The sequence below is a fragment of the Cibotium barometz genome, chromosome 48, assembly GCF_041138505.1.
Source record: "Cibotium barometz isolate CiBa-2024 chromosome 48, ASM4113850v1, whole genome shotgun sequence".
Lineage (NCBI taxonomy): Eukaryota > Viridiplantae > Streptophyta > Polypodiopsida > Cyatheales > Cibotiaceae > Cibotium > Cibotium barometz.
The window spans coordinates 29,616,215-29,871,290 of NC_141093.1; the positions used below are offsets into that span (position 1 = coordinate 29,616,215).

General features: G+C 42.4%; 3 protein-coding genes across 6 annotated transcripts; 2 read left to right on the top strand and 1 right to left on the bottom strand.

The window, feature by feature from the left end:
• The first annotated feature begins 19,403 nt into the window (after nucleotides 1-19,403).
• On the top strand, nucleotides 19,404-22,413 carry LOC147611050 (trihelix transcription factor ASR3-like). Of its 3 annotated transcripts, none has more exons than XM_086785699.1 (4): nucleotides 19,404-19,496; nucleotides 19,713-19,759; nucleotides 19,859-20,550; nucleotides 21,857-22,413. In XM_086785699.1, exons 3-4 carry the CDS (start codon nucleotides 20,298-20,300, stop codon nucleotides 22,153-22,155), a joined length of 552 nt encoding a protein of 183 aa, XP_086641825.1. In that variant the 5' UTR covers nucleotides 19,404-19,496; nucleotides 19,713-19,759; nucleotides 19,859-20,297; the 3' UTR covers nucleotides 22,156-22,413. The 3 variants fall into 3 exon arrangements, with proteins under 3 accessions (XP_086641825.1, XP_086641826.1, XP_086641827.1); XM_086785700.1 differs by having other exon boundaries at nucleotides 19,443-19,496; nucleotides 19,850-20,550; XM_086785701.1 differs by lacking the exons at nucleotides 19,404-19,496; nucleotides 19,713-19,759 and having other exon boundaries at nucleotides 20,021-20,159; nucleotides 20,259-20,550.
• Nucleotides 22,414-74,937: 52,524 nt separating this feature from the next.
• LOC147611051 (uncharacterized) lies at nucleotides 74,938-77,465 on the top strand. The gene is made up of 3 exons (XM_086785172.1): nucleotides 74,938-75,697; nucleotides 75,838-75,967; nucleotides 76,451-77,465. Exons 1-3 carry the CDS (start codon nucleotides 75,562-75,564, stop codon nucleotides 77,298-77,300), a joined length of 1,116 nt encoding a protein of 371 aa, XP_086641298.1. The 5' UTR covers nucleotides 74,938-75,561; the 3' UTR covers nucleotides 77,301-77,465.
• Nucleotides 77,466-102,179: 24,714 nt separating this feature from the next.
• LOC147611052 (putative RNA-dependent RNA polymerase 1) lies at nucleotides 102,180-212,021 on the bottom strand. Of its 2 annotated transcripts, none has more exons than XM_086785704.1 (5): nucleotides 211,931-212,021; nucleotides 211,258-211,813; nucleotides 163,598-165,168; nucleotides 103,639-103,789; nucleotides 102,180-103,466 (listed from the first exon to the last, which is right to left on the bottom strand). In XM_086785704.1, the coding sequence occupies exons 1-5, from the start codon at nucleotides 211,978-211,980 to the stop codon at nucleotides 102,654-102,656; spliced, it is 3,141 nt and encodes a 1,046-aa protein (XP_086641830.1). In that variant the 5' UTR covers nucleotides 211,981-212,021; the 3' UTR covers nucleotides 102,180-102,653. The 2 variants fall into 2 exon arrangements, with proteins under 2 accessions (XP_086641830.1, XP_086641829.1); XM_086785703.1 differs by having other exon boundaries at nucleotides 163,598-165,534.
• Nucleotides 212,022-255,076: the final 43,055 nt, after the last annotated feature.

Consider the following 255,076-nt stretch of genomic DNA (forward strand, 5'->3'; position numbering starts at 1 on the left):
CCTCCTCTTCTGATTCTTCATCAATGGTTTGCCAATTAACCATACAGACAGAGGTCGTGGGAACAATTCCAGATTCCACATATTAGGTCCCTTTGGGTTGCATCACATCTATGGTGGCTAGCACATGCATCTAGTTTTCACTGAAATCCGGAGGAGGAAGTGATGCATACATTTCTGTTTCCTCTTCTTCTTTGGAATTTTCCACCGTGGGTTGGCATATTTGTACGGATGTGGTCCGCTTAGTTGTGACCGAATCATTACCGAACAGTTGCCCTTCCATGGGGTGTGCTCTCCACGTTCTCAGATCTATCTTTAAAATTTGCGGATCCCTACGCACATACATATGATCTAATGCCCAATCGTGCACCAATTTGGATTCCCTCATGAAGGGTCTCCCCAATTTTATGTCATATGAGTCTTGTTGGCACAAGAAGTCCATTATTACCACAAATGTATGATGGTAGCAAAATGTAAAGAGTTTGAGTTTCACATTCTCCAAAAGTCCAATGGGTCTTGAAGAAGTTCCTTTTGCCATTCTAATGATTAGATTTGCTCTTTTTATATTGGGCTTTTCCCAGTTTTCCCAGCAACGTTTTGTGATGATGCTAACCCCCGCCCCACCATCCAGGATAGCCAGTGCTGCCTGGTATCCATCATGATGAATCAGACTGTAGCATTTGTGTCATCACTTTCATAATAACATCCCAATTGATTAATTGGTATCTCGACGACTCTGGTTTCCCTTGTGTGTTTTAGGGTTCTTTCTGCCAGAGGTGGCAGAACATCCTCTATAGTGTTGGCTGGCCTTAGTCCGGCCTTCTACCCATTCCTTTATGTTTGTCCATAGTGTTGGTGAACTGGTAGCAGTTGCCCCAATGGCATTTGCACAGATGTGGATAGTACAACCGTGAGGCTTCCTATGTCTTTGGGTTCTTTGGCGATTGAGGGTTCCCTCCATGTGTCTCGTATCCATCCCTAGGGAAGGAATGGATGGACTCACCCTGCACATTTTCCTCAAACATCCTGGACATTGTGTTTGCTTGAGATCCCTCTTCCATTTCTTCTGGAATTGGAGTAGGTACGTCCAATTATCTTTCCCTTGTTGGTTTGTTTCTTGGATACATTATTGTATCCCTGACCCGGTTAGCCCTTAGCTTGGCTTCATGAAGCCGTTGACATTCTTCTACTAAGGCCCTAGCATCTTTCAGCCTCCTTATTTCCTCTTCGGCATTTGGATATTCACCGACTCCTTTAGGGGTTGATGGTCTTTCCCTTTGCTCCTCTAGGTCAGGCTCTTTGTGGTCGATCGCTTGATCCCCTTCTTGATTGCTTGATCACTTGATCCCCTTCTTCTCTCGATTGGGGGGATCCGGTGTCGATCGTATCTTCTTCGGCGGATCCATCTTAGATTGATTAAAGAGTTGTACATGCTAAACAAACCCTAGCCTTATCAGAATCATGGCTAAGGAAATATTTTGCCTGAGCCTCTGATGCTGATTGGTACTGATATTAATACATCGTCCTCCAAAGAACCACATATACTGACGTCGCTCTACAAGATCAGGAAAGTAAAGACTCTCAAAATGACATACGAGTCTCACTCTGCTTACTTGGGTCGTAGAGCAAAGTTGATGAGGTGCTCGAATGCAAAGGTTATCATATCCTGACTCTGGGAGAGTTCAGGAATGCCAGATAGATTTGGGGTATCCATCTATAAATTTCCAATTCAATTTATGAGTTTTCAATTTATGAATTCATTTCAACATAATCTTAGCAAAAGAAAACATTTTTTTCGCGGATTTACTTTAGAATTTTAGGCGTTTCTGTAGCTGTTTCGTAAATTTAGGTCTAACTCTAGTTCCTTTAAGGTTGGAAAGAATACTTGACCCGTCCTGGCCGCACTTTCCACATCTCTTCTCATTCGGGGGGTTTCGACGTTTGACAACCTTGAATTTGACATTTTGAAGGACACTTATCTTACCTTGGACCAAGTCCAACGCTCATTGATGGACCCATGCCCGTATATTGTGCTTCTTCGTCATGGCTCGTTTGGGACAAAAAATTCCTTGGCGATATCAATGATACCACTGGATCTGGTTGGCGAGTGTGGTTTCTCCTTTTCCCCAAACCCAGAGTATCGCAGCCCCTCTTCCATTGATTCTTTACTACTAGTTTCAACGGTGGTCAGATTCCTGACACTCAAGTGAGTGCTTACTGACTGGCCTGAACCCACACTTTTTTGGTAGGAAGATCCTAGGTGATTTGATGCACTATTGTCAAGTGTAAGATTGTCTTCGATAAGCTTTGTAGACCTTAAGTGCATGTATGTATGATTTGATAAGCTATTTTGCTGTCATAATTAAGTTTTGATCAGATTCTGTTGACCTATTTCTAAGGTCATGAGATTGCAGAGAATAGTTCATGGCGTGAAGTGTCAAAAAAGAGTTCACGTCGTGAACGATTTTTTGCACTTTCACGTGTTTAAAATTTTTGCTTTTGGGATCAGAATTCCATGTTACCTTGTTATGGGTGTCAATTTTTCCAAGACTTCCTTAGCCTTAATCTGACTATACCCAGTTTGTGAGTTTGATTTGATTAAGGCGTGAGATTGTAGAAAAAGCTTAGCCATGAAGAGATAAGGTTGTTGAAAATACAAAGTGAATAGGGTGTGTGCGGGAACAAGCCCTTGGTTAGAGGCTATAAAACAGGATGTGTAAATGTGAAAGAACCTGTAAAAAGGTGAGAAGAATCTACTGGGAGAGAATAAAGGGTAGCATGAGAAGATTTAGGAAGTGTGGAGATATTCTGGGAAGTGTGGAGATATTTTGGGAGATATTCTGGGAAAAGTGAAGAGGTGGAGAGAATCAGGGAAAAGAGGTGGAGTGAATCATGGAGAAATCAATGGGATTTGATGTTTGATGTAAACTCTATAAATTGAGGCATTGCCCTAATGAGAATTTGCTGGTTTTTGAGTATCCATGTCCACATTAATCTATTTATTAATTATCCACTAATTACGTCTTAATTATTTGCTAATCACTTTGTTAATGATGTTGATTCTAGTGTTTGATCCACCATAGCTCATCACAATGCTCTAATTTCAACATGGTATCAGAGCCATGCCTAGAATCTATCATTTTATGAGCTCATTATCTTGCTAATTATTTTGCTAATTAGGATTAGTAGAAAATTATAATTTTCCTTCTTTTTTCAACTCACCTCTGTACCCCCAGCCAGTGGAGGAACTCATTCACCTTGCACACTCACAATTAGGTCAAACCCTTCTAGCACATGGTAGACAACCCATTGCTCTTCAAGCCTATCTAATCAAAAGCGCAAACCGCCAGCGAACGAGGGAGAAATCGTAGATTTACTAGGCACCGTTTTTCTGAGCTGTTTTTGATATTACTACTTCCACAAATCAAATGTCTCTAATTCCTCCTAGCCCAAGGTGTTTTCAAGCATGCTCTACAAGCTGGTGAAGACAGAATTCAGTTTCATCAAGTCTACAGTGAGATCCAAGCTCTTCATCAAATCTGTACAACAGGTGACTTTGGTAAAACAGAGATTAAGCTTTCAATATTTGGTCAAATCTTGTGTTTCTTGGCTTAATCCTCTACTAGACTCATTGCTATTGATGGCTTTGAAAGCATTTGAGCTCATTTGAAAACTAAGGCACCAGATCTGGACTCCCCGCATACTCTGTTTTCTGCACACAAAACAGTGGATTAATTTGCTAATTAGTGATTAATCAGTGCTAATCACTATATTTTGGTACAATTGAGGGTTCAAATTAACCATTAGGTATCTGATACAGATCCCTATAACTTCAGATTGCAATTCAGAGTTGGTTTGATACTCCAACCATCCCGTACAAATTGGTTACCCTTGATTTAATATAATTTCTGGTAAAATTATGCTGATAAAATTGTGATAATCATCATTTTGCATTTAACCCTTGGTTAATGCTTGTAAATCTCACTCAAATTCAAGATTATTCACAGCCAGAGTTACATTTGGAATGTGCATAAGAATGAATGCTATACGCATTATGTATTGGGCACATTGCATCAGTGTAAATATGGGATCAGACACTGCCCTTGTCCAAAATAAGGAGGTAAGACCTCCCGCATAGATTTGGGTTTGCATTGCATAATGACAAAAGATAAACAGAAAAAGCCCAAAAGAACTGTCAACAAAATGTTTAAACATGTTGCTCACATGGAGCAAAAAGACCTGACAGACAAGCTCATGGCCCCAGCCATGAAAGAAGAAGAATATCCCTTTCCAAGAAGAGGATCCACACCAAGAAGATCTAAAGGAAGACATGGACACGAGAAAAGAAGCTGCCCTAAGAAGACTGAAAGAAGAGACGGATGCGTGGAGAGAAGCTGCCACGATAAGAAGACTGAAGACAAGAGAAGATGTGAGGCTCCAAAGAGTGAGGAGCCATGTGAAAATCTCTGAGAGAGAGAGAGAGAGAGAGAGACCCCACAACCCAATGTAACCTGCCCCAACAAAGTAAAACCACCTCTGAGCCACCGATGATGTAGGCCACATGGTAGATAGATGTATGTGTGAGCACTTTAGTCAAGGTCGCGGCGGGCAACTATAGTAAGCCTTGGACACATAGAGAGAGAGAGAGTGTCAAGGACTATGAGTTTAGGGACTCGAGGCACTGGTCAGGCTATCAAGTAAGAGAGAAACTTGATATAGGGTCCAGGTGTGCTAAGATAACTTGAGGGGAGGTGTAGGCACTAGTCGCAGGCTATCAAGTAAGGGGAGGCATACTTGGTATAGGGTCTAGGTGTACTAGGAGTATTCACTTGAGGGGAGGTGTTGAAAATACAAGTGAAAAGGGTGTGTGCGGGAACAAGCCCTTGGTTAGAGGCTGTAAAAGAGGATGTGTAAATGTGAAAGAACCTATGAAAAGGTGAGAAGAATCTACTGGGAGAGAATAAAGGGTAGCATGAGAAGATTTAGGAAGTGTGGAGATATTCTGGGAAGTGTGGAGATATTCTGGGAGATATTCTGGGAAAAGTGAAGAGGTGGAGAGAATCAGGGAAAAGAGGTGGAGTGAATCATGGAGAAATCAATGGGATTTGATGTTTGATGTAAACTCTATAAATTGAGGCATTGCCCTAATGAGAATTTGCTGGTTTTTGAGTATCCATGTCCACATTAATCTATTTGTTAATTATCCACATCTTAATTATTTGCTAATCACTTTATTAATGATGTTGATTCTAGTGTTTGATCCACCATAGCTCATCACAATGCTCTAATTTCAACAAAGGTTTCATGTCGTGAAAAGTGATTGGTTCACTTTGTGAACTAAAAATAGTTCACAATGTGAAGGTTTCTAAAATGATTCATGTCGTGAACTAAAAATGGTTCACGTCGTGAAGAGTTCTGAAATAGTTCACCTCGTGAATGATTTTTTGCACGTTCCTGATTCTTAATTTTGCCAGACCTTGTAGTGTCAGAGGTGTCAGGATAAGGCTACCTGTTTTTGGCAAGGTAATCTTGTGAATTGCAGCGTTAATCGCGACGTTGATGCCGGGAGTGGTTCCACGTGTGAAGTTATAAAAAATGGTTCATGTTATGAACGATTTTCTTATAGTTTCACGTGGGAACTTCCTGTGTCAACTAATGTGATTCTGGGTGCAAAATACTTATCCAATTGTTTCCATAATGATTGTGCCATGCCTAAGGAGTGTGATACAAGTTTAAGGCACAATCAATGGCTCCTTATTTTTTTGATTTTTGTGAATTTTTGAAAAGAAAGAAAAATAGAACACCAACCTGCTCGTTCACGTTGATGATTCCAGTGATGCAAATATCAAAATTAACTAGAAAAAACAGTGAAGATCTCTTCCAGGATCAGGCAGTTGAGCTATCACATCATCTGCAGGATCTTTGCACCACCGATGTTCTTACTCATATATGGCCTCTAGCCAGGATAGAGCTTGGTGAATCAGCCCATAGAGACCAAGGAGCCTCCTAGAGGTGCTACTTTTTGTGTTCATGCATACCTCTCTCGTAGTACCGCTCCTCCCTTCTTACACATATCTCCATTGTAATAGATGGAGCACGGAGTATGCATACTCTCGTGCTCAAGCTAAGTGACAGTACATGGAGGGGAAAGATCCACGCCCACTTGGCACGACTTCGATCCAGGACAGATTATAACTATTCCCCGTCTAGGCCCGTCTAAAGTCGATGGCCGGTACCATTCAGGATCAGGCAGTTGAGCTATCACATCATCTACAGGATCTTTGCACCACCGATGTTCTTACTCATATGTGGCCTCTAGCCAGGATAGAGCTTGGTGAATCAGCCCATACAGACCAAGGAGCCTCCTAGAGGTGCTACTTTTTGTGTTCATGCATACCTCTCTCGTAGTACCGCTCCCCCCTTCTTACACATATCTCCATTGTAATAGATGGAGCACGGAGTATGCATACTCTCGTGCTCGAGCTAAGTGGTAGTACATGGAGGGGAAAGATCCATGCCCACTTGGCACGACTTCGATCCAGGACAGATTATAACTATTCCCCGTCTAGGCCCGCACCCTTTGAGTGGAGGGTAGTTCCAGTAGTTTCACCTCACACAGAGATTGATATGAGGATTGTCTCATGGAGCATTCAGGGCTTAGGGGGCCCTTAGTGCTTTCAGGGAGGACAAGGCGTCCTTAGAGAAGAGCTCCACAGCGAGCTATGGCGCCGGATGTGGTGCAAGTAGAGCTATCTTTTGGAGCATTGTATAACAGGATCTGCCCTAGGCTGATATTTGGTGCATTGGCGGCGGTGACTTCAGCATGATAAAGGTAACAGAGGACAGACTTTGAGGTGGCACGACCAGAGTCTTAGGAGCGGGGTACTCTGCATGGGAGGAGATGATACTGATTCTTAGGGGATAGGACCCTTGGCATCTCCCAGAGTTTGGGCGTAGCCTTGGGAGTCTTAGCTTCTCTCGATCGGATAGGCGGAGCACTAGCCCCAACCTATCTCGGCTAGATCGGTTTTATGCCGACGCGTGGGCTTGCAGGCATGGTTGGTATTCTCGCAGGCCTACAATTTCATATCATGACTCATTTATTCTGTCCCTAGAGGACCCATGGAGGCACGGCAGACATGCAAGCTCCAGGTTTCCAAACAGCCTCATTCAGGACCCTGAGATTTGTAGCCAGATTGAGTAGATATGGGCATGAATGGATTTTTCCTCAGGCTCTCCAGCATCATGCACTTTGGATGATGGCCTTGGGGAGATCAGTATTTTCTTACAGGAGGCAGCCCATAGTAGATTGGAGGGATTTCGGGAGTAGGAAAGGAGCTTGAGGAGGCATCTAGTGTCTTTACAATGTCTAGCGTCTTCAGGAGAGTTCCCCAGACAGCCCATGGATTGAGAGTCAAATTGTTACCGCTCACACGGAGATTCAGTCCATTGAGGAGAGGAGGGTGGAGTACAAATATGATGCTAGGGCTTCATTCTAGACTCAGGCCGGTGATAGAGTTACTGGATACTTCTTTGAGATAGCCGGCCCACACAGGAAGAGAGACGGTATTTGTAGGCTACGTAGCCAGGATGGAGCTATTGTTTCTGATCCCCACATATGAGAGCCATCGCCACGGATTTCTTCCGATCTCTTCTCACTGGTGCCCCATTATCCCCCCAGGTGATGGATACGCGCGAGAGAGTCTGGAACACAAGGGAGGTGGTTCTCCCCTCCCTTTGGTCTTTCTTATTAACCCCTTTCACTTCAAAGGTGCTAGCGGAGGCGGTGAAGGCATTACCCAGGGGGGCAGATGGGCTTCTTGTTTCTTTCTTTCTTTGACATTGGGACCTCATGAAAGGTGGCCTTTGCGTTGCCTTCAATGAGATTATACTCACAGGTGCCATGCCAGAGAGGTTCATAGAGGGCTTGATACATTTGATCCCCAAGGAGGGTGGTGATAGATTGGAGATCCGGTGCAGTGGAGACCCATCACCCTTCTAGAGATGGCCTATAAGATTTTGGCCAAGGCCATCAGCAGGCAACTTCAACCTTCTCTCCTAAACTTAATCCACAACACTCAAACTAGTTTTGTTCAGGATTGGAGAATTATAGACAACATCTTTACCTTATGGGAGGCGATAGCTTTGTCCAGGATGCGACATCAGGACCTCATCATCATGCTACTCCTAGACTTTGAGAAAGCTTATGACACGGTGGATTGGAGCTTTCTAGAGGGCACTATAAGCCGTATGGGATTCCCCCCATGGAGTGGATTCGTGGAGTCTCAAGACTTTATTCAGCATCTCACAAGCCAGGTTCTCATTCAGGGAGCCCGAGGTGACAGATTCCCCCTTTTCCGCTCGGTTCAACATGGCTATCCTCTGGCACCGTATCTCTTTCTATTTCTCGCCGAGGCCATGAGTAGTTTTCTCTCCACCCAGGAGACTGGACTTCAAGGATTGCGCCTTCCCCTCTGCACACAAGAGGAGATGCTAGGCTCAGAGTTTGCAGACGACATAGTATCCTACCTTGATGGAGATGTTGGGAATCTCTAGAGATTCGCGGAGGCGATAGAGATTTTTTGTAGTGCATTAGGAGCATAGATCAACTGGCGCAAGTTGTGTGGTTTTTGGGTAGGCTCAGCACCCACACCGACTTGGCGACCAATTGAGGCTTTCTATTGGATCCCGAGGGGCACTCCAATCCGATACCTTGGTTGCCAAGTTGGCATTGATATCTCTCCTGAGAGCAGCAACTCACCCTGCTTCTTCTGAGTATTCGAAAGAAGATTTCATACTGGAGCTCGGAGAGGCTATCCCTAGCAGGCAGAGTGGTGGTGGCAAACCAGGTACCATGTGGTATATCACCTCATGTTGGGCCTTTTCTCAGGCTTGTATTGGCTAGGTACAGCATTTGATTTGGAACTTCTGTTGATGGGAGGCCAGCCAGGGCCAAGGTGACATGGAGAGTGATCATTCAGCCACGTAGTAGAGGGGGGCTTGGCCTAATTGATCCAGCTATACAGAGCTGTAGGCAAGTTGATTGTCAGAGGACTCCTACCCGGTGGTGAGCCTTGGAAGGATTTCCTCTTGGCTCGGATTTTCACCTGCACTCCGAGCCTTGGAGGCCCGTGGCCACAGAGTACTAGATGGATCTTCACATAGATGCAAGCCCATGGTTTCAGTCCAGCCTTTGAGGACATATTTGCAACAACCACTCTACTTCATTCTTGGGCTCATAGGCCAACCCTCAGACAGAGTGTTCCAGTGGCCTTAGAGGAGTAGCTTTGGTAACCTTTGATCTAGAACCCCCTGATCCGTTTACCCAGTGGCCACATATTAAGGGCCTGATCACACATATCCTGGGACCAGTTAGGTCTCTTGGAGATTGGATTGCACACATGCAGTTACCTCAAGAGGAGCAGGAGAGAGGTATGATAGGGATCCGGGGTAGAGACAGGCTTAGCATTGACATCGACATTGACTCAACTATTCCTCAGGAGTGGTTGACTCCTATTCTAGTGCTGTCGACCCCCCCAGTGTGGCTAGGCATGTTCACTAGACACGATATCCTCGTGGCGGTCCATGGAGCAGATGAGGACAGTGGTCTGCTCACTTTTTCTATTGGATTACACGGCAAATTAGAGAGATCAGAGCACCCCTTGGAGGAGGCCGCACCTTGTAGAGGGTGAGGGTGAGGGTGCTTTGTTTTCGGGTACGGGCATGGCGGCACATAGATCCAGCATTGGCCAAGGTGGCCAGGGAGAGATTTTGGCGGTTATGAATTTGGGAGTGCTAACCTCTCATGCGGTTGCAGTGGGAGTGCTGACCTCTCACGTGTGGGACCCTGGAGAGTGGACTTGGCATGATCCTACAAATCAAGTGGAGACTCTGGATGCCCATTTCTTTGCATATACAACGTGGCTCAGCCGCCACCGGGGCAGGATCCAAATGTCGGAGATAGATGGCACACCAGCAGGCAGCAGCAGCACACTAGCAGTCTCAAGGCCTATCACAGTGCTTCCTTTCAGATTTTGGGAAGAGGCTTTGGGACAGATTTTGGGCATGGAAGATCACTCTCTTCCTTTGGCTAATGGCACACAGGAGTCTGGCGGTTGGTACTTAGCTGGCAGTTGAAGGTCAGTCAGCAACTTGCCCGAGGTGCGGCCACCCCGAGGAGTCTCAGCAATATTGCCTTTGGGATTGCCCAAAGTCTCAACAGATTTGGCAGCGAATTCTCCGCATCTTCGCTACTGGTGGGACAGGGCATCAACCCAAATCATCACTTGGGATACTATCGCTTGGGCCACCAAGGCTAGAGTGGTTAAGACGTACGAGAAGAATGGGGGAGGACTTGCCCTTCAGATCTCCCACCATCGTATTGCAGTAGCACCAGTCACAGCCCCACCTCCGACAAACGCCACACGGTTTCGATGAGCGAGCCGCCCGAGGCAGGTGTCTGGTGACTAGGCTCATGCCAACGATGGGAGATTTGCAGTAGCATAGCTGCCTGGCACAGCTAGCATGCTAGATGTAGCAAGGCCATCGGGCACCCATACTCCACCAGCTGAGACCATCAGGAGCATATGGCTCGACATCATTCACACCCTCCGCGATCAGTGGGGGAAGCTATAGGGAGGTTTTGACCACATGAGGAAGCGGCGGGAAGCCTGCTTGAGACTTTGGAGGCCTGGCCCTTTCCTCACGGATAGAGGCGGTGACCCCATTTGGCATTATAGACCACCTGTATGGTTGTTTCTCCCTCTCGTCCCCCTATATGAGATAGCCTTCTCCTCATAGAGCGGCCAGCCAAAGGAGAAGCGTCTCTTTCCCTTTGATCATTTGTCTCCCACCCTTATATGAGATGAGGCTGTATTTCGCCCGCCGTGGTTGTACTTAGCCCTTTATAGCTATTTTTCTTTAACTAATTGAAGGATGTTTTTCCCAGAGAAAAGAAAACAGTGAAGCATGCTTAGGATGTGCTTGTTACGCTTTACCAAGTGTGTGTAATGAAGCACGAGAGTCCGAGCATATGAATGAGGGAGATTTAATGAATAAGTTTCTCACAAGGATTAAAGATCTCAAAGAGTAGCTAGCATGTATTGATATGAGGCCTATCTGGATAGTTCTTTAGTGTCTACTATTCTCGTAGCTCTATCAGATTCATACCAACAAATTCATACCAAGGTTTTGCATCTACAGTTCGATTCATGATGATAAAGAGTAACCCCAAATCCCTTACTTTTGATGAGTTGCTTATAGTGCTCTTATAAGAGCAATCTCATCAAAATCAAACTAGTATGCATGTGGGAGATTAGGCATTTGTTGCTGCCATCAGTCAAAAAGGTAAAGATAAGCCTTTTCTCTGGACGGCTACTATAAGCCAAAGGTAGAATCAACCCAGTCTTTTGGAAAGGATGCTAAGAAGGGGGGTGATAAGCCTAAGAAGAAACGTAAATGCAACTACTATCGGAAGCCAAGCCATCATATCAACGAATGTAGAAAAAAGGCTAGAGAAGGAGAAGAAGAAAGAGCTAGGCATGGCTGTGGGCACACTGATGCATCAACACCAAGTGCTAAAAAGAAGTCATCAATGATTGGACATTCATTGTGTACTATAGTTATGATCCTTGTATTCATAATGTAGATCAACATGTATGAGAGAGAGAGAGAGAGAGAGAGAGAGAGAGAGAGAGAGAGAGAGAGAGAGTAGAGGAGTTTATTATCATCCCCGGAAGGCCAAATTATGACCCATGGGACCTTTCCATATATACAATGACTCTCCTCCCCCATGGTAGGAAAGGGTAGCTACGGTGAAAGAGCGATCTATGCAACGTGGGTCTCCCGAAAGCGTAACATGCCGGTGATGAGAGCCCCTAACTTTGATATAGGAGTAGTGGTCAGATAGTGGTGCTAGCAAGCACATTACTTATTAATGTGATTCATTTTCCTCCCTCACAAGGAGGAATAATCACATGTGCAAACAACTCCTCATATTTAATAAAAAAGGTTGGTAAGGTTATTCTCATTGGCTACAATCACTCTCTCACACTTCTTCTTTGTGCAGGCATGAAAAGAACTTGTTGTCAGCCTCTACCAATGCTAGGCATGATCGGAGTGATGGAGACATCACTGTGGTGTCCGATACTCTATGGGATTTACAGGTTAGATAGGTATGAGAGATTATCACATAATGCTTATTTAGTTACTGCCACACATGCTATGAGTGACATTGAGCTATTGCATGCCCGCTTTGGTTACTTGAATTTTGGAAGTTTGTTATGCCTTAAAATGCAAGATATGGTGTCAATAGAGTTGCCAAAGCTTGAGACCCTTGTCAAACATGTATGTGAGGGGTACATTTTAGGCAAGATGTAATGGGCATCACTCCCAAAAGATGGATCAGTTGGGGCTATAGAAATTATAGTTTATTCATAGTGATGTATATGGTCCCATGAGGACACCATCGATCAAGGGATATCTCTACTTGTGACTTTTATTAATGTGACTACTCTAGGCACACTTAGGTGTATCCACATTGAAGGCTATAGAAATTATAGTTTATTCATAGTGATGTATATGGTCCCATGAGGATACCATCGATCAAGGGATATCTCTACTTGTGACTTTTATTAATGTGACTACTCTAGGCACACTTAGGTGTATCCACATTGAAGGCAAAGTCAAAGGTTTTTATATACTTTAGTGTTTCTATGGCTAAAAATGTGTCTGCATATAAAGTTGGCACCCTTCATATAGATCGAGGAGGGGAGTATACGTCAAAGGAGTTTCATGTATATATGGTTGAAAAAGGCATGTAAATTTAGCACCCTTCATATAGATCAAGGAGGAGAGTATACGTCAAAGGAGTTTCATGTATATATGGCTAAAGAAGTATAAAACATTAACACACAGTACCTTATACACCTCAACAAAATGGTATGGCTAAGAGGAAGAATAGATATCTCATGGAGATGGCATGTTACATGGTTAAAGGCCAAGATTTGCCTCATGTTTTTTGATTAAAGGCAATTATGTGTGCCACTTATGTGCTAAACAAATGGCCCACCAAGGCCTTACAAACAATCACCCCTTATGAAGCTTGGAATGCCAGGAAGCCCTCTATGGCCCATTTGCATAATTTTGGTTGTCTAACTTGTGCTCTTGTGCTTGAGCAACAATGTAATATACTAGATGATAAGGCGGTAAAATGGATTTTGTGGGATGATACAACTCACAGAAAACAAAGGGTATAAACTCTACGATCTTGCCAATAAAGTGGATTTTGGTGAGTAGAGATATCTTTGTGTGAGAACTCGGTTTAGCCCATGCTTTAATGTAAAAAATAGCAAAATGTATGCTCATAGGATATCAAAGCTTATGCTCTTGTGCCTAAGCAACAACACAATAATCTGGATGATAAGGCAGTAAAATGAATTTTTATGGGATACAACTCAGAAAGTAAAGGGTATAGACTCTACCATCTTGCCACCATAAAGTGGATTTTGGCGAGTAGAGATATTGTCTTTATGTGAGAAATCAGTTTAGCCTTTGATGTAAAAAATAACAAAATGAATAGACTCTACCATCCTACTCTAAAGTGGAGTAGAGATGTCTTTTTTGTGTGAGAACTCAGTTTAGCCCATGCTTTGATGTAAAAAATAGTAAAATGTATGCTCATAGGACATCTTTGATACACTCCTAGCTTTGTATAATGTCGGGTAGCCATATGTGGAGCAAATAAATGCTCAAAAATGTGGAGCAAATCAACCCATATACTAGCTGAAAATCAACTCAAATTTCAGCCCACAAATTAACCTATTAATGTGAGAAAATTATGGATGATGCAGTGGATGAGGAAAGGGCAGCCATATAGGCATCCAAGAGTATGCCGAAAATGGTTGGTGCATATATTACACGATCTCAATGAAAAGACACAATCCCCCTTTGTGCTATTGAGAGCTCTTCTTTGTGTCTTGAGAGAGATTGAGAGAGAGTATTCTAGCATTTGTGCCTCTTCTATGATTGTATGTTTTCATGCTTGTGTGGGAGAGTGAGAGAGAGTGATTGCATTATGCGATGGTGTGAGCGACTCTACAATGACAGCGTGGAGGTGGAGCTTGGAGGTTTGGAGCTTAACAAGTAAGCTTGGAGGCCTCAAGGGACTCAAGTTCGAAGCATTGGTAAGTGCCCTACGACAGTTGTGTTCTATTGCTCTTCCTTTAGGTGAATGCATTGATTTCCCTCTTGGAGGTGTGGTAGCCCATAACATTTTTGGTGCCGCTGCTGTCGGGGAAACACCTTTTTTTCTTCCTAGCTCTTGGAGTTTCAGCTCCCATTTCATAAGATTCATGATTTCCTTTGTATTCTGGGAAGGCATTGTGTAGGAAATGAATGGATAAGATTTGTGTGGAAGTAAAAAATTATGAGAAATTGGTTGTGTTTGTTGTGTGGTAGAATTAGATGCTTTATCTCTACCAGATGATGCTCAGACTGTTGTCTCAGCTCAGAGCAACAAGCTCACATGCAAGACACTGCCCTCATATTTAGGACTGTACGAAGCACATAGCCAAATCCTGCAAGTACCATCAATGACACAACAACCTCATCAGGAACGAGACATAGGGAGTTTGCAAGCTTTAATGTCGGCACCAATTACGTGTACCATTCCACTCACAGAGTTCTTAAAGCTTAGGCCAAGATTGTGGGGAGAAGTGGCTACACAATTAACTGAGCAAGGATTGTGGGACCAGAACATCCAGGTTAAGGAGTTGTTGAAAGCAAAGGCTTTTGAGCTAATGCTTAAGCAAACAATTCCGGTTCCTGTGAACAAAGTTGGCAAGCATTGTGAGGACGATGAAGGAAATACTACGCTTCCTGTGGAGATCAACAAGATTGAATCTATAGCTATTCTAGATAGCGGAGCAGGGGTGAGTATAGCAACAAAAACTGTATGGGAAATGTGGGGAAAACCTGCAATTAGAAGTACAAGGATGAGTTTGCAATTGGCAGACGGAAATCTAGAGAGTCCCATAGGATTGCTTGAGAACGTTATAGTCAAGTCATGTGGCATTGAGTACGGACATACCTTTGCTATCGTAGACTTTGGCAAGAACACAAATTACGAAGTGATCCTAGGAAGGCCATTCATGCGCCAATTCAAAATGATTCAAGACTGGGGTTACAATTACTTGTACCTCAGACATGAGAATGTAACCACGAGGGTGAATCTGAAAAACCACGCTTATCGAGATGTGACGCACTCTCCTGTGGATGAGTTTGATTCCACTTCTTCAGAAGCATCGGGAGCAACTATGTTTGAAGGAAGAGCTGATCTATGGATCTGTGGAGCATCTTGTCGAGACTTGCAACCTGGAAATGTTACAGAAGTGTGACGGATGAGGTGTATATCCCTATACCTTTTCCTGAGAACTTGATAGATACCTTAGAATGGAACCATGTTTTAGCTACCATAGACACTTGTGCATTGCCAAGGCAAACACAGTTCTGTGATCCGGATGGGTATGACATTATTCCCGTAAGAATGCTAAGATCGATCTATGCAGAGGAACCTCAAGAAGCCCCTAGGTATGAAGCAACAAATCATTATTGCTAGGAGATATGGTATTTGTAGAGGAAGTATCCCCTCTTGAGTACAGCTCAGCTGATGAAGGAGATGAGGATAGATGCTTAGAATCCTCTGATGGGAAGGATTCTGATGACGATGCCATAGTCCCTGAATCAGAGTTAGAGAAGATAAGGTTGTTGTTAAAGGGCAGAGAGGTCTTGCTGAGTATTCCTAGTGACAAACCGAAACGTAAGTTTTGCAAGAGTCACCGGAAGTTTCGCAAACAGAAAGTCAAGGAAAAGAGACAACAACAACAAAAAGAAAGAGAAGATGTGGATAAAAAAGACTTTATTCCACCTCCAACCTTTGTAGTAGGTAAGAACGAGTACTTGTACTACTTGGGAGCTGATGATTGCATCAAAGATGAGATGAAATGGAGATACAGCTTTCAATTAGTGCAAAAGCTAAACGAGAAGGAGAGTGACAACCCAAAGAAGAAGAGGAAAAGGAAACCGAAGCTAAAATCTAAGGCTTCAGTGCATTCAGTCAAGACTGAACAAAACACCATGACGAGAGTGGAGCGTAAAGCTCTAGTGCAAGAATGGAAGAGAATGCTAAAAGCAGCATGGTCTTCCATGAGTGATGACTCAAAGGAAGAAGAGGATACCACAAATATCCCCTCAAACTTCAAGAAATTCACCATACAAGATTGAAAAATAGTCTTGCAACAACCTATTCGACAGAAACCTGAGAAACCATGAGTTTCCTATGATGGCCCTGAGGATGCCAAGAAAATAGACCTGGCAGAACAAAGCGAAGAGCCACGTAACATGTGGATTGCCACAGACTTAACCCAAGCGGAGGAAGAATTACTAATCTCTACTCTGAGAGAGTATCGAGATATATTTGCTTGGAGTTACAAAGACCTTAAGGGGGTAGATCCAAAGATTTGCCAACATACAATTCCCATGCGAGAGGATGTCAAGCCGTCCAAGCAGCGTCCTTAGACGTATAACGATAATTTTGCCAAAAAGATCAAAGAAGAGATTGACAAGCTGTTAGCGGCTGAATTTATTTATGAGATTGAACATACAGAATGGGTTTCACCGATTGTGGTAGTACCTAAGAAGAATGGAAAACTACGAGTATGTGTCAATCTAAAGAAAGTAAATGCTGCTACTGTCCGGGACCACGATCTGCTTCCACTCACTGATCATGTATTGGAGAGGGTAGCTGTCTTTTTAATTTTCTTTCTCTTTAGTTTGTTTTGTTGGAATAAAACAGATACAAGCACCAAACTACATCTTCCGCTTCAGTACCGCAACTGACAGTCATACAATCAAGTGCAAACAATTCTTCACCAACCAGCGCTTTAACAGAAACAGGTGAACTCATGCCAATCTTTAATGTTTTCTGTATTTTTCTTGTTGCTTGATTGTTTATAAAATTCACTTTACTAAGCATGGCAATATGCATCTCCTTTGGTCTAGAGTAGGGATAGCATTTTAGTAGCTTTAGACTTTATAGTGTAAGTTTGATCGTAATTGTTTTTACCCGTTTAGCAATACAAAGTAATTAGTGTTTTGTGCTAAAGGTAGAGTTCCAGATCTAGGACAAAGAGACTAAAATAATCATAGGACCGTCAGTGGATATCTTGCCCTTATACTAGGACATTGCTTAGGGACAATCTAATAAACCTTCCATAACAAAAATTGGCATGACAAAAATAAAAGAAAAGTGTATATGTTTGTGGCCTATTGCCTTGTTCTTCATGGTAGGCGAGGGAGGTCTATACCTTTCCCAGACCAATGCCTTGTGTAGCAAGGAATAGCCATACCGCGGGTGCGCAAACATACTCTTGAAGAAAGCCCTGTCCAAAAAGAAGGAAAAACAAAAGAAGAAGAAAAAAAGGGACAAAAAGGCACCAAGAGAAATGCTTGTCTAATCCAGGATGGTCGCCGTTGTGCTTAAAATATTAAACCTTAACACTAAGCAATATCAAGAGTCTGCTAATACATAATTATGTTCGATTTATTAGGTTTGAACCGATATCTTTGACTTAGCGTAGGCTCAGTATACTACTTGATAGTCCCTCGATTAACTGTTGTCTTTTGCCTTCTAGGAAAATAACAATACATTTGGCATAAAACATTCTTTACTTTAGTTAGCTGCAGGTAGTAATTATTAAGGCTTGAACTAACCTATTCAATCTCTACAGTGCTTCAATGTTTCCTTCCTCTAGCTAATTGGACGTTTATTGCCATGTCTTATTTAGTAAAATTGCTTGTTTTGTTATTGTCTATCAGTACTTTTGCTTTCTATATAAAAAAAAAAGAACACACAAACCACCTATCATTTTGCTTGCAGGTACACACTAGAGATTCTACTCTTCCTTGGCATCTACGCGCTCGAGGACGTGCGCAAAATAGGAAGGAGGGAATGTTGCGTGACGAGTGGTGATCAATGCAAGGATGCAACACATAGATGGAATCAGGAAAACAAGAGACTTGACATTCTTATTTAGGACTCTTGTAAAGAGTTCCAAGTTGTAGGTGAGTGTGGGAGTGGGCTTGAGAATAATCCCACATGGGAAGTTTTGGGAGTTTTAGTATAAATAGTGGCTCATTTGAGAGCTTATGGACACATTGGGCTAAACTCATGCTTGAGCTCTCTTGAGACTAGCTCTCTCTCTTGTTCAAAGAGGTGCAAGCTCTTCTCTCTCCCCATCTACACTATTGTATGAGCAATGCTCTTCTAATTCAATGCAATGAGATGATGTTTTTCTCTCTTCTCATCTCTATTCTTTAGTTTGCATGCTTTTTTGTTGATGCTTGTGGATTCTCTATTAGGCTTTGTGTGGTAGTGGATTCAAGCTTAAGCTTCTCCATAGCTTGTAGCTTATCCATGGGCAAGGCATTGCTTGAGTAGTGAATGAGAATGCATGTTTATTTCAAGTTCCATTAAGCTTCAAGGTTTGTGTGCATGCTAGGGAAGTAAGTGCTTGAGAATGAAGTATGCTTTGAGCTTGTGTATGCATTAGCTTAGCTTTCTTCTTGTATTGGATGCATGAATGAGTGGGATGATGAGTGAATGAGTTATGGCAAGATTGAGCTTGTGTGTGTAAAGTCTATGTCAAGGTAGTGGTGTTCATAGCATTCTCTCCCATTCGTGGATAAGCTTCCGTGCACCGTACGGGTTGAATCCCTAGCTCCGAAAGGGAGCTACACGCGGATCATGCTACTCTTGCTACAAGTGTAGAGAGTCTTCCGTCTCTCCAGTGTGTATATCTATCTATATATTTAAAAGTGAGCACACCTTACCACCCATCCATACATTAAAATTTAATCAAAATTAATTAAAATTATGTATGTGTGTGTATTTATATTTTTAAATTCACCTATATATGTATGTATAAGTAAATGTGTCTATGTATAGCTATATGTATCTAAAACATAATATTGTATATACTAATATTTACATGTGTGTGTGTGTGAGAGAGAGAGAAAGAGAGAGAGAGAGCTTCTATGTGTGGGAGAGTGAGAAGAGAGAGGGAGTGTGCATGCGTGTGTGTGTGTGTGAGAGAGAGAGAGAGAGAGAGAGAGAGAGAGAGAGATGGGACATGCCTAGAGGGGGGAAGGGGAGAGAGAGAGAGAGAGAGAGAGATGGGGGCTGTGTGTGTGTGAGAGATAGAGAGAGAGAGATGGGGGCTGTGTGTGTGAGAGATAGAGAGAGAGAGAGAGAGAGAGAGATGGCTATAGAGAGAGAACTAATTCTTTTGTGGGTCCAATACTAGTAATTACATTAAAGTATCGAAATAACATAGTTACATTTACATATTCCTTAGTCTTGTAGTGGATTAACTTTACATCTTTAGGGCTGCATTTGCGTGAATGCGTACCGGTGTGAAGGAGGCCGCGTCACCATCCAACAGGTTTCTGTTTCTGTGTGCGCGAGCGCGCATGTCTCTCTCTCTCTCTGTCTCTCTCTCTCTCTTTCTCTCTCTGCGCGCTTTGCCTTGGCTCTTGCCTTTGTTCTCTGTGGTACCAAATGCAGATCTAGTGCTGAACAAAATGTCTATTCTTTGCCTTTGGAGCGTGTAATCCTCAGAAAAATCATGCATAAAGAGAATTACCATGTTGCTATGCAGATGGGTTGCACAAGGGGATCTGATTTGGCGATGAGCGCTTAAAGCAGGTAAGCCCTTTACAAGGAGTTTCCTTACAGGTCATGTTTTGTCCAAGCAGGCAAAGGGTTTTAAGCAAACTAACCTTTGAAACTTGGTAGGATTCGCAGGCAAGGGTACTCAGTGAGGGTCACATAACTGGCCTGGGTTTGCCACAGGGAAAGGGCTATTGAGAGACACACAGGAAAGCTCTCTGAGGTTTTATCACAGGAAAGGGTTAACAGTGTCAGGAAAGTATCACTGGGGGCTTTTCGGGCTTTTCTGCATAGATTATTATTCTTTTACACAGAGATGAAACCTTGTCACATGCACCCATTGCTTCAAGCAAGCTTTTGCTCATCGAGAAAGGTAGCCAACTGACTGAAGAAATCACGGTCAGATCAAAGCAACCATGCTACTTGGCGCACTCTGGTAGTTTCATCGTGGCTGATGTGCTTTGATCCTCTTGCTTTCACAAGGCTTTGCATCTAGCCATTTGGTTCTTGATTTCTAAAGGAGGGAGGTTTTCAGCACAAAAAGCTTCTTGTGGTGGATCCCGGTGTGCCATCAATGAGCAACGGCGTGAGGAAGGAGAGTAACAAGTTACCGGTGAGAAGGGAGAGCAGCAAACTGCCGGGTTGCTATGACCAAGCTCTGTTCGATACCGAAATGAATTCCTCCGAGATCATGTTTGACAGTGGCCTTCCGCCTCGAACTAATGAAGGCCTGTTCTCTACTCTTGAACATGTCACACTCACCTCCAAGAAAGAGATGATGGAGAGTCCGGCTCCTGTTGAAAGTCCCCCAGTGGATACCCCTGCAGGTCTGTATTCAAATACAAAGGCTTTTTGTTAAATATTCTTAAATCGTAACTGTTTTTTCCCTTTGAAAAAGCTTGTTTTTTTTTTTGAAATTTCTCTACATGAATATGCTTGCCCCTACCCCCCCCCCCCCCAACTGCGCGTGTATGACAGCAATTCTGATCTCTATAGTTTAAAAACAAGGCTTAATCTTGATTGTTAGATTGTATGCAATAAAAAGAATATAATCTACATATAATAAAAGCTGGTCAGGGGAGACTGTAAATTTTTTTCCCTTACCATGGAATGGTGGTTTGAAAGCATGAGCCAATCTTCGCCATTTTATTTTTAAAGATATTTTTTTTTGGGTATGTCAACCTGATGAGCTAGAGCCCAGGCCTTATTCATCATGTCGCACCTGCCAACTCTCCATCATTAGATGGTAGGCAAAAAGTTAATAGCTATTAATATTCATGTCAGTGCAATTGCGCAAATTATTGCACTATTCTGCTTTGAGATGGAAAAGTAGTTGTTAGAAAAAAATCAAGAGACCATCTATTTTGTTTCTACAAAAGCCATAAGCATTGGAAGGAAACTTTTTGTTACGATCTCTTAATTAACCCTAGCATAACTTAACTGTTCTCTTGGCCACTGATGACTTCAGCAGAAATGCCATAGCATGCAGTTTATGCTATCTGTGATGGAGCTGATGATTCGAAGCTTTGTGAATAGATTCCCATGGAGTCGAGATCACACTTTGGTTTTTGTCAAGTTTAGCCTGAACATTCTGTTGGTATATCTTTTTTCTGTATTATCGAACATGCTGATTTCTGTTGAAGTCTTCGCCAAAGTTGCGGCCAGCTGGTTTATATTGATTCTTTCTATTTAAAGTGGTTCAGTTTGCCCATCCAGCCACTGTGTGCTCATGCACACACTTTTTAGTGCTAGTTTTTTTAATGGTTGAGTCTGCCTTCACCTTCGGAGAAGAGATAGAAACACAGTTTGATGGATTATCCACAAAGATTTGTCTACGAAGATGGCATCCTTTATACATGAATCCACACCTACTCTTGGGCGCTAATGATTGAGCGGGGATGTTATAGCTTGTAGTCTGCGATTCAAAGCTTAGTGAATAAGACTCTCATGGAGTCAAAGATTCACTTTGGTTTTTGTCAATTTTGGGAAATAACCTGCACTTTTCAATGGTTAATTGTTCTCATTAACGTCTGGTTACTTAATTTATTTCTTGTCTTGATCCCGTAGTGGTATTGCCTTTTAGAATTGCACAGTGAATTAATGAATTAACCTGGTGCACTATTGGGAATCCAGGCACCTATGGGAGCGGGAATTTCACGTTTGTGTCATGTGAAGAGAAGACTGCCCTCCCCTCTACTGCAAGGAGGAAGCGAAAGCATCCATCAAATCCCTCTGAAGAGGAACACGATGAAATCAAATCACAGCTATATGCATTGCTGGAGAACAATAGCAGGGTCTTGGCAGCTCATGTGGAGTCACAAAATCTCAACAGTCAGCTGGATAGGAACCAGAGAAAAGAGCATGCTGAAAGCTTAGTTGCTGTCCTTGGCAAGCTTGCAGATTCCCTGGAAAAGATTGCTGAGAGGCTGTAGGAGGCATGCTGGAGCTTGTCAGCATGTTATCATGTCGAGGCCCTTTTGTGGGTTTAAATATGTTTATATATTTATATTGTTTTTCTGGCAGGTTTCCAATGCACAACACTGTAGTGTTTGCAGTTCTAGACATTTTAAACTTGGAAATCTGTTTCTCCATCATCTTGCCATCGCCATAACTCTGAAAGATGTGTTGATATTTTGTTATGTATTCAAACTGCCGATCCAGACTATTGGTGTTTGGCTTTGCCTTCCTTACAGCTGGGTCCGTCTGCTGCCTTCAAGTACGTGTCCCAAAATCATTCTCTCCCAGTTTGTGTACAAGGATTTGTACTATTCTGATCTTCGTGTGTGTATATAATGAAGGGGAGAGGTTAGATGGAGATTAGGGCTAGCTAGCTTCATGCTGCATGGGCAGCATGACTCGTTTGGTTAGACAGATACCAGTAAAGTATTTGTCTTTAGATGTTTATTGAGAGGGCTGTGCAAGTGCATGTCTTTAGATGTTTCTTGAGAGGGCTGTGCAATTGCATTGGTTGCCAGTTGTCCATCATTACCGAAATCATGTCTTGCTTTGATGGATTTAAGGTTAAGTTGGAGAGGCTGTCTTGAAGTATGTAAAAATGTAAAGAGGGTAGCAGGTGTTGTTGGCAGGCCCTTGCCTGGGTGGTTATCACCCCACGCTAAAGCCCAGAACGGGGTGTGAGCTCCAAGCTGGAGACCAAATCTCCACTATATAGTGCACAACAAAAAGAGTAGCATGTTCTTGTAGTTTGCACTGAGAATCACAATTGGGGTGAAGTAAGGCTGTTCATTTTCTGCATTTCTTTATTTCTTTGTTTTGAACTCAGTTTATTCTGTATATAGTGAAGGTGGTTAATATCATTGAGGCGCATTGTAGATAAGGAGGGAACCTGCAGGTAGAGGACACTGGCTCTAGAAGTTTTTCTATCCCCACAATGATAACAGATCGGTATGAGGGTAGGCTAATGCTTTTTAGGGCAAGAATTCATTGCTGTTTTGTTCTATAATGCTAATGATGTGGTGTGGGTCTTGATAATGAACGTGGAAACTTTCTCGTGTGTAAGAGCCATGCCCCTTGTTGTGTTGAGCTTCAACAGCTTTTTGCATGGTAAAATGTGAGCTAGGAAAATCCCCCTAGTGGTAACTCTGCTAGTGGCTTGGAAGCAACTATATTCAAGTTATAATCATGGGTGTTCCTAAAGCATTGGCAGTCCTCCAAATTAAGGTTGTATGCTACACCATGTGTATGAGATTTCTCTTTTTTGTATTTTTGGTAAGGTTTTTAAGAGGGTGTAGGCTGGCGGGATTGAAATGTGGGTCCTTGCTGGTAAAGCCAATCCAGCTTCACCAAGCTACATGCATAGTTGCAAGCATTCGTTGTGTTCGTGCATTCGCATTCGAGTTTTGCCAAGTTTGCTAAAGAATGCTTCGAACCCTAGCGTAGATGCATTCGTGACATTTACTAGATGGCCAATTTCCAAAAGAAAACCATCTCGGTAGACTAACCGGTCAAATTTGGGGCTTTTATGGGAGAGTTTCAAATTTCAAAAATATCAATACACTCTACCTGAAGGTTGTAGGCTTTAGGCTATAGTGAGCTACAGTTGTGGAGTGCGATTCCCGACATTCAGCAACGTGTTAATTCGGCATGCTTTGATGAGCCATGCCACCCAATGTTTAGTATTTACACGCTACCGAAGAAAAACCTAAAACATAGCTGGCCCCCCAATTTTTGAAGTTGCCAAGATTGCAACATGTTTTAAACGTGAGAATGTAGCAAACGTTTGCTAGCCTATGCAAACAAGAATGTTTGCTGTTTGCAACTATGGCTATATGTATGTGGAGATAATCCTCTTCCATCCTTCACACATCATACTTTTTTGAGGTGTGCTATATTGTGGGTGCAATAAAGTGTGTTTTTTGTTGTGTTATGTTCTCATGCCCTTGTCTGCTCCCATGGCCTTTCTTCTTTCTCAAGTTGTCCTTGGAAGTGAAATCTAGAGTATATGCAACTTTTGGCTTCCTAAAGCATTGGAAGAGCATATAGCATATAGTGAGTGTGTAATTCCAGTAGCATGATGAATGTGAAGTTTGCATGTGGAAGCCCTCACAATTACTTGATGGATTTCCTCATTGTAGTATGCAAAGAGGTGGTTGGAGTGTTTAGCGGACCTTGGGCTCTTTAATTTGCCTCAACATGTCATATAGTAGTGCTGGCATAATGGAGATTTTAAGCCTCCTAGGTTGTTGGAGAGAACGGGCTCCGACGGCATGATCGTGTATAATCTTGTGCATGCCTTAATTATAGAGTACGACCAATCGACGGTCACGTGGGGGTGCATGATTTGTGAATGTGAAATGATGCACAAAAGCTAAGAGTGTGCACAAGTCTAAGGTGCTGATGAATGAAGTTGGTGCAAATTGGAATTTGGAACCCTTATTTTGGTTTCTGTGCGAGCATATTAATTACAGTGGCAAATGCCTCTAAATCTTCATGGATTTTCACTTAATAATCAGCTTGATCTCTTGTAATGATACCTTCCATTTGGCATGGAGTTGCTTTACTGCGAAAGGTGTAAAAGTAACACATGCAAGCGTCATGTCTTGTCCCCTATATATATATATATATATATATATATATATATATATATAGAGAGAGAGAGAGAGAGAGAGAGAGAGAGAGAGTATATATATAATTCTAGGATCCTCTTTACATATATATATATATATATATATATATATATATATATAGAGAGAGAGAGAGAGAGAGAGAGAGAGAATTTTGGGGTCCTCTTTGGGCCCTCCATATATATATATATATATATATATACTCTCTCTCTCCCTTTCTCTCTCTCTCTCTCTCTCTCTCTCTCTATATATATATATATATATATATATATATATATATACTCTCTCTTCCTTTCTCTCTCTCTCTCTCTCTCTCTCTCTATATATATATATATATATATATATATATATGTGTGTGTGTGTGTGTGTGTATATATATGTGTATATACGTGTGTATATGTATGTATATATATATATATATATATATATATATAGAGAGAGAGAGAGAGAGAGAGAGAGAGAGAGAGAGAGTATTGCATCCCAAATCTCTCTCTCTCTATATATAAAGAGAGTATTGGATCCCAAATCCGAGAGTATTGGATCCCATATATATATATATATATATATATATATATATATATTGTCCACCTGACCTTTCGAGTTGGGGGCCCGGTGCTAACTCGTATCATGAGTGACCTGAAGACTGCGGGTTCGAACCCTGCCCCCGCACCACATGCTGTTAGCAGTAAAAAAGCAAACGAAGATTATCGTATCGCTAAGGAATCAAATCACGGAGACACTTCTCATGGGAGTTATTTAGATTGTTTCTCTAGTCAATTTGAGAAATAGATACTTTAGATTCTCAAAGGTATATCTTTTGGTCGGCCACCTTTAGATTTGAACTAAGTTCAAGGAGTAAGTTATCGATGGCTCTTTCGAGACAGACCATCTACACTCTCGGCATCCCTTACGGAGTGTGGCTCACGTCCAATTCATTTCATTTCCATGGAAGAGGAAGGTATGAGCGGGCTATATATATATATATATATATATATATATATATATATATATATAGAGAGAGAGAGAGAGAGAGAGAGAGAGAGAGAGAGAGAGAGAGATTTGGGGGAGAGAGTATTTTGGGATCCTCCATGTCCAAGAGAGTATTGGATCCCAAAATACTCTCTCCCCCAAATCTCTCTCTCTCTCTCTCTCTCTCTCTATATATATATATATATATATATAAAATACTCTCTCCCCCAAATCTCTCTCTCTCTCTCTCTCTCTCTCTCTCTCTCTATATATATATATATATATATATATATATAAAATACTCTCTCCCCCAAATCTCTCTCTCTATATATATATATATAGAGAGAGAGATTTGGGGGAGAGAGTATTTTATATATATATATATATATATATATATATATAGAGAGAGAGAGAGAGAGAGAGAGAGAGAGAGAGAGAGAGAGATTTGGGGGAGAGAGTATTTTGGGATCCTCCATAAATTTTGGGAGAATTCATTGAGGATGTATTTTTTCCAGAACATTTGATTTAAGTAGGTTATGGCAGCTTTTACCTCTTGTTGTATCTAAGATCTCAACATGTATTTTCTTTTCTTATGAATTCATTTCTTGATTTTATAATTTTATTTTTCAGATCCACCACATAGCCCATTTGAAGTTGAGAAATTCATATCCAATGCTTCTTCTTTGTAGCCACAAACATCTTTTGAATGAGATTATAATTTGCAATTTTCTGAGTGTGGACTTGCCAAAACTTATTGAAAAAAATAAAGTTCATTAAAGGAGTGTACTTTATTCAAGGAATTGGAATACCATAGGAAAGATATTAAGGAATATAAATTTATGTTGTTCTTAGTCACATAGTCCTACCTAGGGTGTTTATTAATTAGATTGAGAATGATTCAACTATTTATTTAAATTAAATTAAAATGATTAAACCCGTTCATATGTTAGAAATAGTAATTCATGAATGTAGAATCATGAATGTGATTTTTTCATGCAGAATCACATCCATGATTTGTGATCAACGACTGTGATTTTTAGAAAAATCAGTGTGTTAGAGTTGACCGACGATTACTCCTATATTTTTTGACATAATCAGCCAATCATGTGAGAGGATTATCTTATCTTATCCAAAGGATGCTGTGATTGGGAGATGTGATAACATCCCATGATCACGGCGGTTGTGATCGTCAGTCACACCCGTGATTGCCAATCACCACAAAATTGCTATTAAAAGTCACTTGACAGGGTAATAAACAGGAAACATCACTCTTGAGTACACAAACATATCATCAAGAACAAAAATACCACCTGTGATTATTACAATCATGATTGTATCTATTGCTTTGCATAATCACGATGGTTATAAAGAGCCAAAAAGGGCTTTTTGAGTCTTCAATTATGGTGGTACTTGCTTTAAGATTGCTGTGAGTCAAAACACCTCAAGGTGTGGAGGACCAAAAGCTTTGATAGAGCTCCATCTTCATTGGTCACTTATTGAGAAGCTCTCCAGAGTTCAAGCAGAGGTTTTATGCCTACTTCTTTCCTCCCAATGCATTAAATGAGATACCAATAAAGCGTAATTGGGTGAAGTAGAATGGAGGGGAAACGGTGAATGCATATGTGCACAAGGTTTAGAAAGTGCTTTTGGAGGTGTCTCCATTTATGTGCACAAGGTTTAGAAAGTGCTTTTGGAGGTGTCTCCATTTATGTATGTTCCAGAGGCAGAAAGGAAGAGAAGGTTTCAATCGACATTGCAACCTGTGTACAAAGCGGTACTACAAACATATCTTGGTCCCGCCACTACCACACCGAGCAATTAGAACTCAAGTTGAGTTGCTCTAACTAGGCTAAAGCCTCATTCCAAGGTAAAGAGAGGGTTGTCCAAAACCTACAAAATAGTGGGCAGCCACCTAAAAAGGACCAAAACCAAGACAAAAATGTCCAAAGGTTGAAAATAAGTTTTCTAGGAAGCGCCCCTTCAAAATAAAAGACTATGGTCTCATTGCTGAGTTAGAAAGAGCAGTATATGAGTGAGGGAAAATGATTACTTGTGGTTGCAGTGAGCATATAGCAAAAGAATACCCAAAGAAGAAGAAGCGTGATAATGTGAATGCATTGAAGCACAATGTGCATATGGTTCCTGATGTAGAGGGGAATACTTCACATGGTAGCAAAGACAGGGTTGCATGTAAAGCTTGGAGACAGCTTAAGAATCAAACCGCTTTGCTTATGTTGGATGATTATGCAGCTGAGGACTTCATATTTGCACAAGTGGCAACTGCTTTGGGTATTGAAGTAGGGGACATGGGTTCTCAAATTGAAGCAGGGGCTGCCTTTGTCGGTAAAGAAGTGCAGGTCATGCTAATCATGGCAAGTTGCACATACACATTCACAAGGCTATGTAGATCATGAGAACTTTGTTATAGCCCCTCTGAATGGTTGTGATGTATTGCTTGGAAAGTCTTGGCATACACACATTGATCCGTGGTGGAAGGCTTACAAGACCAACAAGATCACCTTCATGTATGAAGACTGAGAGCATGCGATCGATGTTGGTGAAGAGGGTGATACTATCCCCATTGTATATCATGTACAAATTAAGAAAGTAATGAAAAAGGGTGATACTATGTGTTAGCCTTCTTTCTCCGAGAAGTTCAGGTGTGAACAAAGCTGATCACGGGAACTTTTACCCTATGATGGTAGGGGTTTTTTCCCCGTGAGAACACACCCTTAGTGTGTTAGCAACAACGCTAGCCCCTACAAGGGCTACTAGTACGTTGTACTCCACTTGCTCATTATCTATTGAGTACATTCCAACTATCACTATTGTCTTTGTCGCTCTCTGAGATCGTGTGCATGTTTTATCTGTGAGTTTGTGTAGTGCATCTCCTTTCACATCCAACACTGGTATCAGAGCCTTGTTTTTTTTTTGAAGACAGTGCCTAGGGTTTAGAGTTTGGCTTCATAGCAGCCAATAGCTCTTCGCTGCTAATCACTGTCATGGCTCATTAAGCTGCACCACTATATATCTCGGGTAAGGAGCTATCTTTTCTCGAGTTCTAGGGTTTTTGTCCCTTCTCATTTTTGGTGTATCTAATTTGTGCCCTTCCTTGTTGAGTTTGTGTTCTCACTCAGTTCTCAAATCTTGGATTGTTTTTGCTTTCTTTTGTACATGGGCGTCATTTTTGTTAATATTGCCGTACATTCAAGGCTCATCCTTGCACTAGCTCTTCATTAGGCTTACATCAGAGTTTTTCAATTGGTTCTACTCTTGTTGTTGTTGTTGTTCAGTCATTTAGCTTTCTTTTAACATTGGGCTTTTGCGTCCCGTTAGCTTTGACATGTCTCAGCTCCTTAGCATTTGATCTTTGTATCAGTTGATTTTGCTTGGTCAACTCATTTAATCGCATAAATTAGTTTTGCCTAGTTTTTAGCTCATTCCTTCGCTTTTCGCATTCAATTGTCCGACTCTCACGGCTTTCAGCATTCAGCACTTTGCTTTACCTCGAGAAGTTCGTTTTCTGTCTTTGGCATTCAGCAGTAAGCTTTCAGCCTTTAACTTTTTGGATTCAGTAGTTGGTCGGGTTTATTTCCTTGGCTGAGTTTACTTTCCTAGGGTCGGGTCTACTTTGAGTGGCGTCAGATTCCACACCTGTGTCGAATCCGACCTGCTGACTCTAACTTACAGATTTCGCTCTATTGATTCTGTGCTAGTCCCAGATTCTGGCCTATCGACTCCAATTTGGTGACTTGCAGAATGTGACAAGTTGATTTTGAGTCATCCTTAGCTTCCGACTTGTTGATTCTATGTCAGGTTCGGATCTACTGTCACCATGTCAGCTTCGAATCTGATGTCTCCACGTTAGCATCAGACATGCTGATTCCATGTCAGCTTCGGATTTACTGACGCCATGTCAGCTTCAGATCTACTATCTCACGTCAGCTTTAGATTTGCTGTCTCGTATCAAACTTGCTGATTCTATGTTAGCTTTGGATTTGCTGACGCTACGTCAGCTTCGGATCTATTGTCTCCACGTTAGCATTAGACCTATTGATTTTATGTCAGCTTCGGATTTGCTCATGCCACATTAGCTTTGGATATGTTGTCTCCATATATCAGCATTATCGAATCTGTTGTCTCCATGTTAGCATTAGACGTACTGATTCCATGTCTGCTTTCGTCTTGCTAATTCCACGTCAGCTGATCTTGACTTGCTGCTTCCCTATGTGATTTGGACCTCCCCATCCGATTTTGCACTTGCCAATTTTGTTACATGCTTTGGTAAGTTTACACACCCCTCTCTACAGACCTGTCTTAGATACACTTCAGTCTGCATATTCCTTTGCTGTGCAACATGTTCGAAAACATAAATGAGTTGTTTGGCATGCTATTCGTTGCTATTCGTTGAGGACAAGTTGGATAGAACCAACTATCTGATGTGGGTATATATGATGTAGCAACCTATGGGTATATGTATCTGCTAGTAGTACTGGCATTTTGGCCTGCTGGGCCCGCATTTGCTGTCAGCATGTCCAGTGGATCTGTTGTTGGAACTAGTGAATCTGGTTCCAGTGGCGGTGTACAACCTGCACCTATTCCTCTTGCACCGAAACAACTTAGATGGGGTGCCAAAGATGCACATGCGCATGCACTTTTTGGTCTCTCTTGCAAACAGCAAGTTATTCCTCACATCTAATCATGTTCATCTGCTAAGAGTGCATGGGATGTCCTTGCCTCTCTATATCAAATTTGCATGGGATGTCCTTGCGTCTCTATATTAGATCTGCAATGAATGTTTATCCCCGAAAAAATATTGACTTGGAGCATCTGACAGAGGGTGAATCTATGGATGTATTTCTAACCCATGTCAAGGATCTGAGGGAACAATTGATCAATATTGATGAGGTTATTCCGAACAATTCTCTTGTCTCTACTATTCTCAATGGCATGCCTGAATCATATCAGGGATTTGCGACCATACTTTGCCTCCTAATAAAGAGAAATTCAGAGTTGTATACCTTTGATGAGTTGGTGGCTCTCCTACTTTAGGAAGAGTAGTCTCATTCTAATAGGAACAATGTGCTTGCTTCTGATTAGGCATTTGTTGCCTCCCAACATGGCAAAGACAAATCTTGGGCTCCATATTATGCTAAGCCTAAGGGCAAAGTGCCATCCCAATCAGATAACCCTAAGCCCAAAGAGGAGACATCTGAGAAGATGAAATGTAATTACTGTTGAAAACCTGGTCATGTTTTAGAGGACTGTTTAGAAGCTGAAGGAGAGTGAGAAGAAGAAGAAGCAGTAAGGACTTGCTGCCACTGCAAGTAATAATGTAGAGGAAGCAAGTTTCATACATGATGGCTATGCACTGACAATAACATGTAGTGATATGCTTTCCTCTTGTCTGTCCTTGTTAGATGCTGACTGGTACTTTGATGTTGGTACCACTAAGCACAATACTTCATGGCAACAATTGTTTACTAACTTGAGAGATGCTCTGTCTAGGTGGAACATTTTTGTGTGCAATGGCCTGTACAGGCTTGACATGTATGATGGGAGTATTGATCCTCATGCAGATGCCTTAATTGTTTCCATGCCACAGATTCAGCGTGACACTGAGCTTTTGCATGCTCACTTTGGTCACTTCAATCTTCCATCTCTTTTGCGGTTATAATGTCATGCTATGTATGCGAGGGATGCATACTAGGAAAGATGCATCTCCATTCCTTTCTGAAAGATGGAACTGTCCGTGCTACATGCCCATTGCAACTCCTAGTGCAAAGTGATCTCTGTGGTCCTATGAGGGCTCCCTCTTTCATCGAACATCTGTACTTCATGACTTTCATTGATGACTATATACGTTTCTATTGGGTATATGGTTGGAAGGTCAAGTTCGATGCCTTTTCAGCTTTTGGCAGTTTCTTCCTCTTGCCACTTGTAATTATAAGCTTTTGACATTGTGTACCGACAGAGGGGGGCAATACTTTTGTCAAATAAGTTTACTGCTTTCATGCCATCCCATGGCATTTCTCATCAGTGTACTACTCCTTATACACCACAGGAGAATGGTGGTGTACGTGAACATTAGAATCCGACACTCATGGAAATGGCTAGATGTATGCTCAAAAGCAAGGATCTGCCTTCTAGATTTTGGCTTAAAGCGGTCATGTGTGTAACAATTATGTACTGAACCGCTGTCCAGTTAAGGCTTTGAAATCTATTACAGCTTATGAAGCTTGGAATGACAAAATTCCAGTCATTACTCATATGTGTGTTTTCAACTGTATGGCTTATATGCATGTCCCAGCACAATACAAACATAAGCTTGAAGCAAAGGCCTTGAAATGTATCTTTTTGGGGTATAGCAATGAGAGCAAAGGATATCGGTTGTATGTTCCATCCAGTCAGAAGCTGATTGTATCTAGAGATGTCATCTTTGATGAATATGCATCTCAACCTATGCTCTCATGTTGGCTATATCCATCCATTGATGCTCCAGATGTATTTGATGCATTGCTGCTCATCTGAGCCGGCTGACTAAGCCGCCTACTACTGTAGCCACAATCCACAGATTCAACAGTTTAACAATATCCCTATTGCTCTCCGGATCAACAACCCTTTAATCCAGACGCCTTGGGTGATGCATTAATTGAAGAGGATGCAGCTATTCATGATTCTCAGAGGATTCCTCGCTAGCTTCGGGCTACGTTGCATGACAGAACACCTTTGCCAGGATGGACATGAGCTACCTCTCGACATACGTTTCATTTTGTAGACACAACCCTTGTCTCGCTCTACCTCATTGAATGAGGCATTGAATGAGGAACTGCTTTCTCACTTTGATGCCTTGGAGGATGACAATTGGGTTTTAGCCATGCGTTTGGAGTTGGACTCCATTGCTAGAAATGATAGATGGGAGTCATGTGATCTACCTACCGCAAGCGTGCTATAGGCACCAACTGGGTGTTTAAGTTGAAATGGAAGCTTGATGGATCCGTTGATCGGTATAAGGCTCGATTAGTTGCCAAGGGCTATGCCCAGAGGGAAGGCATTGACTATGATGAGAATTTTGCACCTACATCATGTATGATGACCATTCAAACTCTAGTTGCATTGGCTACACATAAAGGTTGGAACGTGCATCAGTTGTATGTTAAAATTGCATGTATGATGACCATTCAAACTCTAGTTGCATTGGCTGCACATAAAGGTTGGAACGTGCATCAATTGTATGTTAAAATTGCATTTCTGAATGGTGATTTGCAAGAAGAGGTTTATTTCACACAACTTCCTAGCTTTAGCTTTGTTCACAGTAGGGTGTAGAGCATCAGGCATGCTAATTGCACAAAGCATTATATGGTCTTAAATAGGCTCCTCATGCTTGGTATTAGAAGATACATGCATACCTGCTTTTTGCCTGTTTTAGAATAGCCCCATTGAAAACACTCTTTATGTCCCTAAAGAAGGGGATCATGTCCTTATCCTCAACCTTTATGTGGACGATCTGCTCGTGAAGGCCTTAACAAGGGGCACATTGCAGCTTTCATCGTTAGACCTATAGAGTATGTTTGATGTTTCTGACATGGGTCTTTTGCATTATTATTTGGGTATCCTGTTTGTTTTGACTGAGGGGGGCATCATGTAATCTCTGATAAGATACATTCAGTAGCTCTTGGAACAATTTCAAATGACAGATTATTGCAAACCTATTTCTACTTCTGTGGAAACCCACCGACTGTCAATTGAGGATTCTTCTGAGCCCTTTGATGTAGCCACCTATCAGTAAGCTTTCGGACGCCTTATATATATGTGTAATACCCGTCTAGATGTTCAATATGTAGTGTTGCAATTGAGAAGGTTTATGCACTATCTTGGCAAGCAATGAAGCGTGTCTTCCGCTACCTTCAAGGCTTTTAGCACTATCCATTGTTTTACAATAGTGCATCTTCTTTATACTTGTCTGCCTACACAGACAGTGACTGGGTAGGATGTTCGGACACAAGAGTGCCAACCAGTGGATATTGTTTCCTCTTGCAGCTCATGCATCTTATGGCTCAGCACAAGAAGCAATAGTAGCCACGTCAAGTTGTGAAGCTGGATACAGGGCAGCCTTCATCATAGCTACAGTGGAGTGTGTCTTGATAACTTGGATAGATCGGCATGTTTTAGCCGAATTGATCTCAAGGGTGGGTATCATCAAGTGTGTGTGGTGCCTGAGGATGTACATAAAACCACTTTCAGGATAACATTATGAGTATCTTGTTATTATTTTGGTCTTATGAGTGCCCCAGCTACATTTAATATAATGATGGATCACATGTTCCGTGGGTATAAGAAAAATACAGGTGTCTTCTTTGATGACATCCTAGTCAAGATGAAGAAGAGCATAGAGCTTATTTGAATATTATTTTTGAATAAATTCGTAAGCATAAACTCTTCATAAATGTAACGAAGTTGTCAAAGAAACATTATCTTGGGCATATTGTGTCCAAATATGGAGTGTGGGTGGATCTTGCAAAGATTGATGCAATTCAGAATTGGGTTGAATTGAGAGGGGTGCATGAGATCCGTGATTTTCTTGGACTATGATTTTACTACCATACGTTCATTCGGCACTTTCTCCTTTGCATGACTTAATAAAGAAGAAGGCTATATTTAAATGGACTGATGTAGAGAGAGATACATTTCTCAATTAGAAAGATGTAGCTACATTCCTGGACTATGCTCTTACTATCATGCATTTATTTGGAACTTTGCATGGGTTGCTTCTCCTTTACATGACTTGGTAAAGAAGAATGCTATATTTCAATATGGACTGATGCAAAGAGATGCATTCCTCAAATTAAAAGATGCAACTACACCTGGTCCTAGTGTTGATAATTCTGGATTTGAAAAAACCATTTAGTGTGGAATGTGATGCATCTAGAAACTATAGAGGAGCTGTCCTAAATTAAGAGAGACATGCTATGGCTTATGAGAGCCATAGACTACATGATACAAAGCTCTCTCTTGGCATTTTCAAAAAAGAGCTCTTGGCTATAATTCATTCACTAGAAACATTGCCTTCTTGTTGGGGCTTATTTCAATGTGAAGACAGATCACTAGAGTTTGAGGTATTTTCTTACCCAAACTAAATTTTTAGAGAAGCGTATGAGGATGGCCAATTTTCTCTCTATGTTTCATTTTCAAATCTTGCACACCCCAAGAAAGAAGAATGTAGTAGCAGATGTATTGTCATGAAAGATGTATGTAACATCTTTCTCAGTTGCCTCTCATTGGGGACTTAGCCATGCGTGAATTGTACCATCATATGAATGGTGATTTTGCCACTATTTGGGGCTGATTTGATGTGTGACCAAAGCGGGTTATCTTATGAAAGATAATTACCTATGTGTGTTGTCTGACATGAGGTAAATGGTTTTGGATTAGTGCCATGCTCCTCTATATGGAGCGGTATTTCTTTTGGCCAGATATGCGAAAGGACATAGAGGCACATGCACGTGCTTGTATCACTTGTCTCAAAAGGTGAAATTTGGTAGGCAAAAGGCACCAAGGTTGCTTTAGCCATTGCCTATTCCCACGTAGTCCCATGGGAAAATATTACAATGGATTTCATTATGGACTTTCCATGGACCAACATGTAATGATGCTATTTGGACAATCATGGACAAGTTTAGCAAGCAAGCTCACTTCTTGATCAAGAAGACCATCAAAGTTGAGCATGTGGTTAAGATGTATCTTACACAGGTGTTCAAGCGTCCATGGAATGCTGAAGTCCATTGTAGGGGATAGAGATCCCAGGACTACAAGTCTCTTTTGTTGGTGGGCCTTGTTTGATAATATGGGCACTAAATTGGACTTCTCAGCTTATCACCCTCAAACGGATGGGCAATGTGAGGCTACAAATTCAGCTGTGTGTGTTGGACCTCTTGAAATGTTATGTGGTAGATCAAAAGTCTTCTTGGGGGAAGTACTTACCGCTTGTGGAATTCGCATACAATAACATGGAACATGCATCTATGATAAAGACCCAATTTGAGATTGTTTATGGTAAAGTGGTTTTCTACCCATTCTTTGCATAAAGGATGAAGTATTTGCGGTTGATGAGTATGTAAGAGACTTGGATATTGCATTTGCTCAAGTGCAGGCAAGCATTACAAGGTCACAGAAGACAAACATAAAAAGGGCGCCGATAAGCATAGAAGGCAAATTTATGTCAAAAAGAATGATTGGGTATTGCTAAAATTTGAGAAAGCAAGACTTGGAAAGAGGCATGGCAAAGAGGGTGCATAGCCTAAACTTGCAACAACCACGTACTATGGGCCTTTTCAAGTGATCAAGAAGATCAATGAAGTGGCTTTCAAGTTGGCATTGCTTAGTCATTGGCATATATACAATGCTTTTCATCGCAAGTATAAAGCACTGGAGCCCAGTGAGACAGTCATTGAGGATTCACCCCAGAAGTTAGAGTAGATCTTTTAGCGAGAATAGATTGTGTATCACAAGGACCACAAGCTTTGGAGGTAAACTTGTCCGGCAGCATTACTTTGTGAAGTTCAAGAACTATCTTCCCCAATGATGCTAAATGGGTAGATGAAGAGTTCTTTAGAGATTTCTTGCACTTTATTCATATGTTTTTGGATGCTTTTCAGTTGCACACAACTGTTTAGAAGCCGGGGGGATGTCACAGTTTTGCCACCCAACTAGTCCACCTATGCTTTCTCATTATGTGTTTACATCGAACTGGAATCCATTGCTGTTATGTAGTGAATTGATGCCACTCATGTGATAATGTGGATTTGGCTTTTTGTTGGGACTTGTGCTTGTGTTTACATGCCTAGAGGATTGGTATTCCACTTTCGAGCGACGTGTCGTTTATGCCCTTTTGTCAACCGTTAGTGGCCCTAGTGCCTCGGTGCTTGTGTTTACATGCCTAGAGGATTGGTATTCCACTTTCGAGCGACGTCTCATTTATGCCCTTTTGTCAAGCGTTAGTGGCCCTAGTGCCTCGGTGCAGCGTCGTGCACCGCTGAGCTTAAAAACAATTTTCTCAAATGAAAATTACCAACTAAAAAAAATGTTGGTTCTAGCTTTTGGCCATAGTAATCCACCTAACAAAAAAATTTCAGCACTCCCTAAGTCCAGAAAGCATTTTTGTGACTTTAAATTTTCCAAGTTGGTGCACCTCCGCTACCATCTTTCCATACCAATGTTGCATTACATAGCATATTTATGTGCCTATTTGCATGTTGTTTTCATGCTTGCTTGACCAGGTGTAGTTTCGGGTGTAAGGGGACACCCGCCCAGGACCGTGCAAGTGAAACTACTAGTTATGTGGCATGTGACCGCGGGTGGGGCAAAGCCTTTTTTCAAGGCAACCATAAGCCAAAGGCAGAATCAGCCCAGTCTTTTAGAAAGGATGTTGAGAAGGGGGGTGACAAGAAACGAAAATGAATCTACTGAAGGAAGCAACGAAATTAAATCAATGAATAATGTAGAAAAAGGCTGGAGAAGGAGAAGAAGAAAGAGTCAAACATGGCTGCTGCTGATGCATCAACAGTAAGTGCTGAAAAAAGAAGTCAGTAAAATAAACTATGCACAAGATGAGTGGGCATTCATTGTGCATCGTAGTTATGATCCTTCTGTTCATGACATATGCATGTTAGTGATAGATTAGCCTGTCTGGTGTGTTGATAGCAAGCACATTACTTCTCATCATGTCTGGTGCGTTGATAGCAAGCACATTACTTCTCATCGTGATTTATTTTCATTTTTGAAGTCTATTTCTCAAGGGGGAACAATTACATGTGCAAACAACTCCTTGTATCTAGTAAAAGGAGTTGGTATGGTTGTTCTTTCTAGCTATTGTAAATGGTGGAACAATTACATGTGCAAACAACTCCTTGTATCTAGTAAAAGGAGTTGGTATGGTTGTTCTTTCTAGCTATTGTAAATGGTGGAACAATCACTCTCTCAGAAGTCTTTTTGTGTTAGGCATTAAAAAAACTTGCTGTTAGTCTTTGCCATTGCTAGGGCAGGCCTATGGTCAAATTTGTTGATGAGACACGTGTTACAGTTCATGACTGGAGTAATAGATAAATCACTGCGGTATTTATTAGTAATCTAAGCCATGGGATTTATATATTGGAAAAGTATGGGATATTGGCACATAACTCTTGTTTAATTGCCACACATGTGCTATGCATGACACGGAGCTATGGCATGCCCGCTTTGATCACTTGAATTTGGGTAGCATCTTGAAAGGCAAGAGATGGCTTGAGAGTTACCAAAAAGCTTGAGGCCCCCATTGAAGAGTGCATTTTGGGCAAGATACAACAAGCATCATTCTTGAAAGACATATCAGCAGTTAGGGCTGTCCAAAAATTATAGCTTATACATAATGATATATGTGGTCCCTTGAGGACACCATTGATTGGTGGATATCTCTACTTTGTGACTTTTATGGATAACTACTCTAGGCACACCTAGGTGTATTTTTTGTTAAAGGAAAAATAAGAGGTTTTTACATACTTTAGGCACTTTGTTTCTATGGCTGAAAATGTGTCTACATGTAAAGTTGGCACCCTTTATATGGATCAAGGGGGGAAGTATATGTGAAAGGAGTTTCATGTATTTATGGTTGAAAGAGGCATAAAACATCACTGCACCAGGCCGTATACACCTAAGCAAAATGGTGTGGCTGAGAGGAAGCACAAGTCTCTCATGGAGATAGCACGTTGTTGCATGGTTAAAGGCTAGGGTTTGCCTCATGTTTTCTAGTTGGAGGCAGTTATGTGTGCCACTTACATGCTAAATAGATGCCTCACCAAGGCCTTATAGCCAATTATAAAGTTTGGAATGGCAGAAATCCCTCTATGGCTCATTAATGTGTTTTTCATTGTCTTGCTTATGCTCTTGTGCCTCAGTAACTACATAATAAGCTAGATGATAAGGTGGAAAAATGTATTTTTGTGGGATGATACAGCTTAGAAAGCAAAGGTTATAGACTCTACCATTTGTCCACAAAGTGGATTTTGGTGAGTAGAGATGTTGTCTTTGTTAAGAACTCAATTTAGCCCATGCTTTTATGTAAAAAATAGAAAAATGTATGCTCATAGGACATCTTTGATACAATTTTTTCTTTGTACAATATCGGGTAGTCGTGTGTGAAGAAAATGAATGCTCAAAAAGGTGCAGTAAATTAGCCCATACTGGTTTAAAATCACCTTGAATTTCAGTCCCACATTAGCCCCTATTGATGAGGTAACTATGGATGATGTTGTGGATGAGGAAAGGGCATCCATACACAAGCGTTCAAGAGTATGCCAAAATGGCTGGTGCAGACATTGTGGGACAACAAATTAGTTACTCCTTTACCTACTAGGACATGTGAAGGTTCTCAATATGCATCTTATTCTTTTGTGTATCATGCTCTCATTTATCTCAGTATATATGTAATAAAGAGGAACCTGTTTCCTTTGAGCATAGGAAAATGTTATAGGCCATGCAGGATGAGTACGACTCAATCCTAAAAAATGACACTTGGTATTTAGCAGATTTACTTTATGGTAAAAGGCCATTGATACTATGAAGTGGGTTTATAAGCTAAAGCATAAAGCTGATGGTAGGCAATTTATCGCTCTAAGGCAAGGCTTGTTGCAAATGGTTATGCTTAAGAGAAGGGCATAGAATATGATGAGACCTTTGCACCCACGTCTCAAATGATTACGATCAGGTGTATTATTGCATTGGTAGCACATCATGGTTGAAATGTACATAAGTTGGATATCAAGACTGTTTTCTTAATAAATGGTGACTTGCATGAGGAGATTTATGTATCTCAGACTTGTGGTTTTGTTGAGAAGGGGCATAATTTTAAAGTATACAACTTAAGAAAAGATTTATATGGCCTTAAGAAGACTCCTAGAGCATGGTATAAGAAGATTAACACATACTTGGTTGTTGCAAATGGTTTTTACAACAGTAGAACTAAAAGTTTTTTTTTGGTTATTATTTTATATGTTAATGACATGCTACTCTCACAGGCCCGAATGAGGAGAAGATTTCATCCTTCAAGGATGAATTACATATGCCGTTTGAGATGTCAGATTTGGGTTTGTTACATTGTTATTTGGGTATATAGTTTATGTAGCATGATGATGGTATTGTGATGTTGTAGTCAAAGTACATATGGCGGCGGCTGCTTACATGGTTTAGTCTTGAAGACTATAAGCCTATTGCTACACTAGTAGAGATAGGTGCTAGGCTTAGTCTCTCCAAGATGCAGGTGAACCATTTGATACATCATTTTATCCTATTGGGTGCCTCATCTATCTATGCAATACAAGGTCAAACATTTAGTTTGGGGTTTGCCAATTGATTAGGTTTATCCACAGTCTCGTAAGTAAGCATTAGCAGGGTGTGAAATGAGTATTTAGATACTTATAGGGCACTTAGTTTCTTGGCTTATTTTATGCAAAGGGGGGTGATGTTCAGTGTGAGTGATTCCAATCAGGCTGGATGTTATGATTCGTGAGTGTCCACTAGTGGCTTTTGATTTCACCTTGGTGATTCATGTATATCATGGCTGAGCAAGAGACAACAAAACAATGGCCAATTTGAGCTATGAAGATGTGTACATGGTAGCTTTTACAATAAGACTGTGGAGTGTGTATGGCTCAGATGCCTTTTGGCAAACCTTGGTGTTAGAGACTGCAGTCCCCCATCACCTCCATCTTCACTATTGATAGCAGCAGCCAGAGTGCATTAGTAGTTTTTATGAGGAACCTAGTGTTTCATGCTTGCATAAAACACATTAAGGTATATTATCATTATGTTAGGGGAGGCTCATTTGGCATGAGAGATTACCCTAGCTTATGTCTCTACACACGATAATGTGACATGTTCATGAAGGCTCTCTCATGAGAGACGTTTAAAGCTTTTTGTAAAGCCTTAGGTTATTGCCATTTGGAGATTAATTAGCCACATGATCCCTATACATGTTCACATCATTACTACACGGGGGATTTGTAGCATTTATATGGTAATGATGTGTGGACATAGGCTAATAATAGGATGGGTTGTTTTTTCCTCTTTAAGAGGTTATTCCCCCTAAGTGGATGTATGCACAGGGATAAAAGTAATGGGCCAGGGCACTTTTTCCCTCTTTAAGAGGTTTTTTCCTTTGGGCGTATGTGTGTTTAGCGTATGTGTGGACATAGTGTAATAATGGGCTGGGGTACTTTTTCCCTCTTTAAGAGGTTTTTTCCTCCTGAGTGTATTTATGCACTCTTATGAGTGTATAAGTGACCTTATCATGTCACTTAACTTGTACTTCACTTATTCTCATCAATCTACTTTGAGTGTTGTGCTTCCATCTATCTCTTCTTACTTGGTGTATCTATGTGTGTTTTGCTACATTAATCTCCACTCCAACACACCACCCTGTGTCCATGGGAATGTTGAGGGAACTCATGTATCTAATGTGCAAAGCCAATCTAGGGGAATGCATAGGATAACTAATGTATCTAGACCCTCACCCACTATTTCCACCAACACCTAAAAGGTTACTGGTCAATCATGTGGTTATTGAGGATTTGTCAAATGATGTAGACTAGTCTAGAGATCTAATGATGAATGTTGATTACCCTGATGAAGTTTTAGAGATCACTCTTGAACATTACATCATGCAAGGAGGAAACCAATGCTTGTGTTTTAAACCACGAAAGCAATGGAAGGGAGAGGACATGAATGCTAGGGCAAAGAGAGCCTCGTTATAGTACTACCACTACTAGGGCCCTCATCTTGTGGTTGAATACCCCCATAAGTTGGCCTCAACAAGCCAACAAGCTATGCAAAATTCCATGAACCCTACTAGTGCAAGTTGTGCAAAATGTGGAACATATCACCTCTTTAAGGATTGTCCTTATAGAAGAGATAATGAAGCATCCACTTCTACCAATCCTACCATAAGTCTTAGAATGATGAGTGTGTAACCCATATTGATTGTTGTACCTTGCAAAATCTTAACATGAGCTCAAACACGAATGCGCCAAAGGGACCAAATTGAGAATCCTACTTCTAACTCAGAACTCAAGGCCGAAAGAAAAACAAAGGTGAAGAAGGTAGGAAGAGGTGAATACTGGATGGGTTAGATGAGGGAACTATCAAAACCATATCCACATAGTCCAACCACTAGGAGGAACCATGGTCTCAGAAAAAGGAGGGTGTGAGGCCAACCTCTCCAAAGGGATGGGTCAGATGAGGGAACTATCAAAACCATATCCACATAGTCCAGCGACGAGGAGGAACCATGATCTCAGAAAAAGGAGGGTGAAGTTGGCATGGAGAATAGAGTTGAAATGAGGCCAACCTCTCTAAAGGTATGGGTCAGATGAGGGAACTATCAAAACCATCTCCACATAGTCTAGCTAGGAGGAACCGTGATTTCAAAAAAAGCAGGGTGAAGGCATGGAGAATAGAGTTCAACCTCCCCAAAGAGATTTGGAGAATATTCCATGCATAGCTAGAAAATGGACGCTATAAGACTACCTATAAGACTACCTTAGTCTAGGAGACTTATAGAGATAGTTTATGCAAGTGCAAAAATGACAAGGGAACCCAAGAGAACTTTGCATTCCTTGCTAGAACAAATACGAGAAGGGTTTGACTATGATGCCAAGATGGAGGACTTGTCCAATCGTATGTTTTTTGAAGGGGGAGAACTCTCTCTCATGGCATATACCATTCTTGAACACGGATCCTTGGAATTTGTTAATTACTCAAACCATTGACTACGAGATATAGTAGGACTTATAGCCTTCCTTTCTTTGGAGATCAACATGCCTGTAGGACCATTGCTAAGAGGAAATTGATGCTTATGGATGAATCTAAAAGAATGGGTAGAAGGAAGACTCTAATCTAGATCATGATCTAAATGATGATCTATAACATCCATTCAGGAGGATTTGAATATGTTTGGGAAAGAAAATTTTCTATCGCAACAAAGTTGGCATTGGAAAAAACAAAGGGGTAAGAATGAAGATATATTATATGCTTCTCTTCCTTTAGATGATTTTTGTGAAAATTGGATACACCTATTGGTAACAATAGAAGTGATGGGGAGGGTAGGAACAAAATAAGTTGAAGAAGGTACCAAGGGAGTAAGTGAGATCACCAATGTGAGAATGATGAGCCCTTTGTTATCAACACTCAACGAGCATGTTAGCACGTCTATCAAAGATAGTTCTAGTAGCAATAAATTGGATGAAGCCATCAAGAACCATATCTTTGGACAAAAGGTTTGTAAATGGCTAAAAGAAGAAACCCTACCAAGAAGCGAAACATCATGAGGCACTATAAAGATAACCCATTGATGCTCAATATCTAAGATACGTCAAGGCTAATGAGATTCATAAAGAGTTCTCTAAGAACTAGGGATAAGAATTGAGTCGAGTGATGATACAAGAAGATGATCAGGTGATGCAAAAGCATGAACCCATGAAAGAATCTAAGTTATCTAGATTTAAAAGCCAAAAAAGGAAAAAAGCCTTGGTGAAATCAAACAAGGCAGCCAAGAAGATTATGGCTCTAAAAAATGATGAGCCCTTCAAGACCTTTAACATCGATGAGGAGTGTAGTCTATTTGAGAGCACGTCACTCAAAAGATGGGCAGTTAAAAATCTCACATAATGGACCAATGGAAGTTAAGGAGGTGGACATTCATTACCCTGGGAGGATTCCAAACTAGTGTACATTTCTTCTGACCTAACTTTGACAGAAGAGGAGGATTTGATAGAGTTGTTGAATCAACACACATAATTCTAGTCAATAAGGGATCAAGTCTTGTGAAGAAGTAACAACCTTATCAAATGAACCCTAAATATTGTTGGAATTAGGGTTAGGGTTGCAACAATGCACACACACACAAGATAGAGAAGCTTGAGAGCACACAAACTCACTAGATTAGAATAAGAAAATGTGTGCCAGATACAAAAGATAAGTACACACCCCAAAATGAGTAGATAAGAGGGTGTACATACGCACGAAGGAAAAAACCTCCTAGTGAGGGAAAAAGTGCCCCTGATGGTCCTAAGTGTGTTCACACACATCACTACCATATAATGCTACAAATCCCCCTTGGAGTGATGATGTGAACATGTACAGGGTATGGTCGATCAATCCTGAAAAGACATTAAGCCCAAAGATTTACGAAAAGCCTCAAACTTTTCACGAGAGGAAGAGCCTTTGTGAATAAATTTGCCATGTTGTCATGTGTAGGCACATAGACCAAGCTGATCTCTGCTCTCTGCAGAGAGTCTTTCCCTAACATAGTGGTAATGCACCTCAATGTGCTTAGTGCGAGCATGAAACATTGGGTTCCTTGCAACTACTAATGCGCTCTGGGTGGTTAGTGAAAATTGTAGTGCTAGACAACTATCCAACACCCAAATCAGCCATAAGACGTCTGAGCCACACACACGGCAAAAGCAAAACCTACTAGTGGACACTCGTGTGTCAGAACATCCAGGGACACTCGTGTGTCATAACATCCAGCCCAATCTGAATCACTGAAAGCATGTAGCTCCGACTCACCCCCCTTTGGATAAAATAATCCAAAATACTCAATGCCCTTTAAATAGCAGAAAACTTGCTTAACAGCCTGCAAATATCGTACTTGGGCTATGCATAAATATGCTCAACTATGTGAGACTGCATATTGTATATCTGGCCTTGTGTTGCACACATAAAGAAGGGATCCAATAGCATGCTAATACAAACTAGCATCAAAAGAGTCTCCTGCATCTTGATTGAAGACTAAGTCGAGTACCTGTCTCCATAGGTGTAGCCGCAGGTTTACAGTCTACAGGTTTACTTGTATATATTTAGACTGTAGCATAACAATGCCATCATTGCGCGGCATAAACTGAATCCCCTAATAGTAATGCAAGGGTCCCAAATCCGACATCTCAAACGATGACTGCAAATCAGCCGCCTTAAAGGTTGAAATATGATCTATATTGGGTCTCATGAGATGAGCAGCATGTCAACAACGTATAGAACGATGACAAAAAATGTGTCCTTACTCCTCTTCACATAGAGGGTACTCTTCTCATACCATGCTCTAGGAGCCTGCTTAAGGCCATAAAGAGCCTTTTTCAACCTGAATACTTTAGACTCTTCTCCTTTCACAGCAGCAAAACCAGGAGGTTGCCATACATACACCTCCTCATGTAAATCACCATTCAAGAATGGAGTATTAATGTCCAATTGATGTACATTCCACCCATGATGTGCTGCCAAAGCAATGAGACATGTAATGGTAGTCATACGAGATGTGGGTGTAAAGGTCTCATCTCATAATGCCCTTTTGCTGGGCATACCCCTTTGCAAACAGCAAGTCTAGCCTTGTAGTGATCAATGCTACCATCTGCCCTGCGTTTTAACTTGTAAACCCACTTAGTACCAATGGCCTTCTTGCCATGAGGTAGATCTTTCAAATACCAGGTGTCATTCTTGAGTATAGAGTTATACTCATCCTACATAGCATGTATCCCAATGATCATCATCCTATGCTTCCTCAAAGGAAACAGGTTCCTCCTCATTCCATAAAGCAGAAATGAGAACATGATCCACATGAGAATAATCATCATGATGAGAACCTGCACGAGTTCTGCTAGGTAAAGGAACTGCCAGCTTGCTATCCCTCAATGTTTGCACAAGCGATTTTGGCATACGCCTAGATTCTTCAAGGGCTTCTCTCTCCGCATCCACTACATCCTCAATAATTGCCTCATCCACTACATCCTCAATAATTGCATCATCACAAAAGGTTGATTTTGCACCTCTGCAAAGGCTGAATTGGTTGAGCATTCAATTGCTCTACATATGGCTGCCCTCCACTAAACAAAGGTAGCAGCAAATCAAACATGTTATGTAAGCATACATACTGCTGTTTTTTGCATGAAAGCATGGAATGAACTGAGTTTTCGACAAAAACAACATCTCTACAATTGCTCTACATATGGCTGCCCTCCACTAAACAAAGGTAGGAGCAAATCAAACATGTCATGTAAGCATACATACTGCTGTTTTTTGCATGAAAGCATGGAATGAATTTAGTTTTCGACAAAAACAACATCTCTACTTACTAAAATCCACTTTGAGGCCGGATGGTAGAGTCTATATCTCTTGCTTTTTGAATTGTATCCCACAAATATGCATTTAACTGCCTTATCATCAAGCTTACTGTGTTGTTGCTCAGGCACAAGAGCATAAGCAAGACAACCAAAAACATATAAATGAGCCATAGAAGGCTTCCTGCTATGCCAAACTTCATAAGGAGTTTTAGACTGCAAGGCCTTTGGTAGGACATTTGTTTAACACATAGTTTGCGCACATAGTTGCCTCTAACCAAAAACCATGAGGTACATCTTGGGCTTTCACCATACATTGTGCCATCTCCATGAGAGACATGTTCTTCCTCTCAGCGCCCCACACCATTATGCTGAGGTGTCTATGGCACTGTACATCGATGCCTTATCCCTTTTTCAACCATATATGCATGAAATTCCTTGGACATATACTCCCCCCCTCAATCTGAACGAAGGGTGCCAACTTTACATTCACCTTAGTAGGTGACCTAGCGCTTCACTCATAGGCCGCTTCCTTGGTCCCTCATCCACCGTACCGGAAGCAAACCATTTTAATTGAACCGAGACTGGTCAAGACCTCGGCCAACCTTGCCATGTGAGATGTCCTTCATTGACTCTCCGTCAGCTGTTGCAACTTTTTCACTTAGGTCCGCACGACCTCATTCACAAGATGGTCAAAATGCTTTCCAAGCATTCTTGACATAAAACAATCTTTAAAAAAACAAGTTTCATTTACAAATACAGTTCCAAATAGAATTCACATCTTTTCTCATCATCCACATCCTTTCACATTATTCTTCATCATCTCTCGTCATTCCACATCATTTCTCATTGTCCCATTCCACGTCATTTCTAATTATCTCACATTTTATTTATTAAGTCACATCTAATCACATCATTCCTATATCAACTCACATCCATTCACCTCCATTCGCACCATTCCTACATCCATTCACATGATTCATATATCCATTCACATCTATTCACATCATTCCTATATCCATTCACATCCATTCACATCATTCATACATCCATTTACATCCATTCACATCATTCCTATATCTATTCACATCCATTCACATCATTCCTACATCCATTTACATCATTCCTACATCCATTCACATCCAGTCACATCATATCACATCCATTCACATCATTCCTATATCCATTCACATCCATTCACATCATTCCTACATCCATACACATCCATTCACGTCCAGTCATATCATATCACATCCATTCACATCATCCTACATCCGTTCACATCCATTCACATCATTCCTACATCCATTCACATCCGTACATATCCATTCACATCCATTCACATCATTCTACATCCGTTCACATCCATTCACATTATTCCTATATCCATTCACATCATTCCTACATCCATTCACATCCATACACATCCATTCACATCCAATCAAATCATATCATACCCATTCATATCCAGTCACATCATATCACATCCATTCACATCATCCTACATACGTTCACATCCATTCACATCATTTCTATGTCCATTTATATCCATACACATCCATTCACATCCAAGAATATAATATCATATCCATTCACATCATCCTACATCCGTCCTACATCCATTCACATCCATCCTACATCCATTCACATCATTCCTACATCCATTTATATCCATACACATCCATACACATCCATTCACATCATATCACATCATCCTACATCCGTTCACATGCATTCACATCCATTCACATCATTCCTATATCCATTCACATCCATACATATCCATTCACATCCATTCAATGATTCTATAAAATTTGTGCATAACCTTCTTTATTTTTTTTGACTATTTAATAATGCTCAAAACTCCACTTTTAGCATAAAAATATATATGCCTAGAATATGATAGGAATACCTCTTTTTACTTTATCAAAATTATGCATAAAAATAAGATTTTATCTTTTTTTTGGAAAATTTTACCAGAGCTTCGCTGCAATTATGGGAAATGTTCAATTTTCTAATTTGAAATAAAAACTTGTAATGAAAATATGATAGGAATTGAGTAAAATTAAATTATGCATCTATAGCATAATTATAAGAAAAATTATGAATAAATCTCTTGATTATTCTAAAATAACCATTCCTCATTTCTAAATATGTTAGCATAACTGTCTTTCAATTTAGAATGAGTTAATATGATTTGTCTTACTCATAATCAAGCTAAAAAGAATTAACCATCATTTTTACTAGATTAAAAATCATGAAAATATCTAATCTCTTTCTCTAGCTTATCAAGCCTAGAGTTTTGATTAGGATAAAGAGATTATCAGGGATCTAACCATAAAGATGATCAATCTTTCCAAAAGAGAGATTTATTAACAAAAATACTATAATTAAGCATAAAAATTAGCATTAATCTAATTAAACATTATGAATCATTGGAGAGCTTGATTTCAAGAGAAAACCATTCCATTGAAAGCTTCTCAAGCTTTAGAGGGGTTGAGAAGAAGAAAATCATTGAGAGAATTGAAAAAAAACCATCAAATTAGGTTTACCTTTGAATTTGACTTGATTCTTTGGCTAGAAAAGTGAAGCCCACAAGCAAGTCCTTGGCCACCAAGAGGGGGAGGGTAATCTCCAAGAGAGGATGGAGAATAGAGAAGCTCCAAAGCTCTCAAGAGAAGAGGCAAATAGAGGGATAATAGAAATTACACTAAAATGAAGATAATAATGGCATGTAAATTCACAAAGATGAAAATACAAAGGAATGAGGGTCTATTTACAGGTGAGGGAGGCAACTTACCAAGTCCAACTTGGTTCTAGAGGTTTTCAGCTTCAGTTTGACCCAATTTGGGCAAGTTTGGATCAGTTTCGTTCCCTTTTTGATCTAGTTTGCATTAGGAGAGAGGAGAGATAAAAATATCACATTTTTTTGAATTTAAAAATCCAAGCAATGAAGATAAAAAAGGCGCCTACCTCAAGTGGCTTTCCCTCCTTTACTGAGGTGTCAAAAATGCATCATTTTACCAAGATATCCCATTTTTTTAAACTAATATACCTTAATTTTTAACTAATAAACCTATACTCAGTCAAATCTTCATCTTATGTGAGCATTTACTCATTTTTGGGGTATTTTCTTTCATTCTTTGCATTTTTGTCATCCCAACACTTGGATTAATCCTATTGGTCCTTTGGAACCTTATTTGGACCTTAATCCATTTTTTTTTGAAAATGTGGACCCTTAGGCTAAGGTCTCTTATACACATATTCAATTAATTCCTAATGCACATTGGAAAGTTCATTTTGAACTTCTATTTTAGGGGAATTCATTTTAGATATCATGAGAATTTTTGTATCCAAAAATATCTCAATTTTGAATCACCTCTCTCTAGACATTTTCTCTCTCAAGGCCAAAATAGGGTAAAACAAGATCTTTTTCCATTTCTGAGGGGGGGATGATTACAAGAGATTGAAGGGGTGGTTCTTACACCTGTACATCTCAAAAGCTAGGGGGGAGGAGTCTTACATCCTACCCCACTTAAAAAACGTGAGGTGTCCTCATCTCGCAGCTGGAGGATAATCTCTTTCATCTCTTTCTTCTTCTATCACTTCTAGCATTACTGCCTTGGAAGTGGATGGCCGGTTTAGGAACTTCTCTCTTTGATTTCCACAATTCTTAGACTGAGGTCTTGCATTACTTTGCATTGAAACTGAGGATTGGTTAGATGGTCTACCTCTGGGGTTTCCTTGATTTTGACGGGAAAGACCTTGATTACTCTAGAAGAAAGGAGCTGGCATTTGGAATCTTGGTCCTTGACTTCCTTGTCTTGAAAACCTTGATCCAAAAGGAGTTGGGGAATCCATACTACGATGATTATATCCTTGGCAGTTAAAGCATTTAACTTCTTTGTTCAAGGGTGGAACTTCTGAAGTTGAATTCTAGGAGATTGTGTTCCGAGAAAAAGACCTTTCTTCCATTCTGGAACTTCCCATATCCTGAGTTTGACCTTGTTGTCTCTTAGGAGGCGGAAAGTTGGAATCACCTTCCGGAGCTAGGAATCTTTTGATGAAAGATGATGGCGTTGGCTTCGACTGTTTCTCCCAAGTGCTCCCCTTCACCTTTGAAAGGTCTAGGCTGAGATTTATGAAGAGCTTTACGAACATCCGAGTCGAGCTCTTCCTCATTCCGTCGGAGGCTAACATTTCTACCACGATGACCTTGATCCATGATCCTATTAATACGAAAATTTCCTGTTAAGTCCCTTTTTTCAACTTAACCAAGACACTCAAGTGAAAAGATTATTTCAAATCTGAAAGGAATTAAACTTTAGATCCAACTGATTCTGGGATTTCTTATAGTATGGTCACCCCTCACAGAATCCTGGGATAAAGATCTCTTCTATAAGAAGAACATACATAACTCATCATCATAAAATAGTTCATTCATATCCTTAACGCAAAAATGGTCCATCAGACCAGTAAATTCCAATTATCATTTGAACATCTCCTACAAGAATTTCAGTTATACAGGTCCTTAATTTATCATTCCTCAATTGGGTCTACTGGGTGTCAAAGGTCAAACTGCGAATCTATCAGCACAATCCACTAATCTCATAGTGATCTGCTGAAAGTCATAATCATCTTCCAAGTTACTAACATCATCACCACTGGGATTCTCTTCATTCATCCTCATTGTGGCTTTATTCAACTTATCTTCTTTCAACCAGAATTCAGAAATCATCATCTTTCAATCAGAATCCAAATCAATTTATCAATTCTCAACTAGAATTCTAAAATCATATCAACAACCAGCATTCGAATTCATCATATGGGATAGCATTTTTTCTTATAAGAAAGTGTGGAGATATTCTGGGAAGTGTGGAGATATTCTGGGAAAAGTGAAGAGGTGGAGAGAATCAAGGAAAGGAGGTGGGTGAATCAGTGGGATTAGATGCTTGATGTAAACTCTATAAATTGAGGCATTGCCCTAATGAGAATTTGCTGGTTTTTGAGTATCCATGCCTACATTAATCTATTTGTTAATTACCCACTAATTGTATCTTAATTATTTGCTAATCATTCACTAATTACATCTTAATTATTTAATAATCACCCACTAATTATATCTTAATTATTTACTATTTGTTAATTAACCACTTAATTATTTACTAATCACTTTGTTAATTACATCTTAATTATTTGCTAATCACTTTGTTAATGATGTTGATTCTAGTGTTTGATCCACCATAGCTCATCACAATGCCCTAATTTCAACAAGGTCCGCACGACCTCATTCACAAGATGGTCAAAATGCCTCCCTAACATTCTTGACATAAAACAATCTTTAAAAAAACAGGTTTCATCTACAAATACAGTTCCAAATAGAATTCCCATCTTTTCTCATCATCCACATCCTTTCACATTATTCCTCATCATCTCTCATCATTCGATGTCATTTCTCATTGTCCCATTCCACGTCATTTCTCATTATCCCATATTTTTTACATTAAGTCACATCCAATTACATCATTCCTATATCAACTCACATCCATTCACACCATTCCTACATCCATTCACATCATTCCTATATCTATTCACATCATTCCTACATCCATTCACATCATTCCTATATCCATTCACATCCATTCACATCCATTCACATCATTCCTACATCCATTCACATCATTCCTACATCCATTCACATCCAATCACATCATATCACATCCATTCACATCCATTCACATCATATCACATCTATTCACATCATTCCTATATCCACTCACATCATTCCTACATCCATTCACATCCATACACATCCATTCACATCAAGTCACATCGTATCACATCCATTCACATCATCCTACATCCGTTCACATCCATTCACATCATTCCTACATCCATTCACATCATCCTACGTCCGTTCATATCCATTCACATCATTCCTACATCCATTCACATCCATTCACATCATTCTTATCCATTCACATCATTCCTACATCCATTCACATCCATGCACATCCATTCACATCCAGTTATATCATATCACATCCATTCACATCATCCTACATCCGTTCACATCCATTCTTATCCATTCACATCATTCCTATATCCATTCACATCATTCCTAAATCCATTCACATCCATACACATCCAGTCACATCCAGTCACATCATATCACATCCTTTCACATCATCCTACATCCGTTCACATTCATTCACATCATTCTTGCATCCATTCATATCCAGTCACATCATATCACATCCATTCACATCCATTCACATCATTCCTACATCCATTGACGTCCATTGACATCATTTCTATATCCATTCACATCCATTCCTACATCCATTGACGTCCATTGACATCATTCCTATATCCATTCACATCCATTCACATCATCCACATCATTCCTACATCCATTGACGTCCATTGACATCATTCCTATATCCATTCACATCCATTCACATCATTCCTACATCCATTGACATCCATTGACATCATTCCTATATCCATTCACATCATATCACATCCATTCACATCATCCTACATCTGTTCACATCCATTCACATCATTCCTATATCCATTCACATCATCCTACATCTGTTCACATCCATTCACATCATTCCTATATCATTCACATCCATCCACATCATTCCTACATCCATTCACATCCATACACATCCATTGAATGATTTTATAAAATTTGTGCACAATCTTCTTTATTTTTTTTTGACTATTGAATAATGCTCAAAACTCCACTTTTAGCATAAAAATATCTATGCCTAGAATATGATAAGAATTCCTCTTTTTACTTTATTAAAATTATGCATAAAAATAAGATTAATCTCTTTTCTGGGAAATTTATCCAGAGTTTCGTTGCAATTACTAGAAATGTTCAATTTTCTAATTTGAAATAAAAACTTGTAATGAAAATATGATAGGAATTCTTGTTTTGAGAGATTTATTAACAAAAACACTATAATTAAGCATAAAAATTAGCATTAATCTAATTAAACATTATGAATCATTGAAGAGCTTGATTTCAAGAGAAAACCATTCCGTTGAAAGCTTCTCAAGCTTTAGAGGGGTTGAGAAGAAGAAATTCATTGATAGAATTGAAAAAAAACCATTAAATTAGGTTTACCTTCTTTGAATTTGGCTTGATTCTTTGGCTAGAAAAGTGAAGCCCACAAGCAAGTCCTTGGCCACCAAGAGGGGGAGGGTAATCTCCAAGAGAGGATGGAGAATAGAGAAGCTCCAAAGCTCCCAAGAGAAGAGGCAAATAGAGGGATAATAGAAATTACACTAAAATGAAGATAATAATGGCATCTAAATTCACAAAGATGAAAATACAAAGGAATGAGGGTCTATTTATAGGTGAGGGAGGCCACTAACCAAGTCCAACTTGGTTCTAGAGGTTTCCAGCTTTAGTTTGACCTAATTTGGACAAGTTTGGATCAGTTTGGCTCCCTATTTTATCTAGTTTGCATTAGGAGAGAGGAGAGATAAAATATCGCATTCTTTTGAATTAAAAAATCCAAGTAATGAAGATAAAAAAGGTGCCTACCTCAAGTGGCTTTCCCTCCTTACTACTAAGGTGTCAAAAATGCATCATTTTACCAAAATATCCCATTTTTTTTACTAATATACCTTAATTTTTAACTAATAAACCCTGTACTCAGTCAACTCTTCATCTTATGTGAGCATTTACTCATTTTTGGGGTATTTTCTTTTATTCTTTACATTTTTGTCATCCCAAAACTTGGATTAATCCTATTGGTCCTTTGGAACCTTATTTGGACCTTAATCCAAAAATTTCTAAAAATGTGGACCCTTAGGCTGAGGTCTCTTATACACAATTCAATTAATTCCCAATGTACATTGGAAAGTTCATTTTGAACTTCTATTTTAGGGAAATACATTTTAGATATCAGGAGAATTTTTGCATCCAAAAATATCTCAATTTTGAATTACCTCTCTCTAGACATTTTCTCTCTCAAGGCCAAAACAGGGTAAAACAAGATCTTTTTTCATTTCTGAGGGGGGGATGATTACAAGAGACTAAAGGGGTGGTTCTTACACCTGTACTTTTCAAAATCTGGGGGGGAGGAATCTTACATTGGAGCCATGTGAGCCCCCTCCAAATTAGGACTCCAATATTTCTTGATGACCCAAATGAGTCCCAATGGCACCTAAACTTTGCAAGAATGTTTTGACAATCCCCGCACACATGCATAGTTTGGTCTCACATGCCTCTTTGGGTGGTCAAGCGATACTTGAGGTCAAATTTGAATAGGGCTTGCTTGGCCCTAACATGGCAAAAAAGTAGGCATGTAGCCCTTTTACCTCTTGGATGAGGCATGATGGTGACCAAGCTTTGCAAGCATACTTGGGACACATACCTCCCACATGTGTGCAAAGTTTGGTCACCATTTAGACTTATTTGGCTTGTTAAGAATTACAATGCCATTAAGACACAAAAGTGGTAGACAAAATAATTACAAGACACTTAGAAATTAATGTCAAGTGATGCTCGAATAAATAGATCACAAATGACAATACATAGCACATGATAGTACAAACATATATCTGTTGTTGTCAAGATCCAAAGGTAGAGACAACAACAAAAGAGTGCTAACTTAGCTACTTTGGGTTTAGTCAGTAGTAGTAGAGACATAATAATAGTAGAATGTATAAGTGCTAAACAAGCTACTTTGCCAGTTTAGTCACTATCTTGAGCCAGACTATATCCTCATCTTTATGTTGTTGAGGAGCCCATATGACTTACTTCACAATACTATCCTTCTTTGGGGATGGCTTTTATGAGGGATAGGGAGCTCATTGTGGCCACATTGCCTCAAGTTCCCTATCATTGTCATGCTTGCTACAAGCATCAGTGTCTCTATGTCTAAAATGTGAAAGTTGTACGAACTATAATTTCCCATTCTACTTGTGTGAGATCCTCTATAGTTATGATAATCTAGTGCCCTTAACACTTTAGAAAGAAACAAATACATGACTCCTTGCTAACAAGGACAAGGTGTCTGAGTAAAAAACCATAGCCGAAGTGTGGAAGGGGGAATGGATAAATCTTTGGCCTAAGATCCTAACGGGGATTAAGACCCTATTGGAATTAAGGCACTTATGATTTTTAAGCAAGACTAAGAAAAATACATGTACGCTATGAGAGAAAAAAGAAGAAAACAAGTATTTAGAGGAACTCGATTGAGTTTTAGGGTTCAGGTTTTAGCCTTAGCCAACCACATGGTGCCACATGTCTAAAATGCATTAACGCTTTTACGTAACTTGTTACAAGAAAATTATATATTTTCCTTGTGATCAAACATGTGAATAAAATTTATGTAACTGTATTGAGTTAATAATTTTTTTTTTCTTGATCTATATTTGATGGGCATTGAAATGATATCCATGTAACTTGATAGAGCTATTTAAAAAAGAATGTTTTTTTAAATATATCATATGGCTTGCCATGTAGGCAACATGTATATGGACCGAGTTACATGGTGGTCATCTTGCAGGGCACCACATGGTGCTCAATCAAGTTACTTTGTCAAAATGGATGATCCACATGGAACATCGAGTAACGGCCTTGACCGCCATGTTGTCGAGCTTCGAGAAGTACATGTCAGTAACGTGGACTTGATAGAGATTCCCTGGAGCCTACATACAATGCCGTTGGGTAGGAGGTCATTCAATGATGAACTTGATTGAATTACTTCAAACCACTATTTTTTCCACCATGCCATATCCCATTTTGGCTAGAGTTGGAGAAACTTGAGCACCCCTATCGCCCAATTTGAGTATGTGTGTGAGTGTCTTTGTGTTATATGTAAGGAAAATTTACTTGCTTAATTTAGAGAAAACCACGTGCATGTGTGTGTGTGTGTCTTTGTGTTATATGCTAGGAAAATTTCCTTGCTTAATTTAGAGAAAACCACGTGCATTCATAACTTCTTGAGAAATTTCCTTGTCTACAAAAGAAGTGTGAAAATTCCATACCCTCTTATATGATAAATTTTTACCTTAGCTACCATGTATGTATAAGTACCCTTTGTATACATGCTAGTTGTCTCTTAGAATAAAAAATCAGATGTCATGGAAAAAGATAGAAATAGGGTTCAAGGTATATTTTACAAGGTTCTCCAAAAAGTGATTGAATATTTTAAAAAGACGGTGCTTCCATATATTTTCTAAAAATCACCCAAAGCTACTCATTTTTGATAAGTTATGAAGAAAAATTAGATAGAATAGCATTACATGTTGGCATTTATAAGAGAAGGCTTTAAAGATTTGCATGAAATCTTTATTCTTCCATGTATATAGAATAATTTATTTTTCAAGCCTATCTATTCGTATAGTATGATATTGATGTCTTATTTCTTTTATCTCATGAAATTTACTCACCCATGTGCTATGTATGTATGAGTTGACTGAAATCACCCCAGCTAGAAGATTTACCTAGGTGTACCCAAGATAGCATGAGAGGTCAATAGAATGGTTTTTTGTGTTCTTGAATTTATTAGATACATATGAGGGTTCTAAGAGGAAATAATAATAAAAATGTAATTATGGTCCACAAAGCAAGGGAAGTATTTACCATCTCAAAAACCATAAATAAGGGGTACTATAAATAATCCTTTAATGTATATATAGTGAACGAGAGAGAGAGAGAGAGAGAGAGAGAGAGAGAGAGAGAGAGAGAGAGAGAGAGAGAGAGAGAGAGAGAGAGCCCCTCTGTGTGTGTGTGTGTTGGCATGTGTGTGTGCATGCGTGTTTGAGAGTGTTCGTTAATCAAATGATATTTCAAGTCCATTTTAGGAGGTAAACATATCAAATGATATTTTAAGTCCATTTAATGTAGACATATCCAATGACATATGCATTATTTTAAGCCCATTTCTAGTAAACATATTTTAACTCCATTTAAAGTAAACATATTAAATGGCACATGTGCTATGCTACATAGTACATGATATTTGTTATCAAAAGATATTTTAAGTCCATTTTAGGTAAAATATCAAATGACACATATGTTATGCTACAGATACGTGATATATGTTATACATGATACATAATACATGGCATAAAATGGATATCTCTTAGACCATATACCCATAAAGTGTACCAAATGAAAGCTTGGAGGAAAGTTGGCATGCCTCCTATTGAAATGTGTGTCTATGTTAGTTAAACTGCCTTGTACACATCCTTACAAAATATATGTATCTAAGTGAACCGTACTTGTGCCACATAATAAATACAATATTGCTTAAGTGTTGCCCGTCTCATTAAACCCATACCATGCTGAGCTTGAAGTCTCCACTATGTTTAAAAAAGGTTTGTGTTTGGAAAAATATATTTTTTCTAAAAAAAGTCGTACAACCAAAACAATTAATAAGATTGATTCTTCTAAGGCATGCAATTTTTGACCCTATTGGAATATATTAAGTTTGTTGATGTGGACAATTTCCGATGCAATAGATAAGGTTTCAAAAAGATTACAACCCAACAAACCCTTTCAAGGGCCCTAGTGAAAGTGTTTAGTAGCCATCATGGTAGTAGGGGGGAGAAAAGGGTGTGTGCGTTGGGGTGGTGGGGGGACCTTAAAAAAAGTAGAGCAATGATTGAGGCTTATGATATGTATTTGAGAGAGAGAGTCAGTGTGCTCGAAAAAAAACCCGGGTATAGTGTAATTGCACCTTCAAAAATAACAAAACAGAACTTTCAAATGACCCGAGTACAGTGTAATTGCACCTTCAAAAAGGGAAAAAAATAAAGATTTGAAATTCTGAGACTGGAGGTTAAAATTGGTGTGGATTTCAAGAGGTGTTAGTGGTATATATATGTATATTTATACATATACATATAAATAAATAAATAAATAAATAAATGTATATATATATATATATATATGAGGAAGTGTATCAAGGAGTAGAGATTAGGGGTGCTTGAGAGAGGTTTAGAAGTTGTATCACTATCAACAAAGCGTTTGTTGGGATGCTGAGAGAGGTTCATTACGTGCTGGGCTTTACGCGACATGAGCGTCCTTTTGGCGCGCTGAAAAAAAGGGTGGAAGCTGTCAAGTCGAGAGCCGTCATGCGAATCTTTTGTGAAGCCCCAAAGTCATCACCTGGCCGCCTGCCCCCCCCTCCCTCTTTTTCTTTTGGTGTCGGTGAAGAGCATTCTTGACACACACACACACACACACACACACACGTGTGTACACACGTACGTGTACACACACACGTGTGTGTGTGTGTGTGTCGGGCGTAAGCCCCTCTTTTGGGTGGCTCCTCATTGGGCACCGTTGGACAATTGCAAGTTGCTATGGGCTCCTCCTAGGACTTAGGTGGTTTTCACATCTCAAGCTGTGTGTGTGTCGCACCGATGTTTTCGCCTAAACATGTGCTGATGGGCAGATGGATGGGGAAGACTCCCCGAGTCCTTGGGAATGAGCTTGGGCAGGCAAAATGAAAGCATGTTTTTCAGGATTCTCACTTTTTTTTGGGGGGGGGGGGGGGGGGGGGGGGGGGGGCAAAAAGAGGGTCTAGCATTGGTGTGTAAAGGCCCTTAACTAGGAAACATACTCTTCCCCTTCCATAACATTGAATAATTGAAGAAAATAGCCTTATTTTTTTTTCACACACTATTATTGCATTTTTTCAACCGCACACTTCCTTTTCGAAAAGATCTCCATCGACCATTTTGAATTTTGAACCAGATGAAGGAAAAGTTGAGGAGACCCTTTTCTGAACACTGACTCTGTGTCCTTGGATCGAAGTTGACAAGATCTTTTTTGTACAACACACTAGAATCTAAGTTTTTGTACGTAGAAGTTTTTTTGGCTTAGCATATATATTAAAAATGTAAAAGTGTCCTCACACACTCAATGCATAAATAATGAACGGTCAAGTTCTATACAAAAGGAACAAGACTATATGCTTTGCATTTGCAATTTTCTAAATTACTACTTCAATTGGCTAGTGGGAAATAATTGTTAAGTATCCTCTTGGAAGATTTCCCATTTTCATGTACTCTTACATATAATGTACATGAGATAGTGGGTCCCCACCATCAGCCCCCTCTTGAGACCAACATATAGTCTAGTCACCTCAATAAATCCCAGTTATGATCTTGATGAAAGTCTAATCAAATAATATAAGGGAATGAGCCTTAAAGTAGCCCTATACCTCTTACATAATTTGCACAACACTAAAAGTTCAATGTAAAGAAATTGTCTCAAATTAAATTCAAGATACCAATAGTGAGAGACATAAAAGCCTCATCAACAAGGTTTTTTTTAGCATGGATAAAGAGTCACATTACAATAGAATTTTAAGAACAAAGGTACACTTCAATGTAAAGAAATTGTTGAAGGGGGTTGGTCGCAAATGTTCATCGGTAAGAAATAAAGAAAATGAGGAAATAGAAATCCTTAAGATGGAATGAGAGTAATTCAAGATGCCAATAGGAAGCCTCAAGAAACATAAAAGCATCATCAACAAGATCTTTTTTAGCATGGATAAAGATTCAGAGTGCAAAAGAATTTTAAGACCAAAGGTACACGCGCATGTGTACAACACTAAAATTTCAATGTAAAGAAATTGTTGAAGGGGTTGGTCTCAAATGTTATGTAAGAGATAAAGAAAATGATGACATAGAATTCCTTAAGATTGAATAAGAGTAATTCAAGATACCAATAGAAAGCCTCAAGAAACATAAAAGCATCATCAACAAGGTTTTTTTTAGCATGGATAAAGAGTCACATTGCAATAGAATTTTAAGAACAACGTTACATGCATGTGCGTGTGTGTGCATGTGTGTGTAGATTTGTGTGTGTATTCCATTTATTAATAAATATAATGAAACAATACAGAATTGAGTAACTATAGACGTGAACACTTAGCTGCACTTTGGAGAATTTCTTAAGTATCATCTATAATTGCGATTGAAAAATATTATTTTGCTTTTTATCAAAATTAAAAACATTTTTTAATTATGAATAGTACCATGTAATATTTTACATATTCTAAGAATTCTGCCCCGGCTCAAAAAACAAAAACAAATCTAAGAATTCTGCTTAGAAAATGTAACCAAATTGAAATACATATTTCAAAAGTTTTTTCCTTAAAAAATTGTAGGTACCAAGGTTTACATATCTCAACACTTAATTTGTTCCAAATCAACTTGTAATTTTTCTTCACCATGTACTCAAATAAGGTTTCTTCATTATTTTATTTGCTCACTTGTGGACTAACAGTGTTGCATGAAGGCTAGGCCCCCATATTATTTGAAAACTAAAGCATTTATTACCAAAATCTTTTAGTAGTAAAAATGCTTTAGTACAAAATCATAAAATATGACATGCTTTAGTACAAAATCATAAAATATGACATGCTTTAGTACAAAATTAGAAAATCTTTTAGTAGTAAAGTGTTTTATTACAAAATCAAAAAATCTTTTAGTAGTAAAGTACTTTATTACAAAATCATTAATTAGAAAATATGACATATTTAAAGCATTTTTAAATATGCATGAAATATGTTTTTGCATGTGAAACCTCCTTCTACAAAGTATGTAGGAAAAAAGTGTGAAATCATTGCATAATACACAAAATTCATGGCCTGATTTTCATGCCCTTTTTTGAAGATCATTATCACTGCTTGTTTTCAAGATCCCACTTGATTATGATATTGCTTGTATGGAAAATATTTTTGTACACTAAAAATTAGATAAAGAGTCAACATCTTTTCTATATTCCTAAATAAATTATTAAATGCACTTTATATTCATTCAATTTCAAAGTTTAAGCATCTTATTTGGATTATCCATCTTATTCGGGTCATTTAGAACTAAATGTATATATGCATGCATGAATATATATAAAAAACAAGTCTTAAATTTAGAAGTTTTACTCACATTATTTACCTCATTCTTGTTGTTTTTGACTAAAAATATGCCCATATTTCAATAAATAACATGAAAGTTATGGCCATTTGAAGTAAATTTACTTCAAATGGCCATAACTTTCATGTTATTTACTGGAATATGGGCATATTTGTAGTTAAAATGACGCTAGCACGTATCAAAAACAGGCTCCAAATAACTCACTCTTGTGAAATGGCCATAACTTTCATGTTGTTTACTAGAATATGATTATGTTAGTAGTCAAAATGACATGAATTCGATGAGTAATATAAATGTCTTACCTAAATCTTGAAATTAGACACTTATTTTTAAAATAATTTTAAGTATATAGATTAAATGCATGTATTAAATTCGTGTTATGTGGTAAAGAGTATGTTATTGAGAGAATAGGTTTCAACATAAATCTCGCAAGATTAAAAAAATTATCCAAAAAGCTTACAAGAAAAAGGCTCACAAAAATTTAAACCCATGAAGATGTACACATATAAGTTAGATAAATACATGTGTAATTAAAGTTTAATATGGCATAATATGTATCTTTCCCTAGAAATATTAGGTAGTGTTAGATAAATACATATGTAGTTAAATTTTCATATGGCATGATGTATCTCTCCCTACAAATATTAGGTATTTTAGGTCTTATTGTAAAACTAAATTTACACCAAAAGGAATATAATCTATCTAGAAGAAGGAGGCTTGGCATTATTTTAAATTTGTATATGGGTGAAAGCATGGTAAGGTGTCCAAAATAGCAGTGTCCCGGACATGTGTTATAAAAATACAAATGCAAAGGTAAAAGTGGGGGTTTTAAAGAATTAAAAAAACCTTCAAATACTTCAAAATTAAATATCCAGTATGATTTATGCGCAATAGAACCCCACTGCACGGGTGTACATTCTTTCTTACTCTCGCTTGCTTTCTCTTTCTCAGTACAATTTGTTTCTCCCTCACCGTTTTACCATGTATTTTGGCTTGCACATCTTTCTCTCTACTACTCTAATTTTCTTGTTGCTCTCTTCTTCCTCTCTCAATAGTTTGCCTCCCAAATTTCCCAACCTTAATATGGAACATGGCAATGATTTGATCAATAATAATATTCAGTGCTGCAATCAAGGCCTGGTCGCCAAGGCCTGGTCGAAGGAAATGTGCTTCATCCAGAATTATAGGTCATTAGAAAGTATGAAGCTACTAGGAACTAGGAGCATAGGAAACAAAAAAAACCGATACAAAGTGATGACACTTTTGACATTGATGCAAAGAAGAAAGAGGCTATAGAGAAGATAGTGGACAACATTTTGCAGTTTTATCACGTGGTTTTGGCAAGAAACATAGGTCCAAAATCATTGAAGCAATGTTGCATGATGAACGCATTGTCACATGTCTTAAATGACCAACACGTTGACAGTAATTTGGTTGTTTGTGCAGTAAAGAGCTCCTTGGCAAGAATTGAGGAATCCCAAATCAGACACCAAACTCTTTGTCAAGGGAAGCATATAGGCCATGTTAGCACGCAAGACAGCTTTGAATGAAGATGATATTTCTATTCTTGGAGTCTTGAGTGTGTTAAACATACACCATAGGAATTTATACTCAAAACTTAAATGATGTAGATGGAAACAATTTGTCTTTCGATCTTTGGAAAAGGAAATCCTGTAATGATGGGCTGAGCTATGAATTAAAGGAACTCATCATCACATTTTAGACAGATCAAACAAGGGTGTTGCCAAACAAGAAGGACATTTGTCATCTTCAAATTTCCAAGAAGGAATATGTGAAGCATTCAATGCATTTCCTTGAGTCCCAGGTAAGATTACTTTCACACGTTTACTGCTATCTCTTGAAAACATGAACTATTTAGTCGTGAATTATTTATATTATGTGATGTGTAATAATGACGCATAAATATCTACTATATAGCATAATAATATACTATATAGCACAATAATCTACTATGCATCACATACCATATGCTTCATATCACACACAATATGTTGTATAGATTAGCAGCTACTATATAGCAATAAAATCATCTACATAGCAGTAAACTACGCTATTCAACATAATATATTGTATGGATAGCACATATATCTACTATATAGCACATACGATGTGCTACAGAAAAGGTGCTATATGTGCAATGTGCTACATCGCATATATAGTGTACTATATGCTCAATGTATTACATAGCATATATAGTGTACTATATGCTTAATGTATTACATAGCATATATAGTGTACTATATGCTTAATGTATTACATAGCATATACAATGTGCTATATAGCATATAAAATGTGCTATATACTCAATGTACTACATAACATAAACAATGTGCTATATAGCATATACATTATGCTTATAGCATATATAGTGTGTCACATCTATTATGCTCGTACAGTGTGCTATATAGTATATTCAATATGCTATATAGCATATAAAGTGGGCTATATATCATATGTAGTGTGCCATAATTATTGTGCTTATACAATGTGCTATATAGCATATTTAGTGGGATATCTATCATATATAGTGTGCCATAATTATTGTGCTTATACAGTGTGCTATATAGCATATTCAGTGTGTTATATAGCATATATAGTGTTGTGTTATATAGCATATATAGTGTGCATAATTATTGTGCTTGTATGCCAATCTACCATATAGTATATTAATTGTATATATACCATATTTAGTGTTCTATATAGCATATAGTACACTATATATACTATATAGCATATATGATGTGCCACAATTATTGTGCTTATACAACAAACACATGTGCTATATAGCATATTCATTGTTCTATATAGCATATTTTTAGTGTGCTATATACAACACATGTAATGGGCTATATAGCATATTCACTGCGCTATATATTGATGCATTTAATATGCTATATGTATAATGTACTACATAGCACATACAATGTGCTATATAGCATATGTAGTGTGTTAATGGCACATACAATGGCATGTATAGTACATTCAATGTGTTACATGCAATATGCTATATGCACAATGTAGTACATAGCACATATAGTGCGCTATATAGCATATAAAGTGTGCTATATAGCATATATGGTTTGATACATGTGGTACATGTAGCATGTTACATAGCATGAATATATAGCTAGTATATATAGCACATACACTAAATTCGGATAGCATAAATATAGAATTACAATGTGGTGCATAGCACACACCATCTGCTCTATAGCAAATAATCCATGTCAAATGTATATAGCATAAGTGTTTGTCTTTGATCATGTGCTAAGTACCAATACTTTATTTTTTTCACCCTCTGGTATAACTACTTGAAGGGGAAAAACACTAGCTGCGGTGAATGCCAACCAGATCTCCACATTAGAATTTTCTTCACGAGGTTCTGTTCATCCTCAACATTACTGCATGTGCATCATCAACTTGCTCTAACTTTTCTTCATTAGCCTATACATCATTAGCCTTCCTTGCCTCATCAATGTTTCCTACCTCTGTATCATGAGCCTACCATGCATGTGCATCATCAGCCTACCATATGCATCATCAATCTTCCCTACCTCATCAAGATTTCGTGCTTATGCATCATTAGTATGCCCTACCTCATCACTGTTCCCAACCTCTACATCATCAGCCTACCCTGCCACAATCTACCTTGCCTCATTAAGGTTCTGTGTCTTCGTATCATTAGCCTACCTTGCCTCATCAAGGTTCCCTACTTGTGCATTTGATCCTTGCTAAGAGACTTTACAAGAACCTTTGTAAAGATGTTTGTACAATTTTCTATTACCAAACAATATATCATCTCAACCTCCTTGAACATGGTGAGCTTGCACACAAAGTGATAAGGGTGGAAGCATGTTCATGTGCTACGCTTTTTTAGGTTTTTAGCAGTGCTAACATAAAAAATGGGCATGTGGTAAAATTTTTGCAAATAAAATTAGAATTTTCTAGAGATTATACATAAAGATTCTTTTCATCAAGAGATTTCCAATGATGTATAGCATGATAGGAAATTTTGCATTGTGGGTCACCTTTGGATCCAAAAATCATTATAAAAAGTCATGCTGACTAGCACCTGTCTCGGACACAAAAAAGTGTAGCACGTTAACATACTTCCACCGATAATGAATCTTAATGCACATGAAACAAAAGATTCTAAGCAATGTCTCTGGTTGTCACATTGTAGTGTTGTAAGCTACTTTTGCACCCCTCCCATATCTTGTAGAACCATTTTGAGCCATAATGCCTCACATGATACAAAGCATGGAGCTTTGTACTCAACCCATGTCAAGGAGAGTGTTTCTTACTGATCTAAGAAATTCACCCAAACCAAGAGAAAAATAATATCTATGGTGTTTGAATCACCCGCCCAATTTACGTCATAGAAGCCACTAAGGGTCTTGCCCATAGCATAGGTGATGCCATACTCTTGAGTACCTTGAATATATTACAACACTTGTATACCTTATTTATAATGATTCTCATGGTGGGTCTTGTTGGAGAACCTACTCAAAACACTAACATTGAAACTAATGTTTGGTCTAGTATTACACAAGGAGATAAGGAGGCTAACCAATTTCCTATATAAGATCTCATCAACAAAGTCTGAAGTTTCTTTGATGGAGAACTTTAGATCCACCTCCATTGGGGTACCAATGGCCTTGCATTGAGTCATGCCAAAAGCCTTGAGTGTCTCACCTGCATATTTGTTTTTGGGAGATAAAAATGTTATCTGGCTTCTTGACTTCAATCCACAAATAATAACATATGAGCCCAAGATTTGTCATCTCTCAAACTCTAGACTAAGAATATGTTAGGTTTATAAGATCTTTTTCGATGATCCCCTGTCAAGATGAGGTTATCTACATAGATAAAAATGATCATATACTTTCCCTTCTCACAAAATACATACAAATTTACATTTGAAGGGCTACGTAGGAGGTCAATACTCACAAAATACATACAAATTTACATTTGAAGGGCTACATAGGAGGTCAATACTCACATTTGAAGGGCTACGTAGGAGGTCAATACTCACAAAGTAAGCATTGATTCTTTGATATCATGCTCATGGGGCATGTTTTAGCCCATAGAGTGTCTTTTGTGACCTATAAACTTTGCTTTCATATTTGGGGAACCACAAATCCAAGTGGCTGTTCCACATATACCTCCTCCTCAAGGTTCTCATTGATGAAAGAAAGTTTTACATCCATTTGGAGAACTGACAATCCCCCTTGCACTGATAATGCAAGAATAGTACGAATTGTGGTTGACCTAGCTATAGGAGAAAAACCCTATCTTGAGGCCCACCACTTGTAGCCCATCTTCATCATGGAAGTATTATGTGCTCTCTAGATATGGGTTTTTTAGAAGATCCATCTAGAGGGTAGTTTTCCCTTTGGGCATCGATGTTGCATTTTTCCAGATCCGTGTGGCTGATCCACTGATTTTGTGTGAGCTACCACTCTACCCATAGTTTAATCTTGCATGGTTTCTTCTTCTCCCTTCTCCTCTTTCTTGGAGTGCTACACTTTGGAAGGATTCAACACCTTTTCAACTGTTTCCTAGCCTAGGGAGTTGTGCTCTATTTTCTATTGATCTTTTTGTTACTACATTCTAGGCTTCTTAGGTTTATGTCTTGTCCCCCCAAAGGGGGGGGGATTCAAACTTTATTTTTCCCCCTTCTAGTATCGTTTTGGAGTCCTCCTTTGGCTGTAGGTGGTTGGGGTGTGGTCACTCCTCCAGGTCTTCTCTTGGGTAGTTTATGGAGGCTGCTTCCATTATGTCGAGTTGCCTTGTACTTCTCCTCTAGACCTTGTGCCAAGTTGTGCAATGGACTTTAGATGCCCAACCATTTTTGAGCGTTCATCTCCTTGGGCTAGCTTGCCCACCCATGTGGTTGCAGGTTTTGTGATGCATGACATCTACTCAGTTCACGTGCTTCCCTCTCTCAGTCACCTTTAGTAGTGCATAGTTGTGTTGAGAGATGTTGGTACTTTTGTAAACAGAGATATCATAGCCACATAAAATTTTAACTAATGTTTCTTGGTTTTATTCTGGTACATAGCCACATAGTATTCCCACTTGTTTTAGCACCTCTAGTTACATCTCTACTTCGGATGCCTCTACAGTTGTGATTTCTTCCACATGAGTTCAAATGAAGGGGTTTCGTAATTCAAAATCTTAAGATAAATTTATAGAAATACATTTATATAAGGGGTTTTTTTAATCGATTTTGATAAAAAAATAAGTCCATAAAGAAAAAGCAGTCATTTTATTCATGGAAAAATTCACAAGTAAGGGGGTTTTAAAAATATCCCTTGAATGCACGTGATACATAGGGCTTCTTAGTAGTGCACCCCCCAAGACTGTTCTACCAATAGTACTAGAAATAACTATACATTTGTTGGATGATCCAGCACTCCAAATTTTGTAGGTTCCCCACTGTCCAATCTAGATAAATTTTTTGCCATGGAATGCTCACTTCCAAATGTGGGAACTAATGTGAAATCGAACTCTTGTAGGATTCACATCCACCTAGCCAACTTGCCTATCCAATTCAGCTTGTTAACAAGATACAACAATGCTTGATGATCTACATAGATTACAAATTTGTTACCCATCAAGTAATGCATGTTGATTAAATATATTAGCCTAAGGGCTTCCTTTTCATTTATGTATGTTATAATTATGCTCTGCCTTGGAGAGCATTCTGCTTGCATATTAAAATGGTGGTTGATACCATCAGTAGTAGCCATGGGAATGGTTTATTCTAGTTTGAGGTGATTAGTACAGGTGAAAGAGTTAGCATTTTCTTTAACCACCCAAATACTGTGAAACACACTCCTCTAACCATTCATATGTTGCATCCTTTTTTGTTTGTCGGTTTAGAACGGATATGCCACATGAGCCAGGAGTCTCAAAAATCTTGTATTCCATTTGACCTTGCCTAGGAACCTTTCTAGTTCCTTCAACTTTTTTGGTGGCATCATACTGCATATTATCTTCACCTTTTGTGGATCTTAGCCAGTTCTTATTTTGACACAATGTGGCCCAATAAGTGCATTTTGTTGGATTTAGTTTTAGCTTGGTCTCTTTGCATCTCTATAGGCACAACCTTAAGTGGTGGTGGAGGGGTATTTCTCTTATTCAAAACACATAGAAATTGTCAATAACACTTTCATGAAATATGTTGGATATTCATAAAATATTTCTTAGGCCATCCTCTAGAATATTGCATAGATATTTATAAAATATTTCTTAGACCATCCTTTGGAATATTAATGATGCACTCTTTAGGCTAGATGTCATTACATACACCCCCCATGTGATGAATGCTATCTTCTAGTGCTAAGTAGACCTGATTATAATTCAAAAGGAGTATGGGATGAACTAGAGAATTTGTTTGGTGCTAAACAAAAGAACTCTAAAATTAGTTGAAAATTTTAGTTTTTTGGATTAGACATCAAAAGTGAGTTACTTCAAGTTCACTTAAACAAAAGGAAAAGTGTTATATGTAATAAATTGCATATGTAGGACCTCCAATGGATGAGGAAGATGAGGACGATGCAATAACAATCCTTTTCAAGAGCATGAACTTGGAAGCATTCATCTCATTGTGGCTACCTTAAATTTTTTTACCCTATTTGTCTTTCATTGGCATTGAAGTAGCCTTGATGGAAGAGGAGAAAAGACTCAAAGTCAAAGCGGGTGGACCTTCATCACATTATGAGGAGAAAGCACTCTTCACCCCAAAAAGGAAGGACCAAGAGCCAAAGTGAAGTGCAACTTTTGTCGCAAACTAGGCCACATAGAGAAAGATTGTTGGAACAAAAAGAAGACTCAAGCCAACACTCAAGAAAACATAATGATCAAAGAAGAACCAAATGAAGAGGCTTCCCAATCAGGAGGTTAATCTTTGGAACATCTCTCCTAATTTATGGAAGAGGGCACCTCTCCCACCTTGTGTTAACCCACTTATTGCATTCCTATGCACTTATTTCTAATGTCAAAAATGTAAAATTCTACACCAAAAAAGAGTTGGTAACATTATAATGAAATTTTGGGCACCTAAAGTCCCTTTTCTTCTCTCATGAGCATAAGGAGCCTCCTTTCTTTTCTTAACACTGGTCAGCATAGAGGCATTGTGCTAATGGCCCAGCTATTGACTCAGCTACTAGCCTGCTGGCTCTAGTGGCCTATAGTCGGGGTATAGTAGTGAGGCTAGGCCTATAGTGAGACTGGGCCTATAGCGAGGGCACTAGTAGTAGCTGGACTAGTAGCACACTAGGAAAAATAAAACAAGAAGCATTTTATCCTATTGCTACACCATCTTGTTGCTCGGGTGCAACAATAGGACCTATTTTGGCACCTCCATCACTTCACCACCTCCATCCCTTCAACTCCATCTCAATCCTCGCCTCATTCTTTATCCCTCATCTCCCTCTTCTCATATCCCTCCTTGGCAAACCCCTCATCTCCCTCAACCTCAACTCCCTCCTCTAATGAAAAGGTAATGTTATTTCCCTCTCTTCTCTCCCACAAGCATGAAGCACACAAAGGCGTGCACTTTTTAATGCTCATCCTTACTTCCATTTGTGAAGAGTGACCTCTTGCATGATTGCCCTTACATCTCCTCCACTTGCTTCTCCTCTTCAAATCGGTTTTTCTTCTCATCCTCTTGCTAATAATTAGGGCATATGTGTGTGATTTATCTATCCTAATATTTGATTTTTTTAATTTTTACAGGGTATTTTCACATGAGGTGAGCAACCCTATCCACGTAAGGTAAGAAAGCCTCTCTTTTTGCTTTATGTAATAAGCTTTATGTTTATGGTTTATGGTTCATGTGTTTGTAGGTCTTGTTTGTTTTCGTTCCAAATGTTGCCCTTTCTTTTGAGGTAAGCTCTAGACCTTAACCTTTTCTATTAATGGTAAACCCTTTAGTGCTATGGGAGCTTTTTTTTCATGTTACTAGTATACATAGAGGTCTCTATGTGAATTATGCATGCTCTAATATGCATATTAGAGGATGCATACATCTAATATACATGCACACATAGATCTAATATGCATGCATGCATACATATATATGCTCTATGCATGTATATAAGAGCATGCATAGCTCTAATATGCATGCATAGAGCATACATATTCTCTATGCATGCATATTAGAGCTATGCATGCTCTATGTGTGTTGTAATATGCATGCATGCATAGAGCATACATATACATCTATGCATGCATAGTAGAGCTATGCATGCTCTATGTATGCTCTAATCTCTACTATGCATGCTCTATGTATGCTCTAATATGCATATTAGAGCATGCATAGATCTAATATATAAAGCTCCAATATGCATATATATTAGAGCTATGCATGCTCTTTATGTGCTCTAATATACATGCATAGAGAGCATACATATACTTTATGCATGCATATTAGAGCTATGCATGCTCTATATGTGCTCAAATATGCATGCATAGAGCATACATAGAGGATGCATAGCTCTGATATGCATGCATAGAGCATATGTATGCTCTATGCATGGATATCAAATCTCTGCATGCTCTATATATGCTGCAATATGCATACTAGAGGAAACATAGAGCATCTAAAACTCTAATATGCATGCATGTGCATATACATAGAGCACGCATAGCTAGCTCCAATATGTATGCATAAGGCTTCTATGCCTTTGCATTGCCTCTACCCTTTACATTAATGTTTTTTAAGGCTTATGGTTGTGATTATATGTTTTTTGGTTTCGTTGTTATGTGGCATTTTATGATTGTAGGTCTTGTTTGTTTTGGTCTAACACCTTACCCAAGTTTGTATTGAGGTAAGCTATAAACACTAAACCCTTTCTATTAATGCTACACCCTTGAGTGATATGGCAATTTGGTTTTCCATATTGCTAGTATGCATAGAGGGTGCTATGCATAAGGCTTTATGAGGCTTGTATGCATAGATATATTTGTTTAGGTTAGTTCTTGGGTGAACCTTCTCGTTGGAATATTTTGACAGCTTTGTCTCATCTATAGGTTTGTGATCCATACTATTTGGATCATTTTGTCACTTGTATGTAGGAAGCTTCAATACTTTAAAATGTCTCATTTATAGGTTCATGATCCATACTTTTTTGATCATTTTGTCACTTGTATATGTAGGAAGCTCCACTACTTTGCTAACTTAAGCTAAAAAAAGTTGGCAAAGTAGTGGAGCTCCATATATATAAGTGGCATCTAGCTCATTTCGTTATTGAAATAAAACATGGAAGAAATATCTGTATCATGAATAATGGGAAGTCACTCTAGTTAAAGAGAACGGGTTTCTAAGAATACGACCGTGTCATCCTCCTAATGCCCTAAAGGAGTTTTTTAGGATAATATATAGAACATGCATAGCTGTAATATGCATGCATAGATCACACATATGCTCTATGCATGTATATTAGATCTATGCGCATGAGGCCTTTCTGCAGGGATGTTACATAGAGCATGCATATAGCTCTTATATGTATGCATGCATGCATATTAGAGCTTTGCATGCTCTAATATGCACACATATATATTTGCATAGCTCTAATATCCATGCTTAGAGCATACATAGCTCCAATATGCATACATAAAGCATGCATAGCTCCAATATGCATAAGCTTTATTGGATAAGATTTATGCATAAGCTTATTGCCTTATTGGTTAATGTAGATGTTTACTAATGGTTTAGGCATAGCTTACTTGGAACACAGCAAAGCACACTTCACAATCCTTACCAATTATAAGAAAAAGTTTTTTAGAGGGCAAGAAACTCCAAGAGGAGCAAAGTGGCCAACAATTTCTGACAATTGGAAGGCATTGTGAAGTGTGTAAAAAGTAGTGTTCCAAGTAAGCTATGCCCACATGAAGACGCATAGCCCACATATAAGGCTTAGATGTATGCACATCAAGGAATGCATAGATTCTATTTATGTATGAAGCTTATGCATAAAGCTTTATATGCATGAAGCTTTATGCACTTGCCTTATGTATAAGCTTATGCATAAACCAATAATCTTATATTCTTACCTTATGTATATGATTATAAACTTTATGTATAAGTTTATTACCTTATTGATTAATGTAGATGTGTTTATTTGGTGGATTTACATGATTTTATCTTATGTGTTGTCCATGATGTGGTGTCTCACGCTCCTTTCATTAATGTGGTTAGGATGGGGAGATAATGCTCCCGAAGATGATGAGAATAGGGTGATAAAAAAATCACTATTTAGTTTTTTACCCTACTATTTGAGTGTCTTTCATTTGTTGCCATTGTTCTTTAAATGAGATCTATGTTGTGTATGTAGGAATGGCGTAGAGTCTCAAGCTCTCAAGGTGTTCCATGTCTCGAGAGGACCCAACTATTATCACTTTTCTTAGGGCTGCATTTGAAGAAGCCACCACCATATTGTCTAGCCAATATGGCATGAGTGTTGCTTGTCGTTTTGGGCCAATGACCCCATCATTGACCGCCTGGCTGTAATACTCCTTCACAAATCCCACACTACTCCTTCCCCACCTTAGTCCTTATTAAACCCCTATATAGTCTAATTCATGTTAGTAGTTGAGGGGTAGCGATTGTTCATCTTTGTCCTCAGGTAGTAGGAGTTGGGAAGAGTCTTGCCTAGGCTGATGTTTTGGGAGCGAGAGAGTGAGAGGGACGCTTCTCCACCTTCCATAGAACTTAATCTAGAGGTTCACTTGTATTATGGGAGCGAGAGAGTGAGAGGGCCGCTTCTCCACCCTCCATAGACCTTAATCCAAAGGGCCACTTGTACTATGTGGCGAGGCCCGATGGTGGAGTTTTCATGGATGATTATGGCATGGTAGTCATCATGATGCACTTTTAACATTTCAGAACTCCACCTACAAGTCTTGATTTAAGAGGTGGGAACAACAGTCTGGTTGGGACTCATTTATGCATATTGTGCCAAGTTTGATGACTGGCAAGCACATGCCATTATCATAGTTGTGATAGATTTAGTCAAATCTAGTCTAGTCAAAGCACGATATCTTGTAGTTGGAATGCCCACCTATGAATTTTTTTGTAATGTAGGTATGTATTTAAATTGAAAAAAATAATACTATCAATATAAAGAAGCCAAATAATAGGTATGTAGGTATCAATATAAAGAAGCCAAATATGAAGAAGCCAAATAATAGTATGTAGGTATGTATTTAAATTGAAAAAAATTAATACTATCAATATAAAGAAGCCAAATATGTGTGTTAGAAGCATCCTAATTGCACTAATTAAAGGGATATTTTACATTATAAAGGATAATAACATAAAAAAAGCACTTAATTATGAACAAGTCAAACTTACAACACATCAATGTGACATACTTCAAGTTTTGTCCATGGGATATATGATTATTTAATAAATTCTTCATTCTCTCTTATAAGTTTGTACAAGGTATTTAGCCACAAAATAGTCTTGTAAAGTATATGATATACTAGTCTTTAATGTTTAGATTCAAATTTTAAAAGCTATCCTTGATGTGGGTTTGTGTGATAGCTCACAACATTTCTAATGAGGCCTTTATATGGTAGTGCGTTTAAACATAACCTAAAAAAGTCTTTATCAATGAACTTTCTATTAATTTGGACCGTATTTCAACAAGATTGTGAATTTTATCATTTGAAGTTAAGTTATAAGATCAATATGTTATCAAACTACATTAAGTCTTCTTCTCTTTAATTTTTTGCTTTGTGAATTTATCATTTGAAGCTAAGTTAGAAGATGATCAATATGTTATATTCATACTTCATTAAGTAATCTTCTCTTTAATTTTCTACTTTGCAAAAATTTTAATGTTAAAACACATGTTCTACTTTACTCCTACTTCACATAGTTCTCCGTGATCCTCGTCGAGACTAATGATACATTGAATTTACTAAGAACTTGTGATGACCTAATATTCCTATGATCGAACTTGGGGAGTTCACTACATGTAAACCTAGTATATAACATGCGTTCAAGGCCTATATCTAAAACTCCTTATCTGTAGATTTTGCATATTTAAAACTACAAGCTCTAGCCAGAAACTTGGATAGTGGGCAGCAAGCTCTAGCCAGAAACTTGGATAGTGGGCAGACGATGACCAAAACACTTATATTGTGGGCTCTCATGGGTATGGGATACCAAAGCTTACAAAGAATCCCTTCATTTGGTCTTTACTTGTGTGTTTGTGCTAGATGGTATTTGAGGGATTTCTATAGCACAAGCCATGCTCCATGGACACCAAGGATGTATGTGCATGCTTCCCTTTGTATCTTCAATAACCTAAAGGAAATTCCTTACCTCTAATGAGGAATTCAATCAATCATATTGTCATGGACACTCAGCAAGAGCTTGGATCACCATTGCAAGGATATACACATGCAAGAACCATGTGTATCATGGCTTGAAATGTATCCTGATAATTGCCCACTTTTGCATCAATGATGGAACAGAACCATTGGATGGGTCATCACAAATGTAATATGGAGAGCCATGAACAGGTGGATTTGATTTGAAGAAGGGAAGTGGCCACTGGCTGTGGTAGGCTAAAGTTTGATGGGCTTTGGAGTCTAAAAGAAGTCATGATTGCAAACAATAAAGTAGAGCTTAAATCTTAGTATATGTGTGGCAAATCTAGTTGGGACCTCTGTGGAGGACTTGAGCACAGAGGGAATCAAATGGTAATCTTTGAGGGGTATAAAATAGTGTGTAAATTAAAGAGGGGGCACCAGCACTTAGAAGTCAAAGGAAGGCACCGTCAGGGCCAAGCTGTCCTGGGAGGGTGGTCATGTCGGTCCTTGTTATTGGTCGCTGCTAGGCGCAAGCCGCCCACCATTTGACGCCAGCTCCGTCCCAACGGAAGCACCTTTAGATGAATTCCATGTCCATTGCACAACAGATCACGACAGGTGATAGGGATTCGCATTGATAAATCATACAAAAACAAAAAAAAGCAAAGTTCTTACTTTAATGGCGCATCGTCTATAGTACTTACTATGCGGCAATCCTTTAAAGGAGGGTGCCCCTCTCTAGACTTCTTATTATCACTTATATGTATACGCTTTGTTTAGCTTTTAGGTCTAATTAAGCTTTTAGGTCTAATTAAGCAGCAGCCGCGGCAGCTGCCCTGCCTTGCATTCGTCCTACAGCAGAAGCTCAATAATATCATTATCTTCTCCCTGATCGTCTCCCTTCATTAGCCCTCAACATCAAAGCATTTGCTGCTGTGATTAAGCCGCTATTACCCTTTCGGTTTTCGGTTTAAGCAATGCTGCACCACCTACTATAATAGCATTATCTTCTCCCTGATCGTCTCCCTTGATTAGCCCTCAAAATCAAAGCATTTGCTGTTGTGATTAAGCCGCTATTACCCTTTCGGTTTTAGGTTTAAGTAATGCTGCACCACGTACAATAATATCATTATATCTGCTCCCTGATCGTCTCCCTAGATTAGCCCTCAGAATCAAAGCTTTTGCTGTTGTGATTAAGCAGCTACTACCCTTTAGGTTTTACGTTTAGGTAATGCTGCACCACCTACTGCAACCCAAGCACAGAAAAAGCTGGTCTTCTTCTAGGGTACGCGCATCGACGTATATCGTACTAGGCTGGTTTTAGTACTATAATTATTCTTATCCTGTGTTGAAGCTCTTTATTATAATTGCCATGGCTGGCCACAAGTGCTGCCAAAAGCAAAAGCTGCAGCGGCGAGGGCTGTGGTCTCCCGACGAGGATGAGAGGCTTCGGCAGCACATCAGAAACCATGGCTCCGGTAGCTGGAGCTCCGTTCCCGCATTAGCAGGTTGTCTTTGATTGTAGCCCTTGTTAATTATTACTCTAACCCGCGCTCGCGCAGATACGCAAGCATGCGCGTGCGCACTCACCCACGCACACCCAGATCACATCAACCTCTAGCTTTAACTCGCTCTTCTCTTGTCGCAGGACTCCAACGCTGTGGTAAAAGCTGTCGATTAAGGTGGATTAATTACTTGCGCCCTGATCTTAAGCGGGGTTCCTTCTCTGCAGCTGAAGAGAAGCTCATCATCAAGCTCCATGGCGTGCTTGGAAACAAGTATAACCAAATCCATCTTGATCTCTCAAAATTATTTAAGCTATTGGAATTCAGTACCTATTATTAAGGTCTCTTATGCACTAATTATGCGCTATGATTAAGGGCGCCCAAGGTATTATTTTGGTCCCTCAAGTCCTAACTAGTGCCATGCATTATGATTAAGGTCTCTCAAGTACTAATTGGTTCCATGCATTATTATTAAGGTCTCTCAAGTAGTAATTAGTGCAATGCCTTTTGATTAAAGTAATTATTGCCGTGCATTATGATGAAGGTCTGTCAAGTAGTACTACTGAGTGCCATGCATTATTATTAAGGTCGAGCTTAAGTGCTAATTAGTGCCATACATTTTTTATTCAAGTCTCACAAGCACTAGTTAGTGCTATGCACTATGATTATAACCTCTCAAGGTATTATGATTAAATCTCTCACAATCTAGTTTCTATTATTAATGCCATCCGAATTAAGCATGATAAATCGATGCAGGTGGTCGAAAATTGCAACATATTTGCCTGGAAGAACAGACAATGAGATAAAAAACTTGTGGCATTCTTGTCTCAAGAGGGCAGTAGAACAATCAGCGTGCAAAGAATTAGCAAGTAATGCAGTTGCTGCAGATCACGCTGCACAGTCAAATCAAATCAACACATCAGAACCTTCCCAACTGAATGACATGGAGGGCATTAAAAGAAAATCACCCATGAAATGCCCCATCTTTCCTTTCTCACTACATTGTACCCCGGATGAGAAGGCTATAATTGAGAATACTGTCAAGTTAACAGATGGCCATACTTGGGGTGCTGATCAAGCAATGATTAGCAATGATCACACAATATTCAGAAACGAGTTAATGCAAATGGCAAGCATTCAATCACATCACTACAAGGAGAAAGTTCCACAGGCAACATCAATCCAAGGTAATTGCCTTCTATACACTGCTAATCAACCTGCTAATTTTGCTGAATGCAAGCCTGATTATCATAATTACCAAACTGGTAGTCAATCCACATCGCCTGATTGTGCTGGGCTTTGCAACGAGAGGGAAGGATTACCGTGGATTTATCTTAATACACTGGGATTAATCCAAATCAGAGATTATAATCAACCGTCTCGATCTAGCGTTAGTTACAACGCGCTAGATGTGGAGGATTACCGTGATCATCAGAAAGATCCGACTGGCGTTGGCATGCAATGGGACAACGAGTTTTGCCAGCTCGGATGTGCAGACCAATCTACATCGACCACTTGTACAGATGACAGCTCAACGATCCGCTCTCTCCTGGATTGCCAAGATGTTAACTTCTGGTTTGAAGACACCACTAAATATGAACTTTGATCAAATTTGGTCCTTTACACACTTGAGCTAGCTTATTCAACCGTGCCCACCGCCCATTCGCAAATTACCTACTTGAGTAAATGTAGGCAAATTACCTACTTGAGTAAATGTAAACCAGGTTTGTAATCGGCTATTAATACATTTGTTGTGTTGCTTTTTACAAAAGCTACATGTCCATGCACTTGCTTGTAATCCAATACTTGGTCTTACCACTAATTGATCATTCATGGCGCACATGTTAAAAAATTAGATTACCTCTATATACACCACAATAATACCCACAAAGTCCAATTGTTAAGGATGACTAGTTTTGGAGAATGTGAAACAATAGGATCATTCATGATGTACAATATGTTAAATAATTAATTAGATTACCTCTACATAATACACCATAATGCCCACAAAGTCCAAGTTATGGAGAAGTAATTTTGGGGAACGTGAAACAATAGGATGTATTTTGAAATGCCATGTCCTCCACAAATCCTGAAAATTTAACCTTTGAAGTTGCACATATGAGTACATACGTTTTTCATAAGTTGTCTTTAGTTAGAAAATGTTTGGCATTTCCAAGTGCCCTTAAAGAGGAACATTTCTTCAAGTCATCCCAAGCACTTTTATTGCCTTTATCTCCACTTAAATGTTCCATTTCCAAGTGCCCTTAAAGAGGAACATTTCTTCAAGTCATCCCAAGCACTTTTATTGCCTTTATCTCCACTTAAATGTTCCATTTTTTAATATATCCATGGAATCCAAGAGCTGATTGATTAATAAATCATTGGACACCAAGGGAGTTGGTACACTCGAAATTACTGTTAGCTCCCCATGATTCCAATGAATCACTTGCTTGTGGTCATTCGAGATTCCCATCCTACATAGGATGATGCAATGGAAGATATCTTACATATGATAGTTGGAGAAAAACACATATCCAATTGAGATCCACAAAAAGGGCATGCATAGTATCCACCAGTAGAGCAAGGCCTACGTAACACCATTTAGTTATATAATGAAAATATAAAAATCTTTCTTTAGTGTTTGAAAATTTGAAACTATTACTAACTTGAACACTCGCCCAAGTGTGCATAGTCACGCATAGCCCATATGGGAGAAGATCTATGCATAGGCTTATGTATTAAGCTCAGCTCATCCATATGCTTAATGCATAGAGCTTATGCATTAAGCTCATGCATAAGCTCTATGCATGGAGCTTATGCATATGCGTTAATCTCTATGCATAGGTTTATGCATTAAGCTCATGCATGAGCTCTATGCATAGGCTTCATGCATAGGCTTAATCATAAGCATAATGCACAATATCTATGCATAAGCTTTATGCATACATGAATACACAGGGCTTATGCACAAGCTTAGTTCACAAGCCTATGCATTAAGTTTATGCATAAGCATAATGCACAAGCTCTATGCATAAGTTGTATGTATACATGCATACATAGAGCTTATGCATAAGCTTAATGCATAAGCCTATGCATAAGCTTTATCCATGCAATATGCTTTCATAAAGCATGTATGCATAAAGCTTATGTATACCCTAAGCTTATGCATAGAGTGAGATAACTTCTTCTCAAAAATAAAATTGCTATTTTGAGCATAAAAATAACTATTTTAAGCACAAATGTAATTATTTTGAGGTCTCGCTCAAACTCTCTCTCTCTCTCTCTCTCTCTCTCTCTCTCTCTCTCTCTCTCTCTCGTGTCATTGAGATCTCTTTGCAATTTAATTGCTCCATCTCTCTCAATTGTCAATTTAATTATCTTGACGGTCACAGAAGAAGCTAAAAACAATGCCATTGACATAATTTGAGTGTACAATAATAATGTCTAAAATAATATATTTCTTTCATTACAGGCTAGTGAAATATATCAGTACGGATGCCGTAGGTTCTGGTGGAAGAAGGAAGATGGTATGGGGTAGGGAGCTCTACCAAATGGTGCAGGTGTGGGAATAGTGGCCTCACAAGTTCAGGCCGTGGTACCCATGATTAGGGCATTGTAAAAGAATCCATGGGAGATATATGTGGCATGATATGTCAATATTGGGGCTCCCTTGGAACACCAGGTGGCCATGACACTTGACTATTGTTGGGCTCATGGATACTAGTAGGAGTGGAGGATATGGATGAGGAACGTGTGGAGACGGTGTCCCTACATCTTGCTCCCGCTGATGTGAGCATACTCCACTGACCTCACTTGTGAAAAATTGGTGACCCAAATCATAGTGTACATAGGTAAGTGGTCGTAGACATGAACTAAGGAACACCTCATTGCTCTCCATGCTAAATGCAATGTCGTTGTAGTATCCTGCATGCTCTACCATGGCCCAGATTTATAAGAAATTTTGTAAGAAAATTGACAGCACAAAACAAATCACCTACTTGAGTTAATGTAAACCAGGTTTGTAATCAGCTATACATTCGTTGTGTTGCTTTTTTGCAAAAGCTACATGTCCATGAACTTGCTTATAATCCAATACTACATCTTACCACTAATTGATCATTCATGGTGCACATGCTAAAAAATTAGACTACCTCTATATACACCGCAATAATACCCACAAGTCTAAGTTATGGATGAGTATTTTGGGAAATGTGAAGTAATAGGATCATACATGCTAAATAATTAGATTACCTCTATGTACATCATAATTCCCAACAGAGTCCAAGTTATGGAGAAGTAATTTTGGGGAACGTGAAACAATAGGATGTATTTGACCTTTGAAGTTGCACCTATGAGTACAAGTACTTTTTTCCATACCTTGTCTTTAGTAGAAAATGTTTGGCATTTCCAAATGCATGCGAGGTGCCCTTAAAAGGACTGGTTCTTCAAGTCAACCCCGAGCACTTTTATTGCCCCAATTAAATATTTCATTTTTAGTATATCCATGGAATTTAAGAGGTGATTAATTAATAAATCATTCTAGTAAGGGAGTTGGTAGTGTAGGCCACTCTATGGGCTATCCATAGGTGTCACTCAATCCTTGGTATGTGCCTTGTAGGCCTAGATATTAGGCGTATCTTTTGTACTCTTCATTACTTCAGCAATAGATCTTCTGTAGCACGCTTTGCTTCTTGCCTCCTTCTTCTGTTGCTACTGTTGTCAACTCCAACCAACAATGGTCTCAGAGCAGGATTTGCCCTTCAGTTCTTGCTAGTTTCAGCCTTCCCGAGCCTCCCCCTTGCTCATTGGAGCTGATTTCTTGTTGGTCGATTGGTTTCTACTGCTCGAATCCACATGTGTGAGCTCCTACAGCTGTTCAGAGGCATTCCATCACGGAGAACTCCATCTTCTTGCTGTTTCCAGTTGGGCGACTCACTAGACGACCGTTTCCAGCCATTTCGAAGTAGATTTGTGTCATTTTGTGGCACTTTCAGCCAGCAGATCCAGCCACATGGCACCTCAAACGGCTGCAAGGATACCTCAAAATCAGTCGCTTCTTGATTTCTTAGCTAGGCGACCAGTTTGAGGACACATTTTCGGAAGGAATAGCTCAAATCCCTCTTTCGAAGCATTTAAAAGCATTTTTGATAGTTTTTTGACTATCCAACCCTAGAAATTTGGGGTTTTGTTGAATTTACAGTTGTACTGCTGCTCTGGAGCATTTGGAAGTTGGCAAATCAAAGGGCTTTTGAGGGCATTTGCTGTCCTTCACTTCCTCTTGCTGTTAGAAGCTCCCTCGAGCATTTTTAACAGTTCGGGAAGCTCTTTTATTGAGGTCTATACTTTGTGACAGTTGCACATTTGCAGTCATTTTGTGGACAACAAGCATCATATTTGCAGTTGAAAGCCTTAAGGCTCATTTGGTCACTTTATTTGCAGTTGAGAGCTTGAGGCTCCTAATCTTGACTTTGTCACATTTGGATTTGTGCATTTCTCTGCATGATGGCCAGTGGCAAGGATGATCTTTTTTGGGGCTTTCGGTGTGCTGACGACAAGCTTGATGGGGTGAATTATCCTATGTGGTCATTTATGATGAAGCATGTCTTGGTGGCCAAGAATTTGTGGAATATTGTGAATGGCAATGAGCCTAGGCCTGTCAGGCAAGCTACATCTTCCACTAGTGATGTCACATCCAGTAGTTCTTCCCGTGCTGCCTTTGTACCTCCTACTCAGGAGATGATTGAGTGGGATGGCCGTGATGCTAAGGCACATGCATTGATTGCTCTTTCTGTTAAGAAGAGTATTGTACCTCATATCAGATCATGCGTTACTGCTAGGGAGTCTTTTAATAAGCTTGCCTCTTTGTATCAGGTACGCAACGAGACCCGTGTTGCCTATCTCCGCAAGCAGTTAAAGGATCAACATATGAATGAGGGTGATAGCATGGATGCCTATTTGACAGCTATCAAAGATATGAAAGAGCAATTGGCCAACATTGATGAGGATATTCCTGATTCTCAGCTTGTATCCGGCACATTGGATGGATTGCTGCCTGACTCTTACCAAGGTTTTGCTACTACCTTGAGGTTGGTTGCCATGGGCAATGCCAACTAGTATTCCTTTGATCAGTTGGTTGCACTTTTATCGCAGGAGGAGTAGAGTCGCTCTAACAGAAATGCCAGTATGCATTCTGATCAAGCATTTGCAAAGCCAATGATAGGAATAAGGGAAAATTTCAAAAATCTGCCCCTAAAAATACATCAAATTAGTCTTCTTCTTCATCATCCCAGGGTGATCAGAAGAAGAAGAAGAGGTGTAATTACTGTAGGGTTGCAGGCCATGATATAGCTGAATGCAGGAGGGACTTGCGGTCTCCACTGCCTCTGGCAATGATGCCACTCCTAATGAGCATGCTCATTTTGCCATGGAACAGTCTTGGAGTTTCATAGTCCAATGCCGTTATGATCCTTCTGTACATGATGCAGGTGATGCTTGCATGTCAGTTTCAGCTTCCACGTGGTTCTTTGATAGTGGTGCTTCTAAGCACATCACTTCTTGCAAGACATTTTTCACTTCCCTTGCTGATGCCCCAAAGGGGGGTTCTGTGACGTGTGCCAACAATGCATCCTATATGGTTAAGGGTGTTGGGCAGGTTGCAGTCACTTCAGTTTTGTAGGCAATGTTATCTTTTACTAATGAAAGTAATTAGCAAACGGACCAATAAGAATAGAGGATTGTGCACATTTGAAAATAGGGAGGGGGACTAGGCTTTCAGTACTAATAATTACACTTGTCCCTTTAAAAAAGTAGGGGGTTTAGGGTAGGTATGGTCCTACCATTTTTGTGGCTCAAAAAATCCTTAAAGTTTTCAAATTTTCGAGATCCCCCCAAAACTCACATTTCTCCCCAAAAACCCATCTCAAATTTCATTGTAATCAAAAATTTCATTTTCAAGTCCGCTTTCCCTCTTGAACGTCCAAATTAAACTCTTCCTCCCTTTCTCTTCCATCTCTATGTCATTTGCCCAACCCTAATGAAACCATCAAAGCCCAAAACCCAAACTTTCTCCTCCATCTTAATCTCCCTCCCTTCTCGGAGATCCATCTCTTTCATCTTCAAGGCTCCCATAAAACCCTAGTCTGCACATCTCTTTCTTTTTTACTCTAACCCTAACCTTTCTACTCTAGCTTCCAAGAAGACATGGCCGCACCAAGAAGACCAAAAGACGAGATTGAGGAGATATCCCTGCACAACAAGAAGGACAATGATGGTGCTTGGGTGGGAGAGGCATTTTGTAAGAGCGCTTGGGTTTATCTACAACCTGCCTGCAATCGGGCCTCACTGACTTCGACGGCCGACGAAATGTACTGGAGCACCATTGGAAAGGTCATTTACAAGGCTTCAAGAAGGCAAGCAATGGAAAACTAGTGGCCATGGTACAACATGTTTACACAGCACAAGATATCCATCTTCGCCCACCACCAACAAACTTGATTTCCATACAATTGTAAGTATCTAAGGTAGAAAGGGGCATGTGAGATTTTTCGATAGAGATGTTTCAATCTAAGTCAACTTATTTCTTGTTTGTAGATATTTCTCCTTTAAACATGGTAGAGGAGCAGCCATTGGAAAGCCTTACCAGAACATTTCAAGCATTGCATGAAGACATTGGTGAGGCAATGTTTTCTTGTAAAACAAGTGCAGAACTTCTTAAGGAAAAGGTCTTCTTTTACCGGCACTCCTATTTGGTGCCAAAGCAGGACGGTGGGTTTGGTAAGCTACAGATAATCACATCTCCACCCCTATCTTCTATAGAATGGCCAATTCCAGATGCTTGGACTATAATGGTCATGAAATCAAAGATGCTTTGTGATATACAAGGGTCTTTGAAGTTTGCAAAGACCTCTCGATCTGTGAGTCTTAGTTGGGTATGCCCAATACAGCTTTTTGCCAAGATGTTCAATCAATTTTGTTTCTCACAAACACCTACCATGTTTTTGTACAAGAAGGTATTAGGTGATGACATGGTAGCCTTTCTTGGAGACCAGTGGAGGACTGTAGAAGGGATACATAAGGATGACACATTCAAGTGCAATATAGTAGAATCTAGTGTCTCATTTCGGTATCTCAAAGCTCATGCCACACTACACATACGCTTCTATTATGAGCAATGGATGAAAAAGAATAGTTGTTGGGTCCCAATGCAGGCAGATAAACAAGTTGTTTTGCCTCTCGACATATGCATTCGGTTGCCCAGTGGTGCAGTGGAAGTTGTAGGTGCAAGTAGACATTAGAGCCTCCTAAATATTAGAGAGCACCTCAATATTGTGGGAGGTGAGGATATTTTGAAGTTACTTCACGTATGTTAATTTTGTAAAGTCCTTGCCCTCAAAAAAGTGTATTGAGTAATGAATTTTTGTCTTGTAATAGCCATGAATTTAGATTTTTATATTAAAGTTATAATATAACTCAAAAAATTTACTCTAAAGCTGTCTTGTATGTGCACAATAATGGTAAGCTCAGTGTAGGTACTAGGGTTCCTATTCCAAAATGGTTTAGTGGCACACAGATTTACAACACATGGTTTTTTTATGTCGATGGTTTCAGAGTCCATCCAAAATAGTATAAACAGACCAGTCCATAAGGGAATTGAGAACATAATATCTTACAACTTATAAGCTCTATACAAAATCTGCCCATGGAAGCAAATTCTTCTAATGAGAGGACTATTCCTATAGCAAGGTTATTTGGCTGGCTATTTTAGCTGTTTCTTCTAATGTGATGACTCTTATTCCTCTATTGGGGATACAGATGATCAACCTATCCAGATATCTGAAAGCTTCAAGAAAGACCTTGAAGATGTAGACAAATTAATAGATGAAGCCAAAGAGGTGCATCAAAGAATTCTTCAGATGAACAACCCATAGAAGAAGACGGAGGAAAAATTTGTCGTGCAGAATAAGAAAGGTCTTGTGTCGAGGGACTTAGGCCCAATAAAAGTCATTGTAAGACTTGTACTAAACTGTTGTATCTTAGCAATGACTAATGTGATGAAAAATTTCTACATGGACATGTGTCTACTCTACAAAGTACTCATAACGATTTTGAAGCAAACATCTTTAAAATTCAGTTTTAACCAAAGATAAGTTATGAGAATAAAAATTCTCAACAATCTATTTTATTATGGCAAAGTACAATACTCACAAAATACAAAAATGAGTAGGGCTCAATAAAAATATAGAATGTTTATATAAAAATGAGCCGAGCTCAATAAAAATATAGAATCTTTACAACGTTGTCTCTTGACATATACAAAATGCCTCTAAGCGGTTTCGGGCTCTGTAGCCTCAGCCTTGGCCTCCTCCTTTGACTCAGCCTTAGCCTCCTCCTTTGACTCAGCCTTCTGCACCTTGGCCTCCTCCTTTGACTCAGCCTTTGGCACCTTGGCCTCCTCCTTTGACTCAGCCTTAGCCTCCTCCTTTGACTCCCTGCACCTTGGCCTCCTCCTTTGACTCAGCCTTTGGCACCTTGGCCTCCTCCTTTGTCTCCGTTATGGCACCTTGCCTACCTTGTCCTTGCCCTTGCCTGCAAATGGAAGCTTCCTCTTTGCCTTGCCCTTGCTTTCCTTCTTAGGGACTCCTTGTTTAAAGCTGAAATGCTTAATAGGGGAATGAAACGACATCTTTTTTCTCTTCTTTGATGCACTAGTGTGCCAGCAAACTGGTGGAAGTGGTGAGTCAGGGTCATCAGGCATAATTGCATTGTTGAGGATAATGTTTATTGCCTTTGCTCGCACACTCCACAGCCAGAACTTGTCTGAACGAACAGACTACAAAACAACATAAAAGTCAATTAGAATAATGCAGGATCTCTCATGAAATGAACATAGAGAAATTATATTACAGTGACATAAGAAAATTACACAGCTGTCAAAATTAGTGTACTTGGAAAGGAGGAACTTCCAGAATTTGCAACTATGTGCCAGCCATAAGAGTGCGAATCCTTTTTCATAGGAACGGGTTGGTTGAGAAATTTCCACTCTATATCCTTTTTCAATTCAGGACATAGAGTTTCAATCAATGCAATTGCCCTCTTACATGCCCTACAGTCAACGATATAAAGAATGACTTACAATCAACAATTAGGAAGCAAGAAGGAAACGATATAAAGTATAATGACTTACAATTTAGACTGTCTGTGCATTCTAAGAAGGCTATTCATAAAAATTGTCCAGCATTTCACATTAATTAAACAAGCAGACCAGTGTCCTCTGAAATTGATAAAGTAAACAAAAAATATAAGAAACCTAACACAGGCAACTAATAACTTGAATTCCATCAACAGCTTGAAATCCAAAGAAAATACATACTTCTCTATATATGGCGGCACAACAAAGCAGGCACTTAGACTAACTCCCTAGAAATAAGGAGCAAGGTCCTCTTCAGACTTCGACGGATCAATCAGGGTAATTGATATCAACGGATCACAAATATATACTTGCTTTGCATGGTCTGGCAAAATCTCTTTAAACAGTACCCTGCAGATTGAATTAAAAACAGTAGGAAAGGGAAAAAGAAATCAAAATAAGAAAAAATTAAGAGTACACACCTTAAATAAGTAAGCATAATACTGTCATTGATCTCTCTATTCTTTTCAATGAGCATATAAACATCCGTTGGAGTGATATGGAGGTACTCCTCCTACTCGGCACTGTACGAGACATTGCATATGATTTGACCAGGCACCGCCTTAAGTCTGTCGTTATTCTTTCCCTCCAACTCATTCCTAACGACATTCTCTTCTAATAATGTCTCCTTTCCCTTCAGATCCTCCCCCTTTACAAGCCTCTTCAGCCCTTGTGGGCCTGGTGTTGTGACCTCTTCAATAACCACCTTGTCAGAAGCTCTGTTCCTCTTCAAAGCAGGAGGAATGGAGAGGATTTCTGCTGCCTTCCTATCCCTGAATGGTAGAGGTCGTATGAACTTATCATACCTATACCTAACTTTGCTTACTATTGTAATGTCCTTATCCATTAGTGTGACCCTCCTGGCATGGGCAGCACAAATGTTACTATCATTTAATAAGTCTGTAAGGAAGTCCTCGCATGACTCTTGAAGACATGCGAGGGTGCTACTCTGCCACTTAAAGTAACCTTTCCACTTTATTCTGTTTCGCTAATGGATCTGACAATCCTCAAGAGAGAAAGGAGCTTTGGGGATGAGGAGATTGATAGCTGCCTGTGCCTTCCTTATCTCCGCAAATATTTTTGTTTGCCTCTGCAAAGTGACCCTGGCCTTTGAAATATTCCTGTTGGTGCTAGGTTTGACATTAGGAAGCATAGGTTCACTTGCGACATCCTTTGGAATTTCCTCTGGAAGATTTGGAACCGGAACTGGATTTGGCATGCTGGATCTGGCGCTGGCACTAAAACTCTCCTGACGGTCTGTTTCGTGCGTGCCATTGCAGTACTAGAAAAGAGAAGGCATAGTAATTAGCTAAAAGTCACACGATCACCATCCACCGCGATAAGGTGAATCCAAATGTGGACCAACATTCATTTCTTCGGTGAACGAAACAAGAACTTATCAATAAAAAATTCACCCAACCGTCCACATAAGGATATGTCGATTCGAAAACATGGAGAATAGCCATATCGCACCGTGAACAAAATCAGCAAAAGAAAAGGGGAAGAGAGAACTTATCAATAAAATTCACCCAAATGTCCACGGAGCCATATGTCGATTCAAAATAATTGTGTACATGCATGTCCCAATGATTAATTGCATCCTCCTTCATGTGGATCTCAGTAACCTTTCTGTATGTCTAAAATGTGGTACTCAATAGTATAGACAAGATTAGATGATGGAACCATTCCTTGTAAAACTCTAAGTCATTTTCCAATCATCCCAAGAATCCAACACCACATGTTCAAGTGCAAGTGCATAGTATGCTAATAATGTGGCATGCAAAAAATTGATTCATGGATGGCATCTTATGCATTCTTGTTGATTGTGCTACATGAAAGCACATTAATCATACATAGCCTAAATTTAATGAAGAGCCTCAATATACATACATCTCGGTTTGGAAATGGATGATATTAACCCACTATTTGGTTTGTGTTCAACAACATGGAGCACTTGGTTGGTGGTTTTCGGGTATATTACAATATCCCTCCATGGTTTGACCATTAAAAAGAGACATCTCTTACTTGGTTTATTGTTGCCTAGAAAGTTATACAAAGTTAAAAACATGGACTTGTACATGACACCCTTAGTAGAAGAGATCCAAGCCTTATAGGCAAGCATTATTGATGTGGACTATGCATGACTATCCAAGCTTGGGCGAGTGTTCAAGTTAGTAATAGTTTCAAATTTTCAAACACTAAAGAAATATTTTTATATTTTCATTATATAACTAAAGGGTGTTAAGTAGGCCTTGCTACTAGTGGATACTATGCATGTCCTATTTGTGGATCTCATTATAAGATATCTTTAGCTACATCATCCTATGTAGGATGGGAATCTTGAACGATCATACGCAAGTGATTGGTTAGAATCATGGAGAGCTAACAGTAATTTTGAGAGCTACCTGTTGGTTGGAGTGGACAACGGAAGCAACAGGAGAAGGAGGCAAGAAGCAAAGCGTGCTGCAGAAGATCTATTGCTGCTAAAGTAATGAAGAGTACAAAAGATACACCTAATATCTAGGCCTACAAGGCACATTCCAAGGATTGAGTGGCACCTATGGATAGCCCATAGAGTGGCCTACAAACCCCCCTCGACGGTATGGGCTGAAGTATCCTGGAAACGTCTCAAGATACCTGAAGACTAAAGGTTATGGTTGCACAAATTCGTCCAATATGGATATAGCAACCTATGACTGTACAGAGTAGCAGATCACACGTAACAAATGGTACCAAGTGTAAAGCTTGTCGAAAAGCCTCAAACTTTGGTCATGGGAGAGCCTTCGTGAAGAGATCTGCCACGTTGTCTTCAGTGGGAATGTAAGACAACTGAATGTCACCATCTTACCATCGCTCTCTGACATAGTGGTAATGAACCTCAATGTGTTTCGTGCGAGCATGAAACACAGGATTTCATGCAATCTTTGTATATGTGAAAAGGTTTGATGGAACCATACCTGTGTCTTCTGAGTAAACTAAGACCAAGCTTGCTACCCATATTGTTCGTTTATAATATATAGTAGATTTACCACATCTGGGTCTTGTGATGGGTCTCGATCGACATTGCCTATACATACATGCATAAGAGTCAATTTCTTGAAGCATAAAACATAAAACCCCTATGCATAGAGTCTTATGTATAAAGCTCTATGCATAGAGCCTACGCATAGAGTCTTATGCTGCATAGAGCCTACGCATAGAGTCTTATGCATAGAGCCTTATGCATAAAGCCTACGCATAGAGCCTTATGCATAGAGCTACCCATATAGCCTTGTGCATAAAGCTCTACGTATATAGCCTTATGTATAGAGCTACGCATAGAGCCTTATGCATAAAGCTCTATGCATAGAGACTTATGCATAGAGCCTACGCATAGAAGCTTTATGCATAGAGCTTGCAAGAGCCTATGCATAGAGGTAAACCTAAGCTAAACCTAAACCCAGCACGTAAGGGTGCAATAAAGGAAAAACATGTTGTAAGCAATCAAAAGAAGAAGAGAGCTTACCGCTCTTATGTGAAGCTAAAAGAGGAGTAGTGCAAGAGCTGAAAAACAAAAGAGGAAAAAACACAAGATTTCTCTAACAAAACAATTCTTAAAGCTTAAATAAAAAAAGGCAACATGTGATATTAGAACATTATTGAGACCTTCTACAATACTGCTTAGACAAGCAGGGTGGACAGTGCCCCTTTTGGATGATAGCTTCTGAGGACTTTCCACACGCTCCTCGCTATTAAAGCCAAAGGCAACTTCTCTTTTATTGGCAAGAGGAGGATATTGAAAAGATCAAGGGCTACCCCTCCATAATAACCACCTACTATGGATAACCACTCCTAACTTGACATAAACAACATTCTAGATGGCCTACAATAATGCCCCATATCTTTATGCATAAGCCTAAACCCTAAACCCGGCACCCAAGGGTGCAATAAACATGAGGTTGCATGAATAAGAAAAAAACTAAACCCTAAGCCTATTGCATAAGGGCTTTACATAAGGCTATTACATAAGGGCTTATGCATAAGTCTATTGCATAAGGGATTATGCATAAGGCTATTGGCATAAGTCTATGCACATAAGGTATTATGTGTAAATCCTAAACCCTAAGCCTATGCATAAACCCTAAACCCTAAGCCTATTGCATAAGGGCTTATCCATAAGCCTATGCATAAGGCTTATGCATAAGCCTATTGCATAAGGGCTTATGCATAAGCCTAGATGCATAAAGGCTATGCATAAGGGCTTATGCATAAGCCTAAACCCTTAGCCTATTGCATAAGGGCTTATGAATAAGGCTATTGCAAAAGGGCTTATGCATAAGCCTATGCATAGCCCATATGCATAAGCCTAAACCCTAAGCCTATTGCATAAACTTATGCATAAGGCTACTGCCGAATCCTATACATAGGGCTTATGCATAAGCCTAAACCCTAAAACCTAAAGCCTATTGACCTAACCCTAATCCTCGGCACCCAAGGTGAAAAAACACAAAGAGAAGAAGCATAAACAAAGAATAGAAAAAAGAGGGTTTACCTCTTCTTTGAGAAGCTGTAGGAGAGGATTGGCCTAAACCCTTGCTAGTTTTTTACTTGAATAAACCTATAAAAAAGAAACATAATAAATCAAAAAGTTAGTTCATTTTAACATATTAGCAAGCAAAGAGAAGAAGAGAAAAAAGAGGTAAGTACCCTAAACCCTATTCCTAATGCATAAGTGATTGAAAGATATTGGTTTATGCTTCCTTAATCCTAGCTCTATGCATAGAATGCTTTTAATAGATAGCTTTATGGAGAGCTGTCCATCAAAGCTCTCTATTAGAGCTCTATGCATAGGGCTAGGGTTAGGGAAAGGGAGAAAGGGAAATGAAAGAGAGGGGAAGGGAAAGAAAAGCTCACATAGAGTTATGTAGAAGCTTTCCATGAAAACTTGGAATAAAAGAAAGCATTGAAGATTTCCATGAAAGCTTGGGAGAAAGTAAGAAAAGAAAAGGGGCACTTAGCTTAGAGAGGAAGAGATGCTTGATGGAATAGGCTTGAGGGAAGAGGTGTGGGGGGAGGAAATGTTGATGTGTAGCTGTCCTCTCCACATGTGCTATGCAGTCGAAGTAGGTGGAAAGAAAAGACTCCCGTCGAGACGGGCGATTTAGGTGGGAGTCCCAGTTTCTAGGTCACTGCCCCAATAGCAAAATTTTGTTGCTAAGTTCGCTCTACTGGGCAAGCGATATTTTGAAAAGATGTAGGGAGGAAGAGAGCTTGAGCTCTTGCAAGCACACACACACTTACACAAACACTAGAAAAGAACACACACAAGGTGGGAGGCTAAAAATTCTTCTTCTTCTTCACAAAACAAAAGAGGTCTACAAAGAAGATAAAGTGATGTACTCAACTACATTTCTAGGACTGGTATTATGACACAGCCTGCTACTCCATGGTCTATCAACAGAATCACTGGATGAGGATTCTCTTGGTCCACTCAATGACTGTGATTGCTGAATTGCATTCTGTGCAACCACATTTCCACTTACATCAGCCCCAATAGCATCTTTTTCAGCAGCATATACCAACTACTCATCTAATCAAATACAACATCTTGCTTACCTTGAATTCACATGTATCGGGATTATAGCATCTATATCCCTTTTGCTCAAGGGAATACCCAATAAACACACATTTTTTTGCCTTTGGATCTAGCTTGGTATGTAACTCATCTAGCACATGCACATATGCAATGCATCCAAAAACTTTCAAGTGAGACAAATTAGGTTTCCTACCAGTAAACTTCTCCTCTGGCATTACATCATGTATGGCTGCAGTAGGAGTCCTGTTCATGATATAAACTATTGTAGACACATCCTCAACCCAATAGCTATGCGGCATATTCTTCTCTGCCATCAATGCTCGTACTATCTTTGTAATGTGCCTGTTTTTCCGCTCAGCAACTCCATTTTGTTGCGGAGTGTATCTACATGATGTAAATTGTCTCTGAATGCCAAGAATTCAGAGAATTCATTGGAGAAGTATTCTCCCCCTCCATCTGACCTCCTTAGGCACTTCACATACTTTCTTATCTGTTTTTCAACCATCACTCTGAAATTTTGAAATGGACTGAACACTTCACTCTTCTCCTTCATGAAATACACCCACACTTTCCTCGTGTGGTCAAATCAATGAATGTTACATAGAACCTATGGAGCCACCCATAAACATAGTCTCGTAGCAGGATCCTATACATCTGAATGCACAACATCTAGTACATTCGTGCTCACATTTCTGTCATGTGGAAATACATGCTTTGTTTGCTTTCTAAATTGACATGTTTCACATACTTTCTGCATCATACCTTCAACTTTAACTTAGGTAGCCTTGCCACAATTTCTTTAGTCTGCATAGACTTCATTCTTTGCACATTTACATGCCCAATTCTCTTATGCCAAATGTCTATATCTGCAACAACTCCTGAACCATTTGCGAACAGTGCGGCACTCACTTCAGGCATATTTACATTCAATGTAAACATTCTGCCCACTTTGTTGCCTTTTGCAACCAACCTGCACTTATCTTTAAAGTCTTCTATATAATAACCATCAGGGTTAAATCGGACCTACAAACCCTGCTCAATCATCTGGCTAATAGAAACCAGATTCTTTGTAATGTTCAAAACATGAAGTACATTTGCAAGGTACTTCACCTTACCACCCTACATAGACAATGGCACATCTCCAACATGGGCAATCAGATGAGAAATGTCATCCCTTGTTTCAACAAAACCTGGTCTTTCAAGACTCTTCATTTCCTTGAACCACTCATCATGAATTATCATGTGGTTCGAAGCACCTGAATAACATACCATACATCATCCTTACATACTGCTACATCATTTCCAGACACAGCATTAACCACATGTTGCATAACAAACAACCTCTCATTATCCTCATTATTTTTGCTAGAGGATGCATAGTTGTTTTGCTGCACTTTTCCATTTCGCATGTCACTCTGCTTCTTATAGCAATCTGCCTGCATATTTCCAGGCTTACCACAGTAAAAACAGTCTCATGTATCATTATGCTACCTTTGCCAATTACCACGACCTTATTAGCTCCCCCTGCCTCTAAACTGGCATCTTCCACCTTGGTCACGTCCATGACCTCTACCTCGTTCTCTACCTGCACTTATGTAGAAGGCCTGTTGCTTTGAACTGTTTTTGTTTTGTGAAAACTTTTGATCTTCACCCAAATTCTTCTCCTCAATAATCAGCATTGACACCAAATTTGTGAAGTTGGGAATGTTTTCTTGAGTCTGAATAGACATCTTGAATGCCTTATATTGTGGCCCAAGACCACATAGACACACTTCCACCTTATCCTCATTCATCAAAACAGAAACACCAATTGATGCAAGGGATTCCACAATGCCCTTGATCTTCAAGGCATAATTATTCATAGACATATTTTTCTTCTCCCCCCCCCACAGTATGAACCTCATTCTTCAACTGAATCTTTCGTGCCTTGGTGTTAGTTTCATACAGCTTGACACCAAGGTATCCCATGTCTCCTTAGGTGACTTGGCAATATATATATCATAGTGTCTTGTATGTTGATAGAAATCCAATACATGACTTTCCTTGCTCCTTGATTCCAATCCTTGAATTCTTTTACATCTGCATCTCTGGTGCCTTCTCATGTTCACCTTCAATGTAGTCCTAGTAACCGTTTCCCATCAGGAAATTGATCAATCTAAATCTCCAAGTATGGAAGTTATCCTTGTGTCAAGCTTCTCTGCAACAATCTGTTTATTCCATCATTCAAAATCTTGTCTGCAACACAAATTTACCAAAATTAGCACTCTTGTTTGACCTGCACAAACTGTTGTATTCTCTGCAACAACGGTACTATGCTCTCACTATAATGCACCCAAACAGTCACAACCAGTAGTGATCTCAATTTGCATACATACACCCAATGGCAACTTTAAGACCTCTTTCAGCACACATAGTGTCTGCACAACCAATCTTCCTTCCTACAGTTCCAAAAATAGAGTTTTACAGAGAATCGAAAAACCTACCCGCAGTGTGTGTGAACGCAAAGGGGTTACCTAAGGTGATGGCTTTGTAAGTGGGAAGGCTTGGGATGTTTTGATAGGTTCGGAGTATCCTCATCCACCAAGGACATGGAAAAACCATCTCATGGAAGTGGAAGAAGTCTTGGGATGTTTTAACAGGTTCGAGGTATTCTCATCCACCAAGGGCATGGAAAATATCTCATGGGGGAAGCTCAAGTGTTGTAGTTCTTTTTTGCCAACAACTGATTACACAGTTAGTGGTGGCTATAATCCATCCCATCTTGAGGATGGTACTCTCTTTCATACTACCTACAGGGGGTTACATAAAACTTAAAAGACATAGGTTTAGTTCTAGTATAAAATTAAGCTTCAAAACAACCAAAGATCATGGATTGGGAATTATTTATACCATAGTGAGATGATAGATGTAGATGGTGTGATGGGTGGGTGGTTAGCCTAATGAGGTCCACATCTCCTAAGATAAAATTTTATAGCTAGCCCTAATGTCAAGGCAGACCATGTAGCTAGTTGGTCTTTCTATTGGGGGGGAACTCTAGCTTAAGGCAAGAGCCGATTCCACCACTGATTCTATTTCAAATGCATCAAACAAGGATGTTATTTTGACACCATCCAATCATGAAAAACTTGTCCCAAGATTATGTGGAAGAGTGTCAATGGTTGCCAAAACATGAATCCAAAGCTTATGTGGAAGAGTGTCCATGGTTGCCAAAACGTGATTCCAATCCTTAGAGGAATTAGGCTCTTGAAGGGGCTCATATTCTTGGTCCTTGTCTTTAACATGCAACATCTTGTTACAAGCTCTAAAAATATCAATTCATGTGTTGTGAGCTTGTGTGTTTCGTGCTCTAAATATCATGAGACTAAAGTGGTCCAAATAGTTGTGTCAAACTCTCTCATTAGTGAGAATGCCTTGAATCATGGGATAATTCTTTCGTGTTTTCAAGTAATGGTTACCTTTTCATATATAAATGTGATTGGTTTCCAAGTTGTGAACCATCCTTGCATCTCTCATATAAGGCCTTCTCAAAATCCATAACTATGAATGTGTGGTGGAAGCTAGCCTAAGAAGGTCTTAATCCTAAAGGACACCCAAAGATTTAGTTATGTTCCTATTGGCAAGCTTGACCACGAGGATTTTTCTAATGAGTGGTGGGCTTCTTCATGCCTCCTAACAATCATGGTAAAATCGTGGAACCAACATTATTGTCTAAGATTGCAGAGACCGTCAATCCTTTACAAATGATAGGGTAATATGACATTTATTTCATTTTTGAAATAGTGTCCTAGCTTGTTAACGGGAACTTTCAGCTATCCTTTTTGTCTTGGGTATGGAGGGAGGGTGCTCAATGTGGCACAACTCATCCTCCTCCTCTTTGAAATCATGTGTGTGGGCTCTTAGGTTCAAAGTCATACAGTCAGATAAGTCTCTCCAAAGTTAAAATTTCCTTGTAAAAGAGAACTAATTGGGACTTGGACCTTTGTAGATTAGTTTTAAGATTAGTGTTAAGATCCATGTAATGCAAATTGCATTACTCTCAACTTAGGATTATGCATTTCGAATCATACATTCTCAATTTATATGTTTATATATGCTCATATGACTAAAATTGAACCTAATTTATAGTGTTTTTTCAGCGACCCCACAAGAATCATGTCTTCTGACACTTCCCACTTTACTAACATTTGCTCATTATACATACTAGGACTTATTGCAAGAAGTGACTTAACTTGACTCAACTATAACCTAATTATTATTGGAAGCACCATTAGTACAAATGGTGCTAGGGAGTACAACTAGTTATTATTGGAAGCACCATTAATACACTCACACATTGTAAAAAGATATAATAAAGGAACTATTTCATGCAGTTCTTGCTATAATGTTTAAGACCAAGGTTGATTTTTGCCGGTGGTATCACTTGTTTTGTGGAGTGAGGCTTGAGCCAGTGGGAGTCGAGAAAGAGAGAGCGAGAAAATCAAAGAATATATTATAATTTATGATTATAGTTTTTAGTATTTACAATTTATATATGACAGAGATTCGAGAGATATGGAGGCCACAGTCCAGAGTCTAGGTAAGGAGAGAGATAGGGTGAGAGGAATGTGACAGAGAAACTAGAGAGAATAAGTTATAGATATATAAGGTATATTTATATGGATAAATGGATATATGCTATATATGATATTATAAATTTATGTTAAACCCTTTCTTCTAACTCTAAAAAACTTTTCTTACTCAGAGTCAACACACACACACACACACTCTCTCTCTCTCAAGGATCTTTAGCATTTAAATAAAAGATTTCATCTACCCTTTCTTCTTTTTTTGGGAACAATAATAATTATTTATTTATATCAGCAGAAAATAATCACATACACTACATGACAAAAGACAACTCTGAATTACTTTAAGTGAATTTTGACAAAACATAGAGGCTAGAGACTTTGTAAATCATCACAACTCAAAACAAGCCTCCATTTTTCAACTTCATAATTCAAAACGTAGAAAGACAAATGCCCATGTAGCATGGATGCCCATAATGTGAAACCTGGATATTATTTTTTTCCAGAGAGCCAGTAAAGCATAGTTTTTTCTTCCAAAACTTCCAACTTTCAAGTTTCAAGTCTATTCCTTAACACTTCTACTACATTGTGAAACCTTTAGGCTTCAATGTTCTTCCTTTGTTAAAGACCTTCAATTAGCAAACAAAGCAAAAATTTATCTTCCTAAACTTTCAACTTTCAAGTCCATTCTTTAACACTTCTACTTACATTGTGCAATCTTTAGGTTCCAATGTTCTCCCTTTGCCAAAGACCTTCAATTATTTGAAAAGGTAAGCATATCTAGAAGAAACTTTTGAGCTCCATGGTCTACATTTACTAACCAATCTTGTCCTTGGTTTTCTTCAAAGGTGATCAACACCAAGGGTGGTAACGAGTTACAAGAGCGTTTGCAAGCTCTAATTGGAGGCCTTAAGCATAAAGTGGTATTCTCAACTTTGACTTCCAGTATGTTCTTATTTATTTTGCTCATTTATTTTTATTGTATTGAATCAAATGCACGTGGTCTTTGAATGTGAACATGTCCTATGGTTTGTGATACTTTAGTCTTATCACATGAACCAGGTTTTCTAAATATCTTAGTGACCGGCTCCTTCAAAGGAAAAAGCACAAAAAACTATTTCTTCTATGTTTGGATGGAAGGCACCAACGTGAGGCATTGATTCTGACTGGACCGATGATGCAAAAATTTTAAGGGTAGAATTATATCACTTGGAAGATGAGAATAAAAGGAGCATTGAAAATGCACAGATACAGGGGCCTAAACGAAAATTTTGTGAGGCGTGGAGAGAGAAATTTCCTTGGGTGCGACATCGAGCAAGCAAATAACCTTACCTTCTTCCAATGCATTGTGAAAAAGCATTCTTTTACAAGAATCCAGATGGCAGTCCAATAGTCAGTGGGAAAAGAAGTGTTATGAATGTGAGTATTGTGAGAAGTATGGATTTGTTATAGGAAATGGTTGTATTAATTTACAGCATGACTCTCTTACAACTCATGTAATGTCGGTCTCTCACAAAATAGCCATGGTGAAATGGACTTGTGAGATGGAAAAGAAAGCAAAGCCAATTCATGTGCACGTAGCTAATATTGTGGATCCTAACATAGGACACATAATCATCACAATGAAACCAATGTATTTCATTGCACAAAGAGATCTCTCTATTGCTACATATGAGGATCTCTGCAAATTTGTAATGATTATGAAGGTGCCCAATATGCCTAAAAACTTAGAATACTCTTCTCACACAAGTCGGTACACCAGAAACAAATAACTTCATGCCATTTGCATCACAACTTGTAGAAGGACAAATGCAACGAATGTTACAAAGTCCTTTTTTTTTCAATTATGGTTGATGAGAGTACTGATAGGGCTCTTGAGCTTTATCTTATTGTCTATGGGACTTATTTAGCAAATAATGGTATTGGGCCAAAGATTTCAGAGTAGTACATGGGTGATGTTTGCATTGATGATGGGAAGGGGAAAACTGTGTACAATGCATTAAATAGATTTCTTGGTGAAAGAGGCCTATGTCATAAACAAAGGGTTGGGATTGCAACGGATGGTGCTTCCGCCATGGTTGGAAGTGAGGTTGGGTTGGTCACATTGATGAAAAAGGATTGCCCAAGCTTAATAGCTATCCATTGCATTGCTCACTGTGAGGCTCTATAGCTGGCAGATGCTTCAAAGAGTTTTTATGAGCTCTTGTTTGTTGAAAAGCTTGTAAAAAAAGTGTACTCATGGTGGATAAATAACTCTCCTAAAAGAAACAAAGAGTTCATGGAGATCTTGGAAATTATGGAATTTGATGCTCATCAAGTTTTCCAGATTCATGCAATCAGGTGGCCTTCAAGAGGTGAATTAATCATTCGACTTGTTTTTTTAATGCCTGCCATTTTAACATTGTGGAAGCTTATAGAGTGGTACAACAAAGCATGTACTTTTACCACTCAATTTTGTTTACATATTCTTGCCGATGTATTGAAGGAACTTAAGTTTTTGAGTCTTAAGCTACAAGAGGACAATGTTGACTTGACCTCTATTGGGACTGCAATAGATCTAATAATATATAAGTTAAAATGGTCCTTCTTAAACCCAGATGGTTTAAGAAGGATAGTCCTTCTTAAACCCAGATGGTTTTGCTTTGGATTCAAAGTTTTTGAAGTGTTCAAAGTTTAGATACCTTGAGCTACAAGACAAAGATGGCTATATGCATCGTCATGATCTTATTTTTGATGAGGCTATGCTCACAAGATGTAATGTGAATGGTGTTGCAAATGATATCGTGGATGAAGTGAGTGATATAAATTTAATGCATGCATGCATGGATGGTTCTTTGAACAAATGTGTGATGTTGGCAAAGGATTGTGTGTACAAGCAATTATGGATGGTTTGTTTCCCGATCTTCCTCTTTTCAATGCATCAAAGATATTTAACCCCGGCCATTATGCAGAGGACAATGTGGTTAGAGAAATTAATGCAAAAATGTGTCTTCAAAGGCTATTATAATATGTATAACCTAGCCCTAATGTTGAGGGTAATGCATTTCAAATTGTTGGTGCCAAGGCATGTGAAAAGGAGCTTTATGCATTTGTGGATGACTTGCATCTAAATTGGGAAGCATTCACTACTATGGAAGAGGCTTGGAGGTATTTTGCTACAATGAAAGATTGGCATGATAGCTTTCCTAACTTGATGAAGTTATGGCAAGCAATTCTTGTGATACTCACAAGCATAGTTGCGTGTGAAAAATGGTTCTCAAAGAAAAAATAAGAACCAAGCTAGTAGTGAGTACATTGGATGAGCTAATGAGGGTCTCAATGAACAGGGCCAAGTGTAGAAAAGATGGAATAGGAGCGTGTGTTTGAAATTTGGAAAGATGCAAAGGCTAGAAGGATGTATGATCTTTGACAATATTGGCTCTACACAATTTTGCATTCGCATTTTTTGCTTTACATTATGAGTGCAAGGCATTGCATCAAGAGTTTTTTCATCACTCCTTGCCTTATTCAAGTTGTTTGTGACATAAATTTATGGTCAAATGCCTTTGGGATCTTATAATTTTGAGATATGCAAGCCCATATCTTTCTTATCTAAAAACCTAAAATGTTCTTCTTGTTTTTTGTTTGATTGTAATAATTGACATTTGAAATGCAATTTTGTATTTTATGTCACTAGCCTCTTTAGGAATGTAAACTTAATTCTATGCAAAATATTTGAAAGTCTTTTGATATCTATTGGGATTTGAGACTCATCACATTATGCTTTTGTAAAGTTATTGATGTGGGTTTTAATTTGATAAACATAATCAAAAGTTTTTTTAAATTTTTAATAGGAACCCAAATACTGAAAGCTTGAAGGTGTTATAGAAGAGGACAAAAAAGGTAAGATGAAGGGCAATCAAAATTTTAAGCCTTCATATGAAGGGCATGTTTGTTTTCAAACCCATCAAATTTTTTTTCCATGATGGGCATACCCACCCATCAAAAATCAAGCTTGTTTAAGACTATGGCCATTGATTCTTCCCATGAACTCTTAATCGTCCTCTTCATTGAACTACATTCCACAAATCATACTAAGAGATTTCCCTTTTGTCTAATGATTTGGATACTTTATTCTCCCTAATCATCTTACTGATCCTTCACTAGGTACTTCGGTGCCTCTTGCCTGCTACTTGTAGAGTGGGTAGTCATGCCATCTCCTGCATTTGCATGTTAAGTAATTTTCCCCAAGTATGAAAACCCTTTTTTTTGCTTAGCTGCACAAATCATATATACTATTGTGTTGCATAAAAAAAAAACTAGAGGCACCAAATGACCTAATTTTTTGAAATGTAGCATAATGTACATGGTTTATGCAACTAAGCATAAATATCGGCTCCACCCACTTGAGTGGGCCCTGGGTGTGTACGAAAAAAAAGGTTCTCTAACTTAGGGACGCCTACACCAGTAGTAGGCATGGCTGTATGCCATAGATAGGAGATATCTGGGAATATCCACACCATCAATGTGCATGGTGGTATGCCATGGATAAGTAGTACATGTTTTTCATATGGTGGAGCCAATAGTTAATTTTTTAGAGACTAGGTTTTGAAGAACTAATTGTATGTTTTTTTTTTGGGTAGTGCTTGGCTATCTTATTGAAATTCAACATGCTCGGCCTCATACATTCCCTTAAGAATGCGTTCGCTCAACATGCCATCTCCAGCCACCGCATAAATTAGTTGCTTATGTAAAAGGAATGAGTTGAATGTAGAGAAGAAAAATGTGTATATAGAAGTTATGTACTAGATAACATGGACCTTTGCATGCTTTGTGTGGGGCTTGTGAGTGTCAAGGGAATGCATGTAAGCATTGAGTGCCAAAAAGGTTATAAAGTTGTGTACTTGGAGGCTTTCATTTTAATAGAGAATGATGAATAACAATATCTTGATGGTTTGAATGTTATCTTGACTTCAATTTGCAGACTCTTACTCTTGTTTTGCTGATCTTAAACCTACATTCACCATGATTCTTTAATATGAATCAATCATGTCAATGGATCGGGATTGAGATTAAAGTTAAGGTTGAGCTTAAGTGCACTTAGTTAAAATGGATTGTGCTTACATTAATTCTAGTTTTGAGCTCCTCTCTACTAAGATTGGGTTTGATTCGACAACGTTTGATTTTGAGTTAATCAAATTACCTTGCAATGGTTTTTCTCTCTCTAGAGTTTTATATGTAAAGGTGGCTGAAACTTTAATTGAAACATAGGAGTTACTCTAAACACGCCGCGTGCACGAGAGAGAGAGAGAGATGCAATACAAGTAGTTTTATAAGGATGTTTAACATTGTGTGGGTTGAGCTAAAACACGTTTGAGAAAGAAAAAAGAGTGAACCCATGCTTGAGCTAATAGATAATGTGGAAGAATGCCAAAGAATAGGGCTAAGAGAAAGGTTGAATGGTTTATTCAAGCTAGGCTTGAAAGAAGAGGGATGAGCTCAAGCTTAATTGAGGGGGTTAGACCTAGTAGGGAAGGGGGGTGATTAGACAATCCATGTGTGCATGTACGTGTGTGTGTTCCACCACTCCTTTCTCTCGAGTAGCAAACCAACCACTCTTTCCTAATCATGCGAACTTCGAAGCCTTTGCTTTTAGGTGAACATGCTAGGATCTAAATGAATGCAAATGAAAGCATTAGAATCCTTAAAACCCATTGAAAGTTCCACCCTTTAGAAAACCTTTGCTAAAGCCTCCTAACATCAAATATTGGATAATGTAAGAACTTTAGGATCTTTTAGATCCCAGTGAGAAAATAGTGCCTCACATGTTCTTCAACTACAAAACCCACCCCCACTCATACTAATAAGGGCAATCATCTTTACCAATTCTCTATACACCACTCTACCACTTCTCTTTATGAATCTCTCTCTCTCTCTCTCTCTCTCTCTCTCTCTCTTTGTTATGAAGGCCATGATCCACCCGAGTTCAAGTCCCACCGTTGGTCGTATATGCCCTCGTGTTGCATTCTACCGACGTTAATACCCCCCTCTCTCTCTCTCTCTCTCCACATACCCCAGCTCCTCTTCCTGCACAACCTAAAGGCACACACTACAACCTTCATTTCTTCCATTAACTCCAAAAATGCGTGAAAAAAGAATTTCTGAAACAAAACAAAACAATTGTTGGGTGTTTCAACAAAGCCTCCAATACTTGAGAGTCTCCATGGAAATGGATCTACAGAATTCGATGGTGAATACATCGCCAAGATGCACATGGAGTTGACAGGGCATATTATACAACCGTGGGCAAAAAACAAACATGTATTGTAGCTAACTACAGGCACAATTTAAAAGAAAAGGCAACACTCTTTTTTTCTTCTTTTTTCTTTTTAAGATGGGTACTGAATTTAAATGCCACTGCGGTAGATTCTCCTTCTAGAGGGAAGGTGGGCGACAGTCAGGAGGCAAAATCAACACTCTTTACAACTCCAAAGCTTCACACCTTCTAAGGTAAACACTCCATGATGGGCTGAGAGATCACCCAACCCAAGCACAGTTTTAAGCAAAGTCAACACTCTTCATATACTTCAAGGCATATGAACCACTCCAAAGCTTCACACCAGCTAAGGTGAGAACTCCATGATGGCTTGAAGATCACCCACCCCTCCACATTTTCTTAATTTCCACAAGCTTGTCATGGACAACCCAAGGGAAACTGAGAAGGTACCCATGCCCTTCTCCTGCATGTTCTCCTGATACATAATCGGGATGGTAGGTCACATGATACCATGCCGACGCTTTTAGTAGCTCTTCGAATGACTCCATCTCTGAATCACTATTATCATCATCATCATCATCATTTGTATTTGCTTCATAGTTCTTCAGCCAAGTTCTAGCTTCCCTTCTCAAAGAGCTCATGGCTTTCATTATCCTTTCTTTCACTTCACCAGGCCTCTTCTGAAACCACTTAGATAAGCTTAAGATATTCCCAGTAAAGATTTCTGCCTCAGTTTTCACATCATATTGATACATTAAATCGAGTAGCTTTTCATCATAACAGTTTTTGAGTGCCAGTGCTTCTTCCAGGTAATGCTCAAACCCTTCTACCTCCAATTCTTTGTCATAGCATTTGGCTGCCTCTCTTTTTGTGAAAGAAGAGATTTTCCCCTCCTTGCTTTCCTCTACAACTGCTCTGAAAAGCTTCCCAAGAATCCTTTCTGAATTATACATGGGCTTATCAGTTTTCTCCATGAAGTCAGGATACTTGGTTGGTCTAAGGTCTGCTGGCAAAACAGCAGCTACTCCAGTTTTGGGGAAATCAACAGCAATGGAGCATAGTCTTGCAAGCTGTAGACACTTGGGATCACGAGCCTTCTCGGGTGCCAAATCAGCAAAGACGACATGTGCATTGGATAAAAGGCCTAAACTGTTGTTCACCATGAACTCTGCAAAGTATTTCACAATGTCCTGCTTGCCACAACCACATTCTCATCAGGGCATCAGAGAAAACTTAATGTACATCTATCCATAGAGTTCTCAGAACAATTTCAAAAAGCTGTTTGTGCTCCAAATAATAAACCAAGCTACCCAGAACTCCCAAAACAAAGCTCATTTCTGGTAAACATCCTAGCTCCAGTACCTGAGTAGTTACTGGACGATCGAGCGTTTGTTCCTCGGCTGGCTGATAGTCCTGTGGTTGATCTACATCAGGAGGAATCAAATTATTGTCCCAGCTCACAAAATACAAATCTCCATCCAAATCACTGCCTGAACATTCACTTGGATGAGACCTGTAATAATGGCAAAAAGATTTATCATAATTCTGCCCCATATCTGGAAGTACGTGAAGCAGAGAGTTGGGCTAGGTCTCAAATGTGGACATTCCGTACTAGTGTGGTTCTATCCCACAGCACTATTTCCTTCTTTTTCAAGATGTGAAATTCTACATTTAAGTTGAGTGAAGACTCAATAGATCTCTTTAAAAAAAAAAAGAGAGTGAAGAAATATCTTATGAACAACCAGAACAAAAGAAATTTTGTATCTTCCGTAAACCAGAAAGGTATGGAGAGCAAGAAATATTTAGTGACCATGTTCACTGAAAAGTTTCCGACATTTATGTAATTTACACTCTAATCCCCAAAACCTGGCCCGGTAGTACTACGTGGCAGCTTCTCCAACTCTCAACCTCATTCTATTAGAGGCCGATTTTTGGCTCCTTTCCAATTCAGTTACAAGTCTTAGATGGATTAACAAAACCAGACCATCCCAAACCTACCACAAGAAAACCTTCTTCTCCGGTAGGTTTGTGGGGAAGAAGATTAAAAAGGTGTCTCTAAGCGAACTCTGGGGAAGTGAAGGATCAGTCAAGATCCATCCGAGCTGTGGGCTAGGGGCTCTGAAACATATCTGACCTGGAGAATTCTGAAACAGTGGGAGTAGGACACCACATATAGTCATTGCAGAAATCTCATCCCACGAAGACTGTGGCCTCGCTGGAGGTGCCCATCTTATATGGATGTAGACATTATTATAGGTAAGGAATGGTTTCATAACCATGATGTCCATGTAAACTCTAAGGATCATACATTAACGTTTTTATTGGAAGATGCTCGAGTTTGTCCCAAGGGTGATTGGAGTCCCACCCTCTTTTTTTTTTTTCATTTTTTCCCCTCGGGAAAAAGATCCTTCTATTAGTTACTAAGAAAAACAGCCATAAAGGCTAAGCACAAAATCGTCTCCACATGGGTAGCGAGAGTCAAGAAGCATAAAAAGGGGAAGGATGCTCTTCTCCTCCAACTGGCCGCTCTAGGAGGAGAAGGCTATCTCATACAATGGGGGGAGGGGGAAACAACCACACAGGTGGTCTATAGTGCCAAGTGGGCTTGCCAGCACGTGAGAGAGGGACCGTGATGCCAGATCCTCACGAAAGCCTCCCGGCGCTTCCACATGCGGTATGAGCCACCTTGAAGCTTCCCCCACTGACCATGGAGGGTATGAATGATATCGAGCCAAATGCTCCAGATGAACTCCGTTGGAAGATGCTCGAGTTTGTCTCAAGGGTGATTGGAGTACGACCCTCTTTTTCTTTTTTTCTTTTTTTTCCCCCGGGAAAAAGATCCTTCTATTAGTTACTAAGAGAAACAGCTTGGCATTGCACAAAAGACCTAAAGGGCTAGTCCCCACCCTCCTCCTCATATGACATGACAGACACGGCCTCAGCAACTGTGCCCCACATAATAGTGCGGGAGGGGCCTCGGTCTATAGTGAAGGATCCATTGCCAAACCCATTGAGCCTTCGGGCAATCCCAAAGGCTATGCCGTTGGGACCCCTGGGGATGGCCACACCTCGAGCATAAAATCCTTGGAGCCCGGTCTCCTCAGTAGAGAGAAAACTACTCATGGCCTCAGGGCTACAAACAGGAGGAGATAAGGTGCTAGAGGGCAGCCTTGCCGGACCGAGCGTGCCAGACCGAGCGAGAAAGTGGAAATCTGTCACCTCTAGCTCCCTGAATAAGAACATATGAAGAGAATGTCAATGGGTCCACCAGCTATCGCTGTGTGAAGCTCCTCTCTAAGGACACCACGCCAATGAAAGCACTATGGACCCCCCAAACCCTGGATGTTCCATGAGACAATCCGCATAACTAAGATCTCTGGGAGGCAGAACTGTCGGAACTGCCCTCCACTCAAAGAATCTTGGGCTTGGGTTTCGATGGAGAGTAGTCATTGTCGGTCTTGGGGCGATGCCGCGCTAGATGGGCACGAATCATGCCCTCAATGTGGAGCCACTCTGTCCGAGCGTTGGAGTATGCATACTCACCTCTGGCCTTTGGCTCGGATGGAGTTAGTTGGCTTGGGTCATAGAGATTAGGAAGGGGAGATGGTGTCCTCTAGCCTGGAGGTGCTTCTTTTTGTGTTTCTTCATATTTTAGTGGCAGTACCCCTTCCCCCCTTCTACAGATCCCTACATTGCGACAGGTGGAGTCGTGGGTAAGCACATCATTGATGCACAGATGATGCAAATGGTGTGAGAGCTCTATTGCTTGCCCATGAATAGCGGCAGACACTGACTCCGTGCTCCAATCCGTCCCCAACGCTGCACTCAAGGGGGAGGAGATCATCACGCCACTTTCTGGGATAGAAAGTTTGGAGTGATGAACACCACACATAAATGACTAGGAGCCACCGTCTCCTCAGCTCCTTTGACGGGAAGACATCAGAAGAAGTTGTAGTCGATTGGCTGTCCTAGCACCTTCCGGGGAGTGGGGCGATACTCTAGAGGGAGAGCCCGCACTCGAGAGGCGGCGATGGTCATCTCTACCAACTCCATGAAGCGATGGATCAAACGGCAGACTGAGCTAGCCGGCTGCCTGTGCTCCAGGTTTGGCGCGGCCAGAGGGCAGCGGGAATGCTCCGGAGAGGCGGAAGGTAGGTGGAAAGGGGGGCTTGAATCGAGGGGGGGAGGGGGGGTGGGTGGCAAAAGACCTAGGTGCTTCATGTCTTTTGGGTGAGGAGGTTTCCTGGTCTTGCCAGTTTTAGGATGGGTGCATGAATGAGGATGCTGAAAATTGAGGTAACCTACACTTGCAAACACTTTTCTTCCTCTTGAATATCTCGTGAAGACCAAAAGAGTACTGGTTCATAGGTTTGGGAAAGAAAGCTGGTTGATGACCTTGCGAATTGCTGCAATCTCTTGGCCTTTCAGCTCCAAGAGTCGGAAAGGTCTCTTGGAGCTGAATGGTGTTGGTAAGAAGAATCATTAGGGGTCCTAAAAGCTAAAAAGATGTGTCAACAAATGCAAACCACACATAGCAAGAGACACAACGAATCTACAACTAAACTTGTGCAACTGTTTTGAATCACCTCTAATGTCCCTGTTCAAGTCAAATCAAAGCTTGTCAATGGTAATCGCAATTCTTCTTTGATAAAGCACCAGGAAGAGTCCACTCCGACCATGGGGCTTCAAGTGACAAAGCTTGCAACAATCCTTTCTGATCACCTTGAATGTTATGGGAAGGGGGTGATGCTACATTGGATTGTGCTCGTCGATCAAGGTCTCTATCAAAGTAAATCAAAGTTGGCTAACGGTCATCAAGGTCTTCTCCAACAAAGCGCAAGAAAGAGTTTATTCAGCTCAAATTTCAAGGATACTAGGCTTAAATTAAAGTGATGCATTGTAGACTAATGCTTGTTTCTTCAAGGAGTTAAATGGTTTTGCTCTCTATGGCTTCAAGTGCCTAAGAACAGGCTCAAATTCCTCAACAAGCATGAGAAAGAACTAGCACATGGGATACACTTCATTGGATTTGGTCAAGTGCTCAAGTGCTTGATTCTTTATGCGGAGTACCTTCATCATGGATGCTTGATGCTTTTCTATTTAATTGATATAGAGAAGATGCATTGGGGCTTCTAATCAAAGAGAAGAATTGAGTTTGATGCAAACTAGAGGCACTCACCTATTCCCAATCGGGGGTCGTTGAAATTTCTCTTCCTTCTTCATAGGACCGTGAAAGACACATGTCTAAAGGTCGCATTGTGGCTAGGTGTGAACCATTCTAGTTGGCAAAGTTTGGATGTAGTGACGATCCATATGACTCCTTGTGTCTAGGGTCAGCAAGCTAGGGGGTGCAACCTACTATGTGAGCACCAAAGAACGTTGTCTAGGGCTCCCCTCCTGCTGAGGACCATGAATAAGAAGATTACACAATGAATCCCTACTCCGGATTTCTTGGTCTACACTGCCTAGGTCTGCAAGTGCCAAGGTAGGATGATGGTTTGTACGTACTGTGTGATTGAGAGTTGCAAGTGCGCTCGTGGGCATGCGAACGGTGTGATTGGAAGTCATGGGTTTGTGAGTGCTCTTGGCCATGTGGGCGTGTCAATTGTGTGACTGGTAGTCACAGGCTCGTAAGTATTCTTTGGCCATGTGGGCATTCTACGATTGCTCATCACGGGTTTGTGAGTGCTCTTAGCCTTGTGGACATGTGAGCGGTGTGGCTTGTCACATGCATTACAACACTTGGATGTCACGTGGACATACGTTACTGTTACAACCCCACGAATCTCCTAGACGCAAAACACAAGTGATTAGTAGAAACCCCCTAAGAGGGGTGCACACTAGCTCACCTCCCAACCGTAGGTTTTGTTCTTCGAACCACCCTGAGCCAGGAGCTAAGGTCTGACTCACACAGATCCATCCCACTCCTTCGGCATGCCGATCTATGCTCTGCCACACACGTAGCTGGAATCTTGGTTGAACTTTGATCAATAGTGAGGTTATGACAACAATAACCCATGTTTCACTTATATAGTGCCCACTGCTGCTATAAATAACTAAACTGTTATAAATAGCCAATACACGTGGATTTATTAATAATAACCTTAGCTATAGCCACCAAGGGTGCCCACACCGTTCCACCAACCTTCCACACTGCTACAGCTCCCCTTTGCCAACCTACTCCTCATGTGGCCTACCTTCCACCGCTCATTCCCAATCCTCCTGCACCAGCCACTATGGAAGCAGCCCCCTTGAACCGTCCGACTCGCCCTCCCCCACCTCACAATCGCCCCGTCCTCTATTACAAATGTGGGGAGTATGCCCACTACCAAAGCTGGTGCCCCCTTCCTTCCTGAAGATGCACTGCCGTGCAGGCACTGTCTGGAGTCTAAGGATCACTACACCCGGGATTGCCCCAAGCAACGGGCATCCACTTCAACCGGCTTCACATTCCAACCAGTTCCAACCACCCACCTGGTTTCAGTAGGACATCCACCCACTTGGTTTCAGTAGGACATCCACCGCTGCCCACTTGCTTTGCTGCACGTGGTCCTTCGTCCCCCACCCTTGGTGTGTCCGTCACACCCACACCAACCATTTATGAGGATCCACCTTCAGCCATATTGGTCACCCAATCACAAAAGAAGGCCATGCCTAAAGAACCAACCTAGGCAAGGGATGATCCCAATGATACCACTCTTCCATTTCCCCACACAGTCATAGACTAGACCTTCTTGCAAGCCTTCAAGGACCTCCACAAGCATCCCTTGGTGTCGGACAAACCGTCTACTTTTTTCTCCCCACATCCCAAACCAGAGCTTCCACCTTTCTTTGTGGAAGATCAACTCAGGGAGAATAAGATGGGAGTGAACCTCTTCAATCTTCTCTAGATTAGCCCTAGTGTCCCCAACAATGCCTTTGTGCACTATTGAAGTAGCTCGACGGTACGCCAACTAATTCTGGTGGTGGGAAGTATGGTGGGTTAGTGGGTAACATATTCCTAGTTGCATGGGTATCAGCTGCACCAATCCCTCCCTTATTGACTACCGGATGTCCTGCCTCTCTATGGAGATTCATGGTATCCAACTTTCCGGGGCAATTGTTGATGGTGGCTCTAGGATAAACCTAGTGCCAGAATTCACCCTCCATGCAATAGTAGATTAGCCTCACTAGCCTAAGATTGCCTAGAAAATATGGATTAATAAAGATTAACAAGGATTAGTCTAGGTTTATGGAAGAAAAGAGTAAATTCTCATTATCCAAGTGATTATCAAGGTTAACAAGAGATTAGGGACCATATTACCTTATATACTAGGCCACTCTTTTACACTACACTTAAAAGTGTCCATGGGCATACTCAACCCTAGCCCTAACCCTTGGCCCCTTTCACATCCCCTTTATCCCTTGGCCTTGGGCCCAAATTGACTCAAGACCCTTTTACTTTGTTACAAACCATCCCCACCCAAGAGGTTTCGTCCTTGAAACCTTAGGTATACATGTACAAACTCATATGAATGGAGAATCACACGACTTGTGCCAGTTGATCTGTGTTCCTGATGCACGGCAGAAAATCTCTATCGCCTCCGCGAATCTCTGGAGATTCCCAACATCTCCAGCAAGGTAGGCTGTTGTATTGCTTGCAAACTCTAAGTCCAACAACTCCTCCTGCGTGTGGAGGGGAAGGGGCAATCCCTGAAGTCCGGTCTCTTGGGCGGAGAGAAAACTACTCATGGCCTCGACGACAAATAGAAAGAGGTACAGTGCCTGAGGACAGCCCTGTCGAACTGAGCGGGAAAGGGAGAATCTGTCGCCTCGGGCTCCCTGAATGAGAACCTGCTGTGAGATGCTGTGAATAAAGTCTTGAGACTCCATGAATCCACTCCATGGGGAATCCCATCCGGCCCATAGTGCCCTCTAGAAAGCTCCAATCCACCCTGTCATAAGCTTTCTCAAAGTCTAGGAGTAGCACAATGAGGTCCTGCTCTCTCATCCTGGCCGAAGTTGCCGCCTCCCAAAAGGTAAAGATGTTGTCCAGAATGCTCCGACCCTAAACAAAACCAGTCTGAGTGTCGTGGATCAAGTCTAGGAGAGAAGGCTAAAGTCTCCTGTTGATGGCCTTGGCCAAAATCTTATAGGCCGTCCCTAGAAGGGTGATGGGTCTCCAAATGGATCAAGCCCTCTGTGAGCCTCTCTGGCATGGCACCTGTGAGCATAATCTCATTGAAGGCAGTGCGAAGGCCACCTTCCATGAGGTCCCAATGGTGAAGAAAGAAAGAAACAGGAAGCCCATCCGCCCCCACGCATTTTCCCCTGGGTAATGCCTTAACCGCCTCTGCTAGCTCCTCTGAAGTGAAAGGGGTCAATAAGAAAGACCAAAGGGAGGGGGGAACCACCTCTCTCCTATGCCTCCAGACTCTCTCGTGCGCATCCATCACCTGGGGGGATAATGGGGCACCAGTGAGAAGAGATTGGAAGAAATCCATGGCGATGGCTCTCACATGCGGGGGATCAGAAACAATAGATCCATCTTGGCCACACAGCCTACGAATATTGTCTCTCCTCTTTTTTTTTTTTTTTTTTTTTTTTCCAGGAAAAAGATCCTTCTATTAGTTAATGAGAAAACGCCATAGGGCTACAAAGCTCACCTCGCAAGGAGGGATAAAAACACAGTGAACTCCTGAGCTCCACCCCCGTGGCTGGCCGCTCTCTGGGGGGGGCTACCTAGTAGTACATATGGGAGGTGAGAAAAGCCAGACTGGAGGCCTGTAGTGCCAAGTGACATCCTCGCCCCTCGCGGTGAGGAAAGGGCCAGGCTGCCAAGTGCGGAGGAAAGCCTTGCGGCGCCCTCTCATGCGATCCGAGTCGCCCTGGAGTTTCCCCCCAGTGTCCTCTCAAGGTGTGAATGATGTCCACCCAGAGGGCCTGTATGACCTCCGCCGGTGGAGTCGCCTGGCGGTCAATGGCCTCCCTGCATCGGGCTCTCCATATATGCGAAGCCGTCATGCTGCTGATCATCTCCCATCTGTGCCCGACCCCCTCCTGAGGGGCTGCCGAAGAGAAGTCTGGCGTCGGAACCACCGCCATCGCCCTGTCAGAGACCTGGATGGTCGCACTGCCAGGGACGTCCTCATATCCAAGGGCCGGGCCGCTGTCCGTGGCCCACGCCACCGCACCCCACGTCACCAGCATCTCACCTGGTGAGCCTGCAAAAACCATCCTGAGAGCGTGCTGCCAGACCTGCTGTGCTTGTGGGCAATCCCATAAGCAGTGCCGCTGCGACTCCTGTGCATGGCCGCACCGAGGGCAGGACGCTGGGTGTCTGCCAAAAGCTAGCCAAGCCCCCACAGCCAGTCCTCTATGCGCTGTGAGCCAGAGAAAAAGCGTCACCTTCTGGGGCCGGAAGCTGGCCCAAAGGCGCTGCCAGAAGTCCCTAAGAAAGGCATGGGAGAGCCCCTGTCGCCGCCAATGCTCGGCCACCGCCGGGGTGCTCGCTATCCTGTGCCTCTGAATCCGCCGCCCCAGCCTCGCTGTGTACTGAAAAAAGGGGATGCCTGGGCTGGTAGGGGCCAAGTAGGGATCTCGCCAAAACCACTCACCTGGATCCCACTGAAGGCGAATAAGAGGCCTGCTGTCCCAAGCCCATAATCTCCAAGAACAGTCCTCCCCTATCGAGGCCGGTGAGGGGTCTACATGCCACTGTCTCTGATGAAAGCCGACCACCCGCACCCTCTGAAGAATACAACCCTGGAGCCCATCCAAATCTAGTCGTGTCCTCTGAAGCTGGCCACCCTCTCCCACCTCGAAAGTGAGTGGGGCGACTCTCTCCGCTGTGCCGCAGACCGCTAGAAGGATCTCATGCCGAGTAAAGACACCCATCCACTGTGGAGGTGGAGGGTCCTGTACTGGGGTCCGCCACTCCCGGGGGATGGCCGCCTCAATGTCCTGTCTCATCAACTCTCTGCCCCTCATCCCACTGAGTCTCCTCTCCTGAGCCTCTAGAGGCAGCTGCTGAAAACATATCCAGTCGTCTAGGGACTGGGCTGGGCCGGAGCTCAACGGGCCCCACGACACGTGAGACCGCGATCCAACCATATGGCCACTGGGAAGTCGAATCAAGGGGTTCCAGATCAATGGCTGCCTCAGGCGCTCCTCATCGATGCCCGGAGGAGTCTGGAAGAGTGACGGCCTCAGATGCGACCAGGCCCTCAGAAGGCTAGCTGCAAAACGCTCCTCGAAGCCAAGGCCCACTCCTCTGGATCGCTGCTCTGTAAAGATCCACCTGATGCTGGGGGTCCAGGGGCCGCTAAGAGAAGGGGTGCGGCTGAGCATCCTGGAAACAAGAAACTCCTTCCACGGCTCAGCGCCTGGCAGGAGGCCACGAACTACCAACTTGCCAAGCAATGCTCGGCTTTGGCAAACAGGATCAACAATGCCCAGGCCGCCTCTCTCCCTCGGCTGAGTGATCACCGCCCATGCCACCTTGGCCCTGGCGGGCCGCCCGTCGCCACCGGACCAAAGAAAGTTCCTGATGAGCCTCTGCACCTGGCCAATGCATGCCCGAGAGAAGGCCCAGCAAGAAGTGATGTACCACATAGTAGCAAGCAGAACCTGGTTGGCCACAACTACTCGGCCAGCCAGAGATAAACGAGCGGTACTCCAATACAGAAGCTTCTTCCGAATGCTCAGAAGAAGGGGGGCTATTTGCTTCTCCGGAGATATGTCAATGCCCACATAACATCCCAAATAACGCACTGTAGTGCCGGGGGGCAGCCACTGAAAACCATCAACTGGCCTCCAAGTCGGGGGGGGCATAGAGCTGACCCACAGCCCACACGACTTGTGCCAGTTGATCAAAGCGCCCGAAGCTCTGCAAAACCTGTCCATGGCTAAGGCGAAGCGGCGGAGGTTCTCCTCACCTCCCTGAAGATAGACAGCAGTGTCATCCGCAAACTCCGAGTCTAGGAGCTCCTCCGAGGTGCGGATGGGAAGCTGGAGGCCCCGCAAACCTGTATCCTGTGCCGTCAAAAAAGTGCTCATGGCCTCCGCCACAAAAAGAAAAAGAAAGGGCGCCAAGGGGCACCCCTGCCGCACCGAGCGCGAGAGCTGGAACCTCTCTCCGCGCACGCCCTGTATCAGCACCTGGCTATGAGCCGATGAGTAGAGTGCAGAGACCCCACGGATCCACTGAGGGGGGAAGCCCATCCTCTCCATAGTGCCTTCCAAGAAGGCCCAGTCCACCCGATCATATGCCTTCTCGAAGTCGAGAAGGAGCACTGCCAGATCCTCCTGTTGAAATCTAGCCAGAGCCGTAGCCTCCCAGAAAGAGAAAATGTTATCCAGAATGCTCCTATCCTGGATGAAGCCAGTCTGCGTGGAGTGGATGATGTCCGGAAGGTGAGGCTGAAGCCGCCTGCTGATCGCCTTAGCTAGGACCTTGTAGGCCGTGCCTAGCAAGGTGATCGGTCTCCACTGTCTAATCTCCAGTCTGTCTCCTCCCTCTTTGGGGATCAAGTGGATCAACTCCTCAGCCATGCTGTCCGGCATGACTCCTGACTCCATAATCTCCTGGAATGCCAATCTGAAGCCCCTGTGTAAGAGGCCCCAGTACCTCTGGAAGAAAGCCACCGAAAGACCGTCCTCTCCTGGGCATTTGCCCCGAGGTAATGCCTGAAGAGCCTCCTCCAGTTCCGTATCCGAGAAGGGGGAGAGAAGGGAGTGCTGTAAATGGGCCGGCACAACCGGTCTCGTGAAGCTCCAGACTGCCTCCCGAGCCTCTCTCACCCTGTCATCTGCTGGCTCAGCAGAGAGAAGGTCCCTGTAAAAATCTGTGGCTATCGCCCGAACCCTGGGGGGATCCACCACAACCTGGCCATCAGCCTGCCGGAGACGCCTGAGACCCTCTCGTCTGAAGCGAGGCCCTGTCGCCTCAAAGAAATCTCGAGTCACTCTGTCTCCAGCCTGTGTCCAAAAGGAAGCCCGAGCATGGAATCGGAACTCCACCCTCCTCTCCTCGATGGATCTGATCTCCGTGCGAGCTGACTCCATCTGCTTTGAGATCCAAGGGCTCGTAGGATCCCTCTCCTGGAGTCTCTGGAGGGACGCTAGACTCCTCCGTAGGCTCCTCTCCTGCTCTCTGAAGGCCTCCAGCCGGTCCAAGGCAGCCTGTCTGAGCATCTGGCTGATCTCCTGCAAGCCACTGGCAAGATCGCTGGCTGTCGATCCTCTCCTGAACTGCAGCTCCTGCCAGACCTGCTCAACTCTGATCGCAATCTCGGGCTCCTCTATGAGACAATCTGGAATCCGGACGCTCTGGCCCTGCTCTCCTCTCGTGGGGTCCTCGATCTGGAGAAGCACTGGATAGTGGTCTGAAAACGAGGAGCCTGCAAGTATGCCCACTGTGCCACCTCTATCACAGGCCCACTCATCAATGTAAAACCTGTCGATGCGGGATAGGTTAACTCCTGTGGCCCGTCTATCCGAGCGCGAGAAAGATAGACTCCCCTGCAACCTGCCAAACTCCGGGAGAGTCCACGGATCCTGGCCTCTCACCTGAAGCACTAGTTCCTCCCAGGCAGCGAGCTCCGGCCCATGAATGGTCTCCTGGCTGCCCCCCATCCTGTCCTCTGCATCCTCCAGCATGTTGCAATCCCCTCCGAGGCACCAGTGGTCTGCCAAGGGGAGGGACTGCCTAATGGTGCTCCAGAACTCGGCTCTCCCGGTCGCCCCATTAGGGGCGTAGAAGTTGAGGAAGCCAATGCGGTCTTCCCCAACCCGAAGGATGATCCACTGCGCACGACCCTGGACCAGAATGCCAGAGTCCACAACCTCGGATAGAAGCTGCTCGCTGACTGAGATGCATACTCCACCCTGGTTCCCCTGGGAGCCATATGCCGGTGACCAAAAAGTGTGACTCCTGCCTGGCAAGATCTTCCCGCCGCAGGTGCGGCTATGCCCGGCAGAAAGGTGGTGCTCCTGGATGAAAAGGATATCTATGGGTCCTCCAACGAGAGCCCTCTGGATCTCCTGGCGAAGTCTGCCCCGGCCAATGTAGCAACGATGTCCACCGAGACCCTGGATGTTCCATGAGAGGATCCTCATGGATGAGCTATGGCAAGTGAAGCAGCCTCCACTGGCTCACCCCTCTCAGCCGGCCCGGATGATCTGCCCTCCACTCTGTGAGTCTTGGGCGCCGGCTTGGAGGGAGAATAGTCACTGTCTGTCCGAGTGCGGAGTCTCTCCAAAAAGAGGGTGACCTGTCTCTGTGTCCAGCCCCACTCCGCCTTCGCCCTGTCCAGGGCATAGGCGTGAGACCAATCCTCTGCATATATGTATCTAAAGGTAGGCTGCACCCTCGGGGCGGCATGGAGGAGAATCAAAAGCACCGCCTCAACTGAGGTGTGGACGGGATCCGCCCGCCAGTCTCCTATACCAAACAAGCTCATGCGGGCTGAGTGTAATTGGGTCTGCAATAGGTCCGTGAGCCCCAAGTCACTGAAGTGGTGAGAAAACTCCAGTATCTGATCACGCAAAACTTCCTCTACAGAGTTGCAATCCCATGCTGTGTCTGGGGCAACACTGAGAGGAAAGGAGAAAGCCACCATGCTGCTCACCACAGAGGGAGAACGAGAGGGATGGCACACCACGCAAACTCGCAAGGGCGCGACCAGTGTCTCGAACGGGCCAGCGTCCATCTGGAGGCACCTGAAAAAACCGTAATCCACTGGTAGCCCCATCACTCGCGGGGGCCCCCCAGGGGAGGCTGGAGAGAACTCTGTGGCGGGCGAGGCGAGGATCGCCATCTCCACCGGCCCGAAGTGGCGGTGGAACAGCCGCTGGACTGAGCTCTGGCCTACCCAGCTGCGCTGCCCCGGGGCAGTGGGTGGTCTGGCGAAGTATCCTGGAGAGGCCGAGGGAGGGATGGGGGCTCGTGGCGAGGAGGGGGGAGAGCGAGGAGAGGATGGAGAGGCATCTGCCAGAGGATAGGTGTCAGGGGGGGCCGCCGGGGGAGGCGGGAGGGGGGGGGCTGGGGGGGGAGAAGGGAGGGTGGAAGGAGTGCTCTCCGGGTGAGGGGAAGGGGAGCCGGGGGTTGAAGAGTGCGGCCCAGGATTCTCAGGAATCTGCTCCAAGGAGGGGGGGGGGCCCGCGGGGGGAGGCGGGAGCGGGGTCTCCACGTGGGAGGCTCCACCAGCGGCCTCAACGGGCACTGAGTCTGAATCCTCGTCCATCGGGGTGGGACCCTATGGCCGCCTATCCCTGACAGGAGCATAAGTGCGGATAGGTGCCTGTACGCCAGCCGGAGTCGCCTGTCCGCCAGCCTGTGCTGCCTGCTGGCGTCTGCGACGACGGTCCCTGCGGGCCGGGCGTTTCCGCCGACGAACCTCCTGCCATCCGCCAGCCTCCTGGGACTGCGCGGCATCCTCCGCCGGGGCCTGCTCGTCAGATGATGGCGCCTGCTGTGATGACGAGCCAGGGATGTCCGGTCTCTGAAGTGGATGGCCACCCCTCGGGTCTCCTGCAGGGGGTCCGGAGGCGGCATAACGTGAAGGATGAGCCCCCTTGCGGGGACAGGCGCGTGCGAGATGGCCCATCTCCCGACATATGTAACACTGGCCGGGGAGGCCCGAATACTCCACGCGCTGTATCATATGTCCTCCAGAAAGACAAGGGAGAAGGATCGTCTTCGGGAGGGACTCCGGTGACGGAACCACAACCCGAATGGCCGGGAGTCCTGCTGCCCGAGCAATCACTGAAGCCGCTGTCTGAGGCGTCTCCACCACCTGCCCGAACGCCTTGCCAATGGATGACAAGAGGGGCAAGTACTCCCTACGGAGTCCAGGAAAACAGATAGTGACGGGGAAACCTGTCGCGCCTGCTAGCGGGTCAGAAGCGGGGTCGAAACCATGAGTCCATCGCGCCAGGAACGCCCGGGAAGAGCGGAGGGCAATGGGGCTCCGAGCGAGCACCATCTGAGCTGTCTGTGGGGACTCGAAATCCACCTGATAGTAGCCATGTCCCAAAAAATCTACGCTGACGATCTTGGCAGGCACGCCAACAAGGCTGCCTTGCAGAAGGTCGCGAAGCTCTCTCCGCATCGGACGGCTACCCACTATCTTGCAGACCAAGGAGGAGGCCTCAAGAGCGGAAACTGTGGAAACAAACAACTGAAGATCTTCAGCTGTGAACTCCAGACGGAGACCGGAATCGGCAGGGTTAGTCGGAGCGGCTTCCATGGAGTCCTCCAGAGGGAAAAAGCTAGAAACCGGGGTCACCAACGGGAGGGACACAGCCCTGCGAGGAAAAAAGAGAAGCGGAGGGCTACAGGATAGCGGGGGCGGGGCGGGGGGGGGGGGGGGGGGGGAAGCTGAGGGGAGGAGTTAGCGGTGGGCGGAGGGGCGAGACGGAAGGGAGGATAGAGAAGGCGGAGGGGGGAGAGGTGGCGGGGGAGAGAAGAGAGAGGGAGGCGAAGGTGGTTAGAGAGGCGGAGAAAAAGGATGGGGGAATGAAACAAACGGCGGGGGGAGAGGCGGGGAAGGCAGCGGGGTAGGTGGCGAAGGAAAAGAAGGCGGGGGGGGAAGAAAGCGGAAAAGAGGAGGGAGGCGGGGGAGTGCGTGAGGCAGAAGGCGGTGGAGAGATGGCGTAAAGGGGCGCGATGAAGAAAGCGGGGGAGAGGGCGGAGGAGACAGCGGAGGACTGGTGGGGGGGAGAGTGAGGCGCGATGGCGAGAAGCAGCGGGGGGGGGGGGGGGGGGGGGGGGGGGGGGCGGGGAGGAGCGGAGCTCGCAGGCGAGTCCAATCAGTTCCATCCACCATCAACAATCCTATATATTGTCTCTCCTCTTGTGTGGACCGGCTATCTCAAAGAAGCCTCCAGTAACTTTGTCACCAGCCTGAGTCCAGAATGAAGCCCTGGCATTGTTGGGGTTGGGGGGAGCTTGCCTATACACAAACACACACACACACGCAGAGAGCTTGAACAAGGAAATGTGAGAGAGGGATCTGCTGGAAATGTACTCAATAATAATGATAAGGTAGAAAGTACAATGAGTACATAAAAGCCTAGGGCAAGGTGCCCAACACACATAAGTGTGTTCACACAGGAAAAAACCTGTGTCCAGCCACAGGGAAAAAGTGCCCGTGAGTAAGCTAGGTTTATACCTGAACTAGCTGGGAGTGGCCGGATGGACATGACCAACAAACCCCCCTCAAGTGAATGGTGTGAATAGAGACAGGGTGTGGCAAACTACCCTGGTAGAGGCTGTAAGCTCAAAGCTTTGGGAAAGCTTCAAACTTTTCCCTCGAAAGAGGCTTTGTAAACCCATGTGCTATATTGGCATGTGTAGGCACATAAGCAAAGTCAATCTCTCCTGCATGGAGCCTTTCCCTGAAATAATGATAGTGAACCTCAATATGCTTTGTGCGGGCACGAAAAACAGGGTTTTGTGCAATTGCCAAAGCACTCTGACTGTCAGTGTAAATGGTGGTAGGAGACTACTGTCCAACACCAAGATCGGCTAATAGGCGTCGTAGCCAAACACATTCCACAGTAGTTGTAAAGGCTGCCCTATATTCAGCTTCACAGCTAGAAGTGGCCGTTGTAGGCTGCTTCTTACTGAGCCATGAGATGCATGAGTCACCAAGAAGAAAACATTTACCACTGGTCGACACTCGCGTGTCATAGCAACCTGCCCAATCACTATTTGCAAATGCCAGCAAGCATAATGTAGAAAAACTGCCATAGAATAAGGCAAAGTTTGCGGTGCCTTTAAGATAGCGAAAGACACGCTTAATACGCTTGCCAATGCATAGTGCTCGGACAATGCATGAATCTGCTCAAGTGAGAAACAACATACTGTATGTCCAAATGAGTAGAGCATAAATAGATAAGGCATCCCACAGCTTATTGATAGGTGACAACATCAAAAGGCTCACCAGCATTCTCAAGTGACAGTTTTAGGCCTGGTTCCATAGGAGTAGAAACAGGTTTACAATCTGTCATGTGAAAATGCTCAAGGAGCTGCTCAACGTATCTACACTGAGATAACATGATGCCCCCCTTAAAAGGTATAAACTGTATGCCCAAATAGTAATGTAAATACCCCATGTCTGTGACATCAAATGCATGCTGCAAATTAGCTTTAAAAGCTGAAATATCACCCTCTTCAGGGCCAGTGATGAGCATATCATCCACATAAAGAATAAGGATGAGAACATTGTTCCCAATGTGGCGAACATAAAGTGTACTCTCAGCTAAACTATTCTGAAACCCTTTGGAAGTCAAGTATATGCATGGATCTTGTGGTACCAACCACGAGGAGCCTGTGTAAGACCATATAGTGCTTTATGTAAACGGCATACTTTTCTTTCTGCACCTTTTTGAACAAAGCCAGGAGGCTAAGATACATAAACTTCCTCCTGCAAATCGCCATTTAAGAAGGCAGTTTTGACATCCAACTGATGTACATGCCATTGTTTGTGTTCAGCCAATGCAATAACAATACGTATGGTAGTCATCATAGTTGTTAGGTACGATACCGTACGGAAAAATATGGTACGATATAAATTTTTTTTTCTTATCGTACGATAAAATATGGTGTTTTAAAAAAATACTTATAAACTTAGGTAATTCCAATTCCAGATATGGAGTATTTTAGAAAGGAGAGAAGCATCATAGTACAGAGGAAGCTCAAACAGCCATAGATAAGCAAAAAAAAGATCATTACCTCCCAAAAAAAGTTTTTTTTTTGGAAAAAAAAATATTTTTGGAAAAAAATATATTTTTTTGAAAAAATCCATACAATATCGTACCGTACGGTATTCCGTACGATAAGCCGTCGTACGCCGTACGGAAACAACCCTGGTAGTCATACGTGAAGTGGGAGCAAAGGTCTCCTCATAGTCAATGCCCTCATGTTGGGCATACCATTTGGCGACCAAGCAAGCCTTATGGCGATCAACTGAACCATCAGGCTTATGCTTTAGCTTGAAAACCCATTTTGTGCCAATAGCACGCTTGCTAGGAGGCAAGTCACATAACTCCCAAGTATCATTTTTGTTAATGGAGTCCAACTCCGATCGCACGGCTGCCACCCAATTGTCATCCTCCAATGCATCAACATGAGAAATAGGTTCCTCATTACAAGCGGTGGCAACAAGAGTTGTATCCACATAATGTGAAGATGCATGGTGAGAAGCAGCATGTGTACGACCTGGCATAAATGTAGACTGTTTGCTATCATGCAAAGTCTCAACCAGCCATCTAGGAACAGCTTTGGACTTCCTAGTATTTGCATCTTCCTCTGCCAATACATCACCCAAGGTATCCTGATCAATCTAAGGCATTTCAGGATCAATTTGGGGCAAGTTCAGCTGCTAATTTTGCTGATTTTCAGCAGGCAAAGGTGGCTGTAAATGAGCAGAAATTGGCTCTACATTATCCACATTTGAATTGAATAAAGACAACAAAGTATCAAACACATCATCTGGCCCAATAGATGGCTGTCTTGTACATGAGAGGAGTGGTTGAGATGCATATTCATCAAAGATAACATCTCTTGACACAATGATCTTGCCTATATTAGGCACATAGAGTCTGTATCCCTTACTCTCAGTACTATAACCAATGAAAATGCATTTGATTGCCTTTGCATCAAGCTTATGTCTTTGTTGTGTGGGCACATGCACATATGCCAAACACCCAAAGACTCTCATATGAGTCACCACTGGAATCTTGCCATTCCATGCCTCATAGGTAGTCATAGATTTCAAGGCTTTAATGGGGCAACGGTTGAGCACATAACTGGCACACATAACCGCCTCAAGCCAAAACTTACTGGGCAGATCCTTGTTGTTGAGCATGCAATGTGCCATCTCCATAAGTGTACGATTACGTCTCTCTGCAACTCCATTCTGTTGAGTATAGGGGGTAGTACACTGATGGGAAATACCATGTAACTGCATGTAAGATGTGAACTCGTTTGACAAATATTCTCCCCCTCGATCTATACGCAATGTAACAAGCTTGTGTCCACAAGCATTTTCAGCCATGGGACGGAAGTCTTTGAAAGCTACAAAAGCACCTGACTTCACTTTCAAACCATACGTCCAACAAAACCAAGTGTAGTCATCAATGAACGTGATGAAGTACAAGTGTCCTCCAAAAGATGGAGCCCTCATGGGACCACAAAGATCACTATGAATGAGTTGTAATGGACGGACAACCCTCATAGTACCATCTTTAGGAAAGGAATTCCTGTGCATCTTTCCAAGAATGTATCCCTCGCATAAATGCTTGAATCAAACCTACATAGGAGGAAGCTCATTCACCATACCTTGCTTCTGCAAGCGTACAAGGGATGGAAAATTCAAGTGACCAAACCGAGCATGCCATAACTTAGTGTCACTCAAGACACGGGAGGTGGATGCAACCATAGCATCATGAGAATGAGAACTCCTGTCATACATATCAAGCTTATACAAGCCACTGCATAATTTCCCAGAAAGCATAAGAGAAGCTGAATCTCTTTTGTCATACACTGAGCAACAATGGTCAGAAAATTGAACCTTAAACCCAGATAATGCAAGGGCTGAAACAGAAATGAGATTATTCTTAATGCCTGGTACATATAAAGTGTCACTAAGAGTATAACTGTCCCCATTACATGCTGTTAGCTCCACATTGCCAATGCCTTTAATGGAGTAAGAGGCATCATTGGCACACATAACTATGCCACTTGGAGGTGAATCCTGCAAAGTGGCAAATAGATCCCTGCAAGAAGTGAGGTGCTTAGAAGCACCACTATCAAAGTACCAATCTCCAGCTGAGATAGACATGACATACAAGAAGCAAGCAAACTGCATGTAACTACTAATGCATAGCCCTCATGAGCAAAGTTAGCCTCTTCTTTAGTGTCCACTGTAGCAGCCAAACCTTGCTCCATCTTTTTCTTTTCACTCTCAATGCGCTTCCCGTATTCCTCAATGAGATGGCCAGGTTTTCTACGTTGTATCTCTTCTTTTTCTTGGTTTCACCCTCTTTAAATGGGGTAGAATCTGAATGGGCAGGTGGTTTGCCCTTGGGCTTACCACTAGATGAAGCCCCAGATTTACCTTTGTTTCGATCAAAGGCACCAAATGCCTGATCAGCAGAAAGCATAGTAGTCTTGTTAGAACGACACTGCTCTTCCTGCAATAAGAGAGTCGCCAACTCATCAAAGGTATACAAGTTTGGATTACCCTTCATGAGTAGACAAAGAGTAGTAGCAAAACCTTGATAGGATTCTGGCAAACCCTGAAGCACTGTAGATACAAGTGAACCATCTCGAATGACCTCATCAATGTTGATAAGCTGCTCTCGCAAATCCTTGATGCGGGTAAGGAACTTGTCCATTGAATCACCCTCATCCATATGCCCAAACTCAATCTTCTTACAAAGATAGACAACACGAGCCTCATTGCAAACCTGATACAAAGAAGCAAGTACATCCCATGCACCCTTAGCAGAAGTGCATGAACGAATGTGCGGTATAACCTGCATCCCCTCCCCCCCCCCCCCCACCCGCGCGCGCGCGGGAAAAAGATCCTTCAATTAGTTAAAGAGAAAACAGCCACAAAGGGCTAAGTACAACCACGAAGGGCTAAATACAAACTCGCCTCATATAAGGGCGGGAAACAAGTGATCATAAGGGGGAGAGATGCTTCTCCTCTGGCTGGCCGCTCTATGAGGAGAAGGCTATCTCATAAAGGGAGGGGGGGGGGGGGGGGGGGGGGGGGGGGGGGGGACAACCACACAGGTGGTCTGTAGTGCCGAATGGGGTCACCACCTCTATCTGTGAGGAAAGGGCCAAGCCTCCAAAGTCTCAAGAAGGCTTCCCACTACTTCTACATGCGGTTAGAACCTCCCTACAGATTCCCCCACTGACCGTGGAGGGTGTGAATGATGTCGAGCCATATGCTCCTGATGGTCTTAGCCGGCGGAGTGTGGGTACCCTCGATGGCCTCACTACATCTAGCACGCCAGATGTGCCAGGCAGCTATGCTACTGCAAATCTCATAGCGCTGGTATGAGCTTGGACGCCAAACACCTATGGGTGGGGCTGTGACTAGTACTACTGCAATACGATGGTGGGGGACCTGAAGGGCATGGCCTCCCCCATCCTCCTCGTAAGTCCTGACCACTCTAGCCTCGGTGGCCCAAGCGACAGTACCGCAAGTGATAATCCCGGTCGATGCCCTATCCATAGCAAAGATGCAGAGAATCCGCTGCCAAATCTGCTGAGCCTTTGGGCAATCCCAAAGGCAATGTCGCTGAGACTCCTGGGGGTGGCCGCACCTCGGGCAAGCTGCTGGCCGCTCTCCGACTACCAGCCAAGTACCCACTGCTAGGACTCCTGTGTGCCGTCAACCAGAGGAAGAGAGTGATCTTCCTCGGCCGAAAGCTGTCCCAAAGCCTCTTCCAAAAATCTGAAAGGAAGCGCCGTGATATGCCCTAAGACTGCCACTGTGCTGCTGTTGCCAGTGTGCCATCTATCTCCGGCATCTGGATCCTGCGGGCTGAGCCTTGCTGTATATGCAAAGAAAGGGGCATCCACCTGATCTGTGGGATCATGCCATGTCCACTCTCCAGGGTCCCACTGCAACCGCGTGAGAGGTCGGCACTCCCAAATCCATAACCACCAAAATCTCTCCCTGGCCACCTTGGTCGGTGCTGGATCTATGTGCCATGCACGTGCCCGAAAACCAATCACCCTCACCATCTGCAAGGTGTAACCTCTCTCTCTCTCTTGTGCGGGCCGGCTATCTCAAAGAAGTCTCTAGTAACTCTGTCACCGGCCTGAGTCGAGAATGAGGCCCTGGCATGGTATCTATACTCCACCTTCCTCTCCTCAATGGACCGAATCTCCTTGCGGGCAGCAGCGATCTAACTCTCAATCCATGGGCTGTCCGGGGAACTCTCTTGAAGACACTGTAAAGAGGCTAGGCCCCTCCTCAAACTCCTCTCGTGCTTACGAAATCCCTCCAATCTCCTCTGGGCTGCCTCTTGTAAGAAAATAATGACCTCCCCAAGGCCCTCATCCAAAGTGCACGCTGCAGATCCGGACGAAAAGTCCAGACCCACCCATATCTTCTCAATCCGGCTACAAATCTCAAGGTCCTGAATGAGGTTGTCTGGAATCCTGGAGCTGGTATGTCTGTCATGCCTCCATGGGCCCTCTAGGGACAGAATAATTGGGGCACGATCTGAAAATGTAGTGCCTGCTAGAATACCAACCATGCCTCCATGGCTGCAAGCCCACTCGTCAACATAAAACCTGTCCAGCCGAGAGAGGTTGGGGCCAGTGCTCCGCCTATCCGATCGAGAACTCCGCCTATCCTATCAAGAAAAGCTAAGACTCCCAGGGCTGCGCCCAAACTCTAGAAGATGCCAAGGGTCCTGTCCCCTAAGAATCAGTATTATCCAAAAAGTATGACTCCTGCCTGCTGGTAGAATCTTCCCGCAGCGTGGGTATGCCCCTCAGTAAGATGGTGCTCGTGAAGGAAAAGAGTGTCGATAGATCCCCCCACCATAGCTCGATGCAGCTCTCCTCTAAGGACGCCTCGTCTCTGAAAGCATTGAGGCCCCCCTAAGCCCTGAATGTTCCATGAGACAATCCTCATATTAATCTCAGTGTGAGGCGGAACTACCGGAACTGCGCATGAACACAAAAAGTAGAACCTCCAGGCTGGAGGTCACCATCTCCCCTCCCTGGTCTCTGTGTGCTAATCCACCAAGCTCCATCCTGGCCAAAGGCCATAGATGAGTAAGAATGTCGATGATCAGGAGATCTTGTAGGTGATACGATAGCTCAACTGCCTAATCCTGTATGGTAGCGGCCACCGACTCTGGATCCCACTTTGTCTCGGGGCTGCACTCAAGGGGAAAGAGAAGATCATCGCGCCATTCTCTGGCGTAGAGGGTTTGGAGTCGTGGAAGACCACACATACCCAAATAGGGGCTACGGTCTCCTCGAACCTTTCATCGGAAAACACCGGAAGAAACTACAATCCACAGGCTGCCCCAAGATCTTGGGGGGCCTGCCTGGAGACTCAGGTGGGAGAGCCCTCTCTGTCCCTTCCGTCAGAAGACATCGGAAGAAACTACAATCCATAGGCTGCCCCAAGATCTTGGGGGGCCTGCCTGGAGACTCAAGTGGGAGAGCCCTTACTGGTGAGCCGCAATGGTCATCTCCACCGGCTCTGAGAAACAATGAATCAGGCGGCGAACGGTAATCACCGGTTGTCTCCTCTCTGGGTCAGGGACTGCAGGGGGCCGACAGGAATGCTTTGGAGAGGTGGAGGGGGAGGGGGGGATCGTAGGCACAACGAAAGAGGAAGGGGCAAATGGAGCGACTGGGGGAAGAGTCGGAGGCGAGGGTTGGGGGGGGGGGGGGGGGGGGCGGCGAGGGGGAGTGGGAGGGCGAAGAGGCTGGAGAGGGATGCTACTAAGAGGTATCCATCGGAGAGGAAGGTTGCTGGGGAAGGCTCGACGAAGCGAGGGTGGGGTCAACCTGCCCCACTGGGCATTGAAGGCCAGAGGAGAAGTCATCAGCCGCCACCTCGGGGGGGGGGGGGGGGGGGGGACCCTCTCTGTGACTGGAGGGGGCCCACTGTCTGCGGCGGCCGGGTGTTGTGATAAGTGCTCAAAACGGTTCTCTGACACAGAACAGAATCCTCCTGCATGTTGCCAGCCTGGCGCGCACGACGGTGACGCTCAGCTCTGGTGCTCGGTTGGTGACCGGGCCGGGGGGCAACCGTCTGCCACTCTGTGGCTGATGAGTCATCCATGATTGGAACTTGGTGCTCCGCAGCTTGGGAACTTGCTCCTCCCTCGGCCCCCTGATGAGGATCTAAGTGGGAAGTAGGAGGGGGAACCACTGGGGGTAGTTGCCTAGTCTGACATCGAGGGCAAACTCTGGCCATATGACCCATCTGTCTGCAAATAAAGCACTGGAAGTCCGGAATACTCCACTCGTTGCATAATGGGATCGCCCCGAAGACTGGGAATAGATATCATGTAAGGCACAGAATCCGGTGAGGCAATACAAATGCAGAGAGATGGAATCCCCCCGCTGCTCGTGCGAGGGCTGAGGCAGCGGTGGGGGGGGATTCCATCACTCTCCCAATGGCACCACCAATCACTGGGAGAAGAGGAAGGTATTCCTTCTTGAGGCTTGGAAAGCAGACTGTCACGGGAAAGCCTGAAACTCCAGCTAATGGGTTAGATGCCGGGTCAAAGCCATGCTGCCACCATGCAAACAAGGCTTGGGCCATACGCAGTGCAATGGGACTCAACGGCATGACAAGATCAGACGCCCGCTGGTGAGTTGAACTCACCAGCGGAATATCTGCGATCTTTGCTAGCGCACCTAGGAGGCTAGCCTGAAGAAGATCTCTGAGTTGGCCACGCGTGGGGCGGCTACCGACAATCTTGCATACCAGAGTGGAGGCCTCTAGGGATGCGACAGTCGTAGAGTAGCGAGAAGTTGTAGGTCCACTTCGGAAAACGGAAGTCAGGTAACGACGGCCTCGGACGGGGGAGACGGAGCGGCTACCATGGAGTCCTCCTAGGGATGAAGACCAGAAGAGGCCGAAACTTGCCGAGACAATGAAGAAATACCCACAACCTGAGGGTGTTGCCGGAGGAACAAGGATGGCTAGAGATGGTGGTATAACCTGCCTTTTGCATGAAAGGGCAATCAAAGCATGTGCGTGAGCATCCTTGGCATTCCATCTTAGCTGTTCTCGAGTGGGTGGCAAAGGTGCAGAAGATGTAGCACCACATAAAGATACATCATCACCTGCATCAATAGTGCCTGAAGTACTTGCTGCTCGTGCAGGAACAATAAGCTTGACATCAGCCCTTGATACATAGACCCACAAATTCTTTGCAACTAGTAAATGTTTCATCATATATGCCCGCATAGGATAGTTGGTGCCATCCAACTTATCATCAATGGAGAGCATACCAAACAAATCACTAGTATTCCCAGACATGGCTATCACAAATGCGTAGAAACAGGTAGTGTGACTGAGTCAAGGCGTCAACTGCAATATGATTCAAGTGTACCATTGTGTTTGCACAATACATAGGCATAAACCACATCAATTGGAGAGCAAAAAAAATATGCAAAGCAATCCAATGCAAAGACACCTGAAAATTGGGGGCAATGCCCCAAATGTGTCTTTATCACCTGTATCAATGCTGTAACACCCAAAAAATTGGGGGAAATGCCCCACTCCCAAGGGAATGTACTTTTAATACCAAAAATGCCTACAAATGTCTATAATAGACCTACAAATAGTGTCAATTTTTACAAAATCCCCAAATTTCTAGTGCAATTACGCACCAGATCTAATGAAATCAATGCCAATGTTGCAATTTCAGGCTCAATGGTGAAAAGCCCCAATATTAATGTAGCCAATTTGCTAAATTTTTTTTAGCAATTTTTGAATTTTTGTAAGAATTTAGAAATGATAAAATAATGGTTACAATTGGCACAAATTTCGAGAACATGGTAGCTTCAGTCGACACACAACAAATGTTGGCGGCGCTCGACTGTGAAGGACAGAAGGTGCAGGTCGTTGGCGACTCACAACAGCGGCATCAATGTTTAGCAGCTCTGTACGGCGGCACAACAGAGAGACACAAGTGCAAGACAAGTACAGTCGGGCAGAGCAAGTCGGCAACAGGTACAGGCAGCGGTGCACAGTATGGTAGTAGGTACAGGCGGCACAGGGCATCAACAGCAGGCGGCACACGGCAGTGCACGGCAAGTAGAGTCCGGTAGAGCAAGTGGGTGAAACCCTAACCCTAACCCTAATCGTGCTCTGATACGGGTTGGGGGGATGCCTGTACACAAACACACACACACACGCAGAGAGCTTGAACAAGGAAATGTGAGAGAGGGAGCTACTGGAAACGTACTCAATAATAATGATAAGGTAGAAAGTACAATGAGTACATAAAAGCCTAGGGCAAGGTGCCCAACACACATAAGTGTGTTCACACGGGAAAAAACTTGTGTCCAACCACAAGGAAAAAGTGCCCGTGAGTAAGCTAGGTTCACACCTAAACTAGCTGGGAGTGGCCGGACGGACATGACCAACAGGCATGGTTGAATGAGTGCACAGAGCGGAAGCAAACAAGCACTAGAGTGTGCTGAGCAGAGAGTGCAAGAGAGAGAGATATGAAGCAACTATGCTGAATATACTGAAGTGATACAATCCCAAGCAAGAGACATGAAGAGTCTCATAAGTGAGGGAGCAAAAAGAAAGACTAGACTATGAGAAAAGTGGGAGGCCAGCCCACCTATTTATAGGTAAGAGGGGCTGGTTGACTGGACATGAGAACCTGGCCGACTGGGAAAAAGGACCCGACCTGGGAAAAATCCCAGAAAAATGTACAAAAATAGGGTGGCCAGCCCACAACCAAGGGCCATGAAAAGGGACCAAAAGGGGACACCAAATATGAGAAGAAACTGGGGATGAATGCGCTAACACCCCCTCTCAGCACCATATGCTGAACATACTCCGAGAAGCCGAGGATGAGGAGCCAAGGAAGCCTAAGAAACCGGCTTGGTGAACAAATATGCTGCATTCTCCGCTGAAGGACAATACTCCAAATGCAAATCTCCAGCAAGAACCCGTTCACGAACATGGTGATACTGTATCTCAATGTGTTTCGTATGAGCATGAAACACAGGGTTCTTGGCGATGGTGATGCAACTCTGATTGTCACACCAAAGAAAAGTAAATCCGGTAGGAGGAAGCTCCCCCAATAATCTCTACAACCAAATCGCCTCACATGTAGCATAACAAACTACATGATACTCTGCCTCTGTAGAGGAAAGCGCCACAGTAGACTACTTTCTACTGCTCCATGAAATGGCTCTAGATCAAGTGAAAAAACACAACCGGTGGTCGAACGCCGAGTACGTGGATCTCCAACCCAATCTGAATCAAACCATCCAAGAAGAGTGCATCCTTGGCCATAGAGGATGCCAAATTCCAAAGTACCACGCAAGTACCGAAGAACTCTAAGAGCACACCGCCAATGCTGTTGACGGGGTTTGGATGAGAAAGAACTCCATAAACTGACTGCGAAACACACGTCCAATCAGGAGTAGGTCAACCAAACCAAACAACCGATGAGAACCTGATAATGTCCTTAATCAATCCCCAGAGAAGCATCAAGAAGAGAAAGCTTCTCACTAGTATCCATAGGAGAAGATACTGGTTTGCATCCAGTCATCTGGAATCTGTCAATTATCTCCTTTGTGTACTTCTGCTGAGAGAAGAAAATGCCCTTCGAGGTCTGCCAAATCTCAAAGCCAAGAAAAGAATGCAAAAGGCCAAGATCCATCATCTCAAACTCTGTCTCCAAAGCAACCATGACTGAACGGATCCTCACAGAATAAGAACCTGTAAAGATGAGGTCACCAACATAGACCACAATGACAACAATCAACCCCCTCTCAAGGAGGATATAAAGGTTCGAATTTGCATGAGAACGGTGCAAGTCGAGCTTCTGAAAGAACTCATCAATCCGCTGGTACCAAGCTCGCGGAGCCTACTTCAAACCATATAAAGCTTTCTTTAGCCGGTACACCTGATCCTATTTGCTTGGAACAACATATCCCAACGGCTAATCAACATAAACCTCCTCTGTAAGCTCTCCATTCAGGAAAGCCGACTTGACGTCCATTTGGAATATGGGCCATCTATGATGTCCTGTAAGAGCAAGAACAAGTGCATGTTGCAGAGCCTGAGGTCCAGTCCTATTCATATCTGCTCAATCCGGCTACAGATCTCGGGCTCCTAAATGAGGCTGTCTGGAATCTTGCAGCTCACATGTCTATCATGCCTCCATGGGTCCTCTAGGGATAGAAGAATTGGGGCGTGATCTGAAAATGTAGTGCCTGCCAGAATACCAACCATGCCTCCATGGCTGCAAGCCTACTTGTCGACATAAAACCTATCCAGCCAAGAGAGGTTGGGGCCAGTGCTCCGTCTATCCGATCGAGAGAAGCTAAGACTCCCAGGGCTACACCCAAACTCTACAAGATGCCAAGGGTCCTGTCTCCTAAGAATCAGTATCATCTCCTCCCATGCAGAGTACTCCGCTCCTGAGACTGTGGCCATGCCACCTCCAAGTTTGTCCTCTGCTGCCTCTATCATGTTGAAGTCACCGCCCATGCACCAAAAATCAGCTTGGGGCAGGGCCTGTCGGACAGTGCTCCAAAAGATAGCTCTACCTGCAGCCGCATTCGGGCATAAATTTTGAGGAGGCCAACGCTATCCTCTCCAATCAGAATGGTAACCCACTTATATAACTCTTTCTCCAAAGTATGCCATATGACCTATGTATCATCAAGCTTCTTGTTGATTATGCCATCTGTCTTGGGTATCATCAAGCTTTCTACTCTCAAAAGCCATAGGTCGGCCGTCCTAGTATAAGGTAGCCCCTATTGCAAAATCATTGGCATCAGTCTCAACCACGAATGGTTTGCCAGGATCGAATATGGCTAGAATAGGTGCATCTCTCACCATCAGCATGATCCTTTTAAAAGCCTGATCAAGCCTCTCATTCTAGGTAATAGGAGCGTCAGACTTTCATCCATATCCTTTGAGGAGGTTAGAAAGGGGAACAGTTGCGTCTGAATACTCCCTCACTGACTTCTTAAACTGACTTCTTAAGAAAGACAGTGAATCCTAAAAATGAATGAACTTGTCTGACAGTCCAAGGTACTGGCCAATCCAAAACCTTCCGGATCCACTCAAGATCTATGCTCATCGCATCTCTGGAAATCTGATGACCTAGGTATGTGATTTCTTTGCAAAAGAATTCACACTTCGAGATTATTGCATATACTCATTCATGTCGTCGAATCCCCAAGATTGTTGGAATGTCAAAGCTTCTACGTGTGAACCAGCCCTTGTAGTGTTTTCATGTGTTTAGGTTAAGAACCACCTTTTATGATTGTGTGTGTGAATGGCCTCTATGAAGGCTGAGTGTGCTAGTGTGTGTGAACCCGTTCTCAGAGTGCTTCACTAAATATCTAGATATTTTATACATCATGTTTTCATGCTTGCTTGACCAATGTGTAGTTACGGGTAAGGGGACGCCTGCTTATGAACCCTGCGTGTGAAACTCTCTGCTAACATGGTTACGTGGCATGTGACAGGTGGTGAGTATTGGTCATACTTGAGCCTTAGGATCTAGCATTAATTTATAAGTGAGTGTGTACACACTTTATTAAGTTTTGGGCAACCAAAACTCACTTATAAATTATGACCAGCCCTGTGTTCACACACACTGATGCCCCGAGGTGAACAAAGCTCAATGTCCACCGCCCAGACATTATCCCCTTCTCTCAAAGAGAGCAACTAGCCATGTGTCAATCCTAGCTTGGAACCCAACTTAATTTCCCTCTGTGCTTGACACCCAGGGTGGACATCTCATCATCTCTCTCTTCTCCCCTCTCTCTAGATGTTGGTGCCCCCCTTCAAGAGGCTCTATGGCTGTATTTTCTGCACTCTCCTTCCCTACATCATATCTAAACTTGTTAGACTGTTTTCCAAACCTGCAAGAGTGATTCCAGGCCGTATTCACTCTCCTACGCACGCCCAATCGGTGAAATTCAGCAAAACAGTCCTTTTATTTGCTGTAATTTCTGGTGTTTTGGCTGAAAAGCCTAATTTCAGCCTTCCTTTCTCAAGTTGAACCATAGGGGAAGCTTTCCCAGGGTTCCCTGCAACCACTTGAAGACTTTTGTCACAAAGGATTGTAACAGATTGAAGATTTCAACACTCCAGACGCTTACATCGCGAAGACTTCCGTTGACATCAACTCTACTTGCAATTGGTAAGTTTTAATGCTCAATTATGGAAGCAAGTAGGAGGGAGGAGCACGGCTTCATGTTCACATACCTTGTGTAGTGTTCTCTTGTCCTACGTGCTCTCTTGTAGATTGTGTCTACCATGTGTGGGTAGAACAATAGAGAGGAGATGGTAGGGAACATGGGCACTTGAGAGGGAAGTGTGAGTTGAAGATCTTCACCAACATTGTTTGCAATACTGTATTCATATGTATTGGTATGGAAATTTGGTTAGAAATGCTCATGACAATATGTACTTGATTCTCCCAAGATCAATATACAAAATTTAAGGGAGGGGCCAACTGTTCTAACTCATTGTGCGTCTCTTGTCAATTCAGCAAACTACATCTTGTATTGTGCTTATTGTCCATTAAATCTTAGTATATTTAAGTGTATTGATTAGCATTGTGTTCAACTAAACATTCCACACTGATCGGTGGAATTACATACAGCACCACTTGCCCGCTTTCGCCTCTACAGCTGTGCCGTGCCTTTGCGCGTGGCCTTCTGCTCAGAGGCATTGGTCCACCCTCTTGTGCTCATCTCCACGACGACCTGTGCTCCGTGCCCATCTCCACGTGCTCGCTTTGTTTCCTATGTGGCTCTACCTGCAACCACCTCTGTCTGCCGCACTTGAGTCACCACATGTTCACAACCTTGTGGTGGTCTTGACGTGCGCCACCTGCGTTACCTCGTTAGCTGCACCATCTGTAAGGGATAAGGCTTTTTTATTATTTTAGGGTCAAATTCTTCAAGGCTTTAAACCTTATAAAGATGAGGATCATTTATATGCTGCTTGTTCACATGGGCATATCTTGGGTGTGTGGGAGTTTTCTTGTGTTGCCGCCTTAATGTTATAAAAGACTTTGACATTTCTATAAAACCCTATAGGAGCCAGGAGGGTGACAAGGTACTGACCTTCCTGCACTCGGTCTTCCCTTGGCATGGGAGGTGCAGATGGTGAGTCTAGCTCTGAGGTAGGGTGGATGGAGGTGGTAGTAACCTCTTTTGCGTGAGTGTCTCACCACCTTCGCTCCAAAGGGGGGTTTGTTGGGATGTCAAGCTTCTACTTGTGAACCAATCCTTGTAGTGTTTTCCTATGTTTAGGTGAAGAACCACCTTTTATGATTGTGTGTGTGAACATGCTCTATAAAGGCTGAGTGTGCTAGTGTGTGTGAACCCACTCTTAGAGTGGTTCACTAAATATCTAGATATTTTATACCTACATTGACATAAACAATGATGTCATGTAGATGAGCCTACATGGCTATAAAAGCATTGTACTTGGTGAACTATCACATCAATCAAATCATTTATTTGAGCTGTGCAAATCATCTCTTACAATTTTTGTTTTACTTCACTCTCTCTCTCTCTCACTCCATCTCTCTATACTATGACATCCGTGGGAGGTTTCACTCTCTATTTCGTGAGGGATTTGGTCCACTCTCCAAGATCATTGACTTCCAGGACCAACGTTGCCTAGGACTCTTCCTGCTTGAGCTCCACCGACACAAGGACACCTTCCTGAGAGAGCTTCGGCCCCAGCAACCCACGCCCCTCCCTCGCCAGCCAACCATCACCAGTTTCTTCTGGACCCAGGAGGTGGAGGACACCGATATAGTGGATCTTGTGGACCCTCCACGAGCTGCTCCGGACCTACCTCGCCCGAGAGGAGTTACCTCGGACTGAGCCTCCGCACTCCGGCATGCCCGACACCCCCCCCCCCCCCGGCGACCACGATCACCTCATCAGCTCCAAATCCAGGACATGCTCCACCGCCATCGAGCTACCTTTCCACGTGACATAGCTGAGGGAGACCTCTCGGTCATACTCATTAGCCCCATGCTTGATATTTTGGAGAGTGGTATACCATCTACTCGGAGCTGATGCTGCTCTCATGTTTCTATGTTCTTAGTATTTCCATGATGAGTTTCCATGGACAATTTTGTATCACCCAAGTGAGATAGCTATGTTTATGTTTTCTTTCTGTTTTATTTTCCATTCCATGATGAGATATGCCATGGACATTATTGTATCACTTTGGTCTCATAGGCCCATTGGGTCTTGAGTAGACGCTTAATATATCTTTCTTTCTTTCTTTCTACATTGTTTACATGGAGAAGTACGATCCACCATAGCTTGATCCATCAAAGACGTGCTCCTCCAAGGAATGGTTGTATATCAAAATATTGTCTAAGAATACCACAACGAATTTCCCCAAACAATCTTGAAAGAGATCGTTCATCATCTGCTGAAAAGTAACAGGAGCATTCATGAGCCCAAAAGGCAATACAAGAAACTTGTAATAACTATATTTGGTTCGAAAACCTATACGAAGATCAATCTCTGTAAAATACTTGGCTCCCTAGAGCCTATCAATCAGATCGTCCACTCCAAGAAGGGGATATCTATACTTGACTGTACCTTTGTTCAACTTTTTATAGTTGTTTTTTATGCTTTAAATATATTGGAGCTCCCCAAGGAGACTTACTCTAGCGAATCTATCCCATCCTAAGATATTTCGACAACTATCGGGCAATTTCATCCTTTTTCAGTTAGCTCATGCTCCTGTGTAAGGTGCAATAATCACACGTTGAGACCCTGGAATCAACTCAATCCTATGGTCAACTGACTGACTCGACAGTAAACCATGAGGTAACTCTGCAAGAAAAACATCATTGAATTATCATTGAATTCTGCTTTGATGTTCCAACACTTCATTTAAAATCAGAAGTAACATCACATGAAAGAGGTTAAAGAACACATTGAAACACTCCATAATTCAAATAGGAACTCTCTATAATATTATGAAGTTTTGTAGAGTTAAAAAGAGTAGAGGGTGGGACTCCAGCATCTTCCAATAGTATAGTCTGTGAACCGAGCACGAAGCTGGAGCTTCCCCCCGTTGTGCACCTGCAGCCTGCGCCCGCACAGCCTCCCGCCCCTGCCGCCGCCCCCCCCCCCGCCATCCCTCCCTCGCCTTCACTTCCCCCTCCCTCTTCACATGCTATTGCCCCTGTTTCCCCTCGCCTTTGCCTCTTCTCCACCCCCCCTCCCTCATTGCCTTTCTCTTTCGCCTCCCCCTCCCACTTTCCTCCCTTCGTGTCGCTGCCCTTGTGGCCTCCCTCCCTCACCTCGGCCCCCGGCTCTGCTCTACTTTTTCCACCTTAGTCCCGCTATAGACTCCTCTCAGCCCCCACCAGCTATCCCTCGCCCCCCTACGTAGCCCGCCAAGCCTATGAGCCACTCTCTGTCCCCTCCTTTGTACCTCCTCACCCTTCCTCCTCCTCCTCCACCTTATCCCCCTTTCCGTTCCTGCTTCCGCCCGCTTCCCCCCTCCCTACCCTCTTCTTCGTCTTCCTAGTTAGGTGCTATTTGGTTTTGGGCAATTTCTCTTAGGCAAGGTTCGGAAACTTCTAGTCTTGAACCCCTAGGAGGATTCCATGGCAGCCACTCCATCATCCCCGACTGAGGCCGTCGTCCCTTGTCTTTCTTTTTCAGAATCAGACCTACAGCTCCTCGCTTCGACAGTTGCATCTTTGGAGACCTTCACCTTGGTATGCAAGATTGTGGGTAACCGCTCGGCACGCAGACAACTCGGCACGCAGACAGCTCAGGGATCTGTAACATGCAAGCCTTCTTGGTGCGCCTGGAAAGATCAGTGATATTCATCCCTTGGGGTGTGGCTACTACCAGGTTGAGTTCGATTCGTCTACAACTTCGGACAGAGTCATGCAGCTGAGCCCCTTCGCACTACGTACAGCCCAGGCCTTCTTTGCGAGGTGGCAACACCTCTTCGACCCAGTGTCCAACCCTCTGTGTTGTCTCAGGCTTTCCCGTGAGAGTCTACCCCCCATCGCCGCTTCTATCCATCCGGTCCTTGCTCGGATGGCTGATAGAGTGATGGAATCCCCCCCCCCCCCCCACCGTCTGGTTCTTGCTCGGGCTGTTGGGATTCCATCCCTTCATATTTACATAGCCTCTCCGAAGTCACTGTCTCACACATATCGATTCCTTGCCTCTACGGGGACCCTTTTCGCAGGGAGTTCAGTACTCTGGCCTCCCAAGCCAATGTTTCATCTACCGACTGATGGGACACCTCGCTGGTAGTCCACGAGGATGCCTCCAGTGGTCCTTGTCACCATTTGGTCCCTTCACCAACCTTGATCAATGTTTTGGGGAAAGCCCACACACAAAACGGAACCAAGGTGAGAACGGGGATTTTCCACAAAAGGAGTAAGCTGAGGCATTCACTGACATGGAAAGGGCTGAAAGATGGTCGCAAAGCATGAGTATCATGAGATTTTAATCATTCATGTGACTAGTAAGGTTTATAAGTCAATGTATTCAGACATTATTAAGGTTTGGCCAGACATTTGATTGTTTGGGCATGGATCGCTGGACAAAAGAAGGCGCCTAGGACTGAGGGCCAAGTCTAGCATGCAAAGCTTGGGCGGGAAGTCAGTGGATGTTAAAAGTGACTTCCCCAGGTATTTTTAGCTGGTCAACTTGTTTTTGGATGCTTGAGCCATATTTTTAGGCTGGTCGACTCTATCAAAAGGGGGCTGGGCTGAATTGTGAAAGGCATATGGAAGGGGCAGCTCCTTTGGGGATATGCGCTGAAGTACTCTGGTCGGCAGTAACTATTTTCCTCTCTCTTGTTCGACTGAGTGCTACAGAGATGCTGGTCGTTCAATAGCATCCCCTCGCAAAAAGGCTGGCCAAACAGCAGCAAAACTCTCTTCTCCTGTTCAGAAGCTGGCCGCCTACAGTATTGTGTTCTATTTCTTCTGGTCGTACTCAGGCTGGCTGACAGTGGCACGTAACACTCTCTCTCTTGCTCGGCTGGCTGCTGAAGTGGTGTTGGCGAACAGCAGCATCTTTGCAAGGAACAACGGTACAACCGTGATACAGTTTTCTTCCTTCTGCCCGCCTGTAAACTGGCCGTACAGCTGCTGGTTTTTCTCTCTTCTGCCTTGTTGTGACAGAAGCTGGCCGAACAGCAACAGTGCCAGTTTCTCTATCTTCTGGTCGCCAACACGGCTGTTTTGGGGCTGAGTTGAAGACTGTTTGGGCCTGATTTGTGGCACCGACTGGGCCTGACTTCTGTGAAGAGGGCTTTGCCAGAATCTCATGTATGCTTTGTGGAAAGCTATCCTGAACATCTGTGGGCAGCTCGGATTCTTTGTAGACCTTCGACGTAATAAAGAAGTTTCTACAGGCGGGCCCGCCGTTCCGGCGCAGTGTGCTGTTTATTCAAATTTCATATTCTATATTTGAGGTGTGTCTCCTTTTCTTCCGGGTCCCCTGTCGGTTACAGTGGTATTAGAGCGCAGCTATGCTCGGAAGAGCATATTTTTCTCGGGAAAAGAAAGATGGCTAGGGAAGCACATACTTCATCGTCAGGAAAAGACACTTTGAACCATAGTAACAAAAAAACTTGTTTCTAGCTTTTGAAACCTCGAAACCTGGAAACTTTGAAACGGTTTTTAAAAACCTCGAAACCTCTCCAATACGGCAGTTTCACCCAAATTTCAGGTTTTGTTTTTTCTTCCCTTGATTTATCTGGGATTTTTTTATTTTTGTTTTCTCCATATCCTCCTCATCACCTTCCTTCCCTCTTCTTTTTCTGCCTCCTTCCTTCCCTTTTCCATCTTCTGCTACTTCTTTCACCTCTACTCTTGCGTCCTTCATTCTCTTCTTCTCTGCTTTTCTTCTTCCTCTCTCTCCTTCTCTCCTCTCCTTCTCCCTTGCTCTTCTTGTCCTCTCTTCTTTCCCCTTTTTTTTTTCTTCCTTCAATGTCTTAAATCTTTCCCAATTCTTACATTCTCTTCTTCAATTTCTTAAGAGTCCTTAATTGAACCACTTGTGGCATCTAATCAAGAAAAATTGCCATAATGCCTCACCAATACACTGTGTTTTTTTTTCCGGAGAAGAGACTTCTATTAAGTATAAAAAAATATACAAAAGGGAGATTTCAAACCAAACTAGGTGGAGATCTCAACCAATCGGGTGTCTTGTGTTGCCAACAAGGTCCCATATGAGTGGAAATGAAGAATAGACCATGATCCCACTCTCTCATAAACTGGCCGCACTTTCTCTCTACGGTCCTCGAAGATCCCTAGATTTTGGCCAAGGTTGCCATAAGGGTATGGATAATATCACTCCAAATCCTGCAAAGGCACTGTGTCTCCAAGACAATAGTGCCCTCTAGGCCTCAATGCATCTAGCCTTCCAGATGTGCCAGGCTATAATACTAGCAATAATCTCCCATGCACTATCCAATCGCTGTGCAAGCGGGGTGTATCTTGAATCTAGCAAATCCTGAAGGCAACCCCGCTAAGCAACTCCTTGCCTGATCAAAATGACATGATTCCTGTTATCCCCCTCATACCTAAGCGGGGGGCCCCATTGAATCAACCAAATGATAGCTCCAATAGATATGTAGGCATCCTTAATAATCCTGCCAAATAGGTGTGCTATCACGGTCCAAATCCTCTGTGCTTCCCTACATTCCCATAGGCAGTGATAAAATATCTCTGAAGCTCCTACACATCTTAGGCAAGTTGGGCTAACACCAACAACCGATCTCCACTGGTTGGTGGCCAGTCCACCATGTAGTGAAATCCAAAAGAATGAGGAGATTTGTGTCTTCTTGTAAGAGTGCCACAGCCTCCGCCATAAACTCCTCTTGAATGTCAAGAGGTAATACCATAGGACTCCCAATGAGGTCTAAGAGTAGGGCTACTATAAGTTCTTTAAGTATTTATTCTTTATGAAATTATTGATTTTTCGAAACCTCGCGGTTTCTTAGCTGAGGGACGAAACCTTTCGAAACAAAACCCCAAAAACCTCGAAACGAAAAAAACCTTGAAATGTTTCTTGTGACTATGCTTTGAACTGATCTACTTTATCAAGACATGACCTAAAAGAGTTGTTCGAGAAGTTAATGGCTGATTATCAAAATCTCAAGAGACTCTTCGAGGAATCCTCTACTAAGCATCAGCAGAGTCTAGAAAATCAAAAGCAATACTTCAACAAACTCGAAAAACTTCTGACCACGCTATTAGAAAGAGATGTGCTACTCAGACATTATCGAGATGATCCCTATGTGAGGAAGTTGGTGCAAGCTAAGAGACAAGACAGGGACATTATGGACATCTTTGGGGACTTAGCACAAATGTATGCCGAAAACCCCATAGATTTGGCCTTCAGATATCTTTGGGAGAATGGTGAAATCAAGGTTCAGCCCAATTGCCAATTTCTCATTCCAAATCCTCCTGAGCAGTACAGGAATCGTTTACCAAAGGACTTGGATGAGCACTCCTGTTTTGTGAATTAGAGGCCCCGCTTCTCCTCTATGACACCGTCTGAGGAGCATCCAAAGATTGAAGATCCTCTTACAACTCCCACTCTTTCTCCTGGGTTTGAGGGAAGAGAAGCTCTTATTAGGAAGCCCCGTGTCAGGGTGAAACAGAACGTTGGTTTTGCACTACATACAATCTCTCTTCGCTCTTCTTTGTGGCAGCCTAAGTGCAAAGACCGGGGAGCAATGAGTCACATGATGGTCTTTTGCTGTCATCTAATGATTACACATCATGATGATACGGAGGCTTTGCCTGAGATATACATTCTTTGATGGCAGACTTCAGCCTCTCATGGAAGGCATATTTTGGATACACCTTGGTTGTGTAGTTTTTCTAGTATCCTTCGATCTCGTAAAGATCAGCTAAGTACTTTGGCTTATGTATATGCAATCTTTTTAAAATAAATATATTCAGTCTTTTTGTCAATTGAATATATGTTTTTACTCTTGCATGTATGTGCAAGGAGAGCCTTTGGTTGTTTTTGTTTGTCGCAGGAAAGATACTTTGAGAAATCTAGCTATTTATCTTTCTTTCTTGGCTGCAAAGCCATTAAACTATTTCATGATTTCGGTATTCTATGCGATACAGAGTCATTAATTCGGGATCTATCTATCTTCAATGAGGATTGAATGGATTTTTACGACACTTCTGTACGACTGTGCAAACACATGACAATTATATTGGGATCAGCTCTTGAATCAAGTTCATGCTTTATGGATTATGTTTTTGACTCCCTTTATGTGGGATGCATTGAATTTATGGAGCTCATGGATATCTCATGGATCGAGGATTTTTCTATGGATTTCTATTGGTGGCCGAAATGCCTGTAAAACTATTTGGCGGCCGAAATACTTGTAAAACTATATGTACTAAAAATCTTTATGGAGCATGGAGATCTCTATGCCTGAGACTGATTCCTATCTTATGTTACACACTTACGCCCACCTCTCCTCCAAGGTGTGTGGTCCAACTACCAACATGGAGTCAATGTGGTAAAGTGGACATGACGCCTTGTTGGCAAGGAACTTATGTCTACGCCAAGGATCATATGATCTAGCATCTTGTTAGTAGAGGAGTGTGTCTACGTCAATTGTGGATGGACTGACTCATGGAAGGGTGGTTGATGGGAAGAATCAGCAATTAGGGTTAGGTTAGAGTTCATTCATGGGAGACATACACAGAGAAGCAAGGGAGAGAGAGAGAGAGAGAGAGTTGTGGGGATAAGTCAACTCATCAATAATGAGTGTGTGACTCCCCTATCACACATGTATATTGCACTAGTATACATAGTGCACTTAGTACATTAAAAGTACTAAGTGTACTATGTACTATAACTTATGGGCTTGTACACACTATAAGGGTGGGCATAACGCCTTTACCCCAACAACCTCCCACTTAAAGGCAAAGTGCCCTTAAGTAAAGGAAAAGAAAAATCAGCATGTACATGATAATATACAAGGCCATATCAAGGCTGAAACTGGCCTCATCCAATGCCCATCAAGTGTCTGCAATGAGCAAACCGCTCCGTAGGCAAACTCTTTGTCAACAGATCAGCCGGGTTGTCATCCGTGTGAATCTTAACAAGCTGAATTTGCTTGTTCTCTATCACCTCTCTGATGAAGTGATACTTCACATCCACATGCTTCGTCTTTGCATGAAAGACAGGGTTCTTTGCCAACTGGATGGCACTCTGACTGTCACAATGCAACAATGGAATATCCCCTGTATAACCCAAATCAACCACTAACCGAGATAGCCATAATGCCTCCTTGCAAGCCTCTGTGGCTGCAATATACTCGGCCTCTGTAGTAGATAAGGCAGTGCACTTCTGCATCCTGGATATCCATGACACAGCACCTCCTGTGAATGTAAACACATAACCGGTAGTAGACTTCCGGTTATCTGGATGACCGGCATAATCCGAATCCGTGTAACCATGCACTAATGCATCCTGTTTGCCAAAGCAAATGCACAAATCCTGTGTGCCCTTCAGGTATCTCATGACACCTTTCACTGCTTCCCAATGCTTCTTGCCAGGGTTGGCCATGTATCTAGAAACCACTCCCACTGCAAATGCAATGTCCGGCCTAGTAGCAACCATGGCATACATGAGACTGCCACAAGCTGAAGCATACGGAATCTTGCCCATATCAGCCCTGTCTCTATCTGACTGTGGGCTGTCCATAGCACTGAGTTTCACATATGGAGGCAAAGGAGTACTAGTCTTCTTCCCCCCCGTCCATATTGAACCTCTGCAAGACTTTGCCAATGTATTCCTTCTGAGACAAATACAACACATGCTGATTTCTGTCCCGAAGTATCCGCATACCCAAAATGTGATTTGCATCACCCAAATCCTTCATATCAAAGGTTTGATGCAGCCTCTGCTTCAAGGCATCCATCTCTTTATGAGATTTCCCGGCAATCAACATATCATCAACATACAAAATGAGAATCAAGAGACTGCCATCCAAAGCTTTCTTGGTGTACAAGCAGTGATCTATGTCACTTCTCCTGAATTTCTGAGATTTCATGAATGTATCAAATTTATGATACCATTCTCTTGGTGCCTGTTTGAGTCCATAAAGACTCTTTTTCAGCTTGCATACAAGCTTCTCCTGTCCACTCACTGCATAACCCTCTGGCTGCTGCATATATATCTCCTCATGGAGATCACCATGAAGAAAAGGAGTCTTCACATCCATCTGAATCAAGTCCAGATCATCATGCGCAACCAAAGCCAACACAGCTCTAAGTGTGGTCATTTTGACCACTGGAGAGAAGATCTCCTCAAAGTCCACACCATATTCCTGCTTAAAGCCCTTAGCCACTAACCTGGCTTTGTATCTTGGCTTTGCATCTGGTGCAACTTTGAGCCTGTAAACCCACTTGCATGGCAAAACTTTCTTGCCTGCAGGCAAATGCACCAACTTCCATGTTTCATTTTTATGCAGAGAATCCATCTCTGACTTCATGGCACGCTCCCATAGAGCCTTGTCTGCCCTCTGTAAAGCCTCTTTATAACATGAGGGCTCCCCACAGTCAGTAAGCATCAAATAGTCAACCCCTGGAACAAACCTGTCAGGGGCTCTGGAGGGTCTAGTGGACCTCCGTACCCAATGACCATCATTTGCAGGTTGCTGTCCAGCCTGCATATCACCCATTGGTGGCTCCTGTTCCATGCCATAAGGCTGAAAAATCATGCCCGGTATATCCTCTAACTGTGGTATATCCATAGGGATATCTTCTGTCATCTCTGGCTGTCCATTTGGACCATTTTCAGCACCATTTAAGGGCTGGTTTTCCTGCTGTAATGGCTGATTTACAGCCCTTTGTTGTTGTCCATGATGTCCATCATCATCAAAGATGACTCTGCCAGGCTCCTGTTGCCTTGCAGGCTCCTTATACATGCATGTTTCATCAAAAATGACATCATTGCTGCGTATGATCTTTCTATTCATGGGATCCCAAAGTCTATACCCCATTTCACCTCTGTCACCATATCCTAGGAATATGCATTTGTGAGACTTAGGATCAAGTTTGGTGCGCATTTCCCTGCGTATGTGCACGTACGCAACGCAACCAAACACTCTCAAGTGCTTGTATGACGGAGGCTTCCCTGTCCATACTTCTTCTGGCACTTTCCCACCAAGCCTCGTGTTAGGTGACCTGTTTATAAGGTGAACGGCTGTCATAACAGCTTCAGCCCAAAAACCATGAGGTAATGCAGCATGTGACAACATAGAACGGACCTTCTCCTGTATGGTCCTGTTCATCCTCTCTGCTGTCCCGTTTTGTGGAGGATCATAAGGAGTAGAGAGCTCCCTCTTGATGCCTTTAGCATCACAAAAGTCCTGAAACTGTTTGGACGTATACTCTCCACCATTGTCGGAACGCAAAGCCTTCAGTGTTTTGCCAGTTTGATTCTCAACAAGAGCAACAAACTTCTGAAACACTGAGAATGTATCACTCTTCAAACGAAGAGGATAAACCCACACCTTGCGTGTGGCATCATCTATAAAAGACACAAAGTATTTTGCCCCTCCCAAAGAAAGCTGAGGCATCTCACATACATCTGTATGCACAAGCTCTAACTGAGCATCTTTCTGTCCAAGAGCTTTCTTGTGGGGGCACTGTAGTTGCCTACCATATATACAATGCTCACAAAACTGAAAACTTGAAAACTTTAGAGAAGGCAAGTAACCCAAACGAGACAATTGCTCCATTCCCTTGACACTCATGTGTCCCAACCGGCTATGCCACATAGAAATTTCCGGCAGCTCGGTTGCATTTACATTAGCATGGTGACAAACACCTGCATGCATAAAGTAAAGAGTGTCCACCTTAGAGCCTCTGGCAACAACCAGTGAGCCCTTACTAATCTTCCACTTTCCACTACCAAATGTGGTAACATAATCAGCATCATCAAGCTGTCCAGTAGAAAGCAGGTTCTTCTTGATCTCAGGCACATGCCTGACATCATGGAGCATAAGCTGTGAGCCATCTGAAAATACAAGCCTCACATCACCTCTGCCAAGAATTTTGCATGCATGGTTATCACCCAAATAAACCACTCCTTCATTGCCAGCAGTGTACCTGACAAACAAGTCTCTGCAACCTGTGACATGAAAGGAGGCACCTGAATCAATGATCCATGAGTGCATACCATGACCACCTGTAAGAAGTGAATGGGCATCAAGTGAAGACGTAAAGAGGACCTCATCCTCACTGCCACCTGCATGTGACACATTGATTTCTTCGATCTTGACTCCACTTTTGCCCTTTGGCTTTACATCTTTGGCTTCATCCTTCTCTTTGTCTTTGCCTTTTCCCTTTTCCTTTTGATCATTTTTCCATTTGTAGCATTGCTTTTTGATGTGTCCCTTCTTGCCACAATAATGGCATTCCAAATCCTTTTTGGAGCGAGACTTGCTCCTTCCCCTTTCTTGGCTTTTCCCCCTTTGCTGGGATCTCCCACGTGCATTCATTGCATTGGACTTTCCAACAGAGTTGTTTTTCCTGTTCATCTCTTCTTGAAGAAGAGCACCCTCAACATCTGCATATGACATCATAGCATTCGAATTGCTAGTGGCTGTCCTGAATGTGTCCCAACTCTCTGGCAAAGTGCATAACAAAAAAGTGGCTTTGAACTCATCGTCCATTGCCAACTTTTGATTAATGACTTGGCTGACAATACCATTAAACTCATTGAGATGGGCTGACATAGATGCCCCTTCCTTCATCTGAAGACCTATGAGTTTCTTCAACCAATACACTTTGCTTGAGGCACTTTGTTGGGCATACAAGTCCTGCAATCTCTGCCACATTCCCCAAGCTGTCTTCTCTTCACGAATGCTGAAAAGTAATGAGTCTGACACAGACAACATGATAGTAGATCTTGCCAGCTCATCCATATCTTCCCACTCTTCAGCAGTAAGAGAAGCGGGCATTACACCCCTTTCTTTGATAGGCTTGTGCTGCTTTTTCTGGAGCAACACATTGTAGCACTGGGTTTGCCAAATATCATAATTCTGCGAGCCTTCAAGCTTCTTGATGTGAAGCAATGAAGAGCTCTCACCTGTGGTTGCCATAGCAATATGCAACCTTTAATGCCTGACTCCCTGCAAATGTGCAAACACTGCACCCAAGATGTGCAAACACTGCACCCAAAGCACACAAAGTGCTCACAAATGTTCTCCCAAGCTTTATCTCCCACTGCGGAAGCAAGAATGCAACTTTTCTCCCATTTTTTGTGATGAAAACACCAAAATCTGGTTGCTGCAGATTTTGGACAGCACCTTAAATGTGCTCTTTTGCCCTTCCAAAGTACTGTACAGCAGTACTAAGTGCTCACCTGTGATATACCAAACCTGTACCGGCAAGTACAGCAGCTGAAATTGAACCTTTTGGTCACTCAAAACAGTGTATAGCCATGCCAAAACATGCACAAAGCTGTGCCAAATCTGTACCAGCAGGTACAATAGCAATAAATGCTCTCCTGGCTGTCCAAATGAGTGAAAATCAGACTTTTACAGTCCTGTACACTGCATAAAACAGTCCCGAACAGAAATTGGGCAAAAGCCCCTTGACTGCAAGCTGATTTTTGAGGATTCAAGGCATAAATGTCTTGCCTGTTGCTTTGCCAAGCTCAACAAGCATACAAACTTGAAAAGCCCCTTGATTTAAGATCAATTTCTGATCATGCATGGTACATTGACGCACATGAAGGCATCCAGAGTGTTCACGATGCTTCCCCCTGGCCACATATACATCAAATACATGAAAGCCCCTTGATTTACAGGCACATTGAGTGCTTGTAAGGCATCAACACATTATCCACAGCATCAAATGCGATTGCCTGCATGCAAATCAACCAAATCGGCACAAAAGCCCCTTGATTTGCACTGCAATTTGCTGCAATTTGCTGCAATTTTGCCCAAATGTGCGATTTTTCACATCATACAGCATGTATGAGTGCTTAATTGCACAATTACATCAAAAGCCCCAAATTTCGACATCCAATTTCCTGCAAATTGAACCTGATTGTGACCAATTTCCTGCAAATTGATCCTGATTGTGACCAATGTCACCCAATTTTGCCAATTTTGCTCAAAAATTGAGCAATTGGGCACCTGTACCTGCTCAATTGATTTAATTGATAAGAAATTCGCAAAAATTAAAGGCAAGTACCTATGAAATTCTGAATTTCTCTGATTTGCAAGTTGATTTCTATTGCAGGAGGGGGGGGGGCGTGATGAATATGCTGGTGCTGTATTGATGCAGATGCTGATGCTCCTGCAGTCGTGCTGTTGACGTCCGCCAGCTACGCTCCTACCAATGAACGAAACCCACTCGTGCTTTTGACGTCCGCCAGCTACGTTCCTGGTTTCGCCTAGCGCCAGCCGACACCCAGCGCTACACGCCTGGCTGCTGACGTCTTCGCTTAGTGCCAGTCTTGGTTGCTGTAGGCGAGTAGGCGCCTGGCTACGCCTGAGTATGGACAAAGCCTGGCTACGCCTGAGTATGGACAAAGCTAGCAACTTTTTCGCTTAACGCTTTCGCTCCACGCTGTTCGCACTGCTCAAGCGATCACACTGGGTCATCAGCCGTGCTGAAAGACAGAGAAGCGCTTGGCTTGGCCGGAGGCGCCCCAAGCGCAGGGAGGTTGCTGGTGGTCACTGGGCCCGTCAACAGAGGCCAGCTAGTGGCCCTGCATGGAAGCGCGCCAGCACTGGTGGCCTGATGGTTGAAGGGACGGTGCACAGCTCTGGGGTGATTGAGAGAGGCGGCAGTAGGCTTTGGAGCAGCGGAGCTCACACAAAAGAAAAAAAAATGCAGATCAGAGTAACACAAGCTGATGATAGAATCTTCACATGCAGAAAACGCAGGATGATAATGGTGATGCGACCCAAGCTCTGATACCAGTTGATGGGAAGAATCAGCAATTAGGGTTAGGTTAGAGTTCATTCATGGGAGACATACACAGAGAAGCAAGGGAGAGAGAGAGAGAGAGAGTTGTGGGGATAAGTCAACTCATCAATAATGAGCGTGTGACTCCCCTATCACACATGTATATTGCACTAGTACACATAGTGCACTTAGTACATTAAAAGTACTAAGTGTACTATGTACTATAACTTATGGGCTTGTACACACTATAAGGGTGGGCATAACGCCTTTACCCCAACAGTGGTAAGCCTAATGAGTGATTCTGTCGACTCATGGAAGGATGGTAACCCTGGTGAGTATTATCAGCACTCATGTAAGAGTGTTAACCCCGGCTTAGTGAAACATCATGGAAGGGGAAACCCTAGCAACGATAAGCACTCATGGAAGGGTCGTTGCCCTAGTGAGTAAAGTCTCGTGGAAGGGGAAACCCTTGCGAGCATGTTTGGCTTCATGGAAGGGACGTTGCCTTGGTGAAACAGTTGTATTTTGTGCAAGGCGCAGGTACCTGTGAAGAGATGGACATGTGAAGCATGTTAGACTTGGGCATGCGTATGGATCATAGGGGTGGTACCCTTATGCAATCCAATGACATGGCAAGATGTTGTGTGGCTATGTACTCTATTATTTTCTTTTTGCAAGTTCTCACAACTACTCATGGATTTATGGATATTTTGGACACTTTGCTCTTGTGCCCGTGTCTCACTTCGGATCGTGGATCTCGACTTATATTATCTTCTTGAACACAATTGGCTTCAATGCCCGGATTATGAATATATTGGATTTTGAACTTGAGCCCAGTTCTTCCTCTGTAGTAAGGGATGGATATCCAACTGGGAGTGTAACTAGTAGAGTCGCCCACTTCGCGGAAGTTGGGACACGATTATGAATCTATGGAGACTCGCCTAGTCTCGCCCATTTATTTGGGACATGATTATCTCTTGGACACATGGAAGCTTAAAGTTGCGGACAAATTTTACCAAGTTGGGGAGGATGTCACCAGCCAAGACATTTCCCAGTATCAAAGGTGCCTTTTGGCTGTAGTTGAAGAGTATTCTAGTGGTACCAAATTTATACAGTTGCGGACAACTTCCTATAAGGCAAGGGGATATCACTAGTTGGTCCCCCTTCACTAGCCTTGATTAGTGTTTTGGGGCAAGCCCACACACAGAATGGAACCAAGGTGAGAACGGGATTTTCCATGGAAGGAATAAGCTGAGGCATTCACTGACATGGAAAGGCGTGAAAGATGGTCGAAAAGCACAAGTATCATGGGATTTTAATCATTCATGTGACTTTTAAGGTTTATAAGTCAATGTGTTGAGACATCATTAAAGTTTGGCATGGATACCTAGGCAAAAGAAGGCACCTAGGGCTGAGGGTCAAGTCTAGCATGCAAAGCTTGGGCATGATGTTAGTGGATGCTAAAAGTGACTTCCCCAGGTATTTTTAGCTGGTCGACTTGTTTTTGGATGCTTGAGCCATATTTTTAGGCTGGTTGACTCTATCAAAAGGGGGCTGGGCTGATTTGTGAAAGGCAATGGAAGGGACCCCCCCAGTATGGTACAGGATGTAGCTAGCTAGGTTGCATATCATGATTGTATACTCCATGCATATAGCTTTGCATTCTCCTAGTAGTAGAGCTCCATCCCCTCCCCCCCACTCATTGTACTTATTGCACACCCAGATTCAGCTTTTTAGTTCAGTACTTTTTCATTTTGTTGGGATGACAGAGGATACCCCACACAGGTACACTGATTTGTCTCATAGGCTCCAGAGGGGGGGCGACAGACACAGATTACTACATTTTTTCAGAGATCCATACCCCTCCCAGCCCCTACACGGCAGGGAATTACTCTCCAGAGAGCAGAGACACTTAGAGCCCGCAGGAGACAGAGGACACCTGGCTTTCGGACACCACGCCTATACCAGAGAGAGATGACAGAGATCAGAGCTCAGTTTCACAGAGAGGGTGCGGAGCGACTGGCTCGCTTCAGAGCACACCCAGGCATGTTCTTCAGGGAGCTGTGGACACCCCCTTCACTGATGTATACCATTCTATACCCCCAGTATGGTACAGGATGGAGCTAGCTAGGTTGCATATCATGATTGTATACTCCATGCATATAGCTTTGCATTCTCCTAGTAATAGAGCTCCATCCCCTGCACACCCAGATTCAGCTTTTTTATTCAGTACTTTTTCATTTTGTTGGGATGACAGAGGATACCCCATACATGTACTCCGATTTGTCTCATAGGCCGAGTTCGGTCTTTTGGAAGACGTTAATAAAATCTTTCTTTCTTTCTTTCTCTCTCTCTCTCTCTCTCTCTCTCTCTCTCTCAAAGTACTTTTTCATTTTGTTGGGATGACAGAGGATACCCCACACAGGTACACTGATTTGTCTCATAGGCCAAGTTCGGTCTTTTGGAAGACGTTAATAAAATCTTCCTTTCTTTCTCTCTCTCTCTCTCTCTCTCTCTCTCTCTCTCTCTCTCTCTCTCTCTCTCTCCATTGCTATATTTCTCTCCACTTGCTCTTGTGTTCTCAGATTTTGTCTTCATCTCCGCTGCATATTCTGACAGGAAGACCCCTCCGAATGCTCCTCTCCTGCTCACGAAATCCCTCCAATCTGCTCTGTGCTGCCTACCGCAAAAAGCTGTTGATCTTGCCGAGGGCTGCATCCAAGTTATGTGCGGCAGAACATGAGATAAAATCCACTCCCTCCCATATCTGCTCTATCCTGCTCAAGTTCTCAGGGTCCTGTATGAGACTATCCAGCATCCTCATGCACCAAAAGTCAGCTTGAGGGACTAACGGACTATGGTAACTCACTGAGCTCGCCCAGTGACTATGAGAGTCCTCTCCAATTCTAATGGTAACCCACTGAGCTCGCCCAGTGACTATGACACCTGAGCCAGCCATTGCCGACAGAGCTGCTTGCTGTGGACAAAAATACAAACTCCCCCCTGCATCCCAAAGTGGCTGAAAGAGGGAGACCAAAAAGTGTGACTCCTGCCTGGTAAAATCTTCCCACAGTGAGTGACGGGTACGCCCCTCGGAGAGATGGTGCTCCTGGAGAAAAAGAATGTCGATGGGTTCCCCAACTGTAGCTCTATGGAGCTCTCCTCTCAGGAGGCCTCGCCTCTGAAAGCACTAAGACTCTAGATGGTGGCAGCCATCGACTCCAAATCCCACTCCGTCCTCGGGGCTGCACTCAAGGGAAAGGAGAAGATCATCGTGCCACTCTTTGGTGTGGATGGCTTGGAATGATGAAACACCACACAAATCCGAATGGGAGCCACTGTCTCCTCAAAAATATCAGTTCCCATGGGTTGCAGATTCTTTATGTACTCTTAGGGCAGAACTTCATCACTCTCTTGAGCAACGTGCAGAGTACCGTTACCATGCCCAAGAATCCTTTTGGACCCAGACGGGTGGCAGATGCACCAAACATTTCTTTGCTACTCACGGCCCATCTCATGCGAGAGATAGTGTCAGGCAGTTTTGCAGGATTCACATGGCACTCTTCACTCAGATCCTCTAATGGTTAGACAAATTGCTACTGATTTCTATCGCCAGCTTCTTAGTGTTGAGCCGCACTCTGATTTGAGACACAGGGCACAGAGGAAGGTTTGGAATGCATTGCCACATTTGATCACTGAGGAGATGCATGCCATTCTGGATGCCCCTTTTTCTATGCAGGAATTCAATCATGCTCTTCATGCCTTACCTCATGGTAAGTGTCCAGGGGAGGATGGCCTCTCCCTTGTTTTTTTCATTACTTTTTGGGATGAGATTGGGGTTGAGATCACATCGGCTCTCTAGGAGATGTGGGACGTAGGTTCTATGCCTTCTTCTCTCATGGAGGGGCTTATCTATCTTATCCCCAGAAGTGGGGATAAGACATTGATTGGCCAGTGGGGACCTATCACCTTACTTGGGACTACATATAAGATTCTTGCTAAGGCTGTGAGCATCAGATTGCAACCAATTTTGTAGGATGTCATTCATGATACTCAGAATGGATTCTTATACGGAAGGAGCATCTTTGATAACATTTTCTCGTTTTGGGAGGCCGTGGAATGGGCCAAAGCAAGCAATCAGCCCTTAGCCATTTTGCTCTTGGATTTTGAGAAGGCCTATGATAGAGTGGATTGGGACTTCCTCGAGGGTACTCTTAGCCATATGGGTTTCTTTCAGAGATGGATCAAGGGAGTTTCATGCATGTATCGTGATGTCCACAGTAGTGTGCTCGCTTGCGGTGATAGAGGAGAGCAGTTTCAGATTTCTTGCTCAGTACGGCAGGGTTGCCCTTTAGCCCCATTATTATATATCATAGTTGTAGAGACCATGAGCATCTTCCTCCGCTTCATTGCTGGTATTTCTGGATTGAGGTTGCCTCTTCGTAGTTAAGAGGAGCTGGTTGACTCTGAGTTAGCTGATGACACAACCATGTTCTTGGAGGCCTCACACATATGCTTATGTTCCTTCCGGGTGTAAGATAGATAAGCCAGGTCACTCATTAATTGGCACAAATCTGTTGGTTTTTTGGATTGCTTTGGTGCAGAGCTTGGTTTTACTTGGATCAGTAGAGGATGCACTGCTAGATATTTGGGATGCCAGGTTGGGGTTGATATTTCTCCTGCATAGTAGATTGCTCCGGTACTTATGAGCATCCGGAAGAAGCTTCTTCATTGGAGCTCCAGGAAATTAGATTTAGCCTCTACAGATTTGGTGGCTAATCAGGTATTGCTTGCCTCGGCTTGGTTTATTGCCTCTTATTGGTGCTTCTCTCATGCATACATTAGTCAATTGTAGAGATTGATCTGTAATTTTCTTTGGTCGGATTTGGATGGTACCACAGACACTCGTGCCAGGGTAGCTTGGCTCACAGTTATTCAGCCCAGACAAGAGGGGGGACTGAATATTATTGATCCGGATGTTTAGTGCAAGGCGTTGCTCTACAAACTTGTGGCCAGAGGTTTCCTACCAAGCACTGAGCCTTGGAAGGATTTTTTCTTGTCTCATATTTCCAGATGTACACCTCGTGTTGGGAGAGACTGGCCGCCCAGCACACAGTTCTTGTTAACAGAGGCTGATATTAGGGCACCATCTTCTCCTCTTATTGCAGCCATTGTCAGAGCATGGAGAAGCATGCGACCATTTTTGCGACAAAGGCTTCTTAGGTCTTTGGATGAGGCTGATCGACAACTTATTATGTGGAACGAGTTCATCAGGGATGAGGCCGTTCCCCAATTGGGTTTCTATAGCCCAACTTATGGGCAAATTGAGTGGCCACGCCATGCATGTGACTTGGGGGGAACTTGCTTGGCTCACCCAATCCGGACCATAGCTTTTTTACAAGGGCAGTGGTACAGACTCTGCTATTTTCATTCGTAGAGGTATTGCCCAGCATGGTTTATTGCAAGATGTCCCTCACTCTGATTATACACCCCCCAGACAGAGGATTGACACTAGTTGGGAGATTGTTGCCAGTATTACAGCATGGCAGATCTGGAGAGCTAGATGCTCGGAGGCTTTTGAGGGTGTCCATATTTTTGGGTCTCAGTGCATTAGTACTATATGGGGTGATGTCTTCCATACTCTCATGGCTACTTGGGCTCATATTCAGGGGTCCTCTCGTTCTGCGCAGGCAAAGCGCATTATATTTATGAGGGAGTGGGACCATGGCATTTTCTTTTCCTCTAGTCCCACAGGTCTCTCATGGCATGATGATACTCCTCAGTGGTTGAAATCACCTTACATATTGGGGTGATTCTATTCTTTTCTGGCTTACAGCCATGATTGTTGTATGCCTTTTTCATACTTAATAGAAGTCTCTTTCTTGAAATATATATATATATACATCAATTTCTTCCACAAGAAGACATCGGAAGAAACTGTAATCCATTGACAGCCCTAGGATCCCTTTGGGGGGGGGGGGGGGGGGCACCTAGCGACTCTGGTGGGAGAGCCCTCATTGGGGACGTGGCGATGGTCATCTCTACCGGCTCCGAGAATCGATGAATCAAATGGCAGAAGAACTCGCCGGTTGCCTCCACTCTGGCTCAAGCGCTACCGAAAGGCAGCGGGATGCTCAGGATAGGAGAGGGAAGTGTAGCCTCAGAAGAAGAGGACGGGGCAGGGGGGCTACTACAGGAAGAGTCGGAGGCAAGGGTTGAGGATGAGGATGGGGTGGGGGGGGTGTGTGGGGAGGGTGAGGGAGATGGGGAAGTTAGGAAGAGGGAGATGGAAGCGGCTGGGAGTGATCCCTCTGAGAAGGGGCTCATCGGGGGCTCGGTGGGGCCAACTAGCCTAACTGGGATCTGAGAACTTGAGGAGGAATCTCAATGGGGTAACGGCCTCCAGACCAGAGGGCCTGGGGGTGGGATCCTCGAAGCGACTTGGGTGGGGGGGAGGGGGGGGCATCACTGACGGGTGGATGTTGCAATAAATGCTCGAAATAGTTCTCTGACAGAACCGAATCCTCCTGTACTCTGGCACCCTGGCTCGCTTGGCGACTCTAGAAGTCGGTTGTGGCGGCCCGGGTGCAGGCCAACGGTCTGCCACTCTCCGGCAGCAGAGCCATCTGCGGTCGCTGGTCCTAGTGCTCCGTTGACTGAGGGTCTGCATCTCTCCCAACCCCCTGATGATGATCTGAGCTGGCACCGCGCCGGGGGGGGGGGGGGGGGGGGTTGTTCTCCTGGACTGGCGACGAGGATAGGTTCTAGCAAGATGTCCCATCTGCTTGCATATGAAACATTGGCCTAGGAGGCGTGAGTACTCTACTCTCTGCAGGATGGGATCTATCCGGAGGCAAGGAAGGGATATGACGTGAGGAACTGTCTCAGTGAGACTTTACAAATGCGAAGAGATGGAATCCCAGCCACCCATGCAAGGAAGAGGGGGGATTCCATCACTCTCCCAATGGCTCCACCAATCACCGAGAGAAGAGGAAGTTATTCCTTCCTGAGACCTGGGAAGCAGACCATCACGGAAAGCCTGAAACGCCAACCAATGGGACTGAAACGGGTCGAAGCCGTGCTGCCACCACGCGAAGAAGGCATGGGCTGTATGCAATGCGACGAGGCTCAACTCCATGACTCTATTTGACACCGCTGGCAAGTCAAACTCAACCTGGTAGTAGCCACACCCCAAAGGATGGATATCGGTGATCCTGATAGGTGCTCCAAGGAGGCTAGCTTGTAGGAGATCTCTGAGTTGTCCGCGCTCTGGGCGGCTACCAACAATCTCTTGCACACCAGAGTGGAGGCCTCTAGGGATACAATTGTCGAAGTGAGAAGCTGGAGGTCCGCTTCTAAGAAGGATAGGCAAGGGACGGCACCCTCGGTTGGGGATGACGGAGCGGCTTCCATGGAGTCCTCCTGAGGGGTGAAGACTAGAAGCTTGCCGAATGTTATAATGCCCAAGAACTAGAGAAGTTGCCAAATGAAAACGGAGGGGACAAAGTCGGAGATGAAGGGAGGACTGGAGAGGTTGTGGGGGAGGGAAGGGAGGGAAGGGGAAGGGGAAGGGGAAGGAGAGAGGGGCTACGGCAAGCTGGAGCGAAGGGCGCAGGCGAGAGAGGAGGGGGTAGAGCGAGGGAGAGAGGCGCAGGCGGGGGCGTGGCGAAGGGAGGGCCAGCGTGAGAGGGGGGGAAAGCGCAAGCGAGAGGAGGGGGGCATTGGCGGAAGAGGAAGAGGGGGGGGGGGGGGGGGGGGTGTTTGTGTAGGTTGAGGCAGAAAGCGAGGCACTAAGGGGGCACATACGAAAAAGGGGGGGTGCAAGCGGGAAGAGGGGGGGAGAGGGGCGCAAAAGGAGCCGGGGTAGCGGGGGGGGGGGGGGGGGGGGGGGGTGCTCACAGCTCCATTTCTCGCTACAAGTTCTGGGGATCTATCTATCTTCAATAAGGATACAGGGGGCGAGAGGGTGCGCAAAAGGACCGGGGTAGCCGTGAGGGTTGGGGGGGGGGGGGGGGGGGGGGGGGGGGGGGGGGCAATGCGGAAGAAGGAGAGTAGGTGTTGGTGAGAGCAGGGGGGGGGGGGTGCTCACAGCTCCATTTCTCGCTACAACTTCTGGGGATCTATCTATCTTCAATAAGGATTTTATGGATTTTTATGATGCTTTTGTCATTATGTCTATGTAAACACATGAAAATTATATTGGGATCAGCTCTTGAATCAAGTTCATGCTTTATGGATTATTTTTTTGACTCCCTTTATGTGGGATGCATTGGATTTATGGATCTCATGAATATCTCATGGATCGAGGATTTTTCTATGGATTTCTATTGATGGCCGAAATGCCTATAAAACTATTTGGGGGCCGCAATACCTGTAAAACTATGTGCCAGAAATTTTTATGAAGCACCACGATCTCTATGCCTGAGACTAATTCCTATCTTATGTCACACACTTGTGCCCACCTCTCCTCCAAGGTGTGTGGTCCAACTGCCAACACGAAGTCAAAGAGGTAAAGTGGACATGATGCCTCATTGGCAGGGGACTATGTCTACGCCGAGTCATATGATCTAGCATCTCGTTGGCAGGGGACTATGTGTACGCCAACTATGGATGGTCTCACTCATGGAAGGGTGGTAACCCTGGTGAGTGATTCCGTCGACTCATGGAAGGGTGATAACCCTGGTAAGTATTATCAGCACTCACGTAAGAGTGCTAATCCGGGTTAGTGAAACATCGTGGAAGGGGAAACCCTCGCAATAAGCACTCGTGGAAGGGTCGTTGCCTTGGTGAGTGAAGTCTCGTGGAAGGCGAAACCTTGGCGAGCATGTTTGGCTTGATGGAAGGGTCGTTGCCCCGGTGAAGTAGTAGTACTTTTGTGCAAGGTGCAGGTACCTATATAGAGATGGACATGTGAAGCATGTTAGGCTTGGGCATGCGTATGGATCATAGGGGTGGTACCCTTATGCAATCCAATGGCATGGCAAGATGTTTTGTGGCTATGTACTCTGTCTATTTCTTTTTGCAGGTACTCAGCTACTTACAGATTTTGCTTTTGTTCCCATATCTCACTTCGGATCCCGGATTTGGACTTGTATTATCTTCTTGAACACGGTTGGCTTCAATGCCCGGATTATGAATATATGGGATTTTGAACTTTAGCCCAGCTTTTCCTCTGCAGTAAGGGATGGATATCCAACTGGGAGTGCACTTCGTGGAAGTTGGGACATGATTATGGATCTATGGAGACTTGCCTAGTCTCGTCCATTGAATTGGGACATGATTATCTCTTGGACATATGGATTGAAGCTTAAAGTTGCGGACAACTTTTACTAAGCTGGGGAGCGGCGAGAAACCCACCTCCGTTCCCCCTATCTGGAGACCGTTACCTCGTCGAGACCCCTCTACAGGCATTCAAAGTCCCGCAAGGATCTCTGACCCTTCAGAGCCTTCAGTGGGGCTGACCTCATAGCGCCTGCCTCCCCCTCTCCCTCACATGCAAACCCTTCCCCCCTTAGCTCCCCTTCTCATCTCTTGCCCATCCCCCATCCCCCCCCACCCCACCCCCACCTTCTACTCCGACTCTCCCCCCTACAGCTGCCTCTCCTTTGACTTTATCGGAACCCCCTCCTCTCCTCTCCTCCACACCCCACACCCCCCCCCCCCCCCCCCCCCCCGAAGTATGTACACATGCATTCCCACATTTCAGTGGGAGGACTGTGTTGGAAATAAGTGCACACTAGGTGTACTATTTCTAGTCTAGTTTCACTTAAGTCTTTGTGTCTTGAGTCTAGTGCCATGTGGCACCTCTACATTTATCCCATAAGTCAGTCTACTCAATCTTGTACTTCTCACCTATATATTGTAGGTGTCACATCAATGAAAGTATCAATCTTGTGTCTTGTCTACACTCATCTCAAGGTAACTCTTGTCTTTCATTTATTCTTGTTTCATTTCTAGTTTTGCTCTTGCTTTCATATTTCCTACATGGTATCAGAGCTAGTGTTGAGAGGTGAAGAAGGAGCCTGCTTTAGCTACAAAGCTCGAAGAAAGGAGTTGTTTCCTTCATCAGCATAGGCTGTCCTTATAAGCAGCAGCGGGTCACACAGGCTGTGGCTCTTCTTATCAGCTCCTCGTCATCAGCAGCCCTCCTGTCTCACAGAGGCTGCAGCTCATCTCATCAACGGCTTGTCACATCAGCAGGCGACTCATCATCAGCAACGCCTGAAGCTCGTCATCAGCAGAGCAGTCATCATCAGCAGGTCTATGTGGCACGCTGCCCGCCGGCCTGAACTGTCTGTCCACTCCTACGCCCTGCGCTGGCCTGCTGTTTCCCAGTAGCTGCTGCGCACTCCTACGCCGGCCTCTTTTCAAGTTGCTGCTGCTGGCGCTTCATCCTCTACAGTCTGCACATCACTTCATACCTGCAGCTACTGTCGGAGCAGCACTTGTACTGCTGTATTACATCTCTGCAGCAGCCTACGTCTATCTGCTGGAGGCGGTGTTTCTTCATCTACAGGCTACGCATCATCTAAAGGCAGTTCAGTTCTGCCATTGCTTCCTCTTGAAGAATCCACAAGGTACTGTGCATTGTCTCCTTCAGTTTGCTGGTCAGTCCTTTTTCTTATCCTCATATCTGCAAACTGCTAGTTCCTCATGCTTCGATGGGCTGTCACATGTGATGGCCCTGACAAGTGGTGAGAGAGCCGGCTTCTAAAAACAGTTTGGATCTCTTCTTTCATTCATTTTTGCAATCTTGTAAGGGAATAGACACTGCCCTTGCATTTTAGCAAGAGGTAAGACCTTCCCACATGGCCTCTTCTAATCATTCTCTCATGTCTATCGACAAATTCAATGGCTCCAACTTTCATACTTGGCAAATCAAAATCAAGTGCCATCTTATGAAAGAAGGTCTTTGGGAAGTTGTTCACCATGCTGCTCCCGAAGATTCCGACATTGAGCAAGTTATCACTTATGCTCCCACTGCCAAGAATGACAAAGCCTATGCTATCATCCTGCTCGGTCTTGGAGATGATTACATTCATCACATCTCCGACATACAGTCTGCTTCTCGAGCATGGATCACTTTGGATACCCTTTTCGGACCCCGCTCTAAAAACTCTAAGATTGCACTTATGATCTCATTCTTTGATCTATATATGCAGGAGGGAGCTACTATAGCCTCTCATGTCAATTATTTTCGCAGTCTTATGGTTCAGCTTGCATCAGTAAAGTCCCCCATCTCCGAAGATATTGCTATTGCTGTGCTTCTCAAAAGCTTACCTGACATCTATGCTACTCTTGTCACTACCTTCAAGTATCACAATAATCCTACTCTTGAAGGTATCATCAATGCTCTCCAAGAAGAGGAAAGAACAAAACAACAAAAGGTAACTGACACTGCATTCTTAGCAAAGAAAGGAGGTTCTAAAGTAAGAAAGCCTTGTACCCATTGTGGGAAAACTAATCATCTGGAGAAGGACTGCTTCAAGACTCATCCATGCACCATTTGTGGCCGTGATAATCACCGGGAGAAGGACTGCTACTCTAAAACCTCTACATCAGCCCCTGCATCTACCTCAGCCCATGTTGCTGCAGCATCTACATCAGCAGATCTTGCTGTTCATTCCTATGATGAGGAATGGGCTTTCTGATTACTTCACCCTTCTTGTCTACCACTTTGACCACCGATGATGTCGGTCAAGGGGTTCTATGTCTTACTCATTCTGCTTTAGGACCTCTCTCTTGTCCCTACTTGAGAGGCAGAGATTGCCCTTGAGGAGGGATGTCTTCAAGGTCCATCTGTTTGTCTACAGTCAGTTCTACAGTCAGTCTTCTGTCTATCTAGTCTTGTCTATCTATCAATCTGACTGTGTCTTGTTTTAGATCCATCTTGTCCCTACCCTTGTGGACCCATATGAGGATATCACTTGAGGAGGGGTGTCTCAGGATCTTTTTCTCTCTCATGTCTTGTCTCTCAGTCTATCAGTCTTTATGTCTATCTTCTAGTCTTGTCTTTTTTGTCTTCCTCCTAGTGTCCACTTAAGGAGGGTGTTGGAAATAAGTGCACACTAGGTGTACTATTTCTAGTCTAGTTTCACTTAAGTCTTTGTGTCTTGAGTCTAGTGCCATGTGGCACCTCTACATTTATCCCATAAGTCAGTCTACTCAATCTTGTACTTCTCACCTATATATTGTAGGTGTCACATCAATGAAAGTATCAATCTTGTGTCTTGTCTACACTCATCTCAAGGTAACTCTTGTCTTTCATTTATTCTTGTTTCATTTCTAGTTTTGCTCTTGCTTTCATATTTCCTACAGACTGCTAGTGACAATGAACTACATGTGAAAAGCACTATCCAAAAGCAAGCATTATGGTCCCAGCTCTGTGAGCCATGCAAGAAAACCGTATGTATTGAGACACGGATTTTTTCCTAACCTCTAAAACTTTCAGGCAATCCCATCCCACTTTCTACAACTCTCTGCATGTGCAAACTGAAGTGTCAAATGCTACGCACCAAGCACGAGTCCACCAGTCCACTATGCTAAATCAACCATAGAAAAATTGTGACCCTAAGCCTCTTTGTGAACTCAATAAACTCCTCTAGAGAGAATGTGGCATACTCTCCTTGATGTGGTGTCTCTATCACTAAGATCTCTTGGTTGGAATCCAAGTGAGGCCACTCGAAGATGATAGTTGACACCTTGATAGTCTATGCATAAACACAGTACCATCCTTCTTTTTTACCAATAAAATTGGCAAATCCCATGAAGAGCTACTAGGCTGAATTCGTTCTTTCCTTAAATATTCAGCCAATTGTCTCTCCACTTCCTCTTGCTCTACCTTATAAAGGCTATAAAATTTTGCATACATGTGCACGAAGCAAATCCTCAATAGAAAAATAATAATGATAATTGTATACAATAGTCAGGAAATTCCAATAAATTAACTTTCATTCTTCTCTAAAGAATAACATAAAAAAGTATTTAAAAAATAAGGTCACAAAGAATTACTTCAAATCCTCGCATTCCATCACTCATTCCTCCATCAAATAGATAAGAGGAGAGTTTGGAACATCTCGTTCACCTTGAAGTTGGAAAAATTCACCATTCTCTACTCGAGACTGCATCTGTCCTATCCAAATGCATGATCTTGAAATCCAAAATTCATTTGTAGCCTTGAAGTTCCACCTCAACACCATTTATCATGGTATTGAATAATTTCTTGTCAGTGCCCTTCACCGATGAGACCATGTAGTTGTGGGCACTTGGACTTTCTAGCAACTTCAATTTCTTGATTAAAGCACACTTCAAGAAATCATGTGTTGCACTATCATCAATCATTATTCTTACATCTTCGTCTGTTATCTTTGCATGCATTTTTAACAAATTATGAGGTCCAAAAGTGGGTTGCCACATAGCTGATGATACGCATGTGCATGCTATGCTCATTGTAAACCTCTCATCAAAGCTTGGTTAGTTTGTACCACTCATTGTAAACCTCTCATCAAACAGCAACATTAGTTTGTACTTTTTGCACGGAGTGTACTTGTTAGGTGGAGGCTTTAATAATGGGAGACGAGACCCCTTATTAAATCCCTTAGTTTCTAAAGTTCATCTATGCCTTTCAACTTGAGGATGACTTCTCTGTAAGTGGCAAAGAACTGATTTAAGGATCTTCCCCTCATTTCTTATTCATCCCAAGCTGTCCATGTCCTATCTTGATCGTTCTCTGGCAAGATTTCCTTAAAAGGGAAACTTTAAACTCTTCCCAAGTTTACAGACACAACTTCCTAGTTGACAGGATTCTCCTTAACCCATAGTTGTTACGAGGCGCGCCTCTAACGATTAGAGGCATTCGAGGCGTACGACTGCCTGATTGAGGCGGCAACCAAAATATATATATATATATATATATTTATATTTATTTATTTATTTATTTATTTATTTTGTGCTGGTTTGAGTCTTTAGACGGGGGCTTTAAGGGCCCAAGGCTTAACCTATGGGGGTCTTGCCTCTTCTGCAGGAAGGTATTAAGGGAATCCTTATTTCTATCCTTTTCTTCTCCATTACAGTTCCAAGGCTTTAATTCTTTATATACACCACTCAGGGCCACTACTAGCTATGGAGCTCCCTTACTAAGTCTCTGAAAAGAGGTTGAAGGTTTAGGAGTTTGGGAAGGTTGAGGTTGAGCTACACTATGAGATTCTATCAGTTTGTTAATTGCCTCAGTCAATGATTTTGACTTCTACTTTCTACAGTAGTTGTGCAAGCCTCCATATTCCTTGATTGTATTTCTTTTCCTTGTTCCAATATTTTTTAACCCTTAATACTAGTTGACTTGGCTGTATTTTCTAGTTTCATTTTAATGTTTAACCATACTAAAAAGAACTGCTGAAAATAAATAGTAGTATTTCTCCGGTTTTAGCTTGAGGGTCAGAAATTTGAAATTTTAACCACCTCTTGAAAGCTTTTTCTCCCAAAATTTGAAATTGAACGGGACCCTCAAATATTTATCGCTTTCAAGCTTTGCACAACCTTGTCTCTCCCCAAATTGTTGTAAAAATGTTTAAGATTTTCTTTGCTCCCCTCCTTTTGCAAAATTGCTTCAAAGTGTTTGTGTTGCTCCCAATTGGGCTTAATAACCTTTGGTTTGGTAAAAAGCCTTTCAACGGTAAATAAGACTTTGAGAGAAGCCTTCAGTAAAAACTGTGATAGGAATACAAGCATTTAGGGAGGATCACTGTAAGAGAAAGGGGCTAAGTCCACGGGGGTTTGCGTGGTTGGCTATGGGGCTGCATAGGTGGTGCAATGGCCTATTAAATCAGATCAGGCTGGATTGGCAAGCAAGGCTCAAAGGGTGGGCTTCTGCCACGTAGGCATACCAATTGGTACAGCTAGAGTGAAACACAGCAAAGGTGGGGTGAGCCTGTCTGTAGTGGAAGCATCAGCACTGAGATGACTGTACTTCATGTGAGGTCTTTGTATCAAATCACCACCCATCCATGAATGCACTACTAACTTATCATCCCTTCAAAGAGGTAAAAAGAGAAAAATATGAGGGGGCTCCCTCTTCAGCTGGCCGCTCTCAAAGGGAGACTAGATCAGGTGAGGGGGATGGAGAGGGGGAGGGGGAGGGGAAAGCCACACCATAGGCCTGTAATGCCAAGATGGTCCATCTCCCTCTCTAGTAAGGAAGCAGCCTGACTCCAAATGTGAAGGAAGGCAGCCCAGTGCCGCTGTAACCGCTCCAAGAGATGCCCGCTTCAGAAGTATGGCATAAGGATGAACTGGCACTATAAACTCCTGGCAAAGGTCCCAAATGGAAAATTTTGCAGATCTTGCAACTTCTTCCCTGCCATGTGTATGAAGGTATGCAGTCTATTCAACCTCATTCCCTAGACATGTGTGTTGCCCTTGGAATGTAGGCAGACTACGCAGCCACAGCTGAAAAATGGTGATTCAAGTTAGCCACTTCCTTCAAGAAGTTTCTGCAGGTCTTCAAAGATTAAAAGTAGACTGGTCGCACGAGCCTCAAGGCCATTGAAACTTCGAGGGCAGAGTATCGATAACACCACAGCTTTTTTAGATGCAGAGTCAACCGGGATTTTTTCACGACCTTAGTGGAGGTGAAGACGTCTCTCCTAACACCATTATCCTACCTTAGAAGACACCAACGTAGGGCTTTACTGTGTTTCGTGATCTTGAGAGAGAGAAATAAATGAAATGATATATTAACGTCTCTAAGAGGCCATAGTGGCTTATGAGACCAAAACTGAGAGTACATCTGAAGTTGGTGTCTCATCAAAGAGAACAACTAAATGAGACTAAAAAGTACAATAAATTGATTGTCCTACAGTTATAAGAACATAACTGTAAGACTCCGAGATGATACTGAGTAGAAAATACTGGAAAATACTGAAAAATGTATATCAGGTAGATCCATGTATGTATGTATGCTGATCAGTTGAAGTGTTGCCCTCTCCTTAGATCAAGTATCTCCGCCATGGGGCTGTCTAGAATGGAGAGGTCGTAGAAGCGAGGTAGGCGCCTCCGATGCCGAGCAATAATGGCTCTGATCTGGCGATGGTGAGGATGCCGTGGTCGGGATCCTGGTGGGCGTGGCCGACGAGCACGACATAAGATAACTGCTCTATCAGTGGTGACTCCCTGGGAGCGTGGTCGGGGCGCCCTGATGGCCCAATGGAGGAGGTATCAGGAGGTGTGTGGGCTGGGTTGCTGGTGCTGGTGCCGAAGAAATCTGTCAGGGTCCTCTGTCTAGGTACATCATGGCTCATCGGCCTCCTGTCTGCCAAGAGGGTCTCTCTGTGTCTCCTGAGCTCAAGTAGAAACAATCCCAGGCATCTCTGATCCTCAAACTCCATGACCCTGCGTAACAGCCCAAAACCCTCTCGGAAGAGGCAGTGATATCCTACCTCAGAAGACACCAACGTAGGGCTTTACTGTGTTTCGTGATCTTGAGAGAGAGAGAGAGAGAGAGAGAGAGAGAGAGAGAGAGAGTATTGGCATATAGTCTTTTTTGCATGCATAGAATTCCAATCACATATTTTTGCATTACTTAGTTTATCATTACGAATTGTACACTATCTTTGAAGGAGTTTCAGCTGATTCTCACCGTGGGCCTCTTTGTGGAAATACGATGCAATCCACCAAATGATGCAAAGATGGGACATCAACAGCTGTAAGCACACGAACATCACCAGGATGAACACACGGGTTCTTTGCCACAATGACTTTCCCCTTTACAATACAGACATTTTGAACAACACCGTTTATCCCGTAGATAGCAACAGGGCTCAATCCATCATTAAAAATCTTATGAGTCGTCCCTGGCGTCGGTGAGACACTGATAAACACTTGACCATAACCCAATGTTGCAGTCTCATCCAAACATCCCATCAAAAGCCGACCTTTAGGAACAAAGATGCGTGTCTTTCTCCGGAGACTCATCAGCTGAACTGCTCTAAAAGTATGCAGCATCCTCATGAGAAAGGGTTCCAATTCTGGATCAAAACCTGCTAAGAGCATTTCTACCATTACATGGTGACTATCACCTCCACAAAAAGTTTGTAAGACATCAAGAGCAACTTCCCCATCCTTCAACATTTCATCCAGTTGCTGCATCACCAGTCTCTGCATTTCCTCAAAAATGGCATCACGCACTCCAAGTGTTGATAAAAGAGTGATGATCTCTCGATTCAAATAGCTTGGAATCGGGTGGCTCCAATTGAGTATGTCTAGGCCAACCTGTGTGGATGGGAACTTGTACATACTTGGCCTTAAAGAAAGCTTATAAGTGCTAGTAGGATCAACTGCTACCACACCTTTGTAGCCGCCATACCTTATCTGATACAATGAAGGTATTCTACCATACTTCTTTAGCCTACACTTCTTTGCCACTTTAGTGGCAAAAGTCGGAGATATCGTTCCAATTCCATCAGAGAATCGGTAAGTACGTGCATCATTCCATATATCCGGCATTGGTTTTACTTCACCTTTAGGGACATCCAATGATTTGGTTGACGAACTAAATGACTGACCCATTCTTGCTGCACATTTAGCTACATTTCTAATTTTCAGAAAGTCACCCATCCAGTTCCGTATATCTTGTGCTGATACTCTTGCATTGGATGAAAACATCCAGACACTATTCTCCCGTAGCTGACTTGTTGAGAAGGCCAGAAACTCAAACTCTTTATCACCTATAGTAATGCCATCATTCAACACAGAGACTATGTGCTCGTAAAGTGCAGAAGGCTCACTCTGCCCATTTGTCTGCAGACCTCTGTTTCTAGGAACCACAAGTGCAGAGGAAGGAATGAGATCAAAATCTTCCTCCACAAAAGCCACTCTTATGAAATCATCAATATGGTCTATGAAGTGCCGGGTTACACGATTTGACACATCCACTTCTGGACCCATGCAGTAAACTCTGGAAGGAGTTACATACACTTTGCGAACCATCATGAGGCCATCATCCAAAGAACAGTTTGTCAGCTTATCTTTATTTGGTCGTTTCTGAAACTTTTGCAGTTCGGAGCTAAACCATTCCTCAGGCTTAAAGCATGTATCTTTTTCTCTTCTGAACTTGTCTAACACATGGAGAATGTACTTTAACGGCATCTCTCTAGAAGGCTTAAGCAGCTGAAAAAAACTGTTGTAAAGACTAGGCCCACTGAGGTATCCCTGCTGCACCAGTGAGTTTACAAGAAAAATAATCTCAAAAGGAAGCCTGTTGATATCAGGGGAATGCAGAATCGGGACAATCTTTTGAGAAGAACTGTAGGAAAACCCATGTCTTATCAAAATATTTTTCTCCTCTAAGGAAAACACTGAAATTCCACTTATCAAATTCTCTAGTGCCTTGTCATGATTTTGAGGAATTTCTATGCAATATACAAAAGACTGCCCAATTCTGGCTTCAGGTGAGAAGTCGGTCGTACGAACCCAAACCGGATCCAAAATGTTATCAAAAGAGAGCCCATAAAAATCCCCACAATAGTAATCTACTGGAGATTGAACCTGCTCATAGATTTGAGGTGCATACCACACCTGCAGGGGGCAGAACGGCATACCATCTCTTCACAATATCATACTATATCAAGGCTCCTATCTAGTTAAGTTGTTTCACACTTGCAGTAACAGGCTTCCACCAAACTTGATTAACAGCAAGTCCAAGACCAAGTAAAAGCACCCATCTAAGTTAAAATAGAAGAATTCCATAAGACTCTTGAAGAAATCAATGCTTTCACTAATTTTTAGAGTGGATAAAAAAGAATTTCCTGTAGTGCACGAAGATCGAAATGCAAGTGTGCCACAAATCTGGTAGTAAAGCATCACTGCAATGGCTCTACCATATCATGAGTGCAAGATTATTTTTCACCAAAAAAAAAGATCCTTCTAATACTAAAATATGTATATATCGAAGAAGTCCAGGAGCTCCTCCACGGTGAGAATGAGGATTCTGAGGCCCTAGAGACCTGTATATTGTCCCAAAGGTAGTTGCTCGTGGCCTCTGCCACGAACAGAAAGAGGAAAGGGGCAAAGGGACAGCCCTGGTAGACTGAAGCAGAGATGGAGAAGTGCTCCTTCATGTGCCCTAGATGAGAACCAGACTGTGTGACGAGAGTAAAGAGCTAACAGTCGTACCAACCATTGTGACCTCCAAGAATAACCAATCCACCTTGTCATAGGCCTTCTCAAAGTCCGGAAAAAGTACCACCAAGTCCTGAAAATGGGTCTGCACCACTGCTCATGCCTCCCAAAAAGTGAAGTTATTACCAAAGATGCTCCTATCCCAGATGGAGCCGTTCATCATGTTAGGAAGAGAAGGTCAAAGGCGTCTGCTGATGGGATTTCGCAAAGATTTTGGATGTTGTGCCTTATAGACTGATGGGTCTGGACGCTACAATATCCAACTTTCAGTAGCCCTCCTTGGGGATCAAGAGGATGAAGCCTTTAGAGAGGGGCTCCGGCAAGTGGTTCGTAGCCATGACTTCATTGAAGGCCTTCCTAAGATCAACCTTCAATAGATACCAATGTTGTTGGAAGGAGGACATACAGTTCGTCCTCTCCCAGGCTACGAGGAAGGGCACAGAGAGCTTTTTCAAACTCATCTTCCAAGAATTAGGATCTCCAAGAAAGAAGCTAAGGGTTGGGGGCACTACAGCTTTGGTGTGCAACCAAACTCGTTGGCATGCATTGTCTTAGTAAGTCGAGTCTATATTTGAAGTGAAGAGTGTCTAGAACAAATCTGAGACAATGGCTCACACATCTGACAAATCCGACTCCATCACTCCATCTGGGATACGAAGGTAGCAGATGCATTTGTCCCTGTGGCGAAGTCTGGAGGCAGCAAAGTAATTGTCACCTGCTTTGATCCAAAAGGAATCTCTTATATGGAAGTGGAACTCAACCCACTGGTCTTTATCGCCTCTAGGGAAGTGCAAGCAGCTTTCACTAGGGCTAGCAGGGATCTGCTCGAGTAGGCACTGTACTGAAGCTAAACTGGAAAAATATCTGCTCCTGCTTCCTGAAGGCCTGACTCTTGTCCTGAGCTGCTGATTCAAGGAAGGTGCTCGTCTCTGCAAGGGCCCTGCCAAGCTGAACGGCGGCAGAACAAGCGGAAGGAGAAAGTCTTCCAGATCTCCTCCACACACTGGCAAACATCGGGGTCCTGTATGTCGTAGGGAGAAGCGGTTGTTGGCTCTGCTCTAGTCCCCCTCGTAACAAGAGGATTTTGTCCAAGGTTTTCAAGGGTGACTAGTGATCATCTGTGCGTAGGGGGTGGGAGCTAATACGCAAACAGAACAAGCACGGTGGTCGAGAACAAGTGTTGGCCAAGGGAAATTGGCTTCCGAGACAACTTCCTGAGAAGTGGCTTCCAGGGAGTTGACGTCAACTTCGAAGAAAACTCATCCAAGTAAATGTGCATCAAGAAAGTGCACAGCCAATTCCGAAGGGAGGGCTGCCAGAAGCCAATCTCTAACTTGCGATCAGGCAGGGTGATAGCCATAATGCCAATTGAGGGAGGGGTGGCCGACTTGAACACAAAAAGAATTTTCCATATGTTGGTGCAAGCGACGAAGTGGGAGGGGAAGGAGGAAGGGCTGAAAGGCAGGTAAGTAAGGAAGGGCTGGATGGTGAGCAGGGCGAGGTGAAAGGTGGGCAGAAGGAGAAGTGCGCATTAAGGAGGGGGAGGAGGAGAAGTGCATAGAGAGGTTGAATGGCTGGCATGGAAAGGGCAGGCACAAGGCTGGAAGAAGGAGGTGTGCAGCAGTATGGGGATCAGAGAGGAGGGGGGGCATGGAGAATGGCGGGCAAGAGGGCTGGAAGGAGGAGGCACACAGGTGTGCAGGCAGGGAGGGGGGGGCTCAGGACTAAGTGCCACGGGGTCTTAAAGACCCTTGTAAGGTGATATTAATTGATGGCATTGATCAAAAACTGCGACGCTTTTTTTGGGCCGTCGGATAAAGTAAACTAGGTTATTAAGCGATCATAGTTTACTAAACGGGCATTGTTTACTTCCTAGTTTACTAAGCGATCCTAGTTTACTTTCTAGTTTGCTAAGCGGGCATAGTTTACTTCCTAGTTTACATCATGGAATGAGGGTGAATTTGGGTTTGGGACTTAGAAAATTTTGGAGCAAAATGTTATGTGCAAAAGAGGATTCGAACTCGAGACCTCGGGTCACTGTTGGAAACATCTTACCACTACACTATACCTTCAAACACCGAAACCATGTGGTTTCAAGCCATTATATTCTATGTTTTCCACCCCTAGTTTACTGGCCCTAGTTTATTGACCCTAGTTTACTTTATCTGATGGTCCAAAAAAGGCGGCGTGGTTTTGATCAATGCCATCCATCGATATCACCTGACAAGGGTCTTTAAGACCCCGTGGCACTTAGTCCTGAGGGAGGGGGGTCGCAGAGTACCGGGAGCTCCACATTGTCCTTCTCCAATTGATAAAAACAATATTTGAAAACATTGGTTGTCAAATTTGGCCACACTAGCTGGTTAGAATGTCACCATCAGTCTTAGAACGAGCTTGCTCGATTCTGACCCCAGCTCAAAAAACAAAAACAAATGTCATCATCACATAAGCCTTGTCTTAAAAAAATGTCCTTTCTAGTCAGCAATGAGGGAATCATGAGTACCGCCATTAAGTGCAGCTATATCTTTGACATGGCGGTTCACCTTCTACCAAATATTCCTCGTGCTACAACCCTACACATTCATCAACTCAATCCATGTGCATGTTTAGCAACTAACTCTATATGATGTGGCATGAGGACATGGCATTGAGATCTGTTTTTTTTTCCGCTTCCAGAATATTTTGAGAGTTGTCTTTTCATTCTTCTGTTGGGGTGCTTCAATATGCCCTTGATGACCCCTGGGAATCATGGGTAACCCTTGTTCAGAAATGACTCCTAGACAACGCTGCAGTGCAGGCTGCTATCATAACACTGCAGATTGCTCTCATAGCACTGTGACTGCTATATAAGCACTCTTTGCTTTTTGCTTCAAAATAAGGGACACAAGTTAGACAACGCTGCAGTGCAGGCTGCTGTCATAACACTGCAGATTGCTCTCATAACACTGTGACTGCTATATAGCACTCTTTGCTTTTTGCTTCAACATAAGGGACACAAGTGTTTACACAGAATACAAAAACTGATAAACCCACAGAGATAAGAAAACATCAATATGAGGAACTTCTAAGATGAAGAATCCACAAGTTTGAACACCACAAGTGATTATAAGAAGAACTGATTTTAATCTTAATGAAGATTGATCTATGTTGACAATAATTCAGGGAGATTTTCTCAATTCTAGAAGTGGATGCCTTCTAAACACTCAACTAGCATGCTTGTTGCACTCTGAACGCTTCTTCTAGATCTTGTATAAAATTGGATTAGTAGAGGTATATATATAGTGCAATTTTGCATGTAACGGATTGCACAACTGGCGCAACTTGCAGGCACATTATCTCACCAAACCCGAATCTGATGAGGAGATCTTTACGCATCAGGCATGCAGTTTACAGCTTCCTAAAAAGTTTGCTTGTTGCAAGATCTTTTAGCAATAATGAAGCCTTAAATTAATAACAAAATCATACTACAAAGAGATCTTAGAGAAGACACAAACAAAAATCTCTTGAAGTCAAATGTAAACTTCTTTAAATATGATAAAACCTCTAAGATGTGAGTGGTGTTGAAAAACACCTGAAGATTTATCTTTCTTACAAAAAGATTTAACATAGACAACCTAGACCGCATATATAATTTGCATTTTTTATTGATGCTCTAGTGGAATACATCTCTTGCACATGTGTTGAGAAACACCAGAGTTTGTGGTCAAAAAATAATTACTTAAATAAACTTTCTACTAGCACTGAGAAACAAAATTAGACAAGATAATCAATGTCATGTAGCTTTCGAAACAAAGAAATGTCTTATTCAAGGAAAAACTCATACTCAACAAATAGTTCCTCTATTGTTTGCAGAGACTGCAGATTGCTGGAAGAGCAAATCAGTGTCGTATTTGCCGCCAGCAAGGTCATCTTGCTAGATCCTGTCCTAGATCCAAAGGCCGCATTAGGAGGCGACGTGGACATGCTCATCAGATGTCTCCCCCTACAGCCACTTTTTCACCTCAGCATGCTACACAACAATGGGTGATGGTTAGGGATGGCCGTCCCCAGACCCCATACCTGCACCGGCACCTAGGCACTCAGGAGAACACCCTAACCCCTTTGCATCCTTGCCTACACATGATGATGATTCTGCACAGGATGAGAATGCTTTGCAGCTAGATTGTCAGAATGAGAGGGTGCATTGCAGGTAATATAATGATGGTGATACATCACACTATGCATTGCGGTCGGATTGTAATGATGATGATACATTACACTCCCCTTCTCCCATTCTTGAGAAGGGAAAGGTGAGATGTGGCTTTGTCACCAAAGCGTCAAAATACAAGTTGTTGAGATGCAAAAACGCAATGCAGCAAAAAACAACAAAAAAACGTGGCAGTATTGATGTGGTAGTGTTGACGTGGTATTGATGACATGGCACTGCCACATGGCAAGATAGCAATGCAGGGAAACCTTACATGCTTGGAATGATGTGACCACCTTTTAAAAAGAAAAAGATTAAAAGTTTTTTAAATACTAAAAAGAGAAGAGCTTTATTTATTAAAAAGATGCTTTTTGGACTATAAGTGAGTTTGAAAGCGCTTTTCTCAAGTGCTTTTGGGCAAAAACTATATATTCAACTATAATTTGGTAGGCCAGCATCTTGAATACGAGGCTACTCCAGATGACTTAATTTTCCACATCAAGCATGGGATCTCTACTCTCATGCATTTTTCTGATATCCCTCCTCATGTTCTAGATTCTTGGGAATCATCGAATAGCTCAGAGACCTTTAGTATCATAGGTGCTATTACTGGCTGGTGCATTTGGAGGGCCAGCTCTTGGAGGAGAATTTTCTTCCACTCATCAGATTTTGGCAAATATTTGGTCCGACACCATTCACACGCTTTGTGGTGAATGGGACATTTGATGAACTCTCTCCTCTCGGTCGAGTGAGTTGCAAAGAGAACTTGGAGTCATCACTAGATTTTCTTGTACCCACCCACGGTGGAAGTACATTCCTCCACAGTGGTTTATGTCCCGCATCTCTCATCTCCCTCCCTGTGATTCTGTATAGGTTTTGCTTTTTGGCATAAATTTTGCCTTTTGCAGTTGGTCACACTTGTATCTTCTGGTGCCTTAGCACGTGTTTGTATGAGAATTTGTGGTAATATAATCAACCCTGTTTTACTCGAAAAAAAATAACTATATATTCAATTATTCTCTCATTGTTGAGACATGTAAAAAGACCAGAGCTCTCTAGCTCTAAGAACTTGTATTCAAGACTCCTCCAAGGAGGCTATTCTGACTCCTAGTGTGGTGTATTCTCTCTCTACTCTCTCTTCCTTGTTTATTTTCAGATTTTTTCAAGGTTTTACGCGTGAATTTGTTGTTTTCTTGAAGATAAGCTTGGTACCCGTGCCACAGCCCTCACAAAGGCCTACTATAGTGGTATCAGAGCAAAGGTTATATCTCTCTCCTACGAGGGATAACGATCTTTACACGTGGTGCTTTTTGCTTTTTCTTCAAGAAACAGGAAGCACTCACCACCAAGAAGAGGACCAAGCCACCAAAAGTGGAAAGCGAACCCAAGAAGACCCAAGAACCCACATGGTCAAAGAAACTATGACCAATTTGAACACCATTCTTGAAGATCCCGGCTTGATGAGAATCTTACTATCTAAGAAGATCAAGCAAATGAAGAAAGCTCCAATACTTGTCTTTTTCTTTGGTTCGTCTACCATGTAGACCCTGGAAATAACTGAAGATGAATGCATCAAATCTTGAAATCTCCTTAAAAGGAGTAATCTTGAGATATGCATCCCAAAATCTCTTTTTGTAGTGATCAACTGTCTCACCTGTTTTCATCCTCAATCTTTAAACGTCTTAGGTAAAATTTGATCATAAAACTGCTTCTTGAAGTATTTACATTTCTTGGGAGATGTTCCCTGAACCATGAGTGCACCCCACTATGCATTGGCTGTCTCCGTAAGATGTAAACTAGCCATGCATAGTTTTCGGAACCAAAAGCAATATCAAATCGGCATATAAAAGTGAGGGCTTTGTCTTGTAACCATAAGCTCCATCATATGGTGTAAACCGCACCGTCCTTCCTCCTCCTTTGAACTCCTTGGCTTTGCGCTTACCTTTCTTCGCTTTCTTTCCATGCCGTAGAGGGTGACCTAGAAGGGGAAGAAGAAGAAGATGATGATGATGAGGAAGATGAAAGGCTCCTGGATCTTTTCCGACTATGTCGTCTTTTAGCACGATGAGAGTGGGCTGATTTGGAATGGCTCCTCTTCCTTCCACGAGAAGGTAGAGGACTGGGTGATCTCTTTGTGGGAGATCTTTTTGATGAAGACTTTTGATTTTCAGCCGCATCCTCGTTTGTTGGTTGCTCATCCCATCAAAAGTCTTCGATACTTGAGAAGCATGAGAACTCCAGGGATAGGTTTCACCCTATGAAGCCGAGGGGTATTCCAAACTCCTACAAAGGAAAGCACAACTTGACCAATGAGCAAATAGAGGTCTACTGCATGGGAAATGCTTTAGATGTCATTGGGAAACTGCGTCTCAATGTGCAAACTTACACGGACATAGAGGATGATTTCTACATTATGTCGTTGGAGGGTTGTGATGTTTTGTTGGGTGTGCCTTGGTGCCATTAAGTTAAAGAAGTGGTGGATACTTTCAGTAGGAAAATCACTCACTCACAAGAATAAGGAACACACTCTTGATGTAAAGCTTAAAGGAGAATCTATTCCTGTTGTATCGGCCTCGGCCATTTCTCGTTTAATAAAGAAACATCTTTCTGTTTACTTAGTGTCTGTTAAAGAGAATCAGGATACCACAGATTCCAACCTGTCTGAGTTGGAGAAGGAAAGAATGGATTTTCTCACAAGTTTTCAAGATTGTTTTTCAGAGGCTTTGCTAGGGGAGTTGCCGCCTGCAAGGCCTGAGGATCATGGGATTGATTTGATTCCTGGAAGTTCACCACCGAATAAGCCACCTTATAGGGTTAGTGCAGCCCAACAAGAAGAGATTATGAGCCAAGTGCGTGATTTGTTGGACAAAGGGTTGATTCAGCCGAGCTCTTCGCCCTATTGTTCACCAGTGCTTTTGGTACAAAAGAAAGATGGTTCTTGGCGGATGTGCATTGATTACAGGGCACTGTATAAGATTACCATCAAGAACAGATTTCCTATACCACGAATCGATGATATTTTGGATCGGTTATAGGGAGCATCTTACTTTAGTCGCGTTGATCTGAAGAGTGGATACCATCAAATTTGCATCAGACCAGAAGATGTACACAAGACAGCCTTTAGGACAACTTTTGGACTTTATGAGTTTTTGGTCATGCCTTTTGGTCTTACGAATGCTCTAGCGACCTTCAACTGGGTGAAGAATCCTCAGCAGCAACCGTGAAGACTCTAGCTTTTGTGCACCTCGAGGTGATGGACACCGATGTTTCATTTTCTTCGGGCAAGGAGGAGGTTGGAGGATGCGCTGCTACGGATACTCGGGAGCGGATTCTAGACAGTGGTGCTTCCAGGCACATGACTCCTTCCCGTTTAGATTTACAGGATCTCTGTAGGTATTCTGGTCACATTCTTACTGGGGATACATCCACTATCCCAGTTCACAGTGAGGGCAGGTTGGAGATAGTTCCCGATGGCAGAGGGGGGAAGCATTCCTCCCAGGTGTTGTATGTTCCGTCACTTTGTTTTCATCTGTAGTTCCCGATGGCAGAGGGAGGAAGCATTCCTCCCAAGTGTTGTATGTTCCGTCACTTTGTTTTCATCTGTTGTCAGTGCATCAGGTTTGCAAGACTGGCGTATGGGTGGAGTTTGATGAGCATTTTGTTGCTCTCTGGGACAAGGCAACAGGCCACGTAGTTTGGGAAGGCGGAGTGGAGAATGGAGTTTACAAACTTTCAGCACTCTTTTGAAGACGTTAATATAACATTTCATTTCCTAGGTCCTCAGTTTTGTGATGGGTGGCAGTATGGTAATGGCCACTTAAGTGTGGATACGCTGCAGGTGCAGGCTTTCTGGGACCAAATGGAGGATAGCTTGCCAGTTGATGGCAGCAGTTGGCAGGAACTTTCTAGTACAGATGTTGGTAGTTCTTGTGTTCATTAGTCAGAGGAAACTTTACAGGTAACCTATGCTCTGATGTCTCGTAGCATTCGAGACAAAGAAACTCCTGTAGTTGAGGAAGTTCTTTCCACGGGGACCTATTGGAAAGCCATGCAGGTGGCAGTTGATTACTTGCAGAAGGAGGTGGATGTTGCACATTCTCTAGGCTTTGTGGTTCCGGATTCAGAGGGGGTGGTTTACAGGTTTTCGAAGGCCTTGAGTGGTCTTCAACAGGTTTCCAGGATTTGGCATCCCACCGTAACAGTTGTTGATCCTTGTGAGTGAGTAGTATGATGCCTCCTTGACTGGGAAGCAGCATGGTTCATTGATTTGGTTGATGTATACCAGATTGGACGGGAGCTTCCTGATGAGGCTCATGTTTGCAGAGGACTCTTTGGGAGGCAGGATTGCGTATCTTGTGGTTTGCAGCATGCTAAGGATCGTGGACTCTTTTACACAGGAGAGGGATTGATGGATGGAGTCAGAATCCACGGTTGGAGTGACTCAGGTTATGGAGGAGATCCATACACGAGGATCCACATCAGGCTACAGTTTTTCCCTTGGCTCAGGAGCGGTTTCATGGAGCAGTAAGAGGCAGCCATCTATTGTCTTGTCGTCGACAGAGGCAGAGTACCGGGCTGCTTGTGGTGCTGCTTACGAGGTGGTAAGGTTGCAGAGGTTACTTGGCAAGATTGGGTTTCCACTGGTGGACCCCGAGGTCATCTAGAGGCATTTTGTTCGTGAAAAGATCATTGCTGATGACATCCTGCTAGAGTTCTGTTCGACGAACGACAGTGCGGTGGACCTCTTCACGAAGTCTCTATCTCAGGCTTTGCTCCGGCGTCACTCCAACTCATTGGGGTTGGTTCCACATCCAGGAGATGAGAGGGAGTGTTAGTAGTCATCTCTTGTCTGTATATTTACACCAGGGCCTCTGTTGTGGGTGTGCCCGCCCGATTTAGGTGTTTTCTCATTTTTCCCCACTCTCCATATTTTTTCCTATTTTTCCTCAGGTGTGGGAGGCTGTCTTGTGGCTGTTGGCTCATCCAGATGATGGCCGACTGATTCTGCTGCCCCCAGGTTGTCCTCTGTAGCTGGCCGACTTGATCTGGGTATTGGCCGACTGATAGAAGCTGGCCGACTGGAGGGCTGAGCAGGTCGTGGACATCTAGCTACTGTCGGCTGTCTTTTGTGCAGGCCGATTGGCTGTAGGGGCCATATAAAATGGCCCCTTGCCCCCACAGTTTGTATTCATTATTTCGGGATTTCCTTGTGTATATAGCAGAGTTACACGTCTCTCTCTCTCTCCCTCTCTATTGCTGTGTTTTTCTGCAGTGCACTTGCTCTTGTGTTTTCAGATCTTGTCTTCATCTCCGTTGCATATTCTGACAATGGCAGCATCAATCTGCACAATCTTCTAACTAGTGACCCTCAAATGTTGTGTAAGCACCCCTCTCTGATCCTATGTGAGGCTTTTAAGCCTCTTCCAATCTAGCATTGTCAGGAAGAGAGTCTCCCAGCTAGTCCACCGAATATGTAGTACTACCTTGTTTTTTTGAGTTTTTTTTTCTTTGTTTTTTTGTTGCGTTGTGTTTTTGCATGTCAACAACTTGTATTTTGATGCTTTGGTGACACCCCCCCAACTTATTAAATAGTTGTCCTCACCCGATAGGACTAGCTTTGTCTTAGCTTTTTCTTGCTTTTCTTTGCTTTTTCTTGTCTCTTCTTTGTCTGGCTCTGGAGACTTGGTTCTTCATGCGGAATGTCCTCCTCTTCTCTTATGCTTGGCTTCGGGGAGCATCTTACCCTCACGTTTTTCACCCTTCTCATAAAGTGACCTTGGGTTTGACCCCTTGGTGGATACTCGCACCTTTAGGGTTGCCCTAAGGCAAGAGTTTCCAAGCATGATTCACTTTCTGTCAAGATCAACACGCACCCGTTATATGTCAGAAGACACAAACACGTGCACACATGCTCGTCCTTGGATTTAACCGGGCATCCCCGATCCTTGGCACACATACATAGATATGCTCACAAGCATAAATCAAATGAACAAATGAATGCACAAACAATTCCTTGGTTTTGACACCAATTTCTTGGTTTTTACACTACTTCCTACTATAGTCCAACTACCCATGTCACCGTTTGACTATGGTAGACTAACAGGATTCTTATCCATGTACTCAGTTCCAATTTCCTTCACTAATAAACAGTGCCTCCATGAGATGGCTAGTCCCATGGTTCTTATACAAAAGATTTAGTGTTGTTCAATCTAAGAGTTGCTCCTTTTGGATACAACTTGGACAACAACCCTCGAGTTCTATAATACTCAATTCCTTGCAGGGGAATATAAACCTTGAGCATTCTTCTTTGTTCCTGGTTCCTTGGATGTCAACATACAAAGGCTGGTGACATGCTCTCGGCTTCTAATCAGTTGTCCTCAACTGAAAAGTTTCCTGATATGCCTATAAAACCTGTGGATACTCCGCAAAGAAGTTCTCATCCACCCACTTGGCATCCATGGCCGAATAATTCTTGAACTTGACAAGGTACTTTCCAGTAACCTTGCCATGTGATCCCCTTCTTTCCTTATGGAAGATAATCTGCTCTAGTTGAAGAACTTCCTCTAGCTGTTCAACTTCTGGTGGATCCTCATTCATTGGTTGCAAAGGTTTGGGACTCTTATAAGCTCTTAGGAGACTCACATGAAAAGCATTGTGAATCCTCCAATGATCGGGTAATGCTAGTCTGAAAGCCACATTGTTGATCTTTTCCAATATTTTGAAAGGTCCATAGTACCTGTTGGACAACTTAGGATGACCTTCTCTTTGCCCTTTTGTTTTTGAAGCCTTACTTTCTCAAACTTCAACAATACCCAATCACCTTCCCTGTACTCCACCGCCCTTCTATGCTTATCTGCAACATTTTTTTGCTTAGCCCATGACCTCTCTATGGCTGTCCGCACGTGTGCAAAAGCCGTATCCAAATCTCTGACATACTCATTTGCTGCAAAGATCTCAACCTTAGTACTTAGAAGTGGTGGTAGTACAACTTTGCCGTAAACAACCCCTTTCGTGTGGAACTATGTACTCTATTGTTGTAGGTAAACTCTACTAGTAGAAGATACTTCTCCCACTCTGTTTTCTATTCTGCCACATAGCAATTTAACAAATCCAATATGGCTGAATTTGCTATCTCACTCTGGCCATCGGTCTGTGGATGATACGAGGAAGAAAAATCCAATTTTGTCCCCATATTATCAAACAATGCCCTCCAAAACAAACTCATGGTCCTGGGATCTCGATCACCAACAATAGACTTGGGCATTCCATGATGTTTGAACACTTGTGGTGTGTCTTGATGGACTTCCTCTTTGGAATGAAATGAGCTTTGCCTTACTAAACCTTTCCACAATGGCCAAAATACTATCATTCCGAAACTTTGACTTTGGCAAGTCAAAAACGAAGTCCATCGCTATAATTTTCCATGGTCTCTCGGGCACAGGTTGTAATATGCGGAAGCTTCGGAGAAGGATCGGTACTTCAAAACTCAGAAATCAGCACTCTTTTCGCGACGGAAATTAACGCATAAACTGAAAGGAGATGTGCAGAAAAATAGAGAGAGAAGGGGGAGATGGAGAGGACACAGTATTGGGTCCCAATTACCCTCTGTAGGGTCCCCACCACGGATGGTGTATTTGCTTTATTAGAATGATGTAAATCTGAAAACAAATACAAAAAACTTGACCTTTTCTTGGCTGGAAAATCCTGCCCTTGACCTTCAGAAGTCCACCCCTTTGCTTGGCAATCTCCTTGGCTTGACTGGCCCTTGATTGGCTTGAGCACTTGGTGAAAACTGAGATGAATGATGGGATTATGGCCTCCACTATTTATACTCCTCCTGAGGAGCAGTCGGCCAGCTGAAAAAACAAGCTATGTTCCACGACTGGTGAAATTCAGCAATAAATGCTGAATTAAATCCCAAAAAATACTACCTTTTTTTCCTAACAGGCTAAAAGTGATGCGCCTGCTTCTGATTGGCTGGACACCACTTTTGTCCACAATCCCAAGGCTGGGCAGCCTGTATGGGCTGCCCCATACATGCCTGTAATCTCTTAGAGATTGCCTTATCTGTGCCCTAGGGCTGTCCTACAGCCCCTCCATGGCTAGTGGGTTCAGCCTGGGCCTTCCTGGCCCTCATGGGGGTGGTTCTACACCATTCCCATGCCCACACTCAGATTCGGGGTAGCCCTATGGGCTGGCCCCTTGTCCTAAACATAATCTACTCAGTGATCTAGCATCCGGTACCAAACCAGATACACAGAACCACTGACATCATTCTAGAGGGAGACTCACAGCACGGACTGGCACTGTTTCATGTGCAGGACAGTGCACACCTGACCTTAGACTCCTGTGCAGGACAATGCACACCTGACCTCGGACATCTGAGATGGATCCCTGGCTGACTCCTCCCGGACTGGGCTCACATGGGACCAGTTCACCATCCCAGGTCCTGCACCTTCTGTACAGAAATGTCTACGTGGCATCCAAGTGCGGGATGCACGTGACATCCCCTTCTGCTTAACTTGACGGAAGCTGCATAGCCTCCAAATAATCCGTCAATAATGCCGGATAGTCTTCGAAAAATTCTTTGTCGAGCCATACCGCTTCATGAGTTCCTCGGTCCTGAAACTTCGTGAGGAATTGTCGTAGTCTTCGGCCTGAGCCATGCTTGAAACGGTGCAGAAGGATTTGTTCTGGAACCATTACTTCTGCTTCATCAACAATGTCTGGTTCCGCTTCGTCTTTGACCTCTGAAGGGGGTGGACCTGCATATGGCTTTAACCAACTGACATGAAATACATCGTGCATAGTCCAACTCGGAGGTAGCTTTAACTGCATAGACACCTCATTAATCTTTTTCCGGATGGGAAATGGTCCGAAGCTCCTGAAAGACAACTTTGGGCATCGCTTGCCCACCTGCTTCAATCTTTGCTTCATAATCCGAAGATACACCCAATCCCCTTCCGAAAACTTCATGTCCCTTCGGTCTTTATTGACCTGTCGAGTGTAGGCCTCTTGCGCTTTAGTCAATCTGTCTTTAACGGACTCTAGGATCTCCTGGTAAGACTCCGTCACTCTGTTCGCCTCCGGTACTGAAGACGAAGTCCTGGTTAACAACGACTGGAAAGGCCTTCCAAACGCTGCCTCATATGGAGTCCTGCCAATAGCTGAAGAAAAAGAGTCATTCAAAACAGCTTGAACTAAAGGCAAAAACGATTCCCACTTACCTTGCTGATCGTGGACATAACACTTCAGCATATCAAAGGCCAACTGGTTGTATATCTCTGTCTAGCCATCTGTCTGTGGGTGGAATGCACTGGAAAAATTCAACTTAGTACCAAAATTATCAAACAATGCCCTCCAAAAATGACTGGTAAACTTGGCATCTCGGTCTGACACTGTCTGACACTATGGTCCTAGGAATCCCGCCAATCGGGTACCAATGCCGAATGAATAGCTGGGCAACATCCTCGGCGGTCACATTGGCCCTACAAGGAATAAGCATAACAAATTTGCTGAACCTATCAACAATAGTTAAACACTGCGTATTACGCTTACTCGGACTGGGAGGTAGATTTGTGACAAAGTCCATCGAAATGTCCTGGAAAGGACCCTCAGGAATTGGCAAAGACTGTAACAACCCTATCTTCTTTCCACGAGGAGCTTTCACCTTTTGACAAATGTCACAGCGTTGTACATATGTAAACACATCACGCCTCATCTTTGGCCAATAGTATTGCCGTTCTAATTTCTCCAGAGTCGAATTCATGCCCCTATGACCACCTGTAATGGCGTCATGGGCATCATGGAGAAGAGCTGCCCGGAATGACTTCATGACACATAGTCGGCCTTTGTAGAAAAGCCAACCATCGCGTATCAGAAAATGGCATGGTCCTGTGGCATCCAATGCCTGTTCCCACTGTGTACCGAATTCCTCGGAATCCGCGTACGTGTGCTTCATGTCTTCTAGTCCTGTACCAACAAGGTCAAGTCTAGTGGTCTGAATCGCAGATACTTGTCCCTTCCTGCTCAAAGCATTGGCCATTGGATTGGCCTTTCCTGGAAGGTACTCAATCATGCCACCGAACTGCTGGAATATCTGACTCCAGCGGTGTTGTCGATCACTCCACTGTGCACTTGGCATCGTCTGAATCCAGCGCAATGCCTGATGGTCAGTGCGAACCTCGAAGTCACGGCCATACAGGAAATGTTTCCAATGTTTCAAGGCCTGTATAACTGCTAGGAGTTCACGATCATAGACTGAGTAATTCTTCTCGGCGGGCAATAACTTACGAGACATGTAAGCTACTGGATGACCATTCTGTTGCAATACACCTCCAATTGTGATGTTACTCGCATCGGTGATCACCTGAAATGGTTCGTCCCACGAGGCAAGGGCTAAACAAGGCGCTTCTGATAAAGCCACCTTGAGCTTCTGGAATGCCTCCAACGCTCGTGGAGTCATTCGAATCTTTTGCCTTCTTGTTTTCACTCCCTTTAGCAGATCGGTGAGGTCTGCCGAGAGATCAGAAAACTTGTCAATGTGGGTGGAATATGCCTGGCATATACCCACAAATGATCTAATGTCATAAGCGGTCTGAGGTACTTCCCAGTTAACAATCTCGGCCAATGTGGGTGGAATATGCCTCCAACGCTCGTGGAGTCATTCGAATCTTTTGCCTTCTTGTTTTCACTCCCTTTAGCAGATCGGTGAGGTCTGCCGAGAGATCAGAAAACTTGTCAATGTGGGTGGAATATGCCTGGCATATACCCACAAATGATCTAATGTCATAAGCGGTCTGAGGTACTTCTTAGTTAACAATCTCGGCCACTTTAGCCGGATCAAGTCGAATGCCTTCAGCACTAATTATATATCCCAAGTAATGTACCTGGAACAGATAAAATTCTGACTTCTTTTCATTGACATAGAGCTCGTTGCTTTCCAGCAACTTAAGGACTTTCTCCACATCAATGTCATGCTGCTCAACTGTAGCTCAAAATATGAGTATGTCGTCCAGAAATATGAACACACACTCTCCAATCAACTCCCGGAAAATACGCATCATCATGCGGTTAAATGTAGCTGGGGCGTTCGTCAAACCAAATGGCATGACCACAAATTCATAGTGGGCCCGTTCTGTACGAAAGGCCGTCTTGGGGATGTCCCCCTCTACAATCCGTACCTGGTGGTACCCACTCTTTAAATCCAGTTTGGAGAACACCTTAGCTCCATTCAGCCTCTCGAGAATATAGTCAATTCGAGGCATCGGGAATCTGCTCTTGATAGTCAGCTTGTTGAGTGCACGATAATCGACACACAACCGAGAAGACCCATCTTTCTTCTTGACAAACAAGATCGGTGCTGCAAATGGCGACACGCTGGGGCGGATGAAGCCAGCTTGCAACAATTCTTGGAGTTGGCGGTCCAACTCCGATTCCATTGCCTTAGAAAGGCGATACGGAAACTTGCTCGGGGGTTCCAAGCCTGGGAGGAGGTCAATCTTGTGATCCTCCAGTCTAGACGGGGGGAGCTGGGGAGGGAGACTGTCCCGAAGAAAAATCTTCTGGAACTTTCCATGGAGAACCGAGTACTTCTCGGAAGCACTGGCCACCGTCTGGGCTGTCTGGATGTAAATCATCGCACACTGTGCGCCTTTCCTGACTGCTCGCTTAGCCTGCAAGTGGCTTATGAGCAGAAAGTTTGTAATACCTGGCTCACACTTAATGGTCACCGGGGTGTTTGACACATTCTGATTGATCTGGAACGTGTGCTTGTCCCACTTGACATCAGGAAGAAACTTGTGAAACCACTGGATACCCAAAATTATGTCTGCTCCTACAAGAGGGACAACCATAAAGTCACGCACAAACTCTATGCCTTGAATCACTAACTTAGCACCTAGAGCTTCATACTTGACGCTCGTTGTCATACCTGTGCTAAAACCCTCAACCTATTTGTCCACCGGGGTCAGCTTGAAACGGGCACGCCTAGCGGCTTGTTCCGTGACCACATCCTCCGTGCTGCCGCTGTCAAACAAGACAACGACTCTCTGGCCACCTATGTAGCCAAAGGACTTGAGCAATTCGTTGTGCTCATACTCCTGGTCATGGGCGCCCTTCTGCTTATCTTCGAGCTCCCGGCTAATAATTGCTCCAGCTGAAGCACCGGGGGTTGAAGAACTAGGGTTAGCCGCTGGGGTTTGTGTGGGAGCTGTGCTCACCACGGAAGCTGTGGAGGCGGCGGCGGCCTTTGGAGGCTTCTTCGGACAATCCCGAGAAGTATGTCCTTTTGTATGACAAAAGAAGCATCTACTCTCCTTCTTGTACTGAGAAAGCTCCTCAGCACTCAACTTGCCACCTGTCTTGCCTGCCTCCGCTGTCTGGTCTGGAGTAAGCTTAGATGCATTGTTCGAGTTCTTGGAGCCAGAGGCTCCCGGGCTCTGTCCTGGGGAAGACCCCGTCTGGTTCTGGCTTTTGCCCCCCGAGGTGTTAGCCTTGGGAGAAGCCAGCTGGGAAGTCTTCGGCTTGCCACCATTGTGTTTCATTTCTGCACTCTGCGCAAGCGAGAGTGCGTCCTCAGAGGTGGCTGGCCTAAACATACGCACCTCCCATTGGATTTGCGTGTCCAGGCCATACAAAAACTGCCCTTTCTTGTCCGTATCATATAATCCTAATTGCAGACACAAGGTCGAAATTTTATTGGCAAACTGAAGGACTGGTTGCGCGTTCTGACGCGCTCCCCTGAACTCGTCTTCGAGTCGCTCAAGGTAGTGGGGCAGTAGAAACCGCTGCTTAAGGTCGCGGACGAATTCGTCCCACCCATAAGCTGCCATACCTGCTCTGGTGTGGGCATGAGCCCACTGAGTCCACCAAGGAATGGCCTCACCTTCCAAGTATCAACTAGCTAAGATCACTTTGTCAGTATCTGTTTTCCTAACTGGGGCAAAGTAAGCTTCAAATTGATGTAACCATGAATAAAGAGTTGTGGGATCGAGTTTACCATTATACTTACTGAAATTCATTTTCTCGGGAAAATGATTCGAGGGCGCCGCCGGTGTCAATCTGGCGTCCAAAGCTCTGAGGTAACGCTCGTGTTCCACTCGTCGCATGGCGTCGTCTTCTCGTTGTCGAATCTCCAATGCACACATCTGCATCTCAAGCAAGGAGCTTGGCTGCGGCTGTGACCCCGCGAGAGGGTCCCTGTGACGAGGATCTGGTATCTGCGATACGGAAGGAGAGGGAGGAGGAGATGGAAAACGCGACGCTGGAGAGCGAGAACGCTCCTTCAGAGCCAAAATCCGCGCCTTCAGAGCCAAAATCCGCGCCTTCTGCTCATCCAACTTGGCTGTCTGGTCTGCGATTCCTCGCATCATCTGCTGGAACATGTCTGTGACACTCAAGCCGGGTGCCCTAGCTGGGCTGCCGGCTGCACTCTGGTCCCATGGTTCTGGTTCTCTCTCATCGCCAAAGCTCGCCACAGCGGGAAAATGCAATTCCTTTCCGGAACGCAATCTGACTATCCACTATCTGTGTGGGAGACTTCCGGAGGCTAAAAACCAACTGTCCTTCGAGGGACAAGAGTCACTCCGAAAGGGGTAGTCCATCGGCGTCTAAAAACCAACCACACGAGCGAAAAATTTTTCTGGTTTTCTTTGCTGAATCTTTGTCCTTGAAGTAGGCTATGATACCACTGTAATATGCGGAAGCTTCGGAGAAGGATCGGTACTTCAAAACTCAGAAATCAGCACTCTTTTCGCGACGGAAATTAACGCATAAACTGAAAGGAGATGTGCAGAAAAATAGAGAGAGAAGGGGGAGATGGAGAGGACACAGTATTGGGTCCCAATTACCCCTGTAGGGCAGCCACCACGGATGGTGTATTTGCTTTATTAGAATGATGTAAATCTGAAAACAAATACAGAAAACTTGACCTTTTCTTGGCTGGAAAATCCTGCCCTTGACCTTCAGAAGTCCACCCCTTTGCTTGGCAATCTCCTTGGCTTGACTGGCCCTTGATTGGCTTGAGCACTTGGTGAAAACTGAGATGAATGATGGGATTATGGCCTCCACTATTTATACTCCTCCTGAGGAGCAGTCGGCCAGCTGAAAAAACAAGCTATGTCCCACGACTGGTGAAATTCAGCAATAAATGCTGAATTAAATCCCAAAAAATACTACCTTTTTTTCCTAACAGGCTAAAAGTGATGCGCCTGCTTCTGATTGGCTAGACACCACTTTTGTCCACAATCCCAAGGCTGGGCAGCCTGTATGGGCTGCCCCATACATGCCCATAATCTCCTGGAGATTGCCTTATATGGCCCTAGGGCTGTCCTACAGCCCCTCCATGGCTGGTGGGTTCAGCTTGGGCCTTCCTGGCCCTCATGGGGGTGGTTCTACACCATTCCCATGCCCACACTCAGATCCGGGGTAGCCCTATGGACTGGCCCCTTGTCCTAAACATAATCTACTCAGTGATCTGGCATCCGGTACCAAACCAGATACACAGAACCACTGACATCATTCTAGAGGGAGACTCACAGCGCGGACTGGCACTGTTTCATGTGCAGGACAGTGCACACCTGACCTTAGACTCCTGTGCAGGACAATGCACACCTGACCTCGGACATCTGAGATGGATCCCTGGCTGACTCGTCCCGGACTGGGCTCACATGGGACCAGTTCACCATCCCAGGTCCTGCACCTTCTGTACAGAAATGTCTACGTGGCATCCAAGTGCGGGATGCACGTGACACAGGTAGAGGCATAAGCATTCCTAGAGTCCTAAGACAAGATATAGTACTCTCAAGGGCAACACAAATACCAAGTTAGCTTATCACTACTATGGGCCATAGAGCTAAGACGTGTTGGTGAAGTTGCTTATCAATTGGCACTTCTATCAATCTCAAAGATTCATGATGTGTTCCATGTGTCGCATCTCAAAGCTTACCTTGGGCTAGAGGTATTTGTGCAAGAAGAGCTTCCTCTACTGAATGAGAAAGGCATGATTGAGTATGTGTTGGAAGCAATTTCAGGTACAAGAGAAAGAGTTCTTTGCAGCCGTACATTAGTCGAGTATTTGGTCAAATGGCGAGGACTACCTAAGGAAGAAGCTTCTTGGTTACCCGCTTTTACATTGGAAGGGTTTTAAGGGTTGTTGGATGCATTTTGGAAGTCCAATGAGGGTCAAGAACAATGAATTAGCTTGTTGGAAATTCTTATAAATTCACTTAGGACAGCTCTATCTAAAGAGGAGTCCCTAAACTTATCACCCTAGATGCACTGCTCGTATTTGTGCAAGGACGGTCCCTTAGTCATAAACGCTACACTGGGAGACCTTTGGTATCGCATTACCCATCCCGGTTCTTTTTTGGAGACAATCGGGAGATCCAACTGGGAGAGACACATATCCATGTTCTGGTTCCTCAAGCACTGTAGACTCCTCCCCTCCCAACCTTCCCTCACATTCAAGCTTGAAGCTCCATAGGTTGTAAGTATAAAAAATAAAAACCGTATTTTATCGTACGGTATCCGAAAATTTCATATCGTACCAAAAATTCCCGTACGGTAGCGTATCATATGGTATCGTATTTTCATACCCTGACAACCATGGGACTCTACACAAGAGAGATAAGTGGTATCAAACAACTCACTATCAATGGAATCTCCAAGGCCACTAAGGTCATTCCCAAAAGTATAGACAATCTCCATCAATGGTGTCCCTACATGATCTAAATCCCACAATAAATCAATCTCCAATAACACTGGATCTAAGAAAATACCTAGATCAAATGTAAAGCTCTCGAGGTCAATGTCATAGAATATGCTAAAAATATGATCGATATGCATACTCCTACGATGTCTCACCTCTATGAACTCATCACTACTCTCATGCACTATCCGTGACTGCTCAATCACAACAACTCGATCCACTCGAATGCTGCCAAGAATGCTATGAAAACTAGAGGTAGTGATCGTATCCGAAATCTCTCCACATGTAACAACTCTAGAGGAGTAGCCCAACACATCTAATACTAGAACCTCAGGTCTATGCTCCTCATGGTCTATGATGTGCTCAACGACATGTGAAGTGTCAATCCCATGTGTAACTAGGGATGTATGACTAGCCGAATGATCATGACTAGTCAAATGCCCATCAAGATCATGGAATGCATCACTATGGTTATCTAATGTATCCCTATGATCACTAGGAATAGAGATAGGTAGCTCTATGATGCTCGTAATGCTCGCTGCCATCTCTGCCCTCGAGACCATGTCCACATGATCTAACTCACACACCATTCTCACTATCACTATCACATACATCATCATCATGTGCATATGTGTTAGTGGCATCATGTGCACGTGTATCACTATCATCATGTGTATGTGTGTGTGTGTGTACAATACTTGGGCAAGCTTATGCAGATGATTCTCTCTTTATGCCTCGCAATCACCAAGATGATGTGGAACAAATTATGCACACTCTTCATTTGTTTGGATTGGTAGCAGGCCTCAAAGTGAATTTTCGTAAATCCAAACTATTGGCTCTAACTGAGTATGATTGGCATAAGCTGCTTTGGCCAGGCGAACTTGTTCCTCCGAACATTATAGTTCGTCATTTGGGTTATCCGCTGGGTTGGACTGTATCGGCTACACGGAAATTGGATTGGGTAGCCGAGCGCTTGCACTCCAAGTTACATTATTGGAAGTTGTCCACTTGGCCGCTTCATGTGCGTCTTAGAATTGTGCAATGCATTCTTGTAGCTTATGTGCAGTTTTATCTACCTTTGCTATATTGGTCTCAATCCCGCTTGAAGTCCCTTATGTCAAGTATATTGGCGCATTTCTGGCGCACTTCATCTCGTGGAAAGGGCCTCAGATTGTTATCCATGGACAAGTTATGCTCTCCTATAAGCGCCTTGGAGGGCTGAATATTTTGGATTTGAGACGTCATGTTTTGGCTAGGAAAGCTATGCTTTTGCCGGTTTTGTTGGACCAGCAGCAACCCTGGACTCTCATGGTGTCCCATTTGTGTCGGCATATTGTCACGCCATTCTATGGTCATTGGCAACCCACATACTGGGATCTTATATGTGGAAAACTTGAAGGACACATTCCGGGATGTCCTTTCACTTCTTCTCTCATTATTGATTGGAAGGAAGTTACTTCACATATGATATGGCATGGTTCCCGATCTTTGATGGGCAATTCCCTGCGGCTAGAGAGTTTGCATTGGAGTCGTGTATTTTCTTCCACTTTGGTTGACCGTTCACCTCGTCAGGCATATTTTCTATCTCAAAAAGGAATATGTCAGATACATCAGGTGGTGGATGACACTGGTCAGGTTCTTTCCTTCTCTGTTGCGGCGGATCGTTTTCAATTGGGATCCCATTATTCTCATCTTTGGAGAGAAATTCAGCGGATGATAGCTGATATTTCTCCTTTACCTCGCTTGAATGTGGATTCCCGTCTATCTGATTGGAATCTTGGAACCACTGCTATGAAATGTATTTCAGCTGGGACAGTTTATGCCCTCTTGCAATCGGATGCATGGATAGTCAGACATGGTAATCAGCTATGGTCTCTCTCAATGTGGTGGAAACGTACATTGTTTCGCATTTGGAAAAGTCATCTGCCTCTCAAAGAACGCCTGTTCTTGTGGCGCTGTTTGGTTGGTGCTCTTCCTATTGGTAGCTTGTTACATGCACGTCATATTGCGCCTTCATGTTGTGTCCGATGTAAAGCTACTGAGGAGACTGTCCCACATTTACTGTGGGGTTGCGTATGCTCCAAATCGTTCATTCGCCGGGTCTCGACTGCTCTTCGCCTTCGTTTCCCTTCGGGCATTTTTCACAGACGGTTTTGGCTTTTTGGGGTGTTACAAGCATCACAGTCTCAGTTTGCTGTATTTTTCAGCTGGGTCCGATTCTGGGTCTTTTGGACCATATGGCATGTTCGGAACAACCTCATGTTCCAAGCCAATGACATTGATCCCTTCCATTACTTCAAGTTCTCGCTTGGTCACGCGCTTCATTTTGCTTATGATGCTGGGGACATCACTCTTGATGCTTATAGGATTTACTTTGATTGCTTCTAGGTAGTGAAGCCTATGGTTACTCTTCTTTTTCTGGGTTTTCCTCGCTTAGAGGTTTCCCACTTGTAAATAAATCAAGGATTTACAAAAAAAGTGTGTACAATACAACATCATCCTCATCATCCCCATCATAATACAATGAATGAGTCGGTCTAAGTAAATGAGGATCAGTGAGATGATGGCTAGTTGATGTCGTGGGTGAGTCGTAGAAGCTCTCAAGGTCCATGCGAACACCACTGTGATAGCAACGAAAGTGGTAGCATGCTCGATCCATGTCTTCCAAGGGTCCAAACCTGTCATGCCATAACTCAAAAAATGTATCCCGTGAATGATCACTACGATCATCATCACCTATATAATCATTTGTAGTCATAGCATGAATATCATCATCACTATCCACATCATCATCCCCTAAATACCCATCCTCAAGTATATAGTCATCTCTGCTCACAAATGTAGGGCACTCAATCAAGTCCCCACATACATCATCCCATGCAAGCAATGCTGAACCATCCCTGTAAAGATAACCACATAGATTCTCAACAAAATCACCATATGTAGAACGTTTGGACCGTCTGGCATGGACATCCCCCTCATCAAATAAGTGTCTAAATTGGCTAGGTAACTGTCAGAATACGCAGCGGAGATGATGACCAGATCTGGGAACACGAGCAAAACGCAGTGCAGAAAATCACAACACGAGAGAGAGATACGTGTAACTCTGCTCTATATACACAAGAAGATCCCGAGAATGATACAAAATGGAATGGGGGCCATGGGGCCATTTTATCCAGTCGGCCTATGCTAAAGGCAGCCGACTAGCCCTCCACGACCAGCAAACACACTCAGTCGGCCAGCTGTCCTAAGTTGGCCTGAACAGATATGAGGTCGGGTTCTTGAAGGTACAGTCAGCCAGCACAAAGACCCTCCTGCCAACACAGGGAAGCCACCCAAGCCATAGAAAAAATAGGGAAAAATGGAGCAAAAATACAGAGAGTGGGGAAAAATGAGAAAACACCTAATAAGGGCGGGCACACCCACAACAAAGGCCCTAGTGTATAAAAATAGACAGGAGATGACTTTTAACACCCCCTCTCAGCTCTTGGCTGTGAAACCAACCACAGGGAGCTGGGGTGTCGCCTGAGCAAATCCTGAGATAGCAACTTCGTGAAGAGGTCCACCGTACTGTCCTCCGTCGAACAGAACTCTAGCAAGATGTCATCAGCAACGATCTGTTCACGAACAAAGTGCCTCTGGATGACCATGGGTTCCTCCAGTGGAATCCCAATCCTGCAATGCAACCTTGTAACCTCACCACCTCACGAGCAGCATCACAAGCTGCCAGGTACTCTGCCTCTGTCCTCGACAAGGCAAAAGATGACTGTCTCTTACTGCTCCAAAAAACTGCTCCTGGGCCTGAAGTAGATCTCCTCGTGTCTGGATCTCCTCCCCAAACTAAGTCACTCCAACCGTGGAGTCGGACTCCATCAATCAATCCCCCTCCTATGTAAAAGAGTCCATGATCCTTCGCATGCCGCAGAAACCACAGGAAACGCAATCCTGCCTCCCAAAGAGTCATCTGCAACCATGAGCTCAATTGCCTCACTAGGAAGCTCCCGTCCAATCTGGTATCCATCAACCAGATCAATGAACCATTCTGCTTCTGAGTCAAAGAGGCATCACACTGCTCACAAGGATCAACACCTGTTACGGTGCAAAAACAAGTCCTGGAAACCTGTTGAATATTTTCATATTCTTTCTCAAATTTCTTAAGTGAAATATATTTAATATTCTTCTTTTTAAGTAAAAGATTCATGGGATTTATAAAAATCAATTCTACCCATATTTTCCAATAAAATTAATAATGCTCAAAATTACACTTTTGATAAATACTCATAATTTGAATTATGCCAAAAATTCATCTTTTACCATTTAATTACTTGGATCTCAAATATCATGGGAATTCCTCTTTTTGCATAAAAATAAATTTACCAAAATTTTCTCTTTTTGCATAAGAATAAATTTACCAAAAATTTCTCTTTTACCATTTAATTACTTAGATCTCAATCATCATGGAAATTTCTCTTTTTGTATAAAAATAAATTTACGAAAATTTACTCTTTTCTTATAACCAATTAATTATGCATAATAACAAAAAATTATTTCTCATGAATATGATGAAAATCATTCTTTTTGCGTGTCATTTCATTATGAGAATTGCCTTTTATACAACTGGCCCTTATTCACACTTGGGCGCCCAAAACTTACTAACTAAGGCCTTGGGTGGCCAGTATCTCAATACAACTTTTATAGTGCCTTTACATGACACTTATTAATGTCCTCAATTGGAGGAGAATCTTTGTTAATCCAAAATGGGATTAATATCCTCCCCTACCTAATGTAGGTTCTGTCCTCATAACCTTTTACTGAGGTCGAAAGACCTGGTCGCCGAACTCATGTCTGTACAAGTTCTAGCGTGCTTGAAGCTCTTTCAAGATTCTTCTAAATGTTGACTGTGAAGTCCAGAACCCGGTGTCCACCATGTCTTCAAACGTGATGTGCATGTAGCCGGGAAGACACCGTAGGTGATGATAATACAGCTCTTTCATTGGAGCCTGTGTTCATATCAAAGCGACGCTGTTTTGCTTCGAATCCATCATACCTTTCCCTTGGTTGATCGATAAAGACTACGATCAACTTCAGAAATTTGACAACAGCCACAATGTCTGAAACAGGAATTCGGCGCCAAGCTCATATCCATGTGAGCATTTGTTGTCTTTGGCTTGAGTATATGGGAAGTAGATGGCGAAAATTACAGAAAATTGCAGCAAACATGAGAATCTCTTTGCTTTGCGTCATGGAATCGGAGTGGAGTGAGCCTTCTCTTGATGGGCATGTAGAGTGGATCCACTCTTTGGGTTGGCGGGGAGCACTAGTACTGATGACTATATTCGGGGATCGTCAGGTATTCCTTTCACCAATCCCGTTGTATACCAAAATCATTGATGCGGGGATTGGTATTATCTATGGTGATGGTTGTGTAGCCTCCCCTTGTATGAACTGGATGTGGCTTGCATCACCTGCGGCAACAGTAGAGCCAATCATGAAGGTGACAATCCGGATTTCTAGCAGGTCAACTAAGTGGGAGTTTGCCAGCTTTGTGTGCTTAGTCACATTCTCCCACAATGTGCCTTCTCCCCCGATTGGTAACAGCTCCTCTAAGTCTGGCATTGGTGCGCGGAGAGGGTAAGGCACATAAGACTGCCTTCTTGATTCCATTGCAGAGTAAGCATCGGGCATGATCCTTCAGGTGGGTTCAAATGGTGTGATTCGCATCCACACCTTGAACATGAGCTTTGGCTTTAAAAGTGGGTTTCTTGCTCTGATGAATCCCTCGTATTCTGCAGCTGTCAAGGACTCAAGGACATTCATGTCAGTAAAAGCGTCAATGTCATCTTGAGGTTGGATATTACATACCTCATCAAGCGGCGTGGTGGAGACAAATTGGGTGCCGGCATCTCCTCGGGGGCTAGAGGGTTAGTGGAAATATCAATAGGGATAGAAGGTAAGCGAGAGAATGTGCAATCTGCCTCACATTGGTTAGTAGAAGCTACACTCGGAAAGGGATTTAGTAATTTACTTGCAATTGAAGAGAGCACGGGATAAGTAGCTGAAAAATAGAGGAGTCTTGTGTCTCTTCTTGACCCTCTCCTAAACTTGGGGGTGGGTGGGTGGACTTGTTAGTTTTCATAAATTCTTGGAGTTCAATTATATCTTCTCGGTTTATATTAGGAATATTCAATATGTTGTTTATCAAAATTATAGCACCCAACACCAACTACGAAGGTTGAGCACTATGGGATGTAAGGGCTAGAAAAAGATATTAGCTGGGTCGGATAGTACTATATCCCCCCGAAGGATTCCCATTATGATAGTGGGGTCGACATCTCTTTCTGTCTTCTGATGGATGAGTGTAAGGTCTCCTAGACTGAGATCTTTTGTGAGATTAATCTCATATTGAAGGAGAGAGGGTTAAGTATAGACAAAAACAATGTTAGTGTTTGAGAAGGGGCCCGAGGAGTTACCGGCAATGAACCTATCTCAGAGGCTAGTTCGATGAGGAGTCGTAATTCATCAGTTGTTTCCGTCCTCTGAGTCCTTTGTTGCATGGCAAGCTTGCATTCCAGTTCTTGTATCCTTCAATCGTTGGTGGAAAGGAGGTTGGAAATGGCAACCTCTCGTATCTCTCTAGCAACGGCCAGGTCATCATATCTTCTTGTAGTCTCTTCTTTTTCCCTTCTTGCAGTGGTGTCCTGTGCATGAGCATTTTCAATCTGCTTCTGCCTTTCCGTTGCCAAACTTTGGCTGCTGCTTAGCTGCTGATGTACATGTTCAAGCACTTGGTGGTGGCTAGCCAACATGTGATATATCTCCACAGTCTTTGCTTGGATCACCTCATTTAAGGCTTTGAGTTTGTCAGCCTAGGCTTTGTTTATCTACTCTCTTTCGGTTTGAAGGTTGACCACTCTTTGTTCGGCTGCAGCAATGGCTTCATTTAGCTTAGTGATTTTGCCCTTAAACCCTTCTTCCTTGGCTATGAACGTGGCATGGGTATCCTTAAGTTGTTGTGTCTGTTGGTCTTCCCTTCCTCTTGCATGTGCCACTTCCTTTTGAAGCTGGTTCTTGGCTTGGTCGACTTGTGCTTTGAGCTCCATGTTATCTTTGATCCTTTGAACCACTGTCTTGCTGAGCAGTTTGTTGTGCTCCTCTAATGTTTGGAATCCATTTTCCTGCTCTTGTGCTGTTTTTAAGCTTTTAAGTATTACCTCTTTGTGTGTTGCATCTGCTACAGCCGTTTGCTCTTTAAGCGCTTTCACTTGATCATTCGCTTCGTGTAATTGTTTCCATAGAGTGGCATTCTTGTCATGGAGCATAAGAGTAGTAAGTAATTGGCAGCACCATACCCTTTGTTCTTGTTCCCACATAGAGGCACTTGTGGAGGCCGAGCCCTTTGTTTCATGAAATTGCAGTTGCAACATGCTATCAAGGCCTTCCATGGTTTCCTGTAGGAATCGATCAGCCTCTAAGTTGTGCAAGAAGGAACCTTCTCTTATTGTGCCCTTATCTTTTATTCGCCTCTTCTTGGTCCTTGTTTCCTCCCCCGCCTCCTTTCCCCCCCGCCTCCTCCTCCTCCGCCTCCTTCCACACTGCCTCCCCCACCATTCCCCCCCCGCTTGCTTCCTTCCCCCGACATCTCTTCCCCCGCCTCTCTACCCCCCTCGCCTTCCTTTCCTCCGCCTCTCTTCTCTCCCCCGCCACCTCTCCCCCCTCCGCCTTCTCCTCCGCTGCGCGTCTCTTCCCCTCCGCCTTCTCCCTCTCCTCCCCTTCCGTCTCGCCCCTCCCCCCACCGCTAGCTCCCCCCCGCCTCAGCTCCCCCCTCCCCCCCCCCGCCCCGCCCCCACTATCCTGTAGCCCTCCGCCTCTCTTTTTTCCTCGCAGGGCTGTGTCCCTCCCGTTGGTGACCCCGGTTTCTGGCCATTTCCCGCTGGAGGACTCCATGGAAGCCGCTCCGACTACCCCTGCCGATTCCGGTCTCCGTCTGGAGTTCACAGCTGAAGATCTTCAGTTGTTTGTTTCCACAGTATCCGCTCTTGAGGCCTCCTCCTTGGTCTGCAAGATAGTGGGTAGCCGTCCGATGCGGAGAGAGCTTCGCGACCTTCTGCAAGGCAGCCTTGTTGGCGTGCCCGCCAAGATCGTCAGCGTAGATTTTTTGGGACGTGGCTACTACCAGGTGGATTTCGAGTCCCCCCAGGCAGCTCAGATGGTGCTGGCTCGGAGCCCCATTGCCCTCCGCTCATCCCGGGCGTTCCTGGCGCGATGGACTCATGGTTTCGACCCCGCTTCTGACCCGCTAGCAGGCGCGACAGGTTTCCCCATCACTATCTGCTTTCCTGGACTCCGTAGGGAGTACTTGCCCCTCTTGTCATCCATTGGCAAGGCGTTCGGGCAGGTGGTGGAGACGCCTCAGACAAGCGGCTTCAGTGATTGCTCGAGCAGCAGGACTCCCGGCCATTCGTGTTGTGGTTTCGTCACCGGACATCCCTGGCTCGCCACAGCAGGCGCCATCATCTGACGAGCAGGCCCCGGCGGAGGATGCCGCGCAGACCCAGGAGGCTGGCGGATGGCAGGAGGTTCGCCGGCAGAAACGCCCGTCTCGCAGGGACCGTCGCAGACGCCAGCAGGCAGCACAGGCTGGCGGACAAGCTGGCGGACAGGCGACTCCAGCTGGCATGCAGGCACCTACCCGCACTTATGCTCCAGTCAAGGATAGGCGGCCAGCAGGTCCCACCCCGATGGACGAGGATTCAGACTCAGTGCCCGTTGAGGCCGCTGGTGGAGCCTCCCACGTGGAGACCCCGCTCCCGCCTCCCCCCGCGGGGGACCCCGCCCCCTCCTTGGAGCAGATTCCTGAGGATCCCGGGCCGCACTCTGCGACCCCCGGCTCCCCTTCCCCTCACCCGGAGAGCACTCCTTCCACCCCCCCCTCTCCCACCCCAGCCCCCCCCCTCCCGCCTCCCCCGGCGGCCCCCCCTGACACCTATCCGCTGGCAGATGCCTCTCCATCCTCTCCTCGCTCTCCCCCCTCCTCGCCGTGAGCCCCCATCCCTCCCTTGGCCTCTCCAGGATACTTCTCCAGACCACCCACTGCCCCGGGGCAGCGCAGCTGGGTAGGCCAGAGTTCAGTCCAGCGGCTGTTCCACCGCCACTCCGGGCCGGTGGAGATGGCGATCCTAGCTTCGCCCGCCACAGAGTTCTCTCCAGCCTCCCCTGGGGGGGCCCCCGCGAGTGATGGGGCTACCAGTGGATTACGGTTTTTTCAGGTGCCTCCAGCTGGATGCTGGCCCGTTCGAGACACTGGTCGCGCCCTTACGAGTTTGCGTGGTGTGCCATCCCTCTCGTTCTCCTTCAGTGGTGAGCAGCATGGTGGCCTTCTCCTTTCCTCTCAGTGTTGCCCCAGACACAGCATGGGATTGCAACTCTGTAGAGGAAGTTTTGCGTGATCAGATACTGGAGTTTTCTCACCACTTCAGTGACTTGGGGCTCACGGACCTATTGCAGACCCGATTACACTCAGCCCGCATGAGCTTGTTTGGTATAGGAGATTGGCGGCCGGATCCGGTCCACACCTCAGTTGAGGCGGTGCTACTGATTCTCCTCCATGCCGCCCCGAGGGTGCAGCCTACCTATAGATACATATATGCAGAGGATTGGTCTCACGCCTATGCCCTGGACAGGGCGAAGGCGGAGTGGGGCTGGACACAGAGACAGGTCACCCTCTTTTTGGAGAGACTCCGCACTCGGACAGACAGTGACTATTCTCCCTCCAAGCCGGCGCCCAAGACTCACAGAGTGGAGGGTAGATCATCCGGGCCGGCTGAGAGGGGTGAGCCAGTGGCGGCTGCTTCACTTGCCATAGCTCATCCATGAGGATCCTCTCATGGAACATCCAGGGTCTCGGTGGACATCGCTGCTACATTGGTCGGGGCAGACTTCGCCAGGAGATCCAGAGGGCTCTCGTTGGAGGACCCATAGATATCCTTTTCATCCAGGAGCACCACCTTTCTGCCGGGCGTACCCGCACTTGCGGGAAGATCTTGCCAGGCAGGAGTCACACTTTTTGGTCACCGGCATATGGCTCCCAGGGGAACCAGGGTGGAGTATGCATCTCAGTCAGCGAGCAGCTTCTATCCGAGGTTGTGGACTCTGGCACTCTGGTCCAGGGTCGAGCGCAGTGGATCATCCTTCGGGTTGGGGAAGACCGCATTGGCTTCCTCAACTTCTACGCCCCTAATGGGGCGACCGGGAGAGCCGAGTTCTGGAGCACCATTAGGCAGTCCCTCCCCTTGGCAGACCATTGGTGCCTAGGAGGGGATTGCAACATGCTGGAGGATGCAGAGGACAGGACGGGGGGCAGCCAGGAGACCATTCATGGGCCGGAGCTCGCTGCCTGGGAGGAACTAGTGCTGCAGGTGAGAGGCCAGGATCCGTGGACTCTCCCGGAGTTTGGCAGGTTGCAGGGGAGTCTATCTTTCTCGCGCTCGGATAGACGGGCCACAGGAGTTAACCTTTCCCGCATCGACAGGTTTTACATTGATGAGTGGGCTTGTGATAGAGGTGGCACTGTGGGCATACTTGCAGGCTCCTCGTTTTCAGACCACTTTCCAGTGCTTCTCCAGATCGAGGACCCTACGAGAGGAGAGCGGGGCCAGAGCGTCCGGATTCCAGATTGCCTCATAGAGGAGCCCGAGATTGCGATCAGAGTTGAGCAGGTCTGGCAGGAGCTGCAGTTCAGGAGAGGATCGGCAGCCAGCGATCTTGCCAGTGGCTTGCAGGAGATCAGTCGGATGCTCAGACAGGCTGCCTTGGACCGTTTGGAGGCCTTCAGAGAGCAGGAGAGGAGCCTACGGAGGAGTCTAGCGTCCCTCCAGAGACTCCAGGAGAGGGATCCTACGAGCCCTTGGATCTCAGAGCAGATGGAGTCAGCTCGCACTGAGATCAGATCCATCGAGGAGAGGAGGGTGGAGTTCCGATTCCACGCTCGGGCTTCTTTTTGGACACAGGCTGGAGACAGAGTGACTCGAGATTTCTTTGAGGCGACAGGGCCTCGCTTCAGACGCGAGGGTCTCAGGCGTCTTCGGCAGGCTGATGGCCAGGTTGTGGTGGATCCCCCCAGGGTTCGGGCGATAGCCACAGATTTTTACAGGGATCTTCTCTCTGCTGAGCCAGCAGATGACAGGGTGAGAGAGGCTCGGGAGGCAGTCTAGAGCTTCACGAGACCGGTTGTGCCGGCCCATTTGCAGCACTCCCTTCTCTCCCCCTTCTCGGATACGGAACTGGAGGAGGCTCTTCGGGCATTACCTCGGGGCAAATGCCCAGGAGAGGACGGTCTCTCAGTGGCTTTCTTCCAGAGGTACTGGTGGGGCCTCTTACATAGGGGCTTCAGATTGGCATTCCAGGAGATTATGGAGTCGGGAGTCATGCCGGACAGCATGGCAGAGGGGTTGATTCACTTGATCCCCAAAGAGGGAGGAGGCAGACTGGAGATTAGACAGTGGAGACCGATCACCTTGCTAGGCACGGCCTACAAGGTCCTAGCTAAGGCGATCAGCAGACGGCTTCAGCCTCACCTTCCGGACATCATCCACTCCACGCAGACAGGCTTCATCCAGGATAGGAGCATTCTGGATAACATTTTCTCTTTCTGGGAGGCTACGGCTTTGGCTAGATTTCGGCAGGAGGATCTTGCAGTGCTCCTTCTCGACTTCGAGAAGGCATATGATCGGGTGGACTGGGCCTTCTTGGAAGGCACTATGGAGAGGATGGGCTTCCCCCTTCAGTGGATCCGTGGGGTCTCTACACTCTACACATCGGCTCATAGTCAGGTGCTGATACAGGGCGTGCGCGGAGAGAGGTTCCAGCTCTCGCGCTCGGTGCGGCAGGGGTGCCCTTTGGCACCCTTCCTTTTTCTTTTTGTGGCGAAGGCCATGAGCACTTTTTTGACGGCACAGGATACAGGTTTGCGGGCCTCCAGCTTCCCATCCGCACCTCGGAGGAGCTCCTAGACTCGGAGTTTGCGGATGACACTGCTGTCTATCTTCAGGGAGGTGAGGAGAACCTCCGCCGCTTCGCCTCAGCCATGGACAGGTTTTGCAGAGCTTCGGGCGCTTTGATCAACTGGCACAAGTCGTGTGGGTTGTGGGTCAGTTCTATGCCCCCCCGACTTGGAGGCCAGTTGATGGTTTTCAGTGGCTGCCCCCCGGCACTACAGTGCGTTATCTGGGATGCTATGTGGGCATTGACATATCTCTGGAGCAGCAGATAGCCCCCCTTCTTCTGAGCATTCGGAAGAAGCTTCTGTATTGGAGTACCGCTCGTCTATCTCTGGTTGGCCGAGTAGTTGTGGCCAACCAGGTTCTGCTTGCTACCATGTGGTACATCACTTCTTGCTGGGCCTTCTCTCGGGCGTGCATTGGCCACGTGCAGAGGCTCATCAGGAACTTTCTTTGGTCCGGTGGCGACGGGCGGCCCGCCAGGGCCAAGGTGGCATGGGCTATGATCACTCAGCCGAGGGAGAGAGGCGGCCTGGGCATTGTTGATCCTATTTGCCAAAGCCGAGCTTTGCTTGGCAAGTTGGTAGTTCGTGGCCTCCTGCCAGGCACTGAGCCGTGGAAGGAGTTTCTTGTTTCCAGGATGCTCAGCCGCACTCCTTCTCTTAGCGGCCCCTGGACCCCCAGCATCAAGTGGATCTTTACAGAGCAGCGATCCAGAGGAGTGGGCCTTGGCTTCGAGGAGCGTTTTGCAGCTAGCCTTCTGAGGGCCTGGGCGCATCTGAGGCCGTCACTCTTCTAGACTCCCCCGGGCACCGATGAGGAGCGCTTGAGGCAGCCATTGATCTGGAACCCCTTGATTCGACTTCCCAGTGGCCATATGGTTGGATCGCGGTCTCACGTGTCGTGGGGCCCGTTGAGCTCCGGCCCAGCCCAATCCCTAGACGACTGGATATGTTTTCAGCAGCTGCCTCTAGAGGCTTAGGAGAGGAGACTCAGTGGGATGAGGGACAGAGAGTTGATGAGACAGGACATTGAGGCGGCCATCCCCCGGGAGTGGCGGACCCCAGTACATGACCCTCCACCTCCACAGTGGATGGGTGTCTTTACTCGGCATGAGATCCTTCTAGCGGCACAGCGGAGAGAGTCGCCCCACTCACTTTCGAGGTGGGAGAGGGTGGCCAGCTTCAGAGGACACGACTAGATTTGGATGGGCTCCAGGGTTGTATTCTTCAGAGGGTGCGGGTGGTCGGCTTTCATCAGAGATAGTGGCATGTAGACCCCTCACCGGCCTCGATAGGGGAGGACTGTTCTTGGAGATTATGGGCTTGGGACAGCAGGCCTCTTATTCGCCTTCAGTGGGATCCAGGTGAGTGGTTTTGGCGAGATCCCTACTCGGCCCCTACCAGCCCAGGCATCCCCTTTTTTCAGTACACAGCGAGGCTGGGGCGGCGGATTCAGAGGCACAGGATAGCGAGCACCCCGGCGGCGGCCGAGCATTGGCGGGGACAGGGGCTCTCCCCTGCCTTTCTTAGGGACTTCTGGCAGCGCCTTTGGGCCAGCTTCCGGCCCCAGAAGGTGACGCTTTTTCTCTGGCTCACAGCGCATAGAGGACTGGCTGTGGGGGCTTGGCTAGCTTTTGGCAGACACCCAGCATCCTGCCCTCGGTGCGGCCATACACAGGAGTCGCAGCAGCATTGCTTATGGGATTGCCCACAGGCACAGCAGGTCTGGCAGCGCGCTCTCAAGATGATTTTTGCAGGCTCACCAGGTGAGATGCTGGTGACGTGGAGTGCGGTGGCTTGGGCCACGGACAGCGGCCCGGCCCTTGGATATGAGGATGTCCCTGGCAGTGCGACCATCCAGGTCTCTGGCAGGGCGATGGCGGTGGTTCAGACGCCAGACTTCTCTTCGACAGCCCCTCAGGAGGGGGTCGGACACAGATGGGAGATGATCAGTAGCATGACGGCTTGGCACATATGGAGAGCCGGATGCAGGGAGGCCATTGACCGCCAGGCGACTCCACCGGTGGAGGTCATACAGGCCCTCTGGGTGGACATCATTCACACCTCGAGAGAACACTGGGGGAAACTCCAGGGCGACTCGGATCGCATGAGAGGGCGCCGCAAGGCTTTCCTCTGCACTTGGCAGCCTGGCCCTTTCCTCACCGCGAGGGGCGAGGATGTTGTCACTTGGCACTATAGGCCTCCAGTTTGGCTTTTCTCACCTCCCACATGTACTACTAGGTAGCCCCCCCAAGAGAGCGGCCAGCCACGGGGGTGGAGCTCAGGTGTTCACTGTGTTTTTTATCCCTCCTTGCGAGGTGAGCTTTGTAGTCTTATGGCGTTTTCTCATTAACTAATAGAAGGATCGTTTTTCCGGAAAAAAAAATCATTTTCGGATTATGCTTAATCCAATTTTCAGTATGCTTTTTCTTGAACTTGATTAATGATAATCATTTTCGGATTACTATTAATCCAATTTTTTGAAATGCATTTTCTTAATCTTAATTAGTGTTAATCATTTTCGAAATTGATTTTTACACAGTTTTCAGATTTGCTAATTTCTTATTTGACAAGATTAGCAATGAAATTTTTGTTAATCACTTTCGAATTTGTATTAAACACTGTTTTCAAAATCCTAATCCACTTTACTACTGTTTGATTTCTTGAACGTCTTGATCTTAATTTTCTTGATTTTCGAAACTAGGATTTACATATATTTTAGCAACCAATATTGAGAGATTTTCTTGCATTATCTTGCTTAGAGAGCATACAATTTCAAATATTAGTCCTTTGAACTCTTATTTCTTCAAGAACAAACCCTAGATTTCCAGATCTTAAGTTCTTGGAAGAAACATTGCAAGAAACAGGTTGCTGTGCAGAGTTTTCAGAAAACTGTGCAGATTAATATTGCAGATTTTCATATTACTGTGCAGAGTATTCACATTGCAGAGGCAGAGTACAGTTTGCTGTGCAAAAATCAAGATTGTTGTGCAAAAATTTGATACAGTTTCAAGAAAGTGTGCAAAATCTTGGTGCGCATTTCAAGATTATGTGCATTTGATACAGATTTTCAAGGATTGGTGCAGGTCTACAATGTAGAACAAAGCAATATACAAATTATGCAAAGTTTATTGTGCTGAAATCAAATCTTGACACAGAAACAAAACACCTTCCGGAATTGAACCCAATCCACTGATGTGAGCCAGTGTGCCCAATACACCACAAGGTTATGTTGGATGTTGGAAAAGACTACCGACCATTGATTGGTTGGTAGCCATCAAGGATTGCATCACATTTGATGATTAGGGTAAAATAGTGAATCAATTTTGTGGATTAATGCAAATCTTGAAAGATTTATCTAATCTTGGTCCAAGCAAAGATTAAAGAGTGGATTAGTACTAATCTTTAAAAGATTAGTACTAAACAAGACAGCTTGATCAAGATTGACAGCTATGGGCAAAGATTGTGAAGTTACTTGTGATTAGTTCTTAAATCTCAAGGACTAGTGCTATTACATGGACCAAATTGATACAAAACAGTTTAAGAGTGGGCCTTCTTCTTTGGAAGGGCTACAAAACACATTTACTGTTTGAACTTTTAAAAAAAAAAAAAGAGCACAAAACAGCTTACTAAATTACTCAAGCATCATCTATAAGGTTCAGCAGTATTCTAACAGCAGCTCAAGCATTTCATTTTCAAACTTCAATCACAAAAGTGTGATTTCAGACATCATTTCAGCAATTTTCCTACAGTATTTGACAACAGTGGGGTGAATTGTTGAGGGACTTGAGTGGAGAGGTGCCAAACAGAGAAGGCAGCAAGTGCAACTTACAATAGTGGGTCTACTAGATCCATTGTGCTTAAGGAGCATAGTGCAAGGAGCTTCAGCTCTAGAAATGCTGATGCATATGGAACAGGCAAGATCTGAGATCTAAAAGCATAAGCAAATGGCCAGCACAGAGCAATCCCCGACCCACAACAGAAGCAACATACAGATCATCTTCACCATAGCATACCACAAGCTTGCAAAGCTTGCAGCATCATTTCTCGATCAGAAACACAAGTGGGCAGTTTGCTAAGCGTTTTATACAAGATTCTAGATGGCTGCAGTCGACAGACTCCAAGTCAAGTATTATCACATACATGAAATTCTTTGTGTGTGATTAACCGAGCATATCGCGTGTTTTTGAGTAACACTGCAGATTGCTGCTGTCTAGCAACACTGCAAATCGCGTGTCTTTGAGTAACACTGCAGATCACTGCTGTCAAGCAACACTACAGATTGCGTGTTTGATTTCACCCAGCAGGCAGCGTGCAACTAACGTTGTCTTTCTCAGCACATCATCGTCAGTGGTATTAGGTTTCATCGCCTTTGGCTCAGCCACTTTTAACCAGGTTGCGTGGATCATAGCGCATCATATTTCTCACACAAGAACAACAACATGAGTGTTGCCTAGCATGTTTGCGACTGGATCCATGCGCCAGCCCTAGCAAGCAGTGCAAGAGACAAAATAATAAAATATTAAAAATATTAAAAACAATAAAGTGCAGCGCAACAGCTCTGCCTGCTATGGGCACAACAGACATTCAGGATGTGAGAGCAGCTTGACAAAGCAATCAGCTCAGAAGAGAGAAGGCTGTGCTTTGACCAGCAATAGCTCCCTCACATTCTGCATGTGGCTATGGCACCCAGCACCACCAGCAGATGAATCTGGCGACGAGCATCACAAACCTAATTGCGCTCTCAACCATAGCATAGTGCTTGAGGTACAACCACGGTTCTCTCTCATCGTGGCAGAGCAAGGAGCTTGTCATTGCCTAAGATCAAGTTACCAGGGAAGCAGGCAGAAGAGAAAGCAGGAGTAACGCAGGGTATTGCTTGAGCCGCCAACGAAAGGGAGAAGGAGACCACCCATCCATTATGAAAGGTTGAGAGAAGTGAAAGGGTTAGGGTTTAGTTATTATTTTTTGTGTGTTCACACTCTGTTCTAGCCTTAAGCCTTTCATACCTTCTTATCCATCCATTCACACCTTGGCCACTTCTTTTATTCTTGTGCTATTTCCACTATACATTGTGGCCATTTATTATCCACCCTTTCCCTTACATTTCACACACACTCCTACAGGTTTTGGACACATTGATGCACATGTGTTTCACATTTGGGTAGTTGGAGTTGGATTTTATTATCTTGGAGGTGTTCACATGTCGCTTACATTGTGTTCTTATTTCGACCATTGGGATGTATTTGTGCTTGGATAGCGAGTGTTCATGCGTCTTGGAGCATTTTGGGTGTTCTTGAGTTTGTTAAGTTGGCCGCTCGCATGGTGTTCGCATGCTTTGGGCCTTTAGATGTGTTCACACGCGCATCTTGGCCTTTGTTTAGTGTATTTTTGGTTGCTTTTCACACCTCACCCCTAGTCATTGGGCATTCACATGCACACTTTTGGCCATTTGATTTATTTTTAGGCGTTCATGTGCACACTTTTAGCCATTTGGTTTATTTTGGGACGTTCACGCGCACACTTTTAGCCATTTGGTTTATTTTTGGGCATTCACACACACATTTTTGGCCATTTGAGCATATTGGTGCTTTTCCACACGCGGTGTGGCGTTCTTGTGCACATTTGGGAGTGTTTCCACACTTTCGAGCATTGGCGGGACGACAAGGGTATCCATTACTACCTCTACCGCGCCTACGATTGCCATGCTACCCACCATCATCGTTGTCGACATCACTACGACTCCATCCCAGATGGCTGCGTATTCTGACATGGTATCAGAGCCTAGGCTCTAGATAGTTCTTGGGATTTGTGTGAGCAAGAGGGGGACTGTTGTGTTGCTGATTGGTGGACTGTTTGGGACTGTTCGGGAAGAGGAGAAGCAAGAGGACGGCGGGCTGATTTGCTGGACAGCCACTTGCAAGTGTGTGTTCTTCTTTGTTCCCACCCACCCACCCTTTTCAGAGCACCCACCCTTTTCAGAGTACATCCCCGCAATGGCAGATCTGTTTGAGATGGCCGAGAGGCATGTGAAGATCCCGACACTCCCCACGTTCCCGGTGGACCGTCAGCTGGACGGGAACAACTACGGCATATGGAAGGTTATGATGGAATCTGTTCTGGAGTCTTACGACCTCGCTGATTTCGTCGTCGTTGGGGTTCCACGGCCGGAAGTAGAGGAAGGGGAGTTACCGTCGATCCAAAAGGACCGGGAGGCTCAGACACAGATGTGGGATCGTGTCAACGCCAGGGTCCATTCGTTTATCTTTCTCAACTGCACACCGCAAGTAATCAATCATGTAAAGCATATGACGCTGGCCAAAGGTATATGGCAGCATTTGGCCTCTCTTTACAACAGGGTATCGCCCATGAAGAGGATTTCCTTGGAAGTACAGATGCGGGTTATGAGCCCTCCAAAGTCGTCGACGATGCGGGAGCATATTAACAAGCTGCAGGCTCTTCAGCAGGAAGTTCTTCAGGCTGGGGAAGAGATATCGTCAGAGGACATGGCCATAACGTTGCTGTCGCACTTGCCCTCTCAGTACTCAGCATTTTACTCGTCTTTGATTACCAATGGCAGGCTCAGCACCATCACGTGGGAGGAGCTTGTGCCCATGGTCTTGGACCAGGAGGAACGATTCATGAACCCTCCTCAGGGTGGAGGTTCGGAGGCCTTAACTGGCCAACAGTCGAAAGGCCGTAACACGGGCAAAGGAAAGGCTTCCTCGGAGAAGTCTTCTGAGAAGAAGTCCGACGCTGACCGCGAGAAACTAAAGGCAGAGAGGACCTGTAATGATTGTGGCGAGAAAGGCCCCTATTGGAGGCAGTGTCCCAAGCGGAAGACCGAGAAGGGTGAAGATTCCTCAGCAGCAATCATGAAAACTCTGGCTTTTGTGCACCTGGAGGTGATGGACACCGATGTTTCATTTTCTTCAGGTACGGAGGAGGTTGGAGGATTCTCGGCAACGAATACTCGGGAGTGGATTCTAGATAGTGGTGCTTCCAGGCACATGACTCCTTCCTGTTCAGATTTACAGGATCTCTGCAAGCACATTCTTACGGGGGATACATCCACTATCCCAGTTCACAGTGAGAGCAGGATGGAGATAGTTCTCGATGGCAGAGGGGGGAAGCATTCCTCCCCGGTGTTGTATGTTCCGTCACTTGGTTTTCATCTGTTGTCATTGCATCATGTTTGCAAGACTGGCGTACGGGTGGAGTTTGATGAGCATTTTGTTGCTCTCCGGGACAAAGCAACAGGCCAGGTGGTTTGGGAAGGCGGAGTGGAAAATGTAGTTTACAAGCTTTCAGCACTCTCTCTCCCAGGTCCTTACGTTTGTGATGAGTGGCAGTCTGGTAATGGCCATTTAAGTGTGGATAAGCTGCAGGTGCAGGCTTTCCGGGACCAAATGGTGGATAGCTTGCCAGTAGATGGCAGCAGTTGGCAGGAACTCTCCAATACTGATGTTGGTAGTTCTTGTGTTCGTCAATCAGAGGAAACTGAACAGGTAACTTATGCTCTGATGTCTCGTAGTATTCGGGACAAAGAACCTCCTGTAGATGAGGATGTTCTTTCCACGGGGACCTTTCGGAAAGCCAGGCAGGTGGCAGTTGATTACTTGCAGAAGGAGGTGCATACTCCAGGCTTTGTGGTTCCGGATTCAGAGGGGGTGGTTGACAGGTTTCCGAAGGCCATGCGTGGTCGTTGTATTAACGTCTACTAAAGGCCGAACTCGACCTATGAGACAAATCAATGTACAACTGTCAATGTCCTCTGGATGTCCAGAAAAAAAGGACAAAATGAACATGAAATAAACTATGAAAGTACTGAGCTAGTGGGGGGGTGTGATGGATGCAGCACTACTGCTAGAGGCTCACTATGCAACCTATATGCATAGGGTATACAAGAATGCAATGCAGATCTATCTAGCTCCAACCAGTACCATAATGGGGGTGTAATATGTGATACATAGGCGATGGCGAGGCAAAAATTCCTCGGAGCATGATCTCCGGGTGAGTGTAAGTGAGCAAGCCGCTTCTGGATATGGTGTTGATGTCGAGCCCATATCTCTGTGATCTCCCTCTGATGTAGTCTGGTAGTCTGGTAGCCTGGTGCTCTCGGTCTCCGTCTAGCTCGGAGGTCCGCAGCGTGCTGAAGTGTAACCCTGTTTCAGGGTAGGCACTGGGATAGATCTCTGGAAGAAATCAGTCAGCTGGAGTTGTCGCCCACCTCTCCCTATGGTATGAGTCAGTAGCAGTGTCTCTCTGTGGCGTTGTGTCTCTAGCAAGAACTGGCCAAATCTGCGCTAGTCTGCGGACTCCATGATCTAGCGAAGTGAGGGATGTCCATTGAAGATGGTGGTGTATCTCTCTCTAATGACACTATATGCTCTGCATCTGCATACATAATGCTCCTCACTCCCAACCTCCTCTTGGCATAGTCTGCATATCCTCTTTGCTCTGGGGATCCGTGCTGCCCTACCTACCTCAATCTCAAGCTCGTGTGATGACACTCTAAGCTGGCCAATCGCCACTCGAGCACTGTGAGGCATGTACACAATCATATATCCGGGTGGCACAGTAGAGGCTGATTGGGTGTAATCCAAGTCTCCTGAGTGTATTGTTGCCATAAATCCTGCCAAAGGACTCTGTTCCTCTCACTGTGAGAGAGCTGGATGTGTGGTGCATGTATATCATACTGGAAAGGTGACAGGTGATCTATGCTGAGACCATGCTGAGTGAGCCACTGTATCATCTATGAATACCATGATCTCCTATCTCCAGTCTTTGTGAGCTGCTTGGATGCCTCAAAAGCTCTATGTGAGAGTCGATCTGATGGCATATCTCTGATCCTCTGTATGAAGCAGATCGTCTAGAAGAGGGCCTCTACTAGCATAGGAGGTGGAGCAAAGGCCGCTCGGACAATGTCATGTGGGACAGAGGGTTTGCTGCGGATCATCCGTGAGAGCATGAGAATCTGAGGCCTCTCTATCTGAGACCATGTGGAGGTGGTGAGCCCAGGTGCCCATACTGCTGCAGCATACATCAAAGCAGGGGTGACTAGTGTGTCAAACAACCACCCCTTCGTGCGGGGCTCCTGGAAGTGTGCCTGGTGACATTGTCTTTCTAGCATGGCCAGAGCTGCATACCCTCATGTGAACCTATCCTTGGCGGCCTGTGCCATAGTAAATCTTCCTGGCCGAGTCGCGAATGTAATCCCCAAGTACACATATGAGTCTACCACCTCTACCTGTCCTCTTGCTAGTGTGAAGATGGCTTGTCCGTTGAACCGGCCCTGAGGTGTGAAAAATCATGACCTTGGTTTTCCCAAGGTTCACTGTAAGTCCCCTCTGTGTGCAGAAGTCCTCGAGTGCATGGAGATGATGCTGTAGTCCCATCTGCGACTCAGAGACCAAAATAATATCATCTGTATATAGCATAATGTGGACTGTGGTATCTAAGATGTCTACCCCGTCCCCACCACCGTGAACAATGAAGTCAGCCACCTCATCAATGTATAGCCCAAATAGTGTAGGAGAGAGTGGGCATCCTTGCTTCACACCTATGGTGCTAGCAATAACATCAGATAGCCCCCCGGGTCATCGTATGTGCCCAAGGACCTGCTCATATAAAGCATAGATGCCCCAAACCATCTCTGATGGGATCCCCAATGACTGGAGGTGCTGGAAGAGTCTCTCCCGTGGCACCGTGTCAAATGCTTTGTGGAAATCCACAAAGCAGCAGTATAATCTCCTCTCCCGTGCCCTAGCCTGATCAATCAGACATCTCAGAGTGAATATATGGTCAATAGTGGAGAAAGCTCGTCGGAATCCAGCCTACCCTGGTGCTCGCAGTCCCTCCTTCTCTACATATGAGCTCAACTCTGCCTCGAGCACTGCGCCATAATGTTTGGCCAATGTATGACCAATCATGATAGTCCTGTAGTTGCTGTGGGGTCTAGCATGTCTCCCGCTTTGTGGAGAGGCACGATGGTGTGCATAGTCCACTCCAGTTGGTAGGCCCTCCACTAGTGCTTTATTAAAGAGGTGAGCAACAAAGGGTGCCAGTGTGTCAGCTGCATAAATAAGATGCTCACTCTGTATACCTGTGTGGTCAGCCGATCTCCCATGCTATAACCGGCGGATAGCTCTCTCTACCATCGAGGCGGTAAAGAAAGTAGAGGTGGTGGTAGGACGGGACTCCTATGGCTGTGGTATGGGCGGTTGCTGAGGGATATGGTAGAGGCTCTTTGCATGTGTGTGCCATGTGTGTGGATCCTCAATCGGGGTACGAGGGCGAGGCTCTCTCATCCTGCGCCATGCAGTGGTTGTATCTCTGCTCATGAGAAGGTGGTACATATCCCAGTACTGTGCCTCCTCATATGCACGCCTCTTACGGCGTGTGAGGGTCCGTATCTGTCGGCTCACTTGTCTCTTTGTAATGGTCCCCAGTGCTCTCTGGGCACGGAGGTGTCTCTATAGGTCTCTGCACTCATCATCATACCACCGATTCTGGGGCATGCTCCCAAATCTATCTGTGTGTGCAATGTGTGTATGATGGGGGAAGCTGCGGGTGGCGGCCGTATGTAGTGGAGATGACATCTGAGTGGTGGGTGTGTCTAGGGGTGACAGGGGATCCATCTAGAGTAGCCCGTCATATACATGATGCTCATATATGTCTGCCAAGTCATGGGTGAAGTAGAAAGTGGTATGCGATGCCTGTGTGGGCTGTGGGGGTGCTGGTGTGGAGCTCGCGAGTGACAACAAGAGGTACGTGTGATCCGCACCGATAGGACAAGGGGGGATGGTGAAAGATGTCACTGCCTGTGTGGTCTCCATGGACCCCATGATGTAGTCCACTGTGCTACCTCCCCCTGACCATGGAAAGCATGTCAGTGCTCCTGAATCCTACCACTGTCTCATCCCGTTATAAATAACGAGATGGTGTCGGGCTCCCAACTCAAGTAGGTGATGACCATATCTGGTGTTATCCGGCCCCATGTCCTCTGAGTCCCTGCAAGCTCCCGTGTCGTCCACCTCTAGTGTGTGCATCACCTCGGGGTGCTTGAAATCATAAATGTCGCACTATCGGCTCTATGTCCGTGCATTGAAGTCCCCCATAAGGAGGACTTCCCTCTAGGTTGGAGTAGTGTATGATCTCATCTGGAAGGGTTGCATATGGTGACTCTCCCAATGGCCCTGTGTCCTCCTCCTCTCTACTCTCCTCCTCTGGTGTCATGGCATATCTCGATCCTCTAGGAGAGAAGTAGCATAGAGCAATGTATAACACCCTCTCTGCTGAGAGCTGCAATCCGATCCACATGTATCTAGCCTCTTGGTCACGTGCTACCACCCGTAGGCGCTCATGTAGCTCCCGCCTGAAGAGTACCGCTATACCTCCAGATCCTCTCGATGTGCTCTGCTGTGTGGTCCCCCTGTGTGTAGACTCCCACTGATAACCCTCTACTTTGGGTAGCCCCGTCTCTGGGCTCTGGTGTGTCTCTGTAAGTAGTATGATGTCCCGTCCCTCCATGACCTCCTCCATCCTCCCAGGATGTGTCCAAAGTGCTCCATTGCAGTTCCAAACTACTATGTGTATGTGTGAATCTGGATCCTCCATAGCCGATGACCCATAGGCCGCCTGGCACTAATCGGTGGCCTTGCCATCGATGATGACACGACCATCGCGATAGAATGCTCTCTTGCCCTCTTTCCGGGCCTGTAGGACTCTCGGCATGCATGTTTTCCTGTGTTCTATCTGCATCCTCATAAGGTCGTCATCTAAATAGATGTGATCTCCCTGTAATCCTCGTAGAATCACCCTCTTCCTCATGAAGGTGGCCCTCTCCGTCTCCCCTGCAAACTGTAGGATGAGGGCTCACTTTCGTGTTGAGTACTTCAAATAGAAGTCTCTTTTTCAGGCGGCTGGCCAAGGAGGAGGGGGGGGAGGGTGTGCGGGCCCTATTGCTTCGACTTATAAGCTATAGTTTACAAGTGGTAGAAAAGCATGGAAGGAGCCTATTACCTTCGATCAATATAGGCATAGACTGTGTTAAAAGACTTTTCTTAACTCTTAAGTGATGGTTTATGGTCTTAACCCTAATTGATGCGTGAAATGTGCCAACTACCTTCAAAATGCAAGTGTTGGATCCTCAGATTCCACTCAACTTTGATTTTGCATTTCATTTAAGCTGTTAATAATGCTTTAATTTTTGTTGGCAGAGCCATGATTGTGATGTGCCCAACAACAATGCTACTGAAAGAGTTGAAACCACATCACACTTGACACAACCATCCTACTCCGTCCAGTCACATTAACACAAGATCTCTATCATCTACACCAGTATCACTTTTCCAAAGATGATGCTGTCTCTACACAGGTGGACCTCGTAGTTTTAATACTCATTACAATGGATTTGCAAATAGTAACTACATGTAAGAAGAGAAGAGATGATACATAAAACTCCATGCTTTTATGTATCGTCTACATGGGTGGACCTCGTAGTTTTAATACTCATTACAATGGATTTGCAAATAGTAACTACATGTAAGAAGGGAAGAGATGAGGCAAATGAGGTGATAGCTCAAGTGGTGAAGGTGTTTGCCCAAGACCAAGAGGTCTTGGGTTCAAAACCCCTCTTAGTGCTTCCTTGGCGGCATCGCCTACGGGCAGATAAATAAGCGCCTACGGGCAGGCACCTACAAGCTGTGAAAAATTGGTAACCATGGGCAGATCTTGGGCCAAAGGCCAGTTGAAAAAGAAGGGATCCACATGCATGGCACTGTGTGCTATGATATCCTTGCCCTCACCGCCGCCACCCAAAAGGGTGCAGGTGTATGTATGTAAAGATGTGTCCACCTTAGTGAACAAAATCTTCGTAGATAAACCACTATACCACTTCTTCAGCAGGGAAGGGCAGCTTTCAGCCTTTCAATGTAGTATATCCTATGTGTGTAAGATGTAGGGGTAGACAGATAGGTTAGAAGAAGGTAAACTTTATCCCCAAAAGTAAGACACAAATGCCAACAGTCAGGAGACAGGCAGATTTGAGTGAGGACATATGGATACAGCAATGTCTATGCAAACAACAATGTAGGCATACAGCCATGCATACATGAGAACACACACATGCATCACACACATATATAGATGCTATGCATAACTTTGTGTCCTATCTTTATACTTGAAAAATAGAATAACCAAACAGCTCAAAGTGATGGGACAAACCCTCAGCATCAAAGCCTGGCCACTACTTCCCCTGACTTTGCACCGACTGATTTCATGTATATATCTGAAGCGCCATTCAAGCTTGTAAACCTTCCTGCCAGACATACGGATGATAATACGAAACAGCCTGTAGGTGTTGTCCACCTCAATCCTGGAATCAGAGCATGTCCACAGGTTGTGCAGGATGTCTTTCTGGATGAGGCAGCCCATGAAGAGGGTGCCATTGTCAACTCTTGTAGTGCCTTGGTGGTTGCGCGTTTGGTTCCCCTTGTTGGCAGGCCACACTGAGAGCTTGGAGTTTCTGAAGAACAGGCTGCCCCTGCGAGCGAGCTGAACTGCCCGGCTGGCTGCCTCCCGTGTTTTGAACTGCACGATGGCGGAGCCCCTGAATTTGTCACTGTCTCTCTCTGTGCACAGCCTGCAGTGGAAGACAGACCCTTCTCCCACATGGCGTTCCAGAAACTCCACCAGCTCCTGGGGCGAATCGATGTGCGGGATTTTACAGACGTGGACTTTGAGGCCTTGCTGAGGGGCTGGGTCTGGGATTTGAGTGTAACTGCGCATCAAGCAAGCAGGCAAGCAATTGGAAATTCTCTTAATTCTGCATTGAAAATCATCTCAGAAAATTGAAGCAACATAACGAAGCAGATTATTGACAGGGTGGGGCACTCACGCAACCGTGCGAAGCAAATCAGATAAGTCATTGAAAGCAAACAGGTCCATCTTGAAGATTTGTTTGCGCGCGCGAGAGAGAGAGAGTGAGAGAGAGAGAGACGACAGTGAGGAGGAATATATAACCCCCGGACGTCCAAATCGACGGTGGGCCACACCTGAGCAAGTTTTATGCCACGTGGAAAGTGCTCCACACCAGAGTCCAGTCTCGGAGCGTGTTGTTCACTCTTCAATACACGCTCATACTAGTAGCCTATTTTTGGTCCTTTCTTTTGGGCCCATCTTGACTGCCCGTCAGCATCCAATGGCCGGTACGTTTGTAAACAGCCTTGTCCCTTTTAATGAAAATGTGTAGGCCCTTGGTCCTATGTGTATGCGTATGTGTGTGAGAGAGAGAGAAAGAGGAGGAGTAGTTTTAACATCATAGCCAAGCGAGTGGACCATACCTGATCCATATGATGGCACCAAAATGCGTGGGTGTGACTTGAACCCGAAATCTCTTGAATGGGAACCCAATGTGTAAATGGAGAGAGAGAGAGAGAGAGAGAGAGACGACATGAGTTGAGTCTTCACATATAACCACATTGAGTTGCAAGGAGAGAGAGAGAGAGAGAGCATGTTTGCATGCTTACGTGTACATGTGTGTGTGTGTGTGTGTGTGTGTGTGTGTACACGCCCTCATTATTTCTATCAAACTAATAACTTACAACTAAACCAATCAAATTCCATCAATTACAGGACTAAAAATTAAATAGGAGTATATCAACATTTAAAATGGCTTCATCAAATACACAAAAGATTAAGTTCACTTTTGAAAAGTATCCACAATATCCATATCACAAAACATCATCCATCTCTCTCAAATTCCCTCTTCAAAAATCATAGGGTTTCTTTCACATTTTACAAATGCACCAAACAATGTAAATGAAATAAAAACACTTCCTTTTTTCACATTTGCCTCTATGATGGCCTAATCCATTATTGTGGTCTCAACGAACTAGCCTTAGCCCAACAAATCAATATTATTATGCTACATGTTGGATTGTGTACACTCCATGATTTTGGAGACTTTAATTTTGATTGAGTCTTTATAAACAATAGTTCCCAAGACAAATGACAATTGGGATGCAAACATCTCAACAAGCTCCTCCTTAGCAAACAACATTAGAACAAGGATGGGACCACAATGCAACGGTTTCACAACCATCCTATAAACACATGGATATGGAAGTAAGGTTTTAAAAAATCATCACTTGGTAAGGAATCACATTAAAATCACATTATTTTCTATTTTCTATTTCTTATCTAGAATATGCATTCAATATCATGCAAATATGTGTCACCAAAAAATGGATAGCTTGTATAATAAAGATCCAAACGTTTAGACAAAATTGCTCGCTTTGCATGTTTTGATATGTAAGGTAAAGTATCAAATAAAAATTAAATGTTGGTGGGGCTACATTGTGTCAAGTGAATATACATCATATCCAAAAAAAAACGTAAAAAATAACACAAATCTATTGTTTAAAAAACACCACTAGATAATGGTTATCCAAAAAGCCTTAAAAATAACACAAATCTATTGTACCAAAAAATACCACTAGATAATCGTTGTCCACATTAAAGTTACCATAAGCTCGTGTTTATAGGAGTAATCTCACATGTAGGGTCACTTTTTATCTTCTTCAAGTCAATGAAATGTTATTTGTCAGTATCAACCTTATTGTATTTTTTTAGGCCATATTGTCTCTAGATAAAAGAAATGTTATTTGTTAATATTAATCTTATTGTGCTTTTTAGGCCATGCTCTTAGAGTCCTAATAATGGTGTAAAATCTAGGGAAAATCTTAATGAATATGATGCAAACTAATATATAGTGTTCTTTTTGGTGGTGATGTGAAGGCAAAGCTTTATGGCTCTTCAATGTACACGCCACGTGCTTGTGAATATCTTAAAATAATTTTAATGATGAATCCTATGTGCTTCTTTTGATGTTTCTTTATATGAAACGATAAAAGTCATGACATTAACCTCCACTAATGGGTATTCTTTAGAAGTTTCCTTGAGGTTATATGTAAGTCCCTTTCAAAATCTCTAATAGCCTCATGAGTAGGCATTTGTTGTTAGTTTTACACAAGTTTCCATGTAATTACGACATTTTTGAGCATAGAATGCGGAGTGTTAGTGTGAAAACCAATTCACTTCAAATGGGCTAAAGATGGTAGCTTCATGTGCATTCAATGGTGCACTTCAAGAAGTTGGATAAGGTGCAAGAAGATAAAGTTTATTGCATAAGCATATTTTCTATAATACTAGTGGTATGACCTGTCCCTCACGGGCAAGAGTATTCTTGCATGCATAAAAACAAAAGGCACGTCCTCACGCGAGTGAGTAGAGATAAGCCTTATATTTGAAGCCCATTTTGGGCCTCATAGTCCTCGACTTGCCAACCTATATATGAACACACCATGCTTGCCATATATATATCCATGTAGGAGCTCCTAAAGCACTTACATTTCTTTGAATAAGGCACCAAACTTGGTATAAATATACATCTAGCATTCTAACCCAATATAGTGTGTTGACAATCTCAACACACCTGAACAAGCATTAAAACAATCTTCGGGCAACTGGATTATCTCTCCTTGGAAGCCTATACTCCTCACCTCCATGTGCCAAAATATATTTAAGATATAAACATTAGATATTGCAAGATATAATTTTCGTGAAAAATAATAAGGAAAAAGATAACACCTTACAAAACTCATTTGGTGGATCAATATTTGAGACGAATGGCTTTGAACAGGCTTGTAGATAGCAAATCGAAAAATTTTGTAATGTCTAGTACCTATGCACCAAAAATCTAACTTATTAGGCTTCTCATAGTCTACAAACATTACATGTATATAAAGCTGATCTGTAATCTTTCACAATCTTAGATTGTAAATTCCAAAAGCTCTCGTTGTAAGTGTCTCGACCATATAAATCTAGCAATAATCTAGGTTCTAAAAAATAAAGATGTTTTCTGTTACAAAAATAATTGTATAAAAAATAATTATTATTTTTAAATAAAACGTAAAAGCTACATAAAAAGCAAGTTTTTATATATACCATGAAACATTGGTTCTCTCTAATAGTTTGATAATTAGAGATGGTGTTGCTTGTCCTTCCCAAAATGGAGGGTTTACGATTGAGCCACAAATATTAAATAGATCATGGAAAACAATGATGCCTATATTATAGAAACCATTGAGAAAAATACCTTCAATATCTTGTCCATAACCATAAACAAATGAAAATGATCTCTTTACCACATCCATCCTAAGCAATATACCTGTGATACCAAATATGACACTCACTACACTAATCATTTATATAAGACTTTAATCTCTCTCTCTCTCTCTCTCTCTCTCTCTCTCTCTCTCTATCTATATATATATATATATATATATATATATATATATATATATATATATATATATATATATATATATATGGGCGTTCAGTATTTCGAGCCAAGCAAGAAAAATAAATAATGTCAATGTATATAAAAGCAAGTCAAAAGCGAAACATTTTCTTATCCAAATGTTTAAAAAACAAACAGGAACTCACCGAGCCCCTTCAGCCATCTCAACAATTTGAACAACCCCTTAAGCAATCATGGGGCACTACATATTGTGGATTTGCATGGTGGCTTTACCTCAATGCCAACCATTTAATCCATACAATGTCAGTAGATTTATACATATCAATGCAATATTACCAACAAATGGTAGCATCAATGTGAGAGATAAATAGAGGGAATTTTCCATCCAACTCCTATTTAACGGCATTTTCGCATCACAATATAATAATTGTCATTCTAAAAGAAACATTAATCAACTACCATTTAATCCATACAATGTCAGTAGATTTATACATATCAATGCAATATTACCGACAAAGTGTAGCATCAATGTGAGAGATAAATAGATGGAATTTTCCATCCAACTCCTATTTAACGGCATGTCTTCGCATCACAATATAATAATTGTCATTCTAAAAGAAACATTAATCAACTTTAAATCATACACACTTACTAAAAGACAACATAGATTGCACATTTCACATCTTTGCAAACATTCTTCTTTCAAATGCTTACTTCATTGATAGAGAGATATCTATGAATGCGGTCTCTAGCATTTATAGGCTCATGTATCAATAGCTTGTTCTCTACCTTTTGGGCATAGATTACATTTACATTCTTTTGCGTGCCATTTACAAACCCTCCTTGTAGACAACATTAGTTGTGAAGGCTTCGTTTGAGCCTTCTATATTGCTTTTGTGTTCCACAATATACTTTACACACACTTTCACTACATCAGATGATCCAACACATGACATAGCAACGTACAATTGTCCATGTGTGAATATTTGTGTGGCCAAATAAAGTCTCAACACACACAATGTTTGTCCTTATACCAAAAGCTAGCCTCACAGGAAATTCTCTTTGTCAGGTCAAAAGACAATTGAAGCATAGTTTGTATGAATGTTATCCTGGGAATAAAGACCCTGTCTCCAATGTTTATACCTGTAATGATTTCTGCTTCTATCAGCTTTGAGTAAAATTGCTTGTATATCAATCTGGTACCATTACAAAGTCCCCGCCACACCGAGGGTCCAAATTGCGAAGCAACATGATAGGAGTATTAATATTTAGAAGCAAGCGGTGAGGAGGGTACCCACCACCTAAGTTCAAATTGTTCAAGTGCTCAATTGGATACAATATTCTATCATTCTCAAAAGAAACAACCGAATCTATAAAAGTGAGGTATTCTCTTCAAGACCAGGTAATGCACTCAAGGCTAGTTCATTGATCTCATCAACCTCTAGATTTCATGGTGCAAGAATAGCATGGTCTTTGAAGAAGCATGCATAATCCTCTGCTCTTTGAAGATCTTTATATACCCATTCTACCGAACTCAAAAGGGAGTTTCCATGGATCAACATTCGCGGTGGAATTACCACTCTACTTTGATTTTTTGGATGGCCTATAGAGCCATCTCCAATTTGTAAAGTCTTTTTGACAAATTCTAGTTCTGTACAACCGTATAAGCACTCACATGTTTTGGGTAAGCTTTAAAACATTCACATATCTCCAACTATGTGACCGGCATAACATTGCAACAACAATATCCTCATGCAATCCCTTTGCCACAACGGGTAAGATTTGCCTAAAGTCACCACCAAAGAGTATAACTTTCCCACCAAACACTATAGCACTTTGCACAATGTCTTTCAATGTCCTGTCCAATGCTTCATATGTGTACCGATGCATCATTGGAGCCTCATCCCAAATGATTAACCTTGCAAGCTTCAACACCTCAGCCAATGGGCTATTAGCTTTGATACCACATGTGCTAGAAGCATTCAGAACCATGGGATTTTAAAACGTGAGCGTGGTGTACGACCATTTGAAAGTAATAATGCAGCTATTCCAGACTATGTACATGCCAATGCAACTTGATTCTCTCCACGTAATCGAGATAGCAAGGCATTATAAAGATATGTTTTACCTGATCCACCTGGTCCATCAAGGAAAATACACCACCTTGGTTCAAAGAAACGGCCTCAAGGATAGTATTAAATGCTCTTGTCTGACAACTATTTAGATTTCTTTCCATAGAAACAGAAAAATCAGTCTGTTGAACAGAATTAAACATCATCTCTATCATCAGCAAACCATTGACAGTAGCAACACTTGATCTATCAAGAATAGGCATCCCTTCAAAATCATGTAGTCATTTTTCATATTGGTGTAAGAGATCTTGCATGTGCAACAGAGCTTGATTCTTCTCTATAAAACGACAAACACCAACATCAACATAACCTCTATGCGAGGCATAAAAAAAATCATCTCAAATTTTGGTAGAGAATTTTTTCCAAAGCTTTCCAAGAGATATAGACTCACAAAAAACCAGTATAATGACAAATAGTTGACACAGTTGGAATCCTATTTTCTGAAATGCAGCTTCTTGAAGACACATATACCACTCTTCATCACTCTCAAGCATTCCTCAGGCTTCACATGCATCCTTAAAACATGGATTCTAATGTACATTCACTATTCGTACATCCTTTACAGCCTTTGCACACTGTGAGTAACATGTGTAGGTAATATTGCTCAACTACAATCGGGCTAACATTATACATACGTCCAATCGTATTTTCCCTTTTTCTTTTAGTCCATGATCGAAGAGCTGTATTCCACACCCACTTGCAAGGGAAATCAACATATAGCAAGCTTTTGCAGCAATCGATTAGCTCTCTAAACCATTTGGTGTGAGAGAAGTTATTTGGTTTCTATCACAACTAATTACATCATGCAAATCATCATGGTCATTGAATATCACATTATTTTGTATTGGGAGATGAACATGCAACCTTTGTATATCAGGCTTTTCATCCTCCAAAATCATAATATTGGTATAAGCGCTAGTATGCCTTTGATGTGGACACATACCGTGCATCCAGATATTGACTAACCTTGTCAATAACCCCATGTGTATCTTGCAACTCTATAGTAGCTCTATCATATCCTTTGTATACATACTTATATAGATACTTCACTATTGTAATGGTAGAGCATACTTTTATGTTAATATGGGCTTTATATCTCATAGAGAGAAAAGGGTTATATTGGACAACCCATCGACTATCCACCCTATGATCCTTTACTTGGATGAAACTACCATCGTCTCGTCACATCATGTAAGTTAAATACCCATTGTCATCAACCCTAGTAGTCTCAGAAAACTTTCGAGGGTACCGATGTTTGCAACTCCCATTAACCATGCAAGGATAGTGCATATTTAGTTCCCCACATGGTCCATGGACATTATAATGACTGATTATGTTGTGCAACTCACAAAACATCACCTTATCTCAGGAAGTTCAACACATACCAACATTTCATAATGAGCAATCTCAGTTCATTTAAATCCACTTTCCAATATCAATAATATATGTGTATGTGGCAAGCCTCTTTTTTGAAATTCAATAACAGAAACAAATCCCACTACCCTTCCAAATAATGTTTTTTTCACCAATAAGTGTATCATATCCTTATGCTTCTCATAAAAGAACCATGTCGTCAAGTCAAGTCGGCTTGACCCAGCATTAAACCATTACTTATTTCATCCCACTTAGGATTGCAAGTAAAGGTAAGAAAGAGGTCAGGCTTACCCATCTTCCTAACAATTGCCATTGAATCTTGGTACAATAGATGCATATATCAAGGCCCCCCAATATAGTAGATGGTAGAACTACCCTGCATCAAGCAATGCCCCCAGAGACTCTAATGTCCCCGTCGCTTAAATTAACCATATTTGCAAGACCTTGGTATACTTTAGCACACAAGGCTTTCTGGTTATTATGTATCCATACTAATCTTGATTCTTCCATACTACTCTATGCATCAACAATGTATTGTTGTTGTAAAAGTCAACCACCTTGCAGAAGGCAGGCATTTGTATCTTCCCTTATTTGTAGTCTATATGCATAATATTGTCATTGAGTTACACTCTTTGTCTCCTCATTTGAACCTTGTCTATTTCTACCATGGATTGGAATTCCAGCATGCCAACCATTCTCTCCTCGAGGAAATAGAAGAACATATAATAGAGGCATATATAAACGATGCAAGTTAGATATTTTTTTATAGCACTTGTGCAATAAATTATTTGAATATCTCTATGCTCCACATGAAAATTATCTCCTTGACCCAGCTTGATAGATGCTACCTTACTTCCTATAGGAACCAAGTATTGCCTTGAGGTTGATCTGTCACACGGATTTAAATTTCTAGGAAAATAGAGTTAAAAAAAACTTGCAAGAATTTGATTAAATCAAAAGCTTATCAAATACCACATGTTCAACGTATTTCAATATTTGAGAGAATAACAAATAATACTTAGCTCACAAAGCATGACTCCAAGATTGGGTGCAATCATCCCCCCTCATGTGTGTGGCCTCTCCCCACACATGAGTATTTATGAGATACTTTATTCCAAATTAGGCCATAGCCTCCAAAAATACAAAAGGTGCTTTTATTGCACGATACTCTCATGCTCAAAATAGAGTGCCCATAAATTAAGGCTAGGGTTTAAAGCATATAATGCTTTACAAAATATTTAATTTCAAGTCTATGCTTGATAAACTAAAGCTTTCCAAATAAATCAAAATGTGCACAAGCTAGCACATGTATATACAAAGCTTATTTATAAAAATGGTGTGGCAAGTAATAAATATATACAAATTCTGCTCAATCTTCGGAATCCTCTTCACTTATAAAATAACCAAGAAAAAATTGGTAAACAAATATTCCATAAGTACACAAACCATAACCACACACATGTTGCAAGGCGTAAGTAACCTAGGAATCACCCTTCTATACAAACCAATTGAAAAAAACATTGGAGGCCCCAAATATACGTCAATATCCACCAAACATATTAATATTTATAATGGCATCACCCATGATATTAACATGATTTGGCTTGACGCAAAGATAATCCAAGCGTCCCCGAATTATCTACGAGGGTAGAATAATATTTTTAAGCAATTGCCCTCAATTGATAGTTTGTTAAAAAGAATGGAGGATCTTAGGGAAGGCACGAAAATATTTCTCAGGCACCCATCTTGCATCTTCACGAGGATGACAAGGATGATTTTGGAAAGTCACTAAATATTTGATATATTGATTTCCAATACGAGTTGATGTAATCTGATGATCAATTATAGTATCTGGAAGTAAAATTTCTTCCTCACCCTCAATAAGAGGTGGTTCCTGATACACAGGATGAGTGGGTGATCCCTTGAAAGGTTTTAACAAACTGAAGTGAAATGAGTTATGAATCTACCAATAAGAAGGTAATTCAAGTTTATATGCAACATTATTAATTTTGTAAATCACCTTAAAAGGTCCATAAAATCTTGGGGTAAGCTTAATAGTTGGAAATTTTCAACACTCTTAATTCGACACTTTTCAATTCTCAAAAGTACATAATATCCAATTTCAAAAGATATTGCTTTACATTTACAGTTTGCTTTCTTAACATATTGTTCTTGGGCATGAGCAATATAATGTTTTACATCATTCAAAATGCTACTAAAATTGATAGAGTGAATTGATTAGCGGCTTTGATTTTGCGAAAAAGTCTAGTGCCAAAACAGGTAAAGGTTTTCCATACACAATTTCGAAAGGTAATCGAGTAGTAGCCTAATGAGGAGTATTATTATAAAGCAATCACAAATGAACTGTAAAGATCGATGATCTGTCAAGACCATAAACTGAGACCCATAGTAGAGATACTCTCTCCATGCCTTTAAAGCATAAATGATTACATACAACTCTTTCTCCTAAACTGGGTACCTATTAATGTGCATCATTGAGCTTCTTACTCTCGAAGGCCACAGACTTCCCATCCTGGAACAAAGCTGCGCCTACTGTAAAATCACTAGCATCAGTCTCAACAAAAATTAAGGCTTGCTAGGATCTGGTAAGGCTAACACAGGAGCATCTCGAACTTTATATTTCAAAGAATCAAAAGTTTCTTGTAGCTTTTCATTCCCCTCAATCGGAGAATTAGACTTCTTATTTTTTATCCTTAAGAAGGTTGGTAAAAGGCACTGTCAACTTCTAATAATCCTTGACAGATTTTCGAAGAAATACCACAAAACCTAAGAAAGATCTTAATTGCTTGACTGTACACGGAACTGGCCATTCCAAAACCTTTTGGATCCGATCCAAATCTACACTTAAGCCATCTTGAGAGATCTTATGACCCAAGTATAACAATTCCTTTTTAAAGAAATCACACTTAGATAATTTACAATACAGTTTCTCCTTCCTGAGCCTTCCTAGAACCTCTTTAAGATGATCCTTATGCTCAACCAAAGTTTTACTGTATATCAAAATATCATCTAAGAAAACCACCATGTATTTTCCTAACAGATCTCAAAATATATCATTCATCATCTGTCGGAAAGTTACTGGTGCATTAGTGAGACCAAAGGGTAACACTAAAAAATCATAATGGCCACCATAACATGTCCTAAGTTTTAGGAACATCTTCCTCTTGTTGGAATTAGGGTTGCAGGAAAGCACACAAAGCTTGGAGAAGAAGAAGCAAGAATGCACACAACACAAAGTGTATTAGATTGTGTCAATGTACAAAAGATAAGTTAGCCCTAGAAGGATGGGCGTATATACAAGCCGGGGGAAAAAACCTCCTAAAGAGGGAAAAAGTGCCCCGGCGGTCCTAAGTGTGTTCACACACATCACTGCCTATATATATATGGCAACAAATCCCTCCTGGGAGTGATGGTGTGAACGAGAGCTGGCACTCATGTATAGGGGAGTGCCATGCCCGAAGTAGATCAGTCCACAAAGGGGAGCAAGCCCAAAGCTTTGCGGAAAGCTTCGAACTTCTCACGAGGAAGTGCCTTTGTGAAAAGATCGGCGAGGTTGTCCTATGTTGGCACATAGGCCAAGCTGATCTCTCCTGCCGAGAGTCTCTCCCTGACATAGTGATAATGCACCTCAATGTGCTTTGTGCGAGCATGAAAAACTGGGTTTCTCGCAACTGCCAATGCGCTCTGACTATCAGTGAAGATAGAGGTGGCAGACTCCTGTCCAACACCCAAGTCAGCCAGAAGCCGTATGAGCCACACACACTCAACCGTAGCTGTGAAAGCTGCCCTGTACTCAGCTTCACAACTAGAAGTGGCCACAGTAGGTTGCTTCTTGCTCAACCAAGATATGCATGAGCTACCGAGCACTGTGGACACTCTTGTGTCAAAGTAACCAGTCCAATCTGAGTCCAAAAAAGCATGTAAATCTAGCGGCAACGATCCCCCCTTGGGATAAAACAACCCAAGATGTATGGTGCAACTCAAGTAGCGAAAGATGCGTTTAAGTGCCTTTCAATGCTGAGATTCTGGGCTATGCATAAACTTGCTCACCTGTGAGACTGCAAACTGAATGTCCGGCCTCGTAATGCATACATAAATGAGGCAACCAACAGCTGTCTGATAGAGTGTGACATCAAAGTGATCTCCAGCATCATGAAGACTCAACTTCAAACCTGTCTCCATTGGAGTAGCAATAGGCTTGCAGTCTTCAAGGCCAAATCTCCGCAACAATGTCTCAATATACTTTGTCTGACACAGACCAATACCTCCATCACACTGCTTAAATTATATCCCCAAATAATGATGCAAATGTCCCAAATCTGACATCTCAAAAGAGGCATTCAAATCAGCCAGCAATATGACTCTCATTTGGTCCTGTGAGCAGCATGTCATCGACATAGAGAGCAATGATAAGCTTTAATTAGTATTTGGTGGTTAAACAACGGTAAATTATTATGAAAACACCATCTAGAATTAATCCAAACGAAAATAACTACAAATACGAGGCACACACATTAATTATATGCAAATAACCCGCATCTATCTAATGTCAGCACGTAAAAAAACGTACTTCAACACTAAATAACGCTCCAAAATATTAAATTCTCGAGAAAAAATTTATCATGATTTAATTTTTTCTTTTTTTCTAGGGCCTCAAAATATACTAATTTTGAAATCCACCAAATTATATCTTATGGCACTCTAAATCTAAAAATTTTCAAAAAATTTTAGCAATAAAATTTGCTAAAATACAATTAATATTTCAAAAATACCAATTTCTAGGATTTCTAAAAGATTTTCTAATTTTTTTCTAAGTTTGGTAATTTTAAAAAAAATTACCCTGAGAATCTAGTGGATCACAAAAATTTTCAATTCCACACGACAATTCTCAAATCCAATTAAAATCTCCAATTTTAATGGAATTAAAAATAGTTTTTTAAAGAAATTCGAATAGTCACGGGCACCCGAACGGACACGCCACATGCCTATTAACAAACCCGGATATTCCAAAAATTGAAAATAACCTTTGTCTAATTTTTCATGAATTTCTAATTTTTTAAAAGAATTTTTATTGTATCCAAAACGCATTAGAATACGAACGGTCAGAAGTTTCGGAACCCGAATGGTCACCTTGGAATGCGGACAGCCAAGGGCTGCAGAAAATGAAGAGACAAAAAACTCTAGAATTTGAAAGGTCAAGAAAAAATTTAGACCCCGAAGGCCAAAGGGCTCAACATGATTTTTTCTAAAAAAAATCATGAATTTGAAGATTTTGGTTTCTTTTTTTTTAAAAATAAAGCTTTTAATCAAAAGCTAATAAAGCTTTAATTAAAAGCTTTAACAAACCTTTTCAAAGCTTTTTTTTTGGAAGAAAACGTGGGGGGGGGGACGCTGTGCATCGGCGGCTAGCAAAAAAAATCCCCCCTCCCCCTTATGCAATTTTGAGTGTGGGAGTGGGGGGAGCCATAATCTACCCCTTCTCTTTCCCAACCTCCTCTTTCCCCTTTTCCCTCATCTTCTCCTCAGAGGTGTTCACACGCGGGAGAGAGAAAATGAAGGAAAATTCAAATTTGAGAGATTGAAATTATGCCGTGCAAGCAAGAGAGAACCTGATGCATCAACATGCTGCCCCTACTATTTTTCAACAGAAAATCAGTAGAAAATTGATAGCATACCCGTGACAAAAATGCATTAAAAATGTCTTTTTTAACCTAAATAATTAGAAAAAATTCTTAAAAATTGTAGAAATTTAGGGAATCCTTTCTACCAAAAAATACCCACAATAGCATGTGTGGTATTTTGGTAAAACATCCATAAAATTCTTATTTTAATCATAAAAATAGACAAAAATAGCATTTCCACTCACGAAATTTCCTCGCAACGTCCATCCAAGTTGAGAAGCACCATGTCCCGATCACCATATTGACTTTCCCAATGCATAGGCCACCAAAACAAACCAACAAATAACATTTTTTGCTTAGTGAATGTTAAAATTTACTTAAAAATGCTAAAAATTAGAATATTTAGAGAAAATTAAGAGGAGAAAAAAAACGTAAAAAATTAACTAGAGACCGCTATGATACCACTATTAAAACGCTAAAGATCTCTCTAGCTAATCACTATGCATAAACCTGGCATATACTCATCCACCCGACCACCCCTGAGCCCAAGGGTGCACATATCAATACAATGAAGTACCACAAACCTTACCTTGGTGTCCCATATCAGTAAGAGATATGACTTCACTCTAGTAGCACATAGCTCTAGCATGAAATGACAAGAGAGTAGATATAATGCTCTACACAAGAGAACCTCCCTTGACCGTGCTCCATGGCCCTAGTAGATAGGAGAGCCCTCAAGTGACTCTTGACTCTCCATTTCCATGTGTGGCCCTTGGTTGCCTGACCCTAACCTCAACCCAAGGTTAGACCTAACCCTTGCCCCACACTAGGGCATGTTCCCATGCTCACATGCCTAGGGTGGGTTATCAATGACTTCTTAAGTTTAGAGAAGGAGTGATTCTGTCTATACTAGTCCAATCAAAATATCTAGCTTTCTTAAGAAAATTGGTCAAAGGATGTGCAATGTGTGCAAAATTTCTAACGAACTTCCTATAGCAGCTACATAATCCAATGAAAGATCAGAGTTCGTGAATATCACATGGTCTAGGCCAATTAGAAATACTTTTGATCTTTTTGGGTCTACTCGAATACCATTAGCAGAAGCAATGTGTCCTAGATATTCAATTTCTTCTTGAAAGAATTTACTCTTTCATCAGAATTGACATAGAGCTGATTCTCCTGAGGAAGTGAGAACACTTTTTCTAAATGATGTTCGTGCTCTAAACGATTCTTACTGAAAACTAAGATATCATCAAAAAACACTACAAATTTCAAGAATATTATGTTCACCATTCTGTTGAAAGTAGTTGGAGCATTAGTCAAACCAAATGGCATAGCTAAAAATTCATAATAATGACCAGTTTGGGTTCTAAAGGCAATCTTGAAGATATCCCCTTCATCCATTCGAATCTGATGTGATAGCCCCCAGACTTCAGGTCAATCTTGCTAAAGCCTTGGGCTCCCTTAAGATTATTTAGCAATTCATCCACTCAAAGTATTGGATATCGATTCTTGTTGACAGTAATCTTGTTAAGTTCATGATAATAGATACAATTGGTATGTTTCATTCTTCTTTTTAACGAGAAGAACTGGAGCACCAAATGGAGAACTACTGAGTCTAATCAATTATTTCTCTAATAGTTCATCAACTTGCCTTTGGATTTCTTTTTGCTCAGGCATGTTGACTCGATAAGGAGCTTTGGTCTTCTGGATGAGGCTTTGGTAAGCCAGGACAGGTAAGTCATTCACCATGAAGCAGTTAGAGAACTTAGAGATGAAAGGGTCATGAGACACATTTGATTTGGAGTCATCTTGAGCGACAAAAATAAAAAAATATCTTCTCCTTTTTTTTGTACAGCTCTTTTTGCTTGGGTATGAGTAAAGAATGGTCCTGAGTCACTCTTGGTCTGACATTGGAGACTAATTTCTTTGTCATCTTTTATTAACCACATGGTATGAGTTTCATAGTCAATTTGGGAATTATACTCATGTCTCTATGGCATACCTAAGATGGCATCCACACCTTGCAAAGGAACGACTAGGAATGTTCTCTTTTCTATTAGTGAATCCCTTTCTAATTCTAAATCCTTAACCTCTTTTGTGCAATTGTACTTAGTAGTTTGAAATGCAACTTTTACTTTGTAACCCGAGTACGATGCATCTAGGTTAAGTGCTTTCAATGCTTTTTCAAAAATGAAATCATGTAAACTACCGTCATCATGTAATATAGAAATTGATTTTCCTTTTATTTTGCCTTAAATTTTCAATAAAGCATGAATTGAAAACTTACCTTCATTCGAATAATCAAGATCAGAGTTACCATCTTGCTTGAAAGAATCATCATCATCTTCTTCAATAATGTTAAGTCGATGCGGAATTCTTCTTCTTCTTAGGATAGTCTTGTGTGATGCGTCCTTCCTTGTGACATTTAGGATAGTCTTGTGTGATGCGTCCTTCCTTGTGACATTTATAACACTTGAAGAATCGATTCTTCGATTGACCATTTGAGGGTTTGTTGTCGTTGTCCTTCCGAGCATCTCCTTTAATTACATCTTCACCCTTGTGAATCCTAGATTTATCAAAAGTATTAGAAGGGAAAGAAGGTTTAGTAGACTTGGTAAAAGACTTATCCTGCATCTTGAAATCTCTAGAAGTAGATGTTTTACGTTCTGAATTTAAAGCGAGATCCATAGCAGAACTACGATCATGTGGATAAACATATTAACATCAGCCCTAATGGTAGATTTAAGTCTAGTAAGGAATTTCCTTCGTTGCTTTTTTTCCTTGACTTTTTCAATTACTTGAACATGTAAAAGAATGTCTCAAAATTTATCGATATAGGCTTGCACATTCTCTTTCTTGATCTGGCATAGAGTGTCCCGTCGTTGACGCTCTTTAGCCTTGTACTAAGATGGTAAAAAGTGCTTCTTTAAGAGTTTTTATAACTCTTTCCATGTTGAAGATTGATGTTTATTCTGCTTGATGACATTCCACAATAAAGCAGCACTTTTGATCAAGTGATTACAAGCACATTTAATTTTATCCTTTTTTGAGAACTTTTCACCATAGAAATAGTCATCAAGTTGGCTAATCAATACAATAAGAAACTCGTACATCCTTCTTGCCATCATAATTTTGGAAATTGAATGCCTTTCGGCTAATTCGTGAGTCTTTCCGAGAACTCTGAGCATGCAAGGTAGCTTTGATAGTGCATCTAACATGATCACTTCTCCCCTCGCCAGAGTTGGAAGAGTTGGAAGAGTCATGTTTGTGTTTGGAACGTTGCATTTGATGCTCTAATTTGTGTCGGAGTTCACACTCTCACTAGCAATTTTCCCTTGTAGTGCTAAGATTTGCTCTTGCACAGTGGGTTGTGTAGGTAAATTGGCCATTGCAATTAAATAGATAAAGAAAGTGTGATTTAATAATGCAAATAAATAAATGAAGACGAAAAACTTAGCTCTCAAATCTTTGAATTCGTCGCCGCCAAATGGTTGGTCTAGGCACCGTTTTCCAAGAATTTTCTAGTATTTCTTTGATTGTCTTGGATGTCCAAAAAATTATTGCAAGAGGCTCTATCAAGGTTTCGTAGAAGAGGTGAAATCTTTTTTGAAAATTTTATGTAGATTTTTCTACAATTTGAAAATTTGAATTAGCTGAATTTTCCTGAATTTCACCTTGTGCAAGACCTTCTCCTTCTTTGATATCTTTTTAAAGTTTTGAAGATAAGTTTTATAAGCTTTATAACATAAATCTTACTATAGAAGCTTAATTATAAGCGTTTTCCTTGGAAAGCTCATTAAGCTTAATTATAAGCATTTTCCTTAGAAAGCTCATTATGTGTGCATATACTAGGAGGCTAACCCACATTAGGCTTGTGAGCATGGGAGCATGGAAACAAGCTCTAGTGGAGCATGGGTTAGGACTAACCTTAAGGGTTAAGGTTAGGGTCAGGCATCCAAGGGTCACACATGGGAAATGGAGAGTCAAGAGTCACTTCAGGGCCCTCCTATATAATAGGGGCATGGGGCACACTCAAGGGAGGCTTGGAGGCTTGGGCTTGTGAGGCCAAGGCTATGTTATGCTCTCTTGTGTAGAGGATTATATCTACTCACTTACCATTTCACACTATAGCTACATGCTATTGGATTGGAGTTATACCTCTTGATGGTATGGGACATCAAGGTAGCGGTATGATGTATTTCATTATGTTTCATGTGTGCATCCCTTAGGCTCGGGAGTGGTTGGGTGGTTGAGTTTATGCCTAATTTATGCATGTTTATGCATAATAAATATCTAGAGAGATCTTAGGGTTTTAACACCCTAGTCTTGGATAGACTCCACACAGTAGCAAACATGATGTAATTATTAGAGAAATTTATAATAGATAAGTGTGTCTAACATATACAATCCATCTCCTTATGACATTAATAAGAGAAAACCTATCTCCGTCTCCAAAGAGAGAGAGAGAGAGAGAGAGAGAGAGAGAGAGAGAGAGAGAGAGAAAAGAAAGAAATATAAAACAGGTTGAGAGAGAAAAAAAGAGTGATCAGAGAACAAAATAGAAGAGATATCTAAAGCATTTAAGAAAATAGGGAATTCATAAATATCACCACAGAGAGCCGAATCTGGAAAGTTGGAATACAATTTGTCCCTTGAGCAAAATCATCATTACTATCACAAAATCTCTAGGAAACTACCATGGTTTCCAACATACACCTCATATTTTTTATAATAGCATTGAGTTGATTAATAGATATATTTAGACTCAATACCTCCAAGCCTAATGTACGTACTTGCTCTTTTAAAGAATCGACTTGTTCTTTACATTCCCTATTACATCCACCTAGACGTTTCCAAATTTTAACATGCATATTTTCCATGAAAGAAATCATGTCTAGTTGGTTAGCCTCCATGTAACCACTACTGTCAAGAACACGATGGAGATGATGAGTTAACTTATATCTTAGTGTATCTCCCCTTTGGCTACCACTTCCATGGATCTCATCCCAAATGGAATCTAAGTACTCCTTGCAAGCAACTTGATTTTTCTCAATGTGCTCACATATGTCCACAATAGTTTGTAGACGTTTAGAGCTTGGCTATCTAGATGGAAACATTCACCGAGCAAGGTATTTGCAGCTCAAACATTCATAAACTCAAGCAGGGTAGACAAAGCTACTTTTGCATCGGAAGCATCATTCGTAGCCACTACGTTATCATTCTAGATCTCCATTTACTGAAATCCAAAATAAATATCTTAAGGATCTACAAACATCTCTTTATATCTTTGTCAACATATAACATAACCCTAATAACCCAACTGTATACAAACACTATATACGTGTAGATACCTCGTTGATAGAAAAAGTACACAATGATAACTTTTAGCTATACATATAATTGTCTTTCTGAAAGTCTAGTATTGGCAAAACCATAAAGAAAGTTCTTTACTTTTTAAGAACATTTCTCTACTATTCTAAGGTAAATATAGTTTGTATATTCTCTAAGGCTACTATAGTTTGTATATTCTCTAAGGTCCATATACTCTCTATCTAGAACTCTTACAATCTCAAAAGTCGTGGTCTAATAAATGAAAAGTTTCTAGCTTAGAAAGCCAAGTATATCAATATTATAAACTGTATTTATGTACACACACTAAAGTATTAGATGTGGCAAAAATCATTATTACATTAACTTTTTCCATTCAAATTATCAATATTAAAACACTCGATGAGATTGAAAGAGATATAGAAAGTATTTTAATGTGTAGTCTTTTCTCTCTCTCTCTCTCTCTCCCTCCCTCCCTCCCTCTCTCTCTCTCTCTCTCTCTCACAGCTAACCAAACATATTAACATAAAAAATCCTTATTATCTATGCATCACATATTAACAATAAAAACACAAATAGATAGAGACAAAAAGGGAAAAAATAAAACTAACCTCAAGTTGAAGAGAGAATGGTATTCGAAACCACCAACTTTGATGCTATCGTCCTTATGCTTGCCTCTACACAATCACACATAGACACCAAAACATAATGGTATCCAAAACCACCAACTTTTATCTTATCGTCCTTGTGCTTGTCTCTACACAATCACACATAGACACTAAAACAATATAGAACTTATGGTCTCTCTATTTTTCTCACCTTATCCTAGCTATGTTTCACAAGAGTAACTATTTGTGTCTTACATGTGTGTGTGTGTGTGTGAGAGAGAGAGAGAGAGAGAGAGAGAGAGAGAAGAGACATGCTTCAATAATCTTAAAGATTATTACATTATCTTTACCAATTTCCTTAATGGAATGTCCCTAAAAATGAATCACTTTTCCTCGAAGCTCCTACGTGTGCTACCCAACCACGATGTAAAATCCATATAGTAATCCCAATGCCTCTTTGATTAAGAGGAGCTTGAGATTGTCATCTAGCATATAGGGGTCTAAGACTGTATAAATATACCATGGATTAGCATCATCCCATCCATCAAATCCAAGAACTTCCCATTTTGGGCTAGGTTGGTATAAAAAAAACCCAATTGTGGCAACTCCTCAGAGGCTCACCAACAGTGAAAAAGCTCTTTATAGGCGTTATCTGTACACGCTAGAAAGTAAGAAGAGAATGCATTGGGTACTTAGTAGCCTGCTGAAAAACAAAGTTATAATTAGAACATCAAGGAAAGGAAAGTAAGGATTGAGAGAGAGAGAGAGAGAGAGAGAGAGAGAGAGAGCAAGAGTTAGATAAAGAGAGACAGAGAGAGAGAGAGAGAGAGGGGGGGAACTTACCAGCTGGTGCAAGAAGACTACAAGCAGGTAGCAAACGTGAAGGTGAGGAGATTGTAGCCTATGCGAGGGGCACTTATGAGGAGCGTGAATTCAAAAGGAGGAGGAGGGCTCTCGCAGATTATAAAAGCCTGCATGCAATCGATTCTTGGAAAGGGTGGTGGTTGCAAGCTCTGGAATCGATTCTTGGGGAAAGGGCGGTGACTGCAAGCTCTAGATCCTGTAACATTCGATACTTGTAGAGGGCGTTGGGACCAACGGCGGCTGCAAACAAGCAACTTCTGCAAACATAGTGATGAAGGCGGCTGGCATCTCTTCATGCAACATGCATATGCAAAAAACTTCAACATGTGGCAAGTCCCGAGGCGAAGCTCTTTTAGATATAGAAAGAAGAAACTATCGGCCCATCTAAAAAAATCCTCAATGCAATGCTTTATAAACGTGCACTTTTGTCCTATCCCCCACCATTGTATATGTCTTTTTTGATTTCTTTTTTCATAAGAATTGTTCCACACTCAAAAGAAAGTACATGAAGGTGTACAAGTGAAAAGGTAACATAAAACACGTATATTGGTAAACTTGATGTTGTAAATGAGAGGTGTGCATGCTCCCTTTAAATGGGATCATGATGTAATTCGTGTCACAAAACATAATTGGAAGTGGGATTTTAGAGGGGGTCCTGGGATTATAAGGGATTTTAACTCCATATATGGTTATTTTGAGTCCCCCATTCTAGCTATCAAACCCGTGGGTAAGTAGAATGTAGGAAAGTAGCATTCATCAACTCCAGAACATGTCTCATCTGATAAATTTAGTGATGTAGCCTATCTAGAAATGTGACATACTCCAACATACTTCAAAAGCTATCACAAACCGATTGATTTCAATATACCCCATGTCATGTCTAAACCATGGTGCTAAACTGCTCAAACATGGCTTATTTTTATTGGCACATGATGATGAAAATGGAGAAAACTTTACACCTTCCCTAGCATAAGAATTATTTTTCAATTAAGAATAAATGTATGCATCCTAAATAATGCAGCATTCGAGAATGGTTGATGCTAGTTAAAATCATTGAATGCGATACAATCCCTACAATAGGAGGAGGGTTTGTTCTGGGGGAGTAGTACTGCATGATCGTGATGGCCTAATAATACATGTTGATTTTGTCCACCACGTGCTCTTTCAGGTCACTAGTAGGCTCCAAAGGCAGTAGCTTCTACAACTTCTCAAACCCTCCCAATGTCACAAACCTCATCTGGGCATTTGCATCATTGGACAACACCTTGGCATGAATAAGTGACAAAAACAAGCTTCATGTTCCTAAGCATCGTGCGCACTTGTGCCATTCTCTGTGCGCCCCTCTCTTCTCCCACTACCCTCTCTACCGCTCTCTATGTCGCTTAGATGCCCCCTGCTGCCCACATTTCCCTTTTCCAATTATTTGTGCTTCTCGACCCTCCTCTTCTGTCACCTGTCCTCTTCACTATTGCCCTTTCCTCCCCTTCCCTTTTGCCTCCCTCCTCTTTGGCTGCCCTTTTCTCAACCCTACTCAAGAACGGATTACTCTTAAGCAGAGTTCAGAGTAATCCGTTCTTTTAATTAGCATCATGGCTAGTCAATCCCCTTTAGTTGGGAGAACCATCTAGTTTCCACAAGACAAGCTTGCAACCCTCTTCACTGAAATTGAGAAAGACTCCAAGGCGACACTCAATGGAAAAATCTTTGCCTCACCCCTCTCATATCCATCCGTGATCGGGTACTAGCGGCGTTGCCTTCCAACTTCGTTCCCCATTTTAAAGATGTAAGGCTACTTGGAAGAGGATTTTTCTAAGTAGACTTTGACAAGAGGAAGTAGTTGTTATGAGGATGAATTCATGGAATATTTTATATATTCCGATATGTATTTGTGGATTCTTAAAAAGAGTTCATGGAATATTTTATATATTCCTTGGTTTTTATGTTATGAATTATCCTAGATGGGTTTAGATGCCTTTCTAAATCCGGGCAATCGTAGCTTACTTTACGTGTACGCAAGTAAATCCGTACATGCATGGAAAGTATTGGTTGTTGCATCGCCTTGATGATATGAAGTTTCATATGGTTACTTGTATTTTTAGTCAATTATTTTATTAATTAACTGACGTAGTTGATGTAAGTATAGATCATTGGATGTGATGCTGGAAGTGAGTTGGTGGTGGTCAGGAATATATTTTGTGAGACTCAACTTTGGGTGCTGATAGATAAGCGTGCCCAAAATGACTGTTATGAATAATTTAAGGTAGATTATTAGTGTAATTATCTTTATTGAAATTAAAATAATATAAATATCAAAAGCAAAAATAAATATACTTTTATATCATATAATAATAATATATGTATACTAAAAATCTAATTGATAGAAAAAGTAAACTTTTCTTAAAATAGGCCTCTCAAAAGTTGTTTATTTTTACATACAATCGAATTTAGCAAATGGCTTGCGTGAGGTTATAGACCGACACTATTCCCGTAATTTTAAGTATGAACTCAATTATCTTTTGAGACGAAAGACCAGAGAGATACAACCATTGCAAGTTATAGGGAGCCAGGACATGCTAAGACACGTAAACGTCTATAGAGACTATCAGTCTCTTTTATTGTTTTTCTAGTATGGTTTAATTATTTCATGAGAGAGAGAGAAATATATTAAACATGTTTTGTAAGAATTGAGAAATATATTAAACATGTTTTGTAAGAATTGTAGGTTCCTTTGATGAAGTTCTCCTTTCTTTCTAAATTCTCTTTGCTTCTCTGATAAGATGTCTCCAAGAGATTGATTTTACCAAATTACTTTATATCTTAATAAATCATTAAAATACTCATGTGTGAGACCCATCTCGAGCCCCCCCATATCCTATCTTGCCAAGTATCTTTGTTATTTTGTCCTCTTCTCCCATTATAGTCTCCTTGATTTGAGGATTGTCTTCCACCGTGTCCTCTCTTTGACCTACAGGTAGGCATCCTTGTTCATCGTGGATGACGATGGTGATGATCTTAGCATCTCAGAACAATGATGATTGCAAGCAACTACTACTACTACTACTACTATGCTCCAATCCAACAACTTCTACTTATACTATACCATGGCTGGTACGAGGAGTCTTCTTCTTGTGCTCACACTACTGAGTACCTTGCTGCTTTGTCACACACAGACTGCTTTCCAAGGTCATACCAATAGAGGTTTTGGAATTCAACTGCTTGGCTCAATTACATGTTTACAAAAGCAAATAGCTTTTCTCAAAAAATATTTAATCATGTTTTTCTATTTTTATAACTGTTATAAACAATAATTATCTAAGGGCTTGATTATATTCTCTACATTACTTGCGCTAGTTTTCTTTAACATAACACACACACACACACCCACACACATGCACGCATGCATACATGCACACACGAGCACACCACATGCACACACACGCACATACACACATGCACATGCATATACACATGCACACACATGTATGTATATGTGTGTGTGTGTGTGCACGCACACACACTCACACACATGTATACATATATATGCACCCATGCATGCACACACACACACACACATTCATATAAGTTATGCATTATGATTACATATAATACTAATATTACATTATAACTGGTTATATCTGTTTAGTAATATCTAGCTAATTCAATACACTAAATACTAAGTATATTTATAACTAATTTCTTGAATAATTCACTAGTAATTGAACACTATATGCTAATATAGTATTCAATTCAATAGTAATTGAATTGAATTGAATTCAATACTAAGTATATTTATAACTAATTTCCTGAATAATTCACTAGTAATTGAATACTATATGCTAATATAGTATTCAATTCACTACACTATATGCTAATATAGTATTCAATTCACTAGTAATTGAACACTATATGCTAATATAGTATTCAATTCAATAGTAATTGAATACTATATTGGCAATATAATACAACTTAACCTAATGCATAACTAATTCTACATAATAGTAATAGTTAATTATAATCAAGTATAGAGTTAATTGTAACACTAATCTACATAATAATTGATAATAATCCCATCCCCTTCTCTTGGCCATGTTTATAGGCCCACCTCCTCCTCCTCTCTCTCTCTCTCTCTCTCTCTCTCTCTCTCTCTCTCTCTCTCTCTCTCTCTCTCTCTCTCTCGTTCTCTCGTGTGTGTGTGTGTGTGTGTGTGTGTGTGTGTGTGGATACATACCAAGTGCACCCCTTGTGTATCATCCATGTCTATAGAAAAGTTGTGTAGCTTTCATGTGGAAGTAGTAGGGGTGAGAGAATTTGCTATAGGTGATACCCATAGGGACTTGATCCCCCTAGAAAATACTGAATCTAAGTGTTTTGATAGACCAAAAACTACATAGTCTACAAGAATAATTAATATCAATTAACTAGTCATTTAGGAGAAAAGTGTCAAGATACTAAAAGCTACATAGTCTACAATAATAATTAATATCAATTAACTAATCATTTAGGAAGACATTCTTAAGATACTAAAAACTACATGGTCTACATTAATAATTAATATCAATTAACTAATCATTTAGGAAAAAAAATTTAAGAGACTAAAAACTACATGGTCTACAATAATAATTAATATCAATTAACTAATAATTTAGAAATACATTTGTAATAATAAATATGATATTTACAAAGTATATGCCAACTATTACTCAACTAGAGGTATCATAATTAAAAGCTTACTTTTTGAGCTAAGATAGTCGAGGACGTCACCACCATGTGGGAAAGAGACAAGGCATGGTTTTCCAAAAGCAAGGGGGGCAGGGGGATTCCCATGGCCAATTGATAGCTATAAAAAGAGAAATAAATTCATGTAACATAAGCATAGCTAATAATAAAATTTGTTGGAAAGTTCCTTTGGGCCATGCATTTAGTGCACCGCTTGTTGCATTGCCAATTGACATTACGTGGGGGGGAGTGGGGATATAAAGTTTAAGAAGAACACCTTGACTTTGGTGAAATATGACATGAAATGCTATAGCCATTCATAATAAACCAAAAAATAAATCTACCACAACTTGGAATATCATGAATTGCTTTATTAAGCATGGAAAGAAATCTCCACACATCACTAGTTAATCTCACTATACTATTTTACTTGGTTAGCTACAAACTTGAAATTAGATATCTGGGAAAAATTGGCATGACTATTTGTACACTTGGAAGGTGGAACCCTAATTTAATGGCCACAAAGTATGGCTTGACCACACTCTAAGTGTCATCTCATCTCCTCGTCAACTTCTACTAGGATAATCCATGGACCTTTAGGATACTTCCAAAATTGAATGCTACCATTAAGTTTAAGTGACCTTCACTATCAACTATGACTTACACATTATGATTTTTTTATGTCTATGTCTCTAGAAGCATTCATTTAGGGAATTGCTCTTGCAAGGCCATCAGTTGCCCACCACCAACTACAAACGTTTTTTCATGTCCACATAGGACATGTTTCAATGCATCATTTGGGCTCTCATGGTGAGCCCAATCTCATGAGCCCCTAGCTCCTTGTTTGTCAACAACTCATCCCAAATTGACAAAGAAAATGTAACAACTAACACTAGATTCAAAAGAATTCCCAAAGCTTATTCCCTTGATTCCCTAAACTTCTAAGTGATTTAAATGTGCGCCTACCCTTTTAAATTACATTTAAATTATCCTATAGATTTATTAATATAGCTTAATTAAGAAAAAGATTTTACACAAGACATATCACATCAAAAGATATGCGACCTCACATAAAAGAGAGGTATTATATATACACTACACTACACATAAGAGAGAGAGCTTACACGTGCATGCATGCGTGCGTGCGTGAATGTGTGTGTACATATATAGATAATATATATACACAACACTACACTATACACACACAAAGAGAGAGGTACTATATGGAGACTACACACTACATGGGAATGAGGGCATACTAGTGGTCGTATCAATGAAAAATATGATGGGATGTCAAGCAAGCTCATTTTGCTAGTAGGGTCGTCTCACTCGTAAAAGCGCTAGTCTACCAGTGAAAATTTCATTGGTACAAAAGCTAGTAGGAGCGTTGATTCTTAGCAAAATAAAAATAAAAATAAAAATAAATAGAGCATGAAAAATGCACCACTTTTGATTTTACAATATGCTGTTCTGAGCTACAAGCTACAGATCAAAAGTTATGTCCATTTTAAGCTACAAGCTACAGATCAAAAGTTATGTCCATTTTAAGATGCACATAGCTTCAAACTACAATTTGTATGAACAAGCAGCCAAAAGCAAAGTATGGGGCATCTTTCATGCTTTATATAGATAATTAATACACAATTGCACTACAATTATGATCAGCAGCAGTTACATAGGCTTGGTCGTTCACACATATATAAACATGGGACATGGATGTGGGAATGAGTGTAAACATGGATGCTTATAATGACTTAATGCCCACTAAATCAATTGAGTACTATATGGCATCCATACTTTGTGTCAATGCTATTTGAGTATCATGTATGCAAACCATGATACTTTACATCCAATCAAGAAGAATTTACACTTGCTGATTGGGCGTGAAAAAGCATCTATAACACTTTATGCCTAATCAACAAGAATTTACATTCTTTAATTGAGTAAAGCATCTATAATTGTTGACAACATAAATGCTTGCCTGCCTTGCTCACCAATTGGATGTAAAATAAGAATGAAACACCAAGCTGCTACTTCCATAGCCTCCAAGCATGGCATGGGCTCTTTGTGTCTAATTTGCAAGCAAAAATGCTCGTTGATTGAATGCAATGCAGCCATGCCATGTAAAGACGCTATGTACATATCGTACAAGCATACCGTGGGCGCTTTGCATCGAATCAATGTGAATTTTTGTCATCGACTATTGGATGCAAAGCGCACATGCTATGAATGGTGCTATGTGCATAGCGTCCAAGCACACCATGGGTGCTTTGCCTTCAATCGGGTGGGTGACAAACAAGTAAGTGGGTGACAAACAAGATAAAATGCTAGTTTTTGTTACGAAGAGATTGCACTTGCAAGACATGAAAAATAAAAAAAAACAACAAAATAATGAAAGAACAAAAGCACTCGTGGTACCCTTGGATACAAAACCACATAGCATCATTAGCATAGCTATGTGTAATCCTTCAACAAGGATGGGACCTTCACAATGCAACGGTTTCACAACCATCCTATAAACACATGGATATGGAAGTAAGGTGAAAAAAAACCACTTGGTAAGGAATCACATTTCTATTTTTGTAGAGTTCTTATCTAGAATATGCATTCAATATAAATCATGCAAACATGTATCACAAAAAATTAGAGAGCTTGTATGATAAAGATCCAATTGCTTACAAAAAATTGCTCGCTTTGAATGTTTTGATATGTAAGGTAAATTCAAAATAAAAATTAAATGTTGGTGGAGCTACATTGTGTCAAGTGGATATACATCATATAAAAAAAACCGTAAAAAATACACAAATCTATTGTACGAAAAACACCACTAGATAATGGTTATCCAAAAAGCCTTAAAAATAACACAAATCTATTGTACAAAAAAACATCACTTGATAATAGTTTTCCACATCAAAGTTACCATAAGCTCGTGTGTTTATAGGAGTAATCTCACATGTAGGGTCACTCTTCTTCTTCAAGTCAATGAAATGTTATTTGTCAATATCAACCTTATTGTATTTTTTTAGGCCATGTCTCTAGATATAAAAGAAATGTTATTTGTTAATATGAATCTTATTGTGCTTTTTAGGCCATGCTCTTAGAGTCCTATTTACTTTTTCAAGGTATAAATGGTGAAAAATATAGGGAAAATCTCAATGAATATGATGGAAACTAATATATAGTGTCCTTTTTGGTGGTGTTGTGAAGGCAAATCTTTATGGCTCTTGATATACACTCCACTTGCTTGTGAATATCTTAAAATAATTTTAATAATGAATCCCATGTGCTTCTTTTAATGTCTCTTTATATGAAAAGATCAAAGTCATGACATTAATCTCCACTAATGGGTATTCTTTGGAAGTTTCCTTGAGGTTATGTGAAGCTTAAGAACCTTTCAAAATCTCTCATAGCCTCCATTTGTTTTGTTAGTTTTACACAAGTTTCCATGTAATTAAGACATTTTTGAGCATACATTGTGAAGTGTGGGTGTGAAAACCAATTCAAGATGGTAGTTTCATGTGAATTCAATGGTGGACTTCAAGAAGTTGGATTATAAGGGCTTTTAACTCCATATATGGTTATTTGAGTCCCCCCCTCCATCCCATGTGATAAATTTACTAATGTAGCCTATCTAGAAACGTGACATACTCTAGCATACTTCAAAAAGCTATCACAAACCAATTGATTTCAATATACCCCATCTCATGTCTAAACCATGGTGCTAAACTACTCAAACATGGCTTATTCTAATAAAGAGGGGTTGGCATAAGATGATGAAAATGGAGAAAAGAACTTTACACCTTCCCTAGCATAAGAATTATTTTTCCATTAAGAATAAAAGTATGCATTCCAAATAATGCAGCATTCAAGAATGGTTAAGGCTCCAAAGGGAGTAGCTTCTGCAACTTCTCAAACCCTCCTGATGTCACGAACCTCATCTTATCTGGGCATTCGCATCATTGGGCAACACCTTGGCCACCTAGCTATGTCACCACAAACTTTAGTATACCCTTAGTAAAAAAGGTCTTTGGGGGGAATATCAGGGTTGTCGAGCATGTTGTTGAAGCGTTCCTAAGCACCGTGCACACTTTGCGCCATTCTCTGTGTGCCCCTCTCCTCTCCCACTACCCTCTCTGCCCCAAGCTGCCCTCTGTGTCGCTTAGCTACCCCCTGCTGCCCTCGCTTTCCTATTTGTTAACAATCCTAAAATGGGATTGATCATGGTGATAGACACAAGATTAAGCATAGATTAAGGTGGGGTATACCACACTAAGAACTCCATAACAAGAGAGAGAGAGATTGCACACTCAACACTCAATTCTATTGCTCTATTGCATTCACAATGAACCATACAATGATATAGGCTTTCTAGCCTTATCCCACTTTACACATCATCATCCATGTGGCACTCCCTTTTCCACTCTTTTGGTCGACACTCATACACCATTCAATTATAGGGATTACAATGATTCTATGCTATATACTAATCTAGTTTATTGGTGATTAATTGTGAGAAGTCCAATTGATTATATGTAACTAACATGGTTGTCATTGTTGATTAATAGGTGATGAGCACTACAATGGAGCCGACTAGGATAACATATGGGTGTAGTAAGGTTGTGCATAGAGAATATTTATTGTTTTACAATATTATGTGGAGTTACTTTATTTATTTAGCTACGAGCTAATATTTTGTTATTATGCCCGCCCGTTGCCCATTTTGTATAGTTGGGGTGTGTAATATTTTATGCACATGTGAGCCCAATTATTTATGGTTGCAACCTTAGCTATAGGAGTTATGGTTATTTTCATAAAAGATAAGCCCAATTTCGTAAGTAAAGCTATTTATGGCTGCTTGGGTTATTTTGGAAGAAAAATAAAAAATATTGTTGACAAAAGAAATGTGTGAGGGTGGAACATGAGTAGAGCAAGGGGAGGAGCATGCACATTAGAAAGAGGAATATACTAAGGGTACATTCGCAAAGGTTGATTTGAATGGTCATTTGTAAAAGGTAAATTCAAAGGTAAAAAAGGTAGCACATGGAAAGTGCAAGTAGGCACATGTAGTGTGAGCATTTATGTACACAAGGATGGCACAAGGTTGAATGCAGCATGTGGATGAGAGCTATATAAGCATACTTGGATTAAGGTAATGTTTTTAGTTAATTGTTGTCATTATCCCTTTATTAATTTAATCTCACCTTGTATCTTAATGACTATGCTTAAGCATGCTTCTCATTTGCTTTGATCCACCATGAGTTCAACCATGCTTGCTCTTTTAACATGGTATCAAAGCCATGGTGGCTAGGGTATGGTGGATTTTCTTGCAACAAGTATTAGTGAGGGGGATAATTAGGAATTGTGTGGTTAGGGTTCCTTTTTTCTCTCTCTCTCTCTTACCACATAGGAATTAAGGCTTTGTGAGCTTTTGTGTTCCTTGCAAGCTAGTTACCAAGGAGAACAGGAGAGAGAGAGAGAGAGAGAGAGAGAGAGAGAGAGAGAGTACAAGCATCATTTCATCTACTCTAAGGTAGCATTAAAAAATCCATGAAGCTCTTCTTCTTGTTTTTGAGCAATGAAGATAGTAATCCGAGCAGAGGAAGGTTCTCTTAAAAAAAAACTAATTATTGCCAAGATGGTGGCATGCGGCAAGCAGCAAAGAAGAGCTTGCTATCCATAGATAGATAAGGTGAGCCCTGTGAGCGGCTCCAAGTACTAGTGCCTTTTTGAGAAGATCTCATGTAGTACGCCAAACGAGCGAGCTATAGCCAGCAAAGAAGAAAGGCAACCGGGTACAAACAGTGGTAAAGATTCCAAACTAGGCAAGCTATAACACACAGAGGCACAGTGTGTGTTCACACACACACACACCACACAGAAAGCTCCACGCTCTCTTGCACGTGCATAGGCCACAACATCGCAACAAGCAACAGAACAAGCAGCCGACTGCACCAGCCTTTCGTCGAGACCAGACGCGAGAGTAGCCAGTAGATAAAAAAGCTCGAGCACACTCACATAATTTCTACAGTGCATCAAAACAAAGCTATTAACCTCGACATTTGTAACAGTGAAGACGCTCCAATCTCATGACAACAGGATGGGCGTGTTTTGAGCTACTTGCACAAGACCACAACGAGCAGCTCTAGCAGAGAGCGATGGCGTGGTCGACAGAGGAGGAAGAAAATGCATCACCGTAATGACTTCGACTCGCAAAGATAAGGCAAATAAAGAAAAAAAAAAGAAAAAAAGAAAAAGAAAAGTAGTGGTGTACAAAGACTTAAAGAAGAGTGTGTTCATATAATGAGCCACCAAATCTCATTTGTATGCACATGCATAGAGTCATTGTATTGTTCTTCACCAAGAAGGTTGGCATCAACAAATGTCACATCACAAAAAAATGCCTTCATAAAAAATTAGTAATCTTTGTACATGCCACCAATATGAGAAGGCAAATTCATGAGACCAAGAGTTGAAAAATAATGGAACCTTTGATGAAACGCGGCCAAATGAGAACACATGGAGTAAATGTGTGAGGGCGGAGAAAGAGATCTCGGGAAAGAAATGAGAACGAGCCACTAAGCTATCCACAAGCAAAGGAACACGTTAAAAGCCTCTGAGTCCAAGGTGGAGAACAAGCCAAAGAGCCCAAGAAATGAAGTCCACCAAGGGTTCTTGTAGAGAAATGACATGGCTCCTAACTCTCCTGATTGTAACCCCACTCTCTCGGTGTGTAAAGTGTCAAGATAAAGCCAACAATGAACTCATAGAGAAACCTAAGTGGATTGCTCCAACCATATGAGTATAGAGTGTAGCTTAGGCCAATACATGTTAGGTATTATACCCTCATCACATTGAGGGGAGGTTTTGAGAAAAGCAATGTGTGAGGGTACAACATGAGTAGAGCAAGGGGAGGTACATGCACATTTGAAAGGGGAATAGACTAAGGATACATTAGCAAAGGTTGATTTGAATAGTCATTTGTAAAAGGTAAAGTCAAAGGTCAAAAAAGGTAGCACATGGAGAGTGCAAGGAGGCACATGTAGTGTGAGCATTTATGTACACACGGATGGCACAAGGGTGCATGGAGCATGTGGATGAGAGCTATATAAGCATGTACTTGGATCAAGCTAATGTGTAAGAGATTTATGTGGGTTTTTAGTTAATTGTTATCATTATCCCTTTATTAGTTTAATCTCACCTTGTGTCTTAATCACTATGCTTAATCATGCTTCTCATTTTCTTTGATCCACAATGAGATCTTTTAACAAATACCCACATGTCGGAAGTGGAGCTACTCATGTCAGGTTAGAGAGAGAGAGAGAGAGAGAGAGAGAGAGAGAGAGAGAGAGAGAGTACACCCAGCTTTGTGCCACGTTTATTTCTTCACGCTTTTATGTGTTTTTAATGCTTTTTCTAGTTATTTACACATGTCGTTCAATTCTAGTTTGAAAGGTAAGTGAATGGTTAGAGATTTCTCCTTGTACCAAGATTGTGTTAGTTGCATTAGAGCCAAGGTATTTATCAACGAGAAAAATCAAAAGCTTATAAATGGGAAACTTAAATTCAAGTGAAGACGTACATAGGACCCTTGAACAAAGAAGACACAAAAGGAAGGATCTTTGGGCAAAATAGGTGCTTGAAACCTTAATATAAAGGCTTGAAGAAAATTGGAAGACTTCACATATAATGGTGCCTATCATTCACCATAACGGAATCTGTTATGGTGCATCTCTGTAAGATATGACTACACAAGGAGTTTAGCAATGTCTTGGGGGTCCCAAATATATAGAAACATAGTTGCCTTGTGTGCAGAGATCAAGATCCATTCTCTTAAGCAAAAATCATCAAGTTTCATGAGCTTTCTCTCAGGGTTTCTCTCAAGGGGATTATGTTTTTCTTAATGTGATTAAGCTACTTTAATAGCTCCTAATAACATTGAGTCATGAAAAACAATAGTGAGTCATGAGTTGTCGTTTGCAACAAGCTGCCTTGATTTTACACAAGTCGTAAATATTGATCAATTTTACACTCTTTTAGAGACATTAAAGAGAAATGTATTTAGAAATTTTACAAAATAAGCATAGTTTTAAACTTCTTTTCAAAAATGTACATATTGCTAATTTAAAGGTGAAAAAATTTTCACTTTTCGTGTCAAATAACAAAATGGAAAAAACAAGGTCAATACAAGATCTAATATTCTTTAAAACTACTAATAATTCATGCATGTCTATGAATTAGAGCATATATTTGATGTTAAGATACGTAGGTATATGGAGTCCATGCCCATATAAGAGGCTTATTTTGAAGAAACGATTTCTCTAGATTCAGATAGAAAACTAACGATCCAAATAGTCAAATTTTAGATGGTAGTGAGTGCTACAATTTATCAATTTACTTTATTTTGATCTAATAGTTCAATTTAGAGTTATCGTCTTTCAAAAAACACAGTTTTTAGTTTATAACAGTTAAGTTTTGAAGCATGACAATGACAACATCTGTCATTTTAAAAAATTGATGAAAATTTGGATTCCAGAATCCACTTTGCTGACAAAATTGATTCTAGAATCCAAAATTTTGGACACACTAACGTTTCTATTGTGAGAGTGAAATTTTCTTTTTTTTAAATATTTTGGTCTATAATGAACAAAAATTTCACTTTTTTGGACAAAAAAAAATTCGTCAAAAACTTCTGTCGAGACGAAAAAATTTTCGTCAACAATTTTGTTGTTGACAAAAAAAAATTTCATAAAAAAATTCATTGACGGAAAAAATTTTGTCGATAAAAACTTAGATACAAGAATCCACTTGGATTCTGGAATCCAAATTTCCGTTACGGTTTGAAAATTCCATTGACATAATTTTTTCCATCGACGAAAATTTTTGACAAAATTTTTTTAACGATAATTTTTCCTTGACGGAAATTTTTTTCTTCGATGGAATTTTTTGGCAGACTAAATTTTTTGTTTAATAATAAAAGTGAAATTTTTGTTCATTATGGACCAATATTTCTTTTTTTTAAACGAAAATTTCGATGTTACGATAGAAACATTAGTCTTAATGGAAATTTGGATTCGAGAATCCACTTTGTCAACAAAGGGAAATCCAAATTTCCATCAGTTTTTTAAAACAACAACTGTTATCATTTTAATGGCTCAAAATCTAATCGTTATAAATTGAAAACTGGTTTTACAAAAACTATAACTCTAAATCGAATTATTAAATCAAAATAAAGTAAATTGATAAATTATAGTACTCACTACCATCTAAAGTTTGACCATTTGGATCGTTGGATTTTTATCTAAATCTAGAGACATCTTTCTTTCAATAAACCTCTTCTATAGCAATGGACTAAATAAACATGCATGTCTTAATATCAAAATATACTTAAATTCAACCATTGGATCAACTTTGTATATAAAGAAAATTTATTTTCTTAAACAATGCACTAATCCCATGTAAGAGTTTTATCAAATTATATTGGGTCTAAAACTAATGTCAATTTTGCCACCTATCAGTTTGTTGATAGCACGCTAGGTATAACACGCAGTGTAAAAATGTGTATTGGTACAAAACTTATCCGTACTCAAGGGAAAGCATAATCTAAAGATGCTTAAACAAAGAAAAAAATAAAAGAAAAGTGTAATTTGTCGATGTGTGAACATGCTTAATTTGCATGATATAGAAATTGTTGTGTATGGATTTGAGTTAAAAACCTTCTTGACACTTGCACCAGAAAATAGTTGATATTTTTAAGCAAAAGGTCCAATGACTCTCATAATATAGTTGATTAGATTCTTCTCTTTTGTAATTCTTTTTTTAATTGGATATTTTTGGGTTTAGAGTAAAATGTAAGTAATGTTTTATGCATTTTTTCACAAAAGTAGTGTTTTTTTAAAAATGTTTGACATGAAAGTGTGTCTTTTGTCTCCATAAATTTTAAAAAAATGTATATTTTTGGGGTTTTTTTTTCCAAAAATGGAGTTGAGTTGTCATTTGCATGGTTTTGTTGTCGTTTTCCATGACTCGCTGTTTAATGTTAAGTTACTCTTGAATAGATGGAAGTTGTGGATTTTTGCCCATGATATAGAGAAATTTTAAAGACAAATAGAAGGTACATGATAAATTTTTCGGAAGACAAAAAAAACAAATAAATAGATTATCTTTCACTCGAATAACAGAAGAAAAAATTATCGCTCCCACCTTGAGTTGATTTTCTTATAAAAAGTCAAATTCGTAAGGTAAGATGGGTGTTTATAGCTCCAAGTAATTTGATCCGAGTGGTAGAAAAGCTAAAATTGTTTCCAAGGCACTTGTAACCATATAAGAAATCAGCCTTCAAGGTGTTATTAGAAAGCTGAGATGATTTGGTAGCTTTTTGGAGATGTTTTTCCCTATTTGCCGGGCACCAGGACTATGTAAAAACCTTGTGCAAAAATAACCTCTAGTATGTTAGTATTTAATAATAGAATTATTCATGATACCGGTGCATTGGTATTTCAGGCATCCCCAATCTACCATAGAAGGATCTAAGAGGATTAACTTGTTAGTATTTAATAACAGAATCACGCATTAGACAAACCAACTACCAATCTCCTTCTATGTAGATTAGGGACGCTTGAAATACCATTGCACCATGCTGGTAGTTGGTATCATAGGTGATTCCACCATTACATTTTAACGGGCCAGGGTTATTGGTGTATGCATATTTGGTGCCATGCTAGTGTTATTGTTTGGTATTAAGGGTACTGATGATTTCATGTTGTGTACTAATCTAGTGTTATTGGTGTATATATTTGTGTCTATCATATGATGTCATGTTGGGATTGATCATGAGGAGTCCAATTGACTGTATGTAACTAATATGGTTGGCATTGTTGAATAGTAGGTGGGGCACTATGATGGACTAGGACGCTGTATGGGTGTAGGGTTGTGCATAGCTTTATCATTTATGATATCATGTAGAGTTACTTCATTTATTTGGCTATGAGTTGATATTTTGTTATTATGCTCGCCGCCCATTTGGTATAGTTGGGACGTGTAATATTTTGTATAGTTGAGATGTGTAATATTTTATATAGTTGGGACATATAATATTTTGTGTGCATGCGAGTGCAATTATTTATGGTTTCAACCTTAGTTGCAAAACTTATGGTTATTTTTGTAAAAGGCAAGCCCAATTTTGTAAGGAAAGCAATTTATAGCTTCTTAGGCTATTTTAGAAGAAATATCAAATATACTCGCGTGTGGGAAGTGGAGCCACTTATGCTTTTGCCATGGTTGATTTAGTTGCTCATGTCATTTAATTTTAGTTTGAAATGTAAGTGAGTGGCGAGATATTTCCCCTTGTACCAAGATCTTGAGTTGTTAACCACACACTAGGCTTGCTCTTGACCTATGGTTACCTCTTTGAAAAGAGCCACAACACCTTTTTCCCTTTCAACCTCATCTTATTGGTCATCAATCAAAACATCATTGTCTCTTTCAATCTCATCTTATTGGTCATCAATCAAAACATCATTGTCTCTTTCAATCTCATCTTATTGGTCATCAATCAAAACATCATTGTTACAGTTCATCATCTTGCTTCCAATAAAGCCATTGAATCTTGTACAATAGACTACTTATAATCAATTAAGACCTAAAAACTCAATCACGTTACTAGCCATGATATTTAAGAGAGTATTCCTATCATCATGTAACCTCACCAAAGTGCTTACAATAAAGCCATCATTGCAAAATAACACTCAAGCTTGTATCACAAAAGGGAAAAACCTCTAAGAAGCTTTTCCCTTTTCATTGATGGCCATGATATTATCATCATGTAACCTCTCCAAAGTGCTTACAACAAAGCCATCATTGCCTTTAAAAATAACACTCAAGCTTGCATCACAAAAGGGTAAAGCCTCTAAGAAGCTTTGCAATTTTCATTTTTTCCTAGTGACAACCCATGAGAGTACTCTGTGTCCTCAACCACATTTACAGTAGCACCATGAAATATAGAAGCTAAAGAAAACCATATTTCCTCCTTAAATTATGTCTTTCCTCTTTCCTTAGTTACATTCCATCACTTCTTCTTAAAGCATACTCCTTGTGCCTTGCCTCTTTCCTTACATTCCATTACTTCTTCTTAAAGCATACGCTACTACCCCCTACACTAATGCCCTACTTAAATTTTCCCTCATTAGTTTTACCCCTCATCTTATTTAACACTCCTCCCCTTCCCTTTTCTTCAATAATAATCCCTCCCATTTTCACTCCCTTCATGTTTCATCTCACTAGCCCTCTCTCTAAACCCCTCCTTCCCTTTTTTTGTTTATAAAAATATTAACTACCCTCTCAGTCTAATTTTCAAACCTCCGCATGTCTTTTTATTTTTCAACCCCTCCACCTCTAGGTTTTAGACTAATCACTCCTCATTATCATTTTTACGCCACATTTTAATAGTTACAAACACCCCCACCCCTCCAACTACATTAAAAAACAATGCCCAAATGGCTTCCCATGCCATGGGAGGCCACCGCATGTGGCTAGGGTAGCTGCACACAAGCTACATGAGGCTGCCCAAGGGCACGCATGGCTAGGGCACTCGTCACAGTATGTACCACCAACACACTTCTTACATAATATAACGGGGGGAGGTTATTGACTTTTTCCCCTTGGCAGGTGGCGAATTTTTTAGCCCCTCTCGCATGCATTCGTCATCCTTCGTCGAGGAATCACAGGAGCGCCGCCAAAACCTGCAGCCACCATGCCTTCATGCATCAAAGAAGCGCTGCTAAAACCTACAGTAGCTAGTCACGCCTTCATGCAGCCGTGAGGGGGTGCCGTGGTGTGTTCGTAGCAATGAAGAAGGGGCGGCAAGTTTGGTGCTTTTTTTTAATCATTTTGACGTGTTTTTTTGTGTTTTTTTAATGCAGGTTGCTTTGCATCGCCTTCGACTACTCCTACATACTCGCCTCCTCTTCGACTACTCTTTCTCGGGTTCAATTGCTCCTTCTCGGGTTCTACTGGTCGACCAAGCGTTAGTAAGGCTCCTCTCTCTCTCTCTCTCTCTCTCTCTCCATGTCATTTTGAGCTCTTTTTTTGTGTTATTTACGTAGGTTGTCTTTGTGAGTAAGGTGCGGGTGGTGAGACCTCTCTCTCTCTCTCTCTCTCTCTCTCTCTCTCTCTCTCTCTCTCTCTCTCTCTTTGTGATCGCTCTTGGTCTGTGTGTATTGCATGCGGTTTTACTAACCTTTGGGTGTGTGTTTTTAGGTTTCAAGCATCTAACACCATATTGGGGAATATGGGAATTTTCCACAAGTTTGGGACACGTGGTCAAAAGTTTGGATTAACCATAACTTGAACACCACTAATAAAAAATGAGCACTTTATAGCTCTTTAGATTCCATTTTTCAAGCACTTTCCAACGATAGGTCATATGATAGGGTTTTGAGAAACTTACAAACATGTTATCCATGTCCCCTTTTTTAAGTATTCAAAAATGGGAATTGGAAAATTCCCAAATCCACTAATATGGTGTTATCTGTGCATGGCTGGTTGTTGAGATGTCAAGCTCAACATGAGCTAACACTCACGAGGCGCCTGCATAATTGTTTGACATTTATATCATTGGCGGGTTTGGTAGCTGGCACCGATATATCTTTGCTAGAGATTCTACAACTGGACTACACCGACTAGTCCACATCTACTTACTCCTCTTAGCGTGTTCACATTAAGGACCACTTGTATATACTCTATTATGTGTATTAGTCCGTTTTTGGGTTTTGGGCCGTTTCAGACGCGTCTGCAATGTCAGAATCACCAAATTTTGCACAAAAAATAATTTTTTTAAAGATTCAAATTGGATCACCTTATTAATGTGACACGCTTCTACACATACAGTACTATTTCTTTTTCTTATTTTCATCTTCTTTTGTTGAATTTTCAACGTAACATTGGCCCACTCCTGATTGGTTGAGAGCCTATTTTCTCTCTCTTCTAAAAGGCCCCAAAATGAGCTCCCTTTTTTCCTAATGCATGACAAGTTGGAGATGTGCCATTGTTTATGCAGGATGGTAAAGTGAAGTACCTTGCAGATATACTTCATGTTTTGAATATTACAAAGAATCTGGTTTCTGTTGGCTAGATGATTGAGCAGGGTTTGTAGGTTCGGTTTAACCCTAATGGCTATTATGTAGAAGACTTCAAATGATAAGTGCAGGTTGGTTGCAAAAGGCAATAGAGTGGGCATAATGTTTACATTGAATGTGAATATGCCGGAAGTGAGTGTTGCAATGTTTGCAAATGATACCCACATGTTTTGATGAGGCTATTGGAAATGTGTGTTGGGAGAAAGCTATGGATGAGGAGATGGATGCATTGTATGGAAATGAGACTTGGGATTTGGTGCCATTGAGTGAAGGCAAGAAAGCTATTGGCTGCAAGTGGGTGTATAAGGTGAAACATAATAGTGATGGCAGCATAAGCAGGTACAAGGCTAGATTGGTAGCTAAAGGATATGCGCAGATACATGGGATTGATTATGAGGAGACATTTGCCCTAGTTGCAAAGATGGCAACTGTGAGAGTTGTGATTGCGGTGGCTGTAGCTAAAGGCTGGTCTTTACATCATCAGATGGATGTAAAAAATGTGTTCTTGCATGATGGGTGGTGACTTACAAGAAGAGGTGTATATGGATCAGCCGCCGTCGGGTTTTGAGGATACAGGTCACCCAGAGTATATGTGTAAGCTTCCATTAGGTGAAATATGGACTCTAATTTTTCCCCCTTAAGGATTTCCACACCTCCTCTCTCCTAAAGAAATGAGCGCATGGTGGAATTTTTACAAATCAAATCAAAAGTTGGCGGAGATTGCACATTTGGAATATACTCATCGTGGAGACCTTTCTAATGATATATAGTATGATGGAAAATTTTGATTATTTAAGAAGTCCCCAAATTGGTAATGATGTGGCATGTTACATGCCACATCATCACCAATTTGGGGACTTCTTGAATATTCAAAATTGCTTATCATGCTATATATCATTGGAAAGGTCTTGAAGAGTAGATTCCAAATGTCCAAACTCCGCTCACTTTTGAGTGGATTTGCAAAAATTTCACCATGAGCCCATTTCTCTAGAGAGAGGAGGTGTGGAAATCCTTAAGGGACAAAAATGAGAGTCCATATTTTGCCTAATGGTAAGGCCTTGTATGGGCTGAAGCAAGCTCCACGAGCATGGCATGACAAGATTGCTGAGTATCTTGTTACTATTGGTTTTCATATGACAGATAAAGATCACTCTTTATATGTACGCAAGAGTGATAAGGATATTGTGATCATCACCATATATGTAGATGATCTTATTGTTGCGGCGGGTGACAACTTGGAAGAGATTGAGCATATGAAAAGTCTACTAAAAAAGAAGTTTGAGATGAAGGATTTTGAAAATCTGCGCTATTTTTTGGGAATTAAGATCATTCGCACACCTGAGGGTATTTGGCTGTCAGAGATAGTATGCATTGGACATGTTGTCAAGTATGGGACGGCTGATTGTTGTAAGCCAATCTCAGTGCCATTAGATCAAAATGGAAAGCTTAGTGTGGTGCAAGTTATGTGTTGGAGGATCCCACTATGTACAGGAAGATTATGGGGAGCTTGATCTATATCATGATCAACAGGCCAGATTTGAGCTACATTGTTGGCTTAGAGAGCCAATTTATGTAGGTTCCACGCAAACCACATCTTGATAGTGTACAATGCACGCTTTGGTACTTGAGGGCCACTGTTGATTATGCATTGTTTTATGCAGTAGGTGTACCAATGGAGCTATATAGGTACATAGATGCAGATTGCAGCAGGTAGCATCTTAGACAAGAGATCTACTAGTGGATTGATATTTTCATTGGGGAGTGCTACTGTGAAATGGAGCAGCAAGAAGCAACCCACGGTTGCCTTGTCGAGTACAAAGGCAGAGTACAGAGGAACTGCGGTGGCAGCATGTGAGGTATCTTGGTTACGCAAGCTACTTACTAATTTGGGGTTGCATGTGGAGAGAAAGGTTGTCATATATTGTGACAATCTTAGTAGTATACAGTTTGCTAGGAACCCAGATTTTCATGCGTGGACAAAACACATTGAGATACATTACTGTAAGGTTCCTCCTCAGCCCTAAAAGATATATAAGCTCTCCTCTTAGTCCCCTGTAATCATCCCCTATTTTAGAATGCAAGAAAATAGTATTTTCCTTTGTTTTTGGCCTAGAGAGAGAATTCAATTTTGAGACAAAGTTTCTCCTTATATTTAAGATGAATTCCTCTAAAACAGAAGTTCAAAAAGTATTTTCCAATGTGCATTAGAAATTAACTGAATATGTGAATTAGAGACCTTAGCCTAAGGATCCACATTTTCAAAAAAAATTGATTAAGGTCCAAATAAGGTTTTAAAGAACCAATAGGATTAATCCAAGTGTTTTAATAAGAAAAATGCAAAGAATAAAGAAAATCCCCCAAAAATGAGTAAATGCTCACATAAGATGAAGAGTTGACCAAGTACTAGGTTTATTAGTTAAACAATGAGGTTTATTAGTTAAAAAATAAAATTTTGACACCTCAGTAAGGAGGGAGGGGGCTCATGAAGGAGGAGCCTATTTCACATCATTACCTTGTATTATTAATTCAAAAAAATTAAGATATTTCATCTCTCATCTCTCCTCTCTCCTCTTTCAAATTGGATCAAAAAGTGAGCCAAACTGGTCCAAAACTTGTCCAAAATGGATCAAACTGAAGCTGGAAGCCTCTAGATCCCAGTTGGAAATGGTTGGTGGCCTCCCTCATCTTTAAATAGACCCTCATTCCTTTGTATTTTCATCTTTTTGTATTTACATGCCAATATAATCTTCAAATTGCTTCATTAATCTTCATCCACTCTTGGAGATTACCCTCCCCATCTTGGTGGCCAAGATTTTCTTGTGGGCTTGATTCTTTTTAAAAGAATCAAGCCAAAAACCAAGGGTAAGCCTTAATCCATGGTGTTTTTCTATCTTTCTCAATGGTTATCTTCTTCCCAATCTCTCTAATGCTTGGGAAGCTTTTTTTATCAATGGTTTTTTCTTGAAATAAAGCTTTTTAATGATTCATAATGTTTAATTGGATTAATGCTAATCTTTTATGCTTAAATTTAATATTTTTGATTAGTAAATCTCTCTTTTTGAAAGATTAATAATCTTTTTGTGTGGATCCTTGTTAGAAGGATGGATCTTAGTGCTAATCTCATTATCTTAATCAAAACTCTAGGCTTGACAAGCTAGAGAAGAAGATTAAGTATTTTTATGATTTTAATCTAGATAAAAATGATGATTAATTCTTTTAAATTTATTTATGATTAACAAAAATCATATTAATTCATTTTAAGATTGAAAAAGAGTTATGCTAACATTTTTCAAAGTATTTTCATATAGGAATGATAAATGGATATTTTTTAGATTAATCAAGAGGTTTAATGATGCTTATAATTATGTTTATAATCATGCTATGTATGCATAATAAATTTTTTAGTTTAAAAGGAGAATTTTCACCACATTTCATAATTATGGGTATTTATTTAAAAGTAGAATTTTGAGAATTCTCAGAAAATGCAACAAAACTATGGTAAAATTTTTTAAAAATAAATTTAATTTTATGCATAATTTTGTTAATACAAAAGAAAGAATTCCCATCGTATTCTAGCCATAAATATTTTTATGCTAAAAGAATGATTTTTGTTACATTTATGAAAAATACTTTTATAGTATTTATGTATAATTATTTAAATAGAGAAAAGATGAATTTTTGTTATATTTATTTTACATGCATTAAAAATTAGATGAAAAAAGAGGATTTTTCACGATCTTCTATGTGCAAACATTTTAAATATTAAAAGAGGAATTTTGGTCATATTTTAAAATAGTTATATTCATATACATGGATATTTTTTTAGAGAAATTTTCATCGTACTTTAATTAGGAAAATGCCTAAAGTAATTTCGGTGTTAAAAGAGAAGGTTTCACCATAATTATACATAGAAATTTAAAGCATGTTGATGCCGAATTTCAATTAGAGAAAAGAATAATTTAGAATAATTCAATAAATTGATGTATACAAAGGGATCATTGGAAAAAGAATTATCTTTATAAAAATCTATTATTTACGAATAAAATTATTTAAAGTTATATTATGTCCAAGAAAGAATGAATTCTCATAATTTTGGATTTTCCCTTAGTGGAAATCACAGTTAATTTATCAAAAAAATAAAGAATTAGTTTTAGAAAATATCTTTAGGATTAAATTCGAGTAATTTAGGGTTAGACTACGACTGCGTGAGAAAGGTGGGCTAGTAAGATGCTTACCCATCTCTCGAATCAGAAATTAAGAAAAACCTTGTGACCATTCCCATTTCTTCAGTACGAAGAATGGATTACCAAGGATTTAGAGAAGTTTTCCTTAGACCAGGAATCATCGAGAAATAAATCAAAAATTCATTGTAATTGATGGGTGGGTTATCGAGATACTAGAATTGTGATTTTCATTAAGAAAGTCTGGATTCTGAGAAAAAGGGTCTTGTGGAATCAAACTCAATAGGAAATTCTTACTTGCATAGAAACTTTGTTTTTGAAAAATGATTGTCTTATGCTAGAATGCTAGAGGAAGCATTTGGCTTATGGTTTAATCTAAGGAGAATTATGTTGCAAAAATAGCTAGTGGGGAGTCATTGAAGGGCCTCTCCTGTGGCAAAGCCTGCCAAGGTCTTGACCAGTCTTGGTATGGTTAAAATGGTGTGCTTTTGGTACGATGGGCGAGGGCCAACGAAGCGATCCCTGAGTGAAGTGCTAGGACACCTAAGGAGAACCCTAGAGGGTTTTGACTAGGCGATGCACGGGCTCACGGGCTACTAGGACACCCATGCATATGCCGAGAAAGATATGGATGGACTGGCAACAAGGAATTATCTATATGAATTGGAACTTGAAATCGGATCACGTTGGTTGACTAGCTGATCTTCAAACGGAGAGTCCGGATGACATTTTGATTGTAA

Bases quoted from the DNA above. Each gene is read 5' to 3' on its own strand.
- LOC147611051 (XM_086785172.1), top strand. From the start codon at position 75,562: ATGGCTGGCCACAAGTGCTGCCAAAAGCAAAAGCTGCAGCGGCGAGGG. The intron at 75,698-75,837 runs GTTGTCTTTGAT...CTCTTGTCGCAG, and splicing joins CTCCGTTCCCGCATTAGCAG to GACTCCAACGCTGTGGTAAA. The intron at 75,968-76,450 runs GTATAACCAAAT...AAATCGATGCAG, and splicing joins CATGGCGTGCTTGGAAACAA to GTGGTCGAAAATTGCAACAT.
- LOC147611050 (XM_086785699.1), top strand. From the start codon at position 20,298: ATGAGCAACGGCGTGAGGAAGGAGAGTAACAAGTTACCGGTGAGAAGG. The intron at 20,551-21,856 runs GTCTGTATTCAA...TTGGGAATCCAG, and splicing joins CCCAGTGGATACCCCTGCAG to GCACCTATGGGAGCGGGAAT.
- LOC147611052 (XM_086785703.1), bottom strand. From the start codon at position 211,980: ATGGACCTGTTTGCTTTCAATGACTTATCTGATTTGCTTCGCACGGTT. The intron at 165,535-211,257 runs GTTTGTCCCATC...TGCCCCCTGCAG, and splicing joins GCCAGGCTTTGATGCTGAGG to GTGTGGTATGCACCTCAAAT. The intron at 103,467-103,638 runs GTACTGGAGCTA...TGTGGCAAGCAG, and splicing joins ATCGTCCAGTAACTACTCAG to GACATTGTGAAATACTTTGC.